Below are 288,358 nucleotides of genomic sequence, written 5' to 3'. Positions count from 1 at the left end.
TTTCTTCAAAAAGACTGAGCAAGACATTTATAAGATTCACTTGTGGAAAGGCATAGGTACAAAAGAAAAGTAAAGCTGCTAGAACAATCCTGCAGTTATACATATACATATACATATACATATACATATACATATACATATACATATACATATACATATACATATACATATACATATACATATACATATACATATACATATACATATACATATACATATACATATACATATACATATACATATACATATACATATACATATACATAAATTGCGCATGTGCGAAGGAACGGAATGGCGGCCAGGCTTTTTCGCCTTAGTACGATCTGGCGAAAAAGCACTGGGAGCCTTTGGAACCGGCTTCTTACTGCTCTTATTGTGGTCCTCCGGGATAACTGACATTCAGGGGACGTGTGCGGACCAAAAACCGAGGGGAGCCGATGATTTCCACCAGCCTAGGACTACAAAATCTCTAGCGCGGCTTGGCGATCTCAGCGGCGAAAACGGCGGCTCCATAGTGACGACGGAGGCGTTTGAGAGCATTTTGCGGTGGTTTCAGTGGTCGCGAGGTTTTTCAAGCCTCCTTTTACAGCTGCGTGAGCCTTCAGTGACTGTGTTAGCCAATTATTGCCACTTTTTAGAAAGGGAGAGATCGATCAGGGCTTCTATTCGGATCAGGCGAATCGGGCGGCTGGCTGGGTGCACCGTGGCCGTAGCCTTTTCTGGATGCCCCTCCCCTTTCGCATCTGGCTCAGTTCTTCCATCAATGCTACCTTTTCCAGCAACGCTGCTCTTTCCACCAATGCTATCTCTTCTACCAACATTGCTCCTCCATCAATATAGCCATCAACACTGCTATTTTTTATTAATGCTGCCTTTTCTTCCAACGCTGCCTTCTCCACCAATGCTGCCTTTTCCATCAACGCTGGCCTTTCGTTATTCTGGGCTGGACGAGTGGGGGTATTTACAGCGAACAGGGGGGGCTCCTGCCACCCCACAGCCCCCCCGGACTTTTGGTCCCTCCCAGGCTTATAGGAGAGGGGGAATACAAGATACCCCCTGTACACCATCTTCTGCTGGCTTTTCAAGCAACATTGGTCTCTTGTTATTCTGGGCTTTGACTATCTGTCTCTCCTCAACTATATGCCTGGGGCATTTGGACTGGCTTTTTCAGCCCCAACTGTTGCCATCATTATCTTCTCCAGCTGGACTTTTAAACAACAAGCCCTTATCTAACCACAATACCAGGACTCTTGGCCTCTCTGGACTGCACCCCCTCATTGAACTCATTGAACTCTCACCAGAACTCTCATCAGACTTACAGAAGAGAAGGTTAAGACTATTAAGACCTTTACATAAGCCTCATGCGTTCTTTGCACATCGCGCAATTTTAAATTTTTAAATTTTTAATTTTAATTGGTATGATGAGTGTATGAGATTGCATGTGATTGAGTGAATGCTCCCACTTTTTACTACCCTATATTGCTGTATTTATGTGTTCTTAATTATCAGGTGGGGACTGTCTGAGTGAACGAATGAGTGTGTCTGATTCGGCGGGCCTGTCAGGGAATGCGGGAGCTATAGGTATGGTCGGGGGGATCACGGACACGGGAGTGGGCCGGAGCATTACGGTCGTAACGGGGAGGGGCAGATATGGCGGGGACTTTAGGGCTGGCCATTACCGGGGAAGGAGGGTTCGCTACGTCACAGAGATCCCTCCTTCCGGCCCTATGAGTCCCACTCAGAGGCCAGATGGCGCGAGTAATCAGGACCCTGGTCTCCGGCTGTTGTCGCTAAATGCCAGGTCTGTTGTTCACAAGGCTCCCCTCGTCCGGGACTTAATTTTAGACGAGGGGGCAGACCTGGCATGTATTACTGAAACCTGGCTGGGCCCGGAGGGAGGAGTCCCCCTCGTAGAGATGTGCCCAGAAGGATTTCAGGTGCTTCATCAGCCGAGAGCTCAGAGAAGGGGTGGGGGTGTGGCTATTGTTATTCGGGAGTCTTTAGTACCTCGTAGGATCCCTGCTCCGGAGCTTGTCGGGTGTGAGTCCCTACTGGTGAAGCTGGACCTCAAGGGTCAAGTGGGCCTGCTGCTAACGTACCTGCCTCCCAACAGCGTTGCAGCAGCCCTCCCCTCGCTCCTTGAGTCGGTAGCCGAGCTGGCAATTGAGTTCCCCAGGCTTATGGTCCTGGGGGATTTCAATTTGCCTACGCTCGGTGAACACTCTGATGGGGTGCAGGAGTTCATGGCTTCCATGACAGCCATGGGCTTGACCCAGATAATTCGGGGCCCAACTCACTCTGCGGGTCACATGCTCGACCTCGTATTCCTCTCGGAGCAGTGGACTTGTGACCTTGGTCTGAGGGGTAATGAGATCATACCCCTGTCGTGGTCAGACCACTGCCTACTGAGGCTTGACTTCCGAAGACCAAACCCCCACTGTAGGGAGGAGGAACCGACCAAGTGGTTCCGCCCCAGGCGACTTATGGACCCTTTGAGGTTCCAGACGGAGCTTGGGGTTATTCCTGATACTCTCGCCCACAGTCCGGTAGAGACTCTGGTTGCTGCCTGGCATTCGGCAGCATCGGAAACCCTCGACCGGATTGCGCCACTACGGCCCCTCCGAGGCGGCGGATCCCGGAGGCCTCCTTGGTTCACCGAGGAGCTGCGGGAGAGGAAGCGCCGGAGGAGACGCCTAGAGCACCTGTGGAGGTCCGATAAATCCGAATCGAACCGAGCACTCTTAACAACCTGCACCAAGGATTACATCAGGGCACTTAGGGCAGCAAAGAGATCTTATATTGCCACCTTGGTTGCGTCCGCCGAGTCCCGTCCAGCCGCCCTGTTTAGGATAACCCGTTCCCTCTTAAATAAGAGGGATACGGGGGACCCCTTGCAGGGTAGGGCTGAAGACTATGCCCAGTTCTTGGCGGACAAAGTTGCTCGGTTTCGGTCGGATTTGGACTCCACCTTTGCAGAGCCAGCCGAGACACGAGAGGACGATTTGGTAGACCATCGCTGGGTTGAGTTTCAGGATGTTACCCCCGGGGACGTGGACAAGGCCATGAGGGCTGTGAGTGCCTCCACCTGTGTACTGGACCCGTGTCCCTCCTGGCTGGTTGCTAACAGCAGGGAGGTGACACGGGGCTGGATCCAAGCGGTTATTACTGCCTCGCTTCGGGAGGGGCACTTCCCCGCCGCACTTAAAACGGCGGTGGTGAGACCCCTCCTGAAGAAACCATCTTTGGATCCAGCCGTACTTAACAACTACCGTCCAGTCTCCAACCTCCCCTTTATTGGGAAGGTTGTTGAGAAGGTGGTGGCCTACCAGCTCCAGCGGTCCTTGGAGGAAGCCGACTACCTGGACCCCTTCCAGTCCGGCTTCAGACCTGGTTACAGCACAGAAACCGCTTTGGTCGCATCTCTGGAGAGCCAGGGATGGAGGCCACGCCTCCATCTTGGTTCTCCTTGACCTCTCGGCGGCTTTCGATACCATCGACCATGGTATCCTTCTGCGACGACTGCGGGAGGTGGGGGTGGGAGGCACTGTTTTGCAGTGGTTCTCCTCCTACCTCTCGGACAGGTCGCAGTTGGTGTTGGTCGGGGGACAGAGATCGACCATGAGGCCCCTAACATATGGGGTGCCGCAGGGGTCGGTCCTGTCCCCCGTACTATTTAACATCTACATGAAACCGCTGGGCGAGATCATTCGGGGGCACGGGATAAGATACCACCAATATGCGGACAATACGCAGCTGTATCTGTCCGCCCCGTGCCAACTCAATGAAGCGGTGGACGTGATGAACCAGGGTCTCGAGGCCGTCAGGGACTGGATGAGGGCTAACAAGCTTGTACTCAACCCAGAAAAGACCGAGTGGCTGTTGTGTTTCCCTCCCAAAAATTTGGTTAGTGTTCCATCGCTCAGGCTGGGGGGCCAAATTTTACACCCCTCAGACAGGGTTCGCAACTTGGGAGTCCTCCTGGATCCACAGCTGACCTTTGATTACCACCTGTCGGCTGTGACTAGGGGGGCATTTGCCCAGGTTCGCCTGGTGCGCCAGTTGCGACCCTACCTGAATCGGGAGGCTCTCACAACAGTCACTCGCGCCCTCGTGACCTCTAGGCTGGAATACTGCAACGTGCTCTACATGGGGCTGCCCTTGAAGAGCATCCGGCGGCTTCAGCTAGTCCAGAATGCGGCCGCGCGAGTGATTGTGGGTGCACCTCGGTTCACCCACATAACACCTATCCTCCGCGAACTGCACTGGCTACCTGTTGATCTCCGTGTGCGCTTCAAGGTGCTTCTTACTACCTACAAAGCCCTTCATGGTAGTGGATCTTGGGAGACCGCCTCCTGCCAATCACCTCCTCTCGACCCATAAGATCTCACAGATTAGGCCTCCTCCGAGTGCCATCTGCCAGCCAGTGCCAGCTGGCAACTACGCGGAGGAGAGCCTTTTCAGTAGCAGCTCCGACCCTCTGGAACGATCTCCCCGTGGAGATTCGTACCCTCACCACCCTTCAGACCTTCCGCACAGCCCTCAAGATCTGGCTATCCCGCCAGGCCTGGGGGTAAAGACCATAATCCGCCCCCACCCGAATGTTGTATGAATGTTGCTTGATTTTAATTATACATTGTGTTTTTATGTTATTGTATGTCTTCCCCCTCCCATACAAGTTGTTAGCCGCCCTGAGTCCCCTCAGGGAAAAGGGCGGCCTATAAATAAACTCAACTACAACTACAACTACAACTACAACTACAACTACAACTACAACTACAACTACAACTACAACTACTACATATACATATACATATACATATACATATACATATACATATACATATACATATACATATACATATACATATACATATACATATACATATACATACATACATACATACATACATACATATATATATATATATATATATATACACACACACATATATACATATATACATACACACACACACACACACACACACACCATAAGAGCGGCTACAATATTGAATACATGTTTTATAAACAAATTCTTTCAAGACAGGAAGTGTTGTGAAGGATGGAAGGGAAGACTCTTCCATTCATTCATATTCTTTTTTTAATACACAGGAAAGCCCTTTCACAGTATTTTTCTTTGTTGCAGCAGGAGATGAGCCAGCCAAATGAGATGTTCCCCCACGGAAACAGCTGACCCCAAACAAAACAAAAACAGTCACAAGTTGCATTGCACAGTATTTCCTTTCTAACACTGGAGGGCTGTGGAGAAGGCATGAACTGCAGTCACCCAACTGTATGAATCACAAGAATAAATGGGAAAGGCATTAGCAATTTCTACAAAGAATCTCTTCTACATTATCTATAGCATTTTTATAAAACTGTGCATCAAGGAAACAAAAAGTAAACCATTAATTTTTACCAAAGCCATAAAGTCTTTTTACAAGTCCAGAAGTTGCATATTGTCTTACCTAGCATGCAGCAAATTGCTAGTTTTCTAAGCTTCAAATACAAGGAAAAACATTTCATTTTGATTTTATTTTTGTTTATTGCTATAATTTCTATGCTGGTTTGGTTAAACAGTGGCTTGCCAAAGCTTTGCAGAAAAGAGATCTTTAAGTTCTCAGTTCATATGATATCTTTTTGTAGATTTCATTCTTTACTTCCAGTTTCTGAAAGGAAACTCAAACTGATCATTATTCTTAAGGAAAAAATAGAAACAATCTTTTCTTTTAATGTCTAACAAGTCCTCTGAATAAACAAATGGGATGTTAAATGCTAGCATATATATAACTGTCCTGATTATAATTTTTTCTAACTATGTCTGCTATATCTGTAAACTGGCTTTCAGCAATGTCGACAATTTCACTTTCCATTCCTCAATCATAAACAAGATCCCCAAGATCAAATAAAATATATATGGATGTATTCATTTTTATTTCTAAAGACATTTCTAAGATCTTTACATGCAATAGGTAAATACATATACTTCCTTCACTGATGGTACGTGCTATAAATTAAATTTTGTGAAATTTTGCTCCAGGTTTACGGTTCAAAATGACTTTGTACAGCATAGCAGATTGAAGCTATTAGATATATATGGAGATAGGAAGGCACGCAAAAATAAAATAAAAAGCTTGCGAATTTCAAAAGTGGAAAAAATGGAAAAGATGAAAAATTCAAATGTAATGTTTTGTTTGGCACTATAGATGCAATAAAAAGGGTGCTCGTATATTGCCATCCTTTATATTCCAAAGATATTTTATTAGGGGTGTGCTATGCTTGAAATTCAAAAATTAAAAGATGCTTCAAAGTATGTAATAGTAGGTATGTAGCACCTATCTATAAGAACACGGTGGCTCAGTGGCTAAGACGGGGATGAACACTGCCCTCTAGAGTCAGGAACGACAAGCACATATGTGCGAGGGGAATTTTTACCTTTACCTTAGCACCTAACTGGAACTTCATAATGTAAAGTGTTTTTTCCCCTGGATCTTTTTATTCAGAGTACCAGAGCAATATAATTCCTGTATGCAATATGACTCTTAATGCAAAGACAAGAGGCATTTCAGTCACAAGTGCCAGGGAGGGAAGGAGGGAGGGATGGAGGGAGGGAGGGAGGGAAGGAAGGAAGGAAGGACAGACGGAAGGAAGGAAGGAAGGAAGGAAGGAAGGAAGGAAGGAAGGAAGGAAGGAAGGAATATTCAGTGCCTGAAAACAGGTCTGTTGCTGTTTTTTTGTCTTTTAGTGGTTGATAGATTTGTCTTGATCTGGCTTCAAAGGACAGAAGCAGCATTAAGGAACACCAAATTGAAAATTTCCAAATATATTAAATTCAATTAGTAGACAAAATTATTATGACAAAATAGACTAGTGTATATTTTTGCATGTAATAAGTATGACACAATTTATAATTGTATGAGCAAAGTTATGCATATTGCAGTGAACGTTCTTAAAACAGCAAAGAGAACTCAGATCACTTAGGATAATATTAAAAGAAATGCTGCACACATTTCATATATACCGAGCATTGCCTCTGAAAAAACTGGAAAAAATCTTGGTGGTTTCATAATCATAATTCCCCAAAATATTATACTTCCAAATATCCTTTGTGGTCTAGGACTTATACTGAAAGTCGGTTTAATATAAATTAGCACAATGTAAATTCTTTTTTTGTTAAGGTACCAGGCTAGGAACTAGTGAGATTATGAATTCCAGTCCATCTTAGGCACAAAGCAAACTGGATGACTCACAGTAGTCACTTTCAGCCTTAGGAAGAAGGAAATGGCAAACTACTTCTGAAAAATATGGCAAGGAAACTGCAGGGACTTGTCCAGGTAGTCTCTGATACAACTCTGTATCTGATACAACTGAATGGAAGGAGGAAACAGGACTTATACTTTAACCATTGAAGAAAAAAAACTAGCAAGCCCAATTTGACAATAGGGAAGAATTTTACAGAAATTGATATATATATTTGCTAAGTATTAATCAAGAGGGCAAACGAATCAAAATTAAATAAATTAGCACAATGTAAATTCTTTTTTGTTCTTGGAATTATATGCACAAATTATTTACTCATTTTAAACTATGTGCATAAATTATTACTTCAGCTTAATATGCTAAGGTAGTTGCTTATTATTTCTTGTACATTATCAAGAAACTTAAAATGCAACAATCAGCACAAACTGCTAAAGACATTGGTTACCTAATGAAGGATCATTTGAATTATGTTCCTGAAAGCTGTAGAATGCTATAAAAATTTGATGATGTTCCATGAGAGATCAAGGGCAATACCTGAACCCCAAAAGTTCGTGCAGTCTTCCACTACTAAAATTATGCTTCTTGATCAGAGGTTCAAGGGAAATATTTTTAATTAATTGGTTCTGTGGCCTAATTTTTTTTAACTCTTGGGGCAATGAGCCATCTGAAAAGCTGCTCTGCATATTTGTGCAATTTTTATAGTATGCCAGGGAAAAATATTGCAGAGCTCCCCAATTCTTCAATGGAAACTTCTGTGGAATTGTCAGAACACTATTTACAATCCAATATAAACAGCATGTAGTGTTAAAGAATAAGCTTTAGATGGTGTAAACTATAAAAAAATAATTATAAAAATCAAATCTATAGAACCATCTATTATGAACAGAATTTTAAAAAGATTTTATTTTTAAGAAAAATATATATGAATTGAAACAAAAAAGTGAGTGTAAGCAAACAAGAACCCCAATTACTCTCCTAAGACTAATGTGCCAAATGAAAGCTGAAAACTGATACCCATCAGAAATACTGACAAACAAGCTTCTCTATTCTGCTGAATTGTCTGTACATCACACATTATGAGCCTTGTTTTGTGCAGAGTGGGACAAACTGCAAAACTGAAAAAAGAGATGTCGGAAGAATATTTCATTGCAGAGAGCCAGCAAGAAATTCCAAACACTCCATGCAAGAATTAACAAAGTTTCTGGGAAAAGGATGTATGTAGTTTACAGAGGGAAAATCATAACATGTGGTGGAGTACAAGTGGACAAGGCCATGGGAGCGATGAGCGCCTCCACCTGTTTACTGGACTCGTGCCCTCCTGGCTGGTTTCGACCAGCAGAGAGGTGACACGAGGCTGGCTCCAGGCGATTACCAATGCATCTTTGCAGGAGGGGTTTTTCCTGCAACCATTGAAGAAAGCGGTGGTGAGACCCCTCCTCAAGAAGCCTTCCCTGGATCCAGTCATCCTGAAAAACTATCGTCCTGTCTCCAACCTTCCTTTTCTGGGGAAGGTTGTTGAGAAGGTGGTGGTGCTTCAACTCCGACGGACCTTGGATGAAGAAGATTACCTAGATTCCTTTCAGTCTGGTTTCAGGCCTGGGTACAGCATGGAAACTGCTTTGGTCGCACTGATCGATGATCTCTGGCGGGCTAGGGATAGAGGGCATTCCTCTATCCTGGTGCTTCTTGACCTCTCAGCGGCTTTCGATACCATCGACCACGGTATCCTTCTGCAACGTCTGGAGGAGGTGGGAGTGAGAGGCACCGTTTTACGGTGGTTCTCCTCTTACCTCTCCAACAGGTCACAGTCGGTGTTGGTCGGGGGCAGAGGTCGACCCCTAGGCCCCTCAAATGTGGGGTTCCTCAGGGTTCGGTCCTGTCCCCCCTCCTATTTAACATCTACATGAAACCGCTGGGTGAGATCATACGACAGCACGGGATAAAGTACCATCAATATGCAGATGATACACAACTGCCAACTCAGTGTAGCGGCGGACGTGATGTGCTGATGCCTGGAAGCTGCCAGGATGTGGATGGGGATGAACAAATTGGTGCTCAATCCCGATAAGACTGAGTGACTTTGGATGTTGCCCCCAAAGGACAGCCCAGACAGTCCGTCCTTGATCCTGGGGGGCGAAAACTTTACACCCCTCAGAGAGGGCCCGCAACTTGGGGGTCCTCCTGGATTCGCAGATGACACTGGAAGACCATCTGTTGGCTGTGACCAGGGGGGCCTTTGCCCAGGTTCGCCTGGTGCACCAATTGCAGCCCTATTTGGACTGGAGGGCACTTCAAATGGTCACTCAAGCCCTTGTCACCTCAAGGCTGGATTATTGCAATGCGCTCTACACGGGGCTACCCTTGAAAAGCGTTCAGAGACTACAGCTGGTCCAGAATGCAGCCGCGCGAGCGATATTGGGTGTACCAAGGTACACCCACGTTACACCTGTCCTCCGCGAGCTGCACTGGTTACCAATTGGTCTCCGGACACAATTCAAGGTGTTGGTTATTACCTTTAAAGCCCTACATGGCTTAGGACCAGCATACCTGCGAGACCGCCTACTGCCACATACCTCCCAACTGCCGATAAGATCCCACAGATTGGGCCTCCTTCGGATGCCGTCAGCCGGACAGTGTCCGCTGGCGGGCCCCCGGAGGAGAGCCTTCTCTGTGGCTGCTCCGACCCTTTGGAATCAGCTACCCCCAGAGGTCCGGACCTTACCCACTCTCATGGCCTTCAGGAAAGCTGTTAAAACCTGGCTGTTCCGGCAGGCCTGGGGCTGTTGACCTTATTGTTAAGGTCCAGTCCCGATTAGAACGAATGCGTGTTGTGAAACTATTATTTTTATTTTCTTTTTTCTCCCTTCTTTGTAAGCCGCCCGGAGTCCTTCAGGATTGGGCGGCCTATAAATTTAATAAATAAAATAAATAAATAAATAATGCTTCTGAACCTTCAGCAACAGGGCCTGGGATAAGGAAAATAAAGTAGGAAGAAAGCATGCCTCCCCTGGCTTTGCTTCCATTCATTTAAACAGTCAAAGGTAGATTCCTAATGCCTAAAGTTGAACTCCAATATTATTTGTGTAATATTTACATGGAAGTCTTTTATCATAATTCAGAATGAACAGATCATGTGACAGAAATTTTTTTTAGCCTTGGATCTCTGAATAGTACACATACTATAAATAAAAACAAATCACTTTATTAGAACAGATTGTAAGTAAAAATTGGACAGCAGGAGTGAATAAGAAGGAACTTATTGTGGAAAAAGTAAAGCACTTCCATGTTTAGATGGAAGGAATATAATAAAATGGAAAGTGTTAAACAATTTCATAAGCACAAAGAGAAATTAAACATCTTGTACTCGCTAGAGCTTACTCCCAGGAATTGGGGTAGAACTCCAGTGAAAGCTGAAGTCAAATCACTTTTGTGCATTGTTGATTCAGTATTCTCCCAAAAGATAACCTTAAGGATTAGACGCCTTTGTCTAACTTTGAAGTACTTTGAGGTTGATCAAAGATACCAGACTAGCATTATCTTATCCATGGGAAAATTAAGGAAAAGTATACTGTGATGTAACTCAGCAAAAGTTATAAAATTCCCTCCTAAGAAAAAACACACTTTTTAGGCAAGGATCTTTTAAACAAAGATCTTTACAAAATATTCTTAAGCCACTTTGAACAGTTGCCGAAGTGGATTCCAATTTTCAAAGGATAAAAGAACAGAAACGGCAGATTATTATGTAAAAGGTAACTAACCAATGACATCCCTTCCTGATGAAATCAGTAAGATCAACTTTAAAGTCTCAGGAGACCAGACCAGGCTCTCCAAAAAAATAGGTGCCAGATGCTAGGCAAATTTACCAGCAGCACATATAGCTGCTACCACAGAAGATGCCAACCATTATCTTATCAGTCAAGGAAAAGTTTTCCCCAAAAGTGTCAATTGTTGATCTCAATATATGCTCATCAAGAAACAATAAAGGAAAATATTTGTAGATCAAGGTTGAAATGAGCTACAGGGCTCCTTGGTATTCTCTGAGATTGGTTGTTTTCTTTCAAACATACTAGCACTGATGATGTTACCTAGTTTGGGTAATGAAACATTTGCAAGAAAACAACCAAACTCAGAGAGTACCAAGGACCACTTATAAACACTCACCCAGACCCACATATTCTGCAGCAGCATTTAAAGGCTATTATACAACTTTCTTTCTCTGTAATAGTTTGGTACACCCTAATAACTATTACCAAACCATGGGTGTTGGCTTTATGTCTTTGTTGAACAACATGACTCTGATAACATCTACAGTATAGCAAGAGTGTCCTCTTCTTTCCAAATGAAGTGAAGTTAATAAAAGCTTTTTCATCCTGAAGGTAGAATTTGTGCATCCAATACTAAAGTCAAATCCATAAAAACAGTCTGGATATAGGAGCAATGTTGTTCAGAAGAAAGGATGTTGACTTAAAACTTGCTTTCGAAAGTTTACCAAGTTTCAGTACCTCTTCAATGAGGTTTTGATCATTCAGGTGTCTATCAGTGTCCAAACTCATTCTCTGTTTGAATGACTTTTATCAGGGATATCAATAGAATTTACAATAACAAATCACTTTCATTAGGGCTTCTATAAACTTCTATGCATTATTTTCCAAAAATATATATAATCTTCAAACTTGAGTTAATCAAGAGACCCATGGAGAGACCATTCCCAGAGTTTAGTATTATCAAAATAGCTTTCACTTCAACAAATCTGATCAGACAATCCCATGTTTCCATAAGAGAAATTAACTAATGACATTGTAAAGAAATCTTTCAGAGTGTACCAGAAATATTTTTTTCAACTTAAGTTCCCTTCCATTCCCCCACCCCACTTACTGCTCTGTTTATAAAAACATGCACAAAAAACACAGATGTGGAAGTTTTTCTCTTATCTTCAGAAAACTTTTTTACAGTCTGGGACTTAATCCCAAACCTGCTTCACACCCTTTTGGAATCTCAGGCATGCAATCCAGAAGGAAATAATCCCATCTGATCGACGCACATTTGTATTTCAGCACACAGCCACGCCAAATACATGTGTCGCGCACTGTCACGGAGGGTTTCTAGGGGGCCAATGGTTTGGCCAAGCCCTACTTAGAGAAGGAAGAAACCCGAGGCTTTGTTTTGAGCAATTGGGAGTCTTTTTAAAGATCCCCGTTTGGGAGAGGCAAAGCAGCATTTCAACAATGTGAACCAACCCGTGGAGCCGGTACCTATTGCAATAACGCTAAGCCCTTTCATGCAAAAAGCCTCTTAGAACCATCAGCTTCTGGTCCAGACCGAGCTCCGGTTTGGACGGGAAGAGGAGACGGCTCTGTTTTCACTCGCGAGTGGGGGCTGGGTCTTCCGCCGGTCCAGAGATAAGCAGAGGGACCTCTGCTCCCATGCAAACTTCAAACACTTCCACCGACCCGAATCTCCCTTCTTCTCTCCCGCGTGGCAGGCACTCCCCCGCCCCAAGACCCAGGGCTGAGAGTGGCCCGGCAGCCAACAAGTCCATCGAACTCGCCCGCCAAACGCAGCCACAAGCCAGACTTACGGACTTTGACTTTGCGATGGTCCAGGCAACCGGCGAGAGCCTTGAGGGACTCCAACCGGCACCGGAGCCGGACGCTCCGGCGCCCTAAGCTGTCGGCTTCACTCTGGATCCCGCCGAAGATGTCGCTGGCCCAGCGGGAAAGGTCCGAGAGCTGCCAGAGGAGGGAGACCAGCGAGCGGGAACAGACTTCTTCCAAAGAGTCGAAGAGGAGCCCCGCGCCGCTCCTCCTGGCGTGCCCTTCTTTGTCCCTCGGAAGGGCGGCAGCGCCCTCTTCCAAGCGGCAGAGGTGGAGGGGAGCCACGGTCCTCAGAGGGAAAGGCATCGTTAGGGCTTCCGCTTCTCCAGGCGGAAAGCAACAGGCATCCAACCCAAGCGGAGGCTTTGCGCTGCCGGGTCTCCTGCCCGAAAAAGGCCGAGCTTTTTCCCTTTCTCCTTCTCGCGGTCGTTATTTAAAAAGGCCGGAGCTAAGAGCTGGCGTGGCCGTCAGCCCCGTCAGCCCAGGGCCCGCAGGGGAATCGCCACAGGTACATTGCGCCGAAGCGAGCGTTGTTGGGAAGAGTTGGCTCGTCCGCCGGTCTGCCCGCCCGCCGCTTAAGCCCGCTTAAGGCGCTGCAAGAGCGGAGCGTGGCGGGGAGCGGAATCCGGAGCTTTTGAGCCGCCGCTGCCGGGCAGCTCCGAACGGAAGAACAGGAGGGCAGAGCCGATGCTCGTGGAAATCAGCGAGGAAGCGGGCTGGAAGAAAGGGGCTCTACTCGGCCGACCCCCGAAGGCGCTCGGTCACCTGGGATCCACCACTCTCCTTGCTTCTTGTCCAAAGCAACCGCACTTCCACCCTGGGAAAAAGACGAAGCGGGAAAGGGAGCGCAGGACGATCCGTCTCACCAGGAATCTGGCGCGAGAGCTTTCTTTAAGCAGCCCAATAACAACCATCAAGGCCGCCGCCTACCTGTGGCTCTCCCAGCCCGAGTTACTCCTTGCCCCTAAGCCAGCCGAAGGTGGAGCGCCTTTCTCTCTCTCTCCCCGCCTTCGCTTTAACTCTTTCTGCCGCTGGAGGTCAGCGAATCTCAGCCTCGGCTCAATTCCTTCGGTCTCCCGGGGAATCTTTAAGGACCCTTTCTCTCAAAATGAACTTTCTCCTCTGGCACTCTTAGCTGCCACCTTTTCGGCTCATTTTAAGGGCCCAGGAAAGCCTCGGCCTTGTCCTTTAGGGCTCAAACGCTGGTCCTTTTTCACAGACTCGATCTTAGGATAAGGGCAGGACAAAAGAGTACAAGTAGTCCTCTGTTCGGGACCACAATTGAGCCCAAAACTTCTGTTGTGAAATGAAACATTTGTTAAGTGAGTTTTGCCCCATTTTACAACCTTTCTTGCCACAGTTGTTAAGTGAATCATTGCAATTGATAAGTTAATAACGTAGTTGTTAAGTGAATCTGTCTTCTCCAAGGTTGCAAAGGGTGATCACATGACCTTGGGACACAGTAACGTTCATAAGTATGAATTAGTTGCCAAGTATCTGAATTTTGATCACATGATCATAGGGGTGCTACAAAGATTGTAAGTTTGAAAAATGGTCATGTCACTTTTTTCAGTGCCATTGTAACTTTGAATGGTCACTAAATGAACTGTTGTAAGTTGAGGACTACCTGTATAAATGTGGAAATGGATTTTTCTTGGACCTTTTGGTAAAATGGACTGAACTCCTAATGGCATGGCTGTGGCAGTTCTAAGGGGGGATTTCCTGATCTTTTTTCTTGCAAAATGCATTTACCTATTATTTTTATAGCCTACTTTTCAATCAGGAATGGAAGGCAGAGCATCCAGAGTTCCCTCCTATTATGCTCTGCAAAAACAACCCTGTTGGGTATTTTGAGCTTAGAGAAAATGTCCAAAACCACCTGGTGAACTTCCATAGTTGACTGCAGTCATGCATAGTGGCTCTTTCATTTATCTACATTTCTAGTCAGGAGATAAGGCTTTTTTCCATAGCACTACAGCCCTAGGAGGCAAATTGTGGTCTATTTTGTGTCCAGGAGAGGCAATATTGATATCTCTTTCGATCTCTTGTTCAGGTGACATTCTAGTTTCTGTCATGTATTTCCAGAGGTGGGATTCACTTACCTTCCCTACTGGATTGCAAATGTAAGGGCGCACGCATGCATGCTCCCTTCGCTCACACACCCCTCGTCTGCGTATGTGCACCACCTTCTGCGCGTGCGCAGTACTCGCACATTACGTTGGGGCGGGTGGGCGGAACTGGAGATAACCAGCTGAATACCATCTCTGTGTATGTCACATCGTGTTCATTTGGACTGATGGTCATACGTGGCAAACTATATAGGCAGGACTTCTTACATTATTCATTGATAAGTTTTCCCCATTAAATCCTGAAGTTTGGGGAATATCTCTAAGGAGCTAGATGTATACTAACTCATCCAGAGTGGCCTATCTTATCCTAAATAAATACTAACCATATATTATTTCTTAAAGCACCTTCGCTTGCTGAAAATAGGGGCATTTTAAATAACACCTCTTTGAATTTTATGAGACCATCTGGCAGATACACTTGAAAGGAAAACAAGTATCTACATAGCAGACATAGCAATAGCACTTAAACTTATATACTGCCCCATAGGGCTTTACAGCACTCTCTGGAAAGTTTACAAAGTCAGCACATTGCCCCCCAAAATCTAGGTCCTCATTTTACTGGCTTCAGAAGGATGGAAGGTTGAGTCAACCTTGAGCCAGTCAGGATCGAACTCCTGGATGTGGGCAGAGCTAGCCTGCAATACTACGTTCTAACCATTGCCACTGAGAAATCTATGGTTCTTAAAAGATTAGTTTGCTCATATCATCTGGAGGTAAAAACACATTCATAAAATGCCTGAATCTCTTGTGTTGCATAGAATTGTGTTGGCTCACTCCTCAATTGATCTTTCTTAATATTTTCTATTCTTACCTTTCAGGCTCCATATTAGTAGTTATTAAATTACAAGGATTTTCTGCATTCTGGTTAAGTTTCTCAATGTCAGTTATAAGCAACAGGCACGCACACACAAAAGGAAAACACATTGGTGTACTTTAGCTGTAATCACTAAACACTTCTGCTCCTACTTTAGGTATTTCTGCAAACATGTGTATGCATGTCTACCTCCCATACTTCAGGCAGGGAAACTGTCAGGCTACAGTGAGGATGTCAGAATCTCTGCCCAATCTTGAGTTTACAAATTCAAAACCAGGTGTTTGTTACTTAGAACATCTAACCATGAAGAAGGAATTATTTATAAAGGACATTCAGTTCAAGCTTAGTGCTACACTTAATAACCAGTGAATACACATGGAACAAAATACACCTGTCATTTTATCCAACCATATGTAAGTTTCAATTACATTTGTCAGCTAATTATGTTCTTCCTGTATAATGGCTCAGGTGGTCATTATAGTTGGATTAGATACTCTGTCATACACCAGCATTACATTAGGGCCTAGGGGTCCTAGATAATTAGTGGAGCAGAGCTAAGGAACTCAAAGGCCTTGCACAGCCTCAGATATCATACCTACACTGCTGGAAATTTAGGATAGCCACATGAAACTGCCACCAATTCCCAGTACAAAGGTACCAAAGTTTTTCAGCACAATTGAAAAGATTCCCTCTCTTCTGGTCTCCTAACACACAATGATTTTTTTAAGTAGATAAAATTGGCAGCTAGCTGCTTCCCATTTATGTCTTATGATTATGTGGCTGACAAATTATCAGTGAACTGTTATAGTGTCATCCAAATTACTTTAGAACACTTGAAAGAGGCTTATTCTGAGCCCCTAGAGCAGGGGTGTTAAACTCAAGGCCTGTGGGTGCTTAGATCTGGCCCTTGGGGCTACCCTGGAAACAGTGAAGGAGCGGCTCGTGGTGCCTCTGCCAGCAAAAACGGAGCTGGGCAAGGCTTCACGCAGCCCTGACGAGCTCTGTTTTCGCTGGTAGAAGGTTGCAGGAGGCTGGCACAGCCAAAAACAGAACTTGAAAGCCCGTTTTCGCTGGCAGAGTGCTAGGTCACCACAAGTGCCCAGACACAAGTGAGATCAAGTTGACCATGCCCCCTGCCCCCTGTCGCCCCCCCCCTTCTGAGGTCAAACACAACCTGATGCAGCCCTCAATGAAATCAAATTTGACATCCGTCCTCTAGAGGGTCAAATGGCACTCATCATTATCTATGATGTGATAGAAGTGTTGATGAAATGCCTAGAGACAGAGACTATCAGGGTCAGGAAGAATAGACTCCGAATGGATCCTTCTAAGATGGAATGGCTCTGGATTTGTGGACAGTTCCAGAGAAATGGCACCTTTCTCCCTGAATGGGGTTCAATTACTCCACTTGGAAATGGTCCACAGTCGTAAACTCATGGCTGAGAGCAAATGGCAGCTGAATAGGAGTTTTGCCTTGTTCCATCCGGTGCACCACTTACAACTATCCTTGGATCAGAAAGCTGAGTTCATGATCACTCATACTTTAATCACTTTTCAGGTGGTTTACTCTAATGCATTCTACATGGGTTGCCCTTGAAGAAGATTCAAAAGGTACAGCTAGAATGCATCAGCTCAGATATGCCCTAATATATTTGGATGACCCCATCCCACCCCTTGCTTGGCTGCCATTGGGTCTCTAAGTATGATTCAAAGTGCTGGTTGTCACCTCCAAGGTCCTACTTGGCTCCAGTCTTAGGTTATTTCAGAGGCTATCTTGTCATTTGCCTCCTTGTCCAAATAAGTATCGTAGGGCCACCAGTTTCCAGGCTGCCTCCCTTTGCAATTGTCATCAGAGGTGGACTTCAGAAGCAAGCTTTTTCCATCAACATCTCCATTCTCTGAAACTCCTTTGCAAGACTTAGTAGGCTTTATCCCTCCTATGCTTCAAAAAACTAGAAAAAGAAATCTTTCCTTTTGGCACAGGATAAAGCTTTATTTAAAAAAAAGAGGCAGTGCCTGCAGTATTTATATGGGTTTTGTTTGGTACCTATTTGGTATTTCTGTTCTTTAAATAAACATTACTCTCCTAAAAACTCTGGAAATGGACAGCATACCACTATAGTAAACAATCAAATAAACACATGAAGTCTCTTATCCTCCAATAGTCTGGTGCTGGGTTCCTCCTCCATGTATAAATAATACCACCAAAATCTTCAAATAGCAATTTAAAACCAGAGGGAGAGATACAGATAGCTGATTTAAAGTTGTTAAAAATAAACTAATTTAATAAGAAATAAATAGATTAATGAGAAAGTATATTCATAGCAAATTAAGTGGAAAAATGAGCACACTGTTCTTATATTCTCCTGGCATTGAGTCATCACTAATTTATTGTTAATTGTTGTGAAATACATTTTGTAGCCATATGTCTTGGTGAAGCTAGTCCTAGTCATTGGGTGTCACAACAAGGATAGGCAATTCTTGCTGTCTTTGAGAACAAGCTAGCAATTTTTCTGATATTTTCTGCGATTCCAACCCAAATTCCAAAAGCAAAAGGAGGGAAGAGGGAGAAGGAAGGATGAGAACGAGCATGAGAAAGGAGGATCAGGGGGAAGGGGAGGGAGGAGGAGGAGAAGAGGAGGAGGAGGAGGAGGAAGAGAAAAAGAAGAACAAGAACAACAACAAGAAGAATTAGAATTATTATTAAAGGCCAGAATTAAGAACTCATCAAATGATTCAAATTGCAGATTGTACAAAGAGGCAGAACAAACAGTAGATAATATATACCACTCGTGCAAGAAGATTTCACAAGATGATTATAAACAACAACATAACACAATCACCAAAATGATTCACTGGAACATCTATTTGGACTGGACAAATGTGCCACTCTCACCATCAACAGAGGAAAACAATGAATGAATCAAGATGCCCTACAGAAATAACATCAATAGTCTGGTTAAAGACAAACGCTACTAACACCTGGGCATCCTTCAAGCTGATGACTTCAAACACACTGAAGTCAAAAAGGAGGTTAGAAGTGAATAAATCATAAAAGTGAAGAAGACCTTAAAGTCCAAACAGAGTGGAGAAAATACCATTGAGGCAATTAACACCTGCTTAATTCCAGTCATACGCAGTTGGAATATTGAAAAGGACTCAAGTAGAATGAAAAGCCCTAGATTAGAAGATGAAAAAAACAATAACAATGAATCATACCCTTCACCCACAAAGTAATGTTGATAGACTTACTTGACAAGGAAAATAAGTGGGTGTGTAATGTTGCAAATACACCAAGGAGTTTAAAAAGAGACAAAAAACAGCATTCAAAGAATATCTGAAACAAAGTTCCAGTGAAAGTTCCTTTCAGTGCGGTTTCAGGCCTAGGTACAGCACGGAAACCGCTTTGGTCGCCCTGACCGATGATCTCTGGCAAGCCAGGGATAGAGGACATTCCTCTATCCTGGTGCTTCTTGACCTCTCAGCGGCCTTTGATACCATTGACCATGGTATCCTTCTGCGATGCCTAGGGGAGGTGGGAGTGAGAGGCACCGTTTTACGGTGGTTCTCCTCTTACCTCTCTGACAGGTCGCAGTCGGTGTTGGTCGGGGGGCAAAGGTTGACCCCTAGGCCCCTCAAATGTGGTGTGCTACAGGGTTCGGTCTTATCCCCCCTCCTATTTAACATCTATATGAAGCCTTTGGGTGAGATCATGCAACAGCACGGGGTAAAATACCACCAATACGCAGATGATACTCAACTGTATCTTTCTGCCCCGTGCCAGCTCAGTGTAGCGGCGGACGTGATGTGCCGATGCCTGGAGGCTGTTAGGATGTGGATGGGGGTGAACAAACTTGTGCTCAATTCCGATAAGACTGAGTGGCTTTGGATGCTGCCCCCAAAGGACAGCCTAGACAGTCCATCCTTAACCCTGGGGGGTGAAAATTTATGCCCCTCAAAGAGGGGCAATTTGGGGGTCCTCCTGGATTCGCAACTGAAACTGGAACATCATCTATCGGCTGTGACCAGGGGGGCCTTTGCCCAGATTCGTCTTGTGCACCAATTGCAGCCCTATTTGGATCGGGAGGCACTTCAAACGGTTACTCACAACCTTGTCACCTCAAGGCTGGATTATTGCAACGTGCTCTACATGGGGCTACCCTTGAAAAGCGTTCGGAGACTGCAGCTAGTCCAGAATGCGACCGAGGTACACCCACGTTACACCTGTCCTCCGCAAGCTGCACTGGCTACCAATTGGTCTCCGGATGCAATTCAAGGTGTTGGTTATTACCTTTAAAGCCCTACATGGCTTAGGGCCAGCGTACCTTCATGACCGCCTACTGCCACATACCTCCCAGTGGCCAGTAAGATCCCACAGATTGGGCCTCCTTCAGATGCCGTCAGCCAGACAGTGTCGGCTGGCGGGCCCCTGGAGGAGAGCCTTCTCTGTAACTGCTCCGAATCTTTGGAATCAGCTACCCCCAGAGATCCGGACCATACCCACTCTCATGGCCTTCAGGAAAGCTGTAAAAACCTGGCTGTTCCGGCAGGCCTGGGGCTGTTGAGGTCATTGTTGAGATCCAGCCCCAATTAGAATGAATGTATGTGGTGTTGTGATTTTAAACTGTCTTTTGCTCTCTCTCTCTTTTTTTGTAAGCCGCCCGAAGTCCTTCGGGATTGGGTGGCATATAAATTTTGATAATAAATAAACAAACAAACAAACAAACAAATAAATAAATAAAGTGAAGAAGATGAACCTACTATATGATGATGACTTTCTGAGTACTGAAAAGACAAAACTAGTCTACAAGAAAAACCAAAGTATGAATAGAAAAGAGGTGTGGCAAGGCAAAGTATTACAAGGCTAGTACATACATCAATAGCAGGCATATAACAACAAGACCTGCCAATGGCTAAGAGCAGGGAAATTGAAGAAAGAGACAGAGGGGCTAATTTGGATTGATCCTTAAGAACAAATACAAAGCCAGAATTGAAAAGACAGCAATGTCCTGCAAATGTCAACTCTGTGAAGAAGCTGAAGAAACAGTGGATCGCCTCGATAGCTTCTGGAGGAGGCTTGCACAGACTGCCTATAAACAACCACATGACAAAGTAGCAACAAAAGTGCATTGGAAGATCTGCAAGAAATATCATGTCTGCTCAGGAAACGATGTGATCATCAAATAGAGGAAGTAATAAAAAATAAAGAAGCTAAATTGCTCCAGGACTTAAGAATTCAAATAGACAGGCACCCACCACATAACACCCCAGACTTAACAATTGTAAATGAGAAAGGAAAAAAAAGTCTGGGTAGTGGATGTAACAGTATCTGGAGACAGCAGAAAAGACGGAACTGGAGAAGACAATAAAATACAAAGACAACTATGAAGAACTGTGGCAAAATAAAGCAAAGGTAGCGCCAAAAGTAATAGTTGCTTTGAGTGCAATCCTCAAACGTGTAGCACCACTTGAACACTATTGGCATTGACAAATCCACCATCAGTCAATTGCAAAAGGCAGTTTTACTCGAAACAGTTTATTTTCTACCATGATACATTTAACATCGGCCTATCCCAGATCCTTGGGAAGGACTTGGTAGGTGAACAAAAATGCCAAATTCATCTAAACTTCTGGTTGACTGTGCAACAAACCATAATAATATTAATTCAGGCTAAATCACTGAGGTAAAAGTGGTTCCATGCCCTCAAATTGCAGCCATTGCCTTTCCTTTCTTCTCTTCCTCATTTGCTGTTTTACCTGTTCTATACCAATACAGGTTGCCAGGCTAGTTTTCATACCTAAGGCCCTTTTCTTTATGTGTGACACTTCATCCACTTTTTGGAGAGGGATTGGGTTGCTGTGGTGTTTGCATGCCCAAAAGGATGGAAACAGGCGGGCGCAAGGAGGAGCATCTTCATGCTCCCTCATATGGAGCAGACAAAAAACTATCACCAAACTTCTTTTGGGGGAGATAATGATGTAACATCACTGGTCACTATAGTATTATCTTTCTGTGAAGGAAGCCTAAAATTCAGGCTATGAAAAAGAGCAAGTGACATGTTAGTACCACTTTATAATGCTTTGGTTAGACCATACTTGGAATACTCCATTCAGTTTTGGTCGCCATGATTTTAAAAACATGTTGAGACTCTAGAAAGAGTGCAGAGAGGAGCAACAAAGATGATGAAGGGACTGGAGGCTAAAACATATGAATAAGAGTTACAGGAACTGGGTATGTTTAGTTTAATGAAAAGAAGAACTAGCGGTGACATGATAGCAGTGTTCCAATATCTAAGTAGCTGCCACAAAGAAGAAGGGGTCAACCTATTTTCAAAGCACCTGAAGGCAAGACAAAAAGCAACTGATAGAACCTAATCAAGGAGAGAAGTAAGGAGAAATAAGGAGAAATTTCCTGACAGTTAGAACAATTAATCAGTGGAATGACTTGCCTCCAGAAGTTATGGATGCTCTGGCACTTGAGGTTTTAAAAAGAGGTTGGACAACCATTTGTCTGAAATGGTATAGGATTCTCTATCTGGGCAGGGGGTTGGACTAGAAGACCTCCAAGGTCCCTTCCAACTATGTTATTCTGTTAAATTGGATTAAAAAAGAAAAAACTACAACACATTGCTGATCCATATTCAATTTTCTATTAACTACTATTATATATATTTTTTGCAAGAGTATATTTCCTATAATCTGTTCTTGCTCTCTCCATTAGCCCTGGCAGTGGCCAGCCATATTGCTATACCTCATTTTGGGGATGTATGTGGGGGTGGGGTGGTGGGGGGTAAGGGTTGCTTTCAGTTTTCCATATTGTAATGTCCCAGCTTATGTACTTCAAAGCACCTGTTTTATAACTTTCTTTGCTGCAGGAATGTAGACACCCTGCATGTTTTATCATACTGGTCAGTAACTTAAGGGCCTGGAACAGTATGCCCCTATTCCCTGGATTCTACACTACGATGTCTTCTTCAGTCTTTGATTTCTCCTGTTGAAAAACAAGAGATGAAATTGGATGGAAGGTTGTTTACGGAAATAGTTCTGAATTCCTTGAGGGGCCCTGGAAGATTTCTGTTCCAGCATTGCATGCTGGTATCATTGGGGTTGAGAGAGGGAGAGCGTTAGAACCCTTGATAAATTTGCTCCCTTCAATGAACCACAGGAAAAGAATCTGTTACATAGCAAACCCATTTATAGTATTTTTCTTCTATTCATGTCACAGTTCTGTCTCTGCAAATGTGGCAGTACCACAAGCACAATAACACAGATTCAAATCAGCATTTGGCAGCACACCAAGAATACAACAGTAACTAGTGCATTGATAAAATATAGTCTAAGATGGAAGATGAAAGAGGGGAGGGGGGAGCAGCAACCACAAAGACTGCAGTGAAGGAAACAAACAATACTTTTTAGTTTACTGTTACATTAGTCTCAATCACTGCCCTGCTAGCTGCCTATGGTTTTCTACAGGGTTTCCCTCCACAAATGGGAGGAATTCCTTCACCAGCTGTTCTTTGACAGTGCATGAGTATCTGGGACATACATATGTTTTCTTCCAACTATTCATAAACACAGTGGTTTGCAATTGTCTAAGGACATCTGTATAAACACAAAATTATTGTCAAGCTAGGAGATGATGTATAGAATGGATAACCATAGCCCATCTTCCATAATAGGAAATGAAAAGCCATACAAGCAAAACATGGCACCAGGGATTACGTTTCCCTTTATAGTATAAAGGGAATAAATATAGTATAAAGTTTATAAACTTTGGATAAAATGGGAACAGGAGGTTGTACACATGTTGATGTGACTGTACAAGGCATTGTTGTGCAAATTCCCCTTCAACCATTAACATGCCTGCACCCACTTTTAGCTTTATGACTCCGCCACTTCCTGTAATGAAACTATTACTTCAATATAACAATTCCTAAAATCCACCATTGCAACAGCAACTTTACAAGCTACAGTGGAGGATGGAACTATAATAGTGTGGGGACAGGTCATTTGCCATGAGGTTGTGCACCAATCTCACCTGGGAAGGTGCCTAGTAGGAACAACCATAATGGTTGAGGTATACAGTCGAGTATGAATGTCAAGCAGTTTGCAGAGAGTTGACATCTCTGGCAGACCATGAATGGTTTGATGAAATGGGATTTTTGCACTGTATAATAGTCCAATGCCTTTTGTTTTTCAGAACTATTTGTTGCTGGAAATTCCATGGTGATCGATGGAAGTGTCTTTACACCATTAATTACCTTCAGAGATAGCATATACTAAATATATACCAGTGGCTTATGGAGCTATTTTTCAGGCTTCTCGGTCAATAGGAGACATAATGCAACCACATGTGCAAGAATGTGGTGGAGAGAGCCTTTGAACAGCTGAAGATAGAATCATACGCAGTGTAAAGTTGCCTACAGTATTGTGGAAGAAAATGTGGTAGAGGTATCTGTGCATGTGCGACACTTTTGCTTATGTTTCTGCACATCATCAAAAGCAGGGATCATGTTGTGCCACCCCTAGGCACAATTTGTGCTGTGATAGATCCCAAGAGAAAGAGTATTGCCCTTATGAGTAGTGCCGTAAGATGAAAACTTGGAAGATACTTTTAACAGATTTAATTTGGTCATTCATGTATGTATGTATGTAGTTTTGCATATTGAAGTCCCGTGAAAGAGACAATCCACTTAGGGAATGTCAGTGTCACTGTTCTCCTTGCTCCTGCTGTGTATTGGAGAGCTGAAACGTTTCAACAAAAAGTAAAAACTGATTGAAAAAGCCTATTTATCTCTTCTCTACATACAATAAATTTTGCTCCTTTTTAAAGTTATTCAAAGCAGTAGTTGTTAGAAAAAAAACCCCACTACTATACTCTCCAGTGACTCAATGCAAGTTCCAGTAACTGTTTTTGCACAGGGAACTGCATTTCACGTAAAGCAATTTAAATAAGTGTTTACTCACAAAAACAATGCATGGAACTGAACCTTTGTATTTATTTCAGTTCAAGTTGCATTGGTGCCACCTTTGTGGAATTTCCCATTTTGAAATCCAATATGGCTAATGAATTTTACAACAGTTTAATTTGCATTCTCTCTTACCAACCCCTCATTCTATTACTGGGCTAAGCTTTTTATGGAAACTTTTGCATGCGAGCAGTAATGGATAAGAACAAGTTTAAAATAGGATGATTGCAACATTAGAAAAAAGTTCAAGAGTTTGTTACTATATTGAAATAGCTGCTTGGATCTTGACCTGCCATTATTCAAAGTACAAATAATTCTCTTGATTTTCCCAGAAAACTGCAATGGCCATCAAAATTATGCATTGGCCAGTACAATCCTTTTGGTCTGTAACAGAATAAACATGGAATGGTAAGTCTTGACAATGTAAATGGATGAAATTAGCCACATCTGTTCATATTTATGTCACCTTTTTTTCTAAAAACAGTGACTGGTTTTACTAAATGTATATACCCTAGATTAACTTGGGAAATTTACAAGTTAAAATTATGCAAGAAAAAAAATTCTTGTATGCAAGTACCTCATCCACTGCATTATTGCAGAAACATTTTTGAAAGTTCTGCTATCAAGATGAATCGATCTTTAAAAAAATTGATGGGGGGAATGGAGAAAAGAGGAATAAGGGAGATATTTGAGATTGCACTCATTGCCCCAGTTGGAACAGCAATGCCTGCCTTTCTGGTGCAAGAAAGTTTCAGGCAATGTTCTTCCCCAACCTGGTTCCTGCTAGCTTAAAATTCCCATGGGGCAGCATCTATTGTAGCTGGGAGATGATGGAACTATGAAATAATGCATCCTAACTAAAGCAATAGGACTGTGGCCACTATAGAGCTTTGGGTTCCAGTAGAACCTTTATCCCTGAGTAAAAGGAACAAATAAATACAAGCCGATCAGTGCCCAACACACAAAGGGGGGGGGGAGGGAGAGAAAGAGAGAGAGGAGGGAAAGAGGGAGAAAGAGAGATAGAGAAAAATAGAAGAGAGAGGGGAGAAAAAGAAAGGGGAAGGGGAAAAGATGGAAAGAAAGAGGGAAAGAGAAAGAGAAGGTAAGAAAGAGAGAAAGGGAGAGAGAGAAAGAGAGAGGGGGCAAAGAAAGGGGAAGGGGAAAAGAGGGAAAGAGAGAGAGAGAAAGAGGAAGGGAGAGACAGAGGAAAGAAGAAGAGAAAGAGAAAAATAGGGAGGGAGGGAGAAAGAAAGGGAAAAAGAAAAAAGAAAGAAAAAGAAAAGAGGAAGGGAGAGAGAGATAAAAGAAAGAAAGAAAGAAAGAAAGAAAGAAAGAAAGAAAGAAAGAAAGGGTCGCGCGTCTCAGCGACGTGGAAGAGGCACTCTGGAGAAGAACGCGCGGTCATGTGACTGACCTCTTCCGGGTTCTCTCTGGGTTTCGTCTCCTGGAGCACGTGGGTTCTTGTTTGGAGCAGGCCCGGAAGTTTCGTTCTACCGACTCATTCCGAAGGGCTGAGTTGTGCGGGTGGGAGGGTGACCGCCTTATCGGGGAAGATATAACCCAGTGCCGGCAGGTTACGGGCCAGACTGACTTGGGGGAGATACCGGGCACTTCCTCGCCGCCGCAGGTAGGCCCGAGGACCCATTGCTCCCGCCGCCCCCCTGATGTTAGCAGCGCTTCCACGACAGGGTGAAGCCCAAACTGCCTACAAACCGTTTACTTCCAAGTCGGTTAACTGACAAAATGGTGTGCGGGATCGATCACGCATTTGCAAATAACGCTTGTTGCGAGACCGTGGGAAAACGTATAAATAAGACACGGGACTTGGTGCTTGACCCTATTCCCTATTGAAATATGGCTTCGATTAAAGGGTTTCCGGACCTGACCAAACATTTTGGATTTCAAATAGGATTTCAAATGCTTCGGTCTACTTTGCCTCTGTTTTATCTGGAATCAATGAGGGTGTTATTTGTTGCATTAGAGAGTAGCAAAGACTTATCGAGGGCTGAAATCAAAGCCAGACCGAAGAGAGCCTGCTGAAGCTTATTTAAATCAAAGGACCACTCAAGCACAGTTATCTTAAAAAATGGTTTTGCCAGTTGGAACTATCAGTGATAGGAGACTCTCATTTCCAGAGCAACAGGTCAAGCAAGAGTTGAGAGGGAAAGGATTAAGTTTTAGGTTTAAAATTGTGGGACTAGACTCTTTTCCTCCTTAAAATATTACCCACAATATGGTAAATAAGTAAATAAATAAAAATTGTAGCCATAATGGTGCAGTCAAAACTGAAAGTGTTACATATTTACCTACAGTTTTGACTTAGCAACAGAAATTCTGGCCTCAATTATTATGGTTATGAGACATGAGTTTTTCTCCACTTTATGACCTTAGCTACCACATTTGTTAAGTTAATAACCGTTTTAAAGTGAACCTGGCTTCCCAATATCTATGGAAATTCAGGTCATGGTTGTCCCAAAGGTGCTTTTTTCAAGAGGCAACTGGACTGTCTGGTTTTTTCTTTGAAGACGCTTCGCTTCTCAGCCAAGCTTTTTGGATGAGAAGCGAAATGTCTTCAAAGAAAAATCAGAAAGTCCAGTTGCCTCTTGGAAAAAAGTACCTTTGAGTCTGGCTTCCCAATGACTCTGCTTGTCAGAAGGTTGCAAAAAGCAATTGTGTGAGCCCGGGACCATCATAAATATGAAGTAATTGCCAAGCATGCAAATTTTGATCACATGACCATCGGGATACTACAATGGTTATAAGAGTAGAAAATGGTCATCAGTCACTTTTTTTAGTGTTGTAACTTGGAGTGGTCACTAAATGAATATCTGTTAATTGAGAATTACTTGTATTCATCCAATTGCTGACCATCTATGCTCAGAGGTGTCAAACTCACAGCGGCGTTACAAGACGTATCATGACTTTCCCCCCCTTTGCTAAACTGGGCGTGAGCGTGGCCAGTGCATGATGCATCCGGCCTAGGGGCTGCAAGGTTGACAGCCCTGATCTAACTCTAGGCAGCTTACAATAAAGTGAATACATAAAATACACAATATAAAAACAAAGAGGCATTCAAAAATGGGATGTATGGTTATTATCTTGACTTTTTGTGACCATAATGTGCGGAAACACCTATCATTTTGAATGGAATTGTACTACAACTCTCACAGTCCTTGAGATAGTAAGGAATGCAGAGAAGTTTTTTAGGAGCTTTCTGATGAGTATGCATATATAGTATAGCAATTTGACAGCCATGCAAAGCTTATTGAACAGATTGGAATTTTAAAAATAGGTCAGTGGAGCTGAATTATTTTGGGGGGAGAGGTGAAAACAGCTATCTATTAGAGGGAGTCAAACTATTCTCCAAGGCACCTGAGGGTAGAACAAAAAGCAATGGGTGGAAACTAATCAAGGAGAGAAGCAACTTAGAACTGAGGAGAAATTTCCTGACAGTTAGAACAATAATCAGTGGAGTAGCTTCCCTCCAGAAGTTGTGAATGCCCCAACACTGGAAGTCTTTAAGAAGATGTTGGATAGCCATTTGTCTGAAAATGGTATAGGGTTTCCTGCCTAGGCAGGAGGTTGGACTAGAAGACCTCCAAGGTATCTTCGAACTCTGCTATTGCATTGCATTGCATTGCATTGTATTGTATTGTATTATCTTCTGAATAACCAGCATTTTTAAAGGGGTATACTCATACTGATTTTCAAGCAAGGTTGATTATATTGGCTGACATTTGTATTTGATATCACTTACAGACCTTCCAGTAATTCCCACAGTTCTAATGGATGATATCATACATTTTAATACCTTTTCTGTGGATTATATGTTCATTATGACATACATTAGACCCACTTTTGAAGATGAAATTCTGAAGACTGTTGTTAACCAAAGTATTAATACATTTTACAACACTTTTTGAATAAATAGAATTAGAATTGATTTTACTCCTGTTGAAATACTAGTTAATGGGACTATTTAAATGTATGTTACTTATCCAGTGTATATTCTTCTTTTCAAAGAGTTGAAGGACAGAATCTATAAAAATGTTGTCTGTCCCAAAAGCCGTTTAGACGTTTAGAGCTTCAGCTCTATTATTTTTATTTGGAAAATATTTTATGAATTATTGGCTTCTGCAATATATAGTCATAAGATTTGACTAATAATATCTCCTTTACTGAAAATAGCTGTCAGATTGTATCATTCACATTTGACAAATGGGCAGGCGGCAAGCTGGTGGGTGCAACATTTATCACCTCTTCCATTTTGGATTTTCTCCTTCCTTCATTCCTTTCTTTCTCTCTTCCTTTTTCTTTCTTTCTTCCTTTTTTCATTCTTTTCTTCCTTCCTTCCTCTCCATTCCTTGTTCTTTCTCTCTCTCTTTTCTTTCTTTTGTTCCTTTCTTCCTTTCTCTCTTTTCTTTCTTTCTTTCTTTCTTTCTTTCTTTCTTTCTTTCTTTCTTTCTTTCTTTCTTTCTTTCTTTCCTGCATTGTGCTGTCTTTCTATGTGCTTTCTTTCTATGCTGCATTGTGGTGATAATTTAATTTGGAGGATTTATATTTTCATTTCTAGTATATCTGAGTTGGCTTGCTGCAAGATGGGCGGCAAACAAATACAATCAAGCTGGTTTATGAAATTTAAAAATACACACTGTGCAAAATTATTTTTCTATTGAAGTCACAATATGATAAGCATTTGTATATATAAATGATATTAGCTATTTCTCTTCCTCTATAATAAAAGAATCAGGAAATGGAGGAGAAAAAAAACAAAAGGAGAAGTCCCAAGTCATCTATGAGTCATGTCAGTCAAGTTCACAACAATAAGAAAAACACTGTGCCTTCTAGCAAAAGTACAGCATTTACCAATTCTGCAACCCAGGTTCATTTACAAAGACCAAAGCTTAAAAGGTAAGGATTTATATGGAATGTGCTACTGGCAATCAAAGCTGGCTAAATTTAAGGGCTGTACAATTTTCAGACAGGGAGACATTAAGGGATAAAGAATATCTGGCCCACAAACCATCCAGTTTGCCGTGCTAAGCTGTCTGTGGCATCCCCTTTTTTGAAGTTTTTCTTCCAAGAGCTCCTTGGTATGATGTTTCTCATCCCTCTCATTTGGGAAGGGTTATGGGTCAGACAAATTCAAGCTTAAGGATGCTGCCCCCTTTTGAAATCATCCAAACTCCATTTATGAATTTAGTCATTAGAGGCAATATTTGATTCCAAACTTATTTTAGTTCTATTGGACTGATTAATTAAACACATATATTTATTCTTTGACTAAACAGGAGTTTTGTATTTTTAAAATGGAGTGTGATCTTTACTAGTTGCTAAATGGGTGCATAAAACAAAAAAAAAATACTTTTCTTTCTGTCAATATTTTGATACAAATTTCCATAAGCTCAAGAGTTTCATGGAGCTTTGCATGACACCTCAAGTGGGCAGGGCAAGGAACACAATTTTTGAAGTTTTTCAAGGCTTTAAGGGGGATAAAATATATACCCCCACAAAAAAAATATTAGTAATAGTGGACATTTCCTACCAATCCTGTAATTCCAATAGAAGAGAATATCTACAACTTAGAGTTGAACATTGAAGTCTTTGGATCTCTCTGAGCTGGTTGTTTGCTTGCAGATATTTCATTACCCAACTAGGTGATATCATCAGTGTGAGTAAGAGTGGGGTTTGCTCCCTGTTTTCATACAGCAGCTTGCCCCACCAGTTTTTTTTTCTCTTAATCAAAGAACTACCAAGGAGAATGAATGTAATGAAATATCTGCAAGCGAACAGCCCAGCTTTGAGAGCACCAGGGACTCCACATCCCTATAATTTGAAACAATTAAGGAGGTTCGTCTTCAGGGCTTTTCTAATCCCCAGATGCTACAGTTTACCAGGTTTTTTTCAAAAAGCATGAAAAGCAAAGTGAAACCATACCTTCAAAAGAAAAATAACATGGCACTACTAGAGCTTCCAAAGATGTATGCTACAGAAGAAGGATTTTAAAAGATTTTTAGACGATGAAACCTGTCAGTTAAAATAATATTTTTTTAAAAACCTGATCAAGAGCCCAGACTTCATTTGTGTTCAAGTAGACTTTGCTCTTTAATCTTTCATAAAACCCAAGCAACACAATGCTGTTTGAAAAAATAATGCTGCTAGGGCAGTCATTTCAGCAGATGGATGAGATAATTCCAAAAATCATTGAGAGAAAGAATAGAAGCAGTGTGCCACTAATATTTTATACTCTCTTCTGCCATTTTGTTGTTGTTGTTTTGTCATTCCTATATCTGACTTCAAGTTTCACAGAACTACTTGCTTCTGTTCAGGGGTGAAGAAAAACTAACTACAGGACAATTCAAATATGGTCTGAGAAATATCTCAGCTGCTCTGTTAACTTGTTTCTTTTTTATATTTGGCAAGGAATGTTTTATCCAGAAAATGGAACAGGACATGTCCAGATAAAAGAGATAGCATCCTTTGGTTAGGTCCTGAAATGTCTTCGTTCTAGGACAAATGCATTGCCATTTCAAGGTCTAGTGAACATTGCAGAATGAAGGCAGCAGTGCAAGTTCTGCTAATTATTCGAGCCGATGAACATTTCCCATAAGTTTTCATCTTCTTTTCTTAATACTCAACAATGGAACAATGTGTTTCCTCCTGGATTTGAAGTGATTGTACAGTGTTATGTAGATAAAAGTATTTCTGAATGTAAACTCAGAACACAATCAAAGAAACTTATTTCCAAAGATGAGTTCTTGGCTGCTAAAGATATATTAAAGGTGTAAATGTGAATTCCTGTTAGGTTCAGCCCTTAAATGGGCTTATATTTTTCTTTCAGTAATAGTGATATGCAATGCAAGCTCACTCTTTTTTTCCTAGTAACTTTGATATCATGTGAGATAGTTACTTTGCCACTCAGATTTACCTCGATCTAAGTGGCATATAAATTTGATAAATACATCCAGGGATACATCCAAAAGCTTTGATATCCAGGCATGTCTGGAATCTCCTGCTCAATGGACAGAGTGCAATTGCAAACAATAATCAAAATAACAGGTTCTACTTAAATACAGCATTACTCAGTTTATCCAAAATATAAGAAAGTGAAAAAGCAAGTTCTTCATGAGACGCCCAATGATTCTGCTACTTTTACTGATCAGATAGTAGGTCATGCTGGTCAAGATAAGGTGGCACCTGTACATTATATCTCTTCTTAAATTATTTTCTCAAGAGATAAGCCCAAACATGAGGCCAGAAAGATATTACAGGAAGTCATCTGTCTCACTAAAAGCTGAATCTTCAAACATTCCTGTACAATGCAAGAAGGCTAAAAATTGAGGGAGCTGGATATTGCAACAAGGCTTGCATGTTCTGACAAATATTGTCTGGATTTCTGAAAAGGGCTAATACTTCAGCCCTAATAACCATTTTCATTTATTCTTGTACTCATAAGAACAAATAAGTACAAATTTGTACAAATTTGTATAAGTACAAATAAGAACAGTTATTTGGAACTGAAATGTACCAGATTGGTTCTTTCAGCTTTTAAGGCCAAAGTGTGGAATTAGCATATTGTAATTAATGTGTACTAAGGTGTATGGTATATGATACAGAATCTTTTTTTTTGGAAAGTCGGAACAAAGCTAATTCCTATCATGATTTGTCCAAATGAGACACTGCAATAGGATAACTTCACTTAGTGGAGCAATTGAAATAGTTGCCCCATGCCAATTAGAGAAGAAAAGGAGGCTTTTCCCAGAGACTGAAAACTTTCCTAAGCTATTTAAGGAGTTTCCCATTAGCCTTCTTAATAAAGGAAAGCAAAATTTATGGACATATGATACATAAGCTACCTCATTGGTAGCTTTAGAAACTAATCCTATGAATCATAACCTTAGTTCCTATGATGAATTGTTTTTGTACATCTTGTGAGAGAAGGGGTTAAGTTCTTCCTTCAGAGCAGGATGTCAAACTCTCAGCGTCACATTGTCATGTGACATATCACGACTTTCCCTCCCCTTTGCTAAACTGGGGTGGGGGTGACCAGCGCAAGACGCATCCGGCCTGCAGGCTTCAGAACATTTGTTGAGGTGGGACATTCAAAGTAGCAAGCAAAACTAAATGACAACTTTTCTGTCTTAGAGGTGTGAAAGACAAAGCCAAAACACCAGGAGTAGAAAACAAAGGAGCCCAGTCAGCTCCAATCCAGCATTCATTTCTCACAGATGTATCAGATGTTCAAGAAATGGAGAAAGGACTTCTGAGTCTTCTGAATGACTTCCATTCTGGAAAACTGCAAGCATTTGGTATTTTTATTCTGACTGTTCCCTTAGATAAATTACATGTTGAAATGCTCATGTGACCGCTATTGGAAAAAGTGGGACATTGAACACATAACTGAAAGCAACTGCATGATTTGCTGAAGTCATACACATTGGGAAATGTTTCATTAAACTTATTTTTTCAAGGCAGAACAAGTTGCTTAGATCAATGTACTGTTGCTATTATGGTACTACCATATTTTTCGTAGTATAAGACACACCTTTTCCCCCTGAAAAAGAGGGTGAAAATTTGGGTGTGTCTTATACACCGAATACAGCATTTTTGGTCTCTTGAAACCCCGCCCCCTTTGCAAAAATGACCATGCAGAGCCTTTAGGAGGCTTCCAGAGTGCTCCTGGGGCCTGGGGAGGGCAAAAATGAGCGAAAAATGGGACTTTTTTTGCTAGTTTTTGCTTCCCCAGCCCCCAAAGCACTATATAAGCCGTCTAAAGGCTATGCATGCCATTTTTTTGAAAAAAAATGGCCCTGTTTTTGTGAAAAACGGACCATTTTTTGCTTGTTTTTTCCCCCCTCTCTAGCCCTCGGGAGCAATCTACAAGCCTCCTAAAGGCTATGCATGGCTTTTGTTTGGCCGTTTTTGGGAGGTCTGCAGAGTGCAAAAACTTTTTTAAAAAATTTGCCTCTTCAAAATCTTGGCGCGTCTTATACTCCAGTGCGTCTTATACTCTGAAAAATATGGTACTTAATGGATTTATGTAATAGTTTTCTATTGTGGTGAATACTCAAGATAATTTAAAAAGTATTTAAAAGATAAAAATCAACACTAAAATAGACAGTAATGTTATTTAACAATTCTGGCCCTGACAACCCTGTTTTGTATTCCATTTTTAATAGATTTGCTATCCGAACTCTCTTCAGAATTTATATTTTTAAAGGAGGAGTGGAGTTGTAAGAAAAGGAGATTTTTAAAAATAAGTTAGCATTCAGAGTAAATTGTCCATAGTGGCTGTGGTTTCATCTGTTAATATATATATTTCAGCATACTATACTCACAGGCCCTCGTTGGCTGTGTAAGTGATCGTAATACATACTTAAATTAGCTTCTCGAAGTCTCCTTAGCCACAAGATGGGCAGAAATTTTTGATAAATAAAATAAATAAATTACTTTATCCTTCCAACGAGACATAAATTTTATTTGCTACATGTCCAAGCGTGGGGAGTACGGTCTGTGTCTTTTCCATCAGTTATGAATTCTAGCTAGATATTTGAATTTTTACATTATTTTTTTTCTTCAGAAAGATTGGGAAAGCTGAAACAAATTGGAAGGAATAAAACAATTCCAGTGAAATATTTTCTTTAGAATAATGAACACAATGTGACAAAAAGCTATTTTATTTCTCCCAAATGTCTCTGGTTATGGCTAAGCAATGTGTTGCGGCATGCTTGTAGACTCTCTTGCAATTCACAAAATCCAATGTGTTTTTCTGGAATAACACTGAAACTGGAGGAAAGCATTTGATCCCAGGAAAAAAATACCCTTGGTTTAAAAGATTTGCAGAGAGCTGTCCTGTAAGCATTACTTGGTTCACAGCCCTACTTTCTATTGACTTGTAATAAGTAGGCTTTTATCTAGGGCAGCAGAATACTGCAATTCCTGTATGTGGATGACAAGCAATGCAGTTCAGTTGTCAAAGGCAACAGTGAGATGTTTCGCTGTTCCTAGGTGGCCACAAGTGGTGAAAGAAGGAAGGAAGGAAGAAGATTCAAGGCTTGATTTGCTTGTGGAATTGTCTGCTGCTGACTTTTTGTTTAAGGTCTTAAGTAAGCCTCAAAGGATAAAAGAAACACCCAGAAATAAAATTACTATGTTACTAAAGCAGTGTTTCTCTAGTTTGGATAAATTACTCAGGCTCTTTGGATAATAACACACAAATCTATTACCAAATCCCCTCAGGGACATTGAAATTAAAGTGTTTTTACCTGCAATGGGCAAAAGGGACCCTTCTGATAAGTGGCTTTGGGTAACAAAGGAAAACATTTTGGAGCAATGGGTTAAAGTATACTACTCCATTTAATAAGCATACCAAACTTGATATATGAGTAAAGTTATGCAGATTACATTGTATTTCTGAAAATAGTAAAATGAATCTATACCTCTAAGGGTGTAAAAATGAATATGGTATGACTTCGCCACAGCAGCACAGGTCTACATGGGACTGCCTCTGAACTGCACCTAGAGCCGGGATGGTGAACATATGGCACGCGTGCCACAGGTGGCACGTGGAGCCATTTGTCAGGGCACATAACCCTTTTTAAAAGCCATTTTTTGCCCTCCTCAGGCTCCAGAGGTCTGCGGAGGGCGAAAACAGCCTCCCTCGCCCCGCCCGGAGGCCCTCCGAAGGCCAGCCCTACGGGCAAACCAAAAGTTCAGGAACAGATTTCCGGTTTGTTCGTAGGGCCAGTTTAAACCCTCCGGAGCCTTCAGGGACCTTCAAGACACTCCAGAGGATGAAAAACAACCCAACGGACAAACTGGAAGTCACCTGAAGGTCCCTGAAGGTTCCGGAGGACTAAAAACTGCCCTATGAGCAAACCGGAAGTGACTTCCGGTTTTCTCGTTGGGTCATTTTTTGTCCTCCGGAGCCTTCATAGAAGCCGCCTGAAGGTCCCTGAAGGCTCCGGAGAGCTTAAATCAGCCCTACGAACAAACCGTTCTCAAACTTCCAGTTTGCCCGTAGGGCCAGTTATTTGCACTACAGAGGCTTCAGGGAAGCTCATGAAGCCTCCAGGTGGGCGGGGGGGGGCTGTTTTCACTCTCCCCAGGCTCCTATAAAGCCTCTGGAGCCTGGGGAGGGCGAAAAAAGCATGCAGAAAATGGGGGGGGGGAGTGCCTGTCATGCGCGCTGGGGGTTGCACATTGCATTATGGATCTGGCACGCCTGTGCATGACCCCCCGCGCTCCCCCTGCTTATGGCACGCAAGGCAAAAAAGGTTCGCCATCGGTGACCTAGAGCCTTCTGTTGATCCACCAAGTGGCAGCCCAGGTGCTAGCTGTTACATGCTGACATGAATACATGCTGTGCCCTACAATGACTCTGTTGGTTTCTAAGTGCAATTCAAATGCTGGTTTTAACTTTTAAAGCCTTGCGTGACTTAGCCTGAAGATAATTTCAGGATGACCTTATCTAACTAGTCTTGATCCATACGTTGCAGTAGGACCTGCTGGTGGCTGTTCACATCTGCAAAGTTAATAGGCTTGGAGACTCACAGGTTTCTTGTCCTATGGTGCGCTTGCATTCTTGGAGAGTCTTTTCCTGGCAATTGTATCAACACCCACACTTCTGATTTTCTGTAAGCTGTAGAAGTGGAGCTTTATAGAGATCTTTTGAGATTTGAGACGGTATCATAAACCTCCCTTAGGGTTGCTGACTATTAGTAATTTATTTTCTCTCTCTTTTTATTGTGAACGTTTTATGCTATTACATTGATGGAAGGGGTGAACTAACAAGAGTTTTCTTGAATGCGGTGAGGTAAATCCAATAAATCATATTTATTCATCACCCCACAAAACCCCTTTTTAAAAATGATACGTGGCTTCAAAGTCTCCAGAGATGCCACATCTTTAGCTTGGGATCGCCTAAAGAAAGCAGAAAACCATCTGCAAGATTTATGGAAGGACAGGTTCAGGGAGAATTACTATGAAGAAGAACTAAATTATGGGGTTATCAGATCTTCAAAGGGGAACATTGCTTCTATGCAGTTTCAAGTGAAGTACTCTTTTGAAGCTGGTTTGTGAAGTCATGTTGCCCTTCAGTTCTGAAGAGTAAAGGACTGGCGCGATGTTGTACTTTGATCATTTTCTTAATCCTCCTGTAGCAGTTCTGATCTGTCTGTTAGCATGATGGAAAGTTAATACTTTTAATTATTATCAAATCTTTGGCTTAATGCTCTTTTTATGCCTTTGTTTACTTCAGGAAATGAATGTTCTATTGAGCAAATGGAACATGTAAGAGAAATGCAAGAGAAGTTGGCCCGCTTGAACTTGGAGCTTTATGGAGAGTTGGAAGAACTCCCTGAAGATAAAAGAAAATTAGCTAGTGACTCTAATCTGGATAGGTTGTTGTCAGATGTAAGTATAAGCAGGGTGCAGGGAGCTTATAATAGACGCTTGCAAAGGGTTTGTTTCAAACGTCCCAAAGGTGCTTTTTCAAAAGGCAATTAGATTTTGTTTTTCCTTGAAGATGCTTTGCTTCTTCTGTTCTGTTTGTTTCAAACAATTTTGACCACCAGATTTTTAAAGAGTGACACATTTTAACAGCAAAACTGTCTCACAGTGCTCAAAACATCCTGCCTTGCATTCAACCCTGTACTTTTGTGACATTTTATGTTCTAATTGATAGCAGAGGCGCAAAAATTCCCCTGACTTCAGGTCTGTTTTTCATCCTTCAAAAATATATGGCTTTGTTATTTTTGTAGAGTTTGCATAATATCAAAATTACATTGTTCAAACAATCACCTTTTTCTTCATAAGTGAGGGCCCACTGACAATGAGATATTTTCCCAATATTATACCACCCTCTATTGATAAAGAAAAAACACTGCAGCCTTCCTTTTTTAAAACAGGAGAATACAATTTAAAAGGAAATTCATTCCGTTTTTTGTCTCCTCACCTCTCCCTAAAACCCTTTAAATACCATTAAATTTTCATAAATTTCAGCATTACAATCTCTGGAAGAAACAAAAAAAGGTATTGATAGGCTTCAGATATCTGTTTTGCATTCTGTCTTCGTGGTATCATTACATTTGCATTTGGAAATGTGGTAAAGGATGAAAGTTGAATCTAATGTGGATTGCAAGATTAGTGCTGTCACAAATATTTGAATAACAAAAAATGATTAAATTGGTGTGCCCCTGTTGTTTCCCAAATTAGAAGTCTCTGCAGAAAAGGCAAATTCATTGACAAAAAAAATGTTCTAGAGAGTTTGGAAACACTGCCGAACAGTGTGGGGACATTGCTGCGGGAAATTGACAGTTCTTTCCCCTGTTGGGGTTCCAGTAGATCTCTGTCTCTTTCCTAAATATAATTAAGCCTTACTGATAAATTATTTGGACAATTAATAAGTGCAATTTTTTATATTTCTTTCTACTGTAGCTGGAAGAACTGAATTCTTCTATGTATCCTTTTTGTGAAATGTCCAGTCTTAATCAAATAGCTCTCTAAATGCAATAGCTTATTTTATACAAAGGGTAAAATTAAGTGCATGTGAGGCAATTGCACCTCAGTCTAAGAATAGTTTGATCTGTTTTGTCTTTTTAAGCCTGCAACCGAGAAACATTTAACATTTCTTCATGATTTACAAGTTATTTTAAATAGCATGCAACTCACATTTCCCCTCCTTTTTGTTCCCTCTGTTTCTTTTCACTTCCGTGTCTTTGTACATCTCCAAATTTACCTGGTTACTTAACCTTCTGCTCAGTTTTTGAACAGAGTAATATTTCAGTGGCTTTGAATGGAAATTGATTGTATCAAGTGTGAACTAACTTAAGAGTTTGATAAGAAACAGTGCGATTTACTGCATGTTTGGGCTGTAAGTTGATTTCACACGCTTCCCATAAAACCCTTCTCAATATAGACTACTTTCCTAGTGGGAAGTGTCATTTTTTGGCTCAGTAATATTTTTTTTATTTTTATTTTTAAACAAACAAAAACAGACAAAGACATAAAACACATACAATCTTCTTCCATTTCATATAGCATGTCGTTTGGTTACAAGATTTTGTGCGTCTTTTCCATGGTAACTACTTACAATTATTTATCGAAACACAAATTATTCATTAAGCAAACATAAGTACATTATTATCATTATATAACAATTATTCAACTGTAATTGTTATCCCTTAATTTTAAACGAGTTATTCTAAGTAATAAATTCATACATACAATATCCTTTTGCATCAATAGTTCAACTCCAATTATTATTTCTACATTTTAAATAGAATATTCTATATATTGAGATCATACAACATCATTCTATTACATCGTTCTAATCTGTTTAACAATGCTAAACCTTAAAGTATTGCATATATCATTCTATTATTCTTAAAATATAAAAAGTTCTCCAACATTTTCCATTACCATAATTTTATATCTAACCATTGATAGAACAAATCCCAAACCTTTGAAAATTGTTCATCTTCTTGTTCTCTAATTTCAAATGTCAATTTACTCATTTCTACACATTCCATTATTTTTTGAATAGTTTCCTCCTGCGTTGGTATTTTCTAATTTTTTCAGTTTTTTGCAAATACAATTCTAGTAATATTTTTCCATGTAGCTTAATAAACTATAACTTGGGGTTTCTCTTTTTGTGTGTCTGTTACTATGTAGATTTTTAAAAAGACTGGTATGCTTACTTCATACCATGTTTCCTAATGCCTACCTTCACCAACCTGGTTGCCTTACTCCTATTGTTTCTAGTAGTAATAGCAATATCACTTAGACTTTTATACTGCTTTGCAGCACTTTACAGAGTCAGTGTATTGCCCCCAAGAGTCTGGTTCCTCATTTTACCAACCTCGGAAGGATTGAAGGCTGAGTCAACATTGAGCTGGTGAGAATTGAACTGCTGACAGTTGGCACAATTACCCTGCAATACTGCGTTCTAACCACTGCGTAACCACGGCTCAAAATAATAATAAAGATAGTAATGTAATAGTAATAAAAAGGATAAGACCAAGGCTGTGGAGAACCAATTGTCATACCCAGTGTGAAATTAAGGAACATAATTTTAATTTTGTATAAGTCTAAAAAATGTTAAAGAGCAATAGGAACTGGGTCTGTAATGTGCATACTTTTCCCCTCCAGACCCCCATTTGACATAGCCTAGTAGCAACTCAATGTGGTAGTTAAGATGTTGAACTGAGGGAGCCTCAGGCTCAAATCCATCTTCCACCACTGTAACTCCCTGAGTGACTTTGAAAAATGTTTGCTCTCAACTCAAGCTACCTCATTAGTTTTCTTTTTGAGAAATAAAAGGTGGAAAGGCTTCCATGTTTGCCACCTTGAGCTCTCAGGGAAAACACAGATATAAGTGAAATAAATAAAACAGCAACTTGAGAATTTCAGTATTTAGAGGAGAATTTATTCTGGGATTATAGCAGAGAAAGAACCCATTTATTTTTTAAAAAATCTTTCACCCTACTTCTATCTGTGGCTGTGATTTCAACATGAGTGAAATAATACTACAATTGCATATTTTATGTGAAACGTAACTTGTCATTTTTCTCATGCTCACCTGCTATTTAGGGTCCTTTTTTAGAATAAATGAAAGAAAAGGTTCTATGTATCCTGGAGCCTCTTAAAATGGTCTTCAGAAATTACCTCAAACCTGCTTCTCCTGAAATGCACAGCATAAGACATTCTACTTTTAGCTCAAACTCATTAAATGCTATTCCTTGACTCCTTGCTTCAGACAGAAACTTCACTTAGCAGATGTTCAAGATCTTCCGAATACCAGCACAACCTAAATCTGCCATTTTCTTGCTTGTTTTGGGGATCCAAGTTCCCGTATTTAATTTCCATCAGATTGTTCTTTGCTTCTGTAACAACATGTTGAAAATAATATGTGCACACATTCCTCTTAGCAGATGTGCATTGTTGCAGCCTTGTCAGACTTGAAGCTTAGGGTACAGTATGGCCATGTTTTGCTGCTATGCTTTGTATTGTTGCCTTATCCTCTGTGAAAAGGGGGGGGGGGACTTGAAAGAGAATTTCTGAAATGGGGAAAAAAATCAGTATTGATTAATAATGAACTATGGTGTGCCTGCTTCCTTTTCCACAATGTAGACAATCAGCACATGCTCAGTGATACCATTAAATGAATGTTTATTTTAGCAATAAAATAATTTTAAAGACCTCTGTTTTCTATAGAATGTATGTTACTATGTGTACCTTTATTTATGCATTGAATTTATAAAGCTGCCAAATTCATAATTTATTACTCTGGGCAGCAGATATAAGTAAATATCCAATAAATATAAAACCAGCATAATATACTACAACAGTACACAGATAACCAAGGATAAAAATAGCCCTTAGACTTATATACAGCTTCATAGTGCTTTATGGGTCCCTTTAAGAGGTTTACAGATTCAACGTATTGCCCCCAACAATCTGGGTCCTCATTTCACCAACCTCCGAAGGATGGAAGTCTGAGACAACCTTGAGTTGGTGAGAATCAAACTCCTGGCAGTCAGCAGAATTAGCCTGCAATATTGCATCCTCAGCAGTTCACGGCTGATCCACAGCTCAAATAAACACTCCTTCATAATTGAGTGGGTTCAGTTACCATCTTGGTCCAAGAAACGAGTAAAGCATCTCTTCTCAGCTTTACAAAACAGTAGTAGAATCAGAGTGCCTGTATCTTAGGTGTGGGGAAGAAGCTCATCCCAAAGAGCAGATGTTCCAACAGTAAAGGTATGGAGTCTAGGTCCCATTGGATAACTGCCTCAGGGGACCTGAAGCATGTCTACTTTGCTGAGTTGGATGAGCAGAAATAGCTGAAGATGGGCTCATATCCTACACATAACTCAGCCCTCAGAGCAAGGGAGAAATTGAACTGCATTTTCATTACAACTTTACATTTCATTTATCACTTGGAAGCCCTTGTTATTAGAAAGAACAAGTTCTCCTGTGTGCTGCTCCGGGAATCCAATCATGGGTTAACTAAGCCCTCTAGCCTTGAGACTGAGTATGTAAATTTCTAAGCCACGCCTCCTCTGGCTGGACTTCCTTCCTCTATTCAGTCTCTACTCAGTCCAAGCCTACGAGACCTATCTCAATTTTCTCTTGACAATTTCTCAGGATTTCTACTTCTTTTGCTGGATTGTTACTGTGTATACTTTGGATTGGAGGTAAAGCGGCAGTTTCTGCCAGCTGATTCCTCCCCTTGCTGCTTCCACTCTGAGGATAGCCGGAGCGTAAGACGATCCTTGCCGTTTGCAAACGGCTTCTCCGTCTACCCTCCCCTTATTTCAGCGCGTAGGGATGCTGAGTCTCCCAGCGCCGCCCTTTCTATTGCCGGATAGCACCCGCCTGCGGGCGCGGTCGAATCCGTGTCTGTGGCCTGACGGAGCTCATTCTCTCCTGTCGTTGCCTACCTCCCTCGTCCTCTCGCTGGAGCGGCTGCTGGAAGGTATAGGGATCGGCCGTTTTGGAAGTTCTTCCTGCCGTTACGTTTGAATTTCGCGCCCTTGAGGCCGATCGCCATTTTTTTGGAGCGATTTCGCGCATGCGCGATAGGCTCGGAATGAGGCAGCAGTTTCTTCGCGCGCTGAGTCTGCGCTCTACGTCTGCTCCTCCCCTTTCCCTCACTCGAGGCTGTTGGTTCAAGGAGGAGGTCGCTGCTCTCTTTGTCTCTGCTTTCACGTGGCGTTTTTTGGTGAGTGAAGCACAATTGGATTCCTTTGTTCAGTGATTGAGCTCTTTCAAATTCATACCATGGCAGATCAATCTGTAGGTAAAGGTACGGTGGAGCCAATTTCCGAGCCCCGTGGCGAAGGGGGGGCTAGCCCTAGGCCCGGCAGGGCCGCTACCAGGGCTTCCAGTAGTAGGCCTCGTGCCTCATCTGCTGCCCGGGACAAGTCGCATAAGCGCAAAGACAAGGCCAAGGTTCCCCCAAAAGCACCTGGGGCCCCCATTTGTCCTCCTCCGGTTCTCATTCCTCACAATGTCTCTCCGGTGCGCGTTACCGAGCAGGGTTGGTCCCCTGATATTCAGCTTCCCCAAGCTCCTCGTCCTGAGGCGGGGGTATTTGGGCCTCGTTCCCCTCCAATCATTTCAGAAACTAGTGGGGCCTCTCTTCGTTCTCCTCCCCGCGCTGGCCCTTCTGCCACATTCACGCCTACAGCTGCAGGCCTCAGGCCTCTAGAAGGCCAGGAGTTGGGCCTTCCTCCTGATTTGTATTTCATGATCTCTGAGGCTATTTCTAAAGGGGTGGATGCAGAGTTATTGCGTAGATCCCAGGCATCCAGGCCTGTTGCGGCCCACTCAGGCCTACCTCTTCAGGCATCGCAGGGGGATTCCTCCATTATACAAACGGATCTTCCTTTGCCCTTACCCTCAGTTTTCAGCGCAGAGTCTGCCTTAGTGGATTAGGTGCATTTCCTCCGGGTCCAGTCTATCCTGCAGTTGCCTAAGCCAGACTAAGGAAGTCCTATTAAAAAAGGAGGCTGCAGTAGCTGAACGTAAGGCCCAAGCTGCCGCCTGATGGGTTTTGCGGATGACCGTCTCGGCCTTGCGATCCTCAGCCTTTAACCCTTCTGAAATCTCAGAAAGAATTAATGCCGGGGAAGCAAGAGCAGCAATGGGAGCGTCCACAGTGGGAAACTGTGCCCATTGAAGCGGCGCCTCATGGACGCCGAAATACACCATCTTCTCGCCATCAGGGCCATAGAGCAAGTACCCACAGGGCAGGAAGGCCTAGGGTTCTATTCCATCTTGTTCCTAGTACCAAAGAACTCCAGGGGATGGAGGGCAATCCTAGATTTGAAATGGCTCAATCATTATATCAAATACCAAAAATTCAAAATGCAGTCTCTAAAGAGCATATTGGCTTCCATCCGCCAAGGTGACATGATGACTTCAATAGACATCAAAGAAGCGTACCTCCATGTGCCCATCCATCCGGCGCATCGGAAGTTCCTGCGGTTTCACTTCAACAATCGCCATTATCAATACCGGGCCTTGCCATTCGGCCTCTCCTCGGCCCCGCACACATTCACCAAGCTCTTGGCAGTACTAGCAGCCTCCCTTCGCTCAATTCCAATACGTATCAATTGTTATTTGGATGACGTGTTGGTGCTATCGCCCTCTCAGGACCAGGCTCTACGAGACTTGCGGGTCACGATGGACTCATTGCGCGACCATGGGTTTGTCCTCAACTTGCCCAAGAGCCACTTGCATCCGACCACGTCCCTGCTTCATCTGGGGACCACCATCAACTCTGTGATGTGCGAAGTCTTCCTGTCTCCAGAGAGGAGGCAGAGCATATACCACCTGGCGCATCATGTGCTGTCGCAGAGGCGAGTACTGCTGTTGTCACTCTCCAAGTTACTGGGGAAGATTATCTCCTGCATCGGCGTGGTTCCCTGGGCCAGGTTCCATGCGCGCCCGCTCCAGTGGTTTCTGCTGCCCTTCCAGAGAGCGCATACCAGTCATTCCCACATCAAGGTGCGGCTTCCGACCAAGGCCCGACGGTCTCTGCATTGGTGGATGTCTTCCAAACTTCTCCGAGGATGCCCGTTCAAGGAGCCAGCCCGCATTCAGATCACAACAGACGCCAGCTTGTTTGGATGGGGAGCCCACGCCCTGGACAGGGTGGCTCAGGGTCGTTGGTCGGATCAAGAACTGACGAACAGTATAAATTGGCTAGAGCTGCGGGCCATCCGTCTAGCCCTCCTGGAGTTTCGGGACATTGTATCTCACGGCCATGTGTTGATCTTGACCGACAATGTGGCCTCCAAGGCTCACATCAATCTCCAGGGGGGCACACAGTCCAGAGCCCTGATGCTGGAGACGGAAAAGTTATTCCATTGGGCGGAGCCCAGACTCTCATCGATTTGGGCGGAATACATCTCGGGCGAGGCCAACACGCAGGCAGACTGGCTGAGCAGGGCAACAGTGGATCAAGGGGAGTGGCAACTCCACCCCGTTCTCTTCCAGGAGCTCGCTCGCCGTTTCGGCCGCCCCGAGGTGGATCTGTTTGCGCACCCACACAACGCGCAACTTCCCCGCTTCTACTCCAGATACCAGACCCTGGGAGCGGAGGGAGTAGACACTCTACGCAGCCCGTGGCCGGCCGGCCTTCTTTATGCCTTTCCTCCTCTCCAGAACCTTCCGTCGGTCATTCAGAAAATCTCGGCGGAGCAGGCGGAAGTACTGCTGGTCGCCCCGATGTGGCCCAGGTGACCCTGGTTCGCAGACCTCGTCCATCTGTCCGTTTCACGTCCTTGGAGGATTCCGGATGACCAGATTCAGCTCATCCAGGGAGTTCTCATACATCCGAACCCCCAGCTGTTGCAGTTAGCCGTGTGGCACGTGAGCAGGTGATTCTAACGGCTCTTCACTACTCTGACGAAGTCATCTCCACCATTCAAGCGGCTCGTCGCCCATCAACTACCCGCATTTATGAAGCCACCTGGCAGGCCTTCTGTCGTTGGTGTCGCCGCACCAGGGTTGATCCCATCAAGGCCTCGGTGCCCCAAGTTCTGGATTTTTTACAGTCTGGCCTTAACAAAGGACTGGCGCCAAACACGCTTCGTCGCCAGGTCACGGCCTTGTCTACGGTGATCGGAGGAGGTCAAGGCCGGTCCTTATCCCAACACGCGCGGGTCCTACCTTCTTGAAGGCCGCTTCCGACTTACGACCGCCAACCGTACATCGTTATCCCACGTGGGACTTGACCCTGGTTCTTAGAGCTCTCACAGCTGCTCCCTTTGAACCTATTCACTCCATCAGTCTCCGGTTGTTGACGCTCAAGACAGCCTTTCTAGTGACCATCACATCGGCCAGGAGAGTGTCGGAACTAGCAGCGCTTTCAGTTCGCGCAGACCTCTGCATCTTCCATCCGAACAGGGTGGTGCTTCGCTTGGATCCGACCTTCCTTCCTAAGATAAACTCACTGTTTCACAGGACTCAAGAACTCGTCCTGCCGGACTTTTGTCCTCATCCTTCCCATCCGCAGGAACGACAGTGGCACCATCTGGATGTTCGCAGGGTCCTTCGTCGCTATGTGAAGCACACAGCGTCATTCAGGAGGTCGGAGGCACTGTTCGTCTCCTTCCAGCCTTCGTCAATGGGTCAGAAGGTTTCTTCCCACACCATCGGCCGGTGGTTGAAGGCGTGCATTGCCTTGGCATATGACAGTCACTCATGACCGGTTCCCAGGCGGATCACCCCTCACTCGACCAGGAGTGCGGCCACCACAGCGGCCTAGGCTACGCAAGCTTCTGTAGAGGAAATTTGCAGGGCTGCCACCTGGGCGTCCTCCTCACCCTTTATTCGACACTACAAGATTGATGTCTATGCCTCGGCTGAGGCGTCCTTTGGGCGGAGAGTGTTGCAAAGGGTTCTTCCTTCTGTGGAGGAGCCTGACCAGCCTAGCACCCGCCCTGGGAGTTAATTGCTTTGACATATCCCATGATTGGATTCCCGGAGCAGCACACAGGAGAATGACTGTTGTCTTACCTGAACGGTCCTTCTATGGGTGCTGCGAAGGGAATCCAAACCCGCCCGCAGTTTCGACTGGTCAGGGCTCCACCTTGAATTGTGACTATGTGACTCTTATCTCTGACTGTTAAAATGAATTTACATATTTGTAATCATATATTCTGAGTAAATCCAGCTCAGAAGTCAATGCACTAATACTAGAGAAAATATATCTTGGGGAAAATGCTCATTTGCCCAGGACTCACACTATTCACACATGTGCGAGACCAAGATGGCTGCGAGGCTCCGTCCGCTCTAAATCACCCGACGAAAATGCAGAAAAAACCGCGAGTAACAACTTTAAAATATAATATGAGAGGCTCGTCCGGGAGGCTTGAGACCCAGGGAGCCCGAAAAGATCAGCTAGCGGTAGGGGTTACCTCTTCGGGGATAGCCCCGGACCGCAAAAGCCCCAGCGTCTTCAGCGGCTTCCATGCTGGTCTGGCCGCTCGGCAGCGAGGAGGGGAATCTCAACCTGGAAACGACGGCGGCGTTTTTCGGCGGCTCCATCGCCTATTTCACCTTCCAGCTTTGCCTGCCCGCGACGGGAGCGCCCTGTGGCCGTGGGACCACCCCCAGGACCGTCTCCAGGCCGTTTGGACGTTGCGACCGTGGACCGCGTGGATTCTGGCGGTCCCAGCGGTCTCCGTGCTGTTTCGTCCATATCAGCTGTTCGGCGGCGAGGAGAGGAACCTCAGCTTGGTGGCAGCGGCGTCGTTCTTTGGCGGCCTTATCGTCTGCCCCACCTCCCTACTCTGTCTGCCTGCAGTGGGGACGAGGAACTGGGGAGACCACCCTTGGACTTTACAGACCTGGACGACCCCATTGGCTCTAGGGATTCCGGTGGTTCTCGGGCTGCCTTGGCCATTTATTACTGAGGGAGCAAGTTCCATCTTGAGAACAGCGACGGCGTCTCTTGGCAATTACAACGCCTGTTCCATCTTTTTACCCTATTTATTTTTAGTGGTGTGCCTTTGGGAACTCCTTGGAGTGGTTTTACCCCCAGAAGGAAAACTCTGGACCTGGGCTGCGGGTGGACAGATGATGGCAGCATTGTGTGTTCGCACTGAACCCCCGCAGGACCTTTTGACCAACAAAGTTACAGAAGAAGAGAGGGGTTATAAGACACTCCCCCATATATTCCACCTGAACTATAATTGGTCCCCAGCCACCCCAACTCTGAACATTAAGAGCCAATTTTGCCATCTGAACTCGCACCTTAAATCTTAATCAACTGCGCAATTATTTTAGTTTCTTTCTTTTCTTTCATCTTTCTCTTCTTTCTTTGTATGGGATATGCATGGGATACGTATGAGATGAATGAATGTCCCACTTTTATTATTATATTGTTGTAATTTTCTGTGTTTTAATTTTCACGTGGGGACTGTTTGGGGGAGTGCATGGGTATGTATGATTCGGAGGACCTGCCGGGAGATGTGGGGGCCATGGGGGTGGTTGAGGGGACCAGAGACACGGGAGAGGGTCGGAGTATTACGGTCGTAACAGGGAGGGGCAGATATGGCGGGGACTTTAGGGCAGGCCATTACCGGGGAAGGAGGGCTCGCTACATTACAGAGATCCCTCCTTCCGGCCCTATGAGTCCCACTCTGAGACCAGATGGCACAAGTAGTCAGGACCCTGGACTCAGGCTGCTGTCGCTAAATGCCAGGTCTGTGGTACATAAAGCTCCTCTCGTCCGGGACTTAATTTTAGACGAGAGGGCAGACCTGGCATGTATTACTGAAACCTGGCTGGGCCCAGAGGGAGGAGTCCCCCTTGTAGAGCTGTGCCCAGAAGGTTTTCAGGTGCTGCACCAGCCGAGAGCCCAAGGAAGGGGTGGGGGTGTGGCCATTGTTATCCGGGAGTCGTTAGTTCCTCGTAGGGTCCCTGCTCCGGAGCTTGTCGGGTGTGAGTCTCTGCTGATAAAGTTGGACCTCAAGGGTCAAGTGGGTCTGTTGTTAACGTACCTGCCTCCCAACAGCGTTGCAGCAGCCCTCCCCTCGCTCCTCGAGTCGGTAGCCGAGCTGGCAATTGAGTTCCCTAGGTTGATGGTCCTGGGGGACTTCAACTTGCCGTCGCTCGGTGAAAACTCTGATGGGGCGCAGGAGTTCATGGCTTCCATGACAGCCATGGGCTTGACCCAAGTAATCCGGGGCCCAACCCACTCAGCGGGTCACACGCTCGACCTCGTATTCCTCTCGGAGCAGTGGATTTGTGATCTTGGTCTGAGGGGTAATGACATCATACCCCTGTCGTGGTCAGACCACTGCCTGCTGAGGCTCGACTTCCGGAGACCAAACCCCCACTGTAGGGAGGAGGAACCGACCAGGTGGTTCCGCCCCAGGCAACTTATGGAGCCGTTAAGGTTCCAGACGGAGCTTGGGGTCATTCCTGATACTTTCGCCCACAGTCCGGTAGAGACTCTGGTTGCTGCTTGGCACTCGGCAGCATCGGAGGCCCTCGACCGGATTGCGCCACTACGGCCCCTCCGAGGCGGCGGATCCCGGAGACCTCCTTGGTTCACCGAGGAACTCCGGGAGATGAAGCGCCGGAGGAGATGCCTAGAGCACCGATGGAGGTCCGATAAGTCCGAATCGAACCGAGCAATGGTAACCACCAGCACCAAGGAATACACCAGGGCACTTAGGGCAGCGAAAAGATCTCATATAGCCACCTTGGTTGCGTCCGCTGAGTCTCGCCCAGCCGCCCTGTTTAGGATAACCCGCTCCCTATTAAATAAGAGGGAAGCGGGGGAACCCTTGCAGGGCAGAGCTGAGGATTATGCCCAATTCTTAGCGGACAAAATTGCTCGGTTTCGGTTGGACTTGGACTCCATCTCTGCAGTTCCAGCCGAGGCACAAGAGGATCAAGTAGACCATCTCTGGGTTGAGTTTCAGGATGTTGCCCCTGGGGATGTGGACAAGGCCATGAGGGCTGTAAGTGCCTCCACCTGTGTACTGGATCCGTGTCCCTCATGGCTGGTTACTAACAGCAGTGAGGTGACACGAGGCTGGATCCAGGCGGTTGTTACCGCCTCTCTTCGGGAGGGGAACTTCCCCGCCGCATTGAAAGCGGCGGTGGTGAGACCCCTCCTAAAGAAGCCATCTCTGGATCCAGCTGTTCTTAATAACTATCGCCCAGTCTCCAACCTTCCCTTTCTTGGGAAGGTTGTTGAGAAGGTGGTGGCCTTCCAGCTCCAGCGGTCCTTGGAGGAAGCAAGCTATCTCGACCCCTTCCAGTCAGGCTTCAGACCCGGTTACAGCACAGAAACCGCTTTGGTCGCATTGACCGATGATCTTTGGAGAGACAGAGATGGAGGACATCCCTCCATCCTGGTTCTCCTTGACCTCTCAGCGGCTTTTGATACCATCGACCATGGTATCCTTCTGCGACGACTGCGGGAGGTGGGAGTGGGAGGCACCGTGCTGCGGTGGTTCTCCTCCTAACTCTCGGACAGGTCGCAGTCGGTGTTAGTGGGGGGGCAGAGATCGACCCCTAGGCCCCTAACATATGGGGTGCCTCAGGGTTCGGTCTTATCCCCCCTACTATTCAACATCTACATGAAACCGCTGGGAGAGATCATCCGCAGGCACGGGATAAGATACCACCAATATGCGGACGATACCCAGTTGTATCTGTCCGCCCCGTGCCAACTCAATGAAGCGGTGGACGTGATGAACCGAGGCCTTGAGGCCGTCATGGACTGGATGAGGGCTAACAAACTTGTACTCAACCCAGAAAAGACCGAGTGGCTGTTGTGCTTCCCTCCCAAAGATTCGACCAATATTCCATCACTCAGGCTGGGGGGTCAAATTTTACACCCCTCAGAGAGGGTTCGCAACTTGGGAGTCCTCCTGGATCCACAGCTATCTTTTGACCACCACCTGACGGCTGTGACCAGGGGGGCATTTGCCCAGGTTCGCCTGGTGTGCCAGTTGCGACCCTACCTGAATCGGGAGGCTCTCACAACAGTCACTCGGGCCCTTGTGACCTCTAGGCTGGAATACTGCAATGTGCTCTACATGGGGCTGCCCTTGAAGAGCATCCGGCGACTTCAGCTAGTCCAGAACGCGGCCGCGCGAGTGATTGTGGGTGCGCCTCGGTTCACCCACATAACACCTATCCTCCGCGAGCTGCGCTGGCTACCTGTCGATCTCCGGGTGCGCTTCAAGGTGCTACTAGTCACCCATAAAGCCCTGCATGGTAGTGGATCTGCGTACTTGAAAGACCGCCTTCTGCCAATTACCTCCCTGCGACCAATTAGATCTCATAGATTGGGCCTCCTCCGAATTCCATCGGCCAGCCAGTGCCGGCTGGCAACTACAAGGAGGAGGGCCTTTTCAGTAGTTGCTCCGACCCTTTGGAACGAGCTCCCCGTGGAGATTCGTACTCTCACCACCGTCCAGGCCTTCCGCATAGCCCTTAAGACCTGCTAGCCCGTCAGGCCTGGGGACAAAGATAGCCGCCCCTCCCGAATGATGAATGAATGTTGCTCATTATTTTACTTATATGTCTCTTTGTCATTGTTTGTATTCCCCCTCCTGATTTTATGTGAGCCGCTCTGAGTCCCCTCAGGGAAAAGGGCGGCCTATAAATGTTAATAAAATTCTAAATTCTAAATTCTATTCAAAGAAGTTTAATAACTTAGGATTTTTTGTGGTGTTTCCAGAATCTAGCCGCTTACTGTAGTCTTCTATTATAAAACTTTAATTCAATGGGCGAGAAAGATGGCTGCCGGGTTTGCCGCTCGGCTTCTGCACTGACAAAAATTTTGCAAAGAGGAGGATTTGGCATTCTGGAATTGACCCAAGACGAGGCGAGTTTGCCGGAACATCTAGCGGTCCTGGGGCTGGCAGCAGCAGCAGAGAATTCGATCCCTCCGAGCTGCTAGCTTGGAAAGATGCCGAGCTCTAGAAAGCGCCGAGAGACATCGTCATCACGGGCCGCCGAAGCTGCTGGCCGCAGACACCGCCCGTCTCTTTCTATCTAGGCCGCCTAACATCGCGGCCCGAACGAAACGAAATAAACGTTGGGAAGCGTTGCGGACGGCGGAGATTGAATCAAATAAAAAGAGAGCTGGTGAGAGGGGGAGTTTGGGAAGCGTTGCGGACGCCGAGGGACGCTGTTTGTTGCTGGCCGCCGACATTGCCGGCCGCGGATGCCATCTGACGCCGCCTAACAACGCGGCTTGAACCGAAGAAACCTGTGGAGACTGCGGAGATTAAAAGAGAGCAAAGGGAGAGCTGGTGAGGGGGAAATTGGCCCCTGGGACCGACTGAGGGAGTGGGGGAGTGTCCTGTGATTTGGAGCTGGCAGCGGATCGGTAAACCTCAATTCTCCGAGCTGCCAGCCTCGATGGACGCCAACATTGTTGGCTATTGACACTGACCACCTTTGAACTTATTTCTCTGACGCGTTGGCCCCTTAAGAACGCTGGGCCCGATCATTGAATGGAGCGTCCCCCCCTCCCCTTCCATCGGAGACAAGCTTCCTTTCCTCCCTCTTTTGACTCTTTTGATCCTTGGAAATGACATCAAGAGAAGCTGTTGAAATGAACGTACCCATTAGACTTCTTTCTATCATGGTTAACTCCCCGGTTCTCATTATTGCAGTTGACTCTCGAACTCACTCTACCCCCCAGCCCCTCCCCTCCTTGGACTATACTGAACTTCTCAGAAGAGCCCCCCTCAAGGTGGGCCCTCCCTTAGGAGAGGGCGGAAGACACCTTTGGACTACCATAAGCTTAGTACAGTTTCTGTGAGCCTGCGCAATTTTTAATTTTTTTACTTTTAATATGGTATGCTGAGTGCATGGGATTGCCTGGGATGACATGAATGATCTCACTTTTATTACTATCATTGCTGTAATTTTGTGTTTTAATTATTCTGTGAGGACTGTTTGAGTGAGAGCTTGGGTATGACTGATTCGGAGGACCTGCCGGGGTATGCGGGGGTCACCGGGGTGGTTGGGGGGACTACAACCATGGGAGAGGGACGGAGCATTGCGGTCATAACAGGGAGAGGCAGATATGGCGGGGACTTTAGGGCTGGCCATTATCAGGGAAGGAGGGCTCGCTACATCACAGAGATCCCTCCTTCCGGCCCTATGAGTCCCACTCCAAGGTCAGATGGCGCGAGTAATCGGGACCCTGGTCTCAGGCTGCTGTCGCTAAATGCCAGGTCTGTTGTTCACAAGGCTCCCCTCGTCCGGGACTTAATTTTAGACGAGAGGGCAGACCTGGCATGTATTACTGAGACATGGCTGGGCACGGAGGGAGGAGTCCCCCTCGTAGAAATGTGCCCAGACGGATTTCAGGTGCTTCATCAGCCGAGAGCCCAGGGAAGGGGTGGCGGTGTGGCTATTGTTGTCCGGGAGTCTTTAGCACCTCGTAGGATCCCTGCTCCGGAGCTTGTCGGGTGTGAGTCCCTACTGGTGAAGCTGGACCTCAAGGGTCAAGTGGGTCTGCTGCTAACGTACCTGCCTCCCAACTGCGTTGCAGCAGCCCTCCCCTCGCTCCTCGAGTCGGTAGCCGAGCTAGCAATTGAGTTCCCTAGGCTTATGGTTCTGGGGGACTTCAATTTGCCTTCGCTCAGCGAACACTCTGATGGAGCGCAGGAGTTCATGGCCTCCATGACAGCCATGGGCTTGACCCAAGTAATTCGAGGCCCAACCCACTCAGCGGGTCACACACTCGACCTCGTATTCCTCTCGGAGCAGTGGATTTGTGATCTTGGTCTGAGGGGTAACGAGATCATACCCCTGTCGTGGTCAGACCACTGCCTACTGAGGCTAGACTTCCGGAGGCCAAACCCCCACCGTGGGGAGGAGGAACCGACCAGGTGGTTCCGCCCCAGGCGACTCATGGACCCTTTAAGGTTCCAGACGGAGCTTGGGGTTATTCCTGATACTCTCGCCCACAGTTCGGCGGAGACCCTTGTTGCTGCCTGGCACTTGGCAGCATCAGAGTCTCTTGACCGGATTGCGCCACTACGGCCCCTCCGGGTCGGCAGATCCCGGAGACCCCCTTGGTTTACCGAGGAACTCCGGGAGATGAAGCGCCGGAGGAGACGCCTAGAGCACCTGTGGAGGTCCGATAGGTCCGAATCGAACCGAGCACTTCTGACAGCATGCACCAAGGAATACATCAGGGCATTAAGGACAACAAAAAAAACACACATTGCCACCTTGGTTGCGTCCGCCGAGTCCCGCCCAGCCGCCCTGTTTAGGATAACCCGTTCCCTCCTAAATAGGAGGGAGGCGGGGGACCCCTTACAGGGTAAGGCTGAGGAGTATGTCCAGTTCTTGGCGGACAAAGTTGCTCGGTTTCGGTCGGACCTGGACTCCACTCCCGCAGATCCAGCCGAGACACAGGGGAATAGCTTGGCAGACCATCTCTGGGTTGAGTTTCAGGATGTTGCCTCCAGGGATGTGGACAAGGCTATGCGAGCTGTGAGCGCCTCCACCTGTATACTGGACCAGTGTCCCTCCTGGCTGGTTGCCAACAGCAGTGAGGTGACACGAGGCTGGATCCACGCGGTTATTACCGCTTCCCTTCGGGAGGGGCACTTCCCCGCCGCACTTAAAGCGGCGGTGGTGAGACCCCTCCTGAAGAAACCATCCTTGGATCCAGCCGTTCTTAATAACTATCGTCCAGTCTCCAACCTTCCCTTCGTTGGGAAGGTTGTTGAGAAGGTGGTGGCCTTCCAGCTTCAGCGTACCTTGGAGGAAGCTAACTATCTTGACCCCTTCCAGTCCGGCTTCAGGCCCGGTTACAGCACAGAAACCACTTTGGTCGCATTGACCGATGATTTCTGGAGAGCCAGAGATGGAGGCCATGCGTCCATCCTGGTTCTCCTTGACCTCTCAGCGGCTTTCGATACCATCGACCATGGTATCCTTCTGCGACGACTGCGGGAGGTGGGAGTGGGAGGCACTGTTCTGCGGTGGTTCTCCTCCTACCTCTCGGACAGGTCGCAGTCGGTGTTGGTGGGGGGGCAGAGATCATCCCCGAGGCCCCTAACTTATGGGGTGCCGCAGGGTTCGGTCTTATCCCCCCTACTATTCAACATATACATGAAACCGCTGGGCGAGATCATTCGGAGGCACGGGATAAAATACCATCAATACGCGGACGATACACAGCTGTATCTGTCCGCCCCGTGTCAACTCAATGAAGCGGTGGACGTGATGAACCGGGGTCTTGAGGCCGTTAAGGACTGGATGAGAGCTAACAAACTGGTACTCAACCCAGACAAGACCGAGTGGCTGTTGTGTTTCCCTCCCAAAAATTTGGCCAACGTTCCATCAATCAGGCTGGGGGGGTCAAATTTTATACCCCTCAGACAGGGTCCGCAACTTGGGAGTCCTCCTGGACCCACAGCTGACTTTTGACCACCATTTGTCAGCTGTGACCAGGGGGGCATTTGCCCAGGTTCGCCTGGTACGCCAATTGCGGCCCTACCTGAACCGGGAGGCTCTCACAACAGTCACTCGAGCCCTTGTGATCTCTAGGCTGGAATACTGCAATGTGCTCTACATGGGGCTGCCCTTGAAGAGCATCCGGCGACTTCAGCTAGTCCAGAATGCAGCCGCGCGAGTGATTGTGGGCGCACCGCGGTTCGCCCACATAACACCGATCCTCCGTGAGCTGCGCTGCCTACCTGTTGATCTCCGGGTGCGCTTCAAGGTGCTACTCACCATTCATAAAGCCCTTCATGGTAGTGGATCTGACTATTTGAGAGACCGCCTTCTGCCAATTACCTCCCTTTGTCCCATCAGATCGCATAGAGTAGGCCTCCTTCGAATTCCATCCGCCAGTCAGTGCTGACTGGCGACTACGCGGAGGAGAGCCTTCTCGGTTGCAGCTCCGATGCTTTGGAACGATCTCCCCGTGGAGATTCGCACCCTCACCACCGTCCAGACCTTCCGCACAGCCCTCAAGATCTGGCTATCCCGTCAGGCCTGGGGATAAGATCCTAATCTCGCCCCGCCCGAATGTCGAATGAATGTTGTGTTTTTATTGGTTATTTTCCTTTATTCACATTTCTTTTGTGTCCTGTCTTACACTCCCCTCCTATGAAATGTAAGCCGCCCTGAGTCCCCTTAGGGAAAAGGGCGGCCTATAAATGTCAATAAAATGACTAAAAAATGACTAAATGACTGGACTTGTCCGCTTGAATTGCCGGCGGCCTGATTGACATTGACATATTTGCTCTTCGGCGGACTTCGTGCGAGACTGAATAGAGGAAGGAAGTCCAGCCAGAGGAGGCGTGGCTTAGAAATTTACATACTCAGTCTCAAGGCTAGAGGGCTTAGTTAACCCATGATTGGATTCCCTTCGCAGCACCCATAGAAGGACCGTTCAGGTAAGACAACGGTCATTTTCAGGTGTACATTGATCTCACCCATTTAATAACCGTGAGTGAGAAAACAGTCTCAGACATTTGTCTGCAAGCAGACAACCAAGCTCAGAGAGCAGCAAGGATTCCATAATCATCTCTGTTGCGTGCGTGTGTATGTATGTGTGTGTTAGTTGCTTTCAGGTAATTAGCCGCCTATATGTGCATGGTCTTATTATTTTCAGCTGATTGGTGAAGAGGAAATAAAAAACATGCCAGACACTTATTGTGTGAAAGTGAGTGGTTTCATATGGAAATCATATTGATGGCTGATTAGCATCATAGCTTGATTCTCACAGTAATAATACCCTTTCTCTGCTGAGCTTTACTCATCTGATCCCTTCCATATAAGTGGGGACCACAGTAATTCTCACTATGATAGATATTGACAGGTTTTAATTGTTTCAGAGGTGTTATTCAGTGGTAAGTTGCTTCTGCTTTCTGGAAAATCGAATCCCTACTTTTATTGCTATTTGATGTGGATACTCATGGAAATTGCCACTGGGGATGTGGACCCTCTTCATGTTATGGTGGCTTAATGACAAATGTGCTGCATCTTAACGCATGATGTGGTCAACTAATAGAAGAAGCTGATGTCCAGGTAAGCAAAAGAATACCTTGATCCTTAGTCTAACTGAAGTAGTCAAAGTGACTCTCAAGATTGCTTTCTCCCTAATTAATCCTAAAAATCAGGAAATTTTTTGGGAAGAGATAGATAGGATTGCATTTGTGTTATATGCCATATATTTAAATGAACACAGCTTCCCCACTTTAAGCATACATCCCCTCTTCTCTTCTTAGCATAGGTGACCCAAAAGAATGGTGGAAATGGAACAAGAAAAGAGTAGATTCACTGGGGAAGAGTAGGAGAAGCTGGCCACAAAACTGAAATAAGATGTGGGTAAGGAGCTGTGGTGGGATTCAATTTTTTTTTACTGCCGGTTCTGTGGGCATGGCTTTGGGCGTGACAGGGAAAGGAATACCGCAAAATCCCCATTCCCTCCCCACTCTCAAAAATTCCGCTACTGGTTCTCCAGAACCTGTCAGAACTATTGAATACCACCTCTGGGAAGGAGGTGTAACTGGGCAGGAAATTAAAGAAAAGTTGGAGTAGACTTGCTTAGAAGTTACAGAGAATACTAAACTCGCTATGAGAACAGCCTTTTTCTGCAAGCATTGCTTTTGTTGCCTGTGTCCTGCAGGTTCTATTACTACAAACTACAAGAACTCATGTTCACAGCTGATTTGGAGAGGTCTTATTTCCACTTATCAGGTTTCCACTAATGCAAGGGGCTTTTTAAATTCAAGCTGATATTGTTTAAAAGGGAAAAAGTAGAAGGAATTTGCAGGTGTTTTCTTGGGGTTTTTTTTTTTTTAGCAAGGAAAAATAGTATAGGGATGTCAAACTCAAGGCTGCAGGCTGGATCTGTGCAGCAGCAATGTATGAAAGTTTGGGTTTTTTTAAATTCAGCTTCCCTTTCTAGGAAGATCTTTATCTCTCTCGTTCTCTCTTTTTTAATCAAAGCCCCATCAGAAGAAATACTGTCATACAGGTTGATAGATACAGTGCTACAGTGCCATAGAAATCCAAGGAACTTTGCCCTTGTAAATAGATTCAAACTGGACAAGAAATATTTTCCTCTGGTCCTGAGTCAGCCAGTGTTGGCTAAAAGCCCAAGGTATGTTGTATTGTGTACATTGGTTCCTATGGAGATGTGGAGAAGACCTTCAGCCAACAGTACTGGCTTTTCTCGGAAGGGAAAGATCCATCAATTCTTAAGGTAAAGTAGTTGATCTACCTGTGATTATTTATTTGTTCGAACGTGTGAATGGATACAGAGGATACTGAGGGGTCGGGATGTGTGTATTGTGTGTGCTGTGTTTCAGAAACTGCGGAGTTGGTATTCTCTTAGACTAAAAAGAACAAAACACGTCATAGTACTGAATCCCAAGACTGATACACAAAAGCTTAATTTGTAGTATAAGGTTAATAGGATTCAAATTCATTTCAGAGTGCAATTATTTCCCTTATAATGAAAACATTCAAAATTAGCCTATCAAAAAGAAAGAGTGAAAACAAGATCGAAACTTGGAATGTTAGAGGAGGAAAATCTCCCCTTTTTGCTTTTCCAGTGAATATTATTGAGCTTTAATCCCTTTTCTTTCTATCCTGTCTTTCTTATATTGAGGTGTCACAACCCCCCCAATCACAAAATCCACAATGGAGTTTTTGAAAAGAAAAAGTGTATGTTTTAATAAGAAACTAATAACTTTGTATTTGATTTCCCCCCTTCCACACACACATATTGGTAGTAGTCACTGATATATTTCCTGCATTTTAACCCCACGTTTTAAACAATTGTTCCTCCAAAGAGTTTGTGCAAGAATGAAAAAAGTGTCCATGTACAGAGTCTAGAACAAGTGATCGAAAGCTCTTCAGCTCATTGACCCCTTCCTGATGTTTCATACTGTTAATAGCTTCAGAGAAAAGAACTTTAATAATTCTAAAGTAAATGTAAAGATAGAAAAGGTGAACAGGGATTTCTTCAGATGTATAGTATGTAGAGCTCACCCAATAGCATCAGGTAGTACCAATTTTTGATCCAGTTACTAATACTGAGGATAAATTAAAATACCATCGTAGTTTTTTCATGTGGCCAAATTATCATGATGCAAATTAATTGATGTTAATATCTCACTCAACATGGATTGATGGATATCCAAGTAATATTTGAAAAAAAACCAAAGGATGTAGCGAAGGGTAATCATACAATATGAAAAGTATTTATTCATTCTGATAAAGTTACTAACTTCTAGAGATTACCCATGAGATAGCATTCCCAGTTCAGAATTCATACTTCAACCCCTTCTGCACATTATAGCTCCCCCCAGAACTTGCACAAACAATGCCCTTTTTGATAGGGGGACGATGCGTGTTGTAGGCCCAGCGTATATGTCAGATTACAGAAGGCCAATATGTATTTATTTATTTTATTTTTATCCAGCCTTTACTATTTTTACAAATAACTCAAGACAATGAACATATTCAATACACCTTCTCCTTCCTATTTTCCCCACAACAACCCTGTGATGTGATTTGGGCTTAGAGAGCGTGATGGCCCAAAGCCACCAAGCTGGACTGCACAAAAATCAATCCAAGTTTTATAGTTCTCTCTCTGTGTGGTTTTAAGTCAGTTTTGACTGTTAGTAGACTGCTTGGACTAGTCCCTGTGTTTGTAACTGGTTTACTATTGCCTTCATCCTAGGGCTGAGAGAGTGACTCAGATTCTGGTGAATCTGGTTCAGATTCACAGAACAGGCATTGTATCTAAGGCAGGATTAATATTCCTGATTTCCAGGTTTTTTATCCTGCTGCCAATTACAATAAACTGCCTCTATTTTACAGTATTGCCCTATTTTAATCAAACACCATATTTTGTTTCCACCACTATTAATAATACATAACATTAATAGCATAAATATGAAATCCTATGTTTCTTGTTTTATAATAGGATATATATTTCAAAAAATTGACACGGGATCCAGAATAATTTGAAGAAACTAAAGACACACTCCAAATGTTCAGCTTGTTTTTAGAGGTTTTGTGATTAGGATATAGATTTTAGTTGAATTTAGAACTCAGTATTTATTCTTGAGCTTGAAAGTTACACCATTATTCCATTTCTAGCCACTAATAGGAATCTAATTGATGTGTACAACAGAATTAACAGCAGATGAAAGTGACTATTACCTGAATAATTATAGTTCATACAATATATACACCTCGTGCTGACATTTGAAAAGCTTAGGACACCCTATAAGTGACAGACAGAGTCCGCATCAAATAATGGAAATCCTGCATACACGGTTCAGTTCTTGGACACCAATTGAAAACAAATCACTTAACAATCAGGTGAGTTAATATTAAATTAACACTGAACGCTTAAACTGCTACACTTTTGCTTTACAATTTAATATTTCCAAAACTTTCATAGCTCGCTTGTCCATTAACTGCAGGATGGTTTTGTTTAAATGTTTCCAGAAAAAAAGTACTCTATATGCCAGTTTGTTGTAGCAGAAATGTGCATACCATGAAATTGTGGTAGCTAGTTCTGTCTATAATTGAAGACTATCATAGTAAGACTTCATAAAACTTTTGAATTCTGCTTCTCACCTTCTGATTTCAACCAAGAGAATACTTTCGTTATTTTAGCACTTGCTAACCTAGGGGTTTTGTTGCCTGCAGTAAAAACATGCCGTTGTAGACAAATATTATTTTGATGTACATTTCACCTGTGGTTTCTATATTCTTACGTAAATCAGGAATAAATACAGTTACCTAATACAACTGTTGTTCTTTCTTTCTTTCTTTTTTTGGCCCCTAGCATAAAAAAATAATATGTTAAATCAATCTGATATCCAAAATGTTTCTCTCACCACAAACAAATTAATGCAACATTGTTTTTTAAAAATACTAACAAAAAAGAAAAAAGGGAATAAAACACAAAATACATTACAAAACTAAAGTGATACTTAAAAATCAGTGAAAAGTATATTAGATGCATAAATATATAAAGGCGCATAATTTTTGTATTATGTTATAGTGGAGGGATCCCTCCCAGAGAGAGGTGTTAACTATCGTCTGGATCCAGCCACGTGTCACCTCCCTGCTAGTCGAGACCAGCCAGGAGGGGCACGGGTCCAATATACAGGTGGAGGCACTCACCGCTCCCATGGCCTCGTCCACTTCCTCAGGAGTGACAAGTTGAAACTCGCTCCATAAAATTCGCTCAAGACCTTCCCCCGGTACCTCGGCTGGTACCAAGCAATTGGAATCTAGATTTGTCCGAATCCGAGCGACTTTATCCGTTAAAAACTGAACAAATTCCTCAGCCCTACCTTGTAAAGGGTCGTCCGCATCCCTCCCTTTCAAGAGGGAGCAGGCTATTCTAAACAAGGCGGCTGGGCGCGATTCAGCAGATGCAATAAGAGTGGCAAAATGCGCAGATTTCACCGCCCGTATTGCCACGAGATAGGTCCCGATAAAGGCTCTCATCAGTGCTCTGTCTGACTCGGAGTTACTGGCCCTCTAGCCGTCTCTTTTGGCGCTTCATCTCCCGGAGTTCCTCAGTAAACCAAGGAGCTCTCCTGGATGCACTACCTTGGAGAGACCGTAAAGGCACAATCCGGTTTAGAGCCCCCGCCGCCGCTATATTCCAAGCAGCGACTAAAGACTCTACCGGATTGTGGACAAGAGTGTCAGGTATTTCTCCAAGCACCGTCTGAAATCCCATAGGGTCCATCAGGCGCCTGGGGTGGAACCACCTAATCGGTTCCTCCTCCCTACAGTGGGGGATTGGTCTCCGAAAGTCAAGCCTCAGTAGGAAGTGATCAGACCATGACAAGGGCAAGATCTTAATGCCCCTCAAATCTAGATCACGTCTCCACTGCTCCGAGAGGAATATGAGGTCGAGTGTGTGCCCCGCTGAGTGAATCGGACCCTGGATTACTTGGGTCAAGTCCATGGCTGTCATGGAAGCCATGAACTCCTGCGCCCCATCAGAGTGTCCACCGAGCGAAGGCAGGTTGAAGTCCCGCAGGACTATAAGCCTGGGGAACTCTACCGCCAGCTCAGCTACTGACTCGAGGAGCAAGGGGAGGGCTGTTGCAACGCTGTTGGGAGGAAGGTACGTTAGCAACAGGCCCACTTGACCCTCAAGGTCCAACTTCACCAACAAGGACTCACACCTGACAAGCTCCAGAACAGGGATCCTACGAGGGACTAATGACCCTCGGATGATGATAGCCACTCCCCCACCCCTTTTCTGGGGTCGTGGCTGATGAAGCACCTGAAACCCTTCTGGGCACATTTCAGTGAGGAGGACTCCTCCCTCCGGGCCCAGCCAGGTTTCAGTAATACATGCCAGATCTGCCCTCTCGTCTAATACTAGGTCCCGGATAAGGGGAGCCTTGTGAACCACAGACCTGACATTTAGCAACAACAGCCTGAGACCAGGGCCCTGACCACTCTCGCCATCTGGCCCTGGAGTGGAACTAACAGGGCCGGAAGGAGGGATCGCTGCGATGTAGCGGACCCTCCTTCCCCGATAATGGCTAGCCCTATAGTTCCTGCCGTACCTGCCCCTTCCCATCATGACCGTAATGTTCCGGCCCACTCCCGCACCCGTAGACCCCGTTCCCCCCCCCGTAGCCTCCGCTCTCTCCGGCAGGCCATTAATCTCAGTCATTCTAGGATGGGAGATAGGCCTGGGCCCCCTACCACTTCTGCAATGGCACTCAGTGGAGGAGGTACCCGGCTGTTCTCCCAGTCCCCTCATACATACACAGTCACTCACTCATACATTCCCCACAAAGTTAGTTAAAAATTACAAAATAGCAATAGCAATAATAGCAATAGCAGTAGACTTATATACCGCTTCATAGGCCTTTCAGGCCTCTCTAAGCGGTTTACAGAGAGTCAGCATATTGCCCCCAACAATCTGGGTCCTCATTTTACCCACCTCGGAAGGATGGAAGGCTGAGTCAACCCTGAGCCGGTGAGATTTGAACCGCTGACCTGCTGATCTAGCAGTAGCCTGCAGTGCTGCATTTAACCACTGCGCCACCTTGGCTCTACAATACAATGACAATAATAATAAAAGTGGGTACAAACCTCAAGCATACATCACATATATACCACATACATATCCCATACAAAGAAAAATAAAAAAATTGCACAGATGTTAAAAAATACAAAGTGCATATAAAGTTTGTGGCAGAATCACAAAAGTCCGGTCTGCCAAAGATGTGGAAAAAGGCAAAGTCTGAGTGGCTAAGTGGTGTCCCTGGGGCGGCAAGAGGTAATGCTGGTCAAACAGATGGAATTAGTTCGTAAGTCTAGAAGCCCAGGGGCTGCGGCTGCAGGAAGGGTGGGTAAGTGCCAGTTAAAAAGGCGATGAGGACGACAAACCAGTGAGAGGAAGGTAAAGAAGGCACCAGTCAGGGCCAGCAATGGTGGCCACTGGAGGGAGTCTAGACCCCAGGCGCGCTGCCTCTCCAGAATAATGGCGCTAGGAATGAGATGGTCCAGAAAATGGTGCTGTCTGATGCAGCACTCCTGAGGCAATAGCAGCAGCAGATGACACTGGCCTCAACAGAAGGCCAATAGTCTATAATGGCTGGGGTAGTTGCAGATGGGAGGGGGGGAGGACATAAGTACCAGTTTGAAATAGGAGGCAAGTTCGTAGCCTCATCCCCCCCGCTTCTCGTTGTTTGTCCAAAAGAGGGCCAGTCGAAGGAGAGCAGCGTGCAAGCCCCGCAGCGGCAACAACCCAGGAAAGCAAGAAGAAAAAAGGGGGGGAAGGCTTGGAAGAACTGTGGCGATGGCAAGGCCCAGCCTCCCACTCCCGACCCACATAGTTACAGCGCTTCACCACCCTCTCCTCGGAGCAGGGCAAAGCGCAGACCACCACTCCACAATGTCCAGCCCAAGTCCAAATCCAACAAGTCCAGCAGACCCAGTATAGATTAAAAGAGAAACCTCTCTCCAGCGCAGCTAAAGGGTGCCCACTGACCAAGCGCCGCCGCCGCCGCCGCCAGCCAGCCAGGGAATATAAAAGACATGAGAGCACTGTCCAGGGGCCGCCCAAATGCGACCCCCCAGGCACTCGCTGCCCCAACGCCGCCGCCGTGCGCAAAATGGCGCTGCCACCGCCGTCAGTCAGCCGAGGCACGGAAACACCATCCAGGGGCCGCCCGGGAGCGCCCCCCTCCAGATGACCGTCTGCCTGGCTCATCTGATGGCCGGTCTCTCGCAAGGGCTCCTCTTTTTCGCAAACCGAAGGCTCCATCCTAAGCATTTGAGTGTTTTCCGCTCCTCGCAGACCCGAGCGTTCGGCTCGGGCAGCCATCTTATAATTAGATTATAAAGTGACCCTAAAGTGAAAAATTAGCAGTATTGTATGTGGTATGGTCTAATATTGTATGTTATTGAACTGTATTTTTTATTTTAAAAAATCATGTGGCTTTGTTTAGCTTTATCAGGAAAGAATCAGACTTGTAAGCCACTGGTTTGACTTGTGGACAGACAAACAACGCAAGCAATTTCTCTTCTTGATATTGAACCAGTGCAATAAGTCACAGCTGAAGTAAGTGAGCCACTTGCTTTAGTTTAGTACTATGCTTTGTGAAAATAAAAAGTAGATTATGCAAGGGCACCTTCTATAATATAAATTATTTACTGCACCATTGTTTGCCTTTTCTGGAGCCCAATCCTATAATTAGCTGGAACTCATTGAGATCTCCCAAACAGAGATCTAGAAGTACTAATTCTTATAAAACGTGGATGTACAAATTTGATGGACCAAAAGGCGTATTTCCAACCTTTGGGATCTAGATTTCAAAAAAACCTATTGGTGCTAAGGCAGAAAATTATTTTAAATTAATTTAACACTGTAAATATGGTTATTTCCTTGGCATTAAATAATTTCCCCTGTTCAGTTAACAGTTGTAATTTAGCTACAACTTTTGGTGGGTCTTTGGGCTAGTTGTCCATATATGTTAGCAACTGTCCATATGTGTTATAAAATACATACATGAAAGCCAGTGACACGAATACCTTACTTCTGTATTGATGACAAGCTAAGTCTTATTCCATAAAGTATGGAGCAAAAGAGTTAAGGAGTAAAATACATTTTGTCCCATGTACAGCCTTATTTTCCAAGAAATCAGGGGAAGGTGGGACAGAATGGGAAAAGTACATGAGATAGAGATCTGCCTCTGGTATCTAAGATCTTGGACTCATGATATCTAATGTTAAGGTTGGCCTCTTCTAAATTTGAACCTGTCCACTAGCTTCCTATGAAACTGGAGATTATAATCATGTCTCAATTCACAGACACTAACAAAAATATTGATGTCGCCTGCCTTAGGAGGTGCTGTCACATGAAAATGAAAGTATAGAATAATAGCATAGAATAACAGAGTTGGAAGGGACCTTGGAGGTCTTCTAGTCTAACCCCCTGCTTAGGCAGAAAACCCTATACCATTTCAGACAAATGGTTATCCAACATCTTCTTAAAAACTTCCAGTGTTGGAGCATTCACAACTTCTGGAAGCAAGTTGTTCCACTGATTAATTCAAAAATTTCTGCAACAGGTTCTCTGCCTGGTTGTTGGATGGGTGTGGCTATGGTGGATGTGGCCTAGTGAGCTGCCTGCACTATGGTGGGGGCGTGTTTTTGCCTTCCCCAGGCTACGGAGGCTTTTCTTGAGCCTCTGGGAAGGCGAAAATTGCTTCCCCTAGGCTCCGGGCCCATTTCCAGCCTTCTGGAACTTCTGGGAGGTTTATTTTCTCCCCTCCCAGAGCCTCCACACGGGCCCTACACTTACTTCGCATCCAAAATGGGCCACATGGAGTCTCCTGGGAGGGGAGGAGTAAGAGGGGAGGGGTATGGCATGGCGGGAGGGAAGGGGCTGCCAGGGGTGGGATTTGGAGGTTCTCTGAACTGGCCATAATGTTAGCTACAGGTTCTCCCAAACCCGGGCAAACCCATAGCAGCCCACACCTAGATTAATTGCCAGGAAATTTCTCCTTAGTTCTAAGTTTCTTCTCTCCTTGATTAATTTTCTTCTCAAGTGAACTTGAGAAGTTGAATATATGGGGAGAAAGCACAGAGGGGGAGAATCATGGCTTACTCATTAAATGTTTAGAACCTCAAACATGATGTTGCTTTCTATTTAACACAAGCCATGGTTCACTTTTACAGTCCTCTTCTCCTGGCAATAAATGTAAGTATTTTCCTAGTTCCGATGATTTATTTCATTTTGTGTTTTCCTTCCTTGTTTCATAGGTGTGTTGAAAAATGGCTTGTAGAAAATATCCCACTGACTCATGTTGATTTCACCACTCTGCTGCCGCGTTTCATATCTCTCTATATATTCTCCTTTCTCAGTCCAAGGGAACTTTGTGCTGCAGCCCAAATCAATTGGCACTGGAAATTTTTAACTGAACAGGTAGTATCAAACTATGCCTTGTTCTCAGGTGAGCCAATGCTACATGCTAGAGTTGTAGAACTATGGTCCTCTAAGTGAAGTTCAACTCCCAACTATTCCAGATTATGTGACCCATGGTGAGATACTAGGAACTGTATGTCAGCAACATTAAAAAATCATAGGTTATCACCCCTCCTTTGTTCTTTGAATAAGTCCCACCAAGTTCAAAATTGAGAGTGAGGATTACAGAGTCACTTTGTAGTCATCCCAATTAAACACCAAGTTCTTATGGTTATTGATTTGAAATGGCATGAATGTTTGTAACATTCCCTAGTGATGTTTCCCATTTGTGTTACCTGTCTCTTAATTATGGCAATTTCTTTTCCAATCTTGAGCCCTTAGATGAAGTAGGTATCTTTCTTATTCCATATGGAAGGAAAATAGTCCTGTTATCAATTATTAAAATTCATTGGCTTTATTCAAATTTAAAATGGGAAACTACCAATTGTAGGAGAAGGAGTGGCAGAATCTGGGGGCAGAGTCGAAAAAGGAATCAGCTTGGATTCTACGTAGTCACAAATGGACTGATCCAACCCTTATCTACCACTAAAATAGTGCTAACTGTTAATTAAGTAGATTGCTGTCTAGAGGCATGAATAAATAAATTGATTTAATTAAAACTTCATATCCATGCCCAATAATCAATACAATAATTAGCAATAATTAATTTTACATTCAGGTGGCATCTATCAGATCCATTCACCAATTAACAATACAATTAACATACATATGGAATTTAAATATAACCTTGCTTCTATGTCTATTTATTTTTGTACTATTTATCAATTTTACTTATTGTTTTTCTATATCTCTTCTATTTCCACATATTATTAGGGTATGATCATAATAATTATTCAAATCAACCAGTCCAATTAAAATTAAACCAAATGATGAGGCTCCTAAGTTAAAATCCAAGGAATTACCTTTAATTCTCTTTTAAATAAAACAGATTGCATGTACCGGTACATTCCAGATCAAGGAAAAGGGAGAAGCTGGTATTTGTTTACATCATCCTCATAGATCTCTTACTTAGCTGATGTTAACAACAATTAAATCATACTTTACTTGATTTGATAAGTTTTCGTAATAACTTCTCTTTGAAAGTAAATGTTTTCACTTCTTTAAGGACTGTCTGTGGATGCCAAAATGCCTTAGGTTAGGATGGTTTCTTCCATATGTTCCTGAAAAGAATGAATATGGCGCTTGGAAGCGATACTATATTGCCTGTGCAACCAGCCTGGAATATTTAACTCCTAGGAGAATTGCATACCACAGCACCACTAGTGACCTCAAAACAAAAATTGAAGAGCAAGAGGAAAGATGGCAAGCAAAATGTCTTACGAAATTTATTCGAGGAGAACTGGCAGTATGCAAAAGTCAGTTTTGGTTCAGTTATTAGTAAGGGAGGATCCCATATTTTATCTATATAGCTGGGAATCATTAGGTACTTAAGAATATATGAGATGCATAGGAGTGCCTAGCAAGCCCCAAGGACTAAAATCTGAAATAAATAGCTTTTTAAATAATTGCATTAGACAGAAAAATGGAAAAAGTTTGGCTCAGTTTGACCTATTTTCACAAATGCAGCAAAGTGATTAGAATATTAGGGCATTGTCTTCTCTTTGAAGTATGTGTATGCCTTCTTAAATTAATGTAATTATTTTCCATGGGGCTTGAATGTAAAATACTCTAATGAATGATTCCTATGCGTCATATCAAATGATTGCATAAGTGGAATGCAGTTTATAGAATGAGTCATTCTCCTCTGTTCCTTGCTGCTCCTATGAATTTGATTCTCTGCTTGTGCCAGTTTGTTTTAGATACCAGTAGTTTCCCCCGTTAGCTTAATTTATTTTATTTTATTTTTTACATTTCTGAACTATCCATCTCCCTCAAAGAATGTAACTGCAGCATTTACACTTACCTTGTTTCTCCAAAAATTAAGACCAGGTCTTATATTAATATTTGCTCCGAAAGATTAATTAAGGCTTATTTTCAGGTGATGTCTTATTATTGGGGTAATACAGTACTAAATGCATATGTCTGGCTGACAGTGTTAACTGGGGATTATTTTGGGAATAGGGTTTATATTATGAACATCCTGAAAAATTGTGCTAGGGCTTTCCAGTTGGGTCTTCTTTTTCTGGAAAACATGGTAGTAATCTCTCTCTTTCTCTTTTAAACTAACCTAGACAGAAATTTTGTGGACCAAATCCTTTATTGCACCTCCTGTAATGGCATGTTCCCATTACAGTCATTGTGATAAAAAGAATAGGGGGACAAAATTGAACAACTCATGTCAATCTTCTATTATGACACCTGTGGTGAATGCTTTGCCCCTTTTAGTAGAAGAGTTTACATTTTTTGTTTGTTGCATGTGTTTGAAGATCCAAATGTGAGGCTAGTTATGGATTGCCTTTTGATTTATATATAAATTCTCTTCTGATTAGGAATCTTGCACAGCTTATTAAAATCTAGAACTGGCTGTAAATTAAAATAGATTTTTAAATTAATAGTATAACCTGACAGTGAAAAAGGGAGCATAAATAATCACCTTTTGTAGCTGACATGTAATATAATTGAATGGGATTTATTTTTCAGAGGAATTATTCAAAGCTCGTCCACCTTGGATAAGTGGAACCCGGAGCTCAGGATTTTACAAGTCTGGATTTCCACCAGATTTATCCCAATCTGTCTATGACAAGGCTAAATTATCAGCCAAATTATTAATGAAGGTATTATTTTCCCCTCCCCAAATGTTTAAATTGTTATGTCTGTGCATATAGAGCTTCACTTAAGACTTGTCTCCATCCCCAAAATAATTTTGAGTAACAGTGCTTAGAGCGATGATGGTAAACCTATGGCATGAGTGCCTGAAGTGGCACGTGGAGTCATGTTGCCTGGTGTTTCCCGTTTCTCTTCTGGCTTTCTGGCACGCATGCGCATGATAATCAGCTGGTCTTCATATTTGCGGTAGTGCTGGAAACTGAAAGAGCTGGTCTTCCCTTTTCTGGTGTGAGCATTCACGCTGGCCAGCTGATCGTTGCATATGCATGCATGCCAGTAGCCGGAAAACTAGCCGGGTGGTGCGCATGCCCACACTGGAAACTGGAAGTTCATTTTTTGGCACGCACATGCCCCCTTGGCTGCGCCTCTTCCAGGTTGCGGCTCCGACAAGCGTGCAAAGTGCACATGTGCTTGCTCCCTTTTCGGCAATCAGTGCCAAAAAGATTCACCATCACTGGCTTAGAGCTTAAGCATGTGTTAAGGAGAGCAGTGTAGGCATCTGAGTAAGTGAACTTTAGGGCCTGAGGATGTGCTAAACAAGCAACGTTGGCACTGGGGTCCCTATTGCCAATCTCTGGTATTGTTAATCTCATTGTTGTGCCTGTGTTTCCATCAGTCTCCTGACTGAATAACGATGGTAGGAAAACCATTCTCTTCAACTACCTCCTTTAAATGGCTATGTAGATGAGTGTTGCTCAACCTTGGCAATTTTAAAATGAGTAGACTTCAACTCTCAGCATTCCCATCCCAATGTTGAAAAACACTGACCTACACAAATAATCTTAAGAACTAGCAAAGATGGTGTAGGGTAGTGGCATCTTGTCTGGTACTCCCTAATGACTGCAGCTGACACTATCTTTGTTTGTATCAAATACAGCTAGTGTCTTTAGTGTCTTTTTTCCTTGTTAGAGAAATTTTGTATTCAGGATGCAGCATTTTCTGTATTTTGACAGTCCTTACTGAATTTTAGCAGGCACTGCTTAAGTTCTCAAGATGTGGTGTGATACTTTTCATTTTGGTCTTCTGGCAGATCTAGTTGGTTAAACAGCAGCAAATTGATTTTTCTGAAGCCGCTCAAGATTCAGTCTGAATCTTTGTAGCAGAAGACTAAAATGTTTAGCCAACAACAGAGGAATTAAATGTCAATGGTCTGGGGATTGGTATTAATCAAAAATATTGCCCTTTTCTTTTGTTCTGAGCAAATTAACATGCTCCCGACCTGTACATTCTCAGAGAACAATTCATTAAGAAGAAAATGCAGGAAGATCCATTGCAATTTAAATGTAAAATGGAATGTCAATAAGATAATGACAATGTATTATCTCTCCTCCTACCAATTGTATCCTTATAACAGCCTTTGGGATTAAGAGTTGTTAATGCCTCCAAATCACAGAACATATCTTGACTGTGAAGGCCTAGGCCAGTGACGGCAAACCTTTTAGACACCGAGTGCCCAAACTGCATGCGTGCATGCCCAAACAGAAAGGTGTGTGTGAACATGCTCAGACATGCACAAAATGTGCACGTGCATGCACAGACAGGCGTGCATGCGCAGCAGAGACCCGAAGATCAGCTGGCTGACAGGAGACGGGGTATCCCAAAACCGGCAGCGCAGCAACAGCTAACATCTTTTTCTTTTGTGAGCTTCTGCTTTGTTGTTTGCAGGGAAACAGAAGCTCACGAAAGAAACACTACAGAGAGCTGAGCTGGGGTGACAGCGTGCGTGTCAGCAGAGAGAGCTCTACGTGCCACCTCTTGCACGTGTGCCATAGGTTTGCCATCATGGGTCTAGGCCAAGGGACAAACTGTGCAGCAACTTCTTTTCTTTTCTTATGCAAGAAATAGATTCTAGGTGCTAGTTGTTCCTTTTCTTTATCTGCTGAAAAAATGAAAGGGAAATAATATACAAAGGAGAAACCTTCCTCGAAGACCTGAGTTGGGAGGCTATGCCTTTTTTCCTACTCTGCCTCTAGAAATGGTGTCATCTTTACTCCTCACCCTTCAGCAGGTAGTCTATACCTCCTGTAGGAATTTAACACTTAGATGTCTTGCCTTTACTACAGTAGTGTTTCCCAAGCTTAGCCATTTTCAGGGGATGGACATCAACTATCAGAATTCTTATCAATGGCCCTGCACGCTGTGCAATAATGGGAACTGAAGTCCACACACTTGCCCAAAATGGGCAAGTTTTGGAGGCACTGTTCTAGAGCAGGGGTGTCAAACTGGTGGCCTGCAGGCTGGATGCGTCACAGGTAGGCCACACCCACCCCAGCTCCATGAAGGAAAAAAAAATTGCAATATATCACGTGACAGCAATGTGACCCTGTGAGTTTGACATTCATGTTCCAGAGTATACACCTATCATCGTTAGAGTTGTGGTTCCTCTTAGACATGCCGTGTCATCTCTCTCTCTCTCTCCCCCCCCCCTCTCTCTAAATGCTTTTATTGAAAACGTTCTTTCCACAAATAATTTATTTTTCAAACACATTTATCAACAGAATAAATCTGCATCAGGGTTCAGACTAGAAGCTGAGAAGCCGTTCATATTATCGCCTGGGAAATCTCTACCAGAAAGGTAAATGCCTTTTCAAATTAAGGTCTCTTCTGCATATGGAATGAAGACAGTCAACAAAAGTTTCTATAAGGGTTGAGAGCTAGAGCGAGAAGGGAATCTTGTCCTATCCTGTTCACCATATGAATTAAGAAAAATTCCCCCTATCTTGGGGCAGAAGCAGAATTTCCTTGCAACATGGGGGTTTGACAATAGAGCTATATATGGGCTGTAGCAGTGTTTCCCAGCATCTGCTTGCCTGCTGTATTCCTTAAAAGCTGTAAACTTTGAAGATATCTGTCTGTCTATAGCTGTGTCCTCCCTGAAGGAAATGAGAGAAAACATGTTTCCTCTGTTTGTCCTCTCCCCTTCCCTCTGTTTCTTGTCTTTCCTTCCTCTGGCGGCATTCAATTTTTGTTTTGCAAATTATGTACAGTATACAATGTCCAGTCTGAGAGAGAAAATTGCTTGCATTGGGTACTAATTGATTAATTTCCTTATAATGGGGACATGGTAGAACCTCCCTTCACTGTGCCACAGCTAATCTAATTCTGCCATAAATAGCCAAGAAATACCTATCTCTGGGGTAGCTTTTGTCCGTGGGTGCTGCTATGGAGATTTATATGCAGCATGGCTGGCGGGGGAATTCTGTGAGCTGCAGTTCACACATCTTAAATTGCCAAGGTTGAGAAAATTAGTATATAGGTTGATTTAAAACATTTTCCTTAGAATTTCTGTTTCCAGTTGGTGACCAAGAGAAACTTTACTGTGGCAGGAAATAGCGTGGTATTCCTTTCTGAGCCCTGGCTGTTTTTGAGATTCAGCAAGGAAGGACTGATAACAGTGCACTGTGTAGTGTCTAGTCTCTTTCTGCCTGCTAGTGGAACAGAAAGGCTTGTTGGCTTTGCAGCAATTGCATTTTCCTCAGATCTGAAGCTTCCTGAACAAATACATTGCTTTCACACAATTTTGAAAGGATGGGGGGTGGGGGAGACACCATCAGGGGAAATCCTGTTTCAGGAGAGGAAATCTGCCAGTGTAATATTAGAGGGAGACTTCAATCTGGATGTAGCCCCATGATGACCTTTGGAAGCTGAGTGCACAACTTGTTTGTCTTATAATTTTTTTTAAAAAAGGCAGCCTCTGAAATATTAGGGGAGTGGCTTTGAAATCTAAGCTGGCAGACTTGCTGCTAACTTCCCACCTAAAGCATGAGAAATTCAGGAAGGAGCAGAGCCATAATGTGGCCAGAAAAATAATGAGATCATTCAGCCAGCATGATGACTTGACCATTTTAAAAAGTTAAGTGTGAAATAAGATTGATCAAAGGTGATTTATTGTTTACTTATCTATTCCATTTTTATTTCTGCCCACCTCAAACAAATGAAGTTTGGACTTACCACATTTCTGTTTTTTTAAGCAGAAATTGCAGGGAGACCCATATCTAGTTGCAATTTTAGGACAAGAGAAGATGTGTGTTGTCTGTCTGTCCGACCCTGCTTTACAAGCCTAGGGCTCTTGTTCTGTTGTGTGGAGAACTGCTACTATTGTTGTTGTTGTTGTTGTTGTTGTTGCTGCTGCTGCTGCTGCTGCTGCTGCTGCTGCATGCAGAACCTTTCCCAGAATGAATGAGGCCCAGTGATTGGTTCATCTGATGTAATATTATCCATACTGACTGGCAAATGGATCTCTAGAGTTTTGGGCGGGTATTTTTCTATCTCTGTCTGGCTGTACCATGGATTGATGTCCTCTGCCATTGAGTTACTAAGTCCATAAAGCTAGAGTTCGTAGAGGTTTGCCACAGTTGATTGTGCTCACCACAGAAGTTGCAAGAGAAAAGGGGGAGCACCATGGAAGCTTCAGGCTTAGCTTCTGTCCTCTTCCACTTGATGCTACTGGTTGGAGGAACTGATGTGACCTTTTCTAACAACCCGTTGGAGCACTGCCCCATATCAATCTATAGTTTACAACCCTCACCTTGTTTATTTTATTTAAAAGACTTATATTCTGGCCCATTTTCAAAATCCTGGGTGGTTCACAGTCGTTGTTGTTGTTGTTGGTTGTGAAGTCATGTCCGACCCATCGTGACCCCATGAACAATGTTCCTCCAGGCCTTCCTGTCCTCTACCATCCTCTGGAATCCATTTAAGCTGTCATCCTTCTTCTTCTTTTGCCCTCAATCTTTCCCAGCATTTGGTGGCCAAAGTATTTGAGTTTCCTCTTCAGGATCTGGCCTTCTAAAGAGCAGCGTTAATCTCCTCTAGGACTGACTGGTTTGATTGTCTTGCAGTCCAAGGGACTCGCAGGAGTCTTCTCCAGTGCCATAGTCCAAAGGCCTCAATTCTTTGCCACTCAGCCTTTCTTATGGTTCAACTTTCACAGCCATACATTGCAAGTGGGAAAACCATAGCCTTTACTATACGCATAGTATGCCCAATTAATATTTTTCTATCTAATTAAAACACATCAAAATATTCTCCCTCCTAAGCCACTCCACTGGATTGGGGTGGAGAGGAAAGGAAACTTCTAAGTGGAACTTTATTTGTGTGACATTTGATCATCATAATTATAAAACTTCATATGCAACTTCATATGTAACTTTTTATTTGTACAGAAGGAATATTACTGGTAGCAGTTCTTGCCCCAACTTGTCTCATAGATTTTGTCAGCCTGTTTCCCAAGGGTACCCCAATGGGATGCATTCACTCCATCCACACCTGGTCTTAATATCCTCCCACCTTCCTGCATATGAGGTAAAACTTTATGAAATCTGTCTTTCCTGCTTTCCTCCATGGGACTGAATGAGATGTCTTTTTTCCTTTTGTACATATAAGGAGGAGCGATGAACCAAATATATCAAAGCAATCAAACAACAGAAAATCTGCTAGGTCAAATAGGACAAAACGTAAGGACGCAAACAAAATGAAAATAGATTTCATATCTAATAACTTTTAATATACTGTATGAGCTTCAATTGGGGAGGAGTGAAAAACAGAAAGAAAGTTAGCTAGTTCTCTGTAGCCTTTCCCACCCTATATTTGTATTGCACTGAAGATTTTAAATGCTAGTTTTCCAAGCTGAATAAGTATGTTAAACTCTGTTGGCTGATTAACAGAGCCTTCTGACTCATTTTTGTGGTGGGCATTCTAATGCATATGCAATTATTGGAGAAAGGCATCTATAATATCCGTGGGGGCACAGTGGTTAGAATGCAGTACTGCAGCTAATTCTGCTGACTGCCAGCTACCAGCAGTTTGGTAGTTCAAGTCACACTGGCTCAAGGTTGACTCAACCTTCCCTTCTTCTGAGGGAAAATGAGGACCCAGGTTGTTGGGGGCAATATGCTGACTCTGTAAGTCACTTAGAGAGGGCTGGAAAGCACTGTGAAGTGATATATAAATCTAAGTTTTATTGCTAACTAGTGTCGAACTAATAAACTTTGAAAGATGCCATATAAAACAGGAAATAGCATTATGTTGTTTAAACTGTGCATATACATATAATGGTAGAGGTTTGTTTCCATTCTTCTACATTTATATGTGGTTTATTTTATTACAATACTGAATTAAAAAAACAGTTTAGGAGAGTAAATCACAGTTTACAATATATATTTTTTGTTGGCTAACTGCAACTGTGGCTTAGCATGAACAGGAATATATGCTCTGTGTGTGTGTGTGTGTGTGTATGTGTGTGTGTGTAAAATCATACTGTGAATTCTTTTGGTACCTTACCTAAGCATCAGAAGTGCAAGAAGCTTTGAAAAGGAGACATAAGCAAGCATAGAGTATTTTCTGGACAATAGTCTTGTTTTCTTTCTGGTTTGGCAACTAGAAAATTGTTAAACTGACTTAGTGGTGGTACAACATCAGCAACTGGAATGTTGGCAAGTCAGTCCTGTACAGAAAAACACCACTTTTGAAGTCATTGTCATGGTTATCAGTAGACTAGTGTTTCAACTGCTAGTGTTGGTTGTTATTTATATAAAGTCCTACATGGCATACCAACCTGTTATAGCTTGATGGAGTGAAATCTGCCCACCCAATTTGATCATGGGAGAGTCTACGTAGAAATCTTCATCCCTTTGAGAAGTAAAGGTTGGACATGGTGGCTCAACCTCTCAGCAGTAACTGATTATATAAACATATATCTCCATTTTGCTACATGTGACTCCCACCTCTTTGTGAGCAAGTGAAAGCAGTCTTATTCCATCAAGTCCCAACTGAATAGGGATACCACGATGAGTATTTTGACGACTTTTGTAGCAGTCCTATTGTATTGGTTGTTTTAACTAATCTACTGGGCATAGTGTGACCTAGAACTGCCATCAAAATCAACCAACCAACCAACCAACCAACCAACCAACCAACCAATAAATAAAAATACACCTATGCAGAGTATATGGCTCAGAATAATGGATAAATTAATATATAGGAAGGCAGAATATAGAAAAGGAAAATGAGAATAAGAGTACTTTAATAATGGAACCAATCTCAGCAGGTTGCATTTGAGGATTTCAATTATATTTTCAACCCTGCTTTTCTATGAATAATTCATTTTATGACTATCATGTTAACGTTTTCCTTTTGTTTTCATACAAATAAATCATATCCAATAACAAGTACAAATGTATTACAATGCAAGAACGTCTTTAGACTGTTAAATTTCATCCACTGTACTAAACACATTTGTTTTTAATTTGAAAACTATGTTCTTACTTGTTGTTTTCTTCCGATTTTATTTCAGATGGTTGTGGACAGTGTAAAGCTTGGCGTGGTTCTGGTAGTGTATGAACATACTGGGACCACACTGGAAAGCCTTATTCATTCAGTAGAAAGGGCCTTGGATGGCCAAATAGCAAAGAGTATTGGGATAATTAGTGATGGCGATTCCAGAGAGATTAACTTGCTTCAAGGTAAAATATAATAATAATAATAATAATAATAATAATAATAATAACAACAACAACAACAACAACAACAACAACAACAACAACATACTCAGCTGCTGTAAAAAAATCACGCAGACTGATTATAAATTGCGGCACAATTCAGTAGCACAAATGATCCATTGGAATTTGTGCAAAAATTATAATATTAAAACAGCAACAAACTGATGGGAACATCAGCCTGAAAAAGTCACCGAAAATCAGATGGTCAAGATCTTGTGGGATTTCCGTATACAAACTGATAAAATACTGGCACATAATACACCAGACATCACACTGGTTGAGAAAAATAAGGTCACAATCATAGACATCGCAATACCAGGTGATAGCAGGGTCGCCGAGAAGGAACATGAAAAAATCGCAAGATACCAGGACTTAAAAATCGAAATTCAACGACTATGGCACAAACCAGCAGTGATAATTCCAGTGGTAATTGGCACACTGGGTGCTATTCCAAAAGCACTGGAATTACATTTAAAACAGTTAAAAATTGACAAAATCACCATCAGTCAAATGCAAAAAGCCGCACTGCATGGATCTGCACGCATATTACGAAAATACATTACGACGTCCTAGGCCCCTGGGTGGGGCCCGACTAGTAACCAATGCCAAATCCGGCGAAACAACTGGCCGCTGTGATACAATTGTATAATAATAATAATAATAATAATAATAATAATAATAATAATAACAACAACAACAACAACTCCGCCATTGCCGGTCCCAAGCCCGGATGAGAAAGGAGGAAGGTTGGGATCAGGTTGGCATCTGGTCCCGTAAAAAAACCCCCGCCAACCCATACAATATGGTGAAAAAAACAAATAAGAATTCCATACCGCATCGGTCGTCGCGCGGGTTAACAAGGGCCGCGGCGGATGTTGGGGTCCCTGGACATCCGTCGACAAGTGGGCTACAAGTGGACCAGCCAACAAAATGACAAAAATATAGTGCAGATGAAAACCGTGCCATAATGGCCTGTTACTACAACTCAGAGCCAGAAAAAAGAGGATATTTAAAGCGAATGTATGAATTATGGAAACAACAATATCCAGATTCAAATGTTAGTGAACAACGACTAGCAGATCAAAGGCGATTTATTATACGGAATAAAGTGTTTAGTGAAGTTGAACATGAGGAAATTCAGGCAAATTGCAAAACCCAAAAAACAATATCACAAGCGGAAATAACTGATATTCAAGACACAACTAAAGACATTATAGTAGAACTCCCAGAAGAAGCTCTTGGGGAGGAAATAACATCACCACCACTAGAACCAGTTATCACTGAACCCACTGATGAACTAACTCAAAAACAAAAAGAATTGAAGGATAAGATCATGGAGCATTTTCTGCTTAATGAGGAAAGGCAACGTTTACCATCACTAAAAACTGTGCCGAAGAAAATTTTGGCCCCTATCATGAAAATGGTTAATGCAGTGTTTTCAACAATTGAACCAGGATCCATCTTGGAAACAAACCAGTTAATGTACAGCGCAGCTGTAATAGTCACTAATAAACTAGGCATTAAAATTAAAGTACCTAGTCATACAACAGAAAAAGCATCAAAGCCAAAGTGGAAAATCCGTTTAGAACAAAAAATAAAAAAATTAAGGGCAGATGCTAGTAACTTAAAGAACATGCATGAGCAACGGCTTAAAAACAACAAAATCATAGATCGGCTAATCAGGAGATATAGATTGGATACAAGAAACATCAATGAAGCTGTAGAGATTGTAAAACAGCAGATAACAGCAACAGCTAGAAAAATTGAAAGATATGAGGCACGAATCATCCAATATAAACAAAATCAGCAATTTCGATCAGACCAACGGCGTTTTTATCAAAGTCTTAATGTAAATGGTGACACCAAAAGTGAAAAACCAGAAAAACAGGCCACAGTTGAATTCTGGAAAGAATTGTGGGAAAATGCAAAGGACTACAACAAGGAAGCAAAGTGGATACATGACTTTGAGAAAAGCATTGGCAACAAACAAATGCAAGTATTAGAAATAACAACTGAGATGGTCAAAAATCGAGTTAAAAAGGTAAAGAATTGGACATCACCTGGAAAGGACCAATTACATGGTTTCTGGCTCAAATATCTGACCAGTTTACATGCAATATTGGCCAGGCAACTGAATGAAATTTTACAAAAGGGCCAAATTGATGAATGGTTGACAACTGGAAAAACATACTTGATTCAGAAAGATGCAACTAAAGGAACAACACCTGAAAACTACAGACCAATAACATGCTTGCCAACAACCTTCAAATTACTCACAGGCATTATTGCAGATAACATGATGGATTATTTGGAAACAAACAACATCTTGCCAGTAGAGCAAAAAGGCAACAAAAGAAGGAGCAGGGGCACAAAAGATCAGCTTCTAATTGATAAAATGATATTAGAAAATTGTAAGAACAGAAAAACGAACTTGAATATGGTCTGGATTGATTACAAAAAGGCATTTGACTCACTGCCACATAGTTGGATCATAAAATGCTTAGAAACAACTGGCATTAGCAAAAATATTACATCCTTTACTGAAAAGGCAATGAAACAATGGAGAACTGAGTTGGCAGTAGGGAATGAGAGCTACGGAATGGTTAATATCAAGCGAGGAATTTTCCAGGGTGATTTGATTTGATTTTAATTTGATTTTATTTTATTAATATTTGTAGGCCGCCCTTTTCCCTGAGGGGACTCAGGGCGGCTCACATAAAATCAGGGAGGGGGAATACAGACATTGACATAGAGACATATAATAAAATAGTAAGCAACATACATTCATCATTCGGGAGGGGTGGCTATCCTTGTCCCCAGGCCTGACGGGCTAGCCAGTTCTTAAGGGCTGTGCAGAAGGCCTGGACGGTGGAGAGGGTACGAATCTCCACGGGGAGCTCGTTCCAAAGGGTCGGGGCTACTACTGAGAAGGCCCTCCTCCTTGTAGTTGCCAGCCGGCATTGGCTGGCCGATGGAATACGGAGGAGGCCTAATCTATGTGATCTTATTGGTCGCAGGGAGGTAATTGGCAGAAGGCGGTCTCTCAAGTATCCAGATTCACTTTCACCTCTTTTCTTCATCATCGCAATGATCCCACTATCAGTAATCTTAAAAAAAATGAAATTAGGCTACCAAACAGCCAAAAAAGCTGAAAAAATTTCGCATTTACTATATATGGATGATTTGAAACTCTACGGAAAGTCAGAAATAGAAATCCAATCATTGACAAATACAGTCCGAGTATTCAGCACCGATATTTCAATGCAGTTTGGCATGGAAAAATGTGCCACTGTATCCATAAAAAGGGGCAAAATCACTGCATCTGAGGGAATTGAAATGCCCAATGGCCAACTAATTAAATGCAAAGAAAATGAAGCCTACAAATACTTAGGCATTCTGCAGTTGGATAACATCAAGCATGGAGAAGTAAAAACTATTGTCAGACGAGAGTACACCAACAGAGTTAGGAAAATTTTGAAATCTAAATTGAATGGTGGAAATACAATCAAGGCCATAAATACCTGGGCAATACCAGTTATAAGATACACAGCTGGCATAGTTAACTGGACACAAGCTGATTTGGACCTTTTGGACCGAAAAACCAGGAAACTAATGACAATGCACTACAGTTTACATCCACGTGATGATACTGATAGACTATATCTGCCCTGAAAATCAGGTGGCAGAGGATTATTACAAGTGAAGCAAACAGTTGAAGAAGAAAAACATGCACTGGCTGATTATTTAAAAGAAAGTCAAGAACATCTATTAATCGAAGTAAAGAACAAAAATCTACTGAAGGCCCAACAGACAAAACAAGAATACAGAAAAGATGTGATAAAATCAAGAATGGAGAGTTGGCAGAACAAAGCACTGCATGGTCAATTTCTGGAAAAAATAAAAGATAAAGTGGACAGGGAACAAACTTGGTTATGGTTAAAAACAGGTACATTAAAGAAAGAAACAGAGTCACTAATCCTGGCTGCGCAAGAACAAGCTATCCGCGCAAATGCCATTAAGGCCAAAATCGAAAAATCCTCTGATGATGCCAAATGCAGACTTTGCAAAGAAGCTGACGAAACTGTTGATCACATACTCAGCTGCTGTAAAAAAATCGCGCAGACTGATTATAAATTGCGGCACAATTCAGTAGCACAAATGATCCATTGGAATTTGTGCAAAAATTATAATATTAAAACAGCAACAAACTGGTGGGAACATCAGCCTGAAAAAGTCACAGAAAATCAGATGGTCAAGATCTTGTGGGATTTCCGTATACAAACCGACAAAATACTGGCGCATAATACACCAGACATCACACTGGTTGAGAAAAATAAGGTCACAATCATAGACATCGCAATACCAGGTGATAGCAGGGTCGCCGAGAAGGAACATGAAAAAATCGCAAGATACCAGGACTTAAAAATCGAAATTCAACGACTATGGCACAAACCAGCAGTGGTAATTCCAGTGGTAATTGGCACACTGGGTGCTATTCCAAAAGCACTGGAATTACATTTAAAACAGTTAAAAATTGACAAAATCACCATCAGTCAAATGCAAAAAGCTGCACTGCTTGGATCTGCACGTATATTACGAAAATACGTTACGACGTCCTAGGCCCCTGGGTGGGGCCCGACTAGTAACCAATGCCAAATCCAGCGAAACAACTGGCCGCTGTGATACAATTGTACAATAATAATAATAATAACAACAACAACAACAACAACTACTACTACTACTACTACTATGGCACAAACCAGCAGTGGTAATTCCAGTGGTAATTGGCACACTGGGTGCTATTCCAAAAGCACTGGAATTACATTTAAAACAGTTAAAAATTGACAAAATCACCATCAGTCAAATGCAAAAAGCCGCACTGCTTGGATCTGCACGCATATTACGAAAATACGTTACAACGTCCTAGGCCCCTGGGTGGGGCCCGACTAGTAACCAATGCCAAATCTGGCGAAACAACTGCCCGCTGTGATACAATTGTATAATAATAATAATAATAATAATAATAATAATAATAATAATAATAATAATAATAATAATAATAATAGCTTGCACACTCTAATGATCCTAAAAGATATGCTGAACAGGTACAACCATATCAGAATGTTCTTAGGTGAAGGGCCAGACAACATTTGCTCCACAACCCATTCAAATATGGTGAATACGAAAAAAATGAAATTTATGCCGGCTGAACCGTCGCCCGAATTAACAAGGGTTCCGTTGGATGCTATGGTTCCTGGGCATTCTGCGCAAAATGAGCTACAGGGTTCAGCTCCCTCTGCTATGCAACCAGGGCATGGAGCTGACAAGCTACTGAAGGAAAAAGTGAAAAAGCGAAAAAACTGGACTAGTGAAGAAAAAATATCTATTATGAAAGCTTACTATCAGTCTGAGCCAGCAAAACGTGGATTTCAAAAATGAATGTATCAGATTTGGAAGGTGAACCACACAGACTGTGATATCAGTGAAAAAAGGCTAATGCACCAACTACATGTAATTCTAAGCCACAAATTTTTCACTACAGCAGAATTAATAGTTTAGTTTTAGTTTAGTTTAGTTTAGTTTTTTTTTTTTTAGTTTAGTTTATTTGTCATTTATAGGCCGCCCTTTTCCCTGAGGGGACTCAGGGCGGCTTACAATTCGTGGGAAGGAGTGCAAGACAAAATATAAAATATGTGAATAAAATAAAATAAAACAGTAAAACACAACATTCATTCAACATTCGGGTGGGGCGGATTAGGATCTTATCCCCAGGCCTGACGGGATAGCCAGGTCTTAAGGGCTATGCGGAAGGTCTGGACGGTGGTGAGGGTACGAATCTCCACAGGGAGATCGTTCCAAAGGGTCGGAGCTGCTACTGAGAAGGCTCTCCTCCGCGTAGTCGCCAGTCGGCACTGACTGGCGGGTGGAATTCGGAGGAGGCCTAATCTGTGCGATCTGATGGGTCGAAGGGAGGTAGTCAGCAGAAGGCGGTCTCTCAAGTACTCAGATCCACTACCATGGAGGGCTTTATGGATGGTAAGTAGCACCTTGAAGCGCACCCGGAGATCAACAGGTAGCCAGCGCAGCTCGCGGAGGATAGGTGTTATCTGGGCGAACCGCGGTGCGCCCACAATCACTCGCGCGGCCGCATTCTGGACTAGCTGAAGTCGCCGGATGCTCTTCAAGGGCAGCCCCATGTAGAGCACATTGCAGTATTCCAGCCTAGAGATCACAAGGGCTCGAGTGACTGTTGTGAGGGCCTCCCGATTCAGGTAGGGCGGCAACTGGTGCACCAGGCGAACCTGGGCAAATGCCCCCCTGGTCACAGCTGACAAATGGTGGTCAAAAGTCAGCTGTGGGTCCAGGAGGACTCCCAAGTTGCGAACCCTGTCTGAGGGGTGTAAAATTTGACCCCCCAGCCTGAGTGATGGAACATTGGCCAAATTATTGGGAGGAAAACACAACAGCCACTCGGTCTTGTCTGGGTTGAGTACCAGTTTGTTAGCTCTCATCCAGTTCTTAACGGCCTCAAGACCCCGGTTCATGGGGAAGAAGGCGGGGCTTAGCAGTGAGAAGATGGAGTTTTAGGCTACTCCTGAAATTCCTCTATACCAAAGGACTTTTTGGACGGGTTCTTTGAACCCCAGCTGTCCCGAAGACGACAGTGGAGGTGGGGAGGGACCCAGGACCCCAGAGGTAATCGCAAATCTCTGGGGGAGGGTATTAACTCCCCGTGCCAATTCCTTTTGGATTAGCTGTAAGTGCTAACTGAAACTGCAGGTGCCCCTAAGAATGGAAGAAGTGATATCATCTGGTAAGCTGATTTTATTATCCAAGAGAGATTGTTCCTGTTAAAAATTAAGCTAATTGGAAACCAAACAATAAGAAGATCAGCGGCGAATTAGCTTTTCTAATGGTTTTATGACTGGTGGTTACTTTACCTCTTAAATGCTTCAAGAAACTCCGCGATATCCTCCCCCCTCTGAATCTCCTTAAGTGGATCGTAAAACTTAATTCCTTCTAACTAGCCCGTCACGATTCGACATTTTTATTACTTTATTATCCAGCTCTGTTTACAATCAGATAAGATTGACAGCCGGTAAGAGATTATATAAAAAAAAAAGAGTGCTTCGAAGCCTCTGGGGAAAAAAAGAGAATTTTTATTTTAACTACGACACATCATGGCGTCCCAAGATACCCCCAAGACTTCATTTCAGACTCTTTTCTCTGCGTGTAGAGAACTTTTTCATTCTTATCAAAGACTGGAACGAAAACTGGATCAATTTATTCTAAAATATGAAGCTAAAACTGAGAACGTTGAATGCTTAAATGTCCCTGAAACACAAACGGAAAATGTGAGAAATGGTGTCTGGTCTATCTCAGAGGAAGAGAAGAAGGGGGAAGCCATAAAGACGTCTCACTTAAAGAGACAGTGTGCAGAAGGAATGAAGAATCCACCCTTGAGAATTAAAGTTAAATTGGGAAGATTTATAAACCAAGAACAACTTTATTACTTCATCACTGACATTCAGAATCCAAAGGTGCCGAAATATTTTTGTTTGGACTTGCTTATGGAAACATTTGGTAAATCTATTCAACGAATGGCTACTGGACGGAGGAAACCTTGTGGCTGGAGGGACACAGGCTGACAAAAAAATTTAAAATTAGCTAGATCGGATTACTTTAATATGTAATAGATATAGCTGAATAATGACTGATATGGATAGCAATATATATAATCTGGAATTGGCTGATAGATTGTTGAATACAATTGAAAACTAGTTAAATCTAATTGCTTTTCTGTGTAACAAATATTGTTGAATAATAATTGATATTGATAGCAATGTATATAATGTGGAGTTGACATGATAATTAACAATTGGATATGAGAAAATACTTTTAGATTACACATAAAGAGTATTAACTATAATAATTAGCACTATTAAAAAAACTAAATAGAATCCATACAATCAAAAGTTAATTAATATTGGGAAAATGTTATATGATATAATTGAATATTATGGATGTTTAGCTAAAATATCTAGATCGGATTACTTCAATTTGTAATAGATATAGCTGAACAATGATTGATATAGATAGCAATATATATAATTTGGAATTGGTTGATAGATTGATGAATATAACTGAAAATTAGCTAAATCTAATTGCTTTTTTGTGTAACAGATATAGTTGAATAATAATTGATATTAATAGTAATGTATATAATGTGGAGTCGATATGATAACTAACAATTGGATATGAGAAAACACCTTTAGGGTATACATAAAGAGTATTAACTATAATAATTAGCACTATTAAAAAATTAAATAAAATCCATATAATTAAATGTTAATCAATATTGGGAAAATGTTAGGATATATGATATAACTGAATATTATGGATGTTTAGTTAAAATAGAACATGAGGATTTGATGATAATAGAGGATTTTACAAATAAGTAAATGAACTGCCAGCATGTGTCATGGACTAATTCCTTAGCATAACTAAGGATGAAGGATGTTTAAATAATTATAATAATTAAAACCGGAGGTATAATGATCTTGATATGGCAAATATTTGAGTTAAGATACTTGAATTAATAGGAGTCAACCGAAGAGAAGCACCAAAACATGTTGTAACCAGTTGATATACTTCTTATTTTTTCATAATAGATACCTGTGTTTCGTTTTGTTTTTCTGATTGTTGTCTTTGTTTTTTTTTCTGTATTATCTGTAATTGATTGATATATTAAGAAAGATGTTGTACCAGTTTTAAACTAAAACTTAAAAAACATTTAATAAAAAAAAAAAAAAAAAAAGACCCCGGTTCATCACGTCAACCGCTTCATTGAGTTGGCACGGGGCGGACAGATACAACTGTGTGTCGTCCGCGTATTGATGGTATTTTATCCCGTGCCTCCGAATGATCTCACCCAGCGGTTTCATGTATATGTTAAATAGTAGGGGGGATGACCGAGCCCTGCGGCACCCCATAAGTTAGGGGCCTCGGGGACGATCTCTGCCCCCCAACCAACACCGACTGCGACCTGTCCGAGAGGTAGGAGGAGAACCACTGTAAAACAGTGCCTCCCACTCCCACCTCCCGCAGTCGTCGCAGAAGGATACCATGGTTGATGGTATCAAAAGCCGCTGAGAGGTCAAGGAGAACCAGGATGGACGCATGGCCTCCATCCCTGGCTCTCCAGAGATCATCGGTCAATGCGACCAAAGCGGTTTCTGTGCTGTAACCAGGTCTGAAGCCGGACTGGAAGGGGTCAAGGTAACTAGCTTCCTCCAAGGACCGTTGAAGCTGGAAGGCCACCACCTTCTCAACAACCTTCCCAACAAAGGGGAGGTTGGAGACTGGACTAATAGGAATCAAAGAGAAAGCAACTAATGGTCTGAGTATACCAACAAAGAAGAGTAATATCAAGAATGATTTTCAGACTCAATAGCAAACTGAGGAAGAAAGGGAGGAAGAGGATGCTGAAATGGATGAAGATAAAGAACAAGAAAGCACTGAAGAACAAACACCAACAGATATTTCTCAATTACCTGAGAAAATAAAGCATCAAATGGAAGATGCTGAAAGAACACGTTCACCAAAGCTGAACCAAGTGAGCTGGAAAGAATTGAGAAACGTACTAAAAAAGGTCAATGAGACTGTGCAAGCTGAAACAAACCAGCTGATGTATGCAGCAGCCTTCATAACCACCAAAGAATTGGGTTTGAAAATACAAACGAACCAAAGAGGCAAGAAGAGGAAGCCTAAATGGAAATTTTGGTTGGAATTGAAGATCAAAAAATTTCATGGAGACTTGAGCAACTTGAAGAACCTAAGGCAAGGTCAACTAAAGAGCAAGCAGGTCAAAAGCAACCTGGAAGCAAGATACAATTTGGAGAATAAAGAGATTGCAATAGTAATTGAAGAGCTGAGGCAGAGGGTTGTTGCCGTTGCTGAAAAGATTAAAAGATATGAAAACCAAGTAACTCAATTCAAGGAAAACTCACAGTTAAGAGCAAATCAGCACCAGTTTTATAAGAGCTTAGAAAGTGGAGATGGAGTAACAACAAATGAAAAGCCTGATAAAGAGAAAGCTCTGAAATTCTGGAAGAATTTGTGGGAAAACAACAAGAAGCACAACAGAAACGTAAAATCGATCAAACAGATTGAGGATTCTATTAAAGTGCATAAAATGGAAGATGTGAAAATAACAAAAAAAATGGGGCAAAGACAGTCAAGAAAAGTGAAGAACTGGAGTGCACCTGGCCCAGATGAGTTACATGGCTTCTGGTTAAAGGTACTTACAAGTGTGCACAAAAGATTGGCAGCCCAAATGAACCAGTTTTTTAAAACACCTGAAAATGATGAATGGATGACAACTGGAAGGACATTTTTGATCCAAAAAGATAAAGAAAAAGGAAAGGATCCTATAGGCCAATCACCTGTTTGCCAACAACATACAAGCTCCTTACTGGTATCATTGCAAACCAAATTTATGGATACTTGGAAAGAAATAACTTGCTTCCTGTAGAACAGAAAGGATGCTGCAAAAATTCAAGAGGAACAAAGGACCAACTGCTAATTGACAAACTAATCCTAAAGAATTCAAAGAAAAGACAAACTAATCTGTTCATGGCTTGGATAGCATTTGATTCAGTTCCTCATAGCTGGATCAAGAAATGCCTGAAAATCTTTGGCATCAGCAGCAACATACAAAAATTCATGGAAACTTCAATGAACCTCTGGAAAATTAAGCTTATAGCTAATGAATATAACTGGGTGAAGTTGAAATTAAATGAGGCATTTTCCAGGGCGATTCCCTTTCACCCCTACTTTTTATACTCTCAATGCTACCACTGACAATCATATTGAAGAAGATGAACTATGGATACGAACTTGCAAAGAAAGGACTGAAAATTTCGCACTTGGTGTACATGAATGATTTGAAGCTGTTTGGTAAAACAAAAGCTGAACTGAATTTATTAATTGAAAGCACAAAATAATTTAGCCAAGACATTGGTATGCAGTTTGGAATTGATGAATGTGCAACATTGGCAACCAAAGCAGGCAAGATCATAGAAGATGATGGAATAGAACTTGAGAATGAAGAAATGATAAAGGCAGTAAAACCAGAAGAAGGCTACAAGTACTTGGGGATTTTAGAGGCCTCTGACTTAATGCACAATAAAGTCAAGGAATTAACTTCAGCCAAGTACATTCGACGAATTTGCAAGGTATTAAAGTCCAAATTGAGTGGAGGAAACATCATAAAAGCCATAAATACCTGGACTATACCTGTGATTTGATACTCTTCAGGAATATTGACTGGCCCCAGATGGAGTTGGACAACTTGGACAGAAAAACAAGGAAGCTTATGACAATGAATCATGCTTTGCACCCTAAAAGCAGTGGTGGGTTTCAAAATTTTTTGGAACCTACTCTGTGGGTGTGGCCTCCTTTGTGGGAGTGACTTGCTGGCCATGTGACAGGTGGAAGTGGCTTGCTGGCCATGTGACCAAGTGGGGGACCTTGCAAAGACTGCAGATGAAACCAGTTTTTCCCCTAACCCTAAGAACAGGAAAGACAAAGCCACTGGAATAAAAACCATCAAGGCATTGTGGGAAATTATAAAGGACAGTGCCAGGAAGCTCATAGAACCAGCAACCACCGCACAATTACCTAAATAACGAACCAGAAACACACAAAATCTGGCAAAGCTGCCTTGCACCAACTTGGCCTGCCCATAGAAAAGCAGCCACCTTGAGACACATGAACTATGCACCAACCTGTACACTTAAAAGCAACATATTGCATCACAAATAAAACATTTGCAAAAAGGAATAACATTTCTTGTAATAAACATTCTATAAACAATAAATAAATAAAAATTCCCTAAAAATAATTAAAAACCACCACGTTCAGAGAACACCAAAGGACCCCACAGTCCTCTCCCTCCTTATCTTTTTCCTTTTTGTCCTAACTTTCTCCTCCTCCCCCCCAACCCCACTTCCTTCTAGCACTGATGATGTTACCTAGTTTGGTAATGAAATGTCTGTAAGAAAACCACCAAGCTCAGAAAGCAGCAAGGATCACACTATCCCCCACCTCCTCTTTCTCCCTCTCTTTCTCCTTTTTGTCCTTTCTCCTCCTTCCCCCCCAACCCCACTCCCTTCTAGCACTGATGATGTTACCAAACTAGGAGTGCTGGAGAGGAGCTCTCACAGGGCAAAGAGCTTCCTGCTACAGGAGCAATCTATCTGCAGCCGTAAATCACTGCAAGCAGCAGCTTCAGGCACCTGCTCGCAGCTGACAGTTGCATTTGGGAGCGGAGGTGGCAGCGGAAGCGGGAACAGCACGGGATGTCCCAGATCCCAGGCACTTTTGGAACCTTCGCAGGGCCAGGAACGACTGGAAAACAAGCCCACTGCCGCTTCCGAGTGCCACATCTTCGCTCTGTAAGCAGCAGATGTGCCTGTTGCGAGGCCGTCCCATGCTCCAGTCTGGCCAGGGAAGACAGGAGCCCTTCATGCCCGCCAAGCCTCCACACAACGTGCCACCTCGGTCACGCCAGGGCAACCTTCCGCTCACCCACCAGCCCGCCCACTGAGTGGTGGCTGGGTGGGCACCAGGTGAGCCCCGCTGCCCCGGCCACATGGTGCCCACCGCTCACCTTGAAGGCAACATCGTGGAACTCACCACTGCTGCTGAGTGAGGACTGGTTGGGCAGCGCCCCCTGTTAACCTCTCTCTCCTGGGCCATGCCTGCACCCCTACCTGGCCCGCCTGCTGTAGAAGGAGGCGGTGGGGGTGCGTTGCTGGGCAGCTGGCAGGGCGGAGGTGGGTGCGGCACTGCTGCACTTGCCCTTGGGGCTTTTCTTATGGACATGTTGGCTGGCGCTGCTTCAGGGCACCCCGGGCGTCGGCTCCTCTGAGGGCAGCCCATTCTCCCTCCCAAGAAGACCATTTTCTTTTTAAAAACACCTCTGCAGACGACCTTGAAAACCTGCGAGGTTGCTTTGGGAGGGGACAGACAGGCAGCATTCCCCCCACCCCATCCCTGGGTGCCTGCAGCCTCAGAGCCTGCAGCAACTTGCACAGTAAAGGCAATTAAGAACTTCTCTCGCTCGTGAGAAGATTTTCTTTACTATGCAAAGGCTTCCTTTAAGGCTGCAGGCTCCGAGGCTAAAGGCACCCAGGGAGGGGAGCAGGGGGAAATGCTGCCCAACTGTCCCCTTCCAAAGCAATCTCGCAGGTTTTCAAGATCACCTGGAGAAGCGTTTTTTAAAAAGAAAATCCTGAAAAGCCACAAGATCTGGAGAGACGGGCAACCGGTCTTTTTTTGTGTGTGAGGGGGGAATCCCCAGAACCAGGTTGCCCAGCCAGCACCATGAAGAGGTCCGTGTGGGCTCCAGCGGTTGCAAAGCACGTCAGGAGGGGCATAAGTCCCCAAACCCAGCTGGGAGCCTAAGCAAAGAGGGGGCGGTGAGCTGGGTGGAAGAAAAGGGAAACTACTGCTACTGCTGGATGGGCTTCAGACCAGCAGAGACTCGTCCTTCTTTTTAACCAGGCTGCTGTCAAGAGAGAAGAGTTCAGCGCATGCCATGTGGGCTTGTGCAGCAGCTGAAAAATAGGAGGCAAGGATTCGGCTGTTGCACAAGCCCACGGGCATGCGCTGCCATCTTCTCTCTGACAGCCTCATGGTTTGCTGAATCTGGCACAGCGGCGGGATTCTTGCCTTCGCTAAGAGCTTCGCTGGCCATCGCCACGCCAGAAAGAAGCTGGTCTTGGAAAAGAACCTCCCCCTCCGGAGAGCCCATGCCAGGAGACAAAAGGGGGCGGGCTGGTTTGAATGCAGATGAGCGGGTGGCACGGGGAGACAGAAGGGACAAAATACCGTTCAGAAAAGCAACTCCAGGAAGGTCCTTTGGTGGCAGCAGGCATCCTAGAACCTGCTTGCTAGCAAAGGACCTTCCCGAAGTTGCTTTTCTGAGCATGCACAGGGAGACAGAAGGGACAAAATACCGTCTGGGTATACAGGGCCAGGGCAGGCGTTCTGGAACTTACTTCCGGGTCCAGTGACCAACCGGTTCGCGAGAACCGGGGAGGACCGACAGCGACCCACCACTGCCTAAAAGTGATGTTGACCAATTATATCTACCAAGAGCAGAGGGTGGTCGAGGACTCCTACAAGTAAAACAGACTGTGGAAGAAGAAAACACAGCTTGAATGATTATATCCAGAAAAGTGAAGAACCAATGATTAAGGAAGTAAATAAAGGAGGCCTTTTAAAGACAACTAAGTCAAAAGCTGAATATAAGAAAGAAGTAATTGAGAAGCAAGCTGAAAATTGGAAAAACTAAGCTATGTATAGCCAATACTTGAAAAGTATTGAAGGCAAAGCTGACCAAAAGCTAACTTGGAACTGGTTAAGATCAGGAGCACTAAAAAAAAGAAACAGAAGGCTTTATTTTGGCAGCTCAAGAACAAGCCTTAGCCACAAACTGCATGAAGGCAAAAATTCAACATGTTACCACCAACAGCAAATGTCGCCTCTGTAATGAGAAAGATGAGACAGTCAACCATTTGATCAGTGGGTGCAGCAAAATTTCACAAACTGACTACCTACAATGCCATGACCATGTTGCTAAGATCATTCACTGGAAATTGTGCCAAAAGTTTGGATTTGAGTACAGCAAAAACCTCTGGGAACATCAGGTTCAGAAGGTTTTAGAGAATGAGAAAGTCAAGATCTTGTGGGACTTCAGAATTCAGACTGACAGGCACCTGACGGGCAGCCCTTGAAGAGTGTTCGGAGACTTCAACTTGTCCAGAATGTAGCCGCGTGAGCGATAGTGGGTGCACCTCGGTACACCTACGTTACACCTATCCTTCGCGAGCTACACTGGCTGCCTATTGGTCTCCGGATACGCTTCAAGGTGCTAGTCGTCACTTATAAAGCCCTACATGGTATTGGACCTGGGTACTTGAGAGACCGCCTTCTGCCGATTACCTCCCAAAGACCCATTAGATCCCACAGACTAGGCCTCCTCCGAATTCCATCGACCGGCCAATGCCTGCTGTCAACCACCCAGAGGAGGGCCTTCTCTGTGGCTGCTCCGGCCCTCTGGAACGATCTCCCCGTGGAGATTCGGACCCTCACCACCCTTCAGGCTTTCCGTATCGCCGTTAAGACCTGGCTGTTCCAGCAGGCCTGGGGCTGCTGAGTTCCATCCCCTCTCGAACTGGAGTGCTAGTTGAGACCTTTTAAAACTGTTTTGTATTGTTGTTTGTCTTTGTTCTTTCCCTTTTGTATGATGTCCCTTCCCTCCAGGTTTGTGAGCCGCCCTGAGTCCCTCGGGAATAGGGCGGCATACAAGTTGAATAAACCTCTAAACCTCTAAACCTGGCCCACAACACACCTGACATAACAATAGTTGAAAAGAAAAAAGTATGTTTCATTGACGTTGCAATACCTGGAGATGCACGGATTGAAGATAAACAGCAAGAAAAAATCACAAAGTACCGGGACTTGCAAATTGAAGTTGAGCGATTTTTTTCTCCTTGATTAAGAGGTCATAAGATCTTCTGAGTGTGAAATTTAATTATTTTTGACTCAGCCTAATAATATTTCTCTAATTTTCTCATCCTCCATTGAAGTTTAAGGACCATAAAGTATAGCATGGTATAGTTGATCATCATAATTTCCATAACTAGTTTTCAATCATCAATCTTTATTTTTCTGCAATTTATAGTGGCAAAAACATGAAGTGGTATAAAAATGCATTAATTTCTTCACTTCCCAGTAACTTCATTTACTCCCATTGCTCAATATGGCATGATTTCCTTATTTAGGAAAAATACAAACAATATTTTAGGTATTTTTTAGGTATTTTAGGTATTTATTGGGATTTATATGCCGCCCTTTTCCCTGAGGGGACTCAGGGCGGCTTACAACGACAAGGGAGGGGAGGTGCAAGGTCAAAACAAAACAATATGTGAACAACAGAAAAGTAATAAAAACCCAACTTTCATTCAACAGTCAAACACTCGGGCGGGTAATTAGGAACCTATCCCCAGGCCTGCTGGGAGAGCCAGATCTTGAGGGCTGCGCGGAAGGTCTGGATAGTGGTGAGGGTGCGGATCTCCATGGGGAGCTCGTTCCATAGGGTCGGAGCAGCAACAGAAAAGGCTCTCCTCCGCGTGGTCGCCAGTCGGTATTGACTGGCAGATGGAATTCGGAGGAGGCCCAGTCTGTGAGATCTAATTGGTCGATTTAGGGAGGTAATCGGCAGGTAATCGGATATATAGAAGCCTAATTATCTTTCCTCAGCCTTTTATTAGATTTATTAGATTTTAAGCACTTAAAAAAATAGAGATCCTGATAAAATAAAAGAAAATTTGGGAAAGTAGAACAGAAAGAGAGTATCAGACAAGAAGAAAGCACAAAGAAAAGGGGTTTTTTTCTGCCAGCCCAAGATTTAAAAAATTAGAAAACTCTTTTATATTATACCAACAAGATATCCTTGCCCTGAACTCTGGGATAATCTTTATATATCATCATCAATGCAGATGGCAATTTGCAAAGGAAGAAAGGTTTTGCTGGTTCCTGCCTGAGTTTGATTAGAATCTAAAAATATATACAAAAAGGAGCAGGAAGAGGGAAACAGGACAATTCTTACACATTTCCTACACTAGGAAGAGATTATTGTGGCTCTAAAGTTAAGAGATAGGTTCCAACTCATTAATATCAATGATATCTATCAATCTTATGACTTCTTTTAAAAATAATAGACATAGGATTTTGTGCATCTGAAGAGTAGCAGAATCAGAGTCTGGCATTTTACTTTTACATTTTCTAGAGAAAAAAATTGAATCGGTCAATACTTCCTGATGGGGTATAGTAGTAGAATCTTTTTGCAGTTCAAGACAGTTGGGATTCTGAATATTGTCCCTTCACCTTAATTGTACCCTTTGCTTAATTTTATTTAGGTTACAACATCAATGCCCCAAATCTTCTTAAACCTGAGGTGAGAGAGTTTTGGAAGCGCTTAAAAAGTTGCATTATCTCACCAGAAGAAGGTGGAAGCATAGACCTCTTTGTTCCTCTGGCAGCTTCAGGTCAGTCTAACTTGCCACCCAGAAAAATTGGCATCTTTCCCTTTGTTTACAATAGATCTACTCAAACAGGAAACTCCTTTGATTTGGTTGTGGCTTCAATGGAGCTACCATGTGTTATGCAACGGTTAATTACATGGCCACAAACCATGAGTGGTTTTGCTTCTCCCCTTTTCCTTCCCAACCTCTTTTCCTTTGGGTTGAGCCTTTTAGATGTTAGCCAGAAAGTGGGCGTTATCAGCACTTATTCATGTTTTCAAGTAATTTCCCCAGTACAAACATAACCAGGGACATACATTGGTCAAAAAGTCAAGATGTTGATTGTAACTACCGTATTTTTCAGAGAATTAGACGCAGCTTTTTCCCTCAAAAAACAGCTTGAAAATCTGGGTGCATCCTATACATTGAATACAGCATTTTTTGCCTTCCGAAACCCCGCCCCTTCACCTAAATGGCTGTGCATAGCCTTTAGGAGGGCAGAAATGCTTGGAGGGCAGAAATGAGCAAAAAACAGTCAGTTTTTTGCTCAATGTTACCCCTCCAGCCCCCAGGAGCACTCTATAAGCCTCCTAAAGGCTATGCATGCCATTTTTTTTGACAAAAACGGGCTCATTTTTGTGAAAAATGAGCCATTTTTTGTTCATTTTTGGCCCACCCACCCCAGGAACACTCTACAAGCCTCCTAAAGGCTCTTCATGCTCTTTTTTTGGAAACAAAAAGCGGGCCCCTTTTTGCAAAAAACGAGCCGTTTTTGGGAGGTCTGCAGAGTGCAAAAACTTTTTTTTCTCTTCAAAATCTTGGTGCATCTTGTGCTCCAGTGCGTCTTATACTCCGAAGAATACAGTATGTGATTGAAGCCCCAAGGCACACGCATGTTCGTGTGTGTGTGTGTGTGCACGCACACCCGCACATGTGTGTAAGTATGATTGTTTTGGGATCACCAACTCCCCACCAATATAATATACTGGCTGAGTATAACTTCATTTAATTTAGCTTCACCTAGCAAAACATTTGGGCTATCCTCAGCTGTATCAGAAGTGGTCTTCAAGAGCCAAAGACCTTGAGAGTTGGTCCAAAGGCCAAAGTCTAAAATATTGTTTAGTGACTTGCTTTTCATGTTCAGATTAAAAAAGAAGGAAGTCTTCTCTGATGGATAAAAAGATCCAGCAATCCAATTTTCTCTGATGCCCTAGCTTTCTCCTTCATTTATTTATAGAATGTCCTGTGAAGAGTCTTTATCACCCTGTGAAATAATATATTATTCACCAACCATTATAGAGAGTGTCATCTCACCTGCCCACCTCCATACAGTATTTTTATCACAGTATTGTTATTATACAAGACAGAGTTCTGTGATAACAGACTCAGTCAACAGAAATAGCACAAAAGGGTCATAAAATAGGAGGGAAGAGAAAGCAAAAGGCACATACTGATTAGAAACATTATTCCGGGTGATTCCCCCCCCCCCCTCATAATGGCCATAACACCTCATGGTGAACCTATTCCAGAAGGGATGCAATGCTGTGAGATCACAGTAACTGGGTCAAGGAAAGATCTCTTCGCCTTATTCTTTCAAACAGGCTGTAAAATTAAACTGAGGGAAAAGTAACACCACATTTCTTATGGGCTACTGATTGCTCAACATAGAGCATGTGTTTTCCTATCTCCGGGAGGAACAGGCAACTGCATTAGAGTAGAGTGGAGTGGAGTGGAGTGGAGTGGAGTGGAGTGGAGTGGAGTGGAGTGGAGTGGAGTGGAATGGAATAGAATAGAATAGAATAGAATAGAATAGAATAGAATAGAATAGAATAGAATAGAATAATGAAGGGATCTTGGATGTCTTTTAGCCAACTCCCTGCTGAGGCAGGCAACCCTACACCAGTGATGGCTAACCTTTTTTGGCTCCCGTGCCAAAAGCGGGGGGAGCGCAGGGAGGTTGTGCATGGGCGTGCCATACCCATAATGCTATGTGTGTGATCCAGTGTGCATGTGCGCGCAACCAGCACACCCTCCCCGGATTTTGGCACTGGTTTTTTTACCCCCTCCAGGCTCCAGAGGCTTTCTAGGAGCCCGGGGATGGCGAAAACAGCCCCCCTCAGGCCCTCCGGAGGCTTCAGGAGCTTCCCTGAATCCTGTGGAGGGCAAAAAATGGACTTACTGGGAACCCAAAAGTTCAGGAATTGTGACTTCCGATTTGTCCATAGGGCCAATTTTCGACCTCCAGAGCTTTCAGGAGGCTTCCCTTGCACGCCCTAACAAATGGCTTCGTGTGCCACCTGTGGCATGTGTGCCATAGGTTCGCCATCACGGCCCTGTACCATTTCAGACAAATGGTTGTCCAATCTCTTCTTAAAAACTTCCAGTGTTGGAGAATTTACAACAGGGGTGTCGAACTCACATCGTCACGAAGTTGTCATGTGACGTATTGTGACTTCCCCCTACATGATGCATTTGACCCACTGGCTGCGAGTTTGACACCCCTGATTTACAACTTCTAGAGGCATGTTGTTCCACTGGTTAATTGTTCTAACTCTTAGGAAATTTCTTCTTAGTTTTAGGTTTCTTCTCTCCTTGATTAGCTTGATGTTTATTTTAGGGTTGTAATTGCTACATTCTACATTTTTTCAAATAATGTTTATTAAAAGTTTGAATTAAACAATAAAAGATAATAAAGACTAAAAGAAAAAATGCAAGAAAATAAATATATAAAGGGGGGAAAAACCCTTCTCTCTAAGAAAATGACCCCTCACCCTCTTCATGACAAGTAGACAGTAAACAATTCCCTAATCCCTTTACCTTCTCTTAGCTAACAAATATAAAGCTCTTCACCTTACATCTATTTCTTAATAATAGGCAAATCAAACAAGTAACTATGTTTTCAATGAAGTTACCAGCAAAAGATCCAAGCAGCGTTCTAAATTTTTAATCAACATATACAGTATAAAACTCAACATTCCTCATCTTGTAACTATTGGCTGTCCTTGACTTATGACCATAATCAAGTCAAAAAATTATGTTGCTAAGCAGGACAGTTGTTAAATGAATTGTGTCCTATTTTAAGGCCTTTTTTGCCACAACAGTTGTTAAATGACTTACTGTTAGCTGTTAAGTGAATTGTGGGGTTGATTTTGCTTGTCGGAAGCCAGCTGGAAAGGTTCCGAAGTATGATTGCATGACCCCAGGAGAGTGCAACCATCATAAATACAAGTCAGTTGCCTAGCGTCTGAATGTTGATCATGTCACTAGGGGAACGCTGCAACGGTCATAAGCATGAAACTTTTTTTCAGTGCCGTTGTGACTGCGAATGATCGTGAAACAAATGATTGTAAGTCGAGTGTATAACAAAATACCATTTGAAAGTCAAAAAATGGCCCCAATATCCTAATATAAACAAAATAAAAAACCCCAAATTTAACATGAGAGAAGGAACCATTTCTCCTTCACAAAAGACCAGTCCCCAATCCATAACATTCCAAATAATATCTTATCCTCAAATACATGCTACACTTTTACAGGATTACTTTAATCATTTTCAGAGGCAGGAAAAGAGATCCTTTCACAGCTGACTCATCTAACTGGAGCATTCTTCAGGACTCCCACAGGAATAGCTACCGGGTCTTATCAACACAGTAGGTGGAGAAAATTCCTACATATTTGGGAAGATCTACATCAGATATTTGACTGCTGGCCATATTTTAAATCAGCTGCATCCCGTCTTATTTTCCTCAAAGTTGCTTAGATTTTTAACAGATGAGCTTGCTAATAGATTACAGGTGAACAATGACATTTGCTGGCAATGAACTATAGCCAATCAGAAACTGACATATCAAGTTTAAGGATCAGTGATCTGACTTGGCACAATAAACAGATGCAAATGGCATTTTGTAATAGGATCCTGACAGAATCTAAACAAACAGGAGCAGGTTCTAGAATCTTCTCAGCAATACTAAGAATTGAATGGATGAACTATAAGATGCCACTGTAAAACAATGTTGTCTGTATATGCATGTATGCTTCCACATGTTATTAAATTGCAAGATGTCCAAGCTACAGGTTTGGAACAGGGGAAACTGGAGAAAAAAGAAACAAATTCAATTACATCATTAATACTAATACTTTCATGTTGGAAGTATCAAAGTCTTCCATGGCAAAAGAATTTGCCAGTGACATCATCATTGGCGGTGGGAGCCCAGTTGGGGGCTCCTTTCGTGTCCTCGTGATGTTGCCCATTGAAGTGGTACCATTTATCTACTTGCAATTGCCCACTTTTGAACCGCTGGATTGGCCGCAAGCTGGAGCGAGTGACAGGATCTCACCCTGTCCTGCAGCAGCAACAGGTCTCAAATGTGAGACTGCTGATCATCAGCCCAGTGTTCTAACCTCGTGACCTACCATGTACCTACTACATCCTTTATATGCAGCACTGCTTTATTTTCCAGGAGTTTTTAATACAGAAAATAAAATTAGCATTTTCTTATTTGATACCAGGTTGGTGCTTCCCAAATCTTAGCCAATTCTGGGGGGAGGGGGTTGGGGCGGGTTGTTGCAGAGAGACTGGAACATAAGAAATAGTCCATGGACAGGGAAATGACTTTTGTATTATTACAGTCCTCAGTGAATGGCTGGGACATCAGAAAGAAAGCCCTCCTCCGTTTCTCTATCTCACTGAAGTAAAACTGCAAATATGGCTCAGATTCACCGAGCTGCTGGAAGAGGCACTGGATGTTGTCAGGCAAAAGCTGAATCCATATTTTTTTGATTTGCAAAAGAACATGGCTGGCAAAATTCTTGGTAATTTTTCTCATTATGGTCTTCTATGTATATCTGAAATAAGAATTCCATTGGACATTTTAGACTTTTGTCAGTATAAAAATTGCATCCCACCCTAGCAACGGTGTTCAGTTTATTATAAAGATAGATGATATTTTTTGGCCTGGCCTGTACATTACAGATGTGGATTTTTCCATGTTGTTTATTTGTGCATGCTTGTCAGTGGTGGGTTTCTATTATGTTCATTATGGTTCGCTCGCGCGTGTGCGCAATGCTTCTGCACATGCACAGAAGTGTCTGGGTGGGTGGGCAGAGCCTCCTGCCGCCGCCACTACAGTTCACTGAATCCGGGCTGAACCAGGAGCAACCCACCTCTGATTCTTGTATGCCTTCAAAGTCAATGTTGACTCCTGGCAATGGCCTGGATATGCTCCTGAAGTTTTATTGGCAAGATTTTTGCCTTTGCATCTTTCTTAGCGGGTGAGAAAGAATGACTAGCCCAAGGTCAGCCAACTGGTTTCATGCTTAAAATGGGACCTAAATTCAGTTTTCTGTTTTCTAGCCTGGTATGTTAATCACTATCGCAAAGTGGCTCTCTATTTTCAATATAAAATCTCATTATTGAGTTTGACTCTTGTTCAAATACTCATCAGGTTCAATGCTGTTTGGTTGTAGGCAGTCATCTAGATTTGATTAGATGCTACCAACCAACTCTCTTTGTCTAGATCTGTTTATGTGCATGCTCAAGTAACTGGATAATCAGAATATACAAAATAATCTAATTTAAAGAGAATTCCCTATTTTTGTCCCCCTTTAAACAAAACTATGCAATGACAAGTAGCAACCCTGTGAGTGTGACATCGTAAAGTAACTAATATTTCATACACAGGTCAAATTATGTTTAATACTATGAGTTGGTCCAATATTCAAGACAATGAAGGAATAATCCAGATTTTGGCTAATGGATTAGTTGAACTCTCAAGAGGAAACCATGTATGATAAGTGTAATCTTTTAATGTACTATATATTAATATTAAGTTGCAATGGCATCACTTTGACTTCAGGACTTATTTGAAGTCCTTCCATTGGCATCATTGCACTATCTTGTGATAGGTGCTTCTCATTGCTAAGGAGGCAGGGTAATATTACTTTGTGGTGGTGCTGAAAACAAGGAATTAAAACCCTGGTTCTATGCACAAACTATCATTAAAATGGGCACATCATTGTAATCCCCGTAGCCCTAATGATTCTTACATCTTAGATATGTGGGATCAGATCTAAGATGCAAGAAACAATACATGGAATAAATTTCTCTATGAATTCACTTACTAGCCTGATAGCCGTTATGCCCCTTTTCCGACAATCTTCCAGGGGAGGATGTGAGCAGAACAGGGAAAACCTGCAGCATCTTTGTTTACAGGCCAAGTAACTGGTTATAGCATTCATTTTAGTAGACCAGAAGTCCCTATTTCAGATCTACATTATGTTTCTTACAGTTCTCTTCATAAGTTGATCTCACACAGAAGGGTATAAAAGAAGACTGAAACTAGGCTTCCTGCTCCAGTACTATGGCATTTATGCACTTAGTGCCACAGTTATAAAGCAAAACCTATAATATACAGTGTCCGCCGTGTGTGCAAAAAACAGCAGAACATGTTAATCTCTTCCTCTGTTTTTGCACATAACTGTATTTTTAAACAACAGCTGAACAGTACTTCCCCCACAAGTTAAGATGCATGCAGTGATAAGCAAGAACGTGATTAGAAATGCTAGTTCTATGTTTTGACACAATGCAAATAATTTAATTTAGTTAATGAAGAATTCTCTTTATTGAGCAATCAACCACAACGTATTCCTATCCCTGGGCTTTTGTAAAGGTGAATAAATGTCCTATTACAGTCTGCTTGGGAACAGTTGCTCTCAACTGTTGTTGCTTTGAGAACAAATTGTCATCAGTATCCTATTGCACAGAAGGAGATGGCCACAAAGGAAGCCAATCTTAAACAGCTGAATAATCTGCCATGAGTTTTTCCATATCTTCCACATCTATCTGCCTGTGCATGACAGCCACTATTCTTAGCATGTGACAATAAAGTATTAACCTGATCAATGTGTTAATGTCATGTGTTTTCACTGCCTTTCTTTATATGTGTGCTGGGAGAAATGATTCCAGATGAATTCTCTGGTGAATCATGCCATAACTTGCTACTAAATTAAGATGAAAAGAAAATAGTTGAAACATTATCTGTACTTCCTCTCTGACTAGTTGATTGGCAGTGGTTGTATCTGCATGAAAGGAAACAATAGGCATATTCTTCTAACCTGTATGATTCTTTAGGAAAAACCCCTGGAATTTCTATCATCTTTCCTCATGAAGAAATGTAAGAATGGAGAACTTGGAGACCAGGATCTCTTGACCAAGGGCACTTCAGAATCAGGATTTGATGTGCTACTTAAGGTACACAAGGATCAAATGTTGGGTTTTCGCTACTCCTGTAATTTTTAGTTTTGTCCTTATTCTGTTTGAAACCTTTTCCTTGACAAAGTGAAAGATAAGTGGTTTGTCATAAGATTTGAGGTCTTTCATGGATCATTACTTGATTTTTTTTATTGAGAGGGTATAGTTAGAATAATTTTATATCCCTGAATTGAAAGGAAATAAATACGTAATTTTATTAAAAAGATATTTGCACTCTAATTCTCTGCTTCAGAATTCATAAAATTGAACTCATGTATAATGTATATGTTTCCAGCATAGAAAATGTAATGATTGACGTGGCCTATTTTAGCTAGTGCCGTGCAAGCCAAAGTTATTTCAGTAGCTCATGCAAATACCTACTGTAAATGTGAAAAGAGGATATTGAAATCTTCAGATCAGTTGTGCCAATCTATGAACTGTATGATGTCTTACTTATGAGAACAAGTAACGAGCAGTACTATATATTTTAATTTAAAAGCAAAGCCCAATAAGGTTTCATCCCAGGTAAGCATATGTAGTGCTGAATCTAAAGAAGCTTTTGAAATAAAAGCAATATGTTTTAATCTCCTTATGGTTGGATATATGAAAAGAAGCTTCCAAGTTGCATAGCCAGAAATCAGATAGTAATACACTGCATCAGGCTTTAGATGGTTAAAATAAGCACATTAAAAAAAAGTTGTCTCTGTCTTTGAAATTTAGATAGATGAACCTCAAGATGTGATAGAGAAGCGCCAAAGCTTTGCCAGAGAACTTCTCTTGAGTGAGAGAAATTACGTGCACATTCTGGAAATTGTGAAAGATGTCTATGTTAAACCATTAAAAGCAGCATTGGCATCCCATCAGGCCATCTTAAGTGATATAAGTATTCCACTCATCTTTTCTGATGTCTTGGACATTTTACAAGTAAACAGGTATATTACATTGATTACTTTGAAGCATTCCACTATTTAAAACTTTTAGAGATAAAACAAAGCAATCCCTAGTAACCCAGCACTAATAAATACTCAAGGGTTTGGGAATATAATAATTTGAACTGACTAGTAGATTTTCTGTAGACATAACTTCTTTCTAATCTGGATGGAGGGATGGACAGACAGACAGATAGACTTTTCAGTCAGTGTTGACTCCTGGTGACTGCCTGGACAAATTTTCTTGGCAAGTTTTTCAGAAGTGGTTTGCCATTGCCTCTTTTTAGGATTAAGAGTGAAGGACCTAATATCATCCACCTGGCTTTGTGGTTCAGGCAGAGCTAGAACTACAGCAGGGCTGTCAAACTCCCAGATGTGTCATGAGCTGGCCACACCCACACCCGGTTTAGCGAAGGGGAAAAAAGTGCCAATATGTCGCATGACGCTGCCGTGATGATGTGCGTTTTACACCCCTGAACTTACAATCTCCCAGTTTCTAATGCCTTAACTGCTACCTCAAACTGGTTCTCTGTGTTCCAGTACAGTTAACTGCTTTCTAATCTGCTTTGTTAAAGAGTTATAAATAGGAGTATACATTGAATATGATTCCAAGTGTTTGTTTTCAGTGAAAAGCAGGATAGGAAGCTGGACATTTCAGATCAGGAGCAACTGGGTCGATTTCCAAATGAAAGTAGTAGGGGCACTGTTTTCTGTACAAGCCAACCTCAGCCCTGGTTCCATTTCTGAGCGCCTCCATTTCTAAACACCTTAAGAATAATTCAGAAAAATTTGGATAGGTATGGAGAAGTTCAAGAAGAATGATTAGAAGACTGGAAACAGAGATCAGGCGCAAAGCACATTGGTACAGTGAAGTACTACTCTTGTAGTACCAATGCAGTCATATTCTTTGGAAAACTTGGTACAGCTGGGCTTTCTCATGTCATCACCATACAAAAAAGCACCTCACCTTCACCAGTGGTCCCATCACCGTAGGAATGTGTCTGTTCAAGCGAACAACCTAAGAAAGCAAACCATCAGTGCAGCCCCACTGACCTTTGATATGGTTACCTCAACACTTCAAACAGGAATCTTCACTTGCATCAATATTCTTCACAAAATGTCTTTTCTAAATGGTTTGCTTAGCTTAATAAGTAGGTTTTATGTGGTTATGAAAGCACTTCTCCAATACCTGGAGGGGTGGCACACAGACAAAAATCAAATGCTATTTGTATCTTCTTGGAATGTAGATAGGAAAGTGGATTCCATCTGAATGTAGAATAAATATCCCAATGGTAACAGCATATCAACACTAGAACCGGTAAGGGAGATGGTGAACTCCCTTTACTAAGGATAGCTAGCTATTCATGGTACTTTAATTTGGATTACTGCACTGAGGATCGGGTTGGATTTGGTGGTTCATTTAAATCAGAGGTGGTATTCAGCAAGTTCTGACAGGTTCTGGAAAAGTGGGTAGCAGAAATTTTAAGTAGTTCAGGTAGTTTTAAGTAGTTTAAGTAGTTAAGGAGAACCAGTAAATACCACCTCTAACTGGCCCTGCCCCCATCTGCCTCCCGAGTCCTAGCTGATTGGGAGGAAATGGGGATTTTGCAGTAACCTTCCCCTGGAGTGGGGAAAGAATGGAGATTTTATAGTATCCTTCTCCTGCTATGCCCACCAAGCCACGCCCACAGAACCGCTAATACATTTTTTAAAATCCACTATGATTCCCCAAGTGCGTGGCAAAGCCACAATGTATTATAATGTTTAGGATAAACATTTGAGAAAGTTTAGTAGGTCTCCTCTCTTTTGTAAATTGGTTGGCAGAGAATCTCCCAGTTTTGATAATGAGATAAATAAATAGCTAGAGAGATTATTCTTGACAGTATTCTTGATAAGAACTTTGCCTTTTTTCCAAGATTCCTCCCTCCACCCTTTTCTAAATCTAGCCTACAGTCCTTAGCAATAGCAATAGCCTTAGATGTCTTAGTTTCCTCTTCTGGCACTCAGGCCTGACTCTGACTTAGTTAGGTTAGCCAGGTGCTGCTGGCTGATAGAACCTCAACTGTTACAGGCAAGTCTGGATTAGCAAGCATTCCACTTCATGCAGGTGATGTAACAAAATTTCCCACGGGTAATTTTGCCTGAATGCTTAAAGAAGTTTCCCCCCCCCCCCACAAATGTGGGTCAAGCAAAGTATCAAATTTGCTAAAGGTTATACAAAGCTGAGTTTCTTGTTTACGTATGTATGGATAGCTCTAATATATAATCACCTGTAGTAATTCTAGATATGAGGAATCACTTGGTATAAGGCAGGCTGAAATAACAATACCGGGGATTCTTCTTAGTAAAAAATGCATTGAACAGCATCATTTACAACTGCCAACTATTTTTCAAGGGACAGATCCTATTCTACCACTTTCTCAGATTTCTACTTGGGTATGTGCTGAATTTATCAATTTTTAAGAATAGAATATCTTAATGTTGGCCAACTGAATATTGAGCCTACCTGCTATAAATTAATATCACAGATTAATAGTTTTCTGTAGCCTTACTGGGATCTTTTCTACTGGAGTAGAGGCAGACCCATTAAAGGTAAGCCTTAAGTCTTGCCTCCTGCAAACTGGGAGGGAGATGGCTCCTTAGATGTAGAAATATAATGTTGTCATCTCCAGCTGTTGCAACTTGTCTGCAACCAGATAGAAAGATAGAAACACCCTTCTGTGTGTGTTTCAAATACAGGTGTTTTTTAGCTGAGTTAACACGAAGGCTTAATGCATGGAGCCCTGCCCAAAACGTAGGAGACATATTCATTAAGTTGGGCCAGCAGTTTCAAACCTATGCAAATTTTTTCAACAACTATGCAGTGATTCTGAAAACTATTGATAAGGTAAGAATGCATCAATCTCTCAAGATATTCTCTACAGGTTTATTTTATTAAACATACTCTTGCTAATTCATTTAAAATGCACGATGGGCATTTCCCTTTTAACAACTTTTAAATGGTGTCAGTGATTGAAGCCTTTGGTTTGTGACTAGCATGCATACAACAGGTTTAACTGGAATTCTCCTCATCTCAATGGAGCCAGAAAATAGGTTTGAAGGTGCCTGGAGGATTTTCCTATTCCTCTCCCTTGAAGTCAGCATGTATTATGGCAAAAGGTTTTTGCTATTTAGTTGTTTCTTTTTAATCTGTTCATTTCTAACCAGATATCACTGTTTGTGTTTTCCCTGTAATTCCATCCATCTTGCTGGACTAACATTGCTTCCGTCTTCTCATTCATAACCTATTTTGATATTTCAGTTGATTTTACTATGTAGCCCATCTCTCTGTTTTTAGATAGTTGTGCTCTCCATCTAGTTTAAGTCAGTTACTATGTGGTTTTTTCCATTCCACACAATTTCAATTGATGAAGGGACAATTTTAACAGGATTGTTTCAGATTTATCTCCAGAATTGACACTTGGCTTATTTTTGCTATACAATAAGGAAATATAAGGAAAGCAATTCTTGCCGTATCAGATGCATAATCAATATTGTATTATCCTTATCATTATCCATGTCTGTGAACCAGATGGCCTTAACCTAGTTTGGGCTGTTCATTGAGTTCACAGTATTTTCTACAGTATTTTCATTACATAAAATGTGTTTCTTCCAATCATAATCGTACACAACCACAGACTCGGGCTCAAATTACAGTTTAATGCCTAGTTTCAAGTTGGCACAAAGTTACATGCAAATCATGGCTTGTGGGAGTGGATTTTTTTTTCTTATCTGATCTGCCCACCCAGAGAATTCCTAAACTTCTCAAGACAACTTAGAAAAGATAACTGTTAAACCTCAGTTATCATTATGTTAATTGGGAATGATGGGCTTTATAATCTAATGCATCTAGGACAGATTGTTGGAGAATAGTGTAATCATACAAAAATAGAGGGATGCACATCATTGTGGAAAACTCTAAAAGGAAAACAAGGCAAAATGTTTTGGCAATTTCATTAAGGCAATAGTCTGAATACATTTTCTGCTGCAGCTCTCTTTAGCAACTTTTAGCACATGTTTGATGTGACTTTGTCTTGCTGATTGTTGAAAGAAATCTTTCTTTAATGAAAACATCTTGACCTGAGCAGATACACCAGACTTCTAATTAACACTCATAATACCATGGTATATATCCTTTAGACAGAAAGCATTTTATGAACTGCCTGACCAAAGAAGTGAAGAGTTTTGCTGAGACAGAGTGCTAACAGAATGGGGCAAGGTGAAATGATATCTGTGTTAGAAAAGCTGAGGGGTGCCCTAAGTTCCTGGAAAATAATAGTGAAGTGTAACAGAAACAAGACATTTGTGTCTAGTTCCCCACTGCTTCAGGTTTCAATGCAATATCTGGAAAGATGGATAGTGTCTCCAGAGGGAGTGAAAAAAGAGTGGACTTGTCATTTTTCCCAAGCTTAGTTAGATTCATGAATGTGTTGCTTAAAACTTTTAACTAGTAGTAATTGTATATTAAAATATTCTTATAAGTTTATATTCTGTTATCTGCAGTTCAAAACTATTTGAAATTATTAGGTATGATTGACTAGAAATTTATTTCTTCCTGGTATCCATTAGTAAATTCTTCAATATTTCTCATTTTTTGTTCTGAGACCTATTTGTGAAGGTCTCAGAAATTAAAACCAAACTATGAATTTAATCCATACTTATACACCATATGATTTGCCTTCATTTGAGTCCTTGGTTTTGTCCCTCACCATCATTGAAGAGAGATTTAGTATAACCCAGTTTCCTTGATGGGTAATATTCTAAACACATGACTGAATAATGTTACAATTTGTGAAAGCTCAGTTTAGAGATAGCTCAGGATTCTAATGCAGCACCTTTAGAAACTGGCAATTACAATGTTTTCCTTGTTGAAAACTCTCTGATTGGACCAGATTAGACAATTGTCCTGTTTCATACATAATCTGGTCATCATGATCATCCAAACCTCTTGTTTCCATAGTGCCGAGAAACTATTCCAGTATTCCGTGCTTTCTTGAAGACACATGATCGGACTGTGGTTACCACCATGAGAAGGTAACCCAACCTTATTTCACATAAGGATTGTCATAACCTGGGAGCAAAACAATTGGCACACGTCTTTTTATTAAAGTTTTAATATATCCTCTGTGAGGTTGGATTCGGACTTAAAGAGGGATTCCTAATAAATAAGGCAAAAAGCAAAGTTAGGCTCTACCAAATAATGCTTTTCAGAAAATTGTTTCAGGAGTATGTTGCCAAACATGTCTCCGGAACTGGATTAATCTATGAAGTTGTTCTAGATACACAAAGACCCAGAAATTTCTTGGTCTGGCTCTGTCAGCCAGGCCTTCAGCCACATTTTCTTCACAGGATAACATTAGTACCATACATTCTTTTTTCATCTAGAAAAAGCACACTAATCTCTTCTCATTGGCAAGTTTATACAGTATATCTGCTTCCATATATGTGGAAAGGAAAAATTCTATGGTTGCATAGAAGGTAGGAGCAGAAGCAGTACTAATTTCTTTCCATTTCATATTCTGGTCGGCAAAAAACTATTTTAACTCCTGATTTTGGCTCTTAGATGAATTAACGTAAACACTAGCTTCTTCTTTCTTCATTCTTTTTCTTTCATTGGATACATTGTCCAATATATTTTGGGAGTGTCTCACACCCAGGAAGGAAGGGAAATGATAGGTAGGCAGCTGACATGATAATTTGGCCTATTGGCTAAACAATCTGCATATCTGGTGCTGAGGTCTTCTAAAGTTGTGATGATGGTGGCATTGACATTAGAGAAATCTTCACTGCAAAGTAAAATAGAGTAATCTATCCAGCATGCAGATCATAGCAGTCTGTACAGCATTCAGTTTTATTGGTAAGATTTTTAAAGCAGTTAAGTTGCTTGTAGAAATATGGTGCTTCTACCATATGAGTTAGTTGACTTAGCTTTAAAATTTGTCTCTTAACAATTTGTTTTGACTGTACTTATCTGCCATTTTTCTAAATAAAACATTTAATGTATGTGTTTCCTGTGTAGCTTACAAGAACTTCTGCTCTGCCCTGCTAAGAGGGTCAAAGAATACATCACTCTCCTCTGTGCTCTTAGACTTCACACTCCTCAAGAACACACTGACCACGAAGACTTGGCCACTGCAATTAAACAAATGAAACAACTCAGTGCTTACATAGACCAGGTCTGTCTTCTACATTTGCTTTAGCACAATGATTATTTTGCACCCTTTTAGATGAATGGGGTTTATTTCATGCTACACGGAATATCCTCTAGTTTAATGAACCCAAATGGGATTGTGAAATAGGAGTGCCTCCTCCTCCTTTTTTAATGCAATGGGATTCATGGTTTCCGTCACATTCTGGAGCTGCTGTTAGTTGCAAAAGGAAAAACCAAACCCAAACTAACGATATGATATTTCCTTTGTGGCTAATAGGAGGCCAAAGTAGCAAACTAACTGAGAAATTCCAGGCACAGCTGTTCAGTTTTATGTCTTTGTAGATTTTTCTAGATATGCTCATACTCAGACAGTAACTATATAATTTTTTTTCAAGCAATGGTACTATAGCCAGCAGAATTCCTATCACAGGGAGAACTTGGTTATTCTCCAGAATATTCTCCAACCCATTAAATAGATTGTAGACCAGGTTTAGCACTTTGTATGTGGTAGTGGATGATCCGTCACATTGCGAGGCTTTGGGGGATATTCTTGTACAGCTGGATTTGGATTGTTATAAAATAGATAAACTTTCTCACTTAGATTTGTGATTACATTGATCTATGCAATAGAAAATTAAAGCCTGTTCATTGTGTCTTCTGACTGCTATCTGGTGTTCAGGAACAATATGTGCTCCTACATAGCGGCTTTCACCATCTTCCCATTTTTGTGTTGTAAATAAGTTCTGCTCTGTCTTAAATTGATGGATTTTGAGGTATGCCTAGGATACCTGGAGAGATTCCATTGGTATGGGGCCACTCTAAAAGTCTAGCAGTTGAAGTAATTTGCTGGTGGGAGATGTACTGTTTTATACAGTTTTTGTTAATTGGAATTTGGATTGCCACTTTGGTGGTGGCATTCTTTGTTGTTATTTTTTGATATGCCTACCATTATTTTGTCTGCTGATAATATCTTTTTCTCTTGTAAATTTGATCCTGTTAAAGATGTTATTGGTTGTATTGTGTGTGTTTTCTAAGTGACTTTTTTAATTATGACAAATGTTTTGTACACTCAACTGAATCTACATTTTGGATTGTATGTGTGGGAGGCCAGTTGTTTCCAGATGTTGCATGACTGGTTTCTGAAGTGAGGTGTGGGAGGAGTAACCAATGGGTATTAACCCAGCCCTTTTGCCTAGGAGACTGAGGTAATCTTTTGAAGCCACACCTACGTTCCTCCTTCTGACCTCCCCAGATTAACCTCAGTCTCCGGCCTGAAAGGAGTGTTACTCTGACTTTCCCTTCACTTCGAAGACTCAGGAGTTTTTTTCCTACAGGATTTCTTCCACAACCATAGGATTTTACCTTAGAGTTCTTCAGCTTCGTTCCACCCCTCCTCTGCTGTGCTCAGCGCTGCTGGATTCCAAGCCTCGCCGCTTGCCAGTGTCTGCACGCGCCCCGAGTGACCGGACAGTCACGTAAGAGGGGGAGGAAGCCTCCACATCGCGGGGGTGACAGGAGTGACCGCGTGGCCTCCGAAAGGGCCGACGAAGACCAGCGAGGCCCGGGGATCCATCGGAGATCGCCCCAACGCTCCCCAGCTCCAGGAGGAGGCTCGGACCGCAGATCAGCAGTCGCCATCTTGCCGCCGTCATCTTGAGCACATGAGTGAGCGCGTGATTGCCGTTCTCCTATGGACGCCGAAAGCACTCAAGAGGCACCAGAGAAGCCAGAAGAGGCTTCCTTTAGGACCTACTCCGCCGGTGATCCAAGGAAGGCTCCAGAGCGGTGCCTGCCGGCAGTCCAGGCCACAGATCAGTGGCAGAAGAACGAAGAAAGCGGATTCAGGGGCAGAAGACTGAATCCAACCCTTTAAAGCCGGCTGCGGAAAGGAGGAGGTTGGTGGTCACCGCAACTGTGAGTAAATGGCGGAGGCGGTTAGGAACAGGGATGCTAGGCCTAGAGCCCCAGGGGGTGTGGGTCTGGACAAAGGGACCTCTGGGGGAGTCTCCCTGGCTCCCAGGGGGAGATCCCCTACTAGGAGGGACAAAGCCAAGGCCCCCAAGAAAGCAGCCCTTAGGAAGCAGGCTAGGACGACCAGGACCTCGGCCAGAAATTCAGGGCTACCATCAGCCCTTCCCCCTCCAGGTCCCGATCTCCCCACAGGCCTCCAGTCCTGGATGAGGCCCGGGCAGCATCCCCTGGTTCCCCAAGGGGCTCAGGCAGAGGGCACAGCTCCCTATCACCCCCCCCTATTGCCTGCACCCCCAGCGGAGTCAAGAGCTGATCCATTTGGGCGCAGGGCCCCCAGTCCAACTAGGCATCGGTTGGCTCCTCTATCCCCTGACCCCAGGGTATATCCCCAGCCACCAGAGCTCCACCCTGCCTTACCTGAGCTCACCAATAGCTTTCAGGATATGCTAGCTAGGGCCTTAGCCCAGGTGATGGCCTCTGGGATAAACCAGCAGCCTCAGAGCTCCAGGAGCAGGGCCCCCCAGGAGCACTCCAGGAGCCACCAGGAGCGCCCCAGTACATCGGCTGCTAGAGGAGCCAGGTCTCCCTCCCCCTCCAGTGCAAGTGAGGCTTCCGATTTAGAGGAGGGAGAGTTGAAGGAGGTGGGGTTCTCTGAAGATGAGGAACCCCAGGCAGAGGACGACTCCACCATCGCTGGCCTTTCCCCCCCTTCCCTATTTAGCTCCTTGCTCCGCAAGGCAAGTGCCACGGCAGATCTGGAAACCCCCCCCCCCCAGATCCTAAGCCTGTGTCCGATACACCTAACACTAGCAAGGGCAAGAGGAAGAAGGGGCCTTTCCATAGACCACCCGTGGCTAAGGAGGAAATCCCCATGCCAGAGATGTTTCTAGAAGTGCTCAAATCCCAGTGGTGAAGCCAGGGTCTTTCCCCACTCCAGGGGGAAATGAGAGAAAATTCTATAACCTTAACCTGACCTTTGCTCAAGCTCTCCAGGTTCCTGAGGTGGACAACCCGGTTGCCACCCTAGCCTCAGCGTCAGCAGTCATCACAGGTGACATCGCCAGCAGCCTCAAGGCAGAGGACAATGAGGCAGACATTGTGTTGCGCAAGACGTTCCAGGCTATAACATGGGCCATTAGGGCGGCCGCTTCGGCTTCTTTCTTTAACAGGTCCACGGTGCTGTGGTTGGAACAGCTGAGGGACAGGACTCCGGCCTCAAAGGTTCGCTTGTTGCAGGACATCTCCAAGATCCTGGCAGCCACGCAGTTCTCGGCGGACGCCACACTGGACGTAGTTAAGTATGCATCTCGGGCAATGTCTTCCTCAGTGGCATCTAGGCGCCTGTTGTGGTTACGCCATTGGCAGGCAGAGTCCCGGATGAAGTGGCACCTAACAGGAGCAGACTACACCGGTGATAAGCTGTTTGGAACTGCGCTGGATCCTATCCTGGTGGAGGATAAGAACAAGCGGAAGGTCTTCCCAGCGACTACCAGACGCTCAGACTTCCGGCATGCTCCATATCCCATGAGAACCTCGGACAGGCCGCCTGACGTGGAGACACAGAACCAGAGGTACCAGAACCCCAGGTTCCACAGGTAGGGGGATAGGCAATTCCATAGGGACAGGTTCAGAGGCCAGCAGCAGGGCAAGCGGCCCTTTCGAGGTGGAGGCGGTCGCCCCTTCTGCAGATTCAAGTGAACCATCCTCGGATCATCCTATTGGTGGTCGTCTCTCCCTTTTTGTGGATGCTTGGGAACGAATCGCCTCGGATGAGTGGGTTCTTCAGACTGTAAGGCTCGGGCTGCAGTTGGAGTTTCGCTCACTTCCCCCCTAGTAGGTTCCACACCTTCACCTCCTCCACAGATCCGGCCAAGCGGGCCCTTAAGGCCAAGGCCATCAAACATCTGTTAGAGATCAGGACCATTGAAAGGGTCCCAGAGGGGGAGAAGGGCTCCGGTTTCTACTCGAATCTGTTCCTAGTCCCCAAGAGTTCAGGGGGGTGGAGAGCCATCCTGGATCTTAAACTCCTCAATTCCAGGGTGGTCTACCACAAGTTCAAGATGGCCTCCTTAAAATCCATCTTAGAGGGCATCCGACCGGGCGATTTCCTGGCCTCCATTGATCTCACAGAGGCCTATCTTCACATCAGGATCGCTCCGGAACACCGCAAATTCCTTAGATTTTCCCACGAGGGTAACCACTTCCAATACAGGGCTCTTTCATTCGGGCTGGCCTCAGCCCTCAGGACCTTCACCAAGGTGTTGGCTGCAGCCGCAGGTCAACTGCTCTCCTTACCGGTCCGCCTGTTCTGTTATTTAGACGACATCCTAGTCTTAGCTAGGTCCCCAGAAACTGCCAAGCAGGATTCTCCATTAATTTGGAGAAGAGCCACCTGTTCCCATCCACCAGACGCCAGCACCTAGGATCCATTATAGATTCAGTTGCTGGGGAGGTCTTCCTTTTCCAAGATCGAAAGGGCAGCATTGTACAACTGGTTCATGAAGTTCACAAGTTACGCTCTGTCCCTATAGTTCTTCTTTCCAGGCTCCTGGGGAAATTCATCTCCTGCATAGGAATCGTGCCGTGGGCCCGACTACACGCCAGGGAGCTCCAGTGGTTCCTACTCCCATACCAGAGAGCCAGGACGAGTGACGCCAGCTTCAAGGTCTGGGTGTCACCCCAGGTGCTGCTCTCGCTCCGTTGGTGGCTGTCCCCAGCATTGAACAAGGGATGCCTCTTCAGAGAACCAGCAAGAAAGATTCTCACCATGGACGCAAGCCTCTTCGGCTGGGGAGCTCACCTGGAGACCCAGATTGCCCAGGGCTGCTGGACTCCAACAGACCTGCGCAATAACATAAACTGGCCCTTCGTCACTTCAAGAGCACGGTGACCGGACACTATGTCTTCGTCCTGACAGACAACATGGCGGCCAAGGCCCATGTGAACAGGCAGGGTGGCACCCATTCCAAGGCACTTCGCGACGAGGCCCTGCGACTGGGGAACTGGGCAGAGAGACATCTCCAGTCCATCAAAGCGGAACACATCTCCGGGACAGAGAACCAGCAGGCAGATTGGCTCAGCAGGGAGACGGTCGACAACAGGGAGTGGCAGCTTCATCCCTCAATCTTACGACAGATCTGCGAGAAGTTCAGACACCCGACGGTGGATCTCTTTGCGACCCCAGAGAATGCCCAGCTGCCGGGATTCATATTGAGGCTCCCGGCCAGGGGTGCCATGGACACGGACGCCCTTCGATGCAGATGGCCACCAGGTCTTCTCTACGCCTTCCCCCCCCCTTCCCCTCATTCCCGGGGTTCTGAGGAGGGTGGTGGCAGAGGGAGCGGAGATCATTCTGGTGGCTCCCTTCTGGCCTTGCCATCCCTGGCTGGCAGATCTAGTGGATCGGTCCTTAGCCCCCCACTGGAGGATCCCAACTGGGGAGGTGTCCCTGCACCAGGGGTCCCTGGAGCATCCGGATCCGGAGTGGCTTCATCTGACTGTCTGGTGATTGAGCGGGAGCAGCTGAGAGAGGCTCATTTTTCCGAAAGGGTCATCAAGACCGTGGAGGCGTCCAGGAGACAGTCCACCACTCGTATTTACAACGCCTCCTGGGTGACGTTCGCTGACTGGTGCTGAGCTAAGGGTCTCCGCCCAGCTTTGGCCTCTGTCCCACAGGTGCTGGACTTCCTCCAGGAGGGACTAGAGAAGGGTTTGGCCCCTAGCACCCTTAGAAGACAGGTCTCCACCCTCTCTACGGTCCTGGGGTGTGTGAATGCTCTTCCCTTATCCCAACACCCAGTCCTAAGACGCTTCCTCAAGGGTCGGCGAATCTGAAACCCCCAGTGGTCCATCGATTCCCCACCTGGGACCTACCCTTAAGGTCGTCTTCCTGGTTGCCATCACCTCAGCCAGGAGAGTATCTGAGATCAATGCTCTCTCCAGCAGAGCGGATCTCTGCACCTTTCTAGAGAACCGGGTCATCCTCAGACTGGACCCCGCGTTTATGCCCAAGGTCAATTCCCCATTCCACAGGGCCCTAGAGATAGTACTGCCGGATTTCGGCCCCCAACCCTCCAGGGATAGGGAGAGATCCTGGCACAAATTGGATGTCAGAAGGGCTTTGCGCATTTACCTGAAGCGCACGCCCCCCTTTAGGCATTCGGAAGCCCTCTTTGTTTCCTATCAGCCATCCACGCAAGGGGCCAGGGTCTCCCTGGCCACCATCAGCAGGTAGATTAGAGCGGCCATATCTCAGGCCTACGGGGCACGGGGACTTCAGGTCCCAGAGGGCATCACAGCACACTCGACCAAAAGTGCGGCCACCTCAGCAGCCTGATCCATCCAGGCACCCATAGAGGAGATATGCCGGGCTGCCGCCTGGTCTTCTCCCTCGCCTTTCATTAGGCATTACCGGCTAGACACTTACGCCTCTGCAGAAGCTGCCTTGGGCAGGAGGGTATTGCAGGGAGTCCTGGACTCTCCGGGGGGCTCAGGCCCAACAAATCCCTCCCAGGACATCTAGCTTTGGTATGTCCCATTGGTTACTCTTCCCACACCTCACTTCGGAAACTGGCAGTTGGACTTACCTGAACTGCATGTTTCGAAGAGGGTGTGGGAGGAGTCACTTACCCCCCCCCCCCCCGGTGTAGGGCGCCCAGCGCCAAGGGGTCCTGAGTTAGCTCAATGGTCAAGCGATAGCAGACAGGAAGGATGTGTGTTGTGCTGTTCTTTGTGTCTTCTTTTCAGGTGCTCTGCTTTGATCCATCGGTTAATCTGGGGAGGTCAGAAGGAGGAACGTAGGTGTGGCCTCAAAAGATTACCTCAGTCTCCTAGGCAAAAGGGCTGGGTTAATACCCATTGGTTACTCCTCCCACACCCTCTTCGAAACATGCAGTTCAGGTAAGTCCAACTGACATTTTTGCTATGAAACCTGATAATTTCCATAAGGGTTCCTCTGGTTAGTTTGTTCTGTCCATCAGAATTAAAGTCAGTCCAGAGGCAAAGGTCTTTAAGTTTCATGATTAGATTTATTAAAATGTTTACATGCTTGGCAAGATTTGGTACTTTATATAAGAAGGCTGAGAACGGCTGGTTTTGGATCCCTAGGTGTGTAGGGTGTTCTGTCATGAAATGAAATAATAATTTCATATTTTCAATTGTTAAGCTTTAGATTTTCTGAAGGCACTGCAAGGGTGAATTAATTATATGTTTATTCCTATTTATTTCCATTTTTTTTGTAGTGAGCCCTAAGTTGTAGGTTGTAGGTTTCATGTAGCAACACAGTTAGATAGCTTTATGTTTGATTTGCTTATTTGGGGGGCATCTACTAAAACAAGGGAGGATGGGTTCACAACTTTTCATATTCCATTCTTCTTTTCTAAGCTGTCCTATGTTGCCTGCATCATTGACAGTTTTCTTGGTCTGCTTGTACGGTTTCTTTTAGGTTTGCATATTTATATTTGTGTAATATATTATTGATTGCATGTTAAATGCAACAAATATGTAAATTATCAGTTGTTCATCTGGTACACTTTCATCATACAACTGTTAATTTTTACTTGGGGAGTCTACTGTGTAAGACATAAATCATCAGAACTTGTTTGAAGGCAATCTGCTCCCACAAAAGTTTACTTAGATGTTTTAAATTTATGCAAATATTTCAGATGGGTGACTCTTTATATGAATATTGAAATGAAGGGAATTACATTTTCTTAGCAGAAAGTAATTTGAGCTGATCCAGGTAATGCTTTGAGGGACTATAAAATAGGTTCTCAAAATTTAATCCAAACAGTGACGTGCGGTGAGGTTGATACCTGGTGAGGCTCAGCAGGGCAGCGGTCGGCCTCGGCGGGGGGGGGGGGGAATTTGCATTGCAGGAGCAACCAAGCACCCGGGTCTGCAGCAAAGGCGCTTGGTGGCTCCCGTGATGCAAAGTGCCCCGCTGCCCCCCCGCTGTCCTGGCCTGCGTCCTCTGCTTCTCCAAGCTCCGCCGCTGGAAGTCCTGGATCGCCTCTGGGGGAAGGCTGAGTGAAAAACGGAGCGAAGCTTCTCTGCGGCCTCCCGGCGCTGCCCAGAGGCTCTTGCAGGAGCACGTGTCAGCGGCCGGCGGCCTGGAGGGCCCCGGCTGTGAGACAAGGGAGCGCTTAAAGTTCTCTCGCCTCCTGCTTTGGTTAACACTAAGCAGACACCAAGCCACTGTGACCTGGAATCTGGTAGCAACTATCTTTGCTTTAATTATTAAAAAAAATATTTAAATTTCTTTCTTTTTCCTGAGGTGACTGGTGAGGCTCCGCCTCCCTTGCCTCTAGTGACTGCACGTCCCTGAATCCAAATATACATGCCTGATTCACTGTGCTAAATTAGACTTCATTTTTTTAAAGATGACTTTATTTTTTAACAAAAAATTAATATACAGTTGTTTTATTTGTTTTTTAAAGAATATCTTCTTGATTATGTAGCATAGACCTCTAAAGAGATCCTTGTAGTAATTTACTTCACATATATTAAATTTTCTAGTTGAAACTGAATGTGGACAGAAATGATCAGCTGTTAAGTGTGCAACAATGCATCCAAGGAGGTCCTGTAAGTAATCAGCTTTGTTTATATGAACCAAAATGCCCAACAAGTGCATGGCATTTATTTGTCATAATGTCAGAAGATGTTTCCATAGGGTGAGTTTAATGTGTTCAGCAATAAATGACAAACACAAAACCAATAGAGTTCCTCAAAGAAATATGTTTTAGTAGAATAACAAATAAAAGTAAATGCCTTTTATGAATGGGGAAGTTGATTGGAAAAGTATTAAAAATTGCAATATGAGAATGGGTCAATTAAAGGTCAGTGTGTATAATAAACTTACAAAAATAAAATTTCAAGCAAGTAAAACATAGTGGCTGAGTTACTAGATTTGACTATGCTAAAATCCCATTCAAGCACAGAACTGTTTTCTTCTATAGTAATTAGTGTCCTTGACTAGGAATAAGGTTTCTGTAGTATTTGACTCTTCTTCAAAGGCAGCTCCATGTTGAGTTCATCGTGATAGCCCAGTCGCAAAGGTTTGAGTTACTTTTACCACTTCATTGTGGTAGGTAATCTACAACTGTTGTGCCAGCCAAAACTAAGGAATAGATCCCTTGGACACAGCCTAGTTTACATGATGATTTAGCAGGAGTTTTCAACACAAAAGTTCCTTCTCCAACTCAAGGATTAGACTATTCTAGGAGATCCTGATCTTAACAAGAATCATTAGGTTCAATGTTAACTACCCTGATGTTTATAAACACAAGAAACTACGTATTGTCATGGTTTTGGTTTTGTTAGTTTAAGTTTGTTTCTTCCTATTTCAGATCCTAATTATCTCCAAACACCAGTGTCACTGGACCTGGATGTTGGAATATATGACACAACCCATAGATGTTTGGATTGATGTACTGATTGTATTGTCTATGGATCAAATGTTGTATCCCTCACTGTAACTATCAACTAGTGAATCATAATCAGATATTTATATATTTATTGGAGTGTTGTTGCTATGTTTTTAATTGGTCTTTGATATGCACAATTATGATGTTGAAATGGGTGACCATGCAGATTGGAAAAAAAAAGAGTAAACCAAGAATGTTGATCAATACTGCAAAAAGTACTTCTGATGTTTAAACATTTTAGAAACCTGTGATTTATAACACTTGCAATTCAATGCAAAGTAGCTGAAAATAGTGAAGGAATTTGATAACAGTCCGCATAATTTTTAATGTTCTCATTCACAGCAGTTACTGAAAGCCAGTAGATACCTAATTATGGTGCAAGATGTGGCCCAGCTAAATTGTTCTCAGAGAATGAATTTGCCATTCAGGTAAATGTATCAGTAAAATATTAAGGATAATATAAACAAAATTAGAATTAGCATTATAGAAATGCTCCTTCGTTGTTTTTTTTAAAGTTTTCTTCTTTCTAAACAGATACCATGAAGATAATAAATACTAACTGTATTGAATTATTTATTGGGTAAATAATGTGTTACGTTGCATACTTTCCTTTTTAGAGTGTGATAAATCTTTTTTAAAAAAATAAATAAATAGAAATATACAAATATAAACAAACACAAGAATATAAACACAGCTATAAAAAGTTACAGTATATTTCTGGGTAGTTTTAAGACTGCTTATCCATAGAGAGTGCCTTACACCAATAATGGAAAGTTCCTATCCTTAAGGGATCCTGAAAGTGGGCATTCTCTTCAGGGACTTCCCTATTCTGGAGAAGCTTGGTCCCCAAGGGACAAGAGTAGCTTCCATTCTCCTGTCCCCCTAGAGGTTCATAGGAACTTGACAGATTTGGAAATCCTTGGGACTTGAGAGGCTACACCTCCTGTTGCTAGAAATATTAATCCTAATTTTAAATCTAGTTTTCTATTGCATTTTTCTTATTGTATGTTATTATCACCAGAGGTGAGCTGCTGGGGGTTCGCATGGGTTCTAGCTAGGATCTGCCCAGTTCAGCGAACCCCCAAATGCCACCCCTGGCTGGCTCCGCTCACCCCGCCCCTCCTGCCCTGCCCCTCCTAGGAGACTCCACGCGGCCCGTTCATCATGCAAGGTAAGTGCAGGGCCCGCGCGGAGGCTTAGGGAGGGCAAAAAATGGGCTTACTGGAGATTCCAAAAGTCTGGAAACGGGCCTGTTTCTGGCCTCTGGAGTCCGGGGGGGGGGGGGAGCAGTTTTTGCTCTCCCTGAGGCTCGAGGAAAGCCTCTGGAGCCTGGGGAGGGTGAAAAAAGGACCTTCCAGAAGTCCAGAAATGGGCTGTTTCCAGCCTTTGAAGGGCCTCTGGAGCCCGGGGGAGTCAGTTTTTGCACTCCCAGAGGCTCAAAATAGCCTCTGGAGCCTGGGGAGGGTGAAAAATGCTCCACCCCTGACTATTCACCAATGCGTTAGCTGCAGCTGGGGCTTTTGTGTACTGCTTAGAATAATCTTGACTGAAATAGTTTACAAATTTATAAATAAAAAGATTTTAAAAATTAAATGTAGAGTGACAACAATATTATTATATCATCGGGTAAAACAATACGGGCAATTGTGCCGCTAACATCACTCCAAAAATGTACAGGAAATCAGCCTTTTTAATGAGGTGCTTGCTGAGCTTTGAGTATGAGCAGTTAGGGAAATGTTTCATGAGTATGAATGGATGAAACGTGTTAACTTCTGTATTTTATTGTAGTGATCCAAAAGATTTTGCTTTTGGTCTTATACTTTTCAAGGTGTAGACTTTTCCTTTTTTTAGTACACTTTTATAAACATTCACTATAATGCATTTTAAAAAAATGTTTACTGCATTTGAATGTTTTCCTCTGGTTGTTAAATTATTTATAAATAATATTAACATGGATAACGAAACTAATCTTTCCATTTTTTCCAGGTTGTATGAGCATACCCACGATCTTAGGCTTTTCCTGTTCAATGACATCCTTGTTATTTCACAATGCAACATCTCCTATAAGCCCTTTGAACGAATTCCCAAGGTCACGTACCAGTTTTTGACTACAATCATGCTCCATCAGCTCCAGATTGAAGACATTCCAGATTCTAAATGTATATTTTTCATTACTCTAAAATAGTAAAAAAATTGTTGAATGCTGTCATAGGAATTTTTTGGAGTGTAAGACACACCAAGGTTTTGAAGAGGCAAATTTAAAAAAGGGGGTTTTGCACTCTGCAAACCTCCCAAAAACGGCCACTTTTTTAAAAAACGAAAAAAGGCACGATTAGCCTTTAGGGGGCTTGCAGAGTGCTCCTGGGGCTGGAGGGGGGGAAATTGAGCAAAAACCACCTCGTTTTTCACTCATTTCTGCCCTCCCCAGCCCCCAGGAGCTCTCTGAAAGCCTTCTACAGGCTTGGCACGGCCATTTTGGTGAAGCAGGCGGAGTTTCAGGAGACAAAAAATGCTGTATTCAGAATTTAAGATGCACACAGATTTTCAGCCTCTTTTTTGAGGGAAAAAGGTGCGTCTTATACTCCGAAAAATACCATAATTAAAACATTAAGTATTATTACAAAATCTCAGAGACATTCTCAGAATCAATCTGTGTGATGCTTGTAGTGAGGTCTGACTTCTGGCAACTTCCTGCAATATTCTTGGGGGGAAAAAAATGCACTTTGCCCTTCCTTCTTTTTAGGGCTGAGAAATGGGGCTGGCCAAGCATGAAATCTTCTTACCTTTGCTACTTGTTCGGAACTGGGAGTGTGTGTATACGTGTGCTTGCCTCACTCGCTTCTGCGCATACGCAGAGTATCTGTGATGATGTCTGGCCAGGTGGGCAGTACCTACCACCACTGCCGCTACCGGTTCACCCGAACCACGGCGAACCAGCAGAATACCACCTCTGGGGCCGGCCCAGGGTTGTTCAGCTGGCTTTCTGCCTAAGGACGAACTAAAATTCCCAGTTTTTAATCTGATCCCTTAACCACTGAACCAAACTGTCTCTCTCTTCTTTAGCAAGAACCGTTATAACATACAACATTGCTTTTGAAAGTAGGCGTGTTCCAATTTGAGCATTTAGGAAAGAAAGACCATTGACTCCATTTTAAAGTGAAAGGTTTACTTTTACCAAAGTCGAGCAGTTACAGCATAAGCAAAGCTGGATCTGAATACACCCGCGCAAAGCCTGCGTTTTCCCTGCCCCCCCCCCCACCCTTGACTAATGCATTAATGTCCAATGATAGTTGAATTAGACGTTTTGGAAATGGCCTTCAGGTTTGACACCTCTTTAGTGGAGTTTCACACTCTGTTCTCACAGCTCCGTCCTGGATTGGACAGTCTGTTCCGGATTGACACTTCTTGTTCCTGTCACCCTGACATTTCCCCACCTACCTCCCCAATCTCCCCTCTCCCTGCATTTTATGGCAGGATGCCAGCAAAATGGAGCATACTGAAGATGGCAGAGCCTGACATTCTTGCACATTTTTTTTAATGTAGCAGGAGAACCTCTGTTTTAATTATTGTTTAGAGCAGTTTGTTTAGTGACCATCCAACACCACTGGAAAAAACTACCATTGCAGCATTCCCACAGTCATGTGATCAGAATTCAGACGCTTGGTAATTGACTCATATTTATGACAGTTGCAGTCTCCCAGGGTCATGTGATCACTTTTCGTGACCTTCTGTCAAAGAAAGTCAATGGAGAAACCAGAGTCACTTAACAGCAGTGTTACTAATTTAATAACTGCAGGGATTCACTTAACAACTGTGGCAAGAAAAAGTGGGGCAAAACTCACTTCAGAAATGTCTCAGTTAGCAACAGAAATTTTGGGCTCAGTTGTGGTTGTAAGTCAAGGACTACTTGTAATAGATGGGAAGAGCTGTTAGTATATATTTCTTAGGAATTCCCATCCCTTACCTTTCTCTTTCTGTGATTGTTGATGCAGGAGAGAGAGAAATATTCACAAATTTTCACCATGAGTCTGCTATAAGTCTCAGTATTTGCTGCTGGGGTGGCAGATTTATCAAAATGAATGCGTGGCACTGTAATGGATACTAAATCATATCCAAAACCCCTAAGGCTTTATTTGAAATTCTGGAAGTCTATTTGGAATACAAAGTAGCATGTGTACCCAAACACAAAGAAACAGCAGAACAATGCAAATCAAACTGATGATAGTTTAAAAACAACTGCTCAGTAATGTAATGAATGCTTCCATTACCCTCATTCTGGTTCCCTTGGGGTATTTAAGTCATTGACTGAGATAGATGGCTATAGAAATTGAAGAAATAATAAACAAAACAAATTTTGGTGCAAGGACAAAAGCCTGAACCTTTTCTAAATCTGCACACTCTGGGCAAAGTAATTTGACCAAAAATATTCCAGTGAAAGGAATTTTTTTTTAAATCAAATACATCTAAAGATGGCTCTATCCCGACTATACTTTAGAAGAGGAGCCAGAATTAAGCCAAACAACTAAAAGTCAATAACCACATAGTCATTCTTACTAAAGGTATAAAACTAGGTCAAAATTAATCTGAACATTTAAAATTTAGCAAGGCAAATAGTGACAAACATTCCTGATTTATTAAAGCCAAAGTTGTCCTAACAAGTATGTTCAATAGGGGCACTTTTGTATTTCAACAATTAAACCATAGCGAGGGCAAATAAAAAAAAATGGGAGGGAAAGAAAATTCCATGAAGCGAATATTACACAAATTTAGTTTATCACCAATTCAGAGAATGGTATTTATTGTTGCGGTTTGTGTGATAAAAACAATGGGAGAAAGATTTAGGTAGACTGTTGTGTAAAAAAGACTGAAATATTAGGAAATCATCTTTAAGGGATTGCAATCAATAATGTTTATGACAGCTTTGGGATATTTTCCAAGTCAACTTAAATTGTTGGTTTTAGTTGATCCCAGGACAATTCAGCAAATACAAAAGTTAAAATAATTTTGATGGAACTGTGGCCAATAATAATAATATAAATGAAGTCAATCCAGATAGATTACAATGATTTTGACAGAAATGTAGTCACCAATAATAAAGTAATTGAATTAAATTATTAATACAGTGTTGAACTGTCCTTATCATGACAAGTTGTCCTGCAGTGAGTTGGCCACGATGAGTTGTAGTTAGCTAGAAGATGGCTAACCTTTTTGTCCTTGTGTGCTGAAATTGCACGTACAAGCCAGCATACACAGACATATATCCACCCACCCACCCACCCAGCCACAAGGCACCCACCCACCCACAGCCTCCTGTGCTCCCCTTGGACATGCAAGCTATCTCCCATGCCTCCTGAAACAAAAAATGGGGCACCACACCCTCCGTTCTCCCACCACCACCTGAGCATGCGCACATGAACCACCACCCCACCACATGCCCCATCCCCCCACTCATGCAGGAGCGTCCCCCACATGTGCAGCAGAGAACCAAAAACCAGCTGTCCAGTGGTAGGCATGCGTGACAAATTGCACGGTGGAGCTGATTGAGCTGGGCGACGGCTAGTGTGCCTGCAGAGGGGGCTCCGCGTGCCACCTGTGGTACACGTGTCATAGGTTTGCCATCATGGTCCTTCAGAACCCTGGGGTATAATCCTTCTGGTGATTTGAACTTGTCTAGAGTAGACAGGTGCTTACTTACCATTTTCTTCCCTATTTCAACTTGTGTTCCTAATCTTATTTTTGTGGTGCTTTTTTTGATAATTTGGACTTTTTTTATCCCTTTGTGTAAAGACAGATGCAAAAAAAAAAATGAGTTAAATAGTTCTGCTTTCTCCCTGTTGCTTCTCACCTTCTTGCCACTTTCTCCCAGCAATGGACCAATTGTTTCCTTAACCTTTTTCTTGTTTTTAACATGTTGGAAGAAGCTTTTTTTGCAATTTTTTACTTTTGAAGCCTTTCATTTCATTTCATTTCATTTCATTTTTTCATTTTTTAAAATTTATAGGCCGCCCTTTTCCCTGAGGGGACTCAGGGCGGCTTACAATCACAAGGGAGGGAAGTGCAACATCAAAAACAAAACAAAATGTGAACAAAGAAAAAAAATAGTAAAACACAACTTTCGTTCAACAATCAAACACTCGGGCGGGTGAATTAGGAACCTATCCCCAGGCCTGCTGGGAGAGCCAGATCTTGAGGGCTGCGCGGAAGGTCTGGACGGTGGTGAGGGTACGGATCTCAGCGGGGAGATCGTTCCACAGGGTCGGAGCTGCAACAGAAAAGGCTCTCCTCCGTGTGGTCGCCAGTCGGCATTGACTGGCAGATGGGATTCGGAGGAGGCCCAGTCTGTGCGATCGAATTGGTCGAAGGGAGGTAATCGGCAGGAGGCGGTCTCTCAAGTACCCAGATCCACTACCATGGAGTGCTTTAAAGGTGGTCATCAGTACCCTGAAGCGCACCCGAAGCCTTTCTTCATTGTGAGCCTTAGCTTTCCTCACTTCATCTTTACAGGCTCGGGCTATTTGCTGATATTCTGCCTTAGTTATGTCCCCCTGTTTTCACTTTTTATACTTATCTTTTTTGTCTTTCAATTTGTCAGAGATTTCTTTATGCAGCCATGCTGGTTTCTTTGGGGAGCTGTTATTTTTCTTCTTCATTGGTATTCTCCTTACTGGGCTTTTGTAATCTCTCTTTTCAAAATTTCCCAAGCTTCTTGAGTTGTTTTCTCCTTAAACATTCTCATCCATGGAATTCTTCCCAAGCTCTCTCTAAGTTTATTGAAATTAGCTCTCTTAAAGTCCAAGACTCTAGTTTGACTTTGTTCTACTACTTGTGTTGGCATAATGTTGAATTCCAATATTGCATGGTCACTTGCCCCCAGGGTTCCTGTGGCTTCAACACCTTCTATCATTTCCTCTCTGTCAGTGAGAATTAAGTCCAATATAGCTGATCCCCTTGTTCCCTTCTCAACTTTTTGGGAAACAAAGTTGTCTGCTAGGTTCGTTAGGAACCTGTTGGATCTTTCCCTTGGTGCAGAGTTTGTTTCCCAGTTGATGTCAGGGTAATTAAAATCCTCCATTACTATTGTGGTGTGCTTCCTACATACCTTAGTTAGCTGACTAGCAAAATGTTCATCTACTTCGTCTGCTTTGTTCGGTGGCCTGTAGTATAGATCTATGGCAATGTCATTTCCCCCCCCCTTTAATATTGACCCAAATGCATTCAAGATAGTTCTCATCATTGTTGTGCTCTATTTCTGTAGAGATGTAGTTATTTCTTATATATAGTGAAACTCCACCTCCTCTTTTATTTGGCCTATTTCTTTTAAATAATTGAAATCCTTCCAGCTTAAGGTGACCAGATTTTCAGATTGGTAAAGAGGGACACCTTTGACCGGGGGGGGGGGGAAGGAGCTGGCCGCGGCGGTTACTGCCAACCCGCGGTCTCGCTAGGGACGTCTGGTCACCTTAATTATACACATCCTCTCTCTCTCTATCCATCCATCCATCTGTCTGTCTATCTGCCTGCCTATCTGTCTATCTAGTTATGGTATCCCTCTCCCTCTTTTCCCCTTTCTCCATCCATCTATCTGCCTGCCTACCTATCTCTCTCTCTTTCTCTCTATCCATCCATCTATCTGCCTGCCTATCTGTCTATCTAGTTATGGTCTCTCTCTCTCTCTCTCTCTCTCTCTCTCTCTCTCTCTCTCTCTCTCTCTCTCTCTCCCTCTCTCCCTCTCCCTCCCTCATCTCATTATCATCTATCTCAGTGTTTCTCCACCTTGAAGACTTGAAAGTATGTGGACTTCAACTCCCAGAATTCTGGGAGTTGAAGTCCACACACTTTCAAGTCTCCAAGGTGGAGAAACACTGATCTATCTAATTAATATAATTATTTCTCCCTCTCTTTTTCACTCTCTCTCCAGCGCACACATGCAAATGCATGGGCAGCCCACCTCACACACAGGTAACTCCAGGCGGCTTACAACATTATGATGCACGTCTCCCCATAGGAGAGGAGATGGGGAAGCCGGGGGCCTGGAGATCACCCGGGGGATGCCGAGGATGCCCCAACTCAGCCCCTCTTCCCGCTCCAATCATGTGCCGCTACTTCCTCCGAGCACGGCGCTTTACTCACTCCTCGGAGCGTTTGCAACTTCGCTCCTTCCAATTTCTCGGCCCGGGAGGCTCGCCGGGCTCCGCCTACCCCCGGCCCCCATTGGTCCAGCGGGCTGAAGAACGCGAGAGGGGTGCGGTTGGGAGGGAAAAGCGCTTGCCGCGAAGAAGGACTTTCTTCCAACCAGCGGAACCCCCTGGCGCAATCGGGCTGCGATCGGCTGGGGGTGGGGGAGAAAGGACTTTACCCCATTGATTAAAGTAATTTCTTCACCCGCAGAGCCCAACAACGCTGTCAAGATTAAGATCTCTTGAATTAGATTCCGGCTGATGCGGCAGGGGCTGCGTTGGCGGGGACGGGCAGAGGGGATAGTACTTGGAGTCCTACGATCTTGGCGAGTGGGGAGTCCCATCCCCCCCGCCTGTCCCCGCCAGCGCAGCCGGGCTGCAATTGGTGGTTGTCCCTGCTACAATCTGCGCCGCCCGCCTCATCAGCGGAATCTAATTCAAGAGATCTTAATCTTGACAGCGTTGTTGGGATCTGCGGGTGAAGAAATTACTTTAATCAGTGGGGTAAAGTTCTTTCTTTCGCTCGCCCGAGCTCTGATGAGGTGGAAAGAGAGGACTTTCCTTACGCTCGCATCAGAGCTGGGGGGGAGGGAGAAAGGACTTTACCCCATTGATTAAAGTAAGTTCTTCACCCGCAGAGCCGAACAACGCTGTCAAGATTAAGATCTCTTGAATTAGATTCCGGCTGATGAAGCAGGGGCTGCGCTGGTGGGGACGGGCAGAGGGGATGGGACTTGGAGTCCTACAATCTTGGCGAGTGGGGAGTCCCATCCCCCCCTGCCCGTCCCCAACGCTGTCAAGATTAAGATCTCTTGAATTAGATTCCGGCTGATGCGGCGGGCGGCGCGGATTGCAGCAGGGACGCCCGCCGATTGCAGCCCGATTGCGCCAGGGGCTGCGCTGGCGGGGACAGGCGGAGGGGATGGGACTTGGAGTCCTACGATCTTGGCGAGTGGGGATTCCTGCGATGGGATTTGGAGTCCGATGCCCCTGGCGATTGGGGGTTCCGCTGGTTGGAAGAAAGTCCTTCGTGCCAAGCGCTTTTCCCTCCCAACCACACCTGGGGGACACAGGGAAAGGCGCCCGCTCGCCAGTCTGCCCGCCCACCCTTGGGCTCCCGGGGCAGCACCTCCCCAGCGCCTTCCTTCGCGCCTTGCGGAGTTTCTCGCAAACAGGACAGGCGCGACCTGGGAGACACAGGGAAAACTCCGCAGGGCACGAAGGAAGCAGCACGGCAGCGGCGGAGCTGGAAAGGTGCTGCCCCCGGAGCCCAAGGGTGAGCGGGCTGGTGCAGGCTGGCGAGCGGGCGCCTTTCTTGCACACACGGAAGGGGAGGAGGGCGGCGGCGGCTGTTTCACTAACCCCGCGCAGGTTACTAAAGGCCCTCAGCAGCAGCAGCAGCAGCAGCCGACAACGACCTCGCGCGACGGTCCTTGGGGGCGCTGCGGAAGCCCTTCCAAAGCGCCCCTTTCCCAGCTCGGAGCGGGATGAGAAGCTAGCGGAGCCTCATTTAAAATGACGGCCATGGCCGCTCATTCGCTCCGCTCTTGCGTGGAGGTCTGAGGAGGCAGAGGGGTGGGAGGGGCACGAAGGAACCAGCGCGGTGGCACGAGCGGGCACCTTTCTCGCACCCAGGGAAGGGGAGGAGGGTGGCGGCAGCTGTTTCACTAACCCCACGCAGGTTACTAATTCCCTGTTTACTCACCAGTGAAGCAGCAAAACAAAGCAAACGGCCGCGAAGGCGAAATGAAATGGAGACTCCTGCGATTCATGCGGCATGCTAAGCGGACTCCAGCCAATCAGTGAGCTGGCTGGGATGGAAAACTTTAAGCACGCCGCGTTTTCCATCCCAGCCAGCTCACTGATTGGCTGGAGTCCAGGCCAATCACTGAGCGGCAGGCTGGGCTTGCTTAGATTTTTAGTGTAGATAGAATAGATGGGGGAACGGAACGAGCGAGCTAGCGGCAGCTGATGATGGGCGGGGGAGCCAGCGAGCACCAAAATAAAGCGGGGGGTTTTGAGAACCGGGCGGGACGCGGGAAAAATGATGAAAAGTCGTGCCTGTCCCGCCAGATGCGGGACGTCTGGTCACCCTATTCCAGCTGTATGTTCCATTTGTGGATTTCATCCCACCAAGTTTCTGTAATGGCAACAATATTGTATCTGCTCCCATTTACTTGAATTTCTAATTCACCCTGTTTATTCCGCATACTCTGTGCATTGGTGTATAGACATTTGAGTCCATTTTGATTGATCCTGTGTTTACCGTCTACATAACCTGTGTTATGCCCGACTGCTCCTATTTTCTTGCCACTTGTATGATTCATGCACATGGTATGGCACTCACAAATTTTGTAGAAGAGTTTTATTGGACTTAGTATCACTTTGGAGGGGAGCTTCTCATTTCTAAAGTTATGGATTAGGTTGAAGGGTATTCTGTTGACAAGAATATCCAAGGCCTTAATATTGGGATCCTATACAGATACTCCTCGACTTACAACTGCAACCGAGACTTGAATTTCCATTGCTAAGCAAGACAGTTGTCTTGTGAGATGCACCCAATTTTACAACCTTTTTTTGTAATGCTTAAGTAAATCACTGCAGCTGTTAAGTGAATCACACAATGGTTAAGTGAATCTGGCATGCCCCCATTTACTTTGTTGGTCAGACGCTGGCTGGGAAGGTAGCCAATGGCAATCACAATGACTCCAGAACACTGCAACCATCATAAATATATACCAATTGCCAAGCAGTTGAATTTTGATCATGTTACCAAAATACATAGTAATTTGGGGAAGCTGCAATGTTCCCAAGAGTAGTTGTAACACTCTTTTTAGAGTGCTTTTAACTTTAAATAATAACTAAATGAAGGGTTGTAAGTTAGGGACTAACTTTATATCAGGAGCATATAGGGCCTTTTTGTTGCTCTAAAACAAATAGATCAGTCACTCCAACCATTAGCAGTTCACAAAAAAAAAAAAAAAACCACCGCACACACACACACACACACAGACAAAACACACACACACACACACACACACACACACACACACACACACACACACACGACAAAGCGCTGGATGGAAAACCCACTCACTTTAGTGCACGGGTTTCCTGTTTAGCCAGTATTTGTAGATTAGATTAGCCATTTCTGCAGTCAGGACATGTCCAGAATTGCCTTTATTTGGAAGCTGAGAAAACAATTGCTATCTTCCTTGATCATTCATATGCATCTTACTATCCTTCAACCTGTTCAAATGGGAATTCTCTTTAAAGCCAAATGAACAGCATCTGACTCCAGCCAGTTGATTACAAAGGGAGTGCATTTCTGAATTGTAGTTTCCTAAGCCATTTTCTTTAGATCAGGAGTGTCAAACTCACAGTCATATTGTCGTCATGTGGTGTATCACAACTTTTCCCCCTTTGCTAAACTCGGTGTGGGCATGGCCAGCGCATGACACATCCGGCCCAAGGCCACAAATTTGACAACCCTGCTTTAGTTGATTAAGTATACCCACCTGTGGGCTCATCTTTAAACAGCAAATTTGGTATGGCAGTTAAGGTATCAGCCTAAAAACTGGGAGACTGATTCTATTTCTACCTTAGGCACAAAACTAGCTGGGTGACATTCTGCCAAATACACCTTCTCCACCCTAGAAAGAAGGAAATGGCAAGCCAAAAATCTTGCCAAGAATACTGAGGGCACTAATTCAGAGAGTTACCAGGAGTTAAAACTGCATTTTGGAATAAGACAACTCTTTTGCCTAGCTCTAACCACATATCATGCTCACAATGAACCTCACAGAAAGGTTGAAACTATACATGGTTCAATGGATGGCATGGGCCAGGTCATATGAAGAACCATCTCTGAAGATACCTAAAGATATCACAAAGGTGCTTTTTCAAGAGGCAACTGGATTTTGCTTTTCTTTGAAGATGTTTTGCTTCTCATCCAAGAAGCTTCTTCAGCTCTGGCTAGAGTCCGATGCTGTTCATCTGGTTTTAAAGGGAAGAAGCTTCTTGGATGAGAAGCGAAACGTCTTCAAAGAAAAACCAGAAAGACCAGTTGCCTCTTGAAAAAGCACCTTTGGGACAACCATGACCTGGATGACTGAGAATCTCCATAGACATACCTGAGGATCAGGGGTGGGTTGCTACCGGCATTCCTGCCAGTTTGGTGCGCATGCGCAGTTGCCTGTAAATAGATCTGCGCATGCGCAGAACATTAAAAAATGCCCCCCAAAACATGCCACAGTGACCGGGGAACTGGTTCAGAGGTGTGGCCAGCCTGGGTCGCTGCCGGTTCTGTGACCCAGGCCAACATTCCACTACTGTTTCACCAGAACCAATGCGAATCAGTAGCAACCCACCTCTGCTGAGGATATCTCCCTGTGCTGCCAGGTCAGATATAGTAAGTTCTCCAATCCCTTAATGGTATCACTTAGTAGGACCTGGGAGATTGGTCTTAGCAGAGCCTTTTACTCTTCCAAAAGGTCTTGAAAGGCCGACTTTTTACCTCAGCATTGACATAGAGTAAGCTGAAGCTCACAGATCATGTATGTATTGGGGATAATTGTTTATGGATAAGTTCTAGTTCTTTGGCGGCTGGTTATATTACTTCTATGTTTTGTTGTAAGCCGTTCAGAGTTTTGACAGATAAGGTAGGCGGTCATATAAATCTCTTAATACATTCATACAGATTGGAATTTTCAAGCATTCTATTGGAAGTAATACTTATCCGGAGAATATTTTTTTTGCAATGTATATCCATTCCAATTTTTAACTGCTGCACATGTTGACTTAGCAAATATTCCTAAGGAATCTAAATTAATGGCAAATTTTGTTTGCTTTTCAGATATCAAGAATGCTTTACTTTTACAAGGGCCCAAGCAGCAATGGATTTGTTCTACAGATGAAGACAAGTTTGGATGGTTTTGTCAGCTTCTGCTTTGCTGTTGCTTCAGCTGCCATGAAACGGGAGGGGGGGGGGCGTGGCTTTGGGAGGGGTTAATTGATGTGCTGGAGGAATGTTCTAGGATGTACCAGTTGTTGGGATTGCGCATGCGTATGTGTTTCCCGCCTGCATCAACGGCCTTCACATTCCATCTTTGGCCTGTCTTTTTGAAGTTATCTCACACCTGACATTTGAAGGACTTATGATTGGACTGGAGCTTTGATCCTAAGGGGGGGGAACGGGCTTTCCTATATATTAATTGCTTTCGCGCCATATTATTCAGACTTTGCTTCACTACTGCTCGCTTACCATTTATAATTAGTAAAAGTACTTTGGATTTCCAACCCATGGAGTCTCTTAGTCTTCTTTCCTAATTATGGAGTGGAGTGGGGCGTGACAAGAAGCAAAGTCTGAATAATAACCCTTTCCAGGAGATTTACGTCTACCGAGAAGGGAAATAATGTCTTCTCCGACCAGAGAGGAGGAGGGCGCCGTTGGAGGGGCGGATTCCAGTGAACTAGGACCTCCCGACCTTTCTTTACACCAGCCCAGCCCGTCTGACCGACCTTTGCATGAAGATTTATTTCAACTGCAAATTTCCAGTCAGCCTGAACCTTCCCCCCCACCCCGTTGGTCAACTTCAGTGGGACAAAAAGAGATAGAGACAAGCTGGAATGCTGGCCTCACCCAAAGACCACCTCGACAAACTTCGCTGGAGCCAGGTGCTGTGAGAAAACCCCAGGCGAGTGAGTTCCCTGACTATTGGAGCCAAAGGTACTTTGGGGAAAGAAGAGGGGGCGATGAAGGAGAATGGAGAAGTTCTCAGCACCAGGGGCCCATGAGAAAACCCCAGCGGAGTGAATTACCTGATTATTGGGGTCAAACATATATGGAGGAGAGAAGGGGGGAGGAGGAAAGAGACTGGAGAAATTGGCAACGTTACCGACGCCAGGCATCTCCCCCGCTCCCCCCTCGGCCCGTGTCACCCCCTGCGGCTAGAGGTTTTGCTGATCAAGGAGGACCTCCCCCCCAGCCTCCCCCCCGAAGACATCGGATGGCTAAAATCCCTCCCTTGCCTGTGCGTTTTAATGGCAGTTCTGCTAGCCTTCCCTCCTTTCTTATGCAAGTGTTTAACTACATGGAGATTTATGGCCGGGACTTTGAAACTGACACCCTAAGAGTCAGGATGATTCTTTTATCATTGGATGGTGAGGCGGCTACATGGTCGACTGCATTGCATATGTCTGGCTCTCCCCTCTTGGGGAATTTCAACCGTTTTATGGAGGCTTTCCGCCAACGTTTTGATGACCCGTTAACTGAGAAGCGGAACAAATTGAAGTTTTTAACCTTTGATCAAGACGATAGACCTGTCGCCCAATACATCCAGGAATTTCAGTGTCTTTCCCAATACATGAGAGGCTGGGGGGAGGACGCGCTTCTGGACAGATTTGCTGAAGGGTTAAACGCAGACATTTATCAGCAATGTGTCAATCGTAACCTGCCGAGACGTTTAATCACTTGGTTTGAGCATGCTGCAGACGCCGAGCTTGACTTAATCCGTCTCCGTTATGCCAATGAAGAAAGAAGGAAGCGGAAAGAGAGGGCTGCCAAGTCCCTCCCCCCTCCTGCTACTCAATCGCTTTCCAAACGACGAGGCGAGGCAAGAGGGCCCCCTTCTGGCTTCTCCAGACCTTTAACATGCTTTCGCTGTGGCAAGCTTGGGCACACCGCCCCCGAATGTCGGGCTAAATTGCCCCTCTCTGCCCAACCCCCTCCCAGACGTGACGAAAAGCCTGCCAGAGGCTCTGAAAAGAAGAAGAAGGAAACGGCTTTCGCTGGGGAAACCAACCCCCCTCCTTTTGCCCAGCCAGTAGAGGATAACGCAGATGCTAACTCCTCTTCTTCTGAGGACTCTGATGACGACACATCGCCTCACTGGGTGAGTTCAAATAAGGGGCCCCTGCTAATCCCTATTGAATTAAAAGTTCCTCCTGAGGGGACACCTGCCACCCTCCTAGCTTTACTTGATTCCGGCTGTTCCCGATCCATGATCAATCCAGCCATGGTCGAAAAATTAGGCATCAAATTGCGTACTTTGAAACCCCCAATTGTGTTTTGCCAAATAGATGGATCGATTGCGGGGGGGGGGGGGGCGCCCATTTTTTTACTGAGCCTTTGGAAATGACAATGGGTACCCATACTGAATTAATCTCTTTTGTGGTCGCGCCTGGCATGGACAGGCCACTCATTTTGGGCATCCCATGGCTCCGGAAGTGGAACCCTCACATAAATTGGCGGACAGGCCGCTTGCGTGTTCGCTCGAAGGTGCCTCCAGTGGGGGAGGGCTCTCCGAACCAACCTGACGTCACTAACGTTCCTGAAGTAGCCGCTAGAGGGCAGGAGAGGATTGCAGGAGAGGAGAAAATTCCGAAAGAATATTTGGATCTTAAGGAAGTCTTCAGCGAGCAATCTTCGGACATTCTGCCCCCCCACAGGCCTACTGATTGCTCCATTGACATTTTGCCCGGGGTCAAACTCCCAAAACCCCGCATTTACTCCATGTCACCCAGGGAGATGGAGGAGATGCGTTCTTTCATTGACAAAAATTTGAAACGTGGTTTCATTGAACCGGCCCGACCCAAAGTGGCTGCCCCTGTACTGTTTCGTGAAAAGAAAGATGGTTCTCTTCGCTTATGCTGTGACTTTAGAAACCTCAACGCTATCTCTACTCAAAACCTCTACCCACTCCCATTGATGAAGGACTTGTTGGCGCAACTGGGGAAGGGCCGCATCTTCACAAAATTGGACCTGCGAGAAGCTTACTATAGAGTACGCATTAAGGAAGGGGACGAATGGAAGACCGCATTCAACTGCCCTCTTGGTTGTTTCCAGTTCCGAGTTATGCCTTTTGGCCTACAGGAGGCTCCTGCTGTGTTCATGCAATTTATTAATGAGATCCTGCACGATCATCTCTATAAGGGCGTTATCGTATATCTGGACGATATCCTCATTTATGCCCGCTCTTACGACCACCACGTCAAGCTGGTGCGCACTGTTTTGAAAAAACTTCGTGCTGCCAACCTGTATGCCAAATTGTCTAAGTGCGAGTTTCACCAAACGACTATTGACTATCTGGGCTACCGTATCTCCCCTGATGGCGTTGAAATGGACCCTGAAAAAGTGAAGGCGGTCACTGAATGGGACGCGCCCAAAACTCGTAAACAATTGCAAAAATTTTTGGGTTTCGCTAATTTCTACCGTCAATTTATTCCCTCTTTTGCCAACATTGCGCTCCCTATTACTAATTTGCTCAAGACGAAAGGCGACCCGAAGCCAAAACCCAATAAGCCTTTGGACTGGACCATGGAATGCCAGGCGGCATTCGAAAAGCTTAAACGCCTTTTTGCCGCTGAACCAGTTCTTAAACATCCTGATCTCAACCAGCCGTTCGTCGTACAGGCTGATGCCAGTGATGTCGCCGTTGGGGCCGTTCTGCTGCAAGCCAATGACCAAGGTAACTTACAGCCTTGCGCATACACCTCACGTAAACTCACTGACACGGAGCGGCGCTGGGCGGTTTGGGAGAAAGAGGCTTTTGCGGTCCGTTGGGCCCTCGCTACTTGGCGCCATTTCCTTGAAGGCTCTAAACACCCATTTGAGGTGTGGACTGACCACAAGAACTTGGAAGCGTTGCGAACACCTCGTCGTCTCTCCCCCAAACAGATGCGTTGGGCCCAATATTTTAACCGCTTCAATTTCACTCTAAAGTATATCCCGGGCGGTAAGAACTTCATGGCCGATGCTTTGTCCCGGTTACCTCAGTATAATTGTTCCAAACTGAGTATCGTCCAACCGCTCTTGGCAGCTCCGGTACTCACACGTCAACAGACCCAAGCTCAAAGGGAAGTGCCTCAAGATCTACTTTCTGACCTCAAAGCGGCTCTTCCTCAAGACGACTGGTTTCTGAACCATCGGGACGAGTGCACCATCAGGGACGATCTACCGTGGATTGGTGCTAAATTATACATCCCCGCTTCCCTACGACTTGTCGTCCTTCGTCGCGCTCATGACTCCAGGATGGCGGGTCATTTTGGGTTCGTAAAAACTTTGCACCTCGTAAAGAGACAATTCTGGTGGCCCTCTTTAAAAAAGGACATTGAACTTTATGTGGCCAGTTGCCCGGTTTGCGCTACTGCCAAAAAGCCGCCGGGGAAACCGCAGGGACTTCTACAGTCCGTCGCCCGCCCGGTTGCCCCTTGGAAGGAGATTTCTATGGACTTTATTGTTGAGCTTCCCGAAAGCCAGGGGCACACCGTCATCTGGGTGGTCACTGATTTGTTTTCCAAGCAAGTTCACTTCGTGCCTTGCCACAAAATTCCTTCCGCCAAGGCGTTGGCTAAACTATTCCTTTCCCACATCTACCGGTTACATGGGGTTCCCGACCGTATTATCTCCGATCGTGGGGTCCAATTCACATCTAAATTTTGGAAGGAGTTTCTCACACGCATTGGCTCCGCCCAAGGCCTTAGCTCCGCCTACCATCCTCAGACTAATGGCGGCTGTGAACGTACTAATTCCGTCCTTGAACAATATTTACGTTGTTTCATCAATTATCAACAGGACGATTGGGTTGACTTGTTACCACATGCTGAAGTGGCCTATAACAATTCGGTTCACTCCAGCACGGGCTTCACCCCTTTCCGGGTCGTTTACGGCCAGGATTTTGTTCCTATTCCCGAACTGCCTACGGCCCAACCTCAGGTTCCTTCCGTTGCGGACTGGAGTGAACGTCTCAGTCGCCTTTGGCCTCTGACTCTTTCCACCTTGGACGCTGCCCATAAGGCCCATAAGAAGCAAGCTGATAAGAAACGCTCTCAGCCCTATGAGTACCACGTTGGGGATTTAGTGTATTTGTCCACAAAATTCTTGCATACTACACAAAAATCAAAGAAATTGGGGCCCAAGTATGTTGGCCCTTTCCCAATTGTGAAAGTCATCAACCCTGTTTCTGTTCGTTTGCAATTGCCCAAACATCTCAACCGTGTCCACCCGGTGTTCCACATCAACCTCATCAAACCAGTTCGGGTGTCCACCCTACGGCCCACAGATGACCCTCCACCTGCTCCGTTACTTATTGATGGGGAGCATCATTTTGAAGTTCTCCCCTCCCTTTTTGATTTGTTTTGTTATTTGTCTGTTTTGTTTGTTTTTTCTTCCAGGCCTGACAGCCTTTTCTCCGGGGGACGGCCGGATGTCAGCTTCTGCTTTGCTGTTGCTTCAGCTGCCATGAAACGGGAGGGGGGGGGCGTGGCTTTGGGAGGGGTTAATTGATGTGCTGGAGGAATGTTCTAGGATGTACCAGTTGTTGGGATTGCGCATGCGTATGTGTTTCCCGCCTGCATCAACGGCCTTCACATTCCATCTTTGGCCTGTCTTTTTGAAGTTATCTCACACCTGACATTTGAAGGACTTATGATTGGACTGGAGCTTTGATCCTAAGGGGGGGGAACGGGCTTTCCTATATATTAATTGCTTTCGCGCCATATTATTCAGACTTTGCTTCACTACTGCTCGCTTACCATTTATAATTAGTAAAAGTACTTTGGATTTCCAACCCATGGAGTCTCTTAGTCTTCTTTCCTAATTATGGAGTGGAGTGGGGCGTGACAGGTTTTCTGCATTACAAAAAGCAATCCACTGTAGTATCAGTGAGCATGTAAACTGAATAAGGTAATCCTCATTTAGTGACTGCAGTTGGGATGGAGAACTCATCATTAAGTGAAGCAGCTGCTATGTGAAATCCATGTCTGTGTTTATGATCTTATTTTAAATGTTTTCCTGTGTTTTATATACCTACAAGAGTTGTAAATGTGATGATTGGTCACAAAGTTTTCATTTCTGGTGCAGCTGTGAATGGTTGCTATATGAGGCAGTTGCTAAATAAGGCCTATCTGTAGTTTCCATGTATACTGCTCATGATTTAATGAGCTCATGACATGATGGATGTAACCATTAATTGCATTAACCTTATTATAAACAAATTTAGTGTGAAATAAGTATATACAATGATTTATCACAGGAGCATGTGGTTGAGTCGTAGGTTTTGAACGTGATTAATAAAATAGATATTAGACTTTTTAAAAGAAATACTTCCTTATCACCAATAAAATACAGCTTGCCTGATTTTGGACTTTACGTATGCAGTCAAAAATTTATATCTGAAAATTATGCAGTAGAGAATGTTTCAAACACTATCACTATGCTTTCATCCGTATCTTGCACAAGAACTTGGGTAGGCATCTGCAACCCTTATACGGATTAGTGCTGGAGGAATCTCCAAATTAAATATTGTATAAAAGCTGGAATCTTTGGATTTGAATATGAGAATGTCAGGATTGAGCATGATACTATATGGAGCAACACACTGTAACCAAGTGCTCATGAGCTTCAAAATAAAGTGAGAATAAAATGGTTTTGTTTCAATGACTGAATATAAGGGATATAACTACTTTTCTAGTCCTTTCATACATTAGAAACATGTTTGCATGTAAAAAAAAATGTTTAGGAAAATAATAAATTACACTTGCTATGACTTGATATTCTGTTTATGCCATACAATATGTAGAAAGAGATTAATGAACCATTAATGTAAGTGTATGATGCATTATACTTTATTTTGAATATATTGAGTGTTTTGCATTGCAGTGTTTTTTTTTGTTCCTGAATGTTTGATATTTTCTACTAAAAAGTTTGTTTCCAATTTTTATTAGTGAATATAGGACTGTTGTGACTCAGCAGCAGTCTTCTGTGAGTCTTTTCGGGATGCAAGATTAATTATGCAGCTGGGGCTCGTTAGGGGCATATTCTGAGGATAAAAGGACGGATGGTGCCACGCTCTAGTTGCAGGAGTCAACGTTCCTTGGTTTGTTCAACATTGATCAGCAGTCGTGGTTTATGTAAGATAGAAGTGCTTTGTTTTCTATAACCCTGATTCAAGGATACACTTGGAGAAATGCATTGCGTTGTAAGAGTTTTTGTTTGGTATTCTGTTATCTGGTCAGAGACTGTATTTATGTTATTTTTGGGCTCGAAGCCAGTCTGAGCCGAGAACTGATAAAGAGAGTTCCTTTTAAGTTGTTTGCCTGTCACCTGTTTAACGAGCGGAGAAGGGGGGGACAGAACATAGGACTATCAGTAGCATATACGACCTTAGATGCAAGCAGATAGTCTGGTTCCCACAGAATGCTAAACGTGTCTTTTTTATTTACCCTATCATGTATGAACCCACCCAGTTTTAGCGTTAAAATAACTGACTATATATTCAGTAAGTTAGGGATGCGGTGGCTCAGTGGCTGACACTGAGCATGTCAATCCGAAAGGTTTGCAGTTGGACGGTTCGAATCCCTAGTGCCGTGTAATGGAGTGAGCTCCCGTTATTTGTCCCAGCTTCTGCCAACTTAGCAGTTTGAAAGCATGTAAAAATGCATGTAGAAAATAGGAACCACCTTTGGTGGGAAGGTAACAGCATTCCATGTGCCTTTGGCGTTTAGTCATGCTGGCCACATGACCACAGAGACATCTGCGGACAGTACTAGCTCTTCGGCTTTGAAACTGAGATGAGCACTGCCTCCTAGAGTTGGGAACGACTAGCACATATGTGCAAGGGGGAACCTTTACCTTTTTATATTCAGTAAAAAAACTTGCCTTCTGTCCACTTGTCTCATTATTAAGCCAAATTAAAAGAATTAACTCCAATTAAAATATTGTGCTGTTTTATTTTTGTAAAAATCACACAGTTGCTAGTTCTGATTCTGCTGAGATACTTCCATGCATTTTAACATCTATGATCCCACAGCCAGAATAAGCCATTAAATAGAATATCTGCTGTTAGTCAGCATTAATGCAAATTTACATGTGAGATCAAAAGGTGTGTATTATACAATATACAACAAATCCTAATACAGTACATCAACCTGAATAGCAGGATACACTCAGGAAACGTTGTGTTAATAATGAAGCCTGTCTACAAGCCAGAAGAAGAATGCTTGGAGACATGAACAGAAATAAGAACCCCAACTTTTTAAGAAACACAAATTGAGGGTGGGGTGAGGAGTGGAGGGGAAAGACTGGGGAAGAGTTGAGGTACTGACACACTTCTTGACCACAAAGTGTGTTACAGTAATGTTTGGTGGGTGTGTCAGTTTGTAAAGGATAATGTGCAAAGCATGCAACTATATGTGGTGTTCAGGAAATATGCATGACTGAGATAGACACCCGATCCTTTCACAGAAGAGAAACGCTTTGTGTGCAGACTGCAAAAATGACATCATGAACGCAAACATTTCAACAATAGTCAAGCTGTGGTCATACATGCAATGAATTAACAGACAAGGACAACAGAATTTGGCATGGCAAAGTATTAAAGGACATAGGCAGGACTTGGAAGATAATTGGGTTACTCAAAAAGAATAGGCTTCTGAAATTACTAATGATTTGCAAGACTGCGAACTCTGATTTTGGGGATCAGCGATGACCACAGCTGGTTAATTTCCATTTAAACAGTAAGACAGATGTGTAAAAGGTATTTATGATATATGTGCTTTTGTGATAAAGGTAGCTATTGGGATGTTTTTATTCATGATTTTTGACGTGAAAGATAGAAAATTCATTCAGTATTCAGTTCCAGTTTGGGATATAGGCCACTTAAGTTGTATAAATCTGGCTCCAACTTAAAAATTATGTCCTCCCAAGAAAATGGGAAGATTGGCAGTGCCAATATACTGAACATTCAAGGAAATGCTTATTCCATTCTTTGTATTAAAATTATAAAAAGTTACTTAAATACAACTGTGGACAGAGGACATAACAATCACAACAAAAATGTTAAGAGTGCACTGAGTGAAACATATGGGATTTTAATTAGGCCTTTTACCCAAATTTCTGTTTCAGAGTTAATTATTTCACAGTTAATGGCAATTGGTTTATAAGTGAGAGAAGGGTCGGAGCTGTTCCAGTTGAACCTCCAGTGAAATTCTCTCTTCCAGAACATCCTAGAAAGGAAAGAAATTGCCATTTAGATACCATAATTAAAGTATATTACTATATATACACATGCACAATTTTATATACAGTGTTTTGCTGATTTTATATAGAGAAAATTAAATGTTTATGCAAATAATGTAAGACTGTGAAAACACAACTTTTACTTCAGTATGCAAATTTCTGCCTAAACAAGCGTTCTTTATATTTTTCTTAAAAACATGTCAGCAATTAAGTTCAATAATCTTGTTTAGGGAGGAACACTTGTGGTTTCTTTGCATGTAAAAAAGTAAATCAATAAATATTGAAACAAATTTATGTTTCATCAAACCTCTATTTTATATTTAGTAGATAGAAAATATTAATGGATGTATGAACTGCATGTCAGTTTATCAGTAGTCAAATTCATTATTGTGTTATTGGTTGTGAATAACGCTGAAAATCTACTTTTACAGAACTATGTTGATGGAAAAATGTGACAATTAAAAACTTATATTCTCTGCAAATCTGCAGTCACAATCATCTAATGATGATTGTTCCGCCAACTCTTTCAGTGAAATGTCTGAGAATAGATCGTCAACATCACCTCCTCATTCATACATAGGCTACTTACCGTTTTCCCCAAAATAAGACAGTGTCTTATTTTCTTTTGACTCCCGAAATAAGCGCTTGGCCTTATTTTCAGAGAGGTCTTATTATTTTTGAGGTGCAGGAGGCGGCGAGCATGGTCACCTCATGGCAGCTGCTGTGTTGCAATATTTTCGCATGTGCTCAAAAGACCAATTGGGCTTATTATCTAGGGAGGTCTTAACGCATGTGCTCAAAAGCCCAATTGGGCTTATTAATTGGGGAGGTCTTATTTTCTGGGAAACAGGGTATGTAGCTGAACTGAAGAACTGAATGGCTCTTTTCCCTTTTCTTCCCTAATCTCATGGATCTGGTAATTAGTTTTCCAACATTTTCTGAAGCCTTTGGTATTCTGCAAAATAAAGCTCACTTAAACTATATGAAGGAAGAAGCTGAAGAGAACATGCAAACTGAAAGCATGAGCTATGCATCCTGGGATTTTCTTTATACGTTTGCTAAATGGAAGGCACAATGTATTTTTGTAAAACATCTCATAATAACTTGTCAAATGTCTTACCTTTAATTGTTGCTGCAATTCACTGTTCAGTCTGGCCAGAACAGTATTGGTCTCCTTATTGCGTCTAATCGATGCCTGAATAGCTTTTTTGTCCTTTCCCACCGATCTGAGGGGACATTTCATGAAATAACTTTCAGGAATTGTGGAATACTCCCCCCCCTCCCCGTTATAGCTCAAGTTGTTCTGAACACAATATTGTTAAATTCCTTAGCTCTTAATGTGTTTAATTGTACAGTTGTAAAGAAAAAACCTTTTATAATTTTGGCATCCTGTTTTCTCAGATTACAAAGCTACTATGTAAAGTATTTAAAGCTTATATACATTTACTGACACTCTTTTTCTATGAAGAGATCCCATGTTGAACAACTCAAATCACTTTTGAAGTGTTCTGTTTAAGTTACAACAGGACAGAATATCTGTAGCTCAGGAACTATAGAATCCTTACTGCTCTCTGAACTTCCTTGTTTGCTTGTAAACATTTCATTACCCATCTAGATAACAAAATCAATGTCAGTGAGTGTGGGTTCTGTTCTCTGTTTATATACAACAGCTCAGTGTTTCAAACAACAAAGCTGTTATCTACATATTTCATTATTTTATTTAATTCTCCACAACTTTATAGCTTTAAAATCACTGAACATGTTTCCAATAACAGTTTAAATAGTACCAATTTATATGACTGCCTGTGTAAACTTAGGTGGTGGCCAAATGCATTCCACATTGTCATATTTTGTGGAATGCCCAGAACACCCCCCCCCCCAAATTAAGCAACGAAAATCACAGGTTGTTTTTTTTTGGCGGGGAAGCAGTTTACAAAATCAAAAGCACATTATCCTGCACTTTGACCACTGTAACTTAGAAAAATACCAAAAGGTCTCAATCTCCAGCCTTCCCCTTGGGACAGATGTTAGATTCAATTTCAGTTTAGAACATTACCCAAATGGAAAAAGTTATCCCAACGTTTGTTATTTGCATTCTTTCAATCATATAAACAAAAGCTCCATATGATGAAAGAAGGATCTATGTGCATCAATGGGTTTGCACAAGCCATTCCATTCCATCCTTATGCAGAATACATAGATTTTTTAATGTAATTTTAATAAATTTTACATGGAAAAGTAGCTTGCAAAATATTTTGTAGTAATTTTCTCTACAGTCTCGATTTTTTTGAAATTAAAGCTTGTTTATACTGCCTTTCCTAGCAATTTGAGAATTCAAGCATCATTGAATTGAATTGATTTCATTTATATGCTACCCTTTTCCCCGAAGGGGACTCAGGGCAGCTCACAATCCAAGTCAATGGGAAGGGGTACAAATAAAGAATAAAAAGACGAACAAAACAATACACAATTTAAAAAGCACACAACAACCATACCATTCGAGGGAGGGGGCAAAGGCGCCAAGGTGGCGCAGTGGTTAAATGCAGCACTGCAGGCTACTGCTAGATCAGCAGGTCAGCGGTTCAAATCTCACCGGCTCAGGGTTGACTCAGCCTTCCATCCTTCCGAGGTGGGTAAAATGAGGACCCGGATTGTTGGGGGCAATATGCTGACTCTCTGTAAACCGCTTAGAGAGGCCTGAAAGGCCTATGAAGCGGTATATAAGTCTACTGCTATTGCTATTGCTATTGCTTTAGCCCCAGGCTTGTCGGAATAGCCAGGTTTTAAGGGCTTTGCAGAAGACATGGAGGGTGGTGAGGGTTCGAATCTCCACGGAGAGCTCGTTCCAGAGGGTCGGAGCAGCCACAGAGAAGGCTCTCCTTCGGGTGGTCGCCAGTCGGCATTGGCCAGCGGATGGAATTCGGAGGAGGCCTAATCTGTGGGATCTAATCGGTCTATTGGAGGTAATTGGCAGCAGGCGGTCTCTCAAGTACCCAGGTCCAATACCATGAAGGGCTTTATAAGTGACGACTAGCGCCTTGAAGCGTATCTGAAGACCGATAGGCAGCCAGTGCAGCTCACGGAGGATAGGTGTTACGTGGGTGAACCGAGGTGCACCCACAATCGCTCGCGCGGCTGCATTCTGGACAAGCTGAAGTCTCTGAATGCTCTTCAAGGGCTGCCCCATGTAGAGCACGTTGCAGTAGTCCAGTCTAGAGGTCACAAGGGCATGAGTGACTGTTGTGAGGGCCTCCCGGTTCAGGTAGGGTCGCAACTGGTGCACCAGGCGAACCTGGGCAAATGCCCCCCTGGTCACAGCCGACAAGTGGTGTTCAAAAGTCAGCTGTGGGTCCAGGAGGACTCCCAAATTGCGAATCCTGTCTGAGGGGCGTACTGTTTGACCCCCCAGCCTGAGAGATGGAAAACTTTGCCAATTAGTGGGAGGGAAACACACCAGCCACTCGGTCTTATCCAGATTGAGTGCAAGCTTGTTATCCCCCATCCAGACCCTAACAGCCTCAAGGCACTGGCACATCACGTCAACCGCTTCACTGAGTTGGCATGGGGCGGACAGATACAACTGTGTATCGTCCACATACTGATGATATTTTATCCCGTGCGGTCGAATGATCTCACCCAGCGGCTTCATGTAAATATTAAACAGAAGGGGGGACAGGACCGAACCCTGCGGCACCCCATAATTCAGAGGCCTAGGGGTCGATCTCTGCCCTCCGACCAACACCGACTGCGACCTGTCCGAGAGGTAAGAGGAGAACCACCGAAGGAGAGTGCCTCCCACCCCCACCTCTCGCAGTTGTCGCAGAAGGATACCATGGTCGATGGTATCGAAGGCCGCTGAGAGGTCAAGGAGCACTAAGACGGAGGCATGACCTCCATCCCTGGCTCTCCAGAGATCATCGGTCAACGCGACCAAAGCGGTTTCCGTGCTGTAGCCAGGCCTAAATCCCGACTGAAAGGGATCTAGATAATCGGATTCCTCCAAGGACCGCCGGAGCTGAAAGGCCACCACTTTCTCAACAACCTTCCCCACGAAGGGGAGATTGGAGACTGGACGATAGTTGTTTAAAACGGCTGGATCCAAAGATAGCTTCTTCAGAAGGGGTCTCACCACCGTCGTCTTTAAAGCGGGGGGAAAGAACCCCTCCCGAAGGGAGGCGGTAATAACCGCCTGGATCCAGCCCCGTGTCACCTCCCTGCTGTTAGCAACTAGCCAGGAGGGGCACGGGCCCAGTACACATGTGGAGGCACTTACGGCTCCCATGGCCTTGTCCACTTCCTCAGGGGTAACAGCTTGAAAATCAATCCAGTGATGTCCATCCAGATTCTCCCCTGGTGCCTCGGCTGGTTCTGCGTAATTGGAGTCCAGGTCCGTCCGAACCCGAGCAACTTTATCCGCTAGGAATTGGACTTACTCCTCAGCTCTGCCTTGCAAAGGATCGCCCGTATCCCTCCTGTTTAGGAGGGAATGGGTTATCCTGAACAAGGCGGCTGGGCGCGACTCAGCGGAAGCTATCAGAGAGGCAATGTGTGTTCTTTTTGTCGTCCTAATTGCCCGAAGGTAGACTCTGATGCTGGATGTTAAAAGCGCTTGGTCTGACTCAGACTTACTGGATCTCCATCGTTGCTCTAGGCGTCTCTTTCGGCGCTTCATCTCCCGGAGTTCCTCAGTAAACCAAGGAGCCCTCCTGGATCCACTGCCTCGGATCGGCCGTAAAGGCGCAATCCAGTTAACAGCCTCTGCCGCTGCTGAATTCCAGGCAGCAACCAGAGACTCCGCCGGACTGCGGGCGAGGGTATCAGGAACAACACCAAGCTCCGTCTGAAAGCCCAAAGGGTCCATAAGGCGCCTGGGGTGGAACCACCTAATCGGTTCCTCCTCCCTACAGTGGGGGTTTGGTCTCCGAAAGTCAAGCCTCAGTAGGTAGTGGTCCGACCATGTCAGGGGCAAGATCTCACTACCCCTCAAACCAAGATCACAACTCCACTGCTCCGAGAGGAATACGAGGTCGAGCGTGTGACCCGCCGAGTGAGTCGGGCCCCAAATTACTTGGGTCAAGCCCATGGCTGTCATGGAAGCCATGAACTCCTGCATTCCATCAGAGTGTTCACTGAGCGAAGGCAAGTTGAAATCCCCCAGAACCATGAGCCTGAGGAACTCAATTGCCAGCTCAGCTACTGACTCGAGGAGCGAGGGGAGGGCTGCTGCAATGCTGTTGGGAGGCAGGTACGTTAACAGCAAGCCCACTTGACCCTTGAGGTCCAACTTCACCAGCAAGGACTCACACCCGACAAACTCCGGAGCAGGGATCCTACGAGGTACTAGAGACTCTCGGATAACAATAGCCACCCCCCCACCCCTTCCCTGGGGTCGCGGCTGATGAACCACCTGAAAATCCTCTGGGCACATCTCCGTGAGGGGGACTCCTCCCTCCGGGCGCAGCCAGGTTTCAGTAATACATACCAGGTCTGCCCCCTTGTCTAAAATTAGGTCCCGGACGAGGGGAGCCTTGTGAACTACAGACCTGGCATTTAGCGACAGCAGCCTGAGACCAGGGTCCTGATTACTCACGCCATCTGGCCTTGGAGTGGGACTCATAGGGCCGGAAGGAGGGATCTCTGCAACGTAGCGAGCCCTCCTTCCCCGGTAATGGCCAGCCCTAAAGTCCCCGCCATATCTGCCCCTCCCTGTTAAGACCGTAATGCTCCGGCCCACTCCCGTGTCCGTAGTCCCTCCACCCACCCCCATAGCCCCCGCATTTGCCGACAGGCCCTTCGAATCAGTCATACTGAGATTGGAATGGGCCTAGATCCCCCCAACACTTCTGCAAAGCACTCAGTGTGGGGGAACCCGGTTCCCATCCCAATCCTCGCTTACACACCCAAACGCTCACACACTCACACCCCCACAAAAATTTAAAATACAACAATATAATATAAAAAGCGGGAATTACACAGGTTAAAAAGGTGGGAACATTCACTTACAATCATACACATCCACACTACTTACAAAGAAAAATTGCGCAGGTATAAAAGATGGTAAAATAAGCGAACAAATCCGTACATGGGGACATAAAGTCCATAGAGCAACAGCACAATAGACCGGTCAAGCCGGCACGATATGAGGGAGCTAAAGTGGCCTCTTTCTCTAAAGGTCTGGTATAGGAGGAATAATAGTCGAGATGGCTAGGATAAAGTTTCTGAGGTAGTAGTGGACGATGATAGCCACGATAATAGACGCAGTCCGGGGGGAGAGATGCAGAGCTAAAAGTCCAGTGGGCTAAGTCCATAAAGATGAAACGTAATTGGAGGGGCTATCATAGACCATTAAATGCCCCTTTAATAATAAATCTATTTGCTATTTAAAATGAAAATATCTCAGTATTAGAGATACTCATACACATCTTGGGTTACCTAGGAATAGATGGCTGAGAAGCAAGAACAGCAGCTATGACACCTGTTTTCTGTGCATGCTCCTCAACTTCAGGTCTCAGCTCATCTTCGGATTTTGGCCTTCTGCGAATAGGCTTTGGTGGTGGTGCTAGAGGTGTAGTGCCTTTGGCCTGAAAAGAGAGTCATCATGGTTGATGAATGCATATTGAAGTAAGTTTCACCTGACCTCAGAAATATTAGTTGGTTAAATAATTACAAATACTGATTATTTAAGGTGTAAGAATCACTTTGATGTAGGGGTTAAGGTAGGGGTGCCAAACTCAATTTCATTGAGGGCCGCATTAGGGTTGTGTTTGACCTCGAAGGGGGCGTGCCAGGGGTGGCATAGCCATCTTGACGTCACTCATGTTGGGGGGTGGGGGTGGGCAAGCAGGCTGCTAGCTGAACATGTTCCTGAGTTCAGTTTCTGGCAGTGATGGTCTCCTACAGTCCTCCACCAACGAAAATGAAGCTTTGTTTTTGCTGGCGGAGGTCTGTAGGAGGGCATCACAGCTGAAAACAGAGTGTGGGAGGGACATCCTCTTGAGCTCCATTTTCTCTGGCAGAGGCACTGCAGGCCGGTCGCTCGCTGTTTTCAGGGTGGCTGCATGGGCCAGATCTAAGCACCCCGCAGGCCGGATACAGCCTGCAGCCCTTGAGTTTGACATCTCTGGGTTAAGGCATCAGCTAGAAACCAGAGGATTGAGTTCCTGTCCCATCCTATGTATAAAGCCGTATATGTTACCAGGGCCAGTCCCCTCCTCTCAGCTTTTGAAAGAGAGCAAAGGCAAATCACTTCCAAAATCTTGCCAAGTTCATGCAGTTGCCAGGAGACAACACTGACTTGAAGACACACACATGCATACTCAGAAAGCTAGCTATTAAACTAATTAATACAATTAATTATGGCTTTTAAAGAGATCTTACTGTAAGTCTCGTTAATAAAAGACCACACACAATTCTACAAGCTATAAGGTGGCTGTGCCTAGGGATATAGGACCTTTTCTGAGAGGTCATCTCACTTGGTAGAAGCAGCTAATTTTCATAAACCTCTTTGAAGACATCAGCCACAAAATAAATCAGCAGCCATTTGCACTTCATGCCAATTCCTTGATTTCCCATGGTTCTTCAGTTCTTTAACAAAAAAAGCTTATCAGCTCTGTTCAATATTTATAAACAGTGAAAAGAAAAGAAACCTGAACGAATTGCTTTCTGTGCATTGATTAATACATTTTATAAGATATGTTCACCTGTTAGTATGTTGCATACCATGTTTGCAGGGGTAGTAGAAACTGTTTTGTCCTCTATTCTTCCATCTCCTTTGGCAACTCTTATAGATCCTGCAGTATCAGAGGGTTTTTCTACCTAAAAAGAGTCAGAGACATATTCCATAAACTTATCAAGGCTAAGGATGAAAATGCTCTTCAAATTTATGGAAAGTCTCACTTAATATAGCTATAGACAGATACAGATATATTGATATGTGCTAACCTGGACAACCTCTGGAAGTTTCTCAATTTCTTCAACATCATCTTCATTTACATTCGATGCAGCAAAAACCTCAAAATGGCTAAAGTCTGCAAAGTTTGGCTGTTCTGGGATTTGGTGAGGTGAAGTATTGTTATGCACTATTAAACCGTCAGCATCTGCTGATCGATGAGCGTGGCTTCCAGCCTATAATTAAAAAAAAAACCTTTTAAAAAAATAAAAAAAATATATGCAAAAAGTCAATCAAAAAAGTTTGCTACTATACACTTAACCTAATCATCACCAACTCAGTCACATTATGGCTCTAGTTATGAAGACACTTTCACATTATGAGAGCTCATCATTTTGAGAATGCAAAATTCTTTCTTGCTTTCTCCAAGACAGTCCTATGCACTGGCAAAGAGTCCTGTAGTAAAGGGAGAACTGTATTTCATGGCCTAGAGGAAAATGCAATCCGAAAAAATATCACAAGAAAACGTTGTTAAAGTTAAAACAGAAATTCAAATATACCTGTGCAGGCGGAGGTCTTGGAGGCACTGCAGGGGGACAAGCAATCGCTACAGTCTGCTGTTGACCTAAAAAACAGTAAAATTGAAAACCTTCTTGCTTAATAATACATTAATCATATTAATTTCTGGAAAATGTTTAGCTGTTGTTTGGATATAATACAGCATCCTGTCAATTAAGAGTCATACCTCAGTAGTATTTGTTGCTCTATTTCAGCCCATCCTACATGTTAAGGGTGTACAAGGTTTAATAGGTTTTAAAACTTTGTGCAAAAGACAGTCTTCTATTTATTAATTCTATACAGTATCAGAGATAGAAATTCTTTAAATCATCTCTATTAAATAGTTCTAAAGAATGTCTATACTACTTTGACATGTATGCAAAGTCGAAGTTGCAATTACAATTGATAGTACCTTGAATGCCATACAAAAAAATTACCTAAGTGATTCATAACCTAATATATACTATTATACATGGGTGCCCATAAATTTTAATGTGCCCAGTGACAACTGGTATTTGTCAGTACCCTGTTTCACATGGTTTTATTATTATTATTTGCTAAATCAATGTTTTGTGTTTGGTTATAACTGTTGAGCAATTATTTCTGTAAGAATATAAACAGTGGGCCTTTGGCCCATCTAGTCCAGCACTCTGTTTTCTCAGTGGCCGAGCAACTGCATAAAGAAGTCTATTAGTCCCAGCAGACGGCCTTCAGAGGCAGCCACACACTGCCATTAACACCAATTTATGATTTCCATAAATTGGTCCAATGCTTAGGCCAGCCAGGCTGGCTGACCGCGTATCTTATGGTAACACCACATCTCATGGTAAAAGATATCATATCATACTCTTCAAATTGAAATATACAGATTGTCATTAATGTGGTTCGCTAAACTGTATCAGAGCTTTATATAGACATTCCTGTGATTTAAAATTGAAGACTACAGAATTTAATTATAGTAATGATATCACATTAAACTCCTCTGTTAAAAAACATACTACCAAGACTGGCCTAGGGAATATTAAGTTCTGAGGAATTTCCCTCTGAGGAAATATAATAAATAGCATTTTAATTGCAGGTCTTGAGGAATGGAATGTATTACTAACCATCTTAAAATTGTGAAGTCTTGAATATGTAATGTTTTTTAAAACTACCATTAATTTTTTACATCAAAAGTTATTTCCCCCCTCTGTATTAGTAAAGTCTTGTAGCATTTAATGTTACCTTAATTGTAATAGTATTAAATATATTTCACTAGTTTCATAAGACTTCTTTAATATTACTTGGGGAAAAATCAAAATTATTTCACAACCAACATGTGCATTTCTATAAATGTGTTAATTCAAAACAACAACAACAACAAAAAACTCTCACACATTTCAACTACACTCACCTGGAGTAACTGGGAAAGTTCTATTCATATCTAAAGATGATGATCGTGAATGAGAGGGATGAGGCCTTGGAGGGGGTGGTGGAGGAGCAGGGTTATCTGGAGAAGTCCCTGAATGTGACCTGAAAAACAATGGAACTACAGAAATTCTATTGCAAACTGCAACTTCCAAAGACTAAAAGATCAGAAAAGTAACATATCAACTTACAAAATAATAATACTGATCCTATACAATGCGAAGACCCATTTTTAAATTTGTGTATCACACCTGATGCATTTGTTATAATTGTTATTACATCGAAGTTCAGCTGCACCTTTTTCATTTATACATTTACATTTGAAAATGGATATGTTATGAATCAAGGCAGTGTTCCCTAATCTGATGTCTCATCAAGAGGTGCTAGACCAGGGGTGTCAAACTCCCTGCCCACAGCCTGGATGCATCACACGCTGGCCATGGCCACCCCTGTTTTAGCGAAGGGGAAAAAAGTAACAATATGTCACATGATGACAACGTGATGCTGTGAGTTTGACACGCCTGTGCTAGACCATCACTTCATCCAATAGGCAACCCGAAGTATCTGGAAGGACTTTGAAAATACCAGCTAAGGAAAGGCTGAATGAAAAACCTTAAAGCAGCGGTCCCCAACCAATCTGGCTCTGTGGACGGCAGTGTGGTGGAGGGGGTGGGATGGTTTCATGTGCACACATGTGCCGCTTGCGCAAATGCAGCTTCATGCACTCACCTGCTGCTTGTGTGACCCAGTTCCCAATGGACTGTGGCCCAGTACTAGACTACAGACCAGGAGTTGGGAACCCCTGTGGAGCAACAGGGCCTTTCTTTCTGACCTGCTGACACTAGCTCTTATTAGGTACTCTACCTTCCTCAATGATCATGGAGAAATCGGACTGTGCAGCCAGGGAAGTTGGGAACTTGAAAATAACAGACGGAAGCCTAAGCTATTTATTGGAAAGCAGTTATTCTATCAGGTAACAGAGAAAGATAAGGAGTGCTTTGCTGAAAGAGCATCTCCAGGGGGCTCCGTTTTATTATTTGCACCTATGTTATTCACTATAAGAATTGGGTAACTTTATGATGATTTAGTTCATCACCATTTTCCTACTTTTGTTTTGCACCTGTATATTGTACTTTTCACGTTTTATTTCATAAAAGCAGAATACAATGTTGTTAATAAGCAAATAAAATTAGGTGAGTACAATTAGCAGGAGCACTTATAGAGTGTGGTATTATTTTTGGAACAATTTCTTTAAAAAAAAAAGATTAATAGCAAAAAGAGCAACAGAGTGACAATTTAGCTGAGGACAATGAGATCTCTGGTGAAAGAATGACACCTTCTGCAATGTATGTACCTCCATTATTCCATTTCATTTTGCCTACAACTCAATCATTTAATTATTTAAACTTTCTGTGAAGGTTTTAACTTCTAAAAGCCTAAAATATTGAAAATCCTTTGAATTGATAACTCTGATAAGTAGTACATAAACATTCATTTCATTGTTAATAAATAATGTTATTAAATGTAGAGCAGTAACACTAGAAAATAACCCTTGAATCACTATCATAGAATCACAGGAAATTTTACCAGACTGAAGTATATTCTGCAAACAAGCTACAAGGTAACCAGTTCAACCAAATAACATTCTGTTTTAATATTTAAGCAGCCAATTACCGTTGTCTAGTTACAGTAGTTCCAATGTGTTCTGCATCTGAAGTAAAGGAATCTGAGCTGCTGTAACCATCTGCTGGAATAAATTAAAATAAAATCTTACCATTGATGAATTACCGTATTTTTCGTAGTATAAGACACACCTTTTTTTCCCTCAAAAAACAGGCTGAAAATCTGGGTGCGTCTTATACATCAAATAGAGCATTTTTTGCCTCCTGAAGCCCCGCACCCTTCACCAAAATGGCCGTGTATAGCTTTATGAAGGCTTTCAGAGAGCTCATGGGGGCTGGGGAGGGCAGAAATGAGCAAAAAATGGGACATTTTTGCCCCCCCAGCCCCCAACAGCACTCTGCAAGTCCCCCCCCCAAGGCTATTCATGCCTTTTATTTGGAAAAAAAAACAGGCCCGTTTTCGCAAAAAATAGGCCATTTTTCGGAGATTTGCAGAGTGCTAAAACTTTTTTTTCCTTTTGGAAAGCTCTTTAATTGATGACAATTACATTGAACAAGTGTTGTGCCAGCAGAAACAAAGTCTTAAGGCTTGTCAGCAATTTCCTTCTCTAGCACATGGATAAATACACCTGGAAATATCTACCTACCTACTTACTCTCTCTCTCTCCCTACCTATCTACTGTATTTCTCTCTCTATTTCTCCCTCTCTATCCCTCTATCTACCTACACACACTCTCTCTTTCCCTATCTACCTACTGTATTTCTCTCTCTCTCTATCCCTCTACCTACCTACCCTCTCTCTCCCTATCTATCTACTGTATTTCTCTCTCTCTCTCTCACTCTCTATCCCTCTCCCTTCCTTCCTACACATTCTCTCTCCCTACCTACCTACTGTACCTATCTACCTATCTATCTATCTCTATTTCTCTCTATATATATCCCTTTATCTACCTACCTACCGTATTTCTCTTTCTCTTCCTCTCTATCCCTCTATCTACCTACCTACCTACTTTTTTTAATCTGCCTCTTCAAAACCTAGGTGTGCCTTATACTCCGAAAAATACGGTACATTACATTACAATCTACAGAATTAATTTAACTTTTAAGAATGTAAAAATTAGGGAGAGGAGGAGCTGACATCGCGACGACACGATATGCGATCTTGGAGCTCCAAGATCTCAAGTCGATACTTTTGCTGCTGGACAGTCCTATTGGACCTAAACCATCCCGAAGAGACGGTGACAGGGAAGAGTACGTCCTGCTGATCTCAGGGACACAGCAAAGTCTCTGATAGATCCAGGAGAATCTCTTTTTGCCAGTGACAGAAGCGCAGCCATTGAAGCTGCTGAAGTTGGGACAGCTCCGGAACGGGAGGAAAATGGAAAGAGAAAGTGTGTCCATCTGGTGAGAAAATCGTATTATTATAAAAGAGACTACCCCCCAAAAAATTAAAGCTAAATTAAATTTGAAAACAGAAGAGAACAAGCGGCGAAATTAAGCTACATTAGACAGTGTGTTATTCTTTTTTTAAAAAAATATATTTTACGGATGGAACTTTTGCAAATGTTTCCTATTCTTTAAATTGAATGGATTTGTTTTTCTTTTTCTACTTTTTATATTCTTTTTTTATACCTATGTATTAAAATCTTTTTCCTTATTTTTATAATGCTGGATTGTATGGTTTTTTTTTGCTCCATTTAAGAATTTTGTTTTCTTTAAGCCTGGAATATAAAGAAAATATAAAAGGAATACAAAGAGGGCTGTTATAACAGAGGGAAAGGAAGTAACACTGCCACTTGGAGGCTGGAGGCTTGGAAGGTTTGGAAATATTGTTTTTTTTTCTCTTTGATCATTTGACTTTGCATTTCAAGGTTCTTCAGCCTGTTTACAGAGAGTGATAGTGAAAAGAGCATGGGTTGTACAGGTGCTCTTCAGGAGCTTTATTGGCAGCTGGCGTGGAGTGAAAACAAAACCTTGTCTTGAAAGATTATAAATGAACTTGCTTTAAATTTAATAAAAAGTTTTGAATGCCAGAGTGGCAGTGTTTACAAGTTGGAAGAATGAAAAAGAAATCTTAACATTGCAAAAGATTATGTTTGAAATTCAAAAATTATTAGAAGTAACAGAGAAAATTGAGAAGAGATTGGAGAACATAGAACAGTAAAATTTGATGGAAAAATTGAGGATGTTCATCAAATGAAGAAAGTGGAGGTCAGAGTTCTAAAAACTGAAGGAAAAAGTAAACAAAGAGACAAGAAAATTGGAACAAAGGAGAGAAATCTTGTCAGAAGCACTAGTGATAACCAAAGATAAACTGATTGAAGAAGCAGATGGGGGGGGGGGTTCGAGTTTATACAAGATATGCAATAAGCAATAAGTTGAGAAGAGAAGTCCATACAAAACTTACTAAGGAGATAACAAGAATATTAATGTCACAAATGGCAAGAAACATAATACTGCACTGTTACTGGAAAAACATAGGTTGATGTAATGAAAGCTTATAATAAAAAATTAAGTCAAATTTAGTTAAATTTAGAGCATTATGTATAAAATGAAGTGATAATGGATATAGTTAAATAATTGATTGATAATGATAATAATGCATATATATGTACTGGTTTGATAAGAGGAAATTTGATATAAATTGCAAATGGTGACTACGAAAGGTGGTTTAGAAACTCTGTTATTAAATATAACCAATTTTTATTTAGAACATGTTATAAAGATGTAATGTTACTGGATGATATTGGGAAGTGCTAATGGAATGCCATTATGTGATTTTGCTTTAAATTTGGAATATTTTATATAAAAGGACGTAAAAACAATTATAGTCAAATGAAGGTTGAGGTATTATGAGAGTAATATATATAAATATATTTGATTTAAAATATATGATTTCATATGAATTGTAGGTGATGACTGTGAAAGGGATGCACAAATTTTTTTGTAACCAACTGACACACTTTCTATAACTTGTAATGGAAGATGGTTTTTGTGTGTGTGTGTGTGGGTGTTTTGTCTGTTTATGTTTATTCAAAAACAAAAAAAATATTTTAAAAAAAAGAATGTAAAAAGTAATAAATTGAGCCCAACTGATAAAATATTCATGACACATTTCTAGTGTCCAGCCCTGAGACTACCATTAAGAGTATGCTTTTATAGGTATATAGATATATGGCCCCCAATGGATACTTACGGCATAAAAGAAATTACAGTATATGAGTAATTAATTTTAAGTGAGCAAAATCTCACATAAAAATAATAAATTGAGCCCAACTGATAACATATTTGACTAGGTTTAAGAAATGTATAGTTTACAACCTGGAAGATTATGTTGCATGACTCTATTAGAAAGGATTGTGTGAATCATAAAATTTGAAAGATCTTCACCTGCCATAGATGGGATTTGATATTTACTGAACTAAATTGTATCTTTATACTAGGAGAAAACATTTTGACTGAAAGTATTCCTCGAGTTACAACAGTTCATTTAGTGACTGTTCAAAGTTACTGTCACTGAAAAAAGTGACATGACCATTTTTCATAGTCATGACTTTTGCAATATCCACATGAACATGTGACCAAAATTCAGATGCTTCGTAACTGGTTCACATTTATGATGGTTGCAGTTTCAAGGTCATGTAATTACCTTCTGCAACCTTTTGACAAACAAAATCAATGGGAAAGCCAGATTACTTAACAACTGGGTTACTAACTTATCAACTGTGTAATTTACTTAACAACTGAGGCAGGAAAGGTCATAAAATGGGGCAAAACTTCATTTAACAAATGTCTCCTTTCCAAACACATCGTTGCTGAGTCAGAAGAGAACTAAGTTATACTTGTTTATTTTTTTTCAGCTGATTGGAATAACACGTTTTTCAACACATTATTGAAAAATAAATTCTGATACTTACCAGCTGTATTTCCTCCTGTGAATTTTACTGATGAACTTATTTTACTTTCTTCTGCAAGATCTGGTGACTTCACTAGCAAGGGACTTGTAGGATTTGTGTGATCTGGAAAGAAATATAAAAACATTCAGTGCAAGTTTAGATAATTACTCTATTTGAGATGAAGATTGTGAAGTTTGATGCAAGCCACTAAACAATAAAGGTGCGCTTGCCTGCTTGATTTGAAACAAGAAAACAGAAAACAAATGGTATGTTAAAATAGTTTTGGTATATGAAGTCAGACCCAGCATGGGAAAGTTAAAACTGTGAATGCTGCAAGGTTGATCCTGAATTTTTATTCAAAGGAAACCCAATAAAGAGATAATAATAAAATTGCAGAGTTGGAAGGCACCTTGGAGGTCTTCTAGTCCAACTCCCTGCCTAGGCAGGAAACCCTATACCATTTTAGACAAATGGCTATCTTCTTAAAGACTCCCAGTGTTGGGGCATTCACAACTTCTGGAGGCAAGTTGTTCCACTGATTAATTGTTCTAACTGTCAGGAAATTTCTCCTCAGTTCTAAGTTGCTTCTCTCATTGATTAGTTTCCACCCATTGTTTCTTATTCTGCCCTCAGGTGCTTTGGAGAATAGTTTGACTCCCTCTTCTTTGTGGCAACCCCTGAGATATTGGAACACTGCTATCATGTCTCCCCTAGACCTTCTTTTCATTAAACTATACATACCCAGTTGCTGCAACCGTTCTTCATGTCCCCTAATCATCTTTGTTGCTCTTCTCTGTACTCTTTCTAGAGTCTCCACATCTTTTCTACATCGTGGTGACCAAAACTGAATGCAGTATTCCAAGTGTGGCCTTACCAAGGTATTATAAAGAGATATTAACACTTCACGTGATCTTGATTCTAACCCTCTGTTTATGTAGCCTAGAACTGTGTTGGCTTTTTTGGCAGCTGCCGCACACTGCTGGCTCATATTTAAATGGTTGTCCACTAGGATTCCAAGATCTCTCTCACAGTTACTACTATTGAGCAAGGTACCACCTATAATGTACCTATGCATTTTGATTTTCTTGCCTAAATGTAGAACCTTATTTTTTTCACCATTGAATTTCATTTTGTTAGATAGTGCCCAATGTTCAAGTTTGTCAAGATCCTTCTGTATCTTAAGCTTATCTTCTGGAGTGTTGCCTATTCCTGCCATTTTGGTGTCATCATTTAAGACATCATGTCTTAAAATCTCATATTTAACTTTTGCAGTTTGTTTCTTCATTATCTTTTATTTTATAACCGTGCCTCACTAAGAGATCTGGAGAAAATGTACATGCTTTATATAACTTTGATTACTCCTAGTAAATATTCTCCCAATGATTGATTTTGCATTTGCTCCTTAACCTGGTTTACAATTTGAGCTGTATTGTTTTTCTAAGTTGTCATTACAGAAAATCAGGGAGATCATGTGCTTCTTTAAAATATAATAATGCATTTTCAAACATATAATTCTCTTACAAAAGTGTATTGGAAAGTGAACTCAACTTCACGTAAGCACCAAACTGAATCTGTTTTGACCCCCTTCCAGTATTTAAGATCTATACTACATCAGAGGTGAGCTGGATTCTTGACAGAAGAGTTAACTGAGGATAACCAATTATGCTGCCATTAGTGAAAGATGCACTGTACAGTCTGTCACAAGCCTTAATCATCATCTCGTGACACAGATACAGTGGTACAATCTGTCTCTGTCTCTCTCTCACACAGCCCTCCCCAACTAACAGTCTGCCTGACACTTTTTTAAAATATTGGTTATTTCACCAAGTTCAAAACTTTTCACAGTGAATTCGGAACATTTTGTCAGTTTATAACCTTTGCACACGGGTAGGCAATTAATTTTGCCAAGGGGCTACTTCCATCCCCCAAATGGCTGCTACCCAGACAGGGAGAGTGAAATATAAAATGCCTATGTTTGCCCTAGCAGGTAACAAAACCTGGATATGCATCCATGTTTGAAAGAGAAACGGCAATAGAATTAGAATTAAAACTAACTAAAAATAAAATCAAAAGTAAATATGAAAACAAGAAGGAATACTAACTGGAAGTGAATGAATGAATGAATGTGCGTGAAAGAGAGAGAGAAAGAGAGAGAGAGGGAGGGGGGAGAGAGAGAGAGAGAGAGAGAGAGAGTGATCGATCTTAGGAATTTATGAACATTTTAAGCATTTTTGCACAATATTTCTTTATAATGCTATGCAATATTTTATTCTATAGAAAAAGGCAATCTAGTAGAAACATTTCAGTTAAAATTGAGGCTCAGTTTCGCTGAATTTGTCCTTGAAAGAGTTTTTCAAGACTCTGTTAGATTAATTTTTAAGGTGAGAGTTTTCTGTGTTTTTGTTCATTACTCCAATGCAATATGTGGTATTCATATAAAATATTACTGGTTGAGTCAAAATTATCCCAAAACACTCTTAAGTGCACCAAGATTTAAAAATGGCATATTTTCAAATATATAATGAGTAACAAAATGATTAGTGTCTTTCCTTGGAGCCCTTAATTCTGTTGTTTTTAACAAATAACTAATTATCATGGAAGTGATTCTTGGCTATTAAAAAGATATTTCTATAAGTGACAAGGATCTCTTACCATTTCCAGTTCTTTTAAGTTCCATTTCTTGCATATGAATTTTGCTTGGTGTCATTCGAATAGGAACAGGGTGAACAATAGCAGTATCCTAAAACAGAAAGTGATTTGAAAGGAAACTATTTAAACCAATTATTCTATCCTGCATAGATTGGTTGCTGTATATTATTTTATGTTAAAATTTAAAACATTAAACTATGTTGACTGTTTTAAAATAAGATAAATTGTTCTCAGTCTTAATATCCATACCCATTTCACTTTTCTCCTTTTGTTGCTGCTTGCTTATGTGTCCTTGGTTACCTTTTCCCTAGATATACAGTTTTTCAATTTTTTATATTCTCTTAAGAAGCAAGTTACACTTAACTATTTGTTCTGATTAGGTCATTTACATAAGGCTACTATCAAAAGAGGCAAATCCACAAAGCAAGGCTTAAATTTTCTTTAATTTCATTTGCATGATTATCAGAAAACGGATGAATTATGCTACAGAAAGAAGTATAGCTTGACCTTTATGGCTTACTCTTATAATTAAATACTGGGTACAAGAACACTATGCACAATGTAGGTACTATCTCTCTAAATCTTTTTTATACCTCAATAGCATTAAAAATTTGCAAGTATACCATACACATACAGTATTTGGGATCTAACACAGTGAATATCAGCTCTTTTCCTGACATTGCACAAAGGCACATATTTCACTGGGAAAGCGTGCCTATTTTCCTCAATACCAAAGCAAAATGCATTGGCAGTTACTAGTAAACAAGTGTGAAACTTCCTAAAGCAGATTTTATGCAATATTCTTCCCATAAAATGATAAAAAGTTCAGAAGCACATGAACTTTTGATGATATAATATCTAATAATTTATGCAGACAGGCATCAACAAGCTAGGCAGAAATGTATCCCCACCTCCTAAGAGAAAAATAATGTTATATTTTTATACTGCTCCTTATTAATTTTGAAGGGCTAGCTATAGGAAAACCATGTTGGACAAAAGTTCAAACAAAGCAAAATAAAGAAAGCAAAGTGATGGCAGTGATCTGAAGTAGCATAATTACATTCAATACGGTAAATTGGAGGACTACTAATAGAACAATAAATATTTCCATGTTTCAGGCAATCTTTGTGACTAGCAGCAATATAACATGAAATAAAGGGCTAAAGATGTTCTAAGCAGTAGTTTTCAAACATCTTTAATCTCTATTTTTGGTTCAGGATCCCTTTACTTTCTTAAAAATAATTGAGGAACACAAAGAGCTTTGGATTATGTGGCTTATATTTATTAATATTAATGTATTAGAAATTAAAATTGAGCTATTTTAAAATGTTCATTTATTTTCACTTTGTGAGTCCCCCTGAAAAGATCTTGGGGACCTTCAGCCCACACTTTGAGAATCTCTGCTTTAGGGCACTGATTCTTCCATTGTGGAGGACAGACCTTAAGCAGGAAGAACAGCTTAGTTCAAAGGAGTATTGTTGTTACTGTTGTTCTTTACAGTCAGCCAAATGTTTACATTGGATTTGGCATTTTATCCACTTATCAAGAACACGGGACAGGCAGATCTTGTTGTTTGATCGTATTAAAGCTATGGTTGCAGTGAAAACTGTTCTGAGTAAAACTGCCTTTTGTAATCAAATGATTGTGATTTTATCAATACTGATTTATTCAACTGGTGCTCCAGATGTTTTGGGATTGCACCTAAGGCACCTATTACTATTGTTACTTTGCTTTCTTTTGCTTTACTTCTGTTTGTAAAAACAGAAAACAGAGAATTCTATTCTATTTGTATTTTGTGATTTTCTTCCATTGTCTCTCTTCAATTTTGTTGTCTCCAGGTACTGTAACAACAAAGAACTCTCCAGACTTCGTCTTTCTTTTTAACAATGGTTAAAATCTAAGGTTTTATGTGGCAGGTGCTTCTCTGTTAAAGTCCCAGAGCATTTTAGCTTCTTCATTTTTTTTGTTTATTTTGTGGTCCCATCAGTTCTTGCTTGCAGATAAATGGTATTTCTTGCAGAACTTCCGATGCACCATTGTTGCCACTTTGTCAAGCTGCTATTTGTAGTCAATCTATATGATCTCTTTGCAGCACCTAATTATTGGTGATCCAATGCTTCTTCACCTTCTTTGCAGAGTTTATTATTGTTATTAATTTTTATCTTTCCCCATTTTTGTATGGCATTTTTATATTCATAAGATGCAAAGTTCTGGATAAGGAGGTCAAGAATAAGCTAGTTTGCTTCCACTAAGTTTATAATAATCAAGAAAGTTGCAGACATAGGGGTTATATAAAAACGTTTTATTACTGATATCTTAATTTTTTTCTTCCCACTACTTATCTTCCTTTGAAGAAATCACTGACAAGTAACTTGTTCTTGATCTCTTTTAATGACAGTGTGGACTTATATTCCAATTCATTCATTTCTAGACATAGATTACTGAATAATATATTTTCATTTCCTTTACAAAATCATCAAAGTGGGTTACATTGGATAAAATACAAAATAAAAATATAGAATAAAAAGGTTCGCAAAGAAAAAAAGAATAGAAAGAAAATTCATCCAATATTCAAATAAAGAAGGCTTAAGTGAAATTTTAAGTCTTTTAACAAGTGTTTCAACTGTTTGAGGGAAAATAAAAGCTGAAACTGAACTCAGACCAAGGTGGATAAAAATCAATGGTTTAAAAAAACCTGATTTATTTAAATTGGAGTTTTTTATTTTTATTAACTTTATTTTAATAAAATGCTTTTGGAATAAAATATATCTAAATATAGTTTTATATTTAATATACATTAATAATTTAGTTTATTCAGCATGAAATGGAGTTGAGTTATGTAGCATGAGGCTGTATATTCTGCAATATTGGGACTATCGGTGAGTCAACCGGAAGAGGAGCTGCTGCGGGACAGAAATGACAATTGCTCTTTAAAAATTATGATTTAAATCAAGTTGATTTAAATCAAGCCTTTTTACCAGTGATTTAAATCATGATCTAAATCGAGTTGATTTAAATCAAATGCACCTTGATTCAGACAAAATGGAATATTGATTCTGAATTCTTGACATCAGACTTTGACACGTAGCAGTTCTGATGGAGCTGCGCTCTTCTTTAAAACAAGTTGACAATCTGGGGCAGTCTTGGATCACTATTCATACTTTATTAACGTATCACAAAAATTATCAATTCTGGATCTGGTGATCCATGAACTAATAACATCACTACTGCAATGTGTGGCGGCCCTTAGGATGATCAAACAATTGCAAATGTCTGAGCCCAATTTGTGAGGGTGCCTCCTAGAGGGTACCCATTATCCTACTAATAAAACAACCTCTTTATACTCACTGGTTCAAGGTGTTCTCATAAGGTGTATAAATATTTATATACTTATACCTAAGCTATTATAAAACCAATGACTCCTCCCATCTGCAACATACACTCTGGTCATCAATAGAGCATTTTTTGAGGGTCCTCCCCCATATAAGTTTGACAACAACAATAAATTTTGAGAAATAATAGGGGAAATATTGATTCTTTGGAGATAAGTTATTATGTTTAGTCTAGCTTTCTTGTGTGCAAGATCATATGATGAAGTATGTGTGCCTGACATACCTATGGCATCCATGATTTCCATGAACAGTGAAGGATGTGAGAAAAGGTTTAAATTGTGTAATTGTGAAATATGTCTACAAAGGGTGTATTCATGTAAGAAGCTTTTGGGTGTAACAGAAAGAGAATTGGATCCAGAAAAACAAGATGGTCCTGGATGTCCAGGTTCACATTAGCTTTTGTAAAAAAGTCACCGTTTTTACTTTTTATTTCCAACACATTTATCAGTAAAGAAAACTCAGTTAAAATGTTTTACCATCCTTTAAAAAAGAGTTAAATAAAAAATCTCAAAATATTGGGACAAATATTAGAAAAGAACAGACCTAATTTTATTTTTGCACTTCTAAAATATTTTATTATTTTAATTGCAGTGACAGACAGGACCCTTTGATGAATTTTAAAGCAGAACAAACTATTAAATTGTTTACAATTCCCCTCTACTTAACATGCAAAACCAAAACAATTAATGAAAATTTGGAGTTAATAAAATTAATTTCAAAGAAGCAAGCTAAGTGATTGACTTACAGGATCAGCTGGTGCAATGTTAGAATCAAATTGGGTCAGAGTTTGTGAGCTGGAAGAGCGTTCACTAAATGTCTCCCACTGCTGAACAGACAGAGGAGAGACAACATGAGAATAGAGTCACCCCTGGAGAAGATTTAGCATAGTTCAGAGGTTGTAATGGTAGTTGTTTTTCTTGGGGGGGGGGGGGGAAGCCAAAAGATACATTTCAACAGTTTTCAGATTCTGCCTTGCAAAATCTTTTGAATCAATGTGAAATACTGTACAGATTAAACAAATCAATTTGAAAGTGAAAGTCAGCATACTGATTGAGAAATTTTTAACAAAATCAAACTACAGAAAACAGAAGCTTTTAAAAGTCACTGCTGCTATTGCTACCAATGTGTAAGATTCTTTGTTTTCCTCTACTCTTTTATTTCATTTAAATAAAAATTAATAATAAATTTTCTTCACATGAAGTCAGAAATAATGTATCTTTATATTAGAAAAAAATTAAAAGAATCATATGCAAATTGCCATTGCTATATCTGAAAACATTTCTAATAAAGTACATTTTATACATAAATTAATGATATGTTTGATAATTGAACAATTCAAAGTATTCAATGTATTCAATTATGTTTGATAATTGAATTCAAAGTATTCAATGTAAAAGGAAATACTGCTTTAGCAATCATTTCAGTAAGATCCAAGACATGCCTCGCTGAAATATATAACTGCCAAATCATTTTTTTTCATGCATAAACTAAGATATAGGCAAAACAGAAATAATCAGGTTTCCAAGCAATGAAGGATTTGGTCTGAGATTCAATACTCAAGATTACTTTTTGGAAGGAAATGTTAATATCTCTGTTAGTAGAATGGTGAGTTAATTATTAGACATATCAAACATTTAAACAAATGGACTGAATAAGTTTTCCTAGAAAATCGGGAACTGTTTATGTTGCACAGCTGGGAAAGAACTTGGCTGATCATAAGGGGTGAACCTAGGTGGAGATATAGTTTCATTTGGATAAACAAATTAAATTTAGCTGGGAGAGTGTACAAAGGAAAGTTTGTGTGGATAATATATGTACATGTTGTACGTCACTAGTTAGAACTCTAAAATCTAATATATCCTTATATGAATATTCTGAAGAATTTTAGAAATTAAAAAGAAATCAAGAGACAATAATGTAGAAATATAATGTGCCAGGTTTTTTTTTTTTTAAGTATTAGGTATAATGGACAGAATTCAAAGACCCATGAGCAAGATTAACAGATAAAACTTAGGGTTTCTTCAGTAGCAACTTTCTAAAATTAATTTGGCATGTTTGAAAAGCAATCTGCAGTTTGCACAGAATCAAGGAATTCTGTGGGAACTGTAAAATTTGCTTGCATGAATTATATATTCAGAATTATCCAATATTGTTTGTTTATAGATATTATATTTTGTATAAATCTAAGATATTTATGGTAAGTAGAAAGCCGTTTAGTACCACCCTCAACTCTTCCAGGATAAAATGAGGAACTTAGCAAGTGGCAAACAACTTTCTACTGACAAGCAGAAAACACTGAAATGAAATTTGATATACATCAAAGGTTTCAACTGCAGCTGGTGTAATCCTCTCTAATTTCCACAGTGTTTCATACTTCCATGATGATGCCAGCCTGTTTTTATTGCCCTACACGTGTTATCAATCTAATATGCAAAGCCCTTATGGCATTTGACTATGGGCAATGCTGCCTTGTTCTACTGAGTGTCTTCACATTTCTTTAAGTTTCAGTTTGATGCCTACTAATTTCTGACATGTATTGTATTAATGGTCTCCAACTCTGCAAGATCATTTTCATGTTGATATATCTAATCCATTAAGACTGAATTAATGTGTTCAATAAAAAAAGGTTTCTGACTGTAAATTATTATAATTATAGTTATTTTAATATTCAATTTTATTTTAACTGTACTGATTTTTACCATTATTTTTCTGTATTTCACATTATTTAATTATTGTAAGCCATTTAGAATGTTTACACACATAGAAAAACAGGACACAGCTTTAACTGATAAATTAAAAAATACATTTTTGAGGTCAAGAGACTGGAAGAAGTAATTTGTTCAGCTAGTAATGAAGTTTTTAGGGGATCTACATAAACTGACAAATAGTAGATTTATGGTTTATGAGATGATTTTTAGAATCAGAACAGAACATTATGAGCTCAAAACAAGTCATTCTAAATATTTCAAATCTGGAGCAATACAAATTTTATTTCGGAGATTTTGGTCCAGCTTGCTGCAAAACACAATGGCTCTTTGGAATATTCTGGATGGAATTACGATTGGACTATTTTATTGGGATCCCCCCCCTCCATTTCCTGCCACCAATGCTTCCAACCTAACAAGAATTCTGGTTCCATTTCTGAGATAAATGCCAGAAGAATATGACCAAAGGTTTTACTGGAGATTTGCCACCTTATGTTTTGGAGCTATAGGAATCTAGTTGTCCATGTCAGAAAACATTCTCCCTACATCCTGTTATAATAATGTGTTTCCTTTCAAATGGTATGCATCCAATAGATGAGCAAGATCCTCCTTTAACTTTCAATATACCCTCTGTTTCCCTCCAGATGCAACCCAAGTATCAGATTCATCTTGATAGAAACTAGCAACATCAGTCAGCAATCTTTTGAACAAGTACCTTAAGACTTTTGGATATTTCCAAAGGAAGGGAGAGCAACATCTAACTAACATGAACACAAATTTCCCAGAGAGCTACTCCATCAAGATATCTCGAAATGATGGAATTCAAACTCTGTTATTAAAGGTTCTGCATTATGGGGCAAAGCATTCAAAATGTGTATTTCCTCAATCAACAAGAAATAAAACTTACAGCTAGCACAATTCATTGCACCCACTTCAAAATGGTGCCTGGTCCTGTCAAACAGCCTCCGTAATACATAAGGAAGCTAAGGAGTGGAATGGCAAACTCTCCTTCCTAAAGGAGAACCAGGCATTTCACCCTTCAGCCTTCTTATACAGTATGGAGCCATATGAGATCATCCTTGAAGTGGGCACCATTTCGAAGGAGCCACAATTCATTGCAAAATGATGTCCACTTCTGGAATGGCGCTGGGGCTCTGTATAGGAAGGACTCTTGGCTAAGCAACTGCTTTTCAAAGGAGAACAACTGAAAAGATAAGACACAGAGCTGTGATGAGGATGTAGACCCAACAGGATGGGAAACAAACCCAAGTTTGCAGGGACCCCCAGCAGGGTAGGATTGGAAAAAGACAGGCTGCAGTGTCCCTTTGGTCAAAAATCTGAATTTTGTTCACATGTCTGTGGGGGTACTACAATGGTAGTAACTTTGGGCAGCAGTCTTCATTCAGTGCCATCATCATTTCAAATGGTCGCTGACTCTCTGTATTTGCATAGACTGCTGAGCCATCTAATAAGGCAATGGTTGTAATGAAGATTTGTTGTTTTTTCCCCCCCTCTTCAAGGTTGGGCCTTTGTCTTCCATTCTCTTTTGCCCCAAAATGGAAGCAGGCACCCTTTCCAAGACTAGGGGACACTGTTGGAATTTTGAAATAAAGAGGACAAACTATACTATACCTGTACGTACGTACGTACGTACCTACGTACGTACATACGTACATCATCTATCTATCTATCTATCTATCTATCTATCTATCTATCTATCTATCTATCTATCTATCTAATCAATTTTCATAGTGGTGACTGCTATTTGGCACTTAAACTAATTAGTTTGAGATACTGCAGAAACTTGTAAATTGACTACTGCTTGGACTAGGATAGTCAATGATGGCGAACCTTTTTGGCACCAAGTGCCCAGGATTAGCTGGCTGGCATGCATGTGCACACTGGTTTTTAGCACTGCCGACCGTGTGAAGTATAGCTGATCATTTTGTGTGCATGCATGCCAGAAACCCGGAAGACAAACAGGCAAGGCCACACATGCCAGGTGATATGGCTTTGAGTGCCACTTTGGGCACGCGTGCCATAGGTTCGCCATCACAGGACTAGGAGATCCTTGTAATTTTGAATTCTAATATAAATGGCCTATGGAAGCATATATACAAACATTAATGACAATTGTTAGTGGCAAATAATTCTTGAAAAGGCAAATATTTAGCACTACACTAATATATTTTGCAATATAAGCATTGTTCAAACTATTGAATGGTTTAAATAATTTCTGCCTTCTCAGTTTCACTCAGATACTTTCAGCTTCTAGAAGGATTTCAGAAAATTCAGCATTGAATTCAATTCAGAAATTTCATTTGAGACATAAAACTTCCAGGAAATAAATGATAAGCTGAAGAAAGCTTTACTAAAAGCTGGGATTAATGACTGCAGTCAAATGAAGAGCTGGTTAAATAGACTAGATCTTCATAAATTTTTTTTGGAGAAGGAATGGATATAGTTACTCCTCATGAAGAGACTGCCAGACTGACGTCTCCAATGGGTTTAGAGTGCTGGGAGATGAGGGGATAGCTAGCTTGCTCAAGATTCGTTTGGCACCTTTGAAAGACATTGCATACTTCTTTTCCAATCACTTTCAAAAATTATTTAATAGCTTTTCAGCTACTAGGAAACTTTGGATTGACAGTTTAATTTACAGCAACAGATAAGTTTCCTTCAAGTTTTAAATAGACCTTTTAAGAACTTTTTAAAAAAATAAACAGCAAAAGGGTGAATAGAATTTTGATTTTGGAATGTTATAAATAGATAAAGAGTCCAGATTTGAAATATAATTTTGAAATTAATTATAAGAATCCTTCCCATGAGGAAATGCTTAATTCTTTTTAAAAAACAAACAAACAAACATGATAAATGGGACTTTAAAGGTTGGACACTAGAAGGAACTAAAGATTACAATTAAAGGGAAAGAACACTTGATTTACCAATAGAGAATGAAGCCAAGTATTTTAAGATGTGACACACTTGACTAAAGGTTAGGGTTAGATTAGGATTTTTAACAGTGGACACAGAAATTAATTTCAACAAGGTCTGGTCTCTATTTAAAAAGTGTTATGGAAGAAGAACAACTTTTACCTGACAAGACTAAGTCTGATCTGAAAGTGGACTTAAAAAAGGTAGGCTACAAGAATGATATGGGAAAAGATGATACAAAAAGATATCCAGTGGATGTCTTAATAATTAAAAGGAACATTCAAATATCAAACCAAAAGAGTGACCTGGATAACCTTATTACAAAAGAGGCTTATTAAAGTTTTAAAGAATTTTGGGAGAAATGACAGAAAAAAACAAAAGAAATCAAATTTAAAGGGATTAAAGATCAGCACTGTTAAAAGTAAAAAGAAGGAATAAAAAGTTGGTTTATTTGAGTTAAAATAGATATATTGTTATCTCTGGTAACCCTTAATAGACTTTTGCTAATCAGAACTGAATGATGAGATTCTAGAGATTTGTTTATAGATAAGAGGTGAGACATGGGAAGAAGAGATCATTTGTATTTTAAGAGAAGAGACTGTTTATACTTGTGATGGAGAGTCCTCCCCCCCCTTTTCCTTACTATATTATTTTTTCTTTTCTATTTTTAAGTTTTATTGTTGCAGTTGTAATTTTTAATAAAATTACTATAAAAGCCATATTTTAGTGAAAATTCACCAAACAAAGATTTTTCAAATGTATTGAAATCTAATTCCCAGGCAATGGCCAGACTGATTTAAATGGAATCCTGATTGTACTAGATATAGGCAAAAAGACTTGCATGTGCTTTCTGATCTAGGTCAGAAGGGTAGTAGAACCTAGTCAATTTAAATAATCCCAGAAAGCTAAACAGGACTGGACCGTGACTAGCATTTGGATGGAAACTACCAGAAACTTTCCAAGGTTTTAGATTAGAGATTTAGATTAGGGAAATCAAAAAAGGGAAGCCAAAACCAGTTATGGCAAATTACATCCATGCTTTTGCTAAGCAAACATAGACAGTCACTAGAAGTCCAGTCACCTCAAGAGGGACTTTATCTTTTACTCTCATATAACAGCAAAAAATGAACTGAATCACACCAAAAGGAAGCTCTCTAATATTTTCTACCTTATAGAGAATTGAAATCACCCTCAAGAAATTAGCAAAGGACCTATGCAGGATTTAGAACAGAAATCAGAGATGGATAGAAAAACTTTTTTTTTAAAGAACAGGAAAAGAAAAAGAAAAAGTGAGCTTTTGTGTACAATCCCAATATATTCTCCAATTATTATGACAAGGATCAAGGTTATATACAGAAACACTAAAACTAACCTCAAATTTAGAACGTAATCCAATCTATATTGTGTTATACATTCATTCTCAAAGTAGGAACTTCTAAGAAAATAAGGTATATTTTGCTAACCTCGCTGCTTTGATTCAGTTCAGGCCACGTTTGATTAAGTGATGGCATTGATGGCGATTTGCTTGGCGGTACTTCTGCTGGGGAACTTGCAAAACCTACCTCAGCAGATTGATCCCCCACTTCTGAAACAGGAACCACTACAAAAGCCAAACACAACATTGTAGCAATGTCTTTAAAACTGTGTGTTAATAGTTTGTTGCAATTTTATAATTAATGCATAGAAGCATGCTTATAACATATGTTATTTATGAACATTGATCAACTCATTTCAGAGATACTCATTATACAGAGATCTGTACTATATTTACTTTATTTCTCCAGCATGTTGTAGTACATTTAGCTCCATTAGAAATTTTGCAGAACGATTCCCCATGGGATATTTGGGAAGTCACAGGGCTCGTAGACAGTTCTGTCATTAATCCAGCTCTCAGTCCCACTACATTAAAAAAGTCTTTCAATTTCATTGCAAACCAAAGTATCACCGACTACATAGATTCTATTCCCATTAATGACTCTAGGCCCTATGGAAATAAAATATTTTTTAAAATAAAATAATAGTTAAGTAGCCCATTGTTTTATTTTGAACTATACTATATAGTTTAGGACAGGGGTATCAAACTCGCGGACCGGATGCGTCATGTACTAGCCACGCCCACCCCCGGTTTAGTGAAGGGGAAAAAAGTCACGGTACGTCATGTGACGACACAAATTTGACACCCGGTCTAGGAAAAGAGACAAGAGAAACTAGTAGTAAGTATATTTGAGCTAGAAAGAATGTTTTGATTATTCTCCATACTATATATGAAATTTTAATTATTTTTTTCTGCTAATTCCCCTCACTTATTTTGATACATGTATTGTGTAGGCTTTGCCCCTGTTGTATATTTCCTAGCATGACCAATTTACCTGCCATAAAGTAGCAATTTTTTTTGTCAGCTCTGTGCTTAAATTCTTGAGAAGCCTCTTTTTCTTTCAGCCTTATCAGTTTGCCTTCCTGTAAAAAACGTGCTTTATGATTGGTTACATCAAAATCAGAGATATGTCCACCAGCCTGAAAATGCTGGACACTCTGGTAGAAGTAACCAGAAAGCTATATTGCACAAGGAAACCTTTTTCATGTTTTGAATTCAACATATTTCATATAAGTATAGTAGAAATTTCAGAATAAGGCAAAATAACCTAATATTGAAAAATAATGGGGACTTCCTGGGGGCGTGGCCTGTTGCCGAGGAGAACTCCACCGAGCTCCTCAGAGATCTGGTCTGTATATCTAAATAAGATCATAGATAGCACCCCTTTTTGGCTAAGGAAGGGGCAGGGAGTAGCTCTGTAGGCGAGGGTCTATTCGTAAGCCACAGCCTTTTTCTTTTTTTGGCTGTGGATAGAGATTAGATCCAGCCGGAGCGGAGCTTTTATCTCCAGCCAGTTCTTTTCAGCTGCCTTTTTTTTTTTTTGGCAGCCCTAGACAGGCTAGCCCCCCCCCCCCCCCCCCAGGACAAAACAAAGTTTTTTTCAAGCTAGAATTGATACGGGCGGGTCCCACTCCTGTGAGATTTATGCTTTTATTACTATCTTAAATACCAGCACCATCTGTCTTAGAGACTTCTTTGTCTAAACGGACTTCAAAATGGCGATTTCTCTCCGTGGGTGATTGATAGTGGATGTACTTAGCCGGTTTTACCTTCCTGCAGACCGCTCCTTAACAAAATAAACCCTTCTTCTTTGGAAACAGAGGGGAGCAAAAGCGCTGCTTATTATGGCACCCAGATCAAAGAAGCGCCTTGCTACAAATGTGTCTAAAGAATTTAAAGAATTTTTACTGGAACCACAGCCTTTGTCTCCTATGCCTTCTACTGGAGAACTTTTAACACAGGAATATCTCCTTAAAATGTTTAATGATTTTAAACAAGAAATTAAGGAATTTGTATTGGAACTGTATGATGATTTAAAGTCTAAAGTTAATCAAATGAAGGTGAATACGTTCGCAGCCGTGTCTGCCCTGTCAGATTATTCTGCTGAAATAGAGAACAAATTGGAAAGCTTGGAGAAGGCTAATTTTAATTTGACTACCAATATTCAAATTTTACAACAAAAAATTAGAGACACTGAAGAACAGCTTATGATGATAAATTTTAATAGGAAGGCATTTGCAATAAGAGTCAGAGGATTCCGTGAAAAGGAGCAAGAGAATTTGAAACAGACCTTTGCTGAAGCCTTTACCCATGCGGTGGGAAGCCCAGGACTTAACTTTGATTGGCAGATTCGGAAAATCTATCTCCAGAACTCATTGATAGCGGAACAGCGACAGCTCCCGAGGGACATAATTATATATTTCTCTACAAAAGAATCTAGAAACGCGATTGTGCAAAAGTTTCATAATAACAGTCTCCGAGTTGATGACCAGGACCTGATTGTCTTCAAAGATATACCTTTCCAGATGTTGAAAGCAAGAAGGGACTACACCTTTTTAACTAAAGAGCTTAGGAGTCAACAGATTCGATACAGATGGGAGGCCCCTGCCGGCATCACGGTTACATTTGAGAATCAAAGATTTCGTCTTAATTCTGTTTCGGAGGCTCGAGATTTCTATTGTAGGACTTTGAAGGCGGGACTTCCTGACTCACTTGGAAGAGAGGAGAGACAAGCGGAAGGAGAAGGCAAGTGGCAGGCCACGTGGCTGCAAGATGGAGGGGGTAGCCTTTCCTCCCTCGGAGAAGCAGAAAAACGGAGATCGAGAATTTAGACATTTCAAAATATTCGCCAAAGTTGAGGACTGAATGGGGGTTTGAGACCTCCCCCCGGTAGAAAAAGCGGACTAATTCTTATTAGAAGGGAAAGTTGGGTGAAACTATTTTGAGCTAGATCTTAAATTAATGTCAGCATAAATTTGATAGTGGTAAACATCAGACAAGCAAGGGATGAGGATAAAATATATGTGGAATGATTTACGTTGTTTAAAGCTTATTAGAAGAGAAAGCCGGTTGGGATTATCTTAAGATACGTGTAAAAAGAATGCGGAATGATTTATGTTGTTTAAACTTTGTTAGAAGGGACTACTTTAAAACAGAAGGTTAACTGACTCTTGCTGAAAGTATTATTTGAATATGTGGAATGATCCATGCTATTTAACTCATATTAGAAGGGAAAGTTGGTTGAAAGTACTTTGAGTTAGATTTTAAACCAATGTCAGCATAAATCTGATAGTGGTAAATATCAGACAAGTAAGGGATGAGGGTAAAATGTATGTCGAATGAACTATGTTATTTAAATCCTATTAGAAGAGAAAGTTGGTTGGAATTATTTTAAGATAGAAATTGATTTTTGTGTAAAGTAATACTTGATCTACGCTGCTTAAACCTCGCTTGGTTAGATTATTTTGAATTATTGTTTGAAAAGGAGGTTAAGAAAGATCATTTATGCTGTTTAAATTTTATTAGAAGGGAAAGTTTGATTACTCTTCTGTAAAGTAATATTTGAATATGTGGCATGAATCACGTTGCTTAAATTTTATCGGAAGGGATCATAAAGTTTAGGAAGAGGAACGGGAGAGTCTACAGAAGGTTGGGGTAAATAGCAAAGAAGTAAGAGACGAGAATAAAATATAGATAGAATGATTTATACTATTTAAGCATAGATAAAGATGGGGGGCTGAGATCAACACAAAGAGTGGTTTCCTTTTTTTTTCTTTTCTCTTTTCTTTTCTTTTTTCTTTTTTTCTTTCTTTTGACATATTACTTTTATTTTTAATCCATATGTATACAAGATATTTTAGACATAAGGTAGTGCCAGGTGTGGGCCCTGGGAAGTCGGGAGGATTAGGGATGGGGATTGGTGGGAGGGGGTGGGGGGGTATTAACATAGTCTTAATAAGAACAGGAATGTATTTATATACGGTGGTTCTTTTTTTTCTTTTATTTTTTTTCCCTTGGTTTATTTTACTTTTATTAGATTAAACAACACTCGAATAAAGGCATACACCAAGGAGGGAGGTAGAGGGAAAGAAGAGGGAGGAGTAAGGAAGGAGTAAGGGGAATGTAAGGAGGGTGTGTGGGGAGTAAGGGGAGAAGGAAGGCTTGAGGGGAAAGGGAAGTAGGAGGGGAGTGTTAGAGGGAGAAAGGAAAGTTGGAGGGGGTAGAGGGGGTGTATGGAGGATGAAAGGGTTAGGTGGGGTTGTGAATGATGAGTTGTGTTTCCTTTTTATTTGTTCATTTTATTTCCTTTTTTTTTCTTTTCTTATAGCAAATACCCTGTATATAAGTGATTGCAAATGGAATGTGAAAAAATGAATAAAATATATTTAAAAAAAAGAAAAAAAAAAAGAAAAATAATATTTTTCAAAAGTTTTTCTTTTTACAGTTTAATTTTATACATTCCACAGGTTAAGAACAAAGAATAGTTTCTTTAACAACAAAAAATTAACAGCTTTCTAGTTTCATATATTTGATGGCTACCAAACATGAGAACAATCATAGGGGGACTTTACTGGCCAGGATCTAGAAAATTCTATGAGATTGCAAAAAGTTTTGCAAAGATAGGGAAAGTGCAAAATTTATGTTTTATTAATAGTCTCTTAGGGAAACCTCTTACATAAGTTCTCATTAAAAGATAGCTCATGACCACATATTACGTTATAATGAAAAAAGCCTTAGCTTCTTCATGGCATTAGAGTAAAATCTTTAGGTGTGTTCATTCTAAAATATCATTTAAATACCTTGCTATTTCCTGGCTGTAAAAAGGAGTTGCTAGGTTGGGGTATCAGGCACATTGCTTTGTTAGTAATACCAACCATTCTCTTTATTTTTATATTTTAAATTGTGTGATTAAATTGTAACACAGGTGAAATGTATTTTTTCTAATAAGCAGACATGTAGCATTACAAGAATCTAAAAACATTTTGAAGGGAGCTGAATAATAGTTTCCCACAAAACAAAAATTTAAAGGACTTTTTACAGTAAGACAAACATGTCATGTGAATTCAACATATTAGATACTGAACACACATATAATTTACATGTTAGAGAATAAGAGACTAGCTGGAAATATAAACTTTAGCCACCTAGAATCATTGACAAATGGGCAACCTTAGAAAGCAATAGAAGCAATAAGAATTAATTGGAAGTTGAATAAAAGACATTTTAACTTCTGTAATAGAATACTTGAGTAAATGCAAGTAGAATCAACTTACATTTTTTATAAACTATCGTAGTTTACATACATAAGGACAGAAACTTCTGTTTCAAAAAGAAAATCAATTTTATACAGACACATATAAGAGAATGAAATAAAACAATTGCAACGCACATGCAGTGTGTGTTACACATCCTTTAGCTACTAATTTGAAGGGGAAACAAGTACCTGCTGAGTCCTCCAAATCAATCAACTTGGGCATTAAACTTTCAGGTAGCTTTTCCGGCAAGTCATAACCATTCTTCCTAGCAACCACTAGATGGAAAGCAGCACAGAACTCATCCAGTGTTAATGCACCATCTTTATCAAAATCTGACAGCTCCCTGAAATGAAATTATTTAACTTTATTGTACTTTTTTTGAAAAAAACAAACAAACACTTTTCTGTATTTTCCTAAAGTCTTTCAAATTGACAATAATTAATTTGAAGAATTTCTTCCTAATACCAGATATTTGTTCAAGGTAAACATTAGACTTTCGTAATCTGGCATATTGTATTTAAAACACAATTAATTGAATCCTGAGAATCCATGAACTCATGGAATGCTCCTATTGGATGAAGAATAATAACAAATTTTTTAAAAAAACGAATTTTCCCATTTTTTTTAAAAAAAAGAAAACCTTGAAGAATTTCTCCAAAGAGTTCTGAGTACTTATATGTCCTCTACGCATTGAGGGGATGCAGGAGAATTATTAGGAAAGGCAAACTGTCAAAAATATTTTCATTGCTTCTTTGCAAAAGGAGTTTGTATAGGTAGTCCTTTACTTACAATTGAGCCCCAAATTTCTGTTGTTAACTGAGACATTTGTTAAGGGAATTTTGTCCCAATTTACAACCTTTCTTGCCCCAGTTATTAAATGACTCAGTGCAGTTGCTAAATCAATAACCTCCTTGTTAAGTGACTCTGGCTTCCCCATTGACTTTACTTGTCAGAAGGTCGCAAAAAGGGACCACACATGATCCCAGGGTACCGCAACTGTCATAAATATGAACCACTTGCCAAGCATCTGTGAAAAATAGTAATAAGTCACTTTTTTCAGTGCCATTGTAACTTTCACTTAGCAATCGCTTTGCTTAACAATGAAATGGTCAGTCCCAGTTATTGTCACTAAATGAGACTGTAATTTGGATATAAATATGAAGTTTTATGTTTGTTTCCTTGGTAATTACAACAAAATTTAATATGAGAACACATTAAATGGAAACTTACTCAATTTTAATGGAAATATGATTAAGCTTCTAAATTACATTTGTTTTTAAGACAAGGTTTCAATATAAATGGTAGTGTTGGTTGCTAGACATTTCAGTTTTTTATCAAATAATTTGGAATTTTAGAACAATGAGTTTAAATAATTATATTTTAACTTACCAGATGTGTGAAAGTTCAAGAATAGGAAGCTTTGATTTTGTGAAAAATTCTTTAGCTGCAGAACCTAAAAATATTAAATTTATTTATTTGCAAAATGTATTGGCTGTCCATCTTACCCAGAGTAATAATGTTTGACTTTCAAACTAGAATTATAACCTTATTTGCAAATTTAGCTTTAAGCTTTATCTATGACACAAAAGCTAGTGACTTTTTAAAGATACACTAGGCTGGGGGCTGGGAGCATGAGTTCAAAAATGCAAATGTAGGAAATCATTACAAAACATTAAAGCTAAGAAATTCACAAAAGATCTTACACAATATTTTTAATAGGCTCTCTTATGAATAAATAATTCTCTCTATTAAGAAAAGGATCTTTGATCTAGCAGAAATTAATACCAAAAGCTGCATGGAAATTTCTTTCCCCACAATCTCATTCCCTGGCTCAGTTTTCTTAAAGGTGCAGAAGAAAATGAAGAACTCTTTTAGTAACATCTTTAGTTTCTACATGCCAGGAATCTCTTTACTGAAATTTGAACTACTGTTATGCACATTTTGTAAAATAAGTCTAATATTAGATAATTATAAAATTATTCATTGTATCATATGTGTTTAAAAATCTTACCTGGAATATATCCATTCAGATCAGGCTGAATAGTTTTAAACTGATTTACATAATATTGCCTTTGTTCATCTGTTATTTTCCAAGGATCATCATAACTACTCGACTGCCTACGAATTTCATTTGTTGTTGTAGCTGATGCTACAGTTCGTACTGTAGTCTGGTCCTGCAATAAAATATTTGTCTTCAGCATTTTCTAGCTTTATTGAGAATCTTCTGTATTTATTTGCCTCGAAAAAGAAAACAATTGTAGACTTCTGACTAGTGCTAGCTGAGTAGACCCATAATTTTCTTTTTCAATATTTAAAGGATCCTTATGATTGTGAACTCAGCCATCTATTCTCTAGATCCATGGCGCTCCTATCTAACTAAAACTGGCGCAGTGGTTAGAATGCAGTATTGCAAGCTAATTCTCCCAATCGCCAGCAATTAGATTCTTACTGAATTCAAAGTTGACTCAGCTTTCCATCCTTCTGAAGTCAGTAAAATGAGGATCCAGATTATTGGGGGAAACATGCTAACTCTGTAAACCACTTAGAGAGGGCTGTAAAGTACTGTGAAGCGGTATATAAGTCGAAGTAGTATTGCTACCCTGTGGGAGAGCTCTTGATGTCAATTAATTATTCCTTGAATAAGAGGGTCTGACCCTTCCCTAAGAAGCCACTACTGGATCACATCATACTGGAAAACCTCCCCACTTTTTTCGATCAAGATTGATGCCTCGGTAGAAGATGGCAATGGCATTGGTTGTGCTTTTGGATGATCTCTGGTGGTAGCAGGATGGAGGTTGTGAAAACATCCTTGCTCTATTTGCCCTGGCAACAATATGGTATCTTTGTGGATAGTTGGTGGTAATTGGATAGAAGAGATCAGCCCCTATCTTGATACTTTCTCTTCTTATTCAACATCAACATGAAGCCACTGGGTGACAACTTGTGTCCCATGGAATGCCCAATTATACTTTTCAGCTCCTGATGACTTGACCAATGCAGTCGATATCTTATCCTAGTAACTAGGGGCTATGGGAGCCTAAATGGGGAACACCAATCTTCAACTGAATTCTGATAGGATTAAGTGACTCTGGGTTTTGGGGCCCTCTGGCTCAGATACTATGCTATTATTAGTACTTGGGTTGCAGTGTCCCAAACAGATTTAGTGCACAACTCTTTCTAGATTTGTGACCCCTGCTCAAAGAGCAGGTGGCAATCATAACTAGGACGGTTTTTGCACATCTTTGTGTTTATGTACCTGTGGTGCCCATATCTGGATTGGGAGACTGGCTCACTGATGTGCTGGTCACCTCTCAAATGGACTACTTTAATATGCTTTACATGTGATTGCCCTTGACGAGTATCTGGAAGGTCAGGCAGGGTGCAAAATGCAAAGGTGTAGCTAATGGGATAATGTGTTGCCCAAGAACAGTACACATTGCATCTCTGCTCTGTGAGTTGCACTGATTGCCAGTTTACTTCTGGATCCCATTCAAGGTGCAGGTTTTGATCTTTAAAGTCCTCTATGGCATGGGGCTGGGTTTGAAGGACCAACTCCATGCAATTATCTGTCCATTGCATCAGGAAATATGCTGCAAATCTATGAAAGAGTTTCATCTGGCAAGACATGGTCTTATTTGCCATGATACCCGCCCTCTGGAACATCATCCCCACTGAGACGAGATGGGTCCCATTCTTGACATCTTTGAAGAAATCTCTTAAAGTATAACTGGCTGGGTCAGTAGGCTGGAGATCTCAATGAAATGATGATTTCATGAAATGGTTGCATTGGTTTAAACATCAATTCTATTACTGATTGATTGATTGATTGATTACATTTATATGCCGCCCTTTTCCCCGAAGGGGACTCAATCAGGGAAGGAGATACAAACAGGGGGATAAAAAAGACGAGACATAATAATACAAAATTTAAAAACACACAACAACCATACCATTCGAGAAGGGGGGCAAAAACTCTTTAGCCCCAGGCCTGTCGGAACAGCCAGGTTTTAAGGGCTTTGCGGAAGGCCTGGAGGGTGGTGAGGGTTTGAATCTCCACGGGGAGCTCGTTCCAGAGGGTCGGAGCAGCAACAGAGAAGGCTCTCCTCCGGGTAGTCGCCAGTTGGCATTGGCCGGCGGATGGAATTCGGAGGAGGCCTAATCTGTGGGATCTGATCGGTCTGTTGGAGGTATTTGGCAGCAGGCGGTCTCTCAAGTACCCAGGTCCAATACCATGAAGGGCTTTATAAGTGACGACTAGCGCCTTGAAGCGTATCCGAAGACCAATAGGCAGCCAGTGCAGCTCGCGGAGGATTGGTGTTACGTGGGTGAACCGAGGTGCCACAATCGCTCGCGCGGCTGCATTCTGGACAAGCTGAAGTCTCCGAATGCTCTTCAAGGGCTGCCCCATGTAGAGCACGTTGCAGTAGTCCAGTCTAGAGGTCACAAGGGCACGAGTGACTGTTGTGAGGGCCTCCCGGTTCAGGTAGGGACGCAACTGGTGCACCAGGCGAACCTGGGCAAATGCCCCCCTGCTCACAGCCGACAAGTGGTGTTCGAAAGTCAGCTGTGGGTCCAGGAGGACTCCCAAATTGCGAACCCTGTCTGAGGGGCGTACTGTTTGACCCCCCAGCCTGAGAGATGGAAAACTTGGCCAATTAGTGGGAGGGAAACACACCAGCCACTCGGTCTTATCCGGATTGAGTGCAAGCTTGTTATCCCCCATCCAGACCCTAACAGCCTCAAGGCACTGGCACATCACGTCAACCGCTTCACTGAGTTGGCACGGGGCGGACAGATACAACTGTGTATCGTCCGCATACTGATGGTATTTTATCCCGTGCCGTCGAATGATCTCACCCAGCGGCTTCATGTAAATATTAAACAGGAGGGGGGACAAGACCAAACTCTGCGGCACCCCATAATTCATCCCTGGCTCTCCAGAGATCATCGGTCAACGCGACCAAAGCGGTTTCCGTGCTGTAGCCAGGCCTAAATCCCGACTGAAAGGGATCTAGATAATCGGTTTCCTCCAAGGACTGCCGGAGCTGAAAGGCCACCACTTTCTCAACAACCTTCCCCACGAAGGGGAGGTTGGAGACTGGACGATAGTTGTTTATTATTATATTGTTAATGTTTTTTTATTGTAGTTTTAATATTTGGATGTTATAATTGCTTTTAGTGTAAGCCACTTACAGTTCCTCTACTCTTAAGATGGGCAGATATATGTGACAGATAAATAATTTGAAATGACAACAGCCATTGAAGCAACATAATGTTATGAAAAGTGTGCACAGAAGAGTTTTTAAAAAATAAAAAAACAACAAAAAGCTGACAGCTGGTTTTACAAATGAGTTTAAAAATAAGATTCCTTGATCAAGAATCTTCAGTGATACATGTTCAATGCCAGATTACATTCTGAGAAAGGAAGAATGAATTAGAGCAGCGGTTCTCAACCTGTGGGTTGCTTTTCGGGTCGAACGACCTTTTCACAGGGGTCACCGAGGAGCCTCCCGCGGAGAGGCTGGCGAGAAGCTGGCCCGAAGGGAAGGAGCAGCTCGTGTTCCCTGGGCAGCGGAAGGAGAGGTGTGTGTGTGGGGTGGGTGGAAAGTAGGAGCCAGAATGGAGGCGAGGAGCGGGAAAAGAGAGACGCGCACAGCACAGAGGATACTGGGAAAGCAGCTTGCTCCGAATGATGGAAGTTGATGGGCAGAGCTACGGAAGTCAAAAGGTACCATTTCTGAAGCGTAAAACAAGGCAGGGAAAATAAAATAAAAGAACGTGTGATGCCCGTACGCTGAAATCCCCTATTAAGACTGTTACCATCCTGGCATGGATGGTTTGCCAGTTGAAATCTATAAATCTTTTTTGGAAATTTTAGGACAAGAGATGATAGTAATATTTAATGCTGTCTTGACGGATTCTATCGCACCGAAATCATGGGCTGAGGCTTATATAACCCTTTTGCCTAAAGCTGGAGCTGACCGCACCCAAATTAAAAACTATAGGCCCATTTCACTTTTGAATGTGGATTATAAAATTTTTGCAGCTATACTGGCAGATAGACTTAAATTCTTCCTTAACAAATTTATACACCCTGATCAGAACGGCTTCCTGCCGTCAAGGCATTTGAAAGATAATGTTAGAATTATTTTGGATGCCTTAGAATATTATGAAGCTCGGCCGGATAAACAAGTGGCCTTCATGTTTCTTGATGCACAAAAGGCTTTTGATCGGGTAAATTGGAACTTTATGTTGTCACAACTAGAAAATATGAAGTTTGGAGAAAACTTCTTAAATGCAATTCGGGCAATTTATGTACGACAAACTGCGACATTATTGGTAAACGGAGAAGAGGCGGGTGATATTGAGATTGGTAAAGGCACAAGACAAGGATGCCCGTTATCCCCCCTACTGTTTATCCTCACATTAGAACCCCTTCTTAGAATAGTGAGAAGTGACACACAAATTGAAGGGTTACGAGCTAAAGCTCAGGAATTTAAGGTCCAGGCTTTCGCCGATGACCTTGTTTTTATCCTGGAGGATCCTATGGCTTCTGGGATACAACTTTTACGTAAAATAGAGGAGTACGGTAGGATAGCGGGGCTACGTATAAACAAAGAGAAGACAAAACTGTTAATTAAGAATATGACTCTGAACCAGAAAAGGGAAGTACAAAGCCTGTTAGGGATTAACATGGCCCACAAAGTACAATACTTGGGAATTTGGCTCACGGAGAGATGTTCCTCTATCAAGGTAGATAACTATATGAAATTGCTACAGCAGGTATCTAAAGATATGACTAATTGGAGTGGTAAACAACTATCTCTGATGGGCAGGATTGCGACAGTCAAGACATATGTATTACCAAACTTTTTGTTTCTGTTTCAAACGGCACCAACTAAATTGGACAAAATTTTTTTTAAATCTTTGGAGACAATAGTGAATCGATTTATATGGCAAGGCAAGAAAGCACGAATTAAAGCCCAAATATTGCAAAAACGTAGAGAACTGGGAGGCTTTGGAATACCCAACTGGGAAGCATACTATAATGCAGCAATCATGACATGGGTGAAAGATTGGGTGATGTTGAGTAGAAGGCGCCTATTGGCTATAGAGGGACATGACCTCCCTCAGGGATGGCATGCCTCCCTCTGGCAAGAAAGAGACACCCCCCATAGGTACTTTGTGGGACATTATATTCGGAAGATTTTGATGGGGGTCTGGGAAAAGATGAGGAAAAAATACTATCTTAGGGTTCCGTGCTGGTTGGCACCATTAGAGGCCTTAACGCATCCCAGTGTATTTAATTGGACAAGAAACATAACATATAAAGATATCATGACAGAAGATGGCAACATGAAAACAAAGATGGAATTAGAGCAGCAGGGCAAGAATTTGGAATGGTGGGAATATTTACAGGTTAGAAACAGGTTTAAAAGTCATAAGGTACGTTTTGGGATCTACCCAAACCCTCAGGGGCTAGATAAGATCTTGTTTGGTGGAGACAAGAAAATGTTATCGAAGATTTACCAATTTTTGACCTGCCAAGATGCTAATGAAGAGATGGATAAAAGCCTTCTAATAGCATGGGAGAGAAACCTTGGCTATGAAATTGAAATGGGCAAATGGTGGGATCTATGGAGTAAGACCATTAAACTTACAATATCTACAGCATTCAAAGAAAACATATACAAGATGGTTTATAGGTGGCACTTCCCCCCAACGAGGTTAGCCAAGATGTTCCCTGGGTTATCTCCATCGTGTTGGAAATGTGGAAGAAAGGATGGCACATTCTACCATATTTGGTGGTCCTGTACTGAGGCCACGAAATATTGGAAAAGGATTAAAAAATGGCTAAAAGAGGTTACCAGGGCAAACATGGAATGGAGACCCGAGAACCTTCTACTAAGCATTAAACCAGAAAACATAAGCAGTTCAATATGGCATTTGAGCCTACATATAATTGTGGCCGCAAGAATAACTTATGCACAATTTTGGAAATCCACTACCATACCGTCGGAAGATGCTATAATTAAAAAGATCTATGTGTGCAGAAATGGATAGAATGACGGGTTGGCTGAGGGGCAAAGGAGAAACGGAACATTATCTTAGCTGGAACTTATGGTATATGTGGGCGACAAGGAGAACAGCAGGGACTTAAAATGGGGAAAGTTAAAAGTGAACATGGGTATTGTAATAGATCCCTGAACTTTGTAATGAGAAGATGTGGCTTAGAGACCTAACAATGAGGAAGGAAAGAAAAAAGTTGGGCTGTGAATGACTGTCACCGTGGGGGGGGGGAGGGGGGGTTGTATGTTTAAAATTGTATTTGTATTTGTATGTTTTAGGCTTAAAAAAATGTATAACTAATGAATGCCGATACAAAAGGCTGTATATTTACTTTATATTATTATGTATGTTTTGTCTTTTCTTGTATTTTTCTTTCTGTTTTTAAAGGTAATAATGTTTAATAAAAACTATTAAAAAAAAAAAGACTGTTACCATGCTTAGCATGGGTAACAGTCTTAATAGGCTTTGCCCCTCTCCTACGGCTCCCTGCTGATCCAATCACACAATCTGCTCTCCACCCCGAGAAGGCACGAGCCTCACGCCTGCTTTTGCGATTCCGCGTCCTTCGCAGGCAACTCAGTGTTGGGAAGAGCTCCAGCCCTTTGTTGCGCTTATCTCTTGCGTGCACATGCAAGCAAAATACCCTCCTGGGCCAGGATCAAGGCAGAGGGGACAACAACTCTCCTCCCGCTGTTGCCACTGCGCAATGAGGTGAGTAACTGGGTACACAGGAGACTCCTCAGCACCAGACTCAGATCAGCGCAAGCCGCAGTCCCCTTCGTGTTGGCTCAGGAAAGAGGAGAATGGGGAGCAGCAGCAGCAACTGGTTGGGTGCAGGGAGAGAGCTGCACAGGGCTATCCTTGTGCAGGACTCTGGAACTCTTCCCTCTCTGCATCCAGAGATGGCTGCTCCAGCTCTTTCCTGTGTCAACACGAGGGGACCGACCTGAGTCTGCGCAGCACAGCCAGCTACTCACTTCTCAGTGGTGGCAGCAGCAGAAGGAGTCACTGTCTCAGCCGCCGTGATCCTGGCCCAGGAGGGTATTTTGCTTGCACACGCAAGAAAGAGATGAAAGAGAAAAGGGGAGAAAGAGAGAGAAAGAGAGAAATGAAAGAGAGCTGGAAGGAGAGAATGGGAGGGAGGGAAAATAGAGGGAAACAAATTAGAAGCAGAAGGGGGAGAGGGAGAAAGAAATGGAAGAAAACTGAAGGGAGAGAATGAGAGAGAGGGAAAGGAGAGGGAAACAAATCAGGGAGAAAAAAAGGAAGAGAAAAGAAAGAAAGAACTAACTTTCTCAGACCTACGACGAAAGTAATGGCAAGCTAGATCTCTTGCAAAGATAACTGCAGTTTGCCAGAAGGCACAAATTGGAAGCAGGTCTGATGTTTTAAAAAGAAAATAACAAAGATGGCAAAAAAATTGCATCTGAAAATAAGATTATAATTTTGGATAACGTATTATATTGTCAAGCTCAAAAGAAATTAAAATATATATCCTATTGCTTTTAGTACAATCTTGCCAGCTTCTATCAACTTAGAACTCTGAAAAGATTACAGAGAAGCAATTTCCTACAATTAATAACTTTATTTTGGATTTGCTATCATATTCAATGAGAAAGAAAGAAAAAGAAAGAGGGAAAGGGAGGGAAGGAAAGAAAGAAGAGAAAGGGAGAGGAAAAATAGGAAAAACAGAAATGAGAGGGAGGGGGAGAGAAGAGAGAGAGGCCCTATTCTCACAGAAAACACTGAGCCATGAAACCTTGGTAGGCATTTCTGGGGGGGATGTCATGTGACTGAGTGGGAGTGATGTTGAGTGGGCCATACCCACCCAGGTTTTGTGGCTCCCAGTGTTACATAGTAGCAACAAAAATAATTTTATGGTTGGGGGGGTCACAACATGAGGAACTGTATTAAAGGGTCGTGGTGTTAGGAAGGTTGAGAACCACTGAATTAGAGCTTAATCTTAAAAGACGTGAAGACACAGCACAAATCTTTAGCAGCAGTATGAAAATGACTGACGTTAATTGGAATGAAGCAAATAAAATAATACTAATAAAATGTCACACCTGGACAGAAGCAGGATGCATGGTTAAAATAGTACTGGTTGGAGTATTATCTGCAAAACTGACCCAGTTTTCTTGATGCGGTGGAGGTGAATGGCCAGACCACACTGGATCACCGGAATTACAGGAGCCTAAAAATCAGAATGCATGTCAGTTTCAAAATCAGTATAACAGTCTATTCAAGAAATGTTTTGTCTTCTCGGTAACCTGATAATTGTGTTAACCATTATTACTACAAAAATTGCTTAGCAAGGCTTGGTTTCCTAATCTGACAGTCAGACATGTTACAATTTGCAGTTTTCTAGAAGAACAAATTTGAATGTAATAAATTAGGCATCCCAAATCTGAATGTGTAACAAGAGCAGTGAATGAGCTTACGACTTACTCCTAATAAACAAAACTTCAATACAGCAACGATATAGTCAGAGATACTTTCTGTAATAAATATCAACCAAACCATGGTTGCAATGGGTGATTGTTTAACTAGATAAGAAACTTTGGAGTCTTTTTTGATGACACAGTGTTGGGTGTTTCCTAGTTCAGTAGAATAAAACTAAAATTCCCTGGTTGTGTTAACTATGAAACCTCAAATCTGAGGAGTCGATTCAAAACGTATGCCAATATTTTCTATCAATTTACCACCATTTTTTTCACAAAACTTTTAATTTTCCATAGACAAGGAGCTACAAAGGACAGAAGCATTACAAATCTGGGTTTCAAGCAAAGACTAAGAAACATGTTCCCATATTCACCCAAAAGCTGTTTCAGTTTGCCCTGATTGTTCCACTGTGCCTGGGGTTTGTACTCTAAAAGGAATTAACTAACCTGGTCTCGCCTTCCTGCAAAATAGGGAGCACTATAAAAATAAGGCATCATCAAGCCCATACTAGTGCCTAGTTAAGTATATAAAGACATTTAAAATCTGGGTTTAGAAAAGATAGCCACAAAAAATACAGTATTTATATAGTCAGTTTAAATTGATTTTTTTAAAATTTAAATAGTGGATTTCTTTTTGCTAATGTGCTTTTTAAATTTTGATGTTAAAATTGAAGTTTTTGCATGAAAAATAAATATAATAAAGAAAAAAGTTTTGTTTTTTTAAAAAAACTTTTCAAGGAATTTTAGCTAAAAAAAGAAAAAAGTGAAATGATTGACAAGATCATCAATGATTTCAGTGAATGAATAAGATGAGAATTAAATGAGAGACTGAGGGATTTCTGCAATAGTTAAAGAGAAAGGGGAGATGATGAGTTTGTTTGTTTCTTTTTGCTAATATCAACGACAAGGACATACTTTCACAAATGAAATATGGGAAGGCTGGAATTCTATAACTAAAGAAACTTTAAAAAATAAACTAATCTATCCTGTGGTGGTAAGACAGTTGAAATTTCAACAAATGCTGCAAGTACTGAGTACTGGATTGTAAGTGAAAGAGAAGTCTTTATCATAACTTTTCACAATAAGGTGAGAAGATGCACAGATCTAGGCCTAGGTTTTTTAGTTCTATTTAATTCTATTAAAGCCTATAATTTTATTAGGTAACAGAATTTAATTCTATTTCAACCCAACCTTTCTTAAATTTAGGTGTAACATTATAACCAGATGAAGGCATTTTTTTCTAGAGAAACCTTGTTAAAAACTTATGAAAAGTGTTACTTCAATACATAAAATAAAGCTTATTCCCGAGTGTGGAGAAAACTGCATTATGTCTCAATTATCTTTTAATTATTATCACTTCCTCATCTGCCAGCAGCTTTATAGAATATTATACATATTTATCTGAGTAAGTCTGAAAGTCTTAGGCAGACCAACTTGAAATTCGGGGGTGAAAATGGGCAATAAATATATGACAAAATAACAAATGACATCCATTTTCAAGATCTCAGTTTACCCATCTGAATCCCATCTTATCTGAAATAAGATATAATGAGTATGAGGACATACTCATAAAGACATTGCACTTAAAAACATGTTACAACTACAAAACTGAACTGGGCTAACATATGTGTTTTGGTCCATGCAATGTAGTAACCCTAAATATGAGTTCATACTATTCCTATGTTCACATTACATATTATGCCCAAACACATAAAGAATATTGTGCTTAACATGATGCTTGATTTCACTAACATACTAAGATAGTAGTTGTACTCCCACCACACACTGAATGACAAACTATTCAACTCCATTTTGGTTTTCTTGTAAAATTCAACTCAGATGTTGCAAAATTGAAATTACAGATAATTCTTAACTTACGATTGTAATTGAGCCCAAAATTACAATCATAAATCATTGTGGTTGTTAATTAGGTTACCACATTACTGTGTTCAATTTTATTACCTTTTGGGGTAGTCATTAAGTGAACATCAGAGTCATCATGCAAATCCATTTTATCCAATGGGCTTTTTAAAAAAATGAAAACCAGAAATAAATACTGGAAACTGGCAAAAAAATATCTGAAAACTTGTTGCCATGAGACTGCAGGATGCTGCAAACAGCCATATAAGTTAGCTAGTTGTCAAGCACCCAAAATGTAATCATTGGCCCGTGGGAGTTTGTGAGCAGCCATAGTACTTTAAAATCAGGTTGTAAGTAGGTTTGGGAGGTCCATTGTAACTCTGAAAGGTCGCTAAGCAATCAGCCGTAAATTGAAAAATATCTGTAACAATGGAATAAAGATATCCACTGCTCTAACCTATGTGAAAAAAGAAAGATATAAATATCAATGAATTAACTTTACTTCGTAATTACTGAAGTAGAATATATTAGTTTAATTATATTCATTTGGGGCGCTATCAAATTAGGGATTTCACACTGTTTACATCCCTGAAACCATTCAACTCCCTACTCATTTGTCAATATATTTGTCGGATGTCAAGAAGTGGGTGGTGTATGCTAAATCCAAACCAAAGGGATTACATTAAGGATTATGTGATATGCAGATTGTGACAGCAGGCTACAGCAAACATTGTTAGCCTGTTCAAATTGATGCCGACCATTTCTCTACAGTTTTAAGGAAAGATAAGGTAGAGTTGGAGGAATTACAAGGAAACTGAATTTAAAAGTGATGCAAATATGTAACCTCTCTTGCTTGTTTGGGCTATTATCTACATTCTCTTCTGTGGGCTTCAGTTGTTTAGTGAAGCAGCATGTGCCTATCATAAGGGCAAATAATCTAACTTCAGAGCCTTCTGTTTGTTATAAATCCCTTATTCCAGAACAGCTTGCCAAGATCAGATTGTGTCTTTTAGTGCTGTCTCTTAGGAAAGACTGCTTTTTCACAGTGCCTATGGGCAAGATGCCTCCTACATAAAAGCAATGACATTTTATTAGAGGCTGGTCAGTATAAAGCTGTTTATATTATTTTTATCACTGTCTTTTTATATCTGCTTTTATTATATTGGGAATGTAAACCATCTGCAATCTTTGAGTAGGTGGCATAAGACTATTACAAAGGTGAGATGCAATATCCTCAGTCTTAACAAGAAAGTATAAGCTAACTTAACAATTGCTTAATAGAGTCATGGATAAAAATATATGGTATGTTCAGATTGGAGCCTAAACTTATTACTAGTCAGTGCTTCAAGGTAGACATCATAAAATTCTATAATTCTACTCCATGGATAACAGAATATAGTAACAGAGTCTTAAATTTTGGTTTCTCCTCCCTCCCTCCCTCGAGAGTGTCAAATGGGGTGATCTTGAGTTTCCTTCTCATACCTTCCTGTTTCATAGGCTAGGTTTATGTTTCTCCAATGGTTGCTGCATATTTTCTCTTTGGCAATCTCTATACCCCGCTCCCTCTCTCTCTCTCACACACAATTGCATTGCATCTAATTGCAATGCAGTTAGCAAGCTTTTCCCTAATGGAAAAAAGAGGAAAATCAGAATCAAGACTTTAAACATATCAAGCAGTTTTGTGTAGCGCTGTATATGCAGGCATATAACAATTGAGACATTAACATAGGAAATATTTTATAGTAGTACAGTATCTGACCCCGAAAAGGGAGGTGAATGGTAAGGGGATTGTAGAAACAAGTGGGATTCAGAGATAAATGCGGGTATGTGTATTTTTTCTTTATTAATTTATATCTATATTCAGCATGAAAATCAGGCATAATTAGCCGTTATGAAAGGGAGAGAAAGAGAGGGGAGGGGGGGGAGGAAGCAAAAGAGAAGGAGGGGGAGGAGAACAGGGAGAGAGAGAGAGAAAGTTTGCTTTCAAGCTTTTCCTTGAAAGCACAATATGACATGTCTATGTGGATAACAAAATAGGCTGGTAGAAGTAACATTTTAAAATTCATAGCTAACCTAGATAAGTTTCATTTGAGTCAAAATCCAACTTCTGAAGATTTAATAAAAACACAGGTTTCTTGGAAACTTTATGAAATACTTAAGTAGATTAATTCAATATTTTTTTTGCCATCTGGCATGCTCTGATGTCAGCTTCTAGTTTACCTACACACACACACACACACACACACACACTTCAGAATAAGTGAAAGATTAACACTCTTTTTGCTAACCTAGCAAGAGTGTAATAGCAAAATTATTTACACTCAAAGAGATGTTGATATGGAAATTTGACACGAACAATGTCCCAGATTAAGATCTTGCTAAAATATTATTCTTTAATCTGCTCAACAATTTGTTTAAAAATACATTATATATTTTGCTACAGAAAGGGTGTGAATCCTCTTTTCCTCTTTAGAATACATACAGGAAAAACCCCCAAAGCCCTGAAAAATCCTGTACACCTCTTGGATGTACTGGCTAACCTATTTAAAGTTCCTCTAATTTTCTGTGGGTAAGTAAAAGGGATAGGGAGAGGGGGGGAGAAGTGGGGAGACAAATAAGTCTGCATTTTCTAATCTTTATACTGTTAGTCCTTGACTTACAACCACAAATTTTCTGTTGCTAAGGCAAGACATTTGTTAAGTGAATTTTGCCCCATTTTATGACTTTTCTTACCACAGTTGTTAAATGAAATTGCAGTTATTAAGTTAGTAACATGGTTGTTAAGTGACTCCAGCTCCCCATTGACTTTGATTAGAAGGTTGCAAAAGGGGATCACATGACCCAGAACACTGCAACCATAATAAATATAAATCAATTCCCAAACATCTGAATTTTGAACACCTGACCACGGGAATGCTGCAATAGCCATAAGTGCAAAAAATGGCCATAAGTCACTTTTCTCATGCTGTTCTGTTTCAGTTTCAGTTTTATTAAACTTGTATGCCGCCCTATTCCCAAAGGGACTCAGGGCGGCTAACAAACCGATAGGGAAACTTTCATTCATCACTTTAAATGATCACTAAATGAACTGTTGTAAGTCGAGGACTCCCTGTACATTTGAATTTGGATCTGTGAAATTGAAAAAAAGAATAATTTGAACATTTCTGAGACTGCAGTATTTACCGGTATCAAGCAAGCAAAGAATTTTATTATCATCTGCTAAAAATAAATTATTCTAACCAGCCAAATAACTGCAGTAGATTTTATCTTCCAGAGGCCACTTCATTTTTTGCTTACTGTTTTTTTTTTTAAATTAACAGTGGATTTAGGAAGAAAAGTCAATGTTGGGGAGAAAAATAAGCATTTCTCATATACAACTTTCTATATTCCCCATAGTTAATTTTACAAAAAAAAAGCATGGATTCTGACACTAGAAAGATGCTTTTTAGCAAGTAATGTGAACATGGGAAGTAGATCTATTAAAAAAGAAAGAAAACAAAACAAAACAAGGATGTAAAAACTCTTGATTGTGGGTTACTTGTTCCCCCTTGCTGCAATAATTTTCAAGTCACTGCAGTGGTGTAATGATGTGATAGAAGGAGAAATTATGAAATATATGGCCATTAACATTTAACTGTAATTCACTTAAATTACATGCAATTTATTTTTTGTCCTGGATCCATACACTTTTTAAAGTACAGTCCTTGATACACTATAATAAAAGACTAAGTCTGGTTTCCTTCATTATAAAATGTATTCTGTATGATAAAGATATATTAGTTGCCGTAACTGTGCAGCAGGGTAACTAATATTCTGTTCAGTTAAAAATTAAAATGCCCTGGTATCAAATTGTACATACATGAATCAGCAAAGGGAAATTTAATTTGGAAAAACTAGTGTACTTTATTCCTAGTAAAAGCCCGTAGTACTGCTGCTGTCTGGTTTCCTTTACACTCATGCCCCTCCAATCTCCCTACAACACTCTTCTTACTATTGTGGTGGCTGATTTAAAATGGATCAAGTACTGTACAAAGGCCAAGACGTCATAGCACTAGAAAAATAGTATAACCAGAAGTATTATTTATACCCTTAGTCCCCAAAAATAAGCCCTCTCCGGATAATAAGCCCTATCGGGCTTTTGAGGACATACGCTAAAATAAGCCCCCGAAAATATTGCAACATAGCAGCAGCCATGAGGTGACCATGGTCACTGCTCCTGCCCCTCAAAAATAATAAGATCTCCCCAAAAATAAGGCCAAGCACTTAATTCGGGGTTCAAAGAAAATAAGACCATGTCTTATTTTCAGGGAAACACGGTAGTAGTTAGTTATTACTATAACCATAAGTGCTATACTGATGTTTTTTCCTCTCATCCTTCTCTACTCCACAGACAGGAGGGAGACACAAATCTCACACACTTAGAGTGCGATGATTGATTGATTAAAGGCACACCTTTGGAATTAGCAGGAGGAACATGGTTGCCTAATCCTGGTATATTCTCTAGGGTCAACAATAGTTCATAGAGATAATCCTGAGAGCAGCTGTCTTTCCTACCCCCACCCCCACCCAGAAAGCGGCATGGTTTCCAAACAGTAGAAACATTATTATGCAGGTCCAGATAAAACAAGGGACGGGCACATGATAAAGTGGCATGACTGGTTATTGTCATTTATGAATTTTTCAGCAAAAGATTTGGCTTCCCTCAATGCACAAATAGCCAGGAAGTATATAATATCTGTGTGATATTGAACTATTCAAGCGCAAAAAAAGTTGAAGTAATAAAGAATCAAGCATTATGTGGACACTCTGTAGAGCTCCTTTGAAAATAAATAAAGAGGATTGTCTCACTGATTTCTGAGAATGAGAAAGGATGGGAGTTTGCACTGGTGCAGGGAAGAAGGTAAAGATTATTATCACTAGTGTTGGCATTGCCTGAAGTGTGTGTATTCAAGACATGAAGTACAATGAAAGTAACTTTTGTGCATATCACATGCAAGTCCACCCCATTTTAGAGGCAGGCTACCTCAAATCACTGAAATCCCTAATCAGTTATTAAATTGTCTGAAAGGAGTTTCACAAGCCCAAACAATGCAAGAAGATATTTCTTAATACCTGATTGTGCTTCATTAAACGGCGCCCAGAAAGGCCCTGGTCCAGCAACAGATCGTTCATTATTTCCTCCACTAGGATGGCGGCTGTGTTTCCTCCATGAATGGGGAGAGGTTGGTGGAGACTGCTGTGGTGAAACGACTGGAGATGTAGACTCCTAAAAATAAAGCAAACTAATAAGTGCTGAAACATATTTGTAAAAATCTCTGTTCTTAGGTAAAAACCAGTATCCCAGAAATGGATTTCTATTTATATGATTTGTTCCCTTCCTTCCGTCTGCTCTGAACCAGATTACGAGTAGTCCAAAAGTGATTTACAAGTGGTGCTTACACTTACAACAATTTCAGTGTCCTGCAGATATGTCATTGCCATTTGTAATCTTTCCAGCTGATTCCAACAAGCAATCAATGGCATCACCAGCAGGAGGTTGCTAGTTGTAGTCATGTGATGCTTCACTTAACAACCATGGATGAATAACTTAACTACAAAGGGACTGCCATTGCTAACTGGAATGGTCACGTGTGGTTTCCTTAACAACCACCTTATTTAGTGGTAGAGTTGCCAATCCCAATTACAGTCATTAAGTGAGGACTACTTGTATGACGGTACATGGGAAGCTTCAGGGAATGAATTCTTTTAGTCCTTTCACTTTATCTAGAAGAAACTGTTTCTGCTACTGAATATGTGAAGCTGGATTTCACACAAGATATAATTTTATTAGAATAGGTTGACATGTTTTGAAAGGGACAGGTCCTATTTTTTTGATTGCAGTACAGCATTACATGAATAAATTAATATCTCCTCATCACTGAACAATTAAAATACTCCTCCAAACAATGACAGATGCAACTATTAAGACAACAGCAATTGTCAAAGATTCTTGTGGAATCAAATTTAGTTCTCTTAATTGAGAAACAAATGAATGAAGCAAGCAAACAAACAAAAAACTACAGGGAATTACATACTGGGTGAAAAGTCATGCTGCATGAACCAATTACCACTTGAGGCTTTTCTTTGCCCCTTTTCAAGCAAAATCTGCTCAAAAGATTGGACAGTCCTTTGAAACAGACGTTAAGGGTGTGACAAAGAAGGGAGAACTGCTCTAGTCTAGCTTTCTTGATGAAAACCATTCCAACAATGTCTATGGAGATTCTCCGTCATCCAGGTCATGAAAAAGGTGCTTTTTCAAGAGGCAACTGGACTTTCCCGTTTTTCTTTGAAGATGTTTCGCTTCTCATCCATCCCCTTCTTCAAAAAGAACTGAAGAAGCTTCGTGGATGATAAGTGAAAGAATGGATTTTACTCTGTACATGAAACATTCACTAAGGATAGTAGTTTGTACTCAAAAGTTCTGCAGAAATAAAATCTTCAGAAAAGTTTCTCATTCTAATTTACAGCAGTTCAAAGCTGTCTGATACTCAATAGACAGAGTATCACTACAATTTTTCCAGCATTTACTCTCTTATTGCAATTGTTCTCCATCACACTTGTGGGGGAGAGGTGACAGGAAATACTCTTTCAAGAATATCTTTCTGTTAACACAATCTCTGGATCAAGCCCAGCTTGTTCAGACATGCTTGATTCCAAAGCATTCAGTATATACATTTAATGGAATTATATTACATGTTCTGCTGTCAGCACCATATACAGAAAACAGTTGAATGCATAATTTTAATACAAGTTAATCTGTCATCTCTATGATAAAGGTTTTCAGTTGAAGGCAGTCAGATGAAAAGTAATCAATAAAGGCTGCCTATATTTAGCAATCTGTTCTAAGCAAGGTAAACAACTTGTTCGAAACAGTATTACTATGGATACATGAATTAGGGCTCTGCAAAGCCTTCCAAAGAGGTATTTTTCTGTGTGGGAACATGTATGTAGGAAGCATCTTTCCTGAAATAATTAAGAGTTATTTACAAGAACTGCATTCTTCCTTACAAAATGTCTCAGACCAGTTGTGTCTAATCCGTGGTTCATGGGCCATATGCAGTTCTTGACAGCTAGTAATGAGGTACCACAAGATCATAAAAGTATAAAAATAATGAAGTTTTATATACATTAACTATATTATATATTTTATACGCGGCTAAAAAAAAAATCCTTTTTGCTCAAGCCAGGCAAGCCAAAAGGTTAGATACCATGTCTTAGACCTTGACGAACCAACTAAAATGGCACTCAAGATCATCAGAGAACAAACTACAACTTCTCAATAGAAATGAGATAGCACAAGATTATTATTATTATTCAAATATATGGATAGCTGGAAAAATGGCATTTAAAATAATGGTTAAATGTATTGCTTAAACAACAGAAAGATTAGTAACTGAAATCCCTGGTACTATTGCCTGGTACACAATTTCTTACACAAGTTAAAATAAATTTGACTATTGTTCTTTTGCAACTATTGTTCTTTTTAACACATCACAGAAATAGACCAATTTCGTTGTATTTAAATACAATGACAATAAAGATTATACTTACTTAGACATGAAATACACATGTACCCATAAGCCAGCCTCTAGATTGCATTACCTGTTGATCTGTAGCTGGACGTTGCTGAACTATATCATGGCTCACAGAGCCCTTTTTAGCTTGTATTCTGCCTGGTGGAGGAGGAATTGCACCTGAATAGGAAGATGAGTTATCAGCATCTGAAGAATATAAGGATGAATGCCTTAACTCTTGCTCATTCTTTGACATCACAAATCGGGGTAGGGGGAGGTCTTTGACTGTCAAAATAAGATGACATGGATTAAGAAACTTATATTACAAAATTCCTTTGAGCAATAAATTAAAATATAATTTTACTTTGAGCTGTTGCTAAAATTCTTTGTTAAATCATATTGTATTACTATAAAAATAACTAAGATTGTGACAGTTCAGTCAAGAGCCAAGGAACAATTAACTTTAGTATCAGTATTTTCAAATATAGAAACATCAATACAGGTAATCCTCGACTTAAAACAGTTGATTTAATGACTGTTCAAAGTTACAACACTGGAAAAAAATGACAAGACCGTTTTTCAGTTATGATCTTCATGGTCACGTGATCAAAATTCAGACACTTGGCAACTGGTTCATATTTATGACCGTGGCTGTGTCCCAGGGCCATGTGATCCCCTTTTGTGACCTTTTGACAAGCAAAGTCAATGGGAAGCCAGATTCACTTAAGAACCAGATTACAAACTTATCTACTGCAGTGATTCACTTAACAACAGAGTCAAGGTGGTAAAATGGGCAAAATTAACTTAACAAATGTCTCACTTAATGTCAGAAATTTGGGGCTCAAATGTGGTTGTAAGTTGAGGAATACCTGTAGTTTAATCTAAATATAAAATTTAAATATTATAATAGGGATAATTCATTTTCAAAATTTCCTGAAACTTTAAACACATATTTTTATTATTTAATATTTTGTATTTGTTTGTTAACAAACATCAAAAGGCATTTAATTCATAAATATAGATACAAAAGTAGCTTCCATGAAATAAGAAAATGTAACTTTTAATACAATGTACAAATATATGTAGTTTTGAATCACTTTTGTCAATACATAAATGAACAAGTTTAATGTTTTTGAGTCATTTGTTTAATTGGGATCTCTTGATCTAGTTTTAGGACTTGTGGGTAGAACAGATGATATTTTAGGTCACATTTATGCAGAAATATTGAAAATTCAAAAGGATCCACAAACCTTTAAAAAACCCTGTATGTATTTGCATCTAAACAATAAGACATGGCATCTTAAGATGATGTATCACAGTAACTTAAGCTTACTTGTAATATTACAACTTCCCAAATCCAAATTTAAAGCATTTTAAAGCCTTGACTAACTAAGCTGGTGAACCTCAGGAAGAGAATGAAAATAGTTTCAACTCAGATTCATCTATTAATGGAACAATTGATGCTTATTTTAACAGCAAGCTATCAAGTTTGAAAAGTGTAGTGTTGCAGCTATGCCCTTACTCCTCAATAGCATTTTTAAAAATATTTAATCCACTGCAGAAAAAATTATATCTAATGAGGTATCACAATCTGGGCTTTTAGCTTGATAATTCCAAAAGCACATCAAGCACATAACAGCATAATACCTGAGTAGCCAGGTATTAGAATGCACAGATGTTTCTCTGCTTGTGCTTTTTTTCACCTGCTTCTATACTTACTAACAATGAATTGCAGAAATCTTATTAGGCATTACTATTTCATTCTTCTATAGGTTCACTTATTTATTCCTATTTCCCACTACAGGAAAAATGATTAAATAAGCACCGACTTTGAGAATAAGTTAAAGTGAAAATCAGGCCAAGCTATTTGACATTCCTTTTCATATTAAAAACAAAATTCTGCATTTTCCCTTACACTTAAAAATGCATGACAATTTAAGGCTGAAAGGTTTGTGTGTGTGTGTGTGTGTGTGTGTGTGTGTGTGTGTGTGTGTGTGTTTACATACATGTAAGAAGTCAAACTCGGCTTTCTTTTTTTTTTTTGTTTTTTTGTTGCTCAAAAGCTGGAATTCTGTGATTGTTCCATTTTCTTGTGACAGTAAGAACACTAACACAAGCCATGCGTGAGACACAGTTTTATGAGTTCCTTATTTCATTTTTGAGGAACTAGCCCAGTAATATATCATAGTCAGATAACAGGCATATTTTTAAATTTAATTTTAATATTATTTCGAGGCTTACCAGAATTTAAACTTTCCATTCGTAGTGGAAACCCAGACTGAGCCACTGCAACAAGTTTCAAAGCAATGTAGAATTGGCTTCTTCCGAAGTATCCAAGTCTAGTTGCACCACAAAGTTCCATGATCTACAGACAGATCAATATATATAACGTGAGATTGTATCTGTCTATAAAGCTTAGTATTAATATATGCATTCTATCAAAGGAATAAATAATTCCAAAATACAAAGTTAATGATACTGAGCCATTTCTCAATAGCTACATATTGTAATAAGATAATTTGGCAATGCATGGGTGCATATTACTTGTTATTAATTTCATCATAGATAATATGCATGCAGCACTGCACAGTGTGGTCATGCATTTCTAACTGTAATGAAAAATTTGGCAATCTTAAATGCACGTTTCAATAGCCACTGATTCAAAGAAAATAAAATCCAGAAAAAAGGAAATAGAATGAATACCTATAGGTGTCTGAAATCATACGAATGTTTACTACAAATCGCCGCCCATTGTTTAGCAATGATTCTGTTCTCCAATAATGCTAAAATATTATAAGGTACTAATTTACAAGTTTCTGCTCAATATTTAACTTAAGTATGCTTTATGGCACTTAACAGTTCATATTCAGTGAAATATCTTAATTTTGCCAGTTTGAATGCTAATACCCAATATTTGTTGCGGCAATATATTTTGCTGTTTCCACCAGAAAAAGAACCTCATTTTTTATTAATTCCTGAGAATCTCAACTTCAGTTTTTAATCACAAATTTTTCTGACAGCAGCATGCTGTAGAAGCAAATCTACCAGAAACAATTTGTAATGATCTGACTGACAATATCAAACATCAAGTCAATTAGCTATGGGAACCATTACTGCTCAGCAACTTCATTGAAAATTTGGTTTTAAGCATTCTGGAATCTGTCATACCAGATAAAAAGCTGGGTACTGAAAACCTGAATTATAACAGTAGTAATAAAACCGATGGAGTTTGGTTTGATTTAATTTTAAAAGGTTCCAGTACACCAAAAGGTTTACACACACACACAAATTTAATATAAAACAAAATGGTTTTCTGATGCAACATAGAAAGGGTAGAATACAATATGTCTTGCTGTGACAAAATATATTTCACAGGCTTGTCCATTAAGTCATCAGTCATCAAGTTCAACTTGGAGAGGTCTTTATTTTAGCTAAGAAATACCACTGAATTCCTAGAGACAGCAGAAAAAAGGACTATCTGTAAGAGGTGTTTATTTTATCCCAATATGACTAGTAGACTACAAGCAATCTCTATTCTTGTGTAAATTCAATCTCTGCAACCATTTGTACAAAAGCTGCAAATGAATGTATAATAGCATTGCAGGATTAGGCACATTAAGCAAGATTAATTCAATCCCATAAAGTCCCACAATATTTTGAACTGAAAATTGAGATAACTATGTTTTTTCAGACTTTAAACGTAGTATTGATTCAAAGTTTTTTCATTAATTAGTTGATAAATGCTTTAAAGACAAGAGTCCCTAGGTAAGTAATTTCTTCATATTCTTGAATTCTTTTTGTAATATGTAAAATGCAGACATTAATTGTATCTTAATTTAGAGTAACTATATTTATATTCTAGATTTTTTTAAAAAAATGTTATCATAAACAAGGCAGTAGTATCTGAAACAGTATCTCAATAATTGCAAGAAACCCATGTGCTATAGTCATGTATAGCTCATACAGTTCTAATTCAAATAGCACCTAAACATGATACAGCATTTTACATGACTACTTACTGCATCAGAAGTACCCATAGCTGTACAATTTTCTAAAAATACCATTAAAAGAAATTCTTTACATTTGAACCTTAAGCAAATTTGTTTTTTACATATATTAATAGCTGTTATTTGAATTAGAACTTGTTTTTACATACATTAAACAAGTTAGGGAATAGACATACCAACCATGGATTCTCGATCTTTTGCCCAATCCCTTAACAATAGCTTTGTTGTAATTCATTCTAAGCAGGGATCTTAGGATGGAAAAGCTGGAAACATTGTGAGACATTGTCGTACTGTCTTATAGAAATGCAATTGAGGATTTTTTCTCCCTGGATATTTTTCTACATAGTTCTTAGCTACATATGGACCTTTCTTTAAAGACCTGGACTCTCTTTTATCAGGTTCTTCATCCCTGCAAGATGTGGTTCACTTTTCAGAAAGTTACTCTGCTGATGAACAAATAGAGGGCATGGTGGTCCAGTTGCCTTTACATAAAAATAAAATAAAATTTTATACACTTCTACCCACCAATCACTCCATACAGGTAATCAAATACTTAATCTATGAAGTTCTAACAGAATGCACTTAACTTCCTGCTCACATGAAACTGCCTAAGCTTCCACTACATTTTCTTCATAGAATAGAAGCGATGGATACCTAATTTGATCCCATTTTTATTTTCCATAATACCTGTTTTGCATTACTGATAGGCTAAAAAAAGGGCATAGTCCAAGCTTCCTTTTTTTATTCCACTGGGGTTCTCTGTTAATCATTTTTCTACTGCATGCTTTCTTTTCAACTAGATTCCAAAAATGAAAGATAGTTTACTTATTGATAGTTCACCTTATTTAGAACTGAATCTTAGGCAATAACTGGCTTTGTATCAAAGGTAAAACAGTATTTATCGGTAGTATTTCTCTCCATTCTGAGTACAAGCACAAACCATATGAAATACTACAGCAATCAGTGAAGCAATCATTACTTGAAATGTTTCACAGCTAAAAATGATGTGGGCTCATGGACATTTATGCAATATGCATTACAATGAGGTGAGTTAAAGCTAAATGTAATATTCTGAATCAACACAAGAGAAATTCTAATTTTTAGGGGGGGTTGTTAAATTTTGTCAAGTTTTTGTCCTAGCACACTTCTCTGAATGTTTTATGAAGTGTGCAATTTGCCATGTCAAACTTTTAAAAACTTCATTGTAAACAATTAAAACACAGCAGAAATGTATATGTATCTGTTTACGAGTCAGAGCAGCATCTATTTTGACTAATATACATATATATTTTGACTAATTTATAAATGTATCATAATTTTCATATATGAGCATACATGGCAAACAGTCACTCCACATGCACATTTATTAAATTTCAAAGTCAGGGGCTTTTCTAAAATAGAAAAAGCAATGAATCAAACGATCTAATGGATTTGAAAAACATAAAGAACTTATGCTGATGAGATATCATAAAGAACTCTGAGTACTAACTCACCTTTACCAAAAACAAATTCAGGAACACAATCCTACCTTGAATCGTAATAGGCAGCCTACTGCCCATTAGGTGCTTTGGACACTATTCTTTTTACAGTATGGCCAAAGGCAAAAATGTTTGTGGTAGATATAGTCCAAAGTACTTAGAGGGCATCTGGCTACATATGTGGACTTAAAAAGGTCTAAATGAAAAACAATGCTTAAAATGTACTTAAAAACAAAAACAGGTTCCCCTCTCAAAAGACGGGAGCTAACATTTACAATGAACACATACAAAACAATAAACATAGCTACTAATCTTCATAATATAAATGGTTATTGATAAAAGTGATAAGCTGGAAAATAAAAACAGAAGAACATATACAATGTGCTTGAATAGTGACAGAATTGAATCTATTTTGACAATTACAGAAGGTGTGGATCTCATTCAAGTTTAACTAAAGCTCACCCCCCTTTTAAAACAATTGTATTCATTAGCAAATTCAGCAAGTTTTGTCAAAAAGTTATCTTTTAGACATGTTCCAGTTAGTCAAGATTCAAGGCCATGTTCATTTCATACAAGGGGCAAAGCAGTCCTCTCTACTTGTTTGTTGGCAACAGTTGTGTAATACACAGTTCAGGCTTTCAATAGATTAAAACAATGTAACACAACATCTACTTACTAACCATATCATTAATAGATAAATTTGTTTTGCCTCATGAGAGCCCTGCCACAGCATGCTAAAATACAGTACACTGCCGGCTTTTTATTTGTTCAAGTTAAGGAAATAATACTGTCCAAAAGAGTTGGAAGCACTAATTGTCACTGACCTACTTAAATTTTCAATAACTTCAAAAAGAAGTTGGGCTGCATTCTACATTTAATTAAAAAAAATGAGGCATTGATACAGGTTAAGGACAACTACTGCTTCTTACTTTGGGATAATAATCAAATGATGATGATGAAGTCACACCAATGACTTCACACTTATGAAACCCAAACCACTGAATGTCTTTGTGCAAACTAGTGAAATGAGCTAGTGGAATAATGAAAAGTTCAGCATATCAGACTGGCAAAGGCAGTATTATGCCACTTTCTATGAAGTAGAAAAAGTGTTTTTTTTTAAAATATTTAGTATGGTTCCACCCTTCCAGAAAGAATCCAAGGCAAAAAAAATTGAAAACAGCTGCACTAAATTTCAAAACATACATTCCTAACCTATAAGGTATAGTTTACCTAGCTAAGCCAACTTATCTAGCTAAGATTATAATACTAATAAAGTAGAAAAAAAGGCAAAATGTTGTTTCTGGACAACATTTAAGTTTAAGCCCTACTTCCACTCAAAAGTTATAGGGGAAAAAAGTCTTGCTGAATTCTAAATTCCTTGGAAACACCTACCTTCATATTTATTTTCCAATTCAATGGTTTCCCCAGTTTATCACTTTTGCGGAAGATTTAAAAAACCCAAACCAAGCGATTAACGTCATACCTTGCGTTTTGTCAAGTGCTGATCTTGCAACAGGGAAAGAAGTGCAAAAGTGCTCGAGAGCCTTGGGGGGCTGCAACCGAAGAAGCACCCGCCAGCTTTGCACCGCCTGCCTCGCTCGGCGGTGCATTTGCAGAAACGGACCCGCTTTTCCTTAAAAAATTCAACCCCCCCCAAGCGACCCTCCCTCAAAAGCCTCGAGGGGAAGCAGGAATTCCCCGTTGACGCTTGTCTTAGCCGAGGCACCCCCACCCACCCCGCCGGAGGTCAAAAGCAGCAGTCTGGGGGGTTGTCCTCAAGGGGGGGGGATCCAGGTGGAAGGAAGGCGACGGAGGCTTACCTGCATGACTATCTCGTTGGGTAACTGCGCGGCGCGGAAAAGCTCTAGGACCCGCCCGTTGGACGCCACTTTCTTGGTGCTCTCCGTGTCGCAGTAGGAGAAGAGGTCGCAGTAATAGCGCTGCTCCGTTTCACTCAGCGTTAAACCCTCCATCTTACGCCGGCCCTGCCCTGCCCTGGGGATCGATCTTACAACGGGGTAGAGTGGAGGAGGGAGCGGGGCCGCGCTCGCACGCGCGAAGCCGCCGGCGCCGCCTCCTCCTCCTCGCGCCAGTAGCGACCGGGGAGGAGGGGCGGGGGGGGGGAAGAAGGAGGCCTTCCGCCCAAAAAAAAAAAAAGAGGAACGAGAGCGCGCGTCCGTCTGTATGTATGTGTGAGTGTGTGCGTGTATGCCTTTCGCCGCCTCGGCTGTCGCTTGTTGATCTCGCGCCGCGAATCTGCCTGCCCGACAAGAGTTGCGGAGGAAGGTTCCAATCCAGAGGAAGCCCGACGACAGGGGGAGGAGGGAGGCGTGGCCACGCGTGTAAAGCGAAAAAAAAAACGCCCAGCGCTGAGTCGGTCAAAGTCTCCTAATAAAGTTTCTGTACGTTTCTCTTCCGTGCCTTTGGCCACGCCCATTTTCCCTCCCTCGGGCGCTCTGGGGAAGGCGCGCGCAACCAAAGGGCGGACGGATTTAATTCCGCTCCCGGAAAAGGAGAAAGAGGAGGGATTAAAAAAAAAAGGCTGCCCGAGATCTCGCGCACGAGACCCGGATGCGAAGCTAAGAGAAGGTTTAGCTTTTCGCTCTGCTTTCTTATACGACAGAAGCGTTGGGGAGGGGCGGGGAGGGCGAGAGAGAGGTGGCTACACCGTCCTCTGACGGTTTGGAGGTCTGCTACAGTGTTCCTAAGTACTGTAGCGCCCTGTCGATGTCTAAATTTTGGAGCTTGCTCGTGCGATCAACTGAAGATGAAACAAGAATATCTTTAATGAAGTCTGCTGTGGATGATTGGTTCTCCTGCTTTGAGGATGATAGGAACTATAGTCCAACATAAGTGAAGGACACCAGATCAAGGAATATATTTATTGTTGATTTCTTGTATTCCACCTGGCAATACCTTATCAAAAGCACTTGACTAAACTTAAAAACAACAGAATCTTAAAAAGTAAAAGCCTATATTTAAATTTAACAAAAGACTGACCAATAAAGATGTGGCTTTACAGATTTTTCTAAAAATACAATTAAAAAGTGACACCCACAAGAGGATGTTGACTTCTGTTCACACCCAAGCGGTTACTTGGCAAAGTGATTTGCCATGGATTACTGGGAAGTTTTCCAATTTCCTAAATCTACCTGAAGATCCTGATGTTGCCTGTCAGTTTCTCATTCAAATTCTAACCACATTTGATCTTGCTTAGTTTGAGCTTTTTAAAAGCTTCTTGGTTGGGTCCTGCCGCTAGAGGCAAATGGAGTTTCTACAGTATTTTTCACATCTTGTGGGCAGCACAGAAGGCCTTCTCCCACATGCAAGAAAGGCTGGCCTCTGATTATTGTGCAAGGGTATCTTCAAAAGTCCATCTGCTTCAAAACAGCCAGAGAAGAAAGGAAGGAAAGCAGACTGAACGGAAGGAAGAGGCAGTCCCTCAGATCAGAGGTTTTCAATTTATTTCAGGCCATTGAATCTATTTTTTTTTAACAAACAGACAAACTCTGGAACTCTTTATTGAGAGGAATGGGACATTTGGATGTCAGGATACACTCTAATCTTTCCAATCTAACTTAGAAAAATTACTATAAAAGTTAATGGTAAATGTTCCCCTCACACATATGTGCTAATCGTTCCTGACTCTAGGGGGCAGTGCTCATCTCCATTTCAAAGCTGAAGAGCTAGCACTGCCCAAAGATGTCTCCGTGGTCATGTTGCCAGCATGACTAAACGCTGAAGGCACAGGGAACGCTGTTACCTTCCCACCAAGGTGGGCCCTATTTTTCTACTTGCATTTTTACATGCTTTTGAACTGCTAGGCTGTCAGAAGCTGGAACAAGTAACGGGCGCTTACTCGGTTACACAGTGCTAGGGATTTGAACCGCTGAACTGCCAACCTTTCTGATCAACAAGCTCAGCACCTTAGCCACTGAGCCACCGCGTCCTATCAAAATTGCTATAGATATGCCTAAAAACCAGCATTGAGGCAGATATACACAGCTAAGCACATTAAAGTTCTCTTTTCTTAGAGAACCAACTGTAAATATGGTCAGTTCGTACCTAGATGCTATTTTTCAGGGAGATCCAGAGCAAAGGAAAAATCCCTCTAACACAAGAGACTAATGGGGAAAAACTACCTTCCCTACAAGGATCTAAGTTTAAGTCCTTGTGTGGAGATTTTCTCATTCCTACAGAACCCATTTAACTTTCCATGAGACTTAGGATTCCACAGAATCCAACTTGAAAACCTCACCTTAGGTATGGAGATCTATGAACCAGTACAAGGGAAGCCAGTGATGGCATGCATGATAGCGTCACCATACAAATGCTGCAATTTGTGTTAGGTATTGGACATAGTATGTAGTGGCATTTGCCTTGTGATATCAATCAATTATTTTGTTTTGTTTGGTGATATCATGTACAGGTATTTGATTTGTGATCCTTTGATGTTGAACAATGGGACATGTATACGGATTAGTTATGGCTATTGCAGTGCTCCCACATTCCTGATCAAAATGTGGCTACTTGGCAGCCTGCCTGTTCTTGTGATAACATGGGCTTTATAGTTCCCAACTGCCTATCTACCCTCTACCTATGCCATTTTGTTTCCCTGCTGCCTTGTGGTCTACCACCCCACCTGATCTTCACTATTTCCTTCCCGTTGCTGATGAGGCATGCCCAGTCTGGCTGCTGAATCAGTGAAAGTCAAGACCAGCTAAAGAACTCGCAGCTATGATTTTATGTTGTATAAGTAATAAAATTATAATGCTTCACAACTCCCATTAATGAAATTAATTTTAAATGTGGACTTTTTTTTTCCTTCCAGGTGGTTCTTCTTTTACCTTCCAGGTAAAAATTTCTATTAAGCATTGTTAAAGCTTATATTTCTACCAGGTTGTGGAGAAATCTTGAGCAGAGTTGAGAAGAGAATTTCCTTTCAACTGGTTCCACCCCATCAGCAATTCAGGTCTAGCCAGCCTTTTCACTCCCCACCTCTACTCAAGATTCCAGCACAGACATATAGAGATTTGACTCTCTATATGATAACAGTTCCCAAGACACTTTATGCTTCTTGCTAATATTACACATCATTCCTTCTTTAGAATTTAATTTAAATTAGGAACCATTTATGTACTACAGGTAGTCCTTGACGTACAACCATTTTTTTAGCAATCAAAGTTACAACCATGCTAAAAAGAATTGGTCGGTCCTGAACTTGCAGCAATCACAGAACCTCACAGTTATGTGATTGCCATTTGCCACCTTCCCTGCTATATTTTTACAGAATTAGTGTTATACAGTGGTTAAAGTGCTAACCTATGAGCAGAAAGACCAAGGTTCTCTAGCCCTCTTTCAGGCAAGAAATCCAGCCGAGTTGTTTTGGGTCAGCTACTGCTTCTCAGCTCTAGGCTAGGAAGTAAAAAACACATCTATTTACCACCCATTGGTGGATCAACATGGTTGATTATTGTCCATAATCTTCATTGAAAAGACCAGCCTGTGGCACCTTGGCTTGGAATGCTAATATAGAAAGTATAGGCAAATGGGTATAGTGGTTCCTATGAAGTGTAGCTGAATCCAACAGAAAGTGCAAAGTAATCCTATGCATACTTACTGAAGAGAAAATTTCATTACAGGTAGTTCTTGTCTTATGCCCAGAATTGAGACCAAAATTTCCATTGCCAATCAAGAGTTACTACGTGAATTTTTCCTCATTTTACAACCTTTCTTTAATAGTTAAGCTAATCACTGCAGTTGAGATAGTAACACGGTTATTAAGAGAATCTGGCTTTCCTATTGACTTTGCTTGTAGGTAGTTGTGAAAGGTGATCACATGACCTCAGGATAGTGCAACTATCATAAATACATTCCAGTTGTGAAGCATCTCAGTTTTGATCATGTGACCGTGGGGATGCTGCAATGATCATAAGTATGAAAAACAGTCACAAGTCATTTTTTTCAGTGCTGTTGTAGCTTTGGAGGTTACTAAATGGATGATTGTAAATTCAGCACTATCTGTATGAGTTATAGATACAGCCACCATATCCCTGTAATGTTAAGTTGCTGTTGCTTCACTAATTGCTTTTTAAGAGGTGTCTCCTTTTATCACTGGCCTTTAACTTCGGGTTTCTCATTCTATTTGAGATATATTTTCCATCTTCTCTAGTCCATACATACCTTGCTGAATGCATGATCTTGCTCACTTGGTCAAGCAACCACTCTGATGAAGTGACAAGAACAGAAATGTGTCCAGCAACATTTGGCCGCTGTGTGCATGCTACCTTTCCAGTCACTTGATTTTCTTCTATTGCTGTTCTGATTTGTGCTATTGAACTAACATGACCACAGGAGAAAAGCAGCAGCAGCGTAACTAAAGAAAGATGAAATCAGGCTTCTTTTAAACAACCTGCACATTGGTCTCAGACCCATGGGATGTAAGCTGTTTTTGAAAGTTTGTGTTCTGCAATATTGCTTTCTCTAGCCATACTGGGACTGCTCTAATAATCTGCTTGCAGCTTGCCTCGCAGATATTATATAGGTCAACAAATGCCTCCAGAGAGATCCTGGTTTAATCTGCTATCACTAAAGCAGCACTAAGATACTTGAAAACGTGTACTAAGCCCTCTGTAAAGTAAACTGGCAATTGGGTAGGGTTTTTTTCAGCAATGGTCAGACAACTAGGTCTCACCAAGTTCGCAAGAGCAGTACCTATATTTAATGGTTTTGACAGGTGGATAAATTTACTGCTCTACCATTTGTAAAACTAATTCCTTCCCAAGGCCAAGCTCCTATCTTGAGAAGTGACTGAAATCCACAAATCACTGCACCTTAATAAATCCTGCAGTGAACTGTTAGGACATTACTGTGTCCATTTGCTGCCCCCCTTACTAGTCAGAATATGAACTGGCAAAATAGGAGCTAATTATGGCAGCATACTTTTAAAGACCATGCGGAAGGACATATGCTCTGTACAGGGCTGCAGTCCTGAAGTTGGGGCAAAAAGGAACTCCATCAGGCTCATGAATGTTCATCATTTAAAGACTCCAGGGAGGTGGCTGGTTAAAAAGCCTGGTTAAAAAAAAATATTACAGCGAGGCGATTTCAACATTCTGCCATTGTTTTCTGATCTATGCGAGGTTGGTTGACACCTGAAGTCACTTAACGATAGTGCATAGGGTAATGAACGCACAGGTGTGACCTAGCCCTGTTCCAAGAGACTAACACCGGCGTTTTCCCAATTGACCAACGGAGCTTATTCTCAGGTACCATCAGTTTAACCAAATCTCGGTCTTAACCCCTCGCTTCCCCAGAAGCGTTTGCTACAAGCGTATGGGCGGCACCTCTCCTTCCGCTCACTTTCAGTCTCGAGGGGGGGGGGGAGGTTGGTCACAAATTTCCTCCTCCTGACACTCTTTCAGAGCCATACTTCCTCCGGCACTTTGCTTTGAACGCCGCTCCTTCTCTTCTCTAGAGGTAAGTCAGCCTAATCGAGGTGAGCTGGAGTGCCATCCAGTCAGGCGACCCGACGCGCGGGAGGGTGGAAGGACGGCAGGGCAAAAAAATCGCAGGGTGCCCTCGTGCATCTGACTGCGGAGAGCCGTGGAAGTCCGCTTCGTGGAGCTCTTGTTCCCGAGCCGGGGGTCTGAGCGAGGCTCTTTGTCAGGCGGAGGGAAGACGAGGTGGTGGCGGCAGCCGGCACTTCCGCGCCGGCGCCATGTGATCCTCCACGCGGATGGAAAAGGCAAGGTAGGAGAATCCACCTTGGAGGGGAAAGTCCTCGGGTACGGGACTGTTTCTCTCTCGGAGAGAGAGTCCACTTTGGCAGGCACCGGAGATTGCCGATGGGCGAGCGGGGACGGGGATTGTCCCAGGCGGGCGCAAGAACCGGTAGCCACCGGCAGCGCGGCTGATATTCTGCTTTGCGCAATTGGCCAGCGGGAGGACTGCAGCCCTAGACGCCGTATTGCTTGCAGCTGGGATGGGAGCCCTACAGAGACAAAGAAACTTGCTTCCAGAGAAGCAGGGTTGCTTGGGGATGGGGGTTATTCATCCCATTGCTTGCCCAGCCGCTGTACCTGCGCCCTTTCGCTTTCTTAGCCCCCCCAGTCGCCTTTACACAAACGGTTCACGCTCCCCACCTTTGCAAGTTGCATTTCCCTCCCTCGGCTCGTTTCCTTTGCCTGCCTTCTCTGCCAGCCTCTTCCCCATTTCTGGATGGGGGGGGCAACCCGAGGGGCGCATAGGAGCAGGTGAAAGCTGTTTTGCCACGCTCAAGGGGACGTAAAGCGAGAAAGATGCAGAGAAGACCTTCAACTTGTTGAAAGCTTTTGTTAGCTGAATTCAGAAACTCCCCACAACACATTAGAGCCATACAACCATTAAAGAAGACGCTGAAGACCAGTGTAGTCCTGGGCCAGTCATTCAGTCTCAGCCCTAGGATGCAGGCAATGGCAAATCACTTCTGAAATCTTACCTAGAAAATGGCCTGACTTGTCAGGCAGTCAGTCAGTCAGTCACACACAAACACACACATGACCAAATTAGGTTATGTGTTGCCCCAGAAAGGAAATTACTCATCATGCTGTTCCTATTCTAGCTGCAAACAAAAGAATTCAGAAATGAATATATTCCTGAGCCAGAAGCCAATGAAAAGTCCCAGGTTTGTTTCTCTCCTGTAATAAATGTAAAACACTACTCAATATTCATTCATTCATTTATTAAATTTATAGGCCGCCCAATCCCGGAGGACTCCGGGCGGCTTACAATGAAAGAAGAAAAAAAAGAAAAGCAAAATAAGTAAAAAAAAAAATAGTTTAAAATACACAACACACATAGATCTAATCGGGGCTGGACCTTAACACTAAGGTCAACAGCCCCAGGCCTGCCGGAACAGCCAGTTTTTAACGGCTTTTCTGAAGGCCATGAGAGTGGGCAATCAGGCAATTGCATACAATTGCTTGCCATTCTTACTCATTTGGGGGAAGGAAGCATCTTAAGTCAGAATTCAGTTACACTTGCTCTGTAACTTTTTGGAAAGGTAAACAAAAACATTCTCCTAACATTTGAAATAATATGCACACTTAAATAATTATCACCTGTTTCCTCATCTCTGCTCTTTGAAGTGAAACAAAACATGTTTGTTCACCGTGTTAATAACATCCCATACTTTGTGTGGAACTATAGGACCTAGCCTGCCTGGGCTGCAGTCATACAAGTTTCCCATCAAACTTAATGAACTTATTAGACATGCATATAAAATTTCAATGTTGGGGCCTCATTTATTTATTAAAAAAACAGCTTGTGGTTTTAATGAAAAGACTTGTAGGAGAGATGTGTTAGACTGACAGCCAAAAATCAGGTGGAGTCTGGTTGCACTTTTTCTGATTAACTGAATATTGACAGTTTCTGAAGATAACGGCTGCAAGATAAAGCAGGCGCCAGTCTCTTATATGGGTGGATCCCTGCACCGATTTTGTGTAGTCTGTTAGGAAACTGCCATCACTTAGCAAAATATATATATATCCCTATTTCTTGAATTAATTTATATAAATGGAACACTATCTTTCAATGCCGTTTGATGTAGATGATTTTGAAGAGGTGGTGCTTTGGCAGAGTCTGGATGCTACAATAGTTTATGATACTATACCACTTTTAAGATATGTCTTACTAGATTTACAAACTGTTAACCTGTAGTCTCAATCTATAGCCATTTGTTTAGCAACCATTGGAAGTTACAGCAGCAGTGAAAAAAGTGAAGTTACAACTTGTACTTATGAACTTTGTAGCCTTCCCATGGTCACCCGATCAAAATTAGAGTGCTTGGCAACTGGCATTATTTACAATGGTTGCTTACTGACTGCATTCTTCACTTACAACTGCAGTGATTTGCTTAATGTTCATGGCAAAAAGGTCATAAAATCAGGCACGACTCACTTAACAACAGTTTAGCAACTGAAATTCTGGGGCCAATCAAGGACTACTGTAGAAGTCTGTTAAAGAAAGCTAGTTAAAAGTGGGGTGGCAGCTTTTCAAGTTGTGTTTTCATTAAGTCATGGTTGAAATTATGTTGAAATTCTGGATTTGCACTGGTAATTGCAAATTATTATAATTTGTAGATTTTGTAGATTTATTGAACATTTATAGGCCGCCCTTTTCCCTGGGGGGACTCAGGGCGGCTTACAACAATGGGGGAAGGGAGTGCAAGACAAGACATAAAAGAAAAACACGAGTAAAAAAAAAAATTAACCATAAAACACAACATTCACTCAACATTCGGGCGGGGTGAGAGTAAATCCTATCCCCAGGCCTGACGGGATAGCCAGATCTTGAGGGCTGTGCGGAAGGCCTGGACTGTGGTGAGGGTACGGATCTCCACGGGGAGGTTGTTCCATAGCGTCGGAGCTGCAACTGAGAAGGCTCTCCTCCGCGTAGTCGCCAGCCGGCACTGACTGGCGGATGGAATTCGGAGGAGGCCTACCCTGTGCGATCTGATGGGACGCAGGGAGGTAATTGGCAGAAGGCCAATAATGAAAATATAACAATTATTATATGAAAAGTAGGGTACGGTAGTTCTTTTTCCCAAATGAGTTATACTTTAAAGTAGAAAAATAATCTTAGATTTGGTCTGCAAACAGCCAAAGAGGCAGATAAGGGTTTTTTGTCAAATCTCCATTTAGGGGAGAGAGAGAGGGAAGAATTATGTTAAATGCAGAATCATGTGCTTTTCAAAGAACTCTAATACTTTAACTGTTATAACTATTCATGTACAGAACAGCCCCTTTTGCTACATTTCGTAATATAAAGGCATTTTAAATGCTAGGATTTTTAATGTGAGTAAATGCTTTACATATGCAGGTACCACATTCATTTTAAGACACTCCTTTGCAGAATGTGTAGCAATGTATCTGACTTCCAAATACATAACCAACTTAATAAGGAAGATAACTGTCTCTTTGAGAATGTGAACTGATAAAAAGGACCCCGCCCCAACATGCATTCATTATGTGCACTTGAAACTTCTTTTAAAGTCTTAGTATTTGTTTTGAATATGAAAGAAAACAGAAAGGAACAAATTTATAAGGCAACAATCATTTATTTGTAGGTTACAATGGATGTGGAACATGAAATCAACCTGTTAGTTGAAGAAATTCGACGGCTGGGGACCAAAAGTGAGTATGACTAAATGGCTGTAGAAGGAATATAAAATTAATAGTCTCCAAATGTGATAGAATATAACTGACATAATTTCCAATGCATATTGGTCCAATATTTCCAGAAGGCACTGTATTGGGAAAAATCTGCAATGTAGGAAAATCTGCAGAAAAAGCCCCATTTTGAAAAGTAAGGTATAAAAATCAAGATACAAGATTTTATTCTTAAAACATGGAATAGATTGGATGAAAATCAATAAAGAGTTCAGTAAACTTCTGGCAACCGTTCAAACGTTAAAGGAAGTGGTTATGGCTTTTGCTTCAAGCCAGTCTGATAAATTTGTTACAGAATATAAATTATTATTTATGTCCTATCAAGTTGGTGCCAATTCTTAGTGACAATATTTTCTCCTGTTCCCAATCTGGCTCTTCTGGTCTTTCAGTGGTTCATTTATGACCACTTTAATTAAGCCATCCTCTTTCTGTCTTTATTTCTATCTTTCCCAACATTATAGATTTCTCTAGAGAGCTATGTCTTCCCATAATGATTCCAAAGTAAGATAATTTGAAACCTATGAGAACCTTGAACCCTGAGTTAATTGGTTTGATGATCAATTTGTTTGTTCTTAGCTATCCAAGTCCAGAGGACTTCTCCAACACCAACAGGATATAAATATTAATTACTAAATAGACAATAAGAATAGCATGGGAGCCCCCATACTATTTAAGCCAACAGCATGCATCTCTAGTTCTAATAGCATTATATAAAATAACCAGACTGCCAATTTTCTTTCAAGGGCCCCCTGTGCTTCTGAAAACCGGTGCCAAGTTTCCCATACACTCATAGCTTCTAATGCACACTTTACTTGTGACATAGATAATAATTTAATGGAAAACAGCAATATCTTCTGAGGGGATGCCTACTTGCATGTGGAAACTTGGCAACAGTGAGATATGATGTTTATGTTGATACATCATGTTATCTTTGTTTACTCATTGAAAATTAATTAGGTCACAATTTATGTAGCAGATGAAAACTATATTTGATTCCCAGTTAAGTCACTGGATTTTTTTTCATAATTTTCCCGCTTTTAAAATAATACTAGATTCTTATGTGCATGTTGCTTCCAGTTCAAATTGCTAATGTAAGTTTAGGTTTTAATCAACAACCTAAGTAGCAGTTTGTAAATTCACTATAATAGTGTGCCTTTTTGGAAAGGGCATTTAAATGCAATCTTATTTTTTCCCCATTGACTTTAATTTTAGGTGATATTCATGTTCACTAATCACAACACGTTAAAAAACAAGGGATTTTTTTGTTGCTTTCAGCTTAGTATATCATGCAAATTACTATTTGTAAAATATTTTTATAATTTAACATGTAGGAAAACATATCTAGTTGTGGTTTATTCAATAAACCATGGCTAATATGAAGCCAGTCAGTATTAATCATAACTACCTTGAGTTACTTTGGGCCGAAATGATACCAGATTTTCATATGACTATTATTCAGCATATAGTTTCAGTTTTCAGTGATTAAAAATATAAAACTAGAACAGTAACTTTTTTTAAAAGAAGTGTTAAAATGTGGGTTTTTTTCAACCATAAGTTAAAGATTTTTGATACCTTCTTCAGCAGTGTCAGCAAATCTTAAATAATGTTGCAGAGATTACTCATTTGATATAGTTTACTATTTGATCTAATGGATTTGGATTTAATAATATTTTTATCAATTTGTGCCTCCGAGTATATGTTGTTTAAAAGTTAACATATTAGTTGTATTTTCACATTTACATTGTGATGAATTTGGCTACGGATACAATAACCTTATTAAATGAAATTAGAAAACTTGAAAATCTCCAGGTCCAAAGACATATTGGGAGCTACAATGTTAATATGTCATTTCATCCTCATGCTTTCTTTTGTCCAGATCCTGATGGGACATTGAGTGTGAAGTTTGGAGTGCTGTTTGCGGATGAGAAATGTGCCAACCTTTTTGAGGCTTTAGTGGGAACCCTGAAAGCTGCAAAACGACGAAAGATAGTTAGTTATCCTGGAGAACTGCTTTTGCAAGGAGTTCATGACAATGTTGATATCTTGTTATTGCAGGATTAGTTACTTTCCTAGCAAATGGCATTTTCATTAGGTATCTATATGTAACTCAGATCAAGATGCATTTGATTGAAAGTATATCTTCCTATTTATCTTTATAGAATTATATATAAAAATTCTTTGAAGGCCTTTTAAAAAATTATTTTCTGGAACCTTGCTACATACTTTGTTAGGCCTTTTGGGGGGAGATTTGGGAATTACATTCTCACATGTCTAAAATGTTGTTAAACTTTGAGAATTCTTTACAAATTAGCAATATTAACAACCTAAACCCTGCTACAAACTTCCAAAGAGGATTATGGGGATTCTGTGATTTCTCTGCAAGAATCAAAATTATTCTGGCCAAATGAAGCTTTCAAACTGATAGTTTCATCTGAAACTGAATATTTGATATGGTCTTTTTATGCAATGTTTGAAACATAGGTTTTTCATGTGACACTTTCTGAACTGTGATACTTCAGAGGAACTGTGGAAAGTTATAAAAGCAATGGAAAGCAGAGAAATTCTCTTGCATTTTTTTAGTGTATTCTCATTAATGAAGGAGAGAATGTTATGGAAATCATTTCAAAGAAGAAAATAATGTAAGATAAATGTGTCATTAGTGTGTTAATTTTCACTTAGTTGGTTATAAAGTGACCAAGACAAAGTGTTTTGTTTTTTATTATTATAATAATTTCTCCATCAATCAGAAAATCAGTCATGAATTCTGAGGAAATATTCGAAAGGATATTTGGATATTTTCTTTGGCAGCATTTCATTGCTAAATAGGTGTACTGGTATTGAGAAATTGTCCATCCAGCTTTGCTTCCCAAAAATTTGAGAATATCAAAAGACCATTTGTGTCTAACTCATATATTCCTTTTCTCAGGGTGAAGTTAGAAAGAGATGTGGGAGGAAAACCATCCTATTCCTCAGATTCCAGTTTCTTTATAAGGTTCATTACTTGATGCTGCTGCCCTTCTGGGGAATGGGTATACCTTAAACAAACTCTATAGATCACCTCAGAAAGCACTAAGTATTATTCAAACTGCTGTTAAGGCAAGTTCATTCCTTTTCCATTTGGTCTGTTTGAGAAAGAAGTGGAATAGCATGTGGGAAATGCTCATAAGGCCCCTCTCTGGCAAGCATCTCTTGAACACTTGAAAACGAATATGACATAAAACAAGAACAAGAAAATTGCCTCATAGAGGACATGAACATGTGAAGTTGGTAGAATCGTACAATACCATCTCACAGAGGTGCACTTTTAGTTTTTCACAAGATGATTGAAGTGCACTTCTTATTGCTATAATTCGTGTAGGAAATTAGAAAATCACCAATTCTTTCTCTTCTCTCCTCCTACCCAAATACTTGAGAATTAAAGACTGTCTAAATGGCAACAATGGTGTCATAATACATTTTGTCTTTTAGCCCTTCTTCTATGCATTCTGTTCTATTCTTTGCATGATCCTTTTGTGTCTAATTGATTTAGTGCCTAGCTGGTCTTCCTTAGAAATCCCCAAAGGGCTTCAAAGTAAAATACTTCATCAATAAATTAAAATCTAGGTTGTTTTTTTTTAGCCATTTCATTCTGTGAAAAAATGCCTTTAATTAAATAAACATTTCATGTACACCAGGAAAATTTGGTCTCAAAAATAAATATTTTTGGTATTTACAATAAAACATTTCCAATTCTCGCCAGCATGGTGTGTTTCTTGAAGTCTGGAGTAGCTCACCTGAGCACTGGAATTTTTATTTTGCAAGGATCCTCTTTGCCAATTCTGTACACACTTTTACTAATTTCATCAAGTTTGAAGCATTCAAGAAAAAGAAAACATAGCTTGTTATGGTGATGGTGGAGAATAGGAAAGCAATGGTACTTCATCTTAAATGTTGCTTTGATGCTTAAGAAGGAATTCGATACAGTATTTTCAACTCAAATGATTTGCATATTTGTTTAAATAATGCATTAGTGTTAGGAGTGATCTTATTAAAGTTATGATTCAGGATTAAGTACATTACAGTACTTACCATGAAAGAGAAGCAATTGAGCTTTCAATATGTCTTAAAATAGCTGGAAATGTTTTGGAAGTTTACAGTGTGAATTTTGGATAAATAAGGCATAAGGAAGCAGTGTATCAGAAAAAAATATTAGTGTATGATTTCAAAACAAGATAATTTCTTATGGAAACTCATGTCTTTGAATTAACTGACACCTGGCTGACTAAAATGCAAGAGGTTTAAAGATTTTTAATTAAAGTTTATGTTCAAAGAACATCTAAAATTTTAAGATCTTATCATTTCTCAGTCTTCAAAATTATTGTACAGTACATGCATTTTCTTATGATTTATGGTGATTGCAATTTTACTTTATAAACAAGAAAAAAACCCAAAAGAACAAAATTCCAGAAGTTTAATTATTGATTAATATGAAACATAAATTGAACCATAGTGTTGTCATATATTACTTGAATGGTTTATAGCGTATAAGCTCAAATGTTGGTTTGATGCAGAAAAGATCCAGATTCTATCCTTAATCAAGGTTTACTGGGATACATAAATGATTTCTCTCAGTCCAACACACTTCAAAGAGCAGCTGTTTTATGGAAAAATTGGAATATTATGTGTGCTGCCTTGAGGGCCTAAAGAAAATGTTGGACATAATTCTAACAAATTGCTATTGAGACTTGAGAATCAAGTCTGTAACAATATAAGTTTAGATTAACTGGCACATTCAAGAAAGCATTCAACGCATACCATAGTATGAGCTGAGTTATGAGAAGTATTTTACTTCTAATAACTATTATATATGGCACGGCTGTCAAACTCACATCATCATGATGTATCGGGACTTCTCCCCCACCCCTTTGCTAAACTGGACGTTGGCCGTGGCCAGCACATGACACATTCAACCTGCGAGCTATGGTATAGGTAAACTAGGCTTCATTCAAACCAGTATTCTGTGTTGCAGTCACCAAACTATAAACCTGCCTGCTTACCTAATTGGAACATCTAAGTGAGACATGTTGTGACTCTTTCTCTTTCCAGTTTATGCATTGGCTTTAGGTAAGGCTGGAACCATAACATAATGATTATTATGTTATAAGCTGGGCTAACTTTTATAAGAAAAAAACTCTGAAAACTGCTTTAGTCATTTTCTCAAACGATACAACTGCTCCTTTATTATTTATGCAATAATAGATGTGAAGGAATCTCACTTATCTATTGCAGGCAATGAAGAAACGTCATTTTACAATTACTGTACATTTTCATGCTGTGTATAAACTTGTGCTTTGTTATGTTTCTTATAGATTTCCTTGCTTCCTTCTCATAAAGGCAACATCTACTATACCTAAACAAAGTTAAACTGGTCAATAAATTACATCAAAGTCTATCAGGAAATCATAAGGTTTTAGACAAATTCAGCAATGTAAAAAATCTGGGCAGGAGCCACTAGAAATCTGTTTACGTGCAGTTGCCAGGAAAATAATATCTATATATTTATATAGCAATCAAAAATCAAGCTTGATTTAAGAGAAATCCTACCAGTATTAACTTTTATATATAACTGAAGAACCTCATTGAAATAGAAATAATTCAGTCTTAGTGGTGTCATTAGTAAAGATATATACAAGTAGAAAATTTGAACCATAATTTCAGTTGTAAGTTATGATGGTTGTAAGTTAAGGCATCCATGTGGCTGGATCTGATTTTACAACTCTTTTTATGATGGTGGTAAATCATGAGGTTATAAATGTGAACCCATTCCCTTGGAAACTAGCAAAAAACCACAGGAAATTGGCCCAAACCACTGCAAATTGTAATCATGTGACTGCATGATACTTCACCAGTTGTAAATGTTCAAAATATGCTCATGTGACCAAGAGGGAGGAAGGCGATGTGATGTTTTACAACATCTGGAAGTGCTTAGGACCCATAAAGCACCCTTTCCAAGATTGTCATAACTGAACAGGCATTAAAATACTAGTTGTAAGTGAAGGACTATGTGTACAGATGGTAGGTAAAAACATTTCCAAAACTGACCCTATTCACATTTTTAACATTTGCATTATTAAAGAGTCAAGCTAATATAACCGACTGGAAAGGCAGTTTAGCCCTTGGTCACCATCTTGATCCAAATCCAGACTTCCCTCTTTTCTCCCTCTGCAAATAACAACAGCAATGTTTCTGATTAAATTAAGATGATAATGTGGTCAAAGTTACTTAACTTTTTAATGAATCTGTATGAATTTACAGCCAATTTTTTATCAGTTACCACTTATCAAATTAAGCAAAACTGGCTGGGTTTACAAGTTAAACCAAAATTAAAACTAGTGTGGAAATCCATTCTCATCTAGTTTTCTCTGGAGATTCTCAGTCATTCAGGTCATGGTTGTCTCAAAAGTGCTTTTTCAAGAGGCAACTGGACGTTCTTGTTTTTCTTTGAAGATGTTTTGCTTCTCAGGAATATCTGAAGATGTTTTGCTTTGCAGGAGCATCTCAAAAGCTCAGGGAGATCTTCAGCCTACACAACATAATGTGCACACTTTAAACTCAAGAATACACTAAGGCAGAAGCTTGTCCATCCCAAGAATAAAACACCCAGACACAAACTGAGCAACATGGTCTATGCAGTACAGTGCATCAGCCATGTGCAGGCCTGTACATTGAGAAAACAAAACAACCACTTCATAAGTACATGGCACAACATAGCAGAACAAACCCACCAGGACAAGATTCAGCAGTCCATCTGCATTTAAAAGACAAAGGCCACTCTTTTGAAGATAACAAAGTCCACATTTTGGACAGAGAGGACCGCTGGTTTGAAAGAAGGGTCAGAGACCATCTATGTTAAGATTGAACAGCCCTTTCTCAACAGAGGGGGAGGGATATAATATCATCATCTATCTCCAGTTCCAAAGAGGCTCAATTTGCACTAATCAGGTGACTCTGAGGACATAGATAAACCTCCAGTGGCTTCAACAGCTCCCTAAAAAAATGCAAATGACTAGCTGTCTGCAAGGAATATAAATCCTTCCATTCTCCACCATTCAGCTAGAGCTGAAGAAGCTTCTTGGATGAGAAGCGAAATTTCTTCAAAGAAAAACAAGAAAGTCTAGTTGCCTCTTGAAAAAGCACCTTTGGGACATTCTCACCTAGTGTTTGAAAAATATTTCAGCAAATATTTGCTGAAAATACAGAAATGAGTTGGAAAACAAATCAAAGCCCAGAAATGCAACCATGAGCTGTGTTTTCCAGGCATTTCTTTTAGCAGTAAAATAACCTAAGGAAAACTAACAATTTAAGGATTCTGGAAAAGTCTTGTCCACACAAACTACATATATCTGCCAGCATTGTCCGTCATCACACATTTAGAATAAATTCACATGCTGCAAATGGGACTGCTTCTGAAGACTTACCATAACCTGAACCTGATAGAAAAGGAGTCTATTAAACAGATGAGAGCAACAAGTGCAATATAACCAGTGTTGACTCACGGGCGTATGGAACCCCAGGCCACCTTGTACTGATTTGCATTTTTAGAATGATTCAGCAGGATGGTACCTAGGTTTTGGCACTTAAGGCTAGTGCCCACTCTGCCTTAGCTTAAAGCTAGCACTGAATATAGCACCAATAGCATTGTGCTTAAACTTTGTTATTTGCCTTGCCTAGCCGTTATTCATGTTTTCTTCCAAATACATGCCTCTTTTACCTTCTCAGGGTTTTTTTAAAATCTAATTTCTGCCTGCTAGCCCAGGCAGCTTCCAAAATACAATATAATGAAGCTTTTAAACACACAGCTCTGAAGGATTATATCCTGAAATCAGGAAAGTCTGTTTATCTCTTTATATGTTATTTATACTGCCTAATTTTAATTTATATTATTATTTTTAATTCAAAGAATATTTCTGCTGTTCTGAATACCATGCGAACTAAATCTTTTTTATCAGTAGGATTATTTGTGCATTACAGCTCGTTATACTCTTCATTAGTCTTTAAAATGCATTTACTATGTTTTCACGTCAATCTTTTACAACACACCTATGATTTTCCCCTGCAGTTGTGCTGCTTTAGTGCTGTATCCAAGTCCTCTGCCCACATAGAGCCAATACATGGGTCTCTTCTAGAACTAAGCACTGTTGTTCATTCAGAGTAACACTGTGACTCAACACAGACATACATAATTTTGAATTATTGGACGAAAAAAGCGCTAGAACCTGTAAAAATCCCTTCAAACTGGTTATTTGGGAAACACCTTCAAATTTAGGAGGCTCCATGCAGAGTCAAAGCTTTTGTATCTGTTGCTGAGTAATTTCTTAAATATTTATATTAAAAGATCACAACAGGGATCTATACGTAGATATGGGTAAGGAATGAGATTTTCACATATATGAAGGAGGCTTAAATCTTTTTCTCCCTAATCCCATGGATTTTATTTATCTGTATTATTTGTGGTGCAAATTTGTAGTGATTGAAAATCCTTTGTCTTTTCTATTTGGTTTTATTTCTTTATTCAACAGGTGATCTGGCTCCTGGATGGAAATTGGTTAATTTATATGAATTTATGTCCAGCCCAGCTCCCTAAACTCAGAGCAGTTTACAATAAAATTAAAAGCCTATGTTTACAGGTGTAATAACTTTATATATAAAGATGCATGAGAGAGTATATATCTACATGTCAATGCAATGAAAATAACAACCCAATTCCATACACTCATAATATTAAATGTCACTGCCAGATGCCAGTTGCCACAGAACTGTTTTCATGCATCTGTGAAAAGCAAATAAAGAGAGTACCTGGCAGAACTCTTGAGAGCATAAAGTGTTCTGTAGCAGGAGCCATAAACCCTTTGGAACCTTATGCCTTTGATCTCTCGACCAGGCAGGACTATAAGTACCCCGTCCCTTCTTGTTTGCAAAGGCTAGTCAGATCCCCTTAGAAAAGATGGACCATAAGGTATCCCAGAGCCAAGCCCTAGTCAGAGGTGGTATTCAGCAGGTTCTGACCAGTTCTGGAGAACCGGTAGTGGAAATTTTGAGTAGTTCAGAGAACCAGTAAATACCACCTCTGACTGGACCCACCCCCATCTATTTTCTGCCTCCTTAGTTCCAGCTGATTGGGAGAAAATTGGGATTTTGCAGTAACCTTCCCCTGGAGTGGGGAGGGAATGGAGATTTTACATTATCCTGCCACATCACGCCCAACAAGCCATGCCCACAGAACCTGTAATAAAAAAAAATTGAATCCCACCATTGCCTAGAATTAAAACCAATTGTAACATCTCATTCCTTGAATCAGATGTTTGTTTGGTAGTTAATGCAACAATTAAAGTGTTGCAGAAATGAGACCAAACCAGCTCTTTGTCGAAGGGAAAGGTTTATTATGCAAGGTTCAGCAGCGATAGCTCAAGCAGAATCTGAACCCCGAAGGGCAGTGGTTACAGGTTTTTATACTTTATCAGCCAGGATATTGATCATTCTCCTAAGTACATATTCTTCCCGTGTCACGTATAAGGATATAATCTTACTAATTTCCTGGCTCGGCCTAGTCAGGTAGATAAGATAATCAATCCCCTGTTGCATGGATAAAGCATCGGGGCATTCTTGCCCGGCTTAATCTTACCTATATGTTAACCTTCTACTTTATTCCCCCCTTTGAAACTCTTCTGACTTTTCAAGAGGAGTTTCGCAATCACCCACTCCTGCTATTTTTTCATATTCCCACATTGCCATTACCTGGGCTACTGCTTCCCTTTTTTGCTAATAACGACAGGCTGTTAGATATGGTTCACACAAAAATGGGGAAGACACATGGGAGAATAACACAGCCAGCAGCAATTAGACCTATAAAGGCAACTATGGCTTGCAAACCGGGTAATTTAGGGAACCACCCATTAAAAATCTCTTTGAAATTAAATCCACTCAATTTCTGATCAGCATTATGGGTAAGTTGTCTCATTTCCCTAGTTAATTGTTTAATAACGTTCCCTGTTTCATCACTCTGTAAACAACAGTTAGAGAGGTTAAACTTTCCACACACACCTCCCATCCTGCACATTGCAGCAAACCTGCACAAGGTAACCATGTTGTATGTCTGGTTGTAATCCAGGTGGTGTCAGTTTTACACATATACGTATGGTTTTGTTTGTATGCATCCTTCCAGGAGTCGGACCCACATTCCACTCTACCTGTTTTGCCTGGTTAGTTTATGGCCATGCAAGCACGAACTCCAATACTATCCTTTCCTTTCCTTGTTTAAGGACAGTGGTGTGATTTACATATGCATACAGATCCTCTATCTTTCCATTATAGATTTGCCCGAACCCGGTATATAATGTAACGTTTAGCCTTTCTGGGGTTTCAGGTTTGTAGCAAGTTTCCTTACCCCCTATAGTACACAACGTGTACATGGTTCCATTTCTCTGGCAAGTTTTTCCCGTTGGTTTACAATCTCTTGGGGCTTGGGTGTGATAGACTAAAGTAGTTACTGTAGCCGGACCTTGTTTTGCCTGGATGATACATTATTGGCAATTGTCAGATCCTTGTTTGGGTGGTTCTGTTGTTATAGCTTCTTGGCGCCTAAGTTTTCCAGGAGTGCCTTGATACCAAGCGGGGGCTACTAAGGATGGTTGTTTCTGGACCTTACACAACCCCGCCCAACCCCTCTTCAACTGCAAAGGGCTAATTATTCGCCCGATTACAACGGAAGGAGGTTGGCCACAATCCAAGGCCACTAGGGGTAGAACAGAGGACGTCAGAAGGTGATTACATATCCCAACTCTGAATAACCTTCTTATGTTTGCACACTTATGAGTTCCCGGGTCCAATTTCCATGCACATTATGGACACATGCACATCAAATCCTCTGGGGTCATCACATGGCTGGAGCCATCTCTCTTCCTAATATGCTGGGTCTAACCTAAGTACTTTGTTAGTTTCACTGTCCACCCTCCCTATTGGTTCACTGAGAGCAATTCTATGGCTAGGACCCCATTCCCCTAAGTTTTCAATATACACGTCACCATATCCCAACTGTAGTTTACATTCAAACACCATAATTAATAATATAAATCTTGACTACATTCTTCCGCCATCCGTAAAGGATCAGCTTCTGGAGTGATCCAGCAAAGCGTCTTCGACACTGTGCGCAGGGAACCTATTGCCGGTAAGATTCAGCAGAGTGTCCTTTCAGGCGCAAACAAGAAAATCTACTAGTTTTTTTCCCTACTGCTACTGAAAGGCAAAGTCACTTGTGCTTAAGCCGGAGCACCAAGGGTTTATCAGTGGATTGTGCCATTGGACCGGGTCACTTTGAGCTGCTTTGGGTCCCCTCATGTATCACCATCAATCTCCAAGTGTGTTCAGAGTGGTGGGCTAATGTCAATTTGTTGCCTTTAGTTTTGTTAGCAAGTCGCTCCCTAAAAGCGGGATGGGACATTCCGGCATATATAGGAACTGGTGTTTTAGAACAGTATTCCCTAAATGACATATTGTGGGCTTAAGAATCGGTCTCCCTAAAACCCCTCCTGAGACCCCTTGGATTTGAATTTGTCTGCCCACTGGCGGTGCAATTGGTTTATTCACCACCTAATGGCTAGCCCCTGTATCTAAAAGGAAGGTTGTTTCTGTATTTCCCACTGTATCTTAACCAAGGGCTCGGGGGTGGGTCCTCTAAACCCTGTCCCCTTCAGTCAGACCAATTCATCTCTGCTAATTCTATCATCTCTCCTGCCTCTCGCAGTAGCATTCCTCTTCGGTCTGTCTTATATCGTCTCCTTCCTCTGAATCCTCGTCCTCTAAATCCTCGTCCCCTAGAGCTGGGGGGAGGCAACTCCCTGCCTCTTCCCCTGAACATCCCACGATTCTGGGATCCCAAATGCCGTGGGCATTCCTGTTGCCAATGTCCCTCTTCTTTACAGAGAGCACATTGATTGGATCAGAGTGTGACCCCTCCTATGGCTGCCGCTAAAAGTTTTGCTTTTTTTCTGCATTCTATTGTCCTTCTCCCTTTTCTCAACCTTATCTCAGTTTACATACACTTTCCAGGCTATCTCAAGAAGCTGAGTGGTATTCATTCCAAATGCTCCCTCTTGTTTCTGGAGTTTTCTCCTAATATCACCGGTACTTTGGGCGATAAATCTTTCATTTAACATTGCTAGATTCTGGGGCTCACATATGTCAACCTGGGCATACTCCTCATATGCGGCAACCAACCTTTGGAAAAATGACTCGGGATTTTCTTGAGGTTCTTGAATAATAGTCGCGGGTTTGGAGATATTTACGGGAGGTTTCCCCGCTTGTTTTAAAGCTTCCATTGTCAAAGCTCGATATTCTACTAGTTGGGTCATATGGACCAGATTATTTACATCCCACTGGGGATCCTGATTCGCAGCTCTGATTCTCCTCTCATTTATATCTGCTACAGTCTCATTCGGGAATCTTTCTTTTAGAATGTTCTCTTTCACTGTCCTTCACTTTTCCCTATCTTCAGGGCTGAGCAATGTCCCTAACAGCTGGCAATATCACCCCAAGTCGGGAGATGGGTCTGCATGATGGTTTGTACCAGCTCTATCACCTCCCTTGGTTTTTGGGAAAACGGACCATAGTGCTGTTTCCAATTAAGGGGATCAGCCGTGGTGAATGGAGTATATTGGAAAATTGACACCAGTTAAGTTTGGTTTTGTGCATTGGGGACTTAAGACCCTTTGATCCACCTGCCTAAGTGGACCCATTAAAGAGATTTGGTCCACCTTACTTCTAGTCCTTCCTGAAATTGGGGATTCTAGACCTGTGCCGGACTCAGCCTCTGTCTTCAGTGGGGCTGAAGGCAGCGGAAGGCATTCTTTCCCTGTTCCTCCGAAGCAAAGAGCCTGGTGGCGCCTGAGGTACCGGGGCTCGGATTCCTTCCTCGGCGTGGGGTCCTAGTCATCCGGAGCGAAAGATCACTTGGCAGTCCCTTCGTGTGTCACCAGAAATGTTGCAGAAATGAGACCAAACCAGCTCTTTGTTGAAGGGAAAGGTGTCAGCCTCTGCTTTGCTGTTGCTTCGGCTGCCATGAAACGGGGAGGGAGGGCATGGTATTTGGGAGGGGTTACTCATTGTGCTGGAGGAAGGTTCTGGAGTTCAGCTGCTGGTCGGACTACGCATGCGTGGGAGATTCCCGCCTGGACTAACGGCACCGACATTCCATCTTCGTGATGCCTTTTGAAGTTATCTCGCACCTGACACTTGAGAGAATTATGATTGGACTGTAACTGTGATGCCAAGGGGAGGGGAATGGGCTATTCTATATATCAATCGCTTTCGCGCCTAAATATTCAGATTTCGCTTCGCTATGCCTTTAATCATTTATAATTAGTAAAAGTACACTTGATTTCCACGCATGGAGTCTCGTGGTCTTTCTTTCCTAATTATCTAATGGAGAGGTGCTGACAGTAAGCGAAATCTCACTCGCACCCCACCAGGAGATTTCAACCTTCCGTGGGGGGTGTACTTTCAAGAAGAAATGAGGAATATGTCTTTGCAAGCAAGTGATGAAAAAATTGAAAAGGAAACCCCTGGTCCATCATTACCTGAGAGAATGGCTGAGTTGGAAATAGCGGGCCCTGTGATTCCCCCCCGTTGGTCCTTAACGGTGGGACAAAAGGAGGACGGCGCAAGTTGGGATGCTGGAGTTACCAAGAGAAAACATCAGGCGAAGCCACTTGAGATGGGACAAATCTTGCCCGAATGAAGGCCCCGAGAAAGAGATCAAACGGAGGACTTTGAACAAAGGTACCGGTACTCTATGCAAAAATTCGGGGAGGGTGAAGAGGCCGTGGGGGGATGGGAGCAAACTAACCCAGAAACCGCTTCTCCCCCCCCCCAGCCAGGGCAGTTGCCAGAGCTGGGGGCCCCACTAGAAGACGAAGAATGGCAAAAAACCCTCCCTTAACTGTGAAATATGACGGGAATCCGAAAAAACTGGGCCTCTTCATTATGCAAGTTTATAACTTTATGGAAATTTATGGCCCCGAATTAGAATCGGATGACATAAAAGTCCGAATGGTGTTGCTTGCTTTGGAAGAGGAGGCGGCCGAATGGTGCTTAAGTCTACACCAAAGCAACTCCCCGCTCCTGAGGGACTTTGATGCTTTTATGGCTGCGTTTAAGAGAAGATTTGATGACCCCCTGACTGAGAAAAGGGGAAAGCTGAAATTTATGACCCTGAGACAAGGGGATAGACCAGTGTCTCAATACATTCAGGAGTTTCAACAACTCGCTGCTTATATGAGAGGGTGGTCCCAAGAGGCCCTTCTGGACCAATTTGCGTTAGGATTAAATGAGGACATTTATCAACAGTGTGTTAATCGTCACCTTCCCAAGCACGTTACTGCTTGGTATGAAAATGCAGCAGACATTGAGCTTGATTTCATCAGCCGAGGGCCCAGGGAAGGGGTGGGGGTGTGGCCATAGTTATCCGGGAGTCTCTAGCACCTCGTAGGATCCCTGCTCCGGAGCTTGTCGGGTGTGAGTCCCTGCTAGTGAAGTTGGACCTCAAGGGTCAAGTGAGTTCAAACAAAGGCCCCATGCTGATCCCAATATAATTAAGGATACCGCCCGATGGGGTGTCAGAGCAGCTTCCCGCCCTCCTTGACTCGGGCTGTTCCCGCTGCATGATCAATCCTGCGATGGTGGAGAAACTAGGCCTCAAATTAAAAACTTTGAAAACCCCTATTGTCTTTTGCCAAATAGATGGTTCCATAGCAGGGGGTGGCCCAGCCCATTTCTATACTGAACCTCTAGAAATGAAAATGGGCACCCACGTTGAATTAATCTCTTTTATTGTGGCTCCTGGAATGGACAAGCCCCTCATTTTAGGCCTCCCCTGGCTTCGAAAATGGAACCCTCGCATAAATTGGAGGGAGGGATGGCTGCGCATTCGCACAAACACACCTCCAGGTGGGGAGGGCGTTTCCCCAGAGCCTGTGGCTGCAGCCCCGTTTTGGCCGCCAGAGGTCAGGAGAGGATTGAAGGAGAAGAGAAGATTCCAAAAGTGTATTGGGACCTCAGGGGAGTTTTCAGTGAGAAATCTCAGGATAAACTTCCGCCCCACAGACCTACTGATTGCTCCATCGACATTTTGCCCGGTGTTAAGCTTCCAAAGCCCCAAGAGAGATGGAGGAAATGAGAAAATTCATTGATAAAAACTTGGAAAGAGGTTTTATCGAGCCAGCATGGCCCAAAGTTGCTGCACCCGTATTATTCAGAGAGAAGAAGGATGGCTCCCTGAGATTATGTGTTAATTTCAAAAACCTGAACGGTATCTCTGCCCAAAATCTTTACCCTTTGCCACTAATGAAGGACATGTTAGCCCAATTGGGGAAGGGCCGCATCTTCACTAAACTAGACCTCAGGGAGGCGTACTATATAGTCCGCATAAAGGAGGGAAATGAATGGAAAACTGCTTTCAACTGCCCCCTCAGTTGCTTCCAGTTCCGAGTGATGCCCTTTGGCCTGCAGGGGGCGCCTGCAGTTTTCATGCAATTAATTAATGAGATTTTGCATGACCACCTTTACAAAGGCGTTATCGTATATTTGGACGATATCCTTATTTACACTCAGACTTATGATGAACACGTCGCTTTGGTCCGCACTGTCTTGAAAAAGCTCAGGGCCGCTGAACTATATGCCAAATTGTCCAAGTGTGAATTTCACCAGGCGAAGATTGACTACCTGGGATATCGCATCTCCCCCGCTGGCATTGAGATGGACCCTGGAAAGGTGAAAGCGGTCACTGAGTGGGAGGCACCCCGTACACGCAGACAATTGCAAAAGTTTTTGGGTTTTGCCAATTTTTATCGTCAGTTCATTCCTTCTTTTGCCAAAATTGCACTTCCTATCACTAACTTGTTGAAGTCCAAAGGTGGGCCTAAACCTAAGCCTAGCAAGCCACTGGATTGGACCATGGAGTGTCAAGCTGCTTTTGAGAAGCTGAAGCGCCTCTTTGCAGCGGAGCCCGTTCTGAAGCATCCAGACATGGACAAGCCTTTCGTCATCCAAGCTGATGCCAGCAACGTGGCTGTTGGGGCCGTCTTGCTTCAAGCCAACGACCAAGGTAATTTGCAACCTTGCGCTTACACCTCCCGCAAGCTCACAGACACTGAAAGACGTTGGGCAATCTGGGAGAAGGAGGCATTTGCCGTACGCTGGGCCTTGGCCACGTGGCGCCACTTTCTAGAAGGCGCTAAACACCCTTTTGAGGTGTGGACTGACCACAAAAATTTAGAGGCTTTGAGGACTCCACGCCGACTTTCCCCTAAGCAGATGCGTTGGGCTCAGCATTTCAACCGCTTCAATTTTACACTCAAGTACATCCCGGGAGGAAAGAATTTCATGGCTGACGCTTTGTCCCGACTCCCTCAATACAACTGCTCTAAACTGAGTATTGTCCAGCCTGTCGTTCCCACATCCAGCCTTGCAGCTCCGGTGGTCACTCGACAGCAGGCGCATTCGGAAGTGGAGGTGCCTAAGGATTTCCTTTCTGACCTCAAACAGGCCCTTCCCCAGGATGACTGGTTCCAGCAGCATCAGGATGAATGCACAATGAGGGGCGATTTACCATGGATAGGAGCTAAGCTTTACGTCCCAGCCTCTCTTCGTCTCATCGTCCTCCAACGGGCTCACGATTCTAAGTTGGCGGGTCACTTTGGATTTGTAAACACATTGCATCTGGTGAAGAGGCAGTTTTGGTGGCCCTCTTTGAAAAAGGACATTGAACTTTATGTTGCCAGTTGTCCGGTCTGTGCAACCGCTAAACAGCCACCTGGAAAGCCACAAGGCCTACTTCAATCCGTGGCCCGCCCTGTCGCCCCTTGGAAGGAAATTTCTATGGACTTCATTGTCTAACTTCCCGAAAGCCAGGGGCACACCGTCATTTGGGTAGTTACGGACTTATTTTCAAAACAAGTTCATTTTATTCCGTGCCACAAGATTCCTTCTGCGCAAGGTTCAGCAACGATAGCTCAAGCAGAATCTAAACCCCGAAGGGCAGTTGGTTACAGGTTTTTATACTTTATCAGCCAGGATATTGATCATTCTCCTAAGTACACATTCTTCCCGTGTCATGTATTCCTCGTACATATTAACCCCTAGTGACAGGATATCTTAATTGCCTTATAAGGATATAATCTTACCAATTTCCTGGCTCGACCTAGTCAGGTAGATAAGATAATCAATCCCCTGTTGCATGGATAAAGCGTCGGGGCGTTCTTGCCCTGCTTAACCTTACCTATATGTTAACCTTCTACTTTAAAAGAATCAAGCAGCTTTTTAGTCGCAGACCTGTGCTATTTTTCCTTGAGTTTAGGAAATGGGACATAATTGCCCTGGTTTTAGTATCCCTTAAAAAATAAAGTAAGCCTATGTTACTTTATCATAACACAGCAATCACGCTCGCTTCCTCCTGCAACTCAAAAATAATAAGACCTCCCTGAAAATAAGGCCAAGAACTTATTTTTGGGGGTCAAAAAAAAATAAGACCCTATCTTATTTTGGGGGAAACACGGTATATCTTAGGAAAAGAAATTGTAACATGGCTCCTGAATAGCATAGATCTTATGATGATGATGAGAAACAAATTAATTTCCACACAGGCAATATTAGGCCAAATGAAGATATACAAAATAATTTCCAGAGCTTGGGGTATGAACTTAGTAGTGTAGGTTGTAGGCTTATCTTTTCAGAGATTTTACCAGTATATAAGGAACAAAAAGGGAAGGGCCAGCGTGTAGCAGAGTTTAATGTGTGGCTAAAGGAGTGGTGTAAAAGGAAGGCTTTGGTTTTATTTATCATGATGCCTGCAGCTGGTCCAATGAAAAACTGTACAAAAGAGAAGGTTTGCACCCATCCAAGAAAGGGACTGAATTACTTGGCATTAAATTCACAGATTTTCTGGATAAACATTTAAACTGAACAGTGGGGACAGAGAATTAATTGATACAGAACATTTCTGTCCCCAGCAATCTAAAACTCATAGGGTTATCAGTGCATGTAACATAGATGTTTGTGCGGGTAAGATTATCACTCCTGCTGTCAAGAAAAACCAAGCATTTAATAGTGAGTGCCATACCATGTGCATGAATCATACAAGTGGCAAGAAAATAGGGGCAGTCAGGCATAACAAAGGTTATGTAGATAGTAAACACAGGGTCAATCAAAATGGATTCAAATGTCTATACACCAATGCACAGAGTATGAGGAATAAACAGGGTGAATTAGAAATTCAAGTAAATGAGGGCAGATATGATATTACAGAAACTTGGTGGTATGAATCGCACAAATGGAACATACAGCTAGAAGGATTTAAATTATTTAAAAGAAATAGACCAAATAAAAGAGGAGGTGGAGTTGCACTATATATAAGAAATAACTACATCTCTACAGAAATAGAGCACAATAATGATGAGAACTATCTTGAATGCATTTGGGTCAATATTAAAGGTTGGGGGGGGGTCTATACTACAGGCCACCCAACCAAGCAGAGGAAGTAGATGAACTTTTTGCTAGTCAGCTAACTAAGGTATGTAGGAAGCACACCACAATAGTAATGGGGGATTTTAACTACCCTGGCATCAACTGGGAAACAAACTCTGCACCAAGTGGAAGATCCAACAGGTTCCTAACGAATCTAGCAAACAACTTTGTTTCCCAAAAAGTAGAGAAGGGAACAAGGGAATTGGCCATATTAGACTTAATTCTCAGTAACAGAGAGGAAATGACAGAAGGTGTTGAAGGCACAGGAACCCTGGGGCAAGTGACCATGCAATATTGGAATTCAACATTATGCAAACACAATTAGTAGAACAAAGTCAAACTAGAGTCTTGGATTTTAAGAGAGCTAATTTCAATAAACTTAGGAAGAATTCCATGGATGAGAATCCTCAAGGGGAAAACAACGCAAGAAGCTTGGGAAATTTTGAAAAATGAGATTACAAAAGCTCAGTCTAGCACAATACCAATGAAGAAGAAAAATAACAGCTCCCAAAAGAAACCAGCATGGCTGCATAAAGAACTCTCTGACAAATTGACTTCCGGGGAGTGGCCTGTCGCCGTCGGCAGCTTAACAGAGCTGCCCCCAGAATTCAGGTTCGTTATCTACTTAATATCAAGAAGATAACTCTTTTTTCAGACAAGAAAAAAGCAGTGAGGAATCTCAGCTGGTAAGAATCTTCTTTGAAGTTCACAGTTTGTTTTTTTGTGAGCTGTGGACGGAGGGGGAGGATCAACCCAAAGCTGAGTCATTCAACTCCGACCTGAACTTCGCAGCTGTTATTCACAGCACTAGACAGGACCCCCTCCCCCTCAGGACAATCTTTAGAAAAGAGACTATTAAAAATCAATACGAGCAAAGACCAAACTTGTGAACTTTGAAAACCTTTCTCTATCTGAAATACCAGCTTCAATGTTATAAAAACCTCTTTTGTTTAATTGTCTTCAAAATGGCGTTTACAGCTTCTGCATTTGTTATCTCCGGCTTCCTGCTACAGAATTAAAGAAACAATCTCTTATAATTTAATTAGAGCTACTCCCTTAAAGCTTTCAAGACTCTTTGTTGTTGAAACAGGGACATTCCAAACATTCCAAACGGACTTTCTCTTTTGAAATCCTCCGTAAAACCCCTTGGAAAAAAAAAAAAAAGAAGGAAAAAAAAGGGGGGGGGGAGGAATTTCTTTTTCTCCACATAGCACAGTGGATTAGTAATTTAGAATAAATAATTAAAACTAAAATATAATGGCATCTAAATCAACCTCTGTCAAATTACCTCCGAAAACGTCTCCCATACCTGGTACAAAGCTGCAGCCCCCACCATCTATGCCCCCTAGTGGAGATGTACTAACAAAAGAATTTTTTCTGGAAATGTTCAAAGAATCCAGAGAACAGAACTTAGAAATGTTTAAAGAATTCAGAGAACAGAATCTAGAAATGCTCAAAGAATTCAAAGATGAAATAAGGAATGAGATGGAAGTTCTATATGACAAATTCGATACCAGGGTCACTAAAACGAATGATAATATGATGGGAATTGTAAATGTGATAACAGAATATATTTCTGGAATGGAAGATAATTTAGAAACTCTCAATGAAGCTAAAACTAACCTGATATCCAAAAATGAAGTGGTGGAACAAAAAATTGACAATGCTGAAAAACAAATTATTATGATACAGTATAAGCAGATGGAGCTTGCATTAAGAGTGAGGGGGCTGCGTGAAGAAAAGCAGGAGAACTTAAAGCAAATGTTTTCTGAAGCTTTTGACCGTCTGGTGGGAAAACCGGGATCCAATTTTGATTGGCAGATTGACAGGATTTTTCGTGTTAACTCATGGGCGGCAAAACAAAGGCAACTTCCCCGAGACGTAGTAATATACTTTGTTACAAGAGAATCTAGAAATATGATACTACAAGAGTCTTACAATACTAAGCTTCAAATTGGTGGACAGGACCTGATTGTTTTGAAAGAAATACCACCTCAGATGCTAAGAGCCAGAAGAGATTATGCTTTTCTGGTGGAAGAGCTCAGAAAGCGTCAGATACAGTACAGATGGGATGCCCCATTCGGTATTATAGTCATAATGGACAAACAAAGATATCGTCTCAGCTCTGTATGGAAAGCTCGTGATTTCTATCATAAGATTCTGAAGATGGGATACCCTGAACCTTCGGGATATGGTGAAAAACCACGAGACGAACAAGATAAACAGCAAACCACACAACCATCAGATAAAATGTATCATCTCCCTCTTCCGGAAGGGCAAGGAGTCAAGGAAAAAAGATCCAACCGTAAGACCACCAGACAAACGGATAAACAAGCTACTATGCAACAATCTCAACAATCGTTGGCCACTGATCAAGGAGCTACTGCAACAAGCTCAGAAGCTGTGGGAGGAGCTAAACCAAAGGTGAGACAGGCCTTGCGGGAGGCTCTAAAAAAGCTTCAGGCAACCAAAAATGACAACTAAGATTTTGACATGGAATGTTAACGGACTGAACTCTCCACAGAAAAGAAAGAAAATATTTCATTATCTCAAACAGTTTAAGAATGACATAATTTGCTTGCAAGAAACTCATATCAAATCAACTGATCAAAAATATTTGTTTAACCCCAAACTGGGCCAACATTTTGCGACCTCAGCCATGGAAAAGAAAAATGGCATAGTAGTATATTTAAGAAAAGATATTAAAGCTGAGCTAATTGAAGCAGATCCCTTTGGAAGATATATTGCATTAGATTTAATCTTAGAAGGGAAAAAGACGTTACTTTTGGGAATTTATGCTCCTAATCAACAACAAGATGGATTTTATAGAAATCTCCACGCTAAATTAGTACAGTGGGACTTTGAGTCTTGTATATTATTGGGTGACTGGAATGGCGTGATCGACACCAAAAGAGATAAGAAGACAGCTCGCCCGAACACCAAATTTCGAGCTAAGTTACCCAAAGCCTTTTTTGACATGCTGGACGACTTTGAATTGCGAGACGCTTGGCGCGAGAGGCATGCAGAAGAACATGACTTTACCTTTTTTTCCAATAGACATCAATCTCTTTCAAGGATTGACTTTATACTAATTACAAATGATTTACTTTGTAGGGTGAAGAAGACAAAGATTATGGCGAGAGTTCTTTCAGACCATAATCCAGTCTGGATGGAATTGGGAAGGGTAGCCCAGCCAAGAAGGTCCTGGAGGTTGAATGAAAACTTATTTAGATATGAAAAGTATGTTAATGATTGTAAAAAATTGCTATCGGAATATTTTGTTCTCAATATGAACAAGGGTACATCTTTGGAATATGTATGGGATGCAAGCAAAGCGTATATGAGAGGAGTATTAATGAATATAAACAAAATACATAGACACAAACAAGGGCAAAAACGAAAAGAATTGGAAGAGGAAATTAAAGGGAAAGAGTCAGAGTTAACATTGAATCCAGGAGATACAAAGATTAGGGAAACAATTGCTATATTAAAATCTCAGTTTGATATGCTGATCTCTGACCAGGTAGCTACTAGTTTATTATATGCTAAACATAATACTTTCTGCAATGCAAATAAACCCGGTAGGTGGTTGGCTTATCAGATTAGAAAAAAAAGGAAAGCTCGAAATGTATCCAAATTGTGTTACAGAGGGAAGGAAGTGTTTCAACAGGAAGAGATTCAAAAGGTATTTCGGGAATTTTTTACAGAGTTGTATAAAGGGGATAAAATTAAGGACGGAGATATAGACAAATTCCTAGATAAAGAGAAAATCCCCCTAGTTAGAGAAGAACATAGGCATAAGCTGAATCAACCTATAACCTCTGGGGAAATTTTGCAGGCAATTAAACAATTAAAGTTAGGGAAAGCACCAGGCACAGATGGTTTAACAGCTGTTTATTATAAAAATCTACAGTTAGAAATGGTAGAACCCCTCAGAGAACTATTCAATAAAATTCAATCGGGAGGGAAAGTGCCTCCTTCGTGGAAGACTGCGTTCATATCGTTGATACCCAAAGAAGATCAAGACCTTACCCAACCAAAAAATTACAGACCTATTTCATTACTCAATGTAGATTATAAAAATTTTACTAAAATATTAGCAAATAGGCTAATGGGGGTAATTCAACAACTGATACATACCGATCAAACTGGTTTTATACAGGGCAGACAGATGAAGGACAACGTTAGATTAATTATCAACGCTTTAGAATACCTGGGAAAGAACAATCAAATCCCGGCCGCATTCATATTTTTGGATGCGGAGAAAGCCTTTGATCGAGTTAATTGGCAATTCCTGCTGAAGACATTGCAAAAAATGCAGATAGGAGATGGCTTTTTACGGTCAATTGGTGCAATATATCAGCAGCAAACAGCCCAGATCATTGTCAATGGAAATCTGACAGACTCCTTTCAAATTTAAAAAGGTACAAGACAGGGCTGTCCTCTGTCCCCATTATTGTTTATTATAACTTTGGAAATATTGTTGAATAAGATACGGGGCCTGGGCGGTCTAAAAGGGATTAAAATTAGACAGCAAGAATATAGAGTCCGTGCATTTGCGGATGATCTGGTTATAATATTGGAACAACCGCAGGAAACTAGTAGGGTATTATTGAATACGATCAATCAATATGGTCAAGTCTCAGGATTTAAAATAAATCTAGGAAAAACCAAAATAATAGCTATAAATATGACTACCAAACAGAAGGAAGAACTGGGGGCGATGCTAAGATGTGAGGTAGTTAAAAAAGTTAAATATCTTGGAGTTAATATTTTAATCTCAAATGGGAAATTATACAAGTATAATTATGAATCACTTTGGCATAGTATACAGTTGGAGTTGAAAAGGTGGGAAAAACTGCATTTGTCCTTGCTGGGTAGAATAGCGGCAGTAAAAATGAACATTTTACCAAAATTTTTATTTCTTTTTCAAATGTTACCAATACTTAAAAGAGATGTGAATCTTTTAGAATGGCAGAAGGGTATCAACAAATTTGTGTGGGCAGGAAAGAAGCCGAGGGTAAAGATGAAAATAATGCAAGATGCACGTGAAAGAGGAGGATTGAAATTACCTAACTTAAAATTATACTATGATGCAGTGGCATTATCTGCAATTAGTGATTGGATTCATCTAACTAATGACAGAATTTTGAATATCGAGGGATATGACTTGTTATATGGTTGGCATGCTTACCTGTTATTTAACAAAAAAACGGATAAGAAATTTAAAAATCACATCTTAAGAAATGCTTTATTGCGGGTTTGGAAAAAATATCAACATAAACTAAATGATAAAGTGCCCATGTGGGCAATTCCTAGACATGCAATTGAAAATATGAATGTAGAACAAAAACACGATAGAACCACCTATAGACAACTTCTTATCTCAGAAAGAGGGGTGATGGAACTAAAATCTTTAGAGGTACTTAAATAAGAGAAGGTAGTTCAAACGTGGTTTCAGTATGGTCAACTACAGGCTAGGTGGAAAACAGATAAAAAAATTGGCTTTGTAAAAGTTGAGGATAATTTGTTTAAACAAATAAGAGATCAAAGCTCAATGCATATAAAGAGGATATATAATGTATTAGTACAGATGGATTCTGAAACGGAACTGATTAAGGATTGTATGATAAAATGGGCTCAGAATATCGAGGAACCAATAATGCTTGAAACATGGGAAAGAATCTGGGTAAGAAATGTGAAATTTACACAAGCACAAAACTTGAGAGAAAATTTTTATAAGATGTTTTATAGATGGCACCTAGATCCTAAAAAGCTTGCCTCTATGTACCCAAATGTTCAACCTAAATGTTGGAGATGTGGTTCTTGTGATGCTACATATTTTCATATATGGTGGACATGTCGTAATGTTAAGGCATTTTGGATAAAAATATGGTGGATCCTGCAAAACATCTTTAAAAGAAGGATAAAATTTACCCCCCAGTTGTTTTTACTGGGTATATGTATTGATTTTACAGTAGCAGAGACTAATTTGATTCTGTATTTAATAACGGCAGCAAGACTCTTGGTGGCGCAGTATTGGAAGAAGAAAGATTTACCTACAATTCAAGAATGGACTTTGAAAGTTATGAACTTAGCCGAAATGGCCAAAATCTCAGCATATCTCAAAGAACATTCAAACGAGAGATATAAACGAGACTGGAAAAAGTGGATTGATTACATAAAAAGTAAATATGGGACTAAGAAACTCCAAATAGCTTATGCTTAGTATCAGTAATAATTTAAATTGTTTAAAATTTGGGTAACAGTAAGAAGCTGAGTTCAATGTAGAGATATTTTAGACTGTGATTGTTCAAAAATTATACCACGTATGGTCTTTGGGAAGTCGGGGGGAGGGAAGGGAGGTGGGGATTTAGGGGGAGGGGGGAAATACAATATGTGTTAAATTCCATGATTGTATTTGTATACTGTGGCTTTTCAATGTTAGTGCGAAAATAGAACAAACCGAATATACTGGAAGGTAATAGATACCGAAGGAAAGAGTCGAGTGAAAGAAGAAGGAGGGTGGAGAGGGTGAGAGAGAGGAGGAGGAGAAGGGAGGGAGGGAATGGAGAGGGAGTGATAGGGTTAAGGTTAGAAAGAAGGGGAGGGGAAGTAGGCGTAGAGGGGTGTGTGAGAAGGAAGAATGAAAGTTGGAGGGGGTTGAAAGAGGGTGTATGGCAGGCTAAGGTGGTATACTGGGTTTGTATTGTAGAGGGCATTTTCTATATAAGTGAGGGCTGTGTTTATTATTCAATGTTATATGCCCTGATTAAGCACAGTGAATATGTGATTGTATAGAATGAAAACATAATAAAATATATATTTAAAAAAAAAAAAAGAACTCTCTGACAAATTGAAAGACAAAAAAGATAAGTATAAAAAGTGGAAAGAGGGGGACATAACTAAGGCAGAATATCAGCAAATAGCCCGAGCCTGTAAAGATGAAGTAAGGAAAGCTAAGGCTCACAATGAAGAAAGCCTTGCCACAAAAGTAAAAAATAACAAAAAAAAGCTTCTTCCAACATGTTAAAAATAAGAAAAAGATTAAGAAAACAATTGGTCCCTTGCTGGGAGAAAGTGGCAAGAAGGTGAGAAGCAACAGGGAGAAAGCAGAACTATTTAACTCATTTTTTGCATCTGTCTTTACACAAAGGGACAAAACAGTCCAACCTATCAAAAACAGCACCACAAAAATCAGATTAGGAACACAAATTGAAATAGGGAAGAAAATGGTAAGTGAGCACCTGTCTACCCTAAACAAGTTCAAATCACCAGGACCGGACGTATTACACCCCAGGGTTCTGAAGGAACTGGCAGATGAAATCTCAGAACCACTGAACTATATCTTTCAGAGATCCTGGAGCACTGGGGAACTGCCAGAGGACTGGAAAAGAGCTGATGTGGTTCCCATTTTCAAAAAAGGAAAAAAAAATAGATCCAGGAAACTACAGGCCAATCAACCTGACCTCAATACCAGGAAAGATTCTGGAAAAGATAATCAAGCAACGAATTAGCGAACATCTAGAAGTAAACAAAGTAATAGCCAAAAGCCAACATGGGTTTTTCAAAAATAGATCATGCCAGACTAATCTTATTGCATTCTTTGACAAAGTGACAAAATTAGTGGACCAGAAGAATACCGTCAATATAGTTTACTTGGACTTCAGTAATGCATTTGATAAGGTAGACCATAACCTACTACTAGATAAAGTAGGAGAATGTGGCTTGGACAGCATTACCACCAAATGGATTTATAACTGGCTGACCAACTGCACTCAACGTGTAATCCTCAATGGAACTGCATCTACATGGAGGGGAGTATTCAGTGGAGTACCCCAAGGTTCTGTTTTAGGCCCAGTACTCTTCAACATCTTCATCAATGATTTGGATGAAGGAATAAATGGGGAACTCATCAAATTTGCAGATGACACCAAGATAGCAGGAATAGCCAACACTCCAGAAGACAGGCTTATGATACAGAAGGATCTTAACAAACTTGAACATTGGGCACTATCTAATAAAATGAAATTCAATGATGAAGAGTAAGGTTCTACATTTAGGCAAGAAAAACAAAATGCACAGGTACAGTATAGGTGGTACCTTGCTCAATAGTAATAACTGTGAGAGGGATCTTGGAGTCCTAGTGGACAACCATTTAAATATGAGCCAGCAGTGTGCAGCAACTGCCAAAAAAGCCAACACAGTTCTAGGCTACATAAACAGAGGGATAGAATCAAGATCATGTGAAGTGTTAATATCACTTTATAATGCCTTGGTAAGGCCATACTTGGAATACTGCATTCAGTTTTGGTCGCCACGATGTAGAAAAGATGTGGAGACTCTAGAAAGAGTGCAGAGAAGAGCAACAAAGATGATTAGGGGACTGGAGACTAAAACATATGAAGAACAATTGCAGGAACTGGGGATGTCTAGTTTAATGAAAAGACGGACTAGGGGAGACATGATAGCAGTGTTCCAATATCTCAGGGGTTGCCACAAAGAGAATGGAGTCAAACTATTCTCCAAGGCACCTGAGGGTAGAACAAGAAGCAATGGGTGGAAACTAAGATGTTGGATAGCCATTTGTCTGAAACGGTATAGGGTTTCCTGCCTAGGCAGGACTAGAAGACCTCCAAGGTCCCTTCCAATTCTGCTATTGTATTGTATTGTATTGTATTGTATTGTATTGTATTGTATTGTAAAATCATTCCACATTTTTGAGTTTCAAGAACTCTTCAGGCAACCTGGATTAAAAAAAAAAAACTGATAAAGAGTGCCGGAAGGAGCGGAGGCTGTGAGAGGGGAAATGGGGTCTACGGGTGCGGTTGGGTGGGCCGGAGCATTACAGTCATTATGGGGAGGGGCAGGTATGACGGGAACTTCAGGGCTAGCCATTACCGGGGAAGGAGGGTTCGCTACGTCACAGCGATCCCCCCTTCCCGCCCTGTTAGCTCCACTCCAGCCAATGTGGGCTGGCGACCCTCCGGGGGAGGGCCTTCTCTGTTGCAGCTCCGGCCCTCTGGAACAACCCCCCCGTTGAGATCCGGACCCTTACTACCCTCCCGGCCTTCCGTAAAGCTACTAAGTCCTGGCTGTTCCGGCAGGCCTGGGGCTGTTGAAGTATCCAGCCCCACTTTAATTGTGAATGTTGTTGTATTTTAAATTTTGTAATGTCTTATTTATCCCCCTTCCCTTTTTATTGTAAGCCGCCCGGAGTCCTCCGGGAGTGGGCGGCATACAAAACTAATAAACTAAACTAAACTAAACTAGTTTTATTTGCTATTCTCACTTTGATATACGTATATTCTGAGGTAGATACTATCATATTCTTAAAGAAAGACAAAATAAAACAGTTGCTTAACATTTGTTGTTATTAGCATTGTTATTATATTTTTAGCATTCGCATTAGATTGTCTGTCATAGTGGCCCCAAACCTGGATGAGAAATAAGAAGGTTTGGACATCGGACTAGCAACCAGTCCCTGTAAAAATTATAACTGCTACAGGAACAGCAGAAGAAAATTTTTATTGTTGTAATTCAGTAATTCAGTATAAAGAATTTAATACTGTACGCAAAGCAATGAAACACCCACTCCTTGTTTAGTGACTATCTTAGTTAGCAACCATTTGTAAAAACAACTGTAATAAAAACCTCACTTTCTGATCAATGCATACATTTACAACTAAGTTTTGTATGCTTGACCACAACACATTTCAGAGTGAAAGTAATATTGGAACAGATGTATAGAGAATATCATCTGAATGACATGTTGTAACCAATAATCTTCCTTCCTTCCTTCCTTCCTTCCTTCCTTCCTTCCTTCCCTCTCCCTCCCTCTCCTCTCTCTCAGTAATCATTTTGCTTAAGGACTTGGTTGTTGGGAATGGAACTAAGTAACTAAACAAGTAATGGATTTACAGCCTCTACTGTCAGCATCACAAAGCTTTGGGAGATGATAAGCCTTTCCTTCACTGGTTCCATCTTGATTTAAGGGCTGGATGGCAACTCTGTCAGGGACACTATAGTCACAAAATCTGCACTGGCCAGGGAACCAGAGGATTTTCAAGATTCCTTCCAATCCCTTCAATTTGTGATTCTATGAATCTATTTGATAACAAAGTAAAAATTTGAGTTTTCTCTCTGGTTACCAGAGGGGACCAATCTTGGCTTTTCTTGCTATTATATTCTTCCTTAGAAGCCAGAATACAGTTTCTCAGTAGTACTTTTCTCCTGGCAGAGGGATAAGGCTTTTCTTCAAGCTCTCTGCTCTATCTCTGACTAATGGTTGAGAGACAGTAATTACAGAAATACAGATGTTGGGAGCCCAGATAGATAATCTAGTTTAATTTCCAAATCGTGGTATGTATGCATCTGTATTAAAAGGTCAAAAATGTGATTGCCAATGAAATTCAACAATTGCTTACAACAGCAACAAAACAGTACTTGAATGAATTGTAATGCCATTCTGCTTCTTTTCAGACAGGCATAGCAAAGACTGCCTTGAAATTTTAATTTCCTACATGCCAAGTGACCAAATTTTGTTCACGTGGTCATCAGGATGCTGTAATAGTTTTAAGTATGGAACCTATGGTAAATCTCTTTCTTCAATGCCATTGTAATTTTAAATGGTCACTAAATGAATGGTTCCAAGTCAAGGACTGCCCAGAGTAACAGATATGAAATAAATTTGATATATTTCTTGATAAATTTTGAAACTGACCATATACATCCATAAATGAATCTTAAATCTCTCTCTATATATATAAATGGCTGTGTGTGTGTGTGTGTTCGTTCCAGCATAACTCTGGAATGCCTCGACCAATTTCAACCAAACTTGGTACACAGATGACTTATTCTCTGGAAAAAAATACTGGGGAAGGGTGGGGTGTAAGACACCACTAACATCCCTCGGGGTATGTGTTCTGTTAAGATACAGCCTGTTGTACCTTAAAGTGGCTTCTACGGTACTGCTGTAAAATGGCTTCTATTGTACAGAGCAGTGGAGTTATCATTGTAACAGCTTCACAGTATTCCACAAGAGGTCTCTCTCTGGTAAGTGGAAAAATCCAACATTAGAAATTACGTTTGGTCCGGACGTTTTCCCCCTATAAATAAATACCCAGTCAACATTGGGTTCTCAACTAGTTAATTATAAAAAAGCAAACAGATTTCCTGCCATGTTTGTCAAATAATAACAAGAAAGCTCCCAGTCTGAACTAAAATTGTGTGATGAAAAGCAAAAGATTAAGGTTTGTAAAACTAGCCAGATAAACACAGGATTTGGAACTCTTATATAAACCTATTCTCTAATTAGACATCAGAAACAGATGGTTTATTCAACTTTGTGGGCTGCTGCCCTGCATTCAGATAGATATTTTGGTTACATCACATTATATCTTGATGCATTCCCCTTTGAGATGTTTTTCTTTCTTTTTTAATCTGCTTCTACAGAATTTTTTGCTTTTGGTTTTTTTGTACACCACCCAGAGTCTCTTTGTGGGACAGGGCAGCTATGTAAACTTGATAAATACATAAGTACTTCAGTAAGTAGATACATGACAGATAGCAATAACACTTATTCACAGTGCTTTTACAGCACTCTCTAAGTGGTTTTGTAGAGTCAGCATATTGCCCCCAACAATCTGGGTCATCATTTTACCGACTTTGGAAGGATGGAAGGCTGAATCAACCTTGAACCTGGTGAGATTTGAACTGCCAAACTGTAGGCAGTTGGCAGAAGTAGCCTGCAGTACTGCATTTTAACCTCTGCGCTACCTCAGCTCGGATAGGGAGGCAGGTAGGTAGATATTTTACTTTCAACCACAAAGTGATATACAAGACTTCATAGCTGCTGGCAGAAGAGCTGATGAACTGCACCCACACTCTGAATACTGAAATATCAGCTTACTATACAGGCAGTCCTTGACTTATGATTATCTGACTCTCAACTACAGTTGTAAATTATCACATGACCATATCTGATTTTATTACCTTTTTTTGTAGCGATTACTAAGTGAATGTTACAGTCATTTAGTGAACCCATTGGTCTCTATGGGACATTTTTTGCTAAAAACTGGAAATAAATGCTGGTTTCTGGCAAAAATGTAATTGGACATATGGACATATTTGCAGGATGCTCCAAATGCTGTAAATGTGGGTCAGGTTTTTGACCACCCAAAATAGGATCATGTTATTGTGGGGGAGTGGCTGCTGGGATTTTGAATCTGGGTCCAAAGTACCTTGTTCTGGGCTCCACCATAATTATCTCTAAGTGACTGGTGTAAGTCAAGGACTTACTGGGTATTGGATTGGAAGAGTGCCAATCCAGCTACAGTGTTTTCTTTTAAAAAGAAATATAAAACACAACTCAACACTGCGTATCTGGAAAGGCTTAAACACAGTAAGAAGTTACGTCTCCATTGAAATTTCAAAGCCATACTGAAATAATATTGAGAAATAAAGCCAGGATAACATTGTTATTTCATGGCCAAACCTGCAGTTATTTTTCAAAAGGGCCAAACTCAAGTCAGGTCTTGTAAAGATTGTGCTTTATTGTGGAAAAAAACATTTTAATCCATTCTTTGCATGAAGAAACAGACTTGGTAGTTACTTTCTCCCCAACTCCACCCTCAACTGCTAAACCATCACCAAATGGCATGACTGGGATGGGCAGGTTGAAATATGGCCCTGTTAATAGATGCACATTTAAACTCGATTCCCAAGTAAGGCTGCAATCACATGGCATAATAATCATAACGGCCATAACCATAATAATAAACAGCAATCCATCAATTGGAAAATATACATTCAATCCTTAAATCATATGCACATTCTATTTGAAAGTGATTTAATTAATACTCCATTGGATTTTTTTCACGTAGTCCATTTCTTTCGGTTTCTATCTTTTCGCCACGGTCTTCCTTTCATTTACTGGCCCATTTCCCTTGGCAAACGTTTTGGGGTGGAACTCCAAAGGAATTCTTCTACTCTGAAGTTGTGTCGAGATTTACCAGCGTATGGCCAGCATTTATACTTGCCTACCTGCCTCTCACTCGCGCAAATAACAGTACAAAGATCTGGTCGAACTGCACTCACCTTCTGGCCTAACCCAACGCGCTTCATCTCATGTCCGGCGAGAGAAAGGAAACGTCCACTCTGAGAGATTAGCCGCTAATCGGATTAGGAGTTTTTACCCAAACTCCCTTCCCTTGCTTTATTCCCGTGTACCGGGCCTAGCCCCTGTTGACATCTGGAGGAAATCCAATCGTCATTGTAAACAAGAAGCTCCGGGAGAGGAAAGGCGGCTTTCCTAAATCCGAAGGCAAGGCTTAAGCGCCTCCTCGTTGCTGTCGCAAGTCCAACCTCTGAGCCGCGCCTTCCTCTTCCCTTCCTTTCACTTGCTCTTTGCTTAACACTGTCGCCAAGGCCTGGCAGGCGAGAGAGAGAGAAGGGGTGGGGGTGGAGGAGGAAGCGGGCGGGGAGCCCAGCATTGCCGAGGGAGCAGCAGAATCAAAACAAGCGAGACACGCCTTTTCCCTGGCTTGCATTTCTTCCGCGGCGAGGCGTCTGTGGACGCGCGCCCGCGCGTGTGAGTGTGTGTGAGTGTGAGCGTGCGTGCATGCGACGGGGCCGCGGTGCGTGAGCGAAGGACGAGTGTGCTGCTCCGCCTGACAATGGAGCTGCAATAGGCGGGGGTCGGCGGTGGTAGCAGCAGCAGCACCAGAGGTAGCAGCACTGCCACCAAGAGCCTCCGCCGCCGCCTCCTCAGCCTTCCCGCTGCGACCCGCTCCTCCTCCTCCTCCTCCCTTGGCGATGCCGAACCAGAAGAGTAACAAGGGCAAGAAGAACAAGCGCGCCAACAGCAGCGGGGACGAGCAGGAAAATGGAGCCCTGGCCGCGACGGGAGCTGTGGGCGCCGGAGGAGTCCTGGCCGCTGTGGCTGCAGTCGGAGCAAGCGGGCCCATGGTGGCTGCAGGAGGTGGAGGAAGCTCCGGCGGAGCGACGGCGGCGACGGGCTCGGCTTCGGGCGACTCCAAAAACGGTAGGAAGCCTACGGGATGGAGATGGAGAAAGAGAGAGCGACCGAGAAAGCAAGGCACGCGGCGTGCAACCACCAAACTTCACTCGCTGGCTCTTTTTTTTTTGCTTTCCCTTCCCTGCTTTACCGGATGGGCAGAGCCGGAGGCGCCCCTACTAGTGGGGCTGCTGCCGGGCCTTCGATGGCGCAGCAGCCTTGGATGGGAGAAGCGGAGCGGGCCAGCATGCAGATGAGCCAAAGGGAAGCGCGGCCCTTCTCTTTCTTGGCTTGAGTTGCACCGCCAGCGCGCACAGGCGCGCGGCCTGCCCCCGGGTCTCGGGAGTGGGAAGTTCGAACGCTTGGCCGGGCTGAAAAGAGCCCGCTTGCCCGACCAGCGTGCCCCTTCCCCACACTCTCGCCCTCCCGAAGGGTTGTGCGGGGACGTGGTGGCCCCAAAGACGGGCTGCATAAGCACCGCGTCCCAATCCCCCACAAACGTTGCATTTGCGGTGTAAGGAGAGCAGGGTGGTTGGTTTTTTTTGTACCTTCTGACGGATTTCCTCCTGTCTCTTTCTCCGCCCCCGCAATATCTTTAACTTCTGGAGAAATTAGAAAACTGTTTTATGCCTTCGCTGTTCAAAAAGCGAACCGGTGAGGTTACACTGAGTAGGAGACGCGTCTCTTTCAGAATGACAGTTTTCAACCTTTAAAAAAGACGGACCGGACAAGAAAAAGCCCATGCTGTGGCGTACTGTACCTAAAAGTGACCCCAAGTAAAGGTGCAGAAAAAGCAAGGAAGTACCACCACCTCCACTAAACTATGTATCTGTTACTTTCGTTTTAAAACGGCCAGCATGTTTTGATTGAAAATATGCTTTGATAAAGTTGGAGTCTGTAATGGGACTCAGCTGGGTAGGAAGTGTCAAATGTTCAAGCCTGTCTTCACTAGGTTTGTGAAGAGATGGGTCTTGTTCATGGCCATGGCTTGTAGTGTTTCCCTCACTGACCCCTCAATCTTTCTGAAATTGCTGTGTTCCCTAAATGCAAGTTTAGCAGCCCCCCCCATGTCCTACAGAATTGTCAGCTTAGTGTCTGTAGGGAATGACCCCTCTCAGCTTTATTCAGATGATTCAGAGTTATGATGGCTAGATATTTCTATTTTTTTTAAGACAGAACAGACTGCTGATGACAAACTTCTATATTTGCCACAGGATAGTTTGCAGGGTAACGGAGCTTAGTTGCAGCTGTGCTATCATCTCACTCTATCAACCTGTCACGACCTAAAATAAAGTGAAACAAAAAAAAAATTGTCCTCCCTGCTCTTCACTCTCTCCACTGAAATAAGTTAGAGAAAGGGGGGGGGATCTATTAATCGTTCTATGACTCTTTCAAATGCTTCAGCTTCCCAGTGATCTTTTTCTCTCTAAACTCAGTGCCTATTTTGTGAGCGCAGAATGTAAGTACCCAATATTAAAAAAAATGGCATGTGTGAAACATTTTCCTATTTTCTTTTGGTGGCTGCCAGGTTACTTTTGTGTGTTGGTGTTAGAAGAACAAGCTTTTTTGTTTTGCTTTGTGTTTGAAAAATGTTATGAGGAAATTTTCACCAGAGAATTCTTATTTTCCGGCTAGTCCTTGCTGGAATGTGCGAAACACTGCAAATACTTGGGCAAATAATGATCTCCGAGGAATTTGAAATAATATGTGTTTTGTCTCTATGTATGACAGTGAAATAGAGGAGATGCATCTGAAAATACAGTCTCCTGTTCATAGCAAAACAAAATTTAAATTCTGCAGTCTCCTAGGAATAGCTTCCGGCGCAATGCCTGCTAGTGACGAAATGTAGCAATCTGATATTTTGTACTAAATTTAGGACACATGCTGATGTTCAACACATTTGGATGAGATAATGTATGGATAACTATTTTTATATCTTAGTAAGGATATATTCCCAGACATTGCACCTTATTTGTTAACTGACAAAAACATAAAAAGAGGGTGTAAAAATATTAAATCTCTATATACAGTTAAGTCTTTAAAAATCAGAGGATTCGGGGATTCTTGGCTAGACCTCAAGCAGTTGTAGTCAAACTCTTTTCAGTTTGAAAGATGTTATTGTAACAGCTTTGATATAACTGGAACTTTTTTTGTTTAATTTTATGAGTAATTCTATAAAAGAAATATACTGAAAGTCAACATGACTTTGAAAGTCATCAAAATACTTGTGTGACCCTTGCAGATTTGGTGGAATCTTGAGAATTCCAGTTTGCATTCTGCAAGAAGCTGCTACTTTTCAGAACAGACAAAATATATATAAAAATATTGTCATAAAAATATTTGAAACAGAAACTAAAGGAAATCAGGAGGAGATCGAATTCATTTGTTTTTCCAAATATCTTGATCTCAACGACCATGACTCAGAAAATCAAGGAAATTACTATATTTTTCCAGAACGGACTTGCATTTAAAAAAAATTGGTTTCTGTATTTTCTTAGTAAAAATGTGCCTTTTTAGTATTACGAATTGTATTTACAGAGGAGATGGGGAAATATGTCCTGACTTTAGATCTAGAACCTGAGGGTGGGAAGGTAATTGGTACTGAATCAAAGTGTCTATCTTGCTTAATTATTTGAGAGTGAGTTGTTAAGAATAGGTAGCAAGTTTGAAATAAGAGTTTCAATACATAAATCTATTTAACTTATGAGACAAGTGAGATAAATCAGTGTTATTATCTTGCTTAATGTTGCTGTCCCAAATATTTAACTTCATGAAATGTATTGTGATTTCTGTAAGAATATATTGTATGATCTATGTTTCTTAAACCTAGGAATTTATTGGAAGATGTTTATTTTTAAAAAAGTAATTAATTTTCTGCATTTAAGGGAACATAGTTCTAAAAACTCAAAACTTGTCCCTGAGGTAACCTGTGGAGAATTGAGTTATACAGTAGTATGATTTAATTTCTTTGTTTGGAAAACATAATTTTGTATTTTATTACCTCAAATGTAATTTATATGTGCAGCTACCTGCGTATTGTATAATCCTTTTACTTAGGCTGATTATAATTATTAATTTTTTCTATCCAACCCATTTTCCATAAGCTCCCTTGCATATGAAAAGCTTGTACAGCATGTCATCTAATACAGCTTTGCATGATTCTTTTTGAATTGCATTACTTTTAAAGAGACAGCATCTGAAAGAAAATGATGTGCTTTAATTAACAGCATTGTTGTGAATTGCAAAAACTTGTACAAAATAATTTTTGAAGCATACACAGGCATGTCAACTAAATATTTGCGAATGGTTCAAAAGTAGTACAGGCCTTTGAAATGGCTGCACCAACATGTTCAAATTAGTTGTTGAAGATATGTTGGAGTAAAGTGAGCATGTGAAGACTTGCTAATTCTTTCATCAGAATTCTTTCATAATATTACAAAACTGAAAATATCCAAATAAGTAAAGTTTGCTTGTCTTTTTGGTGAAATAACCCAGACCCACAATATTTGACTGTATAAATTACATAAAGTATGCTTTCAGTGTTCATTATATTACTTGATTTTATTATAAAAAATGATACATATTTTATCACAAACTAATATAAAGGCAATTCACAAGTTATGTAAGTGTTGATTTATGTAACTCTGGCATTATTTAAGATGTATTGCTAATTTCATGATATTCAAAACAGAATAATGTACTTTCAGTTTAGCCACAAAATTATTTGTCCAAAGTGGAGTGATTCAGCTTTGGAATGTTGTGCTTTTACTTGGTACAGATTGACCTTGGCATTTCTGAAGTGATTTACACATTTCCTGAAATATATCATAGAGTACAGGAAGTTGGTTGAATTACATTTTCAGCCTTTGGAAAATAGACTTGGAGAGCTGTTGTAGGCATTAGGTCCAACAGTGAAATGGTTTTCTAGGATAGAGGTGCATAGCAACGTGTCATACATTGTTCCCACAAAGGCTTGGTCTGGCTAGCCAGAACCCCTCCAAAAGTAGCTACAGATTTTGCAATTGTTTGCCTGATGGAAATAGAAAATCATTACTGTTATATGTAAATCTATGCACAAATATGTTGACCAACAAATTTTTAACCAAAATGCCATGAAAAATACCACCTGAGGATAAGCCAATCTTTGGAATTTTCATAAATTTTAATTTTCATAATTGGATAATCCACAAGTGGCACATTTTCCAGTTAAAATGTGTTTGTTTATGTATAGCTGGCCTTATAGTATATGTGAAAATAAATGGGATACACAGGCAGTTCTTGATTTATAACTTCAATTGAGCGTCAAATTTCTGTTGATAAGTGATACATTTGGAGCTTTGCCCCATTTTATGATTTTTCTTGCCACAGTTTTACATGAATTACTATAGTTATTAAGCGACATGGTTGTTAAGTTAATCTGACTTCCCCTATTGACTTTGCTTGTCAGAAGGTTATAAAAGGTGATCACATGACCATGGGGCACTACAAGTGTCATAAATATAAGTCAGTTGCTAATTCATGTGCAATAATCACTATTGTTTTAATTGATTTAAATATAAATTTTAGTTATTGGCTCGATTTGATATGTAGCATCAAGCCTGCCTACCAAATTTGACTTTACTCCAGAACACAGGCATTCTCTTGCTTATCTGTTTGATGTTTGTTGAAAAAGTACATTTTTTCTCCAGAAAAAAAAGATACAGTAGATTAAATTAAGTGAGAATACATTATATTTAGATGGTGCACAGAATTACCTAATAATTTATGAGGATAAGGATGAATTTGTGAAATTGAGGTAAGGAAAGTCAAAGACCGAAAACACAACTACCCTAAATTGTGCATTGCCAGTGTATACATTTGAAACCTACATTTTGATATGGGTGCATAAAAAGAGTAATTAATGTAGCAGTTGAATTAAATCCATGGCACCTTGTTAGTTTATTTTTGTTGTTGAATGTTTAGTCTGCCGAATTCCAAAATGACTCTAGGTGGTTTCACAAATTAAAAGAAACAACATTGTATAAAAACAACCATTATCTGAAGGACAACATAACTTCTTATCATATTACAGCTGATTCAAAGAGGGCCCACTCAACTCCTAAACCAAGCCCTTAAGAGAAAACCAAGGGTTTAAACTTAACCAAAGTAATGTCTGGCTGGATGCTATTCTAAAGAATAGATGCTGTCACAGAGAAGTTCTCCAGAGTGGGAGGAGGGAATGGTCACACGTGGGTTTTATCACAGCCTGATTGGTCCAAGACGGAGAGGAAATCTATAAATACTGGTGCCTGACCACTCCTAGCCCAGATTCTCTCTCAGTCTGGTCCAAACTGTAGAGTAGTTTGATAGGATTCTACTTTATTTTCTCCTTTTGGGTGAGTTCTATTCAATCTGAATTCTATTTGGCTAATTGGGCACTTTAAATCCTTTTAAATTCTAAATTGATCTGCTGCGGCCCCAAGGGACAGATCTCTGCCTCGGGCGGCTGGGGAAGGGCCCAGTGGGGCACTAGTCTCCCCCCCGCAGGCCAGGAGCCTTAGCCCGTCCCCGGGTGAGCGGGGGTGCGGGCTCCATTCAAGCTGCTTAGAAGCGGCCATTTTTGCAGCAGGAAAGATAAAAGAAACTTCGGAGCCTCGAGGGCGAGCGGCCCGCCTTGCAGCTGATTGCTCCGGAGGGGCCTCGCTGCAGACTTCTTTGTTTGTGTTGCCGTGGAGACAGAGCAGGGGTGAGGAGAGTGTGTGTGTGTGCTGTGTGGCTCTCCCTGCTCATTTTAAAGCAACGCCGGCTGGAAAAGCCTGGCTGGGGTGCTGGCATTATTTCCAGCCCTTTTCTCCCGCGCACGGAGTTCCGGCGGCCATTTTGGAGGCTGCCACGTGCGTGAGGCCTTGCCTTTCTCAACGGGCCTAGTGCGGCCTAGTGAGAGGCCTTGAGCCTAGATCTCCCCACAGGCTTCAGGCCCTGGTCTCAGGGGGGACTTTGGAGGCCGATTCCTGCTCCTTTCGTCGGACACGTGAGTGGGGCATGGACGAGGGAGCGGAGATTCCCCAGGGGCAGGGGGCAGGCCCAACTGAGAGTGAGGAGGACTTGGATCAGGAGATGGGGGGGGTTCCCCCTCAGAGATCCCTTTCTTCGAGGCGCCCCTCCAGTTCTGCCTCTAGGGATGAGGCAGCTCGCCATAGGGCGCTAGAAAAGACCTTTGCCAGGGCAGAAAGACAGGCCCAGTCCTCCAAGCCTTTATCTAGGGACAGATCCAGGTCCCCTCTTAGGCCCATTTCAGAAAGGTCACCCCTTAGGGGTTTTAGCCCGGCTTCTTCAGGCAGCTCCCCTGGTAGGTCGCGGACCTTCTCCAGGAGGGGGGGTTCTCCATCCCCCATAGATGATCCTCTGGAGGGCACGTCCAGAGGCCCCTCTTCCCCCCAAAGGTTGGCCCCTCAGGCCCCTGTTTCTACTTATGGGGATGTGGAGGATCTGGATAATCTCCCTGAAGGGATTAAAAGGCTTATTTCTACAGCCATCACTCGGGGCATTGCCCAGCGAGACAAAGGCTCCCTTTACTCTAGGCATGGGGGGCTGAACAGGGCTCAGTTTCGGGCTTCCTCCCCTTCCATGGTCAGTGAGACTTCCTTCCTGGGGGGGGGGGGAGTTACCCCAGGAGATGGGATTCTCAGATGATGAGAATACCACTGTTTCGGAGGAACCTTCGTCCAAGGTCCTATTCATGCCCGCATTGTTCTCTTGGATAAGGCGAGGCACACCACCAAGGTCGGAACTGGGGATCCTTCTGTGCCCCCCCCCAAGGTATCCCGACATGGTCATGTTCTCTGCCACGGCCACCAACAAGGAAGAGATCCCTGCTCCTCCCTTGTTCCTAGAGGTTCTGACCGACCAGTGGGCTAAACCTTCCAATTTTTCTTCTCCAGGCAGTACCGACCGTCGGCATTATAACGTGGAGCAAACCTTTGCTCAGGCCATTCAGCTCCCGACGGTTGACACCCCTGTGGCCGCATTGGTGTCCTCCTCCCCGGTGGTGTCGGGCGATGCGGCAGATAAGATGAAGCCGGAGGATAAGCGCACAGAGCTTACTTTGCGGAAGAACTTCAACGCCACAGCGTGTGCCATTAAGGCGGCGGCCTCAGCTTCCTACTTTAATCGTGCCACGGTCATGTGGCTCAAGAAGCTGCAGGAACGCATTCCCATACAGGAAGACCGGATCCATCAGGATCTGGTCAAGATTCTGGCAGCGTGTCAGTTCTCAGCTGACGCGACCTTGGATACGGTCAAGTTTGCTTCTAGCGCCCTGGCCACCTCGGTCACCTCCCGTAGGCTCCTGTGGTTACGCCATTGGCAAATGGACAACAAGGCGAAGTGGGATTTGGCGGCTGCCCCCTTCAAAGGGCCCGATCTCTTCGGGGAGGCCCTTACTCGTATCCTAGTGGAGGATAAGGACAAAAAGAAGGTCCTCCCCTCCACGGCTAAGAAGGCCGAGAACAAGTCACGTCCCTTCCGTAGGCAACGGTATAGGGCACCCAGCTACGGCTATAACCAGCGCTTCTCTTCTTTCTCTTCAGACAGGCAGTTCTTGGGGCAGCCCTTCCAGGACAGGAGCCGATTCCAGGGCCAGGCTTGGCGGCCCTTTCGTGGAGGAGGCGGCCGTCCCTTCCGCAAGGGGAAGTGACTCGAACCCGAGTCATCCCATCGGCGGCCGCCTCGCTCTTTATGCGGACCGGTGGGACGACATCACGTCGGACGCCTGGGTCCGGGCCACGGTTCGTTACGGGCTCAGGTTAGAATTTCTCTCCACTCCTCCAAATCTCTTTCGGTCGTTCCCTCCGTCCTGGAGTCGAGAGCGCCGCCGCCTGATGAGTCACGCGATCACCCACCTCCTCGAAATCCAAGCGGTGGAGGCGGTTCCCGCAGGGGAACGGGGCCTGGGCCACTACTCAAATCTTTTCGTGGTCCCGAAGAGCACGGGGGGTTGGAGAGCAATTCTAGACCTCAAGCGCCTGAACAGGTTTCTGGTCTACAGGCGGTTCAAAATGTCATCGCTCAAGTCCATTCTTCAGGGCATCAGAAAAGGCGATTTCCTGGCCTCCGTGGATCTCACGGAGGCCTATCTTCATATTCCCATCCTGCCCGCCCATCGCCGGTTCTTGAGGTTCTCCCACGGGTCCCACCATTACCAGTACAGGGCTCTTCCCTTCGGCCTGGCCTCGGCCCCGCGGACCTTCACAAAGATCCTGGCGGCTCTGGCGGCTCATCTGCGAGCGGTCCCGGTCCGCCTCCAATGTTATTTAGACGATGTCTTGCTCCAGGCGGGATCCCTGACTCAGGCTGTTTCAGATATTCGGCTTACCATTCGGAGCCTCCAGGCCCTGGGCTTCTCGGTAAACTTCGAAAAGAGCCATCTCACTCCTTCCACTCGCATTCTGCATCTGGGGACAGTAATAGATTCCAAGATGGGGGAGGTGCGTCTGTCTCGGGAGAGGCAGGTAAGCCTTCGTCGTCTGGCGGAGTGCATTCGCACAAAGAGCTCCGTTTCCATCCTCTCTCTGTCGCAGTTACTAGGCAAGATGGTCTCTTGCATAGGGATTGTGCCGTGGGCCAGGCTCCACCTTCGGCCTCTTCAATGGGAACTTATCCCCTATCAGAGGGGACGGAGGAGCAATTCTCTTCGGACTCTCCGCATCTCGGCGGGAGTCCGTGCGTCCCTGGCGTGGTGGCTCTCCCCGGCCATCCAGCGGGGGTGTTTGTTCTGGGAGCCGAGCAGGGTGACCGTCACCACGGACACGAGTCTGTTTGGGTGGGGGGCCCTGGTGGGCTCTGGGATGGCGCAGGGCAGATGGACGGCCACGGACCTCCGCCACAACATCAATTGGCTGGAGCTGAAGGCTGCGCGTCTGGCCCTGAGTCACTTTCGCTCCTCGGTGAAAGGGAGACACGTTCTCCTCCTGACAGACAATGTGGCCACCAAGGCGCACATCAATCGTCAGGGCGGGACCCACTTGAGAGCTCTCTGGCTGGAGGCTCTGCGATTGGGGTCATGGGCGGAGAAACACCTGCAATCTCTGGTGGCGGAACACATCTCGGGACTCTCCAACATCCAGGCGGACTGGCTCAGTCGAGCGACTCTGGACAACGGCGAGTGGCAACTCCACCCGTCGCTGTTCCGGGAGATCTGTCGTCGGTTCGGGTCCCCCCAGGTGGACCTGTTTGCGTCTCCCGAGAACACCCAACTCCCGCGTTTCTTCACCCGTTTCCAGTCCAGCTCGGCGGAGGGCACGGATGCCCTCAGGAGCCGGTGGCCCCTGGGCCTTCTCTATGCCTTTCCCCCCATTCCACTCATCCCGGGGACCGTCAGGAAGGTGGTGACGGAAGGGGCCTTGGTCATTCTGGTGGCCCCGTTTTGGCCCAGGAGGCCCTGGTTCGCGGACCTGGTTCAGCTGTCGGTGACTCCCCCGTGGAGGATTCCGCAGGGGGAGGTGGTCTTACGGCAGGGGCCCTGATTCACCCAGAGCCTCAGTGGCTCCAGCTGACCGTGTGGCTCTTGAACGGCGGCTTCTGAGGGGGGCTCATCTGTCTTCCGGGGTCATTCGCACCATCGAGGCGGCCCGGCGTTCCTCGACGACCCGCATTTATAACTCCACCTGGGCGGCCTTCGTCCGCTGGTGCTCCTCCAGGGGCATCTCTCCCGACAGAGCCACCATTCCCAACGTCTTGGATTTCCTTCAGAAGGGCCTGGAGGACGAGCTCTCACAAAACACCTTACGACGCCAAGTGGCGGCTCTGTCCTCGGTCTTGGGGGGGGCGTGGTCTTCTTTTTCCCAGTCTCCCCTGGTCAAGCTGTTCCTCAAGGAGGCGGCAAATCTCAGGCCTCCCCCCATTCATAGATTCCCCACGTGGGACCTTCCTCTAGTCCTCAAGGCCTTAACGGGAGCTCCGTTTGAACCTCACCGCTCGGTGCACTTGCGCTTCTTATCACTGAAGGTGGTCTTCCTGGTGGCCATCACTTCCGCCCGGCGTATATCCGAGCTGGGCGCCCTGTCCTCTAAGGAAGACCTCTGTCATTTTCACCAGGACAGAGTGGTCCTTCGCCTTGACCCGGCCTTTGTTCCCAAAGTAAATACCCCTTTTCACAGGGCTCAGGAGATCGTCCTGCCCGACTTCTGCCCGAGCCCGTCCAATGACAGGGAGCGACTTTGGCATCGACTGGATGTCCGCCGTGCCCTGCGGATCTACCTCCGGCGGACCAAGGATTTCCGCAAGTCGGAGGCCTTGTTTGTCTCCTTCTTACCTGGAACTCTGGGTTCGAGGGTGTCCTCGGCTACCATTGGCCGTTGGCTGCATCAGGCCATCTCAGAGGCCTACGTGGCCTCAGGGCAGCCGATTCCATCGGGCATCACGGCGCACTCTACCAGGAGCGCGGCGACCTCGGCAGCGTGGGCCACGAGGGCCCCGTTTGAAGACATCTGCCGGGCGGCTACCTAGGCCTCTCCAACTTCATTCATCCGGCACTATCGTCTGGATGCTTTCGCGTCTGTGGACGTGTCTTTCGGTCGTAGGGTCCTACAGGGGGTGGCGGCTGAGGCTCCCCTTGGGCCCTAGAGTTTCTGTTCTCCCTCCCTGGGACTTTAGCTTGGGTATGTCCCACGTGTGACCATTCCCTCCTCCCACTCTGGAAAAAGGACGTTGGTCTTACCTGAACGTCTATTTTCTGATGGGAGGAGGGAATGGTCACAACCCGCCCTGAGTTCTGTCAGTTGGGGCCAAGGGGAGGGCCCGGGGGTGTCTTCCCGGGGTTTGTTGTGTGGTTGTTTTCTTGTTTTTCAGTTGTACCGTTCGTGTTCGAGAATCTGGGCTAGGAGTGGTCAGGCACCAGTATTTATAGATTTCCTCTCAGTCTTGGACCAATCAGGCTGTGATAAAACCCACGTGTGACCATTCCCTCCTCCCATCAGAAAATAGACGTTCAGGTAAGACCAACGTCCTTTCTTGGCCCCATTAGATGGCATTGTTTAATTGATGGGATCCAAAACAAACTGACTATGTTGGAATGGATGGTGTGACAGTGCAGAAAGCAGATGGTCCCACAAATTGCTAGATCCTGTGCCAAGCAAGGCATTATAGGTAAATAACCAGTACCTTGAATTGTACCCAGAAGCCATCTGGCAAAGTGTGCAGCTTCTAGCAGCTATCTTACATTGGCATAGCAAGGATTATCCATCAGTGTTTGTGCTAACTTCTTGTAGCTTCTGAGTGATCCTAAAGGGCAGTCCTGTTTAATGTTTATTGCAACAGTCCACTGTCGAGGTGACCAAAGCATGGCTGACCATAAAGGGGAAGGCTCTCAGTCCAAAAATAGGCACAACTGGGACAAAAGTTGAACCTATACAAAGCTCTATGTCTACAGCTACTCCTCAAACAGAAATTGAGAATCCAGGAAAATGTCCTGGTTTGCACTAGTCCCAAGCAGGGCAATGTATTCAGGGTCAAGGTGGATCTGAACTGGGAAGGCTGAGCACCCACAGCCATTTGGTCTTGCTAGGGTTTAATCTGAGGCTATTCGCCACCTTTCAGGCCACAATAGCTGTGGGTTAAGATCTTGACAACAATTCTTGGCTAGTAAGGACTGATAATTGAGTATCGTCAATATATTGATATTACCTGATCCTGATCTAATGGAAGACCTTCCCCATTGGTCAAAGTTTCAAGATCTGAGTCACTCTACAAATCATGGGCTTTGGGATTGGTCCCTCTACTCTCAAACCCCCAGTGAAACTGGCTGTGCAGAAAGGAGAAGTGCCATAACACTGAGCTATCTACTGTAAGCAGTAGAGGGAATGGCCTTGAGGACAAGAGGAAGAGCCACTGCCAAGATAACAGTCAGATAAAAGAGATATTGATATTTTGTTTGTTTTCAGTACCTAATATAAGAAAAAGATTATAGTAGAGGAAGAATTAATTTTGATGGCTAGAACTGACACAAGGAAAATGACTGAACAGAACTAAGAACTTAGCATATACTTAGCATATACAGTTATCTTGGTTTGAATATTAGTGAAGGGACCTGGTATGTGATAGCATTGGATTTATAAGGAAAGCAGAAGTGTAATGCTCTTAATAGTAGAATTTCCCCAGTCCTACTCCTGACTGTGTATTACTTATTGATAAGTGGATGTGTATAAGTTGAATTCCTCAGATCTGCTTCTGGTATGAGAGCCTCAATATTAACATGTATTCTTACATTGGTTTTCTTTGGGAATTATATAAAGGAAAGACAAATGCAGAGGTTGAGCAGCTTTTAAATGGTTTGATGACTAATCACTTGACAAAAGAGAAGAAGTAATGGCTTGCAAATGTTGAGCTAGAACTTGCGTTACTTCTGCTCATTGGCTAGATTGTGGAAGGATCTAACACAATTCAGAAACATTAGAAGGGACACAGGTTCTGTAGCTATGGCATAGAATAGAGAGAAGAAAAGTTTTAATTCTCCCTGAAAATGGGAGAGGGGTGTAGACTAAAATCTTTGGCTTTTGGCTCTGGAGGCAGTGCAAATGGCTGAAATTGCTGAAGAGTTCAGCACTCTGCTTCAGGCCTAGCCTCAGTGTCATTGTTGATGAACATAACTGCAAGACCAGGCTGAGGCTAAGGCTTTAAGAAGCAGTTATAAATTTGCACCACACGGTAGCATCCCAATTTCATGTGCAGCCTGGCCTGGGCCTCCCAGCACCTTCTCCAACCCCCCTGTGGCACCTGCATTTCTTACCCTGGGACGCTATCACCTTAATAACCCACAAGATTGCTTAATGACCCCAATCTTGAATGTCGGGATTGCAGTTGTTAAACAAAGTGATCATGTGATGTTTCACTTAATTAGTTCATTCAGCAACTGAGATTTTAGTTTCAATTGTGGCCATAAGTCAAGAACTATTTGTAATTCCTTTTAAAGAGTCTTTTAATAAGCTATTTCTGAACTCTTCTAATTTAAACATTTTCAGATTAGTTATCCTTTCAAGGATATCTAATTTTCTTTCAGACTTTACAGCAAGTTCCAGTCCATTTTTACTGAGTGATATAATGAAGCTATGCTGGTTGAAGTGGGCTTGGCTATAAAAACAGTGTTATTTTAAAAAAATCCAGTTTATTCCCACAATTGTGCTGTATTAAGTTCTGTAGTGCACTTTTAATTATACCTCTAATCACTTATATTCATTTGCCATTTTTGTAGGAATTTTGTGTTTTAGTGAGTGACAGGTGTACATAGATTTGATTGAGTTTCTGTTTACTAGGGCAGCATGTTCCCAAATGTTACTTTTCAGAAGTGATTTGTTTTATAAGGCTCTGAATATCTATTAGCTTCTCTTTTTGTGGTGTATAGCTGGGCTACTTTTTAAGTCTTTTCCCTTTCGTTCTGCTGCAGTTTAATGTTTTTCTTTAATATTCATTTTCTGCTTTGTGATTATTCATGGATCATATATTGAGTGTGATCATAATCCATGTTTATCAGATAGATGGCCAGTTTTTCATAGGGAATAAACAAATGAAGTCCATCTGTATTGAGACTTTGCTTTTGTTCCTGTCCAGGTGGAGAATATTTTATATTGCTTTGTCAAAATTAAAATATCAGTGAAATGGGGTTTTGCTGTTGTACTCTATATAATTATATTATTTCGTTGCATTTAAGTACAATGACAATAAAGATTATACTTAGAATTATAGATTATAGAGAAACAAGGGCTGGAGGCTAAGAGACAAGCAGGCTACCAGGTAATAGCTGCTGTCCTTTGGTAAATTTTAGGAATATAGTAATTCCAACTGATTTTAACAATTATTGCAGCTTTTAAGCCATCTATAATTTTAAAAATGTAATATTAACAATGTTAATATTAATTTGTATATTTTGTTTTTAGCTTTATTATATGCCACCCAAAGTCACTTGATTTTGAGATGGGCAGCTATATAAATATGAATAAACAAAACAAATAAAGGGAGAATTTATAGAATTAAATTTGAACATTTGTTTGAAAATACGCATTTAGTTTATGTTAATGGTCAATTAATAAATAGTTGCAAATTGAACATTTAAAGAAGATTCCTTATCCTGCAGCCCTCAAAATATGGGCTGCAGGATATTATTTTGTCCAATAATTTTGTCCAAAATTATTGGACAAAAGTTCCAATAATTCTCACATGTCACTTTTATTGTAAAACTTGCCTTTTTTGTCTTTCAACAGTGTGCTATAACTGGAATTACTTTATAATTACAGCATTTCTTAAAAGTTTGTGAACTCTTTTGAATATTTCTGCATATATAGGACCCAAAACATGATGTGTTGCCTACACAAATCCTAAAACCAGATAAAGAGAACCCGATTAAATCAACAAGTCAAAACATTAAGGTGTTCATTTATTTATTCTCCAGAAGTCATTGCTCATTTTCTTTCTTACACTTTATTGTGTACTCTTTAAATTTCCCTCTAGTTCTTTAACCTGGGTGTATAATAAAACTTGCATAAATCTTAATGAATCAGTGACACTGTAAGCGTTCCAAATACCATGTAAAATTAAATCAGAGTCGAAGCCAAAACTATGCTTAAAGTTCCAATTTAATAAAGCAGGCATGTTGGCATAGTGCTATGGGATTCCGACTCTGGAAGTTACATCAGAATCCCACCCAGTTAAAAGTTCATGATCTTGCCCCCACACCCACAGTCCATCACATGGTCCAATCTTCTTCTTTCACGCTGGCGTCTACGCCTAACTGCTTCCGTCCAGGTGTAAAGGTTTGGGAGACAAAAGATGACCTTGAGCTTCTAGGAAGGAATTTCTTATTTTGAAAACAACACATTCTACACTTTGCTACCCCACCCCCCCACCTTAATAAGAGTGTGGCAGGCCAAAGATTCTTAAAGGAACCGCTGCAGGCCTGACAGACATTGTCTAAACCAGTGGTAGTCAACCTGGTCCCTACCGCCCACTAGTGGGCATTCCAGCTTTCATGGTGGGTGGTGCGGGTTTTGTCCGATATTGAAGCACTTTCTTTTAAAAAAATTAATTGACTTTTCTACTTTATAAATCACCATTACTGTGGAACCGGTGGGTGGTTAGAAAGTTTTAGTACTAACAGAGATACAAAAGTGGGTGGTAGGTATAAAAACGTTGACTACCCCTGGTCTAAACTCTAAAGATAATGATGGCAGGAGGATTTTCATTTGCTACTTCTTAAGTAAACCAAATACTAAAAAGCAGAGACCTTACCTTTCCAACAAAAGTGTGTATAGTCAAGGCTATGGTTTTGCCAGTCTCAATGTATGGCTATGAAAGTTGGATCATAAGAAAGGTTGAGCGCCAAAGAATTGAGATCTTTGAACTATGGTGCTGGAGAAGACTCCTGCGAGTCCCTTGGACTGCAAGGTGATCAAACTGGTCAGTCCTAGAGGAGATCAACTCTGACTGCTTTTTAGAAGGCCAGATCCTGAAGATGAAACTCAAATACTTTGGCCACCTAATGAGAAGGAAGGACTCATTGGAGAAGAGCCTAATGCTGGGAAAGATTGAGGGCAAAAGAAGAAGGGGATGACTGAGAATGAGGTGGCTGGATGGAGTCACTGAAGGCCTGGAGGAACGTTGTCCATAGGGTTGCGATGGGTCAGACATGACTTTGCAACTACCAACAACAAGTAAACCAGGACAGAGAGATCTAACTGTAAAATAAAGAGAGGGGGTCCTCTCCTTGAGTTATTTGTAATAGAATTGTGGGTGGAGGATTTAGAAACCTCTTCAAAGGAAGCAGCAAGTGCCCAATTCATCAGTTGCTTGACTGTACAATTGATGAACCTTCTGATCATATGCAAAAAATACTCCTGGAGTTTAAAAAAAAGTCTCTGAATAAGAAAAAGGGAAGCATGCAGTTTGAAATGAGGATATGTATTTCTTTTAGTTTATTTCTTCAGGCCAGATATTCCTGCTTATAATGCATATTGGAAGCACTATCTCTTGACTTTAGGGTGTCACCCCCCCACCCAAGAAACATATTAATAACTCCTATAAGTAAGCCCCCAGGAGAAGGTTTGTTATTCTGATGGTATTTAAGTGTTCCATAGATTTGTGATAAGAAAGAGAAAGTAGCAGGAATGGATAGAAAGTGTGAATCACTGAAGATTACCTCCCTTTAAAAATGTGTTTCTGATGTCTAAGCAGGGTTTCCATTTTGAAATAATAGAAAATACTTGTAGTTCGGGTTTTAGATTTTGGCAGTGGTTTGCTTTCTGAACTTGTCATTTAATTCCTGAATATTTTGTTACCAGGCTAGGTAACATCACCAGTGGGAGTTTTGTAGAAGGATTGTCCTATTCTTCTTTAGCTTATTATATATGTCTTGTGTGCCAGTATGGTCAGTTGATCATATGATTGGCTGTTTGTTTGGTGCTGTATTTAAATTCTGAGAAGCTGATTTGTCCCCTTGATTGGTTGTTTGAATGATCTGGTTTCTTATATGCTGGATCTAGGGTTTCCATATCCATATTTTCCCCTCTTCTCTGTCTAGTTACTTTCCTGCTCTTTATCTTAATTCAGTTTCCATACGTTTCTTTTTCCTTTCTGTAGAACTATTTTTCCCCTTCCACATTTCCGTACCGTTTTTCTTTTCTTTCTTTTCTTTCCCGTTTTTACTGTTCTGTTTAAAGAAAGAAGTTTGTACATTGTATATTTCTTTTTATGAATAGTTTATGCATGAGCGAGCAGATGAGAATCAGTTAATTCCATAAATGGAATTATTAACGTAAATGGAATTATTTTACAAGCAATTAATTTTAATCATTAAAGTAGGCAAGTTGTCTGGCTAAACATATTGCTGTAATTCTGAATGGCAGATTTTAATCATTCTAAGGATTTTAAATTCATCTGGCTATCTTTCTAAAGGGTAAGATACAAATATTGTATTCTTCTATTTTTAATAAAAAGAATCATAATTGTCTATTTAATTACAGACCAATTTTATATGTGTAACTGCTAAATGAAATGCGAAGCATTTATTGTTTCAAATTGGAGAATGGTTGTCCAAAATGGTATTTTGGAAGAAAAAAACTCATTATAGAGTTTAATATTCTTCATTTGATCATTGTTTCACATTGGCTCAAAGGGTTAATGTATGGGAATATGAAATAAAAATTTTATGTTGTTTGGTTGACTTCACTGATGACAGTTGACTTTGATTAACTTAAATAACTCCAATGTGGGTCAGTATCATTTGATCTTAATATACAATTATATTCAAATCATAATATATAAATGAGATGGTCCAAATAATGGTCCAGTTTCTGTCAGTATTCCTGTCATTATCAAGTAGACTTTATTCTTGCACTACTGTTTTTTAATATATTTATTTATGACTGTTTCAATGTGTAGAGTACCATCTTTATTTCTAGTTGAAAATGTATGAAAATAGGATTTACCGTGTTATTACTTTAGATTCACGTGCCTCACAATAATTTGTGTAGTGATTATTCTTGGTAATTATGTTATGGAATTTACTAATAATTAAGTATGAAAAAAGAAAATATGGATTTTCGAATCAAAACATTCCAAGTATATGTGGATAATTGATCCTCATTTTATTGTTCTGGTTGTCACATATTGTTACCAGAAATCTCTGCTTTCTTAAAATAGTTGTGGGATTTCAAATGGGGTTCGGAAGAATAGGTTATGTTTCCAAATATTAGGGCTGAATTTATATTTATAGCATAATTTGTATTATTCTCTCTAAAAATATTTCTTTTACCATATCAAAAGGTTTAAATTCCTGAAATCTAATTTACTAAGGCTTTGCACTTAGAAATATTTGTTAATCAAAAGATCTATTTCTCAAACATAACAGTTATTGAAGTTCTTCAAATATGTCAAAGACCATTTTAATTTTTGACTCTGGAATACACTTTTTTTTATAGACATGTAGTTTTGAAAGATGTTTACATGTTGGCAGGCTTGCCTTAAATATCAATATTCTTTGACTCATCCACATCAAAACTTAATTCAATAACTTCTTAATAGTGTACAATATTAATATTAAATTAATGTCATTGGTAGGTAATTTTTGTCTTAATACTGAAAAATACTACAAACTTGCAATTACCAGAAATAAGTTCAGGTCTATACAACTGTCTTAAAAAGACATATCTGGGTAACAATATATTAACTACTTTATTGCTGTTAAATAAAAACAGTCTGATAATTATTTTTGTTATTTGTTCTGAAAACATTGTAATAAGATATCTAATCCATTTTGTAAGAAATAAACTAAACAAATAAACATGTCATAAATTCAAACTCGGTGCTTTAAACAAAATGTACTGAATTATATGCTTTGGTGTCTTCTGGAGCTTTTAGGTATTGTGAACAATCAAATAAAGGTTTTATCCATTAGGCTTACTCTGCTCATTTATAAAGGAAAATACTAGTGACACGTGGAATCTCAGTTCACAGCATAGTTTTTTTTTATATATTTTTTATTTGACGTTTTCTAAACATTAAAATCACAATTACACTTTTACAGCTTTCTGTTATCGGTATTTCTTTTTTCTGATTTCGGGTTTTCCATTTTCCATTCTATTATTTTATACATATTCAGCATAGTTTAAATGTACTACATATATGCTTAAAACTCCTGGATTGTAGTTTAGTATAGTTCTCTTGTAGTAATAAAGATAGTAAGTAGTTAATTTTGAATCATACAGCTCATCTGTCTCTCTTTTCTGCATTCCACAGAAGCACCTTGTGCTACACCATTGTTGTGTAGCTTTGGACGGCCTGTTGACTTAGAAAAAGATGACTACCAGAAAGTTGTTTGCAACAACGAGCATTGTCCCTACAGCACTTGGATGCATCTTCAGTGTTTTTATGAATGGGAGAGCAGCATTCTGGCTCAATTTAATTGCATCGGAAGAGCAAGGAGTTGGAACGAGAAACAGTGTCGGCAAAATATGTGGACCAAGAAAGGATATGATCTTGCCTTCCGTTTTTGTTCATGTCGATGTGGGCAAGGCCATTTAAAAAAAGACACAGATTGGTACCAAGTAAAACGAATGCAGGATGAAAAGAAGAAAAAATCAGGGTCCGAAAAAAGCAGTGGAAGATCAACATCTGAGTCTTCAGAAGATCTTAAAAAGTGCAGGTCTGCTAACAAACCACAGAAAGGTTTAAACCATGATCTCCAACGACGGCATTCAATGGATAGGCAAAACTCTCAAGAGAAAGGCACTTCTAGCAGTAGCTATGCAGTACGTTCTCCCTGTGGTTCTCCTGGACAGTCCCCCCCTGCAGGTTATTCTGTCCTTGCCCCCACCCATTTCAGTGGACCCCGCTCTTCACGATATTTAGGAGAATTTTTGAAGAATGCAATTCATTTAGAACCTCATAGAAAGAATATGGCCAATAGTGGTATGTTTAGAAATGCTCACTTTGATTATGGGACATCTGCGTTACAAGCACATAGATCAGGACATTTTGATGCTCCAGTACAATTTTTGAGAAGGCTTGATCTATCTGAACTCCTTGCTCACATACCTAGGCATAAATTGAACACTTTCCATGTCCGTATGGAGGATGATGCCCAAGTGGGTCAAGGAGAAGATTTACGGAAATTCATTCTTGCAGCACTCAGTGCCAGTCATCGAAATGTTGTCAACTGTGCGTTATGCCATAGAGCATTGCCTGTATTTGAACAGTTTCCACTGGTGGATGGAACCTTGTTTCTTAGCCCGTCAAGACATGACGAAATTGAGTATGACGTTCCCTGTCACCTTCAAGGTACAGGTTGCTTTTATTTTTGTTTTGTTTGTTTATTTATTTATTAAATTTATTGGCTATTTCTTAAATGGCATAACTGAAGTCTATAATTTCTACTAATATCTTGCATTTTTGGAAGGCAGTCCACATTATTCTTTTCCATCCTGTGCATTATTCCCAAATGTGTGGAATTCAGTTTCCTGAATTCCCAGCCAGCAGATGAGTGGATGCCCACTAACAAGCTCTGCTATGATGGATCTGAAATGGCAGGTGCTGTTTAATATTATATTTATAAGCTGCTTAGAAGGTTTCACTTTCATTTTTACTGCTTGCCCTTCCTCCTCACACTTAGAGGAGCTTGTTGGTACACATCAGTGGTGGGTTGCAGGCGGTACGCCCCGGTACGGGCATACCGGAGCCAGCCTGGAGCACCGGATACCATTCTGGTATGGTGCTTCGGAAGGCCCACCTGCCCGCTCACGCTCCTTACTGTGTTTTAAAGCTGTTGCCACTTCCACGCACGTGCATGGCACGCACAGTGCCTGCATGACGCTCCGCTGAGCAGCTGGAGCGTCGCAGAGGCCTGCGGAAGCGTCGTTTCCAGCTACAATGCATGTGCGTGTGGTGCGCGTGGCGCACATGCATGTGGGTGAAGCCGGGGCCGTTCCAACCATACCGGTTGGAACGGAATCCGGATTCCACCACTGGTACACATGCATTTCTCTTCAAACAATCATTCAGTTTGTAGTGTACATTGTGTCAGCGTTCCAAATACCATGTAGAAGCAAATCAGAATCGAAGGCAAAACTATGCTTAAAGTTCCAATTTAATAAAGCAGGCATGTTGGCACATAGCTGTGGGGATTCCAACTCTGGAAGTTACATCAGAATCCCACCCAGTTAAAAGTTCATGATCTTGTCCCCATACCCACAATTCATCACATGGTCCAATCTCCTTCCACGCTGGCGTCCATGCCCAGCTTCTTCCGGTCAGGTGTACTGGTGTGGAGACAAAGGATGACCTTGGCTTCTAGCAAAGAATGAAAAACAATACATTCCAAAATCCTACTCCTTCTAATCCCCCCTCCCATTGACTATACTTAAAGAAACAGCATAATGAAATAAGAGAAAGTGTGGCAGGCCAAAATTCTAAAAGGAATAAAAATGCAGGCCTGACAGGCAGCCTCTCCTCAGAAGAAAAACGTTTCCTGAAAAGAGAATAACATAAAAGTTAACATATAAAAATTTAACCACCTACTTCCACCCCTAGGGGACCCTTTGGCTTATCGGGACACTTGTCGCGGAATTGTTCTACTAACTTTTCTACTTTTAAGTTCCAACTTTTCACCCAAGTGGCTTCAGACAAAGGGTAGCCCTTCCATTGCACTAAATACTGCAAGCGACCCCTATTCAACTTAGAGTCTACAATCTTTTCCACCTCAGATTGTGGTTCCCCTCCTATCACTATAGATGGTGTTTCCCCTTCTATCTCTAAAGCAGGAGAGAAAGTTTGGGTGGATGCTCTTATGCTTAGCAATAGCAGTAGTAGACTTATATACCGCTTCATAGGCCTTTCAGGCCTCTCTTTACTGGTTTCAACAAGCTACAATGAAATTCCAGGCCAAATTTCCCTAGACTTCTGGGTAGACTGAGCTGAACTATCATCACTATAGGGAATGGACCTAGAAATTTTGGACCAAATTCCTTGCTAGGCATTCCTAATCTTAAGTATTTGGTAGACGCAAAAACTTTCTACCCCACAGCTATGTGCCAACATGCCTGCTTTATTAAATTGGAACTTTAAGCATAGTTTTGCCTTTGATTCTGCTTTGCTTCTACATGGTATTTGGAACGCTGGCACATTGATTTGCAAAACTATGGGATAAAGGAATATTCCTGAACTTTGTTTTATTATTTATCTCATGGTTACTGGGAGATTGTGTGAATGCATCAATGCAGTGCATGTTACCTCATCTTGCAGAGCTTGGATTCATTGAATGAGTTTACCAAAAATGTAAATATTGCAGATTATACAGCCTCATGCTATATAACTAAGCTCTATTTCATGCTGAATAAACTAAATTATTAATGTATCTTAAATAAAAAACTATCCTTGGATAGATTTTTTTTACTCCAAAAGCATTTTATTAAATTTGTTAAAAAATAAAAAAAAATCCGATTTAAATAAAAAATCTGTTTTTTAAAAAAATGGATTTTATCCACCCTTGTGTGTAGCAGAGATATTGTGTAAAAGAAGGGCTGTTAGAATAACAGATTTGAAAGGGAACATGGAGGTCCAACTCCTTGCTCAGAAAATCTCCTGGTCTTCAGGTTTCTGGTGCTCTGGCGCATGTATGCGTTCCGGTTTGGGCATTCAGTGCCGAAAAGGTTCGCCATCACTGTTCTATACCATTTCAGCCAAATGGTTGTACAAGCTCTTCTTTAAAAATTCCAATGTTGGAACACTCACAACCTCTGGAGGCAAGTTCTTCCACTGATTAATTGTTCTAACTGACAGGAAATTTCTCCTTAGTTTTAGGTTGCTTCTCTCCTTGATTAATTAAATTTGTTTTCTTTTCTTTTTGGCAGCTGCCCACATCTTTCTGATTCATAATGGGCTTATATTTACAGGCTATATTTACAGATATATACTTGGAACCTAGGCAGAAAAAGAATTGCTTGTGGGAAAATTTTTGTATTTCTTCAGTATTCTAAATTATCTCCCTTTGCATTTGCTTACAAGAAACATATTTTGGATTTTAGATTAATACGTTTGGATAGAGGTAGTCCTTGATTTACAACAATTTGTTCAATGACTGTTCAAAATTACAACAGCGCTGAAAAAAGTAACTTATAACCTATGACTGTCGCAGTATCCCTGTAGTCAAAACCTGGGCACTTGGCAAAGTACCATATATTTACGACTGTTGCAGGGTGTTGAGGTCATATGATTGCCATTTACAACTTTTCCAGCCAACGTCTGACAAGCATAGTCAAGGGGAAGCCTGTGTGGTTCACTTAACAACTGAAGTGGTTCACTTAACAACTGTGGCAAAAAAGTCATTAAAATTGGTCATAATTCACTTAATAGAGACATTGCAACAGAAATTCAGGATCCAATTGTGATCATTAATTGAATACTACCTATATGGGTAATTTTAGGACTACTATTTAGCCCAAATTTTCTGTTGCGAAGCGGACAGTTACTAAGTGAGTTTTGTCCCATTTTATGACTCTCTTTGCCACAGTTGTTAAGCAAATTTATTTCGTGAATCATATGGTCATTAAGCAAATCTGGTTTCTTCTATTGACTTTGTGAGAAATTGGCTGAGATGGTTACAAATGGGGATCACATGACCCTGGAACAGTACAACTGTCATAAATGCATGCCATTTGTCAACTGCCTGAAACATGATCATCACAACCCGTGTATGCGCAGGCGCTGGGGAAGATGGCTGCCTGAGCTCGCCGCTCAGGCTCGGAGAGGGAAGAAACAAACAAAATTTGAATCCTCTGCCGACACCAGACTTACTAAAAATGAAGGCTGTGGGAGAGAGAGCCAAGTGGGTCCTGAAAAGCTGTTTACTTAAAAGAACGCTGCTCCAAACAACTCTAAGTGGCTTCGAGTGGCTCCGATCGGCTTAGAAGGGCCCTCAGGTGACACAGTCTCTTGCAGGCGGCATTCCAGCTGACGACAACTCCAGCGCCAATTTAAAACCGCCGCGGCCTCGGCTCCTTAATACGGGGCGCCGCAGAGCTGCATTGGGATGCGGTTTTCACCCACTGAATTCCATATCCTCGGAGGGGTTGGTGAGTTGGGACTGGGCGGCTGGTCTCTTTACTGCCACCACTGACATCTCTCCCCCCCCCACTTTCTCCATCACGGCCCTCTGCCTCTTTACCACCACCGCTGCGGACTTTTGCTTTGTCCATACTCTGGCTGTTGTGATCCTGGCTTCTTAAAACATCAAGCCGCCTTCCCGCTGCTATCTGCTGCTGCCACCCGCTATCTTCTTGGGCCTGCCTTTTTTGGGGTGACGGCTTGCCTTTTGGTGGAGCGTTTCTCCGGTCACCCTCTCCCTTTAGCCGCCCCCGCCCTCGTCCTCAGGGATTTTTCTTCTTATCATCCTAACTTACCATCTTAACTAACTGTTGCTGCGGCCATGGAGACCTCTGGCCATGTTGACAGTTTTGCGTTAGATCCCATGCTGTACAGCCTCGTAGAAGGAGTGGACAGGGAGATGAGGAGAACGTGGTCAGAAGGCCCCCTCCCCAACTGGCGTCGACCTATTCAGCCATTTCAGACTCTAAGACTGCATATACTTTCTGGACTCGGCAGGGGAGAAGACTAATAGCGTCTCTTAAATTTAAACTTTTTACCAACTTCACCTTTTTAAAACTTGCGCCAACCGCTTTTGCGGGGCAAAAATTGCGCTTATTTTGTGTGTTGAGGGAATGTTTGTATGAATGGGTGAGAGCGTGTCCCCACTTTTAATTTTTAAATTTGCTTAATTTTATATTATTACTCTGTATTTTTAACTATTGTTGTGGGGGATGTATGAGGAGAGTGGCTGTGTGTTGTGCATGAGGGGATCGGGTGGGCGACCTGTGGCCCCCTCCACTGAGTGCAGATGCAGAAGTGGATGGGGGCCCAGATCTGCCCCCCGTCCTGGTATGAATGATGAGTGCGGCCTGTCGGGAAGAATGGGGGCCATGGGAGGTGGGCGGGGGTCTACGGGGGAGGGTTGGGGCATTTTGGTCATGACTGGGAGGGGCAGATATGACGGGAGCTGTAGGGCTGGCCATTACCAGGGAAGAAGGATTTGCTACCTTACAACAATTCCTTGTTCCGGCCCTACTGGCTCAACTCAAGGGCCTGGTGGCAGAGGAGAGCAGGGCCCTGGTCTCAGGTTGCTGTTGCTAAATGCCAGGTCTGTAGTAAATAAAGCTCTCCTCATCTGGGACTTAATTTTAGATGAGGAGGCAGGCCTGGCATGTATAACTGAAACCTGGCTGGGCCATGAGGGAGGAGTCCCCCTCTCAGAAATGTGCCCAGAAGGGTTCCAGGGGCTACATCAGCCGCGACACTAGAGAAGGGGTGGGGGAGTGGCAGTTATTATCCAAGGGTCATTAGTTCCTTGCAGTATCCCTTCCGAGGAGATTGTGGGGTTTGAGTCCCTTCTCCTGAAGTTGGACCTACGAGCCCTGCCTGCGCTCCTAGAGGCGGTAGCTGGGTTGGCGGTGGAGTTCCCCAGACTGATGGTACTGGGGGACTTTAACCTGCCATCCCTGGGCGAACATTCTGATGGAACGCAGGAGTTCATGGCTTCCATGACAACCATGGATTTGACCCAAGTAATTCAGGGTCCGACTCATAGAGTGGGACACAGTTTGAGTTTAAGTTTATTCGTCTTGTATGCCGCCCACTCCCGAAGGACTCTTGTTTACAATAAACAAGGGAAGGGGATAAATAAACAAAACAACACTTTAAAATACACAACATTCACAGTTACCGTGGGGCTGGATATTTCACAAGCCCCACGGCCTGCCGGAGCAGCCAGGACTTGGTGGCTTTGCGGAAAGCGGGAGGGTAGTAGGGGTCCGGATCTCCACAGGGAGGTTGTTCCAAAGGGCTGGAGCTGCAACAGAGAAGGCTCTCCCCCGGGGAGTCGCCAGCCGACATTGGCTGGCAGATGGAATCCGGAGGAGACCTAACCTGTGAGATCTAATCGGTCTATGGGAGGTAATCGGCAGGAGGCGGTCTCTCAGGTACCCAGGTCCGATGCCATGTAGGGCTTTATAAGTGACGACCAGCAACTTGAAGCGGGTCCGGAGACTAATGGGTAGCCAGTGCAGCTTGCGGAGGATAGGTCTGACGTGGGTGTACCTGGGTGCACCCATAATTGCTTGCGCGGCTGCCTTCTGGACTAACTGAAGTCTTCGAACACTCTTCAAGGGCAGCCCCATGTAGAGCACGTTACAGTAATCCAGCCTTGAGGTCACAAGGGCGTGAGTGACTGAAGGGCCTCCCGATCCAGGTAGGGTCGCAATTGGTGCACCAGGCGAACCTGGGCAAAGGTCCCCCTGGTCACAGCTGACAAATGGTGTTCTAAAGTCAGCTGTGGGTCCAGGAGGACTCCCAAATTGCGGACCCTCTCTGAGGGGCGTATAATTTCACCCCCCAGCCTGAGAGATGGAATACTTGGCCAATCTTTGGGAGGGAACATCAGAAGCCACTCGGTCTTGTCTGGATTGAGCGCCAACTTGTTTACTCCCATCCAGACCCTAACAGCCTCCAGGCACTGGCACATCACTTCTACTGCTTCGCTGAATTGGCACGGGGCGGACAGATACAACTGCGTATCGTCTGCATATTGGTAGTACTTAATCCCGTGCTGGCATATGATCTCACCCAGCAGCTTCATGTAGATGTTAAATAGGAGTGGGGACAGGACCGAACCCTGCGGCACCCCATAATTGAGGGTCCTAGGGGTCGATCTCTGCCCCCCGACCAACACAGACTGCGACCTGTCCGAGAGATAGGAGGAGAACCACCGAAGAATGGTGCCTCCCACTCCCACCTCTTGCAACCGTCGCAGAAGGATACCATGGTCGACGGTATCGAAGGCCGCTGAGAGGTCAAGGAGCACAAGGATAGAGGGGTGACCCCTATCCCTGGCTCGCCAGAGATCATCGATCAGCGCGACCAAAGCAGTTTCAGTGCTATAACCAGGCCTGAAGCCCGACTGAAAGGGATCCAGATAATCGGTTTCATCCAAGGACCGTCGGAGTTGAGAGGCCACCACTTTCTCAACAACCTTCCCAACAAAGGGCAGGTTGGAGACTGGACGATAGTTGCTCAAAATGGCTGGGTCCAGAGATGGTTTCTTCAGGAGGGGTCTCACCACCTTTAGGAGGAGTGGGAAAATTCCCTCCCGGAGAGAGGTGTTAACTATCGTCCGGATCCAGCCACGTGTCACCTCCCTGCTGGTCGAGACCAGCCAGGAGGGGCACGGGTCCAGTATACAAGTGGAGGCACTCACCGCTCCCATGGCCTTGTCCACTTCATCAGGAGAAACAGGTTGAAACTTAATCCATAAAGTATGCTCAAGACCTTTCCCTGGTACCTCGGCTGGTACCGTGTAATTGGAGTCCAGCTCTGTCCGAATCCGAGCGACTTTATCCTTTAAATACTGAACAAATTCCTCAGCTCTACCTTGTAAAGGGTCATCCGCATCCCTCCCTTTCAAGAGGGAGCGGGTTATTCTAAACAAGGGGGCTGGGCGTGATTCAGCGGATGCAATAAGGGCGGCAAAATGCGAACATTTCGCCGCCCGTATTGCCACGAGATAGGCTCTCATCAGTGCTCGGTCTAACTCAGATTTACTGGCCCTCCAGCGGCGCTCTAGGCATCTCTTTTGGCGCTTCATCTCCCGGAGTTCCTCGATAAACCAAGGGGCCCTCCTGGATCCGCTGCCTCGGAGAGGTCGCAAAGGCGCAATCCGGTTTAGAGCCCCCGCCGCCACTGTATTCCAGGCAGCGACTAAGGACTCCACCGGATTGCGGACTAGAGTGTCAGGTATTTCTCCAAGCGCCGTCTGAAATCCTATAGGGTCCATCAGGAGCCTGGGGCGGAACCTCCTAATCGGTTCCCCCTCCCTACAGTGGGGGATTGGTTTCCGAAAGTCAAGCCTCAGTAGGAGGTGATCAGACCATGACAAGGGCAAGGTCTTAATGCCCTTCAACTCTAGATCACATCTCCACTGCTCCGAGAGGAATACGAGGTCAAGCGTGTGATCCGCTGAATGAGTTGAACCCCGAATTACTTGGGTCAAGTCCATGGCTGTCATGGAAGCCATGAACTCCTGCGCCCCGTCTGAGCGTTCACCAAGTGTAGGCAGGTTGAAATCCCCCAGAACCATAAGCCTGGGGAACTCCACCGCCAACTCGGCTACTGACTCGAGGAGCGAGGGGAGGGCTGTTGCAACGCTGTTGGGAGGTAGGGACATTAGCAACAAACCCACTTGACCACCAAGGTCCAACTTCATCAACAGGGACTCACACCCGACAAGCTCCGGAGCAGGGATCCTACGAGGAACTAAAGACCTTCGGACGATGACAGCCACTCCTCCACCTCTTCCCTGGGGTCGCGGCTGATGAAGCACCTGAAATCCTTCTGGGCACATTTCAGTGAGGGGGACTCCTCCCTCCGGGCCCAGCCAGGTTTCAGTAATACATGCCAGGTCTGCCCCCTCGTCTAAAATTAGGTCCCGGACAAGGGGAGCTTTGTGAACCACAGACCTGGCATTTAGCAACAACAGCCTGAGACCAGGGCCCTGACAGTTCTCGCCATCTGGCCCTGGAGTGGAACTAGCAGGGCCGGAAGGAGGGATCTCTGTGATGTAGCGAACCCTCCTTCCCCGGTAATGGCTAGCCCTGAAGTTCCCATCATATCTGCCTCTCCCCATAGTGACCGTAATGCTCTGGCCCACCCCCTCACCCGTAGCCCCCATATCCCCCCCACAGCCTCTGCTCCATCCGGCAGGTGATTTTTGTCACTCATTCTGGGATGGGAGGTAGGACTGGGCCCGCTACCACTTCTGCAATAGCACTCAGTGGAGGAGGCACCAGGCTGTACTCCCAGTCCTCACATACATACACAGCCACTCATCCATGCAATCCCCACGTATGTTAATTAAACACAAAAAATACAACAGTATGAGGTTAAAAAGGTGGGTACAAACATCAGCCAGGCACACCATTCACACTATATTCCTAAAATGTGCGGAGCATTGCGCAAGTACGGTTAAGATAGTCAATGGTGCGGAAGGAGGAGGGAGAGCTGCTCCGCCCCTCTCCCTTCCTCAGGTCCTGAAAAGCACTTAAAGTCAAGGTCCAAAAGAAAGCCGTGTTGGGTGGGCGATTGTAAAATAGAGGGTGGATGGAGTGATATCCCTGATAGTTGGAATAATATTCTTGGGGTAGCAGTGGGTAGCCGTAGTCGCAACAAAAGGAGCAGGGGCGTAGCTCTGGAAGTCCGAGAGTCCAAGTTCGTAAACAAAGAGAGCCAGATGGTAAAGGTGGTAAAAGAAGGAAGGAGGCTCCGTAATTGCAGAAGAAAGGCGGGGGAGGGTTGCACTGCAAAGAGGCTCTGATCGAGTAGAGCCAGGGGGGTGAGGGGATGGTCGCAAAGACACCAAGCAAAATCCGCTGCCCCCTTCCGTCCAAGGCCGCCATCCAGCGCCGCATGAATCGGCCACCCCACTCCCCAATGCTGATGACAGACTGGTGCAAATCCATAAGCTCCTTCCAGTCTCGTAGAAGTAAATAGAAAGCCGGAACAAGACCAGCAGGGTCGCCGCAAGCCGCTGAGGTGATACGGGAGGGGGTGCGCCTGGGGGGGTCGTAACGGTGACAACGAAGCCTGCCGATCGATCCCCTTTGGCGCCATCCGAGCCAGTTACCCCCTCCCTGGCACGATAGTCCCCTGTTCAGTCCAGTGCAGAGTGGCTCTGCTGGGTCTCCCGACCAGGAAATAGAGTTGCAAGGCGCCGGCCTCGTTAACACTTCCGGAAGCGGCGTCGCCGGCATGAAACCGCCATCTTCGCTGCTCAGCCAAAGAAACGAGCGAAAACACCGCATAGGCTGGGAGCCAGCCGAGAACGGCGACTCCCCAGCTGATCGCCTCCCCGAGTCCCCTGGGTCATACTCTGGACGACGTCATACTTAGGGCTCCTTTCTGGACGACTTGTAGCTGAAACCGGTGGTGTTTTCCGCATTCCTTCTGCCTGTCTCGCTGGAGCGAAAATCGACCGACCATTCCGCAGCTCGCACATGCGCACACACTCGACCTTGCATTTCTCTCGGGGCAGTGGAGATGTGATCTTGAATTAAGAGGAATAGAGATCTCACCCTTGTCATGGTCAGATCACTTCCTGCTGAGACTTGACTTTGGGATGCTACTCCCCCATCGCAGGGAGGTGGAGCCGATTAAGTGATTCCGCCCCAGGCGTCTGATGGATCCGGAAGGATTCCAGAAGGAGCTTGGAGGGATACCTGACTCCCTTGCCCACAACCAGACAGAGGCCTTAGTCGCAGCCTGGAATGTTGCAGTGGCTGAGGCTCTGGATCGGATTGCGCCTTTGTGGCCTCTCCAGGAGGGCACCTTGGTTCACTGAGGAACTCCGGGAGATGAAGTGCCAAAAGAGATGCCTAGAGCGACGCTGGAGGGCTAGTAACTCTGAATCTGACCGAACACTGTTAAGAGCCTTTATTAGGACTTATTTAGTGGCGATAGGGGGGGCCAAATGCACATATTTTTCCGCTCTTATTGCATCCGCGGAATCTCGCCCAGCCACCCTGTTTAGGGTGACCCGCTCCCTCCTAAAAGGTGAGGAAGCGGGGGAACCCTTGCAGGGAAGAGCTGAGGAGTTTGTTCAGTTTCTGTCAGATAAAATCACTCAGATTCGGGCGGACCTGGACTCTACTTGGGCAGCACCAGCTGAGATGCTGAAGGAAGGTCTTAGTCAGATTTGCTGGGTTGAGTTCGAGTTTGTTACCCCTGAGAAAGTGGACAAGGCCATGGGAGCGATGAGTTCCTCCATCTGTTTATTGGACCCGTGCCCCTCCTGGCTGGTTTCGACCAGCAGAGAGGTAAGACGAGGCTGGCTCCAGAGGATTACGAACGCTTCTTTACAGGAGGGGTCTTTCCCGCAGCCACTTAAGGAAGCGGTGGTAAGGCCCCTCCTTAAGAAGCCTTCTCTGGACCCAGCTATTCTTAAGAACTATCGTCCTGTCTCCAACCTTCCTTTTTTGGGAAAGGTTGTTGAGAAGGTGGTGGCGCTTCAACTCCAACGGACCTTGAATGAAGCCGATTATCTAGACTCCTTTCAGTCTGGCTTCAGGCCTGGATACAGCACAGAAACAGCTTTGATCGCACTGACCGATGATCTCTGGTGGGCCAGGGATAGAGGACATTCCTCTATCCTGGTGCTTCTTGACCTCTCAGCGGCTTTCGATACCATCGACCATGGTATCCTTCTGCGACGGTTAGAGGAGGTGGGGGTGGGAGGCACCGTTCTACGATGGTTCTGTTCTTACCTCTCTAAAAGTCGCAGTTGGTGTTGGTCGGGCGACAAAGGTCGACCCCTAGGCCCCTTAAATGTGGGGTGCCGCAGGTTTTGGTCTTGTCCCCCCTCCTATTTAATATCTACATGAAGCCGCTGGGTGAGATCATTCGACAACACGGGGTTAAGTATCATCAGTACGCTGTAGATACACAATTATATCTCTATGCCCCGTGCCAGCTCAGTGTAGCGGCGGACGTGATGTGCCGGTACCTGGAGGCTGTTAGGATCTGGATGGGGGTAAACAAACTCCTGCTCAATCCCGACAAGACTGAGTGGCTATGGATGTTCCCCCCGAAGGACAGCCCAGATAGTCCATCCTCTAAGCAGAGTATATGCAGAATGAAAAGTCTGCAGTGCTTTTTCAAAAATACAATCACATCAAGAAATGCAAAACACGATCTTTTGATTCCAATACATTAGCTACTACTAATCAACAGCTGATAACAGGAAAATATGTGAAGAGAATGCACATTATTATCATATTTGCACATTATTTGTAGTCATCATATACCTCAGCAATGAAGCAACTGCAATCATGCCAGTCAGCATTTTTCATACTCATTATAGCCAAACTATGACTATGCTTTGTTTTTAAAGGGATTTTTTTTCTGACTTTTCTTTTAAAAATACTGCTTCTAGGCCACAAAATAGGTTTATTTTGGAACTCAGCATTTGTTTTTGATGATTTATTACCAATGCAGAACAAAACATAAATTAAGCCTTATACAGTTAAATAGCCAATTATGCAATTTGGGCTACAATCCATATTGTTACTGTTCTTCTTATCCAAGAGCAGTAGACAAAACAAACCTTTAAAACTATTAAGTAAAAAGAGTAACAATGCAGACATCAATCACAAAAACCCTAAAATAATTAAAATACAGCCATTTAAAAACAAAGTTCATTTGAAAATAAATCTCAAGGACAGTGTGGTCCTGGAAGTATTACTATGACTTACTCTAATGGGCAAATACAGAGAAGATGTACCTTGTTTTCCCCAAAATAAGAACTCCCCGGTTAATAAAACCAATCGTACTTTTGAGCGTGTGTGCTAAAATAAGCTCTCCCCCCGAAAATAAGCCCTTCCTGAAAATATTGCAACACAGCAGCAGCAGCCATGAGGTGACCATGCTCGCCACCTCCTGTACCTTGCATTTATCAATTAAATTTTATTATTAATTTTAATGACCTAATTTATGCAGCAGTTCTCTTAATTCTTTTTATCTAATTCTTTTCTTCCTCTAAGTCCAGAAGAGACCAATAATATTAGAGAGGTTTCTAATCATATTTTGCTTTTCTAGCCTGGCTGCTTTTATCTTTGTCTAAATCTCTTATCAGAAAACTTCCTAACAATAAAGCTTCAATAATGTAAAAGTATTACTATAGTTCTGAACCTATAGTTATTCATTTAGTGACCAGTGACCGGCACTGAAAAAAGTTACTTGCAATCAATCTTCACATTTACGACTGTCACAGCATCCAAGTTTGTAAGTTTTGTAAGTTTAATTTTATTTATAGGCCGCCCAATCCCGAAGGACTCCGGGCGGCTTACAGAAGGGAAGAGAAAGAAAATAAAAGAAAGTAAAAAATAAAATAAGACAAGTTAAAACGACACAGATACATTCATTTAAGTCGGGGCTGGACCTCAACAATGAGGTCAACAGCCCCAGGCCTGCCAGAAAAGCCAGGTCTTGACAGCTTTTCTGAAGGCCATGAGAGTGGGTGAGGTTCGGATTTCTAGGGGTAGTTCGTTCCAAAGGGTTGGGGCAGCCACAGAGAAGGCTCTCCTCTGGGGAGCCGCCAGCCGACATTGTCTGGCTGACGGCATCCGAAGGAGGCCAACCTTGTGGGATCTTACCGGCTGCTGGGAGGAATGTGGCAGTAGGCGGTCTCGCAGGTATGCTGGTCCTAAGCCATGTAGGGCTTTAAAGGTTATAACCAACACCTTGAATTGCGTCCGGAGACCAATGGGTAGCCAGTGCAGCTCGCGGAGGATAGGTGTAACATGGGTACAACCAATATCGCTCGCGTGGCTGCATTCTGGACTAGTTGCACTCTCCAAACGCTTTTCAAGGGTAGCCCCATGTAGAGCGCGTTGCAGTAATCCAGCCTTGAGGTGACTAGGGCATGAGTGACAGTTTGGAGTGCCTCCCGATCCAAGTAGGGCCGCAATTGATGCACCAGGTGAACCTGGACAAAGGTTCCCCTGGTCACAGCCGACAGACGATGTTCCAGTGTCAGCTGTGAATCCAGGAGGACCCCCAAATTGTGTGCCCTCTCTGAGGGGTGTAAGTTTTCGCCTCCCAGGATCAAGGATGGACTATCTGGGCTGTCCTTCGGGGGGAACATCCATAGCCACTCAGTCTTGTCGGGATTGAGCACGAGTTTGTTTACCCCCATCCAGATCCTAACAGCCTCCAGGTACCGGCACATCACGGGGCATAGAGATATAATTGTGTATCTTCAGCGTACTGATGATACTTAACCCCGTGTTGTCGAATGATCTCACCCAGCGGCTTCATGTAGATATTAAATAGGAGGGGGACAAGACCAAAACCTGCGGCACCCTACATTTAAGGGGCCTAGGGGTCGACCTTTGTCGCCTGACCAACACCAACTGCGACTTTTAGAGAGGTAAGAACAGAACCATCGTAGAACGGTGCCTCCCACCCCCACCTCCTCTAACCGTTGCAGAAGGATACCATGGTCGATGGTATCGAAAGCCGCTGAGAGGTCAAGAAGCACCAGGATAGAGGAATGTCCTCTATCCCTGGCCCACCAGAGATCATCGGTCAGTGCGACCAAAGCGGTTTCTGTGCTGTATCCAGCCCTGAAGCCAGACTGAAAGGAGACTAGATAATCTGCTTCATTCAAGGTCCGTTGGAGTTGAAGCGCCACCACCTTCTCAACAACCTTTCCCAAAAAAGGAAGCTGGAGACAGGACAATAGTTCTTAAGAATAGCTGGGTCCAAGAAAAGAATTAGATGAAAAGAATTAAGAGAACTGCTGCATAAATTAGGTCATTAAAATTAATAATAAAATTTAATTGATAAATAAAATTTTGATATGAATGATAAAACTGAAATTAATGGAAACAAGCCAACCTAACATTGTAATTTACAAGAATGGCTTATTTCTGCTAAAATTAACATTAAACGTAACTTAAAGCTTGGGTTTTCTAATATGGGAGGAAAACATGGTCCATCACTGACCGTGACTTATCCCTGTAATGCAAATTTAGAGTCCAATACAACCTACCAGAAGATCAAATGAGGCAAAATTGATGGTGGGTTGAATGAACCGATTGCCTGATAATCCATCAGTCAATTTCAATTTCAAATCCCTCTTTTGCTATCTTGGGCATGATTGCTGAAAACTGAAAACATGATTTACTATTTTAAGGTGGCAAAACACAAAACTGTACAATAAACCTACATAATTTTGACACAATTTAGAAATGCAGCCTCTTCCAAAACCCAGCCTTTCTTACTTTGCAACATACAGAGTCCCACAACATTAAGATTGTTCATCCTTTGCATTGATGGTTTGCAAATTCCTGTGGCTAAGGGTACTCATGCATGTCAATAGGCCCAAAATCATACACATTAGAATTTAGCATGATATGTGCCGTATTTCCCTGAAAATAAGACAGGGTCTTATTTTCTTTTGACCTCCAAAATAAGCGCTTGGCCTTATTTTCGGGGATGTTTTATTATTTTTGAGGTACAGGAGGTGGCGAGCATGGTCAGCTGCTGCTGTGTTGCAATATTTTCAGGAAGGGCTTATTTTCAGGGGGGAGAGCTTATTTTAGCACACACGCTCAAAAGTACGATTGGTTTTATTAACCGGGGAGTTCTTATTTTGGGGGAAACAAGGTACATCTTCTCTGTATTTGCCCATTAGAGTAAGTCATAGTAATACTTCCAGGACCACACTGTCCTTGAGATTTATTTTCAAATGAACTTTGTTTTTAAATGGCTGTATTTTAATTATTTTAGGGTTTTTGTGATTGATGTCTGCATTGTTACTCTTTTTACTTAATAGTTTTAAAGGTTTGTTTTGCCTACTGCTCTTGGATAAGAATAACAGTAACAATATGGATTGTAGCCCAAATTGCATAATTGGCTATTTAACTGTATAAGGCTTAATTTATGTTTTGTTCTGCATTGGTAATAAATCATCAAAAACAAATGCTGAGTTCCAAAATAAACCTATTTTGTGGCCTAGAAGCAGTATTTTTAAAAGAAAAGTCAGAAAAAAAATCCCTTTAAAAACAAAGCATAGTCATAGTTTGGCTATAATGAGTATGAAAAATGCTGACTGGCATGATATAGCAATATAGCAATAGCAGTAGACTTATATACCGCTTCATAGGCCTTTCAGGCCTCTCTAAGCGGTTTACAGAGAGTCAGCATATTGCCCCCAACAATCTGGGTCCTCATTTTACCCACCTCGGAAGGATGGAAGGCTGAGTCAACCCTGAGCCGGTGAGATTTGAACCGCTGACCTGCTGATCTAGCAGTAGCCTGCAGTGCTGCATTTAACCACTGCGCCACCTTGGCTCTTGATTACAGTTGCTTCATTGCTGAGGTATATGATGACTACAAATAATGTGCAAATATGATAATAATGTGCATTCTCTTCACATATTTTCCTGTTATCAGCTGTTGATTAGTAGTAGCTAATGTATTGGAATCAAAAGATCGTGTTTTGCATTTCTTGATGTGATTGTATTTTTGAAAGAGCACTGCAGACTTTTCATTCTGCATATACTCTGCTTAGAGTTTTCCTTAAAGAAAAACAAACAGTCAGATTACACGATTAATTTTAATCGTGTGACCATTGGGATGCTGCAATGGTCATAATTGTGAGCGCTGGTCATAAGTCACTTTTTTTCATTGCCATTGTAACTTTGAATGGTTGCCAAACGAATGATTGTAAATCAGGGATTTCCAATATTTCCTGTTTTCATTTTATTTAATTTTTGCTTAATTATGGAAATTGGGGCTTCTGGGTATTTATAGGCTTTAATTCCCAAATGCATATTCCTAGAGCAGTGATGGTGAACATAGGGCATGCATGCTACAGGTGGCACGTGGAGCCATTTGTCAGGGCACACGAGCTGATTTCACCCTTTTTTAAAGCCATTTTTCGTCCTCCCTAGGCTCCAGAGGCTTTATAGGAGCCTGGGGAGGGCGAAAAGAGCATCCCCAGCTTCTCTCCGGAGGCTTCATGAGCTTCCCTGAAGCCTCCGGAGCGCAAAAAACCGCCCCATTGGCAAACCGGAAGTTCAGGCACCGACTTCCGGTTTGCTTGGAGGGTCGTCTTGACTGCTCCGAGGCTTCAGGGAAGCCTCCTGAAGGTCCCTGAAGCCTTTGGAGCGCTCAAAATGACCCTCCGAGAAAACCAGAAGTGTTCTTCCGGTTTGCTCGGAGGGTTGTCTTCACTGCTCCAGAGGTTGACTGCTCCCGAGGTTTCAGGGAAGCCTCCTGAAGGTCCCTGAAGCCTCCAGAGGGCTTCCGGAGTGGGGAGAAGCTGTTTTCGCCCTCCCCAGGCTCCTATAAAGCCTCTGGAGCCTGGGGAGGGTGAAAAAAGCATTCAAAAATGGGGGTCGCGCCTGTAGTGCGCATGCGCACTCGGGGGGGGTCGTGCATTGCATTACGGGTGCGGCACACCCGCACACGACCTCCCTGCGCTCCCCCCACTTATGGCATGCGAGCGAAAAAAGGTTCGCCATCGCTGTCCTAGAGAGTCCTTTTAAAATTCCCATTTGAGCATAATTTGATGCTTTCTGAACTGAACTGCAAAAATCTGGGAAATAGAATTGAAATGTTACCCTCGAGTGATAATTTGACGACTTGCTATCCAGATTTGGCAGCCCTATCATTTTTCAGTATGAATTTGAAGAAGCCATTCTGATCACTCTTAAACCTGGGAAATTTAATCTTAAAAGCATAATAATTTAATCTAAAATCATAAAAATAATGATACCGGAGAAAATTTCCCAAAATAATTACAAATGCTTTATATATACAGTACAAATACAGATAGTCTTCAACTTACGACCACAATTGACCCCAAAATTTCTATTGCTAAGTGAGAAATTTGTTACGTGAGTTTTGCTCCATTTTACAACTTTTCTTGCCACATTTGTTAAGTGAATCACTGCAGTTGTTAACACAGTTATTAAGTAAATCTGGCTTCCTCATTGAAGGGGGAAGGACACAAAAGATGATCACATGACCCCCAGGACACTGCAACCGTAATAAATGTGAGTCAGTTGTCAAGCATCCAGTCATGTGACCATGGGGCTGCCACAATGATCGTAAGTGTGAAAATGGTAATAAGTCACTTTTTTCAGTGCCGTTGTAACTTTGAATGGCCACTAAGTGAACTATTGTGAGGGCCACTTGTACATAAATTTATAAACATATAAATTTGTATATATACAAATAAGGTGGTGGGGAGGAGTCTGTAAACTTGTTTCTCATCTTACCTAGCAGCAGAAGTGGGAGTAGATGAAGGACTGGAATATAGTTATGCTAAATGTTTATGACAGGTAGGTGATCCCAGCTGTTGGGCAGAGGAGAGTGATATCTAATTCCCCTATCAGGTACTAATAAATCATAGTTTGGAGACTACAGAAATATTATAGCCTCACTTTGCACTGTCCTTCCATGCAATTCCTGCCTCCATTCCATACCTGGTAATTTCTATAGCTCTCTTGATTTGGATGTCACATGATATTTAGTTGAGAATAAATTGGGTTAAAGAATAAGAAGTTTAAAGAGTTTTGAAAATTAGCTTTGAGATTAGTATTTACTATTGCTTACTCAATAAACATAATTATTGTAAGTTAAAAATGGATGAGATGACTTAAAAATGAGAGGAAAGGATAATGACGGTGTTCTTAGTCATCCTTTAAGGATTAGAATAATGTGTTTGAGCTCACACAATATTAAGCTCAAACCAAACCAAATACACAATACAGCTATACATTTGTGTGCTTTATTGGTTTGTAAACTTTGACACATTCGATGTGAAGTATGATTTAGTCCAATAATAACTAAACAAACTATGGTATGGATTAGCACCATATAAAATCCAGGTAAGTACCTGCATTGGGCTAGCTAATATCCATCTTTGATGAGAAGTTATTTCACATTTTCCTAGTATTTTTTCCAGGTGAAAACTGCATGAAATGGGGAGTTTCTCCTAAACAAGGAAGTTTGTTTTTCCATATCGTATATTATGAGATAAGCACAATTGCTATAATATAATTCTACCTTCCTGCTTTCACACCGGAATCTTTTCTATATTTATGCAGAGTATGCAAGTGTATTCATGTAGCAATTTAAACTCTTTCCTGAAACTGAGTTATAGCAGAGACTTTGTGGTTTGAAAAAGCCTGCATTTCCTGTTGAGAATAATCTGTTTTTCCTGACTTCTTCTCTGCATAAAGAGTTTGTGTGATATATTCTTTTGCCAAAAAGATAATCATATATGACTTTTATTCATATGTATAAATACTGTAGACATTTATGAAATAATAACTGGAAGGAAATTAAATATATAGAGACACCTAATTAACTTGTGGGTTCTACTTTTGCTTTGCACATGGAGAAAAATCTTATGAATTTACAGTAGCATAGAGCCCATCCTCCCCTCTGAAGCATGTGATATACAGCTGAGAGTAAATCTGTAATACAATAGTAATTCTCTAAAGTTATTTGTTAAGCTTCTTAGTTGAACTGAAAATTGGAATGCTTGTCTTGTTCATTCTGATGTGAGAAATTAGCTACTGATACTGATCATGTGTTAACTTTAATGTAGTTGATTTGTAGTTTAATTAAAAATCAATTTTGAATTTTTAAAGACTAAACTTTACAACCCAAACTTCAACATTTAGAAGCTAACTAATACAGATTGACTGCCAGCATTAGTTTAAACTAGTAATGAAATAATAATTTGCATTTGAAGTTAGGAATGTAATTCTGAATAAAATAGACTTTCCCCTTTAATAGTATTTTGACAGAAGATGACTAGAAACATAATGTTTGCTGACTGCTTCATTTCTTGCATTTTCTAATAAAAATGCTATTCACAATTCTGTTAATATATGATACATTTGATATATTCTGTTTTTACAAATCTCTCTCCACAGGAAGGCTTATGCACCTATATGCTGTTTGTGTAGACTGTTTAGAAGGGGTTCATAAAATTATCTGCATAAAGTGCAAATCTCGGTGGGATGGAAGCTGGCATCAGCTGGGAACCATGTATACTTATGACATTCTAGCAGCCTCTCCTTGTTGTCAGGTTAGTATTATAAAAGAGTTCATATTTTAGTAAATTATGTTCCACGGTCTTTGCAAGCCTCTGGGATATAGTGATAGCTGTCTAGAGACTATTTCATGGATGAGGATACATTCATGACTCTCTGGTGGATGCTGCTTCTCTTCCAAAAGCACATATCTTTTCCAGCAGTACCGGTCAGGTGCAAGCAATTAGATCCACATAGATAGAGTTCAGGCTAACTACTTTATTGTATTCTGCCTATAATACAGGAATCTCCCTAGATTGCTTGCCTTCCTTTGGGAACAAATAGATAAGGCTCTGTGAGGCTTGGGGGGGAGGGGGGAAAGAGTCAGCCCTGGATGTCTTCTAGCTGTGCAAATTCAAATCTAATTCTCTGCTTGAACTTTTGCTCTACCTGGCTGAGCATTTTCTTTCAATACTGCCTCCCATTCACAGTGATGAGGAGAATCCCATGTGACTATCAGAGCACTGCAGCTAATGATTAAGAAGAATTTATGTGTTTGTTGTCTGTGTCCTGTACATCTTCATTAAAGAGCATGTTGTGTAGAATTGCGTGTACACATAGAGAAGATAGCACTTGTAATTATCTCAGTGTGCATTGAAATAAAGATGAAGCCTGGTGATGCAGTGCTGTTCCATCTCCTGGAAATGCCCTCCTAGAGGAAGAGTTTCAATACTTCGGGGTCATATTGGCCAGATGTTAAGATAAAATGAATCAAAAGCACCAAATCTTCCTAGATTTAATCCTTGCCTTTCATTTTAGTCTGATATACCTAGAGATGAAATCTATGCATCCAATGTAGGCATTGTAAAATGCAATCCACTCTAGGTAACTGATTCATTTTTAAAAATCTACATTAATAGCTGATTCTACAGACACAAGAGATTGATGTTCCGAATTTTATTATTCAGGCATGCTTTCCCAAGTACAAGCTGTAGTAGGAATTGGCCCATCAGGCTATAATTATAAGGCATATTCAGTAAGAATAAAACAAATAGAAGCATGATAGGGTTTGATGGACGATGGAAGCCAATTATGAGATTTTTGAAATTCTGTTCTCTTTTTCTCTGTCTCTCTCCTCTATTACAGGCTCGGCTGAACTGTAAACACTGTGGGAAACCTGTTATAGATGTACGTATTGGGATGCAGTATTTCTCAGAATACAGCAACGTTCAGCAGTGTCCACACTGTGGAAATTTGGACTATCATTTTGTGAAGCCATTTTCCTCATTTAAAGTTCTGGAGGCTTATTGACAAAAGCTTTGCCATAGTAATAGCTATTTTATGAGTATTGTTCCATTTATTTTACATATCTTTTATAAGATCTGCTCTGTGAAGGGGAGGGGGGCTTTTTTTCTAATTGAAAGGAAAGTGCAGCAAGCTTTGCGTGGTTATGTACATGTGTTCCTGTGTAGATGTGTGTCATTCAGACAGGTCCTCTTGCCATGATTTCAGTGAAGGCTAGAGATGCAGCACCATCTTTTTTTGTCTCTCTATCATATTATCCTAGCTCTTTTCCAGATGTGTTGGGATCACACTGCCTGGATATTCTGAAAAAAATGTTCCATCACATCTGGGAAATTGTCTATATTCACCCAGGTTGGAGTGAAAATTCCATTCTATTTGTTCCCTTTATTGTTAAATGAAACAGTGACTTCAAGTTTTTGTAGGTTGGAGAGATGAACAGATTTTCATAAACATGTAGAAGAAAGAAAATTGTAGGTCTGCCCAGATGAAGCGGGAAACCCAGCATCATGGGAGTAGAGTTCTGCTTATAGATAAGGTCAGTGGTGGGATTCAGCCAGTTCGCATTGGTTCAGGCAAACTGGTTATTAAATTACTCACCCCTACTATCAAAGTGGATCCTGGGTGCTGCGCTGCAATGGAAAAACAGGCAACAGAGAGGCCAGTATGAAGGAAGAAGAAGGCCGCTTTCCCTCTTTCTTCTCCCTGCTCCTCCTACTTCTCTCGTGCTGGCCATTCTGTTGCTCATTTCTCCATTGCAGTGTAGTGCAATGCCCAGGATCTACTTTGATAGGAGGGTGGGTGGTAATTTAACAACCTGTTTGCCTAGGGTCAGGTTGGCTGTTGCCAGAGGCTTATCCCACCTGTGTGGTGGAGCTGGAGGATGGGGATGGGCCACGCCTCCCATGACAGCCAACCTGACCCTGGGCAAATCAGTTGTTAAATTATTTGAATCCCACCATTGGATAAGGTAGTCCCTCAGTCTTCTGCTGTGCCCTGAATATCAGTTCTGAAGAGTGGGAGCTGAACAGATTTTGAAGATATTGGGGGAATAGAAAGTGGTTCTATGCTAAGCAGCACTCTCATTACTACTGCCTTTTCCCATGCACTCTAATATATTTCAAGGCCTAATATAAAATATGGAAGAGGGAGGGGAGGTGTTACAAATTACAATTAACATCAAATGCTTAATGTTAATCCACAGACTTCAGGTTTGTATGCAGATCCTATCTGTACATTTTAGATGAACTAAGAAAGGATACTGGGTAGTTGTACAGCCAGATTTTCAAAGACATTTTCCTTGTGTGCACCTCTGTCCATCCAATATCTTCATATTTTGCTCCTTTGTTGAACTTACATCATTCCTGGGAGCAAAATCAGGATTTGATAATATTAGTAGTGCTGGTTAATATAGTTAGAGGCTCTGTTTATTGAGATAAACTTAACCATTGACAAATGAATGTAATACTATATCAAAAAATGCACTGTTTAAAACAGTTTTATTTTTGCATAGTGTCTTCCTGGGATATATATTTGATAATCATAGTTACTCTCACTGACAGATCATACTGTTTCCACTAACACTATAATTCAAACAGTCAGGGAAATTTCTACAAAAACTTGCAATTTTAATAAGTTGTGTTATTTCAGCTTTTTTCAAGCATTTTAAAGTCACCTTAGAGAGTTTGGTAATACTGCAAAACTCATTACAAAATCTGTTATCAAGAGAGGAATCTGCAACTTACGTTGCAAATTTTTTTATTGTGATTAACCCTTGTCTCTTGGTACAGCTATAGTAAACTATATTCAAACTAAATGAAGGATGATAGATTAGTGTGCCTACCTGTAAAATAATTTTCCTATAGGTTGAAATATTTAATAATTTCTTTACAGTATTTCAAAAGTGTTCTCTAAAACTGAATGGTGTCTATAGAACAGTTTTTATTAGTTGTTCACATATCATCAGGTAAAATTTCTGCAGAAATACTCCCAAGATTATGTGTGCATATATGGGCTGTGTATAAACAAACAAGGAATTAATTAAAAGATTTTAGCATACTTAAGGTTCAAAAAAGCTGCTAAAGATCTTAATAATTAATGGCTTATACTATCTTGTTGAATAACAGATCTCAATATTTTGAACCTCCCTGCTGTTTTGGGATACATGTTATCATGTGAGGTGCATTATGCCCCATGACTTGTGAAATTCATTTTATGTCTTTTGAATCCTAGTATGAATTAAGTCATATTAAAAGAGGTTAAACCCACTTTTTGGTACCTATTTTGAAACGACACTTTTAGTTAATTTTTTTTTTTAATTTATGAGAAATTAAAAGTGAAATAATTGAAACCGAAGAAATTTAAGGACAAAATAATTGTTTTCTGATTATTGTTCTTTTATCAGTGTTGTAGTTACTTTATCTTTACATGTGGAAATTTTTTTTTGTTAAAAGTGAATGGTCAGTCTTTTGAAATTTGATAGTCTAAGTATTTGGTTTTTCAGCACAAATTGTTCAACTTTAGAAACAAATGATCTACTTGAAAATGGAATGTTTTATTGAACTATAATTATAACATTATTTCCAAAGATGAGCAGGTAAATGTAATTTTTGTAGATCAGCACTAAGGAGCAAATGAGCTGTCACATCAGAAATTTGTGATAAGATTTTGCAATATCATTTTATTTTAGGTTTTTATGGATATTGCATGTGATAATTTGGTGTCTACTGCAATGATGTGATGGGTCAGTGTGAGCAGTATAAACCTCTTTCCTTTTCCACAGTTGTTGTGAAATGTAGCAACAGCAACATTCAGTTATTATTTGGATGACTATTTTAGGCTACTTAGCTCAAAACAGCTCTGGGGGAAGAGGTAATTTAGGTGAGGGGGGGAGATTAGCTGTTCTTCATTCAACATGATGCAACCTCCATCAAGTAGCCCTGAAAAAATATATATACAGAGAAATAATTTCAATTTTTAAGTGCAGTTTTCTCTGCTTTGTTTCCAATGTTTGGGTCTGCAGATTTGAGAGTACTAGTTTTCAGACCAACTGAAGAGTGTTATTTGGGGGAAGATAGTTCTAGTGTGTGTAAGCTCTTTAGAGTTTTGGTGGATCTGATCACTCCAAATTTTGTACTGGGTAATAAACATTGTGTAGCGACAATAATCTATTGAAAAGAAAATGCTGCATTGGGATCATGGCAAGCATGAATGAAAAGACACACATGCTTCAAAAGTATAATAAAATGGATATCCAATAATATGTGGTCTCATAAACTATGTTTTCTTTCAGCCCTGCAAGATTGTCAAACTCTTTTCATAGCTTGCATATGAATTTGAAATATTTGGAATCTAATTTCCAAAAACATTTATTGATAACATTATTGTAATTATTCAAGAGAGGGGAACAGTAGTGAAGTATTTTACTTTTCAACTCAATTGGATTTTTCTATTGAGGCCTTTCCGATACTGTTTATTTTCTTATTTGCATGCCGTGTACAATTTAGCATTTGGTTTGGATAATAAATCATGTTGCTCTTTCCCCCCACCATGTAATAAAGATATGAACATTAGCAGTTGTATATATGTCACTGCCTGAGACATAGATAGAATTCCTTCCTAATTGATACATTTGATTGACATTAAATTATACAGGAATGATAGAGGCCGTGAACTCATTTATGTGCATGCATTACCCACAACCTACATGCATAGAACACAATGTTATTACTGGGTAACAAGTTTCATAAAGGCTATCGCTACTCCTCTCTACTTTACTCAGTGTGGATTGCCCAGGAACGCTCATATCCATAGCCATAATTTTTTTAGGTTAACAGGTAGTATTCATCAACTTTCTCATTCAAAATTTAAGGTGAGTTGTACTAAAAATAGAGTAGCAGCATAGTAATCCAAATGCAAATCACAGATACCAAGACCAAGAAAGATGTAAAGCAAATAAATACTATGGTTGCAATTTAGAAAATGCATACAGTTGTGTGTGTATGTGTATGTGTGTGTATGAGAGATAGAGAGAGAGAGTGGGAGAGAGAGAGATGGTTTCTTCTGCACCCCCCCCCCCCCGGCAGATATTTAGCATCCTTAGTATTGAAGAAAATTGCTCCTAGGGAGCTTCATGTATTCATTGAAGCTGGCGGTATGAAATTGGGGTTCTATGGGATATGTTGGCTATATTTTAGCATCTGCTCAAATTATGTCTCCACAAGTGCATGTTGTGTGTATGACCATTTAAAAAAAGGCATTTGCAGAATTGCAATTAATCTTAAATGATACAGGATCAAGACATTGAGAGAGAATTGAATGAATTGCAGAAAAAAGGATGTTCACTTTCATTCGTGAAAATCATTTCTGGGCTGTTTACATGCTAAAATAAATCTTACAAATAAATATTTTTTCCCCATTAAAGAAAGCATATTAGAAATTCCTTAAAACCAACCCGATAATAGATTGATATTTATAGTGTATAAAATATCTATTGTGCGTTAGCATCATCAGTACCTCCCCAAAATAATGTTTCTTGATATATATGAATTTGAATTAATTTGACTTTCATGATTGCATATAATACAATACCACATAAACGAGGGCTGTTGAAAGAGGAGCTTCACAGTGTGTTAGACAGTGAACAGGGTAGCTTTCTTTGAAATGTTCAAGCAGCTGCATCTTTTTTCTAAGTTCCCACAGTTGTTTTAGAAACTGGCACTTATGGTCTCCATGTGCATTGACATATATAGCCACTTCATTTTGCTGAGGTGTGCAATAGAGATGTATCCTGTACTGCATCTGGCAGAAATTTCTTTCCACAGCTGCTACTTTCATAACATCTGTATTTTATTGGTGACTTGTTTTTCTTCTTAAACATTGCAAGACCATGTTAAATTCTTTTGCTGTGTCCACATGATCTTTTCCAAACTTGATAAAACTTTTTATTCACCGTGGCATTTGTATTTGATAACACAATGCTATCATTTTGGCACTAAATTGTTCCATGTGGGTAACCACACCTACACATATAAATAACAAAATGAAGATATTGAATGTTAATCCTGCATTTTCCCACCCTTCGTGAAGAAAAAGGAGAACATGTTCCTAAAAAATCAGCAGAATAGTGTTACAATTCAGCTTCAAAGACTGTTTGATCACAAAAACATACATTTTAAACTCCATTTAAAAACATTAAGTGCACCTGAGACTATATGACTATGATGCTTATTTGATCATTTTAAGTGAGTAAATTACTGAAAACCAGATTTGAGGCAACAGATGATTCTGTCAGTGTGCTCTTTTGATAGGAAGACATGTAGCAAATTTAATTTTTTTCTGATTTACTTGTACGAGGTATTCAAGGGCAAATTGTTGTGTGGTATCCAGCTTGCCCTGTTTGCGTTTGTTCAGTAAAAGCCTTTTTTCCTCAAAAGGAAAAAAAAAGTTTTGGATTGCACTTTTGCAGGGGAAAAATATGTACATAGCAAATGAATGTTGATAAACTTTAAAACAATTGTTTATGATGCCATTTTTGTGGTGTTAAATTTTGAGGTTGTGATTTATCTGTATTAAAATAATAAACTGTGGTGGATTATGTTCGTGGCTGTTTTAGACTAGTCCAGATAAAGATTCACAGCGTTGTGTGTAAGAGGACTGTGCAAAGCATGCTGCAAGTATTTTTAAAGTAAGATAATAACAGAAATAACATGAGGGTCTTTTTAGTGTCTGTAATCATCATGAAAATGCAGGGTCCTGTTCTTACTTTAAGATAAGATTCAGCACCAAGTAGAGTTGAACTGTAGATTCAACTCCAGATTCAAGATAAGATTCAGCACTAAGCAGAATCCAGAGTGGCTTTGTCCACCAAAATTTACATTATGTCAGAAGGCCTGAGAGACCTTTGCAATA

At 41.8% G+C, this 288,358-nt stretch overlaps 6 protein-coding genes across 24 annotated transcripts in view; 4 read left to right on the top strand and 2 right to left on the bottom strand.

Moving 5' to 3' along the window:
- NHSL1 (NHS like 1) overlaps nt 1-13,769 on the bottom strand; it is a 244,126-nt gene extending 230,357 nt beyond the window's left edge. For 5 of the 7 annotated variants that reach the window (XM_087718373.1, XM_087718375.1, XM_087718379.1 and 2 more), the window contains exon 1: nt 12,839-13,769. In XM_087718373.1, coding sequence (XP_087574499.1) covers nt 12,839-13,160 — 322 coding nt within the window. In that variant the 5' untranslated portion in view covers nt 13,161-13,769. The remainder of the gene's footprint in view (nt 1-12,838) is intronic. The other 2 variants (XM_087718384.1, XM_087718377.1) reach the window with 1 other exon arrangement.
- A 12,465-nt stretch (nt 13,770-26,234) lies between these two features.
- Nucleotides 26,235-40,967, top strand: CCDC28A (coiled-coil domain containing 28A). Its single transcript, XM_014061055.2, has 6 exons — nt 26,235-26,393; nt 29,511-29,677; nt 32,912-33,075; nt 37,026-37,180; nt 38,204-38,226; nt 40,524-40,967. Exons 2-6 carry the CDS (start codon nt 29,520-29,522, stop codon nt 40,576-40,578), a joined length of 555 nt encoding a protein of 184 aa, XP_013916530.1. The 5' UTR covers nt 26,235-26,393; nt 29,511-29,519; the 3' UTR covers nt 40,579-40,967.
- Nucleotides 40,968-57,430: 16,463 nt separating this feature from the next.
- On the top strand, nt 57,431-163,971 carry ECT2L (epithelial cell transforming 2 like). Of its 7 annotated transcripts, none has more exons than XM_087718360.1 (23): nt 57,431-57,497; nt 59,405-59,629; nt 63,751-63,863; nt 65,567-65,729; nt 66,895-67,144; nt 68,370-68,503; nt 71,054-71,130; nt 73,721-73,859; nt 75,850-76,018; nt 93,046-93,174; nt 96,708-96,800; nt 97,780-97,962; nt 98,831-98,934; nt 101,120-101,331; nt 104,068-104,215; nt 106,328-106,401; nt 107,387-107,543; nt 116,006-116,071; nt 117,256-117,341; nt 118,900-119,072; nt 129,946-130,021; nt 135,715-135,774; nt 163,869-163,971. In XM_087718360.1, the coding sequence occupies exons 2-22, from the start codon at nt 59,564-59,566 to the stop codon at nt 135,767-135,769; spliced, it is 2,667 nt and encodes an 888-aa protein (XP_087574486.1). In that variant the 5' UTR covers nt 57,431-57,497; nt 59,405-59,563; the 3' UTR covers nt 135,770-135,774; nt 163,869-163,971. The 7 variants fall into 7 exon arrangements, with proteins under 7 accessions (XP_087574486.1, XP_087574485.1, XP_087574483.1 ...); XM_087718359.1 differs by lacking the exon at nt 163,869-163,971 and adding an exon at nt 136,815-137,805; XM_087718357.1 differs by lacking the exon at nt 163,869-163,971 and having other exon boundaries at nt 135,715-137,805.
- REPS1 (RALBP1 associated Eps domain containing 1) lies at nt 138,940-200,309 on the bottom strand. 5 transcript variants are annotated; one of them, XM_087718369.1, is made up of 20 exons: nt 200,018-200,309; nt 194,954-195,077; nt 192,801-192,997; nt 190,272-190,425; nt 182,925-183,052; nt 174,800-174,962; nt 174,178-174,241; nt 172,977-173,131; nt 167,622-167,758; nt 161,265-161,345; nt 157,131-157,218; nt 154,500-154,601; nt 150,635-150,707; nt 148,947-149,065; nt 147,556-147,620; nt 147,049-147,231; nt 146,827-146,922; nt 145,583-145,688; nt 140,228-140,333; nt 138,940-139,094 (listed from the first exon to the last, which is right to left on the bottom strand). In XM_087718369.1, the coding sequence occupies exons 1-19, from the start codon at nt 200,168-200,170 to the stop codon at nt 140,254-140,256; spliced, it is 2,268 nt and encodes a 755-aa protein (XP_087574495.1). In that variant the 5' UTR covers nt 200,171-200,309; the 3' UTR covers nt 138,940-139,094; nt 140,228-140,253. The 5 variants fall into 5 exon arrangements, with proteins under 5 accessions (XP_087574495.1, XP_087574491.1, XP_087574492.1 ...); XM_087718365.1 differs by having other exon boundaries at nt 145,540-145,688; nt 200,018-200,296; XM_087718366.1 differs by having other exon boundaries at nt 145,540-145,688; nt 150,635-150,704; nt 200,018-200,296.
- A 5,125-nt stretch (nt 200,310-205,434) lies between these two features.
- Nucleotides 205,435-213,143, top strand: ABRACL (ABRA C-terminal like). Of its 3 annotated transcripts, none has more exons than XM_087718356.1 (3): nt 205,435-205,465; nt 209,305-209,371; nt 211,284-213,143. In XM_087718356.1, the coding sequence occupies exons 2-3, from the start codon at nt 209,311-209,313 to the stop codon at nt 211,466-211,468; spliced, it is 246 nt and encodes an 81-aa protein (XP_087574482.1). In that variant the 5' UTR covers nt 205,435-205,465; nt 209,305-209,310; the 3' UTR covers nt 211,469-213,143. The 3 variants fall into 3 exon arrangements, with proteins under 3 accessions (XP_087574482.1, XP_013931599.2, XP_013931600.2); XM_014076124.2 differs by lacking the exon at nt 205,435-205,465 and adding an exon at nt 205,559-205,676; XM_014076125.2 differs by lacking the exon at nt 205,435-205,465 and adding an exon at nt 205,688-205,949.
- Nucleotides 213,144-241,742: 28,599 nt separating this feature from the next.
- HECA (HECA ribonucleoprotein granule regulator) lies at nt 241,743-288,044 on the top strand. The gene is made up of 4 exons (XM_014076123.2): nt 241,743-242,003; nt 260,736-261,776; nt 281,048-281,202; nt 282,293-288,044. The coding sequence occupies exons 1-4, from the start codon at nt 241,775-241,777 to the stop codon at nt 282,455-282,457; spliced, it is 1,590 nt and encodes a 529-aa protein (XP_013931598.2). The 5' UTR covers nt 241,743-241,774; the 3' UTR covers nt 282,458-288,044.
- Nucleotides 288,045-288,358: the final 314 nt, after the last annotated feature.

Source organism: Thamnophis sirtalis, unplaced genomic scaffold (genome assembly GCF_051295495.1).
Source record: "Thamnophis sirtalis isolate CommonGarterSnake01/CBP01778 unplaced genomic scaffold, rThaSir2_p1.2 scaffold_6, whole genome shotgun sequence".
NCBI lineage: Eukaryota > Metazoa > Chordata > Lepidosauria > Squamata > Natricidae > Thamnophis > Thamnophis sirtalis.
The sequence above is the reverse complement of the archived record's forward strand: the minus strand, read 5'-3'. Positions and strand labels throughout refer to the sequence as shown.

Coding starts and splice junctions, on each gene's coding strand:
- ABRACL (XM_087718356.1), top strand. CDS start 209,311: ATGGATGTGGAACATGAAATCAACCTGTTAGTTGAAGAAATTCGACGG. Junction 209,372..211,283: donor TCGACGGCTGGGGACCAAAA/GTGAGTATGACT, acceptor TCTTTTGTCCAG/ATCCTGATGGGACATTGAGT.
- ECT2L (XM_087718360.1), top strand. CDS start 59,564: ATGGAAATCCTGCATACACGGTTCAGTTCTTGGACACCAATTGAAAAC. Junction 117,342..118,899: donor AGAATGAATTTGCCATTCAG/GTAAATGTATCA, acceptor CATTTTTTCCAG/GTTGTATGAGCATACCCACG. Junction 130,022..135,714: donor GATGAAGACAAGTTTGGATG/GTTTTGTCAGCT, acceptor GGGGCGTGACAG/GTTTTCTGCATTACAAAAAG.
- REPS1 (XM_087718365.1), bottom strand. CDS start 200,170: ATGGAGGGTTTAACGCTGAGTGAAACGGAGCAGCGCTATTACTGCGAC. Junction 167,759..172,976: donor TGATTTGGAGGACTCAGCAG/GTACTTGTTTCC, acceptor TGGCTTTTGTAG/TGGTTCCTGTTTCAGAAGTG. Junction 139,095..140,227: donor AATTGCAGCAACAATTAAAG/GTAAGACATTTG, acceptor TTTCCTTTCTAG/GATGTTCTGGAAGAGAGAAT.
- CCDC28A (XM_014061055.2), top strand. CDS start 29,520: ATGGAGGAGAAAAAAAACAAAAGGAGAAGTCCCAAGTCATCTATGAGT. Junction 37,181..38,203: donor TGGATAGGTTGTTGTCAGAT/GTAAGTATAAGC, acceptor TTTCTACTGTAG/CTGGAAGAACTGAATTCTTC. Junction 38,227..40,523: donor GAAGAACTGAATTCTTCTAT/GTATCCTTTTTG, acceptor TCCTTGCTTCAG/ACAGAAACTTCACTTAGCAG.
- HECA (XM_014076123.2), top strand. CDS start 241,775: ATGCCGAACCAGAAGAGTAACAAGGGCAAGAAGAACAAGCGCGCCAAC. Junction 261,777..281,047: donor CGTTCCCTGTCACCTTCAAG/GTACAGGTTGCT, acceptor CTCTCTCCACAG/GAAGGCTTATGCACCTATAT. Junction 281,203..282,292: donor CAGCCTCTCCTTGTTGTCAG/GTTAGTATTATA, acceptor CCTCTATTACAG/GCTCGGCTGAACTGTAAACA.